Source organism: Siniperca chuatsi, linkage group LG10, assembly GCF_020085105.1.
Source record: "Siniperca chuatsi isolate FFG_IHB_CAS linkage group LG10, ASM2008510v1, whole genome shotgun sequence".
Classification (NCBI taxonomy): Eukaryota; Metazoa; Chordata; class Actinopteri; order Centrarchiformes; family Sinipercidae; genus Siniperca; species Siniperca chuatsi.
Genome location: NC_058051.1, coordinates 26,344,939 through 26,577,833, shown reverse-complemented (window position 1 = coordinate 26,577,833; position 232,895 = coordinate 26,344,939). Strand labels below are relative to the sequence as shown.

At 39.6% G+C, this 232,895-nt stretch overlaps 13 protein-coding genes across 37 annotated transcripts; 6 read left to right on the top strand and 7 right to left on the bottom strand.

Annotated features, from left to right (window-relative positions):
- Positions 1-5,880: 5,880 nt before the first annotated feature.
- Positions 5,881-24,349, bottom strand: c1qtnf12 (C1q and TNF related 12). Of its 2 annotated transcripts, none has more exons than XM_044210362.1 (8): positions 23,173-24,349; positions 14,399-14,503; positions 14,117-14,228; positions 13,740-13,924; positions 11,999-12,107; positions 10,687-10,780; positions 8,513-8,591; positions 5,881-8,423 (listed from the first exon to the last, which is right to left on the bottom strand). In XM_044210362.1, the coding sequence occupies exons 1-8, from the start codon at positions 23,332-23,334 to the stop codon at positions 8,325-8,327; spliced, it is 945 nt and encodes a 314-aa protein (XP_044066297.1). In that variant the 5' UTR covers positions 23,335-24,349; the 3' UTR covers positions 5,881-8,324. The 2 variants fall into 2 exon arrangements, with proteins under 2 accessions (XP_044066297.1, XP_044066296.1); XM_044210361.1 differs by having other exon boundaries at positions 23,155-24,344.
- Positions 24,350-26,408: 2,059 nt separating this feature from the next.
- On the top strand, positions 26,409-33,409 carry sdf4 (stromal cell derived factor 4). 3 transcript variants are annotated; one of them, XM_044210360.1, is made up of 7 exons: positions 26,409-26,721; positions 27,662-27,980; positions 29,309-29,445; positions 29,616-29,729; positions 29,864-30,022; positions 31,328-31,503; positions 31,744-33,409. In XM_044210360.1, exons 2-7 carry the CDS (start codon positions 27,670-27,672, stop codon positions 31,918-31,920), a joined length of 1,074 nt encoding a protein of 357 aa, XP_044066295.1. In that variant the 5' UTR covers positions 26,409-26,721; positions 27,662-27,669; the 3' UTR covers positions 31,921-33,409. The 3 variants fall into 3 exon arrangements, with proteins under 3 accessions (XP_044066295.1, XP_044066294.1, XP_044066293.1); XM_044210359.1 differs by having other exon boundaries at positions 26,455-26,681; XM_044210358.1 differs by having other exon boundaries at positions 26,462-26,806.
- Positions 33,410-34,048: 639 nt separating this feature from the next.
- On the bottom strand, positions 34,049-52,290 carry hipk1a (homeodomain interacting protein kinase 1a). Of its 3 annotated transcripts, XM_044210355.1 has the most exons (17): positions 51,919-52,290; positions 49,071-49,804; positions 47,514-47,887; positions 47,273-47,396; positions 45,477-45,596; positions 45,292-45,378; positions 44,910-45,091; positions 44,565-44,715; positions 42,809-43,013; positions 42,457-42,575; positions 41,590-41,727; positions 38,969-39,120; positions 38,699-38,851; positions 37,755-37,925; positions 37,454-37,647; positions 37,069-37,199; positions 34,049-36,237 (listed from the first exon to the last, which is right to left on the bottom strand). In XM_044210355.1, exons 1-17 carry the CDS (start codon positions 51,956-51,958, stop codon positions 35,809-35,811), a joined length of 3,504 nt encoding a protein of 1,167 aa, XP_044066290.1. In that variant the 5' UTR covers positions 51,959-52,290; the 3' UTR covers positions 34,049-35,808. The 3 variants fall into 3 exon arrangements, with proteins under 3 accessions (XP_044066290.1, XP_044066292.1, XP_044066291.1); XM_044210357.1 differs by lacking the exon at positions 41,590-41,727 and having other exon boundaries at positions 38,969-39,117; positions 51,919-52,289; XM_044210356.1 differs by lacking the exon at positions 41,590-41,727 and having other exon boundaries at positions 51,919-52,288.
- A 1,393-nt stretch (positions 52,291-53,683) lies between these two features.
- Positions 53,684-126,171, bottom strand: acap3a (ArfGAP with coiled-coil, ankyrin repeat and PH domains 3a). 6 transcript variants are annotated; one of them, XM_044211256.1, is made up of 25 exons: positions 125,951-126,171; positions 96,890-96,947; positions 92,415-92,534; positions 91,639-91,692; positions 82,457-82,515; positions 81,898-82,081; positions 80,061-80,105; positions 79,837-79,932; positions 79,199-79,273; positions 76,834-76,845; positions 72,238-72,350; positions 71,165-71,216; positions 70,696-70,799; positions 69,578-69,689; positions 68,690-68,898; positions 66,774-66,843; positions 66,252-66,346; positions 65,884-66,101; positions 65,049-65,135; positions 64,760-64,858; positions 64,330-64,556; positions 63,388-63,497; positions 60,959-61,069; positions 60,770-60,831; positions 53,684-54,712 (listed from the first exon to the last, which is right to left on the bottom strand). In XM_044211256.1, the coding sequence occupies exons 1-25, from the start codon at positions 125,995-125,997 to the stop codon at positions 54,606-54,608; spliced, it is 2,526 nt and encodes an 841-aa protein (XP_044067191.1). In that variant the 5' UTR covers positions 125,998-126,171; the 3' UTR covers positions 53,684-54,605. The 6 variants fall into 6 exon arrangements, with proteins under 6 accessions (XP_044067191.1, XP_044067194.1, XP_044067189.1 ...); XM_044211259.1 differs by having other exon boundaries at positions 64,760-64,849; XM_044211254.1 differs by having other exon boundaries at positions 65,049-65,138; positions 125,951-126,170.
- A 9,767-nt stretch (positions 126,172-135,938) lies between these two features.
- Positions 135,939-143,374, bottom strand: LOC122882891 (PHD and RING finger domain-containing protein 1-like). 11 transcript variants are annotated; one of them, XR_006379485.1, is made up of 8 exons: positions 142,731-143,365; positions 141,601-141,684; positions 141,368-141,492; positions 140,993-141,084; positions 139,424-139,680; positions 136,945-137,045; positions 136,742-136,857; positions 135,939-136,279 (listed from the first exon to the last, which is right to left on the bottom strand). XR_006379485.1 is itself a non-coding variant. In XM_044210808.1 (7 exons), the coding sequence occupies exons 1-7, from the start codon at positions 142,896-142,898 to the stop codon at positions 136,820-136,822; spliced, it is 804 nt and encodes a 267-aa protein (XP_044066743.1). In that variant the 5' UTR covers positions 142,899-143,374; the 3' UTR covers positions 135,939-136,819. The 11 variants fall into 11 exon arrangements, 5 of the variants coding, with proteins under 5 accessions (XP_044066743.1, XP_044066741.1, XP_044066744.1 ...); XR_006379486.1 differs by having other exon boundaries at positions 135,939-136,276; XR_006379487.1 differs by having other exon boundaries at positions 136,949-137,045.
- Positions 143,375-143,492: 118 nt separating this feature from the next.
- On the top strand, positions 143,493-146,805 carry LOC122882890 (lysophosphatidic acid receptor 6). The gene is made up of 2 exons (XM_044210803.1): positions 143,493-145,229; positions 145,748-146,805. The coding sequence occupies exon 2, from the start codon at positions 145,837-145,839 to the stop codon at positions 146,803-146,805; it is 969 nt and encodes a 322-aa protein (XP_044066738.1). The 5' UTR covers positions 143,493-145,229; positions 145,748-145,836.
- Positions 146,806-146,899: 94 nt separating this feature from the next.
- On the bottom strand, positions 146,900-157,942 carry ints11 (integrator complex subunit 11). The gene is made up of 17 exons (XM_044210800.1): positions 157,722-157,942; positions 157,362-157,459; positions 156,427-156,500; positions 156,086-156,314; positions 155,869-155,967; positions 155,751-155,785; positions 155,517-155,655; positions 155,329-155,393; positions 154,722-154,911; positions 154,546-154,629; positions 154,376-154,465; positions 153,005-153,167; positions 152,726-152,836; positions 151,303-151,364; positions 150,980-151,122; positions 150,467-150,596; positions 146,900-147,358 (listed from the first exon to the last, which is right to left on the bottom strand). Exons 1-17 carry the CDS (start codon positions 157,747-157,749, stop codon positions 147,293-147,295), a joined length of 1,806 nt encoding a protein of 601 aa, XP_044066735.1. The 5' UTR covers positions 157,750-157,942; the 3' UTR covers positions 146,900-147,292.
- Positions 157,943-159,341: 1,399 nt separating this feature from the next.
- Positions 159,342-161,519, top strand: LOC122882894 (ceramide-1-phosphate transfer protein). Its single transcript, XM_044210813.1, has 3 exons — positions 159,342-159,473; positions 159,595-159,747; positions 159,953-161,519. Exons 2-3 carry the CDS (start codon positions 159,614-159,616, stop codon positions 160,473-160,475), a joined length of 657 nt encoding a protein of 218 aa, XP_044066748.1. The 5' UTR covers positions 159,342-159,473; positions 159,595-159,613; the 3' UTR covers positions 160,476-161,519.
- Positions 161,520-161,544: 25 nt separating this feature from the next.
- On the top strand, positions 161,545-165,571 carry ubxn10 (UBX domain protein 10). Of its 3 annotated transcripts, none has more exons than XM_044210812.1 (2): positions 161,545-162,095; positions 163,277-165,571. In XM_044210812.1, the coding sequence occupies exon 2, from the start codon at positions 163,364-163,366 to the stop codon at positions 164,135-164,137; it is 774 nt and encodes a 257-aa protein (XP_044066747.1). In that variant the 5' UTR covers positions 161,545-162,095; positions 163,277-163,363; the 3' UTR covers positions 164,138-165,571. The 3 variants fall into 3 exon arrangements, with proteins under 3 accessions (XP_044066747.1, XP_044066746.1, XP_044066745.1); XM_044210811.1 differs by having other exon boundaries at positions 161,545-163,119; XM_044210810.1 differs by having other exon boundaries at positions 161,545-163,193.
- A 103-nt stretch (positions 165,572-165,674) lies between these two features.
- Positions 165,675-170,114, bottom strand: ddx19a (DEAD-box helicase 19a). Its single transcript, XM_044210802.1, has 11 exons — positions 169,894-170,114; positions 169,642-169,705; positions 169,344-169,536; positions 169,146-169,238; positions 168,240-168,342; positions 168,029-168,143; positions 167,732-167,909; positions 167,378-167,615; positions 166,700-166,862; positions 166,396-166,587; positions 165,675-166,313 (listed from the first exon to the last, which is right to left on the bottom strand). Exons 1-11 carry the CDS (start codon positions 169,954-169,956, stop codon positions 166,252-166,254), a joined length of 1,464 nt encoding a protein of 487 aa, XP_044066737.1. The 5' UTR covers positions 169,957-170,114; the 3' UTR covers positions 165,675-166,251.
- Positions 170,115-172,079: 1,965 nt separating this feature from the next.
- vwa5b1 (von Willebrand factor A domain containing 5B1) lies at positions 172,080-198,168 on the top strand. Its single transcript, XM_044212053.1, has 22 exons — positions 172,080-172,460; positions 175,224-175,380; positions 175,581-175,742; positions 176,222-176,441; positions 176,660-176,814; positions 177,813-177,944; positions 179,336-179,460; positions 181,062-181,238; positions 182,370-182,480; positions 182,661-182,863; positions 184,197-184,311; positions 184,534-184,719; positions 184,907-185,108; positions 186,498-186,697; positions 188,271-188,517; positions 189,680-189,973; positions 190,645-190,782; positions 192,023-192,157; positions 192,779-192,850; positions 193,339-193,408; positions 194,297-194,420; positions 195,336-198,168. Exons 2-22 carry the CDS (start codon positions 175,242-175,244, stop codon positions 195,993-195,995), a joined length of 3,867 nt encoding a protein of 1,288 aa, XP_044067988.1. The 5' UTR covers positions 172,080-172,460; positions 175,224-175,241; the 3' UTR covers positions 195,996-198,168.
- Positions 198,169-207,647: 9,479 nt separating this feature from the next.
- On the bottom strand, positions 207,648-212,515 carry mul1b (mitochondrial E3 ubiquitin protein ligase 1b). 3 transcript variants are annotated; one of them, XM_044211636.1, is made up of 5 exons: positions 212,370-212,515; positions 210,857-210,999; positions 210,663-210,750; positions 210,390-210,510; positions 207,648-209,906 (listed from the first exon to the last, which is right to left on the bottom strand). In XM_044211636.1, exons 2-5 carry the CDS (start codon positions 210,974-210,976, stop codon positions 209,177-209,179), a joined length of 1,059 nt encoding a protein of 352 aa, XP_044067571.1. In that variant the 5' UTR covers positions 210,977-210,999; positions 212,370-212,515; the 3' UTR covers positions 207,648-209,176. The 3 variants fall into 3 exon arrangements, with proteins under 3 accessions (XP_044067571.1, XP_044067570.1, XP_044067572.1); XM_044211635.1 differs by having other exon boundaries at positions 210,857-211,004; positions 212,370-212,504; XM_044211637.1 differs by lacking the exon at positions 212,370-212,515 and adding an exon at positions 212,183-212,343 and having other exon boundaries at positions 210,857-211,004.
- A 12,510-nt stretch (positions 212,516-225,025) lies between these two features.
- Positions 225,026-227,446, top strand: fam43b (family with sequence similarity 43 member B). The gene has a single exon (XM_044212765.1). The coding sequence runs from the start codon at positions 225,292-225,294 to the stop codon at positions 226,312-226,314; it is 1,023 nt and encodes a 340-aa protein (XP_044068700.1). The 5' UTR covers positions 225,026-225,291; the 3' UTR covers positions 226,315-227,446.
- Positions 227,447-232,895: the final 5,449 nt, after the last annotated feature.

The following is a 232,895-nucleotide window of genomic DNA, read 5'->3' as shown; positions in this document are numbered from 1 at the left end:
CAATTTTGTTGAATTTGTCTCGACAATTGTTTGAATTTCTCTCAAAATTGTTTGTTAATTTTTAATCTTTAATCCATACTAAAATCCAAGTTGACAGAGCTAGGCTAGGTGTTTCCACCTGTTTCCAGTCTTTATGTTAAGCTAAGGTAACTGTCGCCCGGCAGTAGCCTCATATTAAACGCACAGGTGTGAGAGTGGTATCAATCTTCTCATCTAATTGTCAGCAAAAAAAGCAAATAAATGCATTTCCCAAAATGTTCTATTACTATTCCTTTAACATACACAAACACCCAGACACAAGCCCTGTAGTGAGGCATGAGACAAGTCAGACAAAACAGGTTCCAAATGAGTACAATAGATCTTGGGTCTGCGTGTGCAATTGTCCCTAATTATGACAATGATTCAAGGGAGCTCCACATTCCAGGGCCTCTTATGGTTTTGCTGCTATGTATCATGGAGTCTGTGGAGCCATTAACACGATACCAATCTCACCAATGGCTCCAGTTTGGGTCTCCGATGGGCTCCTGAATGCAACCTGTCCAGCTCGAGGGGATCCAAACATCCACCCCCCTCCCTCCCTTCTACACTCACACACTTTTCTCCCCAAGGAGGTGGGCATCAGGACAAACAATCAATGCCAATGACAGATCCACGTCAGACAGAGCATAATTATGGGAACAGTGTTCTGAGAGATACTGTGTCATTAAAACCCACCGTCTCCACTTCAACTACACCAGTCTCTTTCCTGCTGCCTGTCCATGCTGAGAGGTGTGTGTGTATGCGTGGGTTTGATGTGTGTTGGTGCATTAATGTCAAGCTGGAGCAGGGTTTCTAATGCATCCCCCTATGACTTTTTGTGTAATTGCACAAGAGATTGCTGAGTGAACCTGTAAAGGTGCAGAGATGTAGACTGACAGAGACATTAGACACAACATTTTTAAGGCCCATGCATGACTGAGGGAAGCCTCAAATGCTCTTGACAGCTGCAATTTGAGAACTAAATTGCTGAAAATACTTACATAGCTGCTGTCTGTTTTTGACACCATTCTCGCCCAGACTCCATTAATACAATATTACTCAGAGGCAGATATGACACATTCAGTTTGCATGGGCTACAGAAAAGTAGTCATGGCACTCAATTTGCACAAGTATATCAGGATAATGTCCTGCAGGTATAAAGACGTGATCTGATCTGTGTTAGTGTTTCTTGCATTCTTCTAGGCAATAATTGGGTTGCTGAGCAAAACAACAAATCGTGAAGAAGCAAAAACAAATAAATGTCGATTAAAATCTTTCTCTTTCAATTTAAAGCCCAGTGACAAATCAATGAGATGGCAGCCAGTCAATGAGATGGCAGCCAGTCAATGAAATGCAGCGTGAATTACACACCAACACTAGCTGTACCTGAGTTATTATTTCTATTAGCAGGACTGTTCTGCCCTATAAAGCCAAAATACAGTAACTAGGCTACATATTTGGTCAAAATTGATCTGACACTCTGACATGTTTTACCATATATAAATTATAGACATGATATAGATATGAAATGTGCAGGAACAACAAAACAGAGCTAAAAACCAAACTGCAGTGAGTGCACTTTGGCTAATTAAGGCTAGCTGGACGAAATAGCCACAGCTAACCTTTGCTAAAGCATATTTAACCACTTTTCCCCGCCCGTGTTTTGTAATTGAAACATCTGTTTTGATGCTCCAGCATCTTAATAATTCAGTTTATTTTACCCCATAAATAATTTAGCAGATAAATCTAATCATAATGGAGAAAAATAGTAACACTTGGTAAACTAGCTAAAAGCTAACTAGCCTAGCTTAGCAGAGTAGCAATAACTATCATGTCAGTTTCTGACTCTAGCAGAATTCATGTAATTTGATTTGGTTAATACCTTTAAATCACACATTTAAATGGCTTTGGGTCAGCCATTAAGAAGAAGAACTTTTTGGTTGCCAGGTTGTGTAAAATCCTCCTCCACATATCTGCAGTCACAAATGTAGTAGTTCATTAAAACAGGGCCACATGTTTATCACTTTCTAATAAGTCATCATGTCTACCAGTTTAAAATTTTAAATCATTGATAAATGTTTGTTTCAGTAATCCATCAAGTTGTTCAGTTGTAGGCCTAACTATTGACCACTTGGGGGCAGCAGAAACAAGCTGTGAACAACCATCTTGACATATTTTCACCTTTTTAAGTTGATATGGCAAACTTAATAGCAAACAGTTGCCTATTTACACATCCACCAGCTACGGCGCAACATTATCATTCATTTGGAGTTGTGTTTTTGGATTCCTTTTAGCTCTGTTTTTGGTCTCTACCAACTCCTGAAGGAAATACCTGGCTCTTTAGCTGCTAAATGCTCCACTAGGTTCACCAGCAAGTTGCTATTTGTGTCTGTCTGCCTTCTAGTGCTGTGGAGGTAGTGTTTTTAGAGTTTTCTTTTTGTTGTTAAAAACAGCTACCTGCTGCAGAGTGTAATTTAACAAACTAGCTAGAATTGAGACAGAAAATTCATTTAAGTCACTAAAAATATCTCCTTTTGAGAGAAGAACATTGCAAGAGAAGCTCAGAGTCAAAGAACTTGGACCTGATCAGCCTGACATCATAATTTAACAACAATCCAAAGACAGAGGAAGACAATATACTCGGCCGTTTTCACAGAGCTGGTTTAGTAAGAAGGCTTGGCTAACTGCATGTAGCGACACCAATGCTTTATTTTGCTTTCCCTGCCTCCTTTTTCAAACAACAGGATCAGACCCAGCATGGATTCAGACAGGATTGAATGATTTAAAGATTTAAAGTTTTTCATATCAGAAAAAAACATAGCTGCTCAGCTTGATCACGGCCTTAGAATAGGGATCCTTAAGCATCATGAGTATAAAAGATAATTATTATAAAGAATTTGCACTAATTGAAGTACCTTAACTTACCTTAAGCACGTTTCATTATAACAAATGTCCATGCAGCTCAGCAAATATTTTATTTGTTGCTCCCCCAATATTGTTAGTGATTGATAAGAATTACATACGTTTACGTGTGGTGGGGGACATTAACTGCTGAAAACACTATAAAGCTGAAGGGAGCTGATGGGAACTGTCGGGGGATAATTCTCTGTGGGTTCGTCACTATGACACCTTTCACATACAAGTTTTTTGTCTAAAAAGACAAACCAAGTGTCATGCTGCAGGAGGATTTTCCACAACCTGGAAACCCAAAAGTTGTTCTTATTAATGGCTTATAACAGATCTATAAAACACTAGTAAATTATTTATTCAACATTAACAAGGCCATTAATTACAGCTTATAAACCCTTTATAACAGGTTCCTATTAGAAAGTGGTACCGGAATAACTAATACATATATTACAATACAATATTAATGTGAAACCAGCAAGTAATGAGCTCCACTGCATTGCAGGGGACGGTATCACAGCAACAGGTTTGTTTAGGGCAGCCTCGGGTATCAGCAGGACTTGGACTGCTCTGCTCTGTTTGGAGTAACTTAGGCTGCTGTGAAAAAATCCATGGCATGCTAAAAACATAATATACAGGAGCCTGGCATCCCTAAGAGAGAGTCTGACTGTCTGTTCCTCTCTGCAGGTAGCCATGTTTGGAAGTGCTGACAAACAGAGAAGAAAGACAGAATGCATGGGGTCCGGGCCGGTGGCTGGCTCCTCGCCAAAATGTCACGTTCTCTTCATATTTGGGCTCCAACTATGGTCACCGCTCATAACCATGCTTGATTCTATGTGTTTGGAGTAAACTTCAGCTCTTCTAATAATAAAGAGAAGTCATTTGGATTGACTTTGCTGCTTTATATTAGTTTGCAAACAAAGCACAAGGTATTAAAAATGTGTGGTGTTGTCATTATATGGTCACATTTAGTTCTAGTCTCCCTTTGTCTTAGGGATGCCTGTACACAGGGCGATTTGCTTAACGCCGTCACCCAATGAGTCAGTCCCTAAGGTAGAGGAATCTCATAATTAAGGTCTCATTAAAGCTACACAGACCAACTATGTTGGTTTACAGGGCAGACAGAAACCTCACAGATTCACAATGGGGCCATTCATAATACCTCACTTCTCTGAAGGAAAAGAGAAAAAGCAGTTGCTCTTAGCATTTGGGCAGATGTAATTGCAATCACTCAGCTTGTCTGATGCTGATAATGGGGCGATGGGAAATTCCTGTCAGAGTCGTGGCGCAGGGTGGTTTCGCAACCACTTTGGCAGGCTCCATGTTCCACTGCAGGGCAGCGAATGCGTTACGGCATGCTCACATAGCTGTCATTAAACACATTTTGGAGAAAAAAACCCAAAAGACAATCAAAACTCACAAGTGTGTGCCATTCTCTTGCTTCTTGAGCAATGAAAAGGCAAATGTTACGTAAACATATATCATCTGTCATCCCTGCACTGTTGAACATGTTGAAAGACTTCATCTTATGAAAAAAAAAGAAAAGCGAACATGCTTTAGAAATCCCAGTCACCTAATATACAATATAAATTCTGGCTGAGCTATTTTTCTTTATTTTCATTTGTCATTTTCAAAACATTTCTCTTGACTGGTAGTTTATGTGAAAATTAAGCTGTGAGGATATAATAACACATATTAACCAGTACCTTAAAATGTTGGGCAGGCCATTTAAAAATAAAAAAGCAATGTTTGTTTTCCCAAATTTTGGGCGTGCTTTTCAGCAAGTAGCCCATTCCTGTCTGAAATATGTGCTACAGTAGGTGGCTGAAATAGCACATGGGTGCAACGTTCTTGTGGTTGGTCCTTGGGTACAGTATGTGACACTTGGCATCTCAGCAATGCTTCCATGAGAAGCCTCTGTTATAAGGCATTCATGCAATGATGCTAACAAGCTAATTTTACTGGCTAGACAAGCATTTGTGCAATAAAGACCTTTTTATTAGTGCTTTGTCAGACCACCCAAGAAACAATATAGTGATATTAAAGATTTTCTAATAATAAGAGTAGCAATAAAGTCTCATTTACTGGACTGCAGTGTGTTGTGATGGACAACAGCTATTCAGTTTTAATTAAACTGGAAACTTGAGAAATATAAAATACATAGACGAAAGGTAATATCCATTAGATTTAGTTTCCTGGACACATGATCCTGAATGACATGCAGAGTGTCTCATTTCTAACACTAAGATGTTTTAGTAATATTTTACAGGTAGGTAACTGCAGTCATGAATTTACTTGGCAGTCTGCCAGTGTTTGCAAAGGTATTTGAGGTATTTTGGGTATTTTACAATTCAAATGAGAAAGAGAGAAATGTTGTGTTTCGATGAACTCCAGAGGATGTATTTAATAAATAAATCAGCGATACTGAAAAAGAAAGAAGCCGCAATTCAATGAAATTTAGATATAGGCAGTAGGCAATTTGAGGGGAATGCCATGCCCCCTCTCCATCCCCTAGTAGCAGAGAGAGTGCAGGGGCAGAGGGGTTGTTTAGTTGAATATGTTAGTCTAGTCTGCCTGACTCATTGATCCTTTATCTGACTGAGGTTTGTGCAAGTTAGAATCTATGGCTTCAGCCATGGCTCTGAAATATCAGTAGCCTAACTGTGTATCGATAAATCCATGGTGCTGTCCGTGGTGCCGACGTAGCAGACAGATTTGTAATGTAGACTTTTTCTCGGCCTTCTGTCAGTTTCGTCTTGGGTCTCTAATATTCTCTAAACTATATAGCTATACGGGGAGGGGGAGTCGTTCGCTGGTCACGGGTGAACAAATCGCCTACTGGATATAGGTTATTCCCCTCTCCCGAGCTAGTGATGATAAGTGTGATAAGTGATAAGTGTTTAAATGAATGAGCACCACTATTACCATCATTGTTATGTGCAGAGACCAAATGGCAACATTTTAAAAAAAGTTTAATTTCAAATTACAGCATAGTAATATGGATAATAAAAAAATTGTAAAAAGACATAATTTTATTCTTGCAATAATCTGTGGTTTCAACAGTCCTCGAGAGTGTACATCCACACGTGATTCATACATTTCCTCAAACATAAATACCAATATCAGATTTCAATGTTTTCCAACGTTACTGGTGTATCAGTTATGATAAATTACAAACATCTATATGTCAAGAAAAGAATAAAATACAGTGAAAATAAACAGCTGATAAATGATAACACAAAAAAAGACAAAAAATAATCTTAAGGCTACTCAAAAATCACCCTCTTACAGCTCTCTCACAGTCAAAAGATATATCCCGATTTGTCTGACACATTCAACAAGGACTATTCACGTTGCGGAAAAACAGCTTTTGCATGCACCTCCTCCATTATAGTGTATGTGGTGTGTTGCAATGGCTTTGTGATGGTCGGGGGTACATCAAGCTGAGCAGGGGTGAAAGTTCAAATTTGTTGAACTTTGACCTGAGCTGTGACCTTTGTAGTCGCAGCCAATCGCTGTTGACCACAGCTTGAACTGAAAGATGAACGAAAACTAATTACTTGTGTCTCTGAATTTCCAGAACTGTACAATAAGAAATTCATATCAAGACCAGACAAAACAGATATTCACTTGGCTGTTTGTTACAAAAACACAGTTTGAGTCTCTGAAATGAAGCGATGTACTGCTAGTGACAATGGCATTGTAGCTAAGGTGGTGCCATTTAACACAGCACCACTGGTAGTCCTGGATAGGTAAAGACCGTGCCGACCAACCAAGCAGTAACCTCCGTGGCCGAGAAATGAAGCCAGCGCGGAAGTGCCACTTGAGGCTGGCTCCAAAAGTGAGTCAATCCCCATAGAGCCACATGTTAAAATGCCTAACTTTACAGCAGAAATAAACATGTTTACAGCCTGGTACAAAAAACGGTTTTGGTCTCTGTAGCTAATTTTCCCCTTCATGACAACTGTGACGGGGGTGAATTTTTTTATAGTTCACCTGTTTAAATTATATTAGGCTTAAAGTTATGCATAATTAAGGGCAGGCCGGTTTGAGTGACAGGCGGGTGCCCTATCAGGTGGCTAGCCGTTAGGTGGTTTAGCAAACAGGCTTCATTCGGCCCACCTCAGCTCCACCTCTTTGCCCATTTTTGGGCCATCTGCCAAGATGGCGACGGCCGGAGCCGCCCACTTTGAGCTTCACAAAGGCTCTTCAGAAACCTATGGGTGACGTCACGGACACTACGTCCAAGTTTTATACAGTCTATGCGACCAACGCACAGCGCAATACCCTTGTTTTTCCATTTTAATGTGAATACACCATAAGAGTCTGCTATACTAGCGGCTCTATGAGGCTGCACTTAGGCACAACGGTTATTTTAACTAAATGCTAACATCAGCATGCTAACATGCTCACAATGACAATGCTAACATGTTTAGCAGGTATAATGTTTACCATCTTAGTTTAGCGTGTTAGCATGCTAACATTACAATTCTTCCTGAGGGGGATATGAATGTGTGTACCAAATTTCATGGCAATCCATCCAATAGTTGTTGCGATATTTCACTCAAAACCTCAAATGTCAGCCTCATGGTAAGGCTAGATGAAAAGTCAGTGGATCACCAAAGTCAGTAGGATTCATTCTCTTGGGACCATAAATGTCTGTACAAAATGTCATGGCAATCCATCAAATAGTTGTGGACTGAATGACCGATGTTGCCAAACAGAGCCACACCGCTAGCATGGCTAAATAATGCAGTAATAGTTATGTTACAAAACATGTAATTACATATGTGGGAGATCACATTTCCAAGATCTTGTGAGGCCGTATTCTGTCTTTTGAGTGTGTTTCCATTGTCCAGTGTACTCACAGGCTATGTACCATATAACATATATAAATGTGAGATTTAATCCATGATAAAAAATAACTATAGTTTGTGTGTACATAATAGATCAGTTAGACAAAAAATAATGTCAGTATACATTAAACACACAAATGTACTTTTTCATGTTCCCTAGCTCTTTCATCACCAATCCAGAAAACATTACAAACATTGATATTAGGTTTACCGCAAAGGTCTTCAACAACCATGAAAAATATACTGAAACAGACATATTCACTGCTTTATTTTCAGGTTATTTTATTGGTGAAGCAACAGGCATCCAAGTTCCTCAGGGAAGTGGCAGTGCACTGTGAAAAACAAACGCAGTCCTTGAGTTCTTCACACTGTCCTTACACCATCTGACAAGCAGTCAAGTCAATGTCAGCCTCACTTCCTTCCTTCAAACCTCCCACGTGGTTTGGTACTGTGTGATAGTGCTCATAAGCAGTCCATTGTAAAAACACAAAAAGAAAACGGCAGCAGTGGATGGCTTGGACGATGCCCTGCTCGTGTGTGACGCTATACACCAAGCAGCATGCCCATAAAATCTGAACCGTTCTGTATTGTAATGGAAGCGCCTGCTGCATTATCCACAAATATGGAGGTGTACTGCCCGGCCTGCAGAGGAAAATATACAACAGTGTTGCAGACAGATTGCACACATACAGATATTTTATGTTTGTGTTTCTCTAAAGTGTGCTGCTCACCTGTAGCTCCAGCAGCCCCTGCACGCTGACAGTGAAGATCTTGCTGTTACTTTCTAATCCAACAATCATCTCCAGTGAGCTGCAATCATATTAAAAAAGGACATTTCTGAATAAATGTTGTGTTTTAAACAATTCAAAGTCAAATTTGCATTCTTTAAGACCTTGTTAAAGTGAACCAAAATGCCTTATTTTAAAACGATAGTTGGACATTTTGATAAAAACGCTTATTTGCTTTCGTACCGAGAGTTTGATGAGAAGATCGATACCACCCTCATGTCTGTACGAATATGAAGCTATCACCAGCAGCCGGTTAAATTAGCTTAGCACAAAGACAGGAAACGGGGAAACAGCTAGCCTGTCTCTGTCTAAAGGTAACAAAATCGGCGTACCAGTACAGATTTTTAGTTATTCGCATTATTACAAATGTCAATGGGATTTTGAATGAGGTTTTCTTATTTCTGGAAAAGAACCCAGAAGTTTTGGTTTCACTTAAGCTCTCAATAGTTCGGCACATAACCATCCTTAAAAAGGTGAATTGTCTTTTTTGCACATAGTTTTTCTAAGAATATACAACGTGTTAGTAAGTGAGCTTTAGAGGTGCTGGTAGGTTACCTTTGGACAGAGCCACACTAGCTGCTTCCCCCTGTTTCCAGTTTTTATACTAAGCAAGCTAACCGTCTGCTGCCAGCTTCATATTTACCGTATAGATATGACAGTCGTCTTCTCATTTCGCAGTTACAAGTCGCAGCAAGAAAGACAATAAGCTTATTTCCCAAAATGTCAAACTTTGTCTTTAACAAATCAACGCTCTCAGTCAGAGTCTGTATAGATGCTTGTAACATCGCAGCAGGCTTTAACCACACAGTGAGAGCAGTGGCTCCTGTTAAGTGGAAAATGCTACATTTTTATGGCAAATCAATCATGTTTGTCTTCACTCCAACTGCCATCACAATGAGCCTCATTTCACATTCTCTGCATTTTCATGTGTGGGAGGGCAAGAATGGCTGGGGCTTTGGCTCGAAAAAGCAAGAGCCAAGGACTCTTTTGGGTTAGGTAACCCATCATAATAATATTATTTATACGTTCCCCTCATTGTACCAAGCTAGAAGGGAGGCTGTGGAGCTCTGCACAGTCCGGGAGAGACTTTAGGGAGCAATTCATTTCAGCAGTTTTCACTGACTTTATGTAAATAGACATTTTGAAATACTGGAAAGAACTCAGAACCTTTCCCAACTGGATTTGTAATTCTTTGCCATGTAGACCCGTTGTATTAGAGACACATCCCAAACAAGGGCATTTTCGCTGAATATAACAGGCTGCCTGAAGTGTCAAAGGTGAGTCTATAAAGATTAGTTAGGCGACAGGGACGAGGGCTCTAAGTGAGAGGACATTTCCTTTAAAGACCTGCTCTGCTTTTTTATACAGGAAATGCCACACTGGTTCCACACAAAGTGTAACAGACAACACCTTTAACAGCTCATAAATTCTGGTGAAACTTAAGGCAGCATTAAACACCTATAAAATATTCCTGTTAAATTGGGAAGTAAACAATTTGTCAAAACAAGAATGTCAAGAATGCGAAGTGTGGTTGTTGAAGTCAGATTAATTACTTACAAGAGTGATAGGTGATAGGTGGTGTAACTAACCAGCGTGTGTTATAGCCATAACAAATGAAAACCACATGGATACGATCTACTGAGGTAACAAAAAGTGTTAGGTAGGGTATATTTGATTTGGATTCAAGTTATGAGTTCTCCATGTTTAACAATGAGTGTGTTTAAATGCGCACTTTGTTTATGATTGGATTTTTGAAATGTCCCAGTTATGTGTTACACATGTAAACATCACATCCTGGTTTCAGAAACCTGGATAAGGCATTATTCCGGTTTTGAGAAACCTGGATATGCTACCTGGAGTACTCCAATAGAAACCAGAATACTGTGGCATGTAAACACCTAATCCAGGTTTCTGATCACTCTGTTGGTGCGAAACATACTGGCTGAGATGTTGAGGAGTCAAGACAAAAATGCACACAGATTGAAACCTGGATACTGTTAGAATTGTGTACATAGGGATATGAATAACCAGGTTTCTCATGTTCCATGTAAACCTGAATCCTCATATCCTGAATGAGATCAAAACCAGGATAAGACTTGTGCGGGCAGAATACCTACGTGTATCTGTGGCAGAGTGATTCGATGCAGATCAGCACCCGAATATTATCCCTGGGCTTGAGCTGACTCTTGCTCCTCTTCACCTCGTTGTGATCTGTAATGAGGCAAAATGTTCACAATCACATGAAGATACCTCACAAAAATATATTCCCCTTGACATGACTGCCTGCTAAAACAACTCAACTGATTGTCCAATACTAGCTTAGCAATTTTAACAACACACAGCAGGCCTGTCAAGTGTAAGGAATGGATTAAACTGTGTGTTTATCTACTCTAACGTAAGCTGCAATTGCATGTCCCGCTAACTAGCTTGCTTCCTACAGTAATAACCTTACCTGCTACTACTGCATTAGTTTGTCGGGTGACAGCTTCCGTTTGAAAAGAAAAAAAGCCCTGTTCATAACTAGCATATCCACTGTGTTGTATTTCCCCACTGCGTGGAAGGCGATCCTGGATGGATCAGAGTTTAGGCTAATGTTAGTGGTTCTGTCCTGCTCTTTATTGGATCTGGGGAAGTTTATACTCCAGCAAATCCCAGCCAACGTTACCTGAGATAGCGATACATTTAGAAAACACATCGGTTAGTCCTCATCCTAAAAGCCTTTTCTCTTGTGACAATAAAAGAGAAAACATACTGTTTGAAAATATGAATAAGTATATAAGTTAACCAAACAGGGTTATATTAGAACTAAGTAACAGTCTTACATTTCCTTTTTCCTTATCCTACTTCTAACTACTACTACTTCTACTAGGACTTAGTAGCTCTACACTGCAATACAAGAACAATGCTGTTATTTCCATATCTTCTACATGAATGATCAATTGGTGAAGATGCTGACTTTTTGCCTGGGACATGTAGCTTTAGCCTTAGTCTACAGAATATCATGTATGTAGCCATCAAGTCCATATTAGGACCCTTTCTACATGATTGTCACCTGTCAGCTGGAAACATTAAAAAGTCAGCCGGAGACAGCATTTTCAATCAACTCATGGAGCTAGTTAGCTTAATTAGCTAGCTAGCTACAGCTGATCTGCTAGCTAACAGTCGTCATTTTGCAAAATCGATGATCGTCTGCTAAAAATGAGAAGCCTGCTTTTGTATGCCTCTGTCTGAAATCAAGGATCCATTGTTTCAAAAACAACTCAGATTTGCAAGTGATAAATCATCATCGTAAACTTGTACGAGAACAGATTGCTTGACAGGCGCAGCAACAGTAAATAAGAGGGGCGGGGCTCAGGACTGTTCCTTGACTGTTTTAGACTCTTATGGCCTTGGTATATGTACTGTTATACCCCAGTTACTGTGATTTACCAATGTGGACATTAGCAGAGAACTGGTAGATCCCAGTGATGGGAGCTGTGAATCTTCCGGTAGACTGGTCCATTCCCGACCCTCTGAGGAAGGCTCCTTTAGCTGGTGGCTGAAAGCACAGAAAAATTGTATTAATATCTTTAAATTTTAGAGCAATAATGCATTGGTCCCCCCTTACACCCCTCCACTGGTAGCTCAAAACAAAGGGTCAGCTACAGAACAGTAGGTAGGTATTCAGTGTCTTGTTCGAGGGCACTTCACTTCACACCAGCATTTAAAACAGCAAAAGAAATCAATTAATTTCAATGGAATCATTGCAATCAGTTTCATGTCGAGTTTGGTGAACTTAGGACTAGATGCCCAGAACCGGGTACTTGATAAAAAAAATTTGCTTGTCGGTTCCTAAACGTGATAACCCTTTATTATTGCTAACAAAGTTGATAAGAACCTTAATCGATAAGCAGAATCGGAATCAATAAAATTTAAACAATACCCAACCCTAACTTGGACCCTTTGTTCCGTTGATCAATAGCAAACCGTTGAGGGAATGGAGAGCTGGAGAGTCCAAAACGGAGGAAGCTATCGTAGCTTATTGGCTGTGTCGCACCATCCACTTTAATTTAACTCTCCTCTGTCGGAGTATAAAGTTTCCACAAAAGAGGTCTGGTTTACAAACAATTATGAGATAGTTATGGTACAAATACGTCTTTTGAATAAACTGTGTGAACTTACTTCCTGTTAGTGACCAAGATAACTAGCCTGCTAACTGACAATTAGCAGGTTCGCTAGCTTGGAGAGCTTTTTTTTCTCTTCAGTTACTCTGTATTGAATGAACTGATGTACAATCCTGGGAACAAAATGACAGGGTGGGAGTGAACGGCACAGTACAGAGAAAATAGAAATAGAAAGAACCTCGGAGAACTATTCTGACTGACTAGCGCTGGCTGGGCTGGCTGGCTAGCGTGTTAGCGGTTAGCTCCCCAGCTACAGTTTACCAACTAACTCTGCGAGTTGTTACTATGTCACCAAGCTTATAGAACCACATATTTTTTGAAGACGTGCGGACGAATTTCACTGTTCCACTTTTTGGTGTGACCAGGCTTTAAGGCCCCTAAAGACCTGGATTCTGACCCCATTTTAATCCTTGTGTCCTCCTTCATTGTCTTTTTCTTTACTTTTGACTCTGCAAAAATGTAAAGTATCCTTTCCAAAGCCATAGTAACACATCTATTCTAACATAGTGCTGTGTTAGCATGTTAAATAGTTAAGCAAAGCTTAAACCTCCCTCCTGCAGCCTTGTCAGCCCATCCCAACAGGGCATAGTTCTTCCACTACAGCATGCTGTTTCAAACAGTGTCTATTTCTGTCCTCTCCACACTTTATTCCAAGTCAGAGACAGAGTGCCTTTTGTATGCCGCCCAGAGAGTGATGTGTAGAACTGAAAAAGTCGATATTTTTGACCAAAGAGCCAGTCTGAGTCTCAGAGTGGCAGTGCATGCTTTGCCAGTGCCAGTTACCACTGAGGGGATGATCCTCTCATAATTCCCCCACATGCAAACTAAGCGATGATTACCAAACACTCGCTCTTTCAAACATAGTTAAGACAGAGAAGCAAATGGGTCAGAAACAAAGCGTGTAACCATGCAGAGGAGGATTAGCCAAAACCTTTCTTTTTCAGCCATGCACAGGGAGCGAAGCTGAACCAGTTCATAAACATTTACTCGGTTTCAAACAAACATACTGTCTGAAAGTTCTGGAGCTCCACCAGAGTCTTCTTGTCGACCACCACAGGTCCCTTGAGCTTGCAGTGGAAAGCTTCCTCTATTCGCCGGTAGGAGGTCATCCCCTCCAGGGTGAGGAGAGCTGTAGGTAGCTGGCTGGGGCTGGTTTGTCTGTCCAATGCTGCTGCTCTCCTCTCTGTAGCCTCTGACAGAAACACATCCAGGTCATTACAGTGCAAACATCGATTTCTTTCATGATAATGTGATGAAATACCAAAAATGGACATAAAATTGTGCATACCCAAATGTTTAACTGTAGGTTATCTCTGAATGAACAACCTTGTAGCCTAAAGAGGAGCTGAAATGTGTCTGGGCTGGAAAATCAACATGTTTCTACCTTTAATCATCTCTTTGAACTCCTGGAGAAGAACTTCCTGGGTCACTTCAGCCCCAGGGGAGCCAGGAGGTCCCTGTGGGCCAGGAGGACCTGGAGGACCAGGTGGGCCTGGCTAGTGGAGGAGAGATGTATAAAACATTGTCATGCATCAAACTTGATCTGAAAATCATAATGCAAGTTTGTCTTATTTACCAGTTACTGTAGTAAATAAGAAAATGTACCAATCATCAAGTAACATTTCTTGAAAAACTGCAAGACAGACAGTGTATCTACTGGGTTTACCAGGGGTCGTTTGCGTTTGCGACATTTTCCAGGGAAGTTGCCAACAGGTCTTTTGACAAAGTCCATCCATGATCCCAGTGGATCCACTCTCTGGTTGTCAGAACTCTGCAGGAGAAAAAGGATATTTTCCCACATGAATCATTATGCCAATATAAGTATTAACCAATATGAAATATAAGATATCAAGGAAAATTTCAGTATAATCAATATTGATGTGGTGAAATGACGACAATGTAAAGTCATTTATTTATATAGCACATTTCATACACAGTGGCAGCTTAAAGTACTTTACAAATTGCATAAAATAATAAATAAGACAGGATAAAAGAAATGTATATACAAGTCCTGCTATAGAAAAGGGAACAGGGAACATTTTTCACAGATGCAGGCTTTTTTCTAAAGCCCCCACACTGTGTTCTCATTCAATAATTACAGCTTTTTAAAAAAAGCGCTATTTACCAGATTAATCATATATTTTATTTCAAAAATAATTTTGCCCAAATGGGGTATAATGCAAAGGAAGCTAAATCAAATGAGTCATTATTTCTTCCTTTAAACCATCACTGGAAAATCTTGCCCTAAGATACAATTAAATGGTGCCAGACACCAAGGAAGGTCACACAGGGAAACCTCTTTCTTTCTGTCTCTCGTGCCCAGTCGACTGCAATTACTCGAAGAGGCTTTTCAATTTGCCATCTAAGTTTAGTCACCATTTTCTTCCGAAAGGTTCACCTTGTGCTTATTTTTTCATTCCATATAATTCACTCAGGTGCCACGTCAGTTCTTATTTGCCCAATAGGCTTGGATGAATGTAAACAAACCTTGTCGAGTGATTTTCTTTTAGCACATGAAAATTTCCATGAGCACTCTGGAGAAAAATGAGTCTGCCCGTGTATGTGTGATGTAGATTCTGTGGATTGCAGACCACAATTACTGTAGTTTGTAACAACATGTCAAAATGGCCAACACTTTCTCCCTCACCAAAAGACGTACTAGTATTTTCTTTTCTTAGTACTGCTTATGTGAGTAACGTAATGATGGAAAATTTAATAAACAAGATAACAAATGTATATACAGCATGTACACCAGGGTGAGTTATGATTTAAGATTGTTAGTCTGTTTCTTAATCACGTGTATGCTCGATCTTCTTATCTGAAATAATTCATTTATAATAAATTACTGTACAGGAGACTGGGATCTGGGTTAGGGAGATAAGAAACGCACTCCAAGAAAACCTCTGGAAGCGACATTATGATGCACAGTGCTACAACTGGCGTGTTTTCATTTTGGTAAAATGTGATGCTGAATGAATTCCAATTACAGAAAGCTTACCCTAACCCTTCCCCAAATGTCAAGTGCCCTCAGTTGAGATAGAGGAGGAGATAAAGACGAGCCATGGAGGTGAGCTGCCTGAAATGGAATTTGTTTAGGTTTGGCAGCAGGACACGGATCACTTATCTGCAAAACCAACATGCCCCTTTCTTCACTGTCAAAGATTTGCCTCTAGTTCCACCTCAACAAAGTAACTCCTTGTTTGTCTTTTCAATATACTGGAATAAAAACAGTTTTTTATATTTGGGATTTGCAGCAGTCTCTCTCTCTTTCTCTGCGACTTTCTCTTCTCTCTGACAGCAGACAAAATAAACAACTTAACAGGCACTGCGCCGGCTTGCATGTTGGATCGTTCTGTGTTTTTGTTGTGATTTTGAGGCTTGGAAACAGATAAAAGCAAGAATGATTTGGTCAAGACAAGAATACTTTTACACGATTCAATACTGTTTCCATAAGACTGGGAGCCTGTTTTTCCTTTGCCATGTCAATTTTTCATATTCATTAACATACCAGTTCTGTAAGCTTTATAGGATTAGTTTGGACATTTTGGGAGATACTTAAACCTGCAACAACTAATTTTTTTTTCTTCTGGTGACTTGGGCACAGCGGAAACAAGTTGTGAACACAGCATGGCAAACTTGTTGGTTGCTTATTTACACATCCAGCAGTTACGGTGCAACATTATCATTCATTTTGTCGTGTTTCTGGAGACCTGATGAATGTAAGTCCAACATTCACTCTCTTTTAGCTCCTGTTTGCGTCTCCACCAACTCCTGATAGAAATGTCTGGCTCTTTAGTTGCTAAATGGCGTTAAAAGCTGCTTTATAGCTTATTTGCTTTCTTGCCAAGAGATAGATGAGAAGATCGATACCACTCATATCTGTCCATTCAACATGAAGCTAAGGCTGGCAGCCAGTTAGCTTAGCATAAACACTGGAAACAGGGGGAAACAGCTAGCCTGGCTCTGTCAAAGAGAAATCTGCCTACCAACCACTTTTAGTCTTTATGCTAAGCTAAGCTAACCGGCTGCTGGCTGTAGCTTCATATTTACCTTATACAGACATGACATTTTCCAATATGTCAAACTATTCCTTTAACATACCAGTTGTGTAAGCTTGAACAAATATTAACATGTTGCCGACTGGGGGTTGGGGTGGTGCTGGGGTTGTAGTAGTATTCCCTGCCTGTGGCAATTTGAGTATATTTCCACTGAGATTGATTGTAAAACTGTGAATCATCACCTCAGACACTCTTAGACAGCTCAGTATGATATAAAAGACATCCACCCGATTATGAGAGCCAGTGGACGCTAATTCCAAAAAAAGTCAAAGATTAACATTTGTTCTTGTGTTTATATCAGTGTCATAGATCATCGTCTTGCTTTTCCAGAGATATTAAACAGTGCAAGTTGGCCCACACATGTGACTTATAATTACACATCTTAGCCATTCCCTACATAATAATAAAAAAGACAGCATATCATTGCCAGGAAATCAGCCATACTCTGAACTTGTTATCCTCTTTAACACACACCGTTGCAATTAAGCCATTAAAAACTTGCCCTCAAGGATTTTCTGTGCTCAAGGAAGAAAGGCTATGACCAAGGTAATTATTACCTTCATTTCTGAGCTACAAATAACAGCAAATCATCGTATAAATAATTTAATCATCCGCTTAAGGAATGCTCAACTCTTTCCATTAAACAGTGTTTTTATTTTAAGCATCTGCACTGTCAGAGCATAACATACACTGTATAGTGACAGCTTGGATGGCTCACACAACTTGCCCAAAAAAAAACCTGATTCATTGTATGCAGGTGAGTCTCTGTCTCGACTGAGAACATCAAAGACTCCACACAAGCAGACATGAAACCCATATTGCTTGATGACACAGAAAAACCTGTCAGAGGCGTTCAATCTCTCACTCGCCGCTATTGACTGTGGCATAAAGTAAACTATGGATCCGTTGCATAGCTCTGTATCAGCACGTACAACTCGTGAACAAAGTGGGGATGGAGTAGATCCAGGTATCAGTCTAACAGTTGATGAAGAACACCAGGGACCTGGCTTTGATCATCGCTGATGTGCGAGAGCCTTAGAGTGGCGTCATCTGTCAGCAGGTGTGAGCGCACGCCTTTCCAGCACAGGCCGAGAGAATGTGTCAGGTTTTCTGTCTAAAGGTGAGAAACTTTAAATCTTCTAGACAGTGTTTATCCTCATTGACGGGGCTCTAAATCATGACACCTTACAGCGGCTCAGATCTTAAGAATGGGATGTATTGTGTCCAGGGTTTGGAAGAAGTATTCATATCCTAGTAAGTAAAAGTAGCAACACAACAATGTAAAGACACTCCATTACAAGTAAAAGCCCAGCATTCAGTGTTTTACATGAGTAAAAGTACATATTATCAGCAAAATGTATTTAAGGTATAAAAGTAAATGTACATGCTCTGACCGATAAAATATATGACATTATTACATTGTTAACACGGATGCATCATTGTGTAAACAGCATTTTAATGTTGTGGCTGGGCGAGGGGGAGCTAGATTTAAAGAAATAGTTCAACATTTTGGGAAATATGCTTATTCGCTTTCTTGCAGAGAGATAGATGAGAAAATCGATACCAGCAGCCGGCTAGCTTAGCTTAGCGGAAAGACTAGAAACAGGGGGAAACAGCTAGCCTGGCTCTGTCCAACAGTTACTAACACAGAGTGTGTTTTATTAATCTCCAGCACAGAGGAGTTTTTGGATCAACTGGTCAATCAGTTGTAATCATTGTTGATCATTCACAGAGGCCTTATGAGATTTTATTACCCAGGAAAGAATGATTTGGGTCTGCATGAATAATTCTTCTACATATACTGCTTTAAATGTGTTTGTCATGTAGTTTGGGGAAAATTAGATTTAATTTATTTGAAGCAATAAAATAGGAAAATATTTCCCTGGGGCAGCATGCCACCAAAAACACAAACACAACTGTTAAAACATGTCTCTGAGGCTGCAACCAGATAGTGAAACTCTACTCCATCGCAGGCAGCTCCTGAATTCTTCCATGTGTACAGTTGAACTTATCTTGTTTTCTTTTCTGTTATCTGTTTTTCTACCTGTTCATACACACTAGACGACATGAAACTTTTTGCCGCTGATAAAAAATGTTGCACAGGCAGGTTTAAGGTTGGACAGGATGATGGAGAGCCTTCCATAATCCCTTGTTTTTACATCCCTGTACTGCTCCCTGTGCAGTCATCCATGCATGGGTGGACGGGCCTAACGCTGGGCCGATCCCACCCTGGGAGGCAGGGATCCCCAGGCTGTGTGGGACGAGGGGATCCTGGTAACCTGCGTGCATCCCAGTCGTCATGCATCCAGCCCTGTGTTCCCCACCGCTGCACTTCACAGAAACAGATTGCCTTGAGGATTTATTGGCGAAGAGCTAAATACAGTTAGGCATGCAATGTTGACTCTGTTCTCTTCTTACTGTGTTATTACCCAATTGGCAAGCACCATGTGCAAAACATAATTACTCTATCACACTATGAGGATGCTGCTATTAGTTCAACAAATGTTGAAGGAACACCATTTGGAAGTGTAAATGAAACATAGTTATTATATAATGCTATAGTTGAACATGCTTCTTATAAAGTGGCCTGATTTTAAACTCACTGTTGTCCCAACAAGGGTGTGTATGCATTTATCATGTGTGGGAGAAAGTGAATAAATTTGTGTTTATGCTTAAGAAATCACCAGAGACAATCTTGGCTTCCTCTTGATATAAAAAGCAATATAAGCTTGAGCGCTGTGTCACATCTGTTTTGTGTATGAATTATAGCTTTGAAATGGGAGTGAGTGCTCATTTTCCCTGTGGTAGGTAAAATGAGCTGTTGAAAAGCAGCAGTGATCCACTTCCATCTCAGGTACACAGGTTTGCCCCATGGTTTGACCGTGGGCAGAACATTTCAGGTAAGAAGTCATTAGATCCTCCTCCTTTTATACGATTCATTTGTGGTTCTACATTATGTTAAATAAGTGCATACTGTAAATGGTTCATTTTTCTTGCCTTACTTTTATTATGCAATTAATTTGCCCCTGTCGTGTTGGGTTACAATTCACAAGTAGTTGGAGAAATATGATAGGTGGTGACACGAAAAGTGGTACAAGTTAATAATTGAAACTGCAAAACTGTTGTACATCAAGTAAAAAGAACATATGATGGGTGCCAAAAAACAATTAAATTTATATTGAACGGAATGAGTAACATTTTGGGAAATACATACTTATTTGCTTTCTTGCCAAGAGTTAGATGAGAAGATCGGTACCACTCTCATGTCTGTGCGGTAAATATGAAGCTAGCAGCAGACGTTTAGCTTAGCTTAGCATAAAAACTGGAAACAGCTAACCTGCCTCTGTCTGAAGGTAACAAAATCCATCCAACACATTTACTGCATAAAACCCCCCAGATTTTGTTACCTTTGGATAGAGCCAGCCTAGGTGTTTCCCCCTGTTTCCAGTCTTTATGCTAAGCTAAGCTAACCATCTCCTGGCTGAACCTTTATATTTACCAAGATAAGAGAGTGTTATCGAGTTTCTCATCTAACATTTGGCAAGAAAGTGAATAAAGTAAGTGTATTTCCCAAAATGTCATACTACTCCTATAATAGTAATCATTGTATCGTTTTGGTTTTTGTAGACTAATCAGCACTATAGTTGTTTTTACTTGAAGCCATAGTTGACCAGTGTGTTGTTTAAGTGTTGCAATAATTCTGAAATCAATGGTTCAGGAACATGACCAGCACATGATAAGAATCAGGCAAGATTAAGGGATTTCTATAAATCTGGCATCAATCTGAAGTTATAAATGAAACAAAATCCAATTAAAACAGTCCCTCTATGTCTGTGTGGTGAAAACACAACACTGTGTGGTTTATTTTACTTGCAGATATCAGATGTAATGACAAAAGATTGTTTATTATTCATATATTTTTCGCTTCATTATTTCATTTTTATGTTAAATAACCTTTTTAGTCGTCTGACATGTTGAAGGCAGAGTTCACTATCATGCAACACAGACTATAGGTAGTGCACACCATCAGTAGTATATGAAAGCTGTGTGCTCTCACAGGGGCACTGTTTCCTGTGGGACTCGGACTTGTCTTTTATGTGAAGGTTGATCCAAAAGGTCCCACACACTGCTGCATTAATCATCACTGGGGATGAGAGAGAGGAAACAAAAACCCTAGCCTCGGGCTAAACCCAGCCATTACTCAACACGCCAGGCGTGATGTTTGACTTGACTCCCTCAATTACAGCCATCACAGATCCCTCACTGCTCTCAACAATGACAGATTCCTCTCATCTTTAGAGTGGAGAGCAATAAGGCTTACATACATGTACTTTTGACATTTTGCTCTAAAATTGTGCAACGTAGTGGTTCACAGAGATCACAGTTGTTTGAAATGTACTTCAGTTATCATCTCATTAAAAAAATTCCACTCACAGCATAACTCCACACCTCACTATTGTGATCACTTTCAAATGGAAAATCTCCCGAGGAATGCAGTGTACGACTGCACACTGCCAACAGCCCACACACGGGATTGGTCAGATAGAAAGCGAATGCCATCATAAGAACTGTTTCCACTGTTTCCACTGGGCACAAGGGAAAAACATGTAAATGTGGAGTGTAAATGTTTGGCTTGTTTGAGAACACGCATTTCTTGCCAAGACAGCTCCAATGGACATGTTGTTTTCTCTGGGACCTAACAGATGTGTAATAGGATAAACTTACAAACTACCCAAGAAAAGCAACTACTTTTCATGGTGTGTGGCATGCTTTTTTTTTTTTTTTTTTTTTTTTTTGAAAAGAAACCCGGATAGGGTGGCACCAAGAAATGCGACCTTGAATGCATCCACTTCCACAGATGTCAAGCTTAAAGCTCAGGTTCTCATCAGAGGTGACAATGTTTGGCAAAGACACTATCTGGCATAACACTGCGTCTTAAGAGTGATTATGTCATTACCCTCTGATTGTGGGAGATGAGATGAAAAGAATGTCAGAGAGGGAGGCACAGGGGGCTAATCCTCACCGAGGTGTTCTCTTTCAGGACCCTTTCTATGGGGCTTTGTGAGGGGCTTACACGGCATGCTGCCCCAGTTTTCGGGGCCGCACCGCCCCTATCGGATGTCCCAGACACAGCGGAGTCAGACTAGGCCTGTGAATGACAGAATCAATGGGCTGGGAACAACATAGCCATAGGTCTTTAAATATCTGCCCACCTAACTTTCCCAGGAGTTACATCATGGCAGTGGCCCTATAGGGGACCTCAGGGGAAATAGTGTTTGTGAAGACACCCGGCTCCCTGTGGGATGAGACAGAGAAGTGAAATCCCAGTGGAGTGCAATCTTCAGCGGGCTTGAGGGTTGACACAAGGTCATCCTTCATAGCCTCGGCTTTTACAGGGCAAACCAAGTCAAATAAACACCACCAGGCCACAACCACCTACAATGTGTTCTTAAAGATACAAAGGAGACCTCACTGCTTGGTTTCAAGAGGGGGAAAAAGGCGGTGAAGGTTACGGTTAGGATTCCAGAGACTGGCTGCTGGTAGGAGCTGAAGGCTGGTATATAGGGCAGTGAGAGTTATATGTGAATGCCAACATAATGGGTGGGCTGAAAGCAAAACAAATAGCCTGTTGGAAACCCGCGCAAATATGCAGCACCAGCAATAAACCAATAAATAAGCGGCCAACTGTTGCTCCTGAAAATGGAATTGTACCACTGTATTGCAGTTTTGCTGGTGGAGTACGTTTTTAATGAAAACAACGTTGGTCTTCAGTTACAGATGACTATTTTTTTCACTTGTTGTCATGGTAACAATTCTCTCCAGCAAATAGAAACTCTAAATGTTTTATTCTGTTTATAACTTAATTTCCTGCCATGGAGACTAGGTATTTATAAAATATCTTATCTCCTTCTGCCTGGTACATGAAACATCACTACATCCTGATTCGTTCACATAGGCTGGAAAATTGGTGGCAGATACCCGCAGCGCGCACTAATTGATGTATTGATCAGCCTTTAAATGTCCACATTCCTGGCATACCCCCGGAAGTCATCCATTTAGTGTTTCACACATTTTGGTCCGTCTCACTGTCTGAAGCTTGACCCAGCAGGGCACACCTGTCCTGTCCTGGCGCTTACTGTTGCCACAATTTATATGCCCTGCATACTGCCTGTGCTGACAAGAAATCTGCACATATCTCACATATCTGCAGGTTGACTTCAAACTTTAATCTGCATGTTTTTCTATATGAAATATCATCATAAGGAAATAGTTCATAAATAATAGGCAGTCTATATAAACTTGATAACAAGCTTAAATACCAAAAAAGTTTAAATTTTTACATTTAGAGAGTTTTAGTCACTACCTTGATGCTTCCACCGACCTCTTCACTGTTGGAGAGAGTAGCATTGTAGGTCTCTGTGTGTTGTGGGGTGGCCTCCTTTGGCCTCTTTCTCTCCTTCTTGGCATCCACCCCATCCAGAAGGACACACTGAGTCCAAAACACTGCAGCCACCACGGCCAGAGGACCAGCCCCACACCACATCTTCACACTGTTTTTCAATCAGCACCAGAATCCCTGCAGAAGCAACCAGAATCTTCTGTGGAGGAGACCAGCCGTGTGATTACACAGAAGCTGAGGATGCCCACAAGGCTCACAAACACAAAGTCCTAACGGGGAGAAGGAGACTAGAGGAATGCAGCTTCAGGGACTCCCTGTCCAAGAGACTGTCAGACTGACTGCTGCCGCCGCTGCTCCCCTCTTGATGAGCTCTCAGCCAGCACAACGTTGCAGGGGTACTGTTAACTCTAGCCAGAAAGCCAGGAGGCTTACTCAACTATGAAATGTGTCAAGCAGAATGGTCCAAGGGAATGACAGATCGGCGCAGATCTGACAGCAAATAAACCCATTAGTGAGATTTTTCACGCTTTCTGCTCTGTTGGGGAGTGAGGTGTAGAGGAGGGGGGGGGGGGTACAGGGGGCAAAAGAAGAGGCAGAGAGGAGGGGCGTCCAAAGCTGAGGGTGGGCTGTGGGGGCTAGAGATGGATGGCAATATTCTCTTTTCCCACCCCACTCTCTCCTGCTGTTTCTCACACTGAGCAGTGGATCCAGTCTCCAGCGAAGTTGTGTGGTGGCTGGAAAAGCTGCAAGATCCACAAAAGTTGGGCTTTCATCAAAAGATGCAGTTCAGTGTTCAAATCAATCTGTCTGTCCGCACACGATGCACCCGCGGGGATGCAGCCCAAGAGGAGATGGATGAGGTCCAGTTTTGATCTGTGCCCAGTCTTCTTCTTTTCTCCTTAAAGTACAAACTGGTTCCTCACCACAATCACAAAACATAAAATTTTACACAGATAGCAGTGTGCTCTTCTGCTTCTCTCTGACATAACACAGGTGCTCCCTACTAACTCTCCCAACAAGTCATCAAGTCCAAAGCCACGTGCAAGTTTCACGTCAGAGAGCAGTGATTTGTTGTGTGGTATAGGTCCCTTTGCACTCCCTGTCCCTCTGGTCTCAGTTGCTCCTTTGCTCTGACTGAGCTTACAGGAGGGCTCACAGTGGAGTTTTATCATCACCCTTTCTCCCTCCCGCTTCTCTTTCTCCCCCTCTCCCACTCCCACTCCCTGTCTCTCTCACTGTTTCTCTTCTCCCTTGCCTCTATTGGCAACCTTACTAGCTTATTCAGCTCTGTTTTATCTCATAGATGAAATGCTCAAGCTGAAGAGGTTCTTTGGCAGACACGTTGTGTGTGTGTGTGTGTGTGTGTGTGTGTGTGTATAAAGTCGTTGTGTATCTGTATGAGAGTGTCTGTCATTTTGGCTCAATATTAGCCTACTCCACCAAAGCCCTGTGTTTAGATCCAAGAAATAGAAATGCACTTTTTTGTGACCTTAAGGCATTATCTTGTGTAATCTGTTGCTTGAAAACCTGCCAAAGAATCCTGACTGTGCCATGTACCACAGTGCATACCTGTTTGTTTTGTTCTGTGTTGATGTTCAGCAAAATGTCTCACTTTTCTGGATGCTCTATTAGGAAGTAATACTTATATTTCAAGTACCTTGTGTAAATTGCAGGTTTCAGTAAATAACATATGACATATGTGAACAAATAGTTGGTCTTGGTACTCCTACAATCAGCCCATTTGTCTAAAAGTAATTCAGCCCTCTCATACTCTTTTTAGGATAAATAACATGTTAGCTCACGAGTGCCTACCAGACTTTTTTGTCACTTTACAACTTAACTTTACATTTTTAGACTGCTTTACTTGTCTACTTGATATTATTACATGTTAACACAGTGCCACCCAGAGGCAACAGCCTGCAGTACAAACAACTAACCAGTACCTTTCCAGTATGGCTCCATACTGGTGCCATCCTAGCTCCTGTATCCACTGGCACGCCTGCAGCAGGTAGCAGCAGCAGCCAACAGTGTCAAACTCGTCAGAGGGAAACAAAACTAAACTGGAAATTGGGTAATTTAGCTTTTAAAATAAAAGGGAGAAATTCAGATTGCATGTGTACAATAAGTTTAGACCCCAAAAAAAAAAAAAAAAATTAAAAATACAATCGCATGTATGCTTTTACAGCTCAGGTGTGTTTTGTGCACCCATGACCCAGTTTGTCCCCAGTCAGTGTTTTTCAACCATGTATTACTTTGGCTAACTATTTCTAACATTTATCCATTTCTTTTTAGTTATTTCACCTTTTTAGCCATTACTTTTAACTATTTCACTATGTAACCATATTTGAACCATTATTCCATTAGCTATCTAGCCATCTATGCATCACTTTTAGCTAACTATTTCAACTGCAAAACCATTACTTTTAGCTATTTTAACCATTTATCCATACTTTTAGCTAACTATCCACATGGTAAGAATCTTTGGGCCACATCTGCCTAAAAGCATTGTCATCTGGCTGTAGTCTACACACAGTTTAAGATGACTTGCCAGATCATGGCCAAATGTGGGATCATTTATAAAAAACTACCTTTGTTTTACTGTTGCCCACCAGGTTTGGGCCAAATCGGATACAGGCTTATCATTTTGGGCCAAATAGATTTACAACTTGTCCAAAAGTGCCAAAACCCCTGTGATGGGCTGGGGTTGAGATATTTGTCATCAGTTATCAGTTTCAAGTATTTCTGCAACGAAGCCAGTAAGGTTTACTTTAATGTAGGTTAGAGTTAGGTACACTACATATAAAACCCTAACCCTAAATTTATTTTGACGATTTATCCATTACCATTAGCTATCCATTTCAGCCATTTATCCATTACTTTAACCATTTATCCATTACCTTTAGCTATCTATTTTAACAATTTATCCAGAACTTTAACCATCTAGCGTTACCATTACTTTTAGCTAACTGTTTCAACTACTAGCATTGCTAGCTGCACTTTCTAATGCTGTTCAGGTGTTACAGCAGACTCAATATGTGGATATATATACTGCAGTTATTCATTCAAATCATACTTTTTATGTTTTCAAATTAGTTGAGCTACTCAAAAATATTTCGACGCACCCCCTGGCAACTGCAAAAGTACCCCTTGGATACACCCCTGGTCGGGAATCACTGCTTTACAGCAGAAATTCAAAGTAGTCAATAATGTAACACTTTAGTCAATGACGGTTTTACCTTGAAAGTGCTGACCGGAAGTTATACTTGAATTTACAGATTTGATCAGAGCAGTGTTAACAGCTAGCCAGCAACCAGTTCACTTGACAGCTTGAGTGAATTAACGCTAACTGGACCATCGGCAAGGACTCGACAGTCGACCCGTCATTGGTGTTTTACACTGAGCCGCCTCACATTTCGAAGTGGGGGTGTTGTGGGGAAGCCACGTGTACAGGAACTGGAATCTGACAGCTTGCCTGACTGGAGCCACCGCAGGTCCGTCTGGCTAGGAAGTCCAGCTAACATTAGCCAGCTGGTACTTATTCTGCAGCTAGCACAGCTCTAATTTCCAAAGTCGTTTGAACTTCCCCACAGCGTCGTTTCCAGTCTGCCCTTGACAGGTTGGTCGTTCTCTGCGAGCATTATCCTTCTTATATTTAGACTATTTACTTTTACCAGATAGCGGTAACCTATAATGTTTTATTAGCCTGCTTGTGTTAGCCACTCAGCTAGCATAGTCAACTGCCGTGTCAAATAATTCGAATGACGTGACGAGGCTAAATTTACGAGCTAGCCGTTATTTACGTTAAGAAACCTTTAGTCGTCTTATGAGCGCGCTGGTACTAATAATTTACTGCTGGTAAATTATATTAAAGTGGATAATATGGACATAGGTAACATAGTTGAATACCGATGTAAAGGCTTTACAGCTAAGTTGTCGTTATAACCTTATGTAGCGTTCAGAACACACATCACATCTCATTACAACATCGTGGAAGCGTTCACGTCTTTAGCTACAATACTGTGTTGTGTTTATGATGTTAAAACTGCCAATTAGTTAACCAACTCCAGCAGATATCACTTGAGTTTTAAAGTTGCCTGTACTGTGTTTGATAGCTAGTGTGGATTTGTGTAATTTTATTATGCTTTTGACTGCCTATATTACCTGTATTCCTGGATGTTAAAGGCTTGTGTTGACTCTAATACAGCGATGTTACAAATATTCCTTCCTCCACATAAAGTATGCCATGTATGAGTTTGACGTGAACGGGATTTTCCCAGTGGGCGTGTTGCAATTATGGAAAATCCGATATGACCTGAACGCGGCATTAAAGTTGAGGCATCATTGTAAACCTCTACAAGTGTGCTTGATGATGTGCATCAACATTATCTTGTTTTAGCTAACTTCGGTTGATACCATTTTTTATTTTCAGAGTTAGCTCACAAAACTAATCCTAACTAATTTACCCTTCTAGAGACAATCATGGCTGTTTGGAGAAAATTGTGGTGCAGAAACCTCTTGGCTGTTTCTCTGCTTGTCTGTATCCTGCTCCACACCATGGATGTTCATGCACGGCCAGCCAACATGTCAGCCTCTAAAGATAAGACTCCACCCAGCAAGGACGAGAACGAGATTCTTCCCCCAGACCACCTGAATGGGGTAAAGATGGAGATGGATGGCCACCTCAATAAGGACTTCCATCAGGAGGTTTTCCTGGGTAAAGAGATGGAGGAGTTTGAGGAGGACTCGGAGCCAAGGAGAAACAGGAAGAAGCTTATTGAGATTTTCACCAAGTAAGACATACAGCATTCCTGAACTAGATGCTTGAGCGTAGCGGCAGATATGGTTATTCAGAAGTCACCAGCACCAGACTTTAAATGCTAAACATTTGAACACTAAACTAACAAAGAGAGGCGTAGGAAAAATGTCCCATATGCAGTGATAACTATGCTTATCACTGTCATGAGAAGCTGAAGGTGTGTTGTGTTTAGATGTGCTTTGGCTGTGTCACAACAGCGTGGTATTGCAAAACGCACAGATTGAGAAAGTGAACTGAGTATTGTGAAACCCCGGTATTATTTACTATAAGTCCTTTTCCTCTTTGTAGAAAGCAGAATCCAGATATAGAAAAAAACATTCATGTAAGAACAAATATAAGGCACTAGATAAGAGTACCTGAATTGAAAGAAAGAATGCACTTAAGTGGGGGGGGATATGCAAATATTTCTCTGCGTAGTCAGTGGTGGAGGAAGTATTCAGATTCTTTACTTAAGTAAAAGTACCAATACCACACTGTAAAAATACTCCATTACAAGTGAAAGTTCTACATTGAAAATGTTCAAAAAGTACATAAGTAGTATTATCAAAATGTAAAGCAGCAAATTGTCATATTTGAGGAGCTGAAACCATGAAATGTTTACATGAGAAATTACTTATATGATTAATCAGTTATCAAAACTCAGAACTCAAAACAGCTAATTGATCAGTTGACGTATCGTTTAAACTACAATTTTATATCTTATTGGGTAGTTAAAAGTTCTTCATATGTTTTGTATGTAAAATCTTTACTTGTAAAGTAACTATTGCTTTCAAATAATTGTAGTGGAATCAAAAGTATATATATATTGCCCTCTGAAATGTAGTGGAGTAGAAGTGTCATCAAATGAAAATACTCAAGTAAAGTACAGATACATCAAATTTTGTACTTAAGTACAGTATTTGAGTAAATGTACTTAGTTACATTCAACCACTGTGCATAGTTTACAGTTACTATACAAGGCAATGTGCCAGGCATTGTTATAGCAGACAGAGGAAAAGGCTACTCCATATTTTTAAACTTATCCTCCTCCCTGACTTGACAAATTTCCTTTTCAGGAAGAAAAGTACTTGACAAATCCTCACTATTCTTCCCTTGTTTTTTTTTACCTTAAATGGTAAAGAAATATCCATGTTAAAGGTATAAGTGCTTGGCAAGTTTAAACAAAAGCATGGGATTGGACACTAGCCAGGCAGTTAATGCATCATATGGGTCGTCGGTGACAGCATAACAGTGTTAATGCTCAATAACTCGAGCTAAATTAGCAACTCATTTCTTTTTTTTTTTTAAATTCTCCCCTCACAGAGTTGATTTCAACAAGGACAGGAGTGTTAGCGCCAAGGAGATGCAGCGCTGGATTATGGAGAAGACAGAGGAGCACTTTCAGGAGGCCATGGTGGAGAACAAGAACAGTTTCCGTGCTGTTGACCCAGACGGCGACGGTGAGAGAGAGCAGAAACTCACATCCACTTATAATTCAAAGCACACTGTCTGTTTTCAAATCCTGTCAGGCTTGTGGCCTTTGTGGGCCATGTTGCAACACTGTGTCCTAAACTAATACATATTTTCAGTTTAGTCAAAACCCAAATTCTCAATTCATGCTCGTCCATAGGTCACGTGACATGGGATGAATACAGAGTCAAATTTCTGGCCAGCAAAGGTTTCAATGAAAAGGAAATTGCTGAGAAAATAAAGAATAATGAAGATCTGAAACTGGATGAGGAAAGTAAGTACAGAACTTTATGGAATATGTCGTAATATTTTCAAGAATATCTCAAAATATGTGCTCCAGATATCTAGTTAAAATCTGTAAAGGTAACAATATAATTGAGTTTACTTTTCTTATCTTCATCATTGCAGCACAGGAGGTTTTGGAAAGCCTGAAGGACCGCTGGTTTCAGGCTGACAACCCCCCAGCAGACCAGCTGCTGAATGAGCAGGAGTTCCTGTCTTTCCTTCATCCGGAGCACAGCAGAGGCATGCTCAAATACATGGTCAAGGAGATTGTGCGCGACTTAGGTACATTTTACTCACCCAACATCTGAATCATGAGCTTCATTGTCTTAAACAGTTTTTGTTTTTTGTTTTTTGGCCACTTGTAGGCAGCGGAAACAAACTGTTAACCAACACTGACATGTTATCACCTGTTTGGATCTCCACCAACTCCTGAGGGAGATATCTGGCTCTTTAGCTATTAAATGCTCCACTATGTTCACCACCCAGACTCAGAAGTATGTTGCTGAGCAGGTAGTGTACAGATGGTTTTTAGAGCTATTTTGTTGAAAACAGCTGCCTGCTGCTGATGAGAGCGCTGAGAGTGAACCAAAACCGTAAAGTCGCAGGCTGAAAAACCAAAACACAGACGTAGTTATTTGGTCCATTGCTAATAAAACAATATTGGTTATAGCAGCTTTAATGTACACCCTTTCAGATATTTAAGATGGCACTGTATGTGTCACATTTTTTAAAAATCAGTGCGTTTACATGCAGAGAGAATTCTGTTCTTAATCCCATTAGATGACCTGGTTTGGTGCATGTAAGTGTTGTAACTCAGTTTGGCTCGGCTGGTATTAAACATGTTACTGGGTTATGTAAACATCTTCCTACGTCCTACTCGCTTTTGGGTCATGCTTTCTGCACCGACAAGTTCTGCCTAGCATTGTTGCTTCCTGTTGGCATTTTGACTCAGACGACACAGTAGAAAGCGACAGGAAACATGGGGCAGGAACATCACATGGTATGTGTTAGGGCTGCAACTAACGATTATTTTAATTATTGATTAATCTGCAGAACACTTTAATTTATCAATTGTTTGATCGATAACATTTCAGAAAACAGTGAAAAATCCCCATCGCAAGTTCCCAGAGCTGAAGGTGGCATTTTTAAATTTAAAGTTTTGTCTGAACAGTTCTAAACACAAAGATGACAAGTTTATCATATAAAACAAAGGAAATGTTCACATTTTAGAGGCTGGAACCAGCAAATTATCAGCATTTTCCCTTCAAAAATGACACGATTATCAGAATTGCTGATTAATTTTCTGTTGATCGATTAATCAACTAATAACAAAAGCCCATTAGTGGTACTTTTCCATTGGAACGTTGTAACAAGAAGTACTTGATCTATTACTATCGGCAAATATCGCATCTGTTTGTTATAAATATTTTAGTGGACCTGAATATTTGATGTTAAAATCCTAAATGGTTGTACCTTCCATCAATGCCGATGTGTGTTTGAGTAAGCATTGTTCTGTGATGAGGCCCATCATGAAAATTTTAACAGATAGACAGTGAAAGTCAGATATTCACTGTGATTTGCTTGTAGATCAGGATGGTGATAAGAAGCTGACACTGTCGGAGTTCATCTCTTTACCCGTGGGCACCGTGGAGAACCAGCAGGCTCAGGACATTGATGACGACTGGGTTCGAGAGAGGAAGAAGGAGTTTGAGGAAGTCATTGATTCAGACCGTGATGGCATTGTAACGATGGAGGAACTGGAGGTGAGTAATGAAAAAGCAAAAGTCTTGTTTGAATGTTTAAATATTATATCGTATATTTATTTCTTGATTCTTTATATTTGTTGTGTCAGACGTTTTCAACTCAGTATCTCTGAAGTACTGTGTATCCAGTCTACTAAAATATTTTAAGTCGGTCAACAGGGACTCGTAAAACGCCATAGTTTCTTTTTAACTGTGCAGTCAACTTTCTCCTCTTGGTTTGTCTTCTCGTGTGGCGTACAGGAGTACATGGACCCGATGAATGAGCACAACGCTCTGAACGAGGCCAAGCAGATGATTGCCGTCGCAGATGAAAACCAGAATCACAATTTGGAGCTGGACGAGATTCTCAAGTATAGCGAATACTTCACGGGCAGCAAGCTCATGGATTACGCCAGAAATGTTCACGAGGAGTTCTGAAGACAAATGCATCCTTCCCCCTCTCATCCTAAATCTGCTTCAGGGACAAGCCTGGGGGGGGGGGGCAACCTAACGATAGGATGATCTAGTGTGCAATTCTGTGTTTGAAAGCCTAGCCTTGACGGCCTCTTTCACTGCTGTCTAAAATTAATACATCCTCCCTTCAGCCCGGGACTGTCTGCCAGCATGGTCTGCCTTCTGTGTGCCATTGAACTGTTTGACTTTTTAAATGTTGGGCTTTCCCATAAATTTGAGGCACCGCAGCAACTCCAAATTAATATTTGTGTTTATATTGTGAAATGTGTGTATATGAGGAATTTTAACCCTGACTAGATTTTTCTGTTCCTGGTACAGTGGTGAGAGAGACTGCGCAGCTAGGCGAGCTATTTGTTCTGCAGGATCTGTTGTTTTTAGCTGCCGAGTCTGTATACAGTGTAAATATTCATTGTCATGTACCAATGCCTCTGTCAGAGAGAAAAGCTGATTAAAATAAATATAATGCTGCTGAAAGGAACAACCCTTATAGAGATATCATTATGAAAAGAGTTTATTGTTGACGCACATAGTACTTGTTACCGCTTCATTCCCCCAAATTCAAAAGGTGATTTTTGTCATTAGTGGTGTACAATTCCACTAGTTTCCATAATAGATAGTATCCGTCCTTCTGCTTATAAACAGGGTATTGATTGTGTAAAAACAAATAATAGTATAACTAAAAACCTGCCTCAGTAACATACAGTAATCCTACTTAGCACAGACTTTCATTAATAATGTATTGTCAGAGTAATAAAAACTTGAGCAAAGAGATTCATATGAATGACTGTGCCTTTTTCACAGCAGACATATTGACTTATTGAAGGAAAAGCACAGGTGTAACTGATAACATTAATGATATTATTAACATAATTACTTTCACCTGTGTTTATCAGGTCAAAATGTCTCCTCCGGGAAAGGCCTATTGTTTTGTTCTTGACTAAAAGCAATCCAATTCATGCTCTTGTTAAGATGGTGGATAAAGAGGATCTTATTTATTTGATCAATATAATTTGTGTCAGCTGTATCTTAGAACATCACACAGGTTTGTACAATTTTTGCTTTATTGCCGTCTAGGATGCTCTTATGGTAGGAGGCTGGTCATGGAGTCCTTGTCTTGGTTAACAAAGGATGGATAACTCACTCTTCATCATGTTTACCTGTTAAAATTTGAATGCTCTTTGTTAATCTGTACAATTCCACCTGTACCTTGTTTTCAAATGCATGGACAAACAATGGCATTACATTTCTCCATTTTATTTTTATTTTATATATTTTTTTGAATTTTTCAATGACCTGTGTTGTTTTCAGATCCTGCTACACTACAGGCTTCTCCCTCTCTCTGTGCTTCCTGTTTTGATTGTAAGATAAGATTTATGATAACAGAATGTGACACAGCTTTATAAAATGTATTGCAAATATACTGGTAAACAATAAATATTTCTTATAAATGCAATAGTACATGGATTTCTTTAGTGTTTTATGTGTAATTTTAGTGCTGCAAGTAGCATCGCAGATCAATCTTTTAGCCAACAAAATGTCAGAAAAACATGTAAAATGACCAAGTTGCTTGTTTTGTCTATACAAACGGTCCAACCCCCAAATATATTCAATTTACTATTATATAGGAGAAAAAAACAGCAAATATTCTGATTTAAGAAGTCAGAATGAGTACATTTATGGTATTTTTGCTTAAACATGACGGAGTCTACTGCCATGTTAGCAGCCATGTGAGGCTTTAACGTTTCCATAGCACTTGTAGTTAAATGCTAACTTCAGCATGCTAACACCAAAGATTCTCTATAACACGCTCACAATGACAATGCTAATATTTTCTAGTTCGGTGTCATTAAAATCTGAATATCTTTGGGTTTTGGACTGGTGGTCGGACAAAACAAAATTCTATTTTTTTCTTAGACCAACTGATCAATTGAAAAAAATAATTGCCAGATTAATTGATAATAACAATAGTCGGTAGGTTCAGCCCTACTCTGAATCAATACTCATAGATTCTGTATTGAATACGGATGTATGTGAGATTATGTAATCAGTTAATTTTAAAGATTCTGTAGTTTTAATCATCAGTGAGTCCCAGTGTTTGGAGAAGATTTTATTGCGTATATACGGGTTAAGGTTCATTGTGTGTTCTATGTTATGTAGCACTTCACAACACAGCAGGATTGTAAGAACAACCATCATTTCACCAATGATTTGTTTAGAAGCGGTTACATACTAAACATCAATTCATATTTTTATAAATCATCTTTGTCGGATCTGATTATTCACAATTCGAACGCATTACTGTGAATTTTACAATTGCAATCTAAATGGCTTTGACTTTTACATGATAGTGTGATACCCAATCAGATTTTATATGCACGCTTTACTTCACAAACATCACTTCACAAGACAAGAGCTTTTACATTTTCCCAATATCATTGTGTTTGTCATACAAATCAAACATAACATTAATAATCTGTGTTCTGCAAACACTGAAAATCAGTTAAAGGTCCAGTTTGTAGGATTTAGTGGCATCTAGTGGTAAAATTTGACCATTTGAATAGCGCTCGCCTCACCCTCCCCTTCCAAGCCTGTAGGAGAAACTACGGTGGCCGCAAACTTGCAAAAAACGCAAAAGGCCCAATCTAGAGCCAGTGATTGGTTTGTCTGTTGTGGGCTACTGTAGAAACATGGCGACCTCCGTGGAAGGGGACCCGCTCCCTCTGTAGATAAAACGTCTTATTCTAAGGTAATGAAAACATACTTATATTTAAATATTATATTCCATTTGTGCCAACAGCTCCTCCTAAATGTTACACACTGGACCTTTTAAAGCTGCAGTTTTTGAACCTGTCCTGAATGCTACTCCATGTCAGACACATGCAACCTTAAGAATAACTTTAAAACTGTAAAAAACATGACAATCCCCTCTAAATACCACACCCTACTCTACTGCTGAAACGTACTGCATCATTCAACATACTAAACACATAAATATAATCAAGTCAATGGCCAGTACTAAAACAGAATGGAAAACATTTGGAGAACACAGACACATCATTATACAGTACAGTACATATCTTACTTTCTCCATTTTTTTTCATAATACAGATAACACACACAGTACATTCATAAATGAAACATACAACATCTAACTTATCACGACGTGTTGACATATTAAAGTTTAAAATAAAAGACATTGGCCTAAATAAGTAAGGCAATTGTGTATATGTAAATGCAACTTTTAACGATAATAATGATAATAGAGAGCAGCAAGTTCCAGTTTCTCCTTAACACACATTTCTCAAATGAAATAAACATTTGGTTACGTTAAACATCAACTTAACATTGCAGTCTGTAAGTAGAATTTTCAGCTTTTTGTTTGGAATTTGACTATGTATAAAAAGAGCTACAATTCCTACTCGTTTCATCTGATGTGGATGTAAACACCCTTTAAATTAAAGCTGAAAGTCGGCGCTCACATACTTATTGTTTAATTTCGAAATCTGGAGTACTGGAGTACAGAACCAACACAACAAGAAATGTATCACTGTTCAGATACTTACAGACTCCACTGTTTGTTGCTGTTAACATGCTGTATGCAACGCAAAGAAACTCCAAAGTTGGAACATTTTTTTTTTTTTTTTTTTTTTTTTAAACGGACCGTGATTAAAATATAAATACATTCTGTGATTATTTATAATCACAGAAATAAGGACTGGACAGTAAAGGAAAGTTAAAAGTTTAGTTGAAAACAAGTGTAATCACAGCCACCTGTGATGAGCTTGTGCTCCTCTAGTCTTGGTCTCCATTTGGTCTTCATGCAGAGCTTCTGTCTCAATCAGCCATCAGTCTTTACAGGTAGGGAAACTGGTTGAGTTTTCGCTGGTAAGTAGCACTGGGGTGGTGGAAAGGCTGCCCTCCCAGCTGCTGCTGCTGCTGCTGCTGCTGTTGTTGTTGTTGTTGTTGTTGGGGGTGATTGCCATACTGTCCCGGAGCAGACCCCCCTAAGGCCAGGCTGCCGTTCTTCTGGAGCAGCACCAGGGAAGAGTAAGCTCCGCTCGCCCTGCTGTGGCGGGACGAGCTACCTTGCATCTGGTCCACAGCTTGGGACACAGAGGCCAGGGCTGCAGACGCTGGGTAGGCGTACAGGTTCGGGGTTGAGCTGAAGAGGGCGTTGTAGGATGAGTGGGAGGAGACGGGAGGGGGGTATGTGGGCTGCCGCTTCAGGGAACTACTGCTTCCTGTTTGGTCCTGGGATGATGACAGCATAGACTGCTGTACCTGAAACAACAGACATTAGCCTCTACAAACACAGGGTCCATCACAATACCCACACTTGCGGTATTTGTGAGGTCAAGTGCCTACTTGTGTGACGTATTTCTGGTGACTGCCATAGTGCCCAAGGGCCTGTTAAGACTGCAAGTGTGCGGAAGGTTATCACAGCTCAGTGGGACACGCTTAGTTTTAGGTGATAACCATCTGTGGAGATTCTGCCATAACCCTGTGGTGTTTGGACATGATTAATAATATTCACGCTGAATCCAACATGTCACAAACTGAAATTTCTTAATGTCTGTTGATGTCGGTCCTAAAGCCAGCCTATAGCTGCACTACCGCCAACAACTGGACCATGCAGTAGACCGTGGTAAATTGTGCGACACACTTGACTCTGAATACCGCTCCAGGAGGTCGACTAGCTAGCTAATGTAAGAATAGCAAGTAATGGTTCTCTGGCCCTGCAGTGGTTGGCTCTGTTTGACAGGCAGAAAGGCGCCCCCTTTGGTTAATCAAAATAAAACTTACCAAGTTACCAAGTTACTTACCAAGACAGCAGCGATGAGCTGTACTCAGTGCACTATGAAAATGATGGTAGTCATTTGTGAATGTGACTAAAACCAACAAAGTGCCTGAGCTCGACTGAGCCATGTATTTGAGTGATTGACAGGATGGCCTCATGAGTCGAGCGTGTCCCAGCCCGCTCATATAAACCTCAACACTCTGTCAGTCTTAATGGGCACTTGGGCACTGTGGCAGAAACTGAAAATACATCACACCAGACTCTTTATGGGTTCACCTTGGGAGCAGACATTAGCTGCATTTGAAAGCTGTTACCTGACTCAGGTTAAGAGGCTGAGATCTGCTGGGTGCGGCCCGTTGATGGCGATCAGTGTTGGAATCTCCTGGCCGACTGGACTGCTGAGCTGACCCCTTCTTCAACTTTCCAGAGCCACTTGTAGCTTGATCTACCAGTGCAAAACCAGACAGAAAACTGTGAGCACTAAGAAGAGTAAAGATTACAGCAGCTTGAAGTAAAATGGATTTGTCATTTCAGTTTAACCTGTCAATCTGAGGGCTGAGCTGATTATTAGTGCACCTACAATGGATCCACTGAGGTCACTTAATGCAACCGCATCTAGTTATTGAAAAGACTAGAGAATAATAATATTCATGGCTGGATAGACTTCAAATAAATGTGGACTGAGTGTGGATCGAGGACCTGGAGCTGCTGGAGCTTTGTGGGTTGTGCTCTCCCCTGGCTGGCTCTTCACAGAGGGCATGATGATGGCCAGAGACTTGGTGGGCTGTGAGGTGGTCTTGGGGCTCAGGGGGCTGCTAGTGGAGGAGTCAGAGTCATGGGAGTCGTGTACCGTCACACAGCTGATCACGTTGGTCCTCTGGCTTGTTCCAGAGCTGCGGGAGAGATTCAGATAAAAGCCAATAACCGTTTCAGCAAAATAAAACCTCAGAATTTTACTCAGTGTGGAATTGCAAATTCTACCAACAGGAAATGAGCTCACCAGGCAGTAGGGAACTTCCTGTCATCTTCATCTTCTGAGTCGCTGTGGATGGTGATGATGCTGACAGCAGGACTAGGTGTGTCAGAGATGATGATGGGCTGAGACTGGTCACCAGCAAAAGCAGAAGTGTTGTGAACCACAGTGGTGGCTGAAAGCACTGACGACACAGGCCTGAAGGAGAGAAAGATGCTCCATCACTGCCTTATTGCAAATACAAAATCTATTTCAATATTTTAGGCAACGAGTTACGACTTCTCCACAGAGGGCAACAGAAGTAGCCTGCCAGCTATTTATGTTGCCTTTCATTTCCTTTACAGCTTGTACTTCCGTCAAATGACCTTTAATTCTTATATTAAATAATCGTACATTATATATATCCTTATAAAATAAGGTACACACTACTGGAGCACGTAAAAGGATCACACAACCTTACATTACATCCATTTGACAGATGCTTTTGCGCAAAGCAACTTCCAGCCTACGCCCCTACAATGTCTGTGGCTCTCTGCCCTAACCACACTGGTTCCTGCTGAAGACTTGAATCTTTAAAACTGTGTCATGAATATACACTTTCATTTTTATAAAAGACTAAATACATTTCCTAAAACAGCTGGGCACTGTAGTATTTAGCAAATGTCACTCAAATATGGAGTAAATAGTGTATTTGTTGGGGACTATTTTCACCGGCGGATTAATACCCATTTGGTGCTCTAGTGAGTATAATTCATTGTTGGTTTTGGTCTTTCCCTGGGAAACTGTAATGGGCATTTTTCACAATTTTCTGACAGTTTAATGACCATCACTGCAGGCCTACTGTCTTGCTCACACTTTGAACAAGTGGACAGGAGAAGCCAGGGATCAAACGACCAACACTGCAATTTATGGACGACCCGCCCCCCAACAACATGTAGATAATGTGAATGTACGACAGTCTGACAGGATACCTGGCTCTGCTCTCAGCATGTCGAGCCTTTGACCTCTTGCCCAGTTGGGATCTTGAGTGAGCCGCCCCTGAGTTGTGGCTTTGGGAGGCAGCGTGACGGCCAACACCAGAGTCCTGCTGGCTGACGCCATCGTACTGGCTTCCATGACGACCCCTATGAAAAAGAAGAACACACATTTAACTTGCTTATTTTAAATTGCATCACTTCTGTATGACTGACTGACCACATTTTCATTACATTTTAGTATTAGTCCCGCTAATCTAAACTCACCTCCAGCCAGAAGCTTGTTGACTGTCGGAGATAGAGGTTCCCATGGGTGAGTCGGGCACTACAGTCTGCCCAGGGTTGTGGATGGCCATGCCTGGCATCTGCTGCCATGTGGAAGGGATGAGGATCTGTTGTGTGCCTGCTGGCCAGCCCTGCTGTATACACACACACACACACACACACACACACACACACATTAAAAATTGCACTTGGTCCAATTTTCAAAAACCTTTAACTTCAGCAGACACTTTAGCGCAGTATTTTGACTATAGTAGAAGTCAGAGTTATTTTCTTAGAGAATCATAGTGAAATAAAAGGCATGATGAGCATATGCAGTTTGTAGATAAACATTTCCATCTCTGTCCTACACCACGACATCCAGCAGATGTCACATTAAAACTAAGCCCTGAAACACTGACAGCTGAACCAAACTCAAGATGACGCCGCATAGCCACCATCTGCATCTTGTTTCCAGACTCTGTGCAGAGAAAGCAGCATTTGTTACTGCTCAGGAGGACAATGTGCTAAAAGAGACTTAAGAAGCCGTAAATACCAAACCAAGCTTAAAGAAAGACACAACATTTCAACCAGGTTCTGATACCAAGCATGCATGCCATACAGTCCAGTGCTGTGAAAAACAGAGAGGGTCCAGAAACAAGACAGCCAACCTGACTTTGAAATGAACATGTTAGTCTGAGATAAGGAAAGGAAGAACTGGAGGTGTCAGCACTGGTCTCACTGCTATAGTGACGACACCTGACATTTGTTATACAACATGTTTTTACCAAAAATATTGGCGGACGCATCTAAAGCTTTCAAAAGGAAGCAGTGTCATTTGCTGTCTGCCAGTGTTTTTTGAATCTACCACTGGGAGGCGCAAAAGTTCTACACATATTGGTATAATGAGACAATCTAGAGACAATTTTGAACATATTATTTGACTTTGTGAATTTCTAAAAATGTGTGTTATGATTTTTGATATTTACAAAAATGTGTCACTACAGTGTGGCAGTCAGCATCTTGCAAGGAAGCTTTTAAAGGAATAGTCCAACATTTCGGGAAATATGCCTATTCACTTTCTGGAAGAGAGTTGGATATGATGATCGATATCACTCATGTCTGTCCGTTAAATATAAGGAATATAAGACTAAAGTCAGCAGCCGGTTAGCTTAGCTTAGCATAAAGACTGGGAGCAGGGGAAAACAGATAAAACAGTGTTATTTAGACATTGCATCTGCACCATCTAGCATAGTCACATATGAGTAAACACAATAAGATACTCCAATGAAATCAAAAAACAACAGTATTGGTATCAGCCAAAATGAACTTGCATTAAAACTTGTTCTTGTTTAAACACTGAGGAAAAAAAGGGGACACTAGGGGCCAGATGTACAAATTCCCCACACACCATTTCCCACACATGAACTGGTATTCATAAAAGAAGAATGTGCACCACCACCTTCAGATCAGGCGCTCGCACAGTTTTAGCTGAGATAGCTGCGGGTGATATGATGAGGAGAATAAATAGAAAGTGAGAGACACAGACATTGTTTGTTTAGGTTGTTTGCCAATTTCACTGTATTTTTATTTTTGCAGTCTACAAAGCGTTCTGTAAAATGTCAGTCTAAGGCACATTTATAAGCTTAATTTTAAATTATGAGTGAGGAATTTTGTCATTCTTTTCATTTACATTTGAGCCATGATTTCCCTGATCTTGATCTTGATGATCTTTTAATGACATGACACAATCAGTTTAATTGCACTTCTTAACTGACGTTCTTCTCATTGACAGGTCTAGTTAGTGGTGGAGCGGGTATCGATATGAAAACTGATGTTTAAGGGCGTTTCTACATCCAGTAATGGCTGATTGAGATATGATATGAGATATAAAACAGAACCAGGCGTACGTGCAGCCCATTGACTGAATATACTGTATATAAAGATGGACGACATGGCAGCTCCCCAAAAGTGAAGCCAAAACATCTCAATCACCCCCTGGTGGCTGGCTGCAGTATAGATCACAAACTCCGCCCCCCCATGTTAGCAGATGGGACATGAGCCAAACTAAAAAAATCAAAGTACACGTCAAATAAATTTTTCAAAGATGGTTTCTGTCATTTTAGGTAGTTCTTGTCACACTGGTGTATGTTCAAGTGTTAATTTTTCTGTTTTGTTCTAATTAGTTATTTGATGCTATAAAAAGGGTGTTTCACGTCATGATTGACAGCTGAGGCCGGCTCCAACACCGGTCACTACTGCGCAGACTCTGGCTCCAAATGATGTCAGCAGCGCAAGATGGCAGCTCCCATATCCGGGATATTTTGGCTTCATTTTTGTACAGTGGGAGGAAGTGGAGATGTGTCATCCATCTTTATTTACAGCCTTTAAATCTGACGAAAAGTTTGCGTATGCATGTTTCTGTCTTTGTGCGTACACAGAGTTTTAGTCGTGAATCTGCAGATTTTTTTTGCATCTGGCCCCTGAAGCTGCAAGCAAAAGCACAAACCAGAAGGATGAGTTGCACATGCGTCCCACGCTCTGCTGCACACCGCCGACATACATGTGCTAGGAGGAAGAAAGAAGAGATTTCAACCAAGGTGGCAGTTGTGATGATGGTGTTTTACCAGCATGGAGGCATTCAGATCCAGTAAGCCGCCAAGGCTTTCACCCCTGCAGCCAACTGGCAGCCGGACCGAGCCCAAAGGCAGCATTCCTGCCACCGAGGCATACAGGCTGCTTACCAGCAGGGGGTCGATGGAGGCCTGGGAGGAGGTGTGAGGGGGGGGTAAAAGGAGTGGAAGTGTTCAGACATCCAAACAGACTGAGAGGACATTTGGCACAGACCTGCTCCATATTCTACTGAATCCTAAAGAAAAAGGAGTCTTTGCTTTGAATCAAGAGTTTTCAGTTAGTGACAACACCAGAACAAGAATACTGATATTCAGAATCATTATGAGAGTTTTAGTTTTGTGAAGATAGTGGGAGAGGAGAGCATGTTCATCGGCATAAAAAAAAAAGAACAAAGAAACATACATGACAAACTACATGTACACAAACCAAAGCACAGATGCAGAGGATCATCAGGGTTGGGGTTGAACCTTTTATCTCTCTTCACTGTCTTTTTTTAATTAGCAATATGCAAAACATTCTTAATGCAGCTTTTCATTTTTACCCAGTGCTAACCGTCAATTTCACTGGTTTACATGACAAATGTCACCAGCGGTAGATTGTATCAGGTGTAACTAAGAATGTCTAAATTAAACTTGGCTGTTTGGTTAAAGAGTAACTTAATAAACAGGCGGAAAAGCAGTGTTTCTCTCCCTTTTCTGGTTTACAGTCTATGCTCAAATCTATTACTTAAGTAAGCACCAGTACCATAAAATTCCACCACTGCTGATGCTGATCCTTTCAATGAGTGGATTCAGTACTGGAATCAGATTCAATAAAACTCCATCGAAGCCCAACCCTAGTGGTCATGCGGTGGGTCCTACCTGTGCCAGCATGCTGGGCTGGATGTGAAGAGACTGGGATGACTGGTTCTGAGGAACTAAGGGTACTGAGTTGTCCATCCTGACTGGATAACCAGAGGGCTTATTGGATGTTTGAAGACCTATAAGGAAAAGATGGAGGCAGATTACACTATGTCAAATAAATTACAAATGTATAACAAACAAAAAAAAACTAAACATAGAATATAAGACATTTAGGGATTATGAAGTTAGCTGCACAAAAGCAAAATAGCAGTAAAAGGTTTCTTTCCTTTGTTGCTGGTTGGTGAACTTATTTTAATTTCAGACAATATTGTAATTTCAGACAATAGATACCAACATCTTGCATTCTCACCCTGAATGGTGGGGGGGCAAACTATGAGTGTTTGCTGGAAGGGCTCAGTCTGGGTGCAGAGCTGGGTGGGTCTGGTCTGCAGGGGCACACCCTGCTGGGTTAAGCCAGGGATGTTTATGGTGGCCTGCTGGTAGAGGCCAGGCTGGTAGTTCAGCAATGGGACATTACTGCTGAGGGACAGGGACTGGCCTCCTGTAGAGGCCATCTGTAAAACATGCAGAAAACACTGTATTCGGTGCCTGAAAATATGAGTTGAGCTCAGCAAGAAAGTCCAGGGGCCTCATTTAACAAAGCATGTGCAAGTTCTAAATGTGTAAGTAGGAACATGCACGCATAACTTCACGCAATGAACAACCAGAAATCTCCTCTGTTCTACATCCATGTGCATGTAGAGGCTCACATACACCCTCTGTATGCTATGTATGGTCAACCACATCCTGCTGAAAGTTCTCGTAGCCTTAATGTGGAGTTACTTGTTAACAAAAGTAGCAGCCAAGAAAGATCAAGACAAAGATCATCACAGACAACGAGGTTAAGATACTGCAGCGTCCCGGGAGCAGGCGTGTGGGTTTCACCACCTTACACAGAGGCAACAGACTTACCCAGAATTCTCATTTTGTTTGTTCCTGCATCGTTAATGGTGTTATTTTTTGTTACTTTGTGTTCCACAATGTTTCCACTATTTCCATATAAAAAAATTTGCTATATAATTAGTTATTCGTCAATTCGTCAAAATCGTCCTTTTTTTTTATACACAAAAAGACAGGTTTCGCTGAAATAATGTTGTTCCTGTTACCCTATAAACATAGTGTGTAATGTCAAACTTTACATTAACGCCGAGATCACCACAGTAATAAATTACATTTCGCTAAACAAAAGTGTTTTATTTGACATTTCCACAAGTGCCTTGTACAAAGATAAATAAATAAAGATAAAGAATGGGGGCAGATGATTGAAGTATGATTCACTTCACGTGATGGCCAAATAAAGAATTGCAGTATTACTTCTATGAATTTGTTTTAATTTGCTTTTCTTTTTTTATTACTTATTTATGAACATTTTACACATTATAAAGGACAGTAAGCACAAGGTGAATAAGAAAAAAAAACGAGGTCATGGGATGATCAGTAAATCAAGGCAAATTTGCCTTTAATTTAAAATTAGATATTGCACATGGTACATACAATAATTATGAAAGATCTGTCTCATTGGCTAAATAAACACGGAACTTTTCCGTTTTTCTCCCAGTTCTTTTTGGAGTCGTACGGAGTAGGTCATCTGTTCAAGAAGATGTTGGTATGTGGAGTTTTGTAACGGCCTTTTTATTTGCTGCCAGCAAAATCTTTAGGATGTAGGTACCATCTTTTAATTTGCTTTTTAATTGTTGCACTTTAACAGTTTTAGCATAACAGAAAATATATACGGCTTAGTTAAAATGAATGGTACTGAAGCAGTTTATTATTAATGCATATTGAGTCAATTGAAAGTCACGAACAGATCCTCTGTACTGCTCAGTGGTGCAGTGCTAGAGAAACAAGACGAAATAGAGACAATAATGGTATAATTTCTGAAATAAATTATTACTTTGTATTCCAAATAAAAATGGAAGAAACACACACGGTTGATAAATGAGGCCCCAGAGACATCACTTTACAAAGCAACTGATATAACCTGAAACAAGTGAAAACTGGATCAACAAGAATAATGCCATGAAGAACAAAATGACCCTGAGGCGGATTAGAGATAAAGTTCTCACCTGATTGTGCTGGTTTAGTTGGCTACTGAAGGTGACAGTGAGGTTGGTGGCTGCACTTGGGGTGTTGTTGCTGGTAAACATATTTTTTCCGTTCTCAAAGGCGCTGCATCTGCGTTTGCATATATCCATATTTTGGAAGCAGGACTTCACACTATACAAGAAATTGAAAAAAAAAAAAAATCAAACAGGAACACAGATGAAATCCTTGCAATGCTTAACCACAGCCACCACAATCATTCCGATTTATCATAACTAAACAAAAACATATATTTAGTACCTCTACTGATCATCTATGAAAAACCTCTACAGCTGAGCATCAGCACAATCCTGAACTTGTTGGCTTACTGTGAGCTGTGAGGGAAGTGCAGCAGGTGTGTCATGGTAACAAAGGGGTGGTTCAGTGTCTTCATGGGCGTGATCCGTTTGTCTGCGTCTAGTGTCAGCATCTTCTTCAGCAGGTCTATGAACTCCCGCCTGTCAGCCTTCTCTGCCAAGATGTCAGTCCCCTCCAGGTTTGTCATGTTTACCTGCAGAGGGAGTGGAAGTCGGTGTTTGTCAAACTGTAACGTGTGAAACGTCCTGGTGCAACCAATGTCATCACATCAAAATTCTGTTAGCAGAAAAGGTGCTGTGCACATAGCTAGAGGGGAGGAATTTAAAATAACCCGTTCCAGCAACAATATTAATGTCCACTGCGGGATCTGAAATTAAACAGCTCCTTCCTCACCTGCATCATATCATCTAGACAGTTGAAGATGTATTTTCTTGCCTCCTTTGACTTGATGCCCATCTCCGCCTCGTGCTCTGCAGGTGTCTGCAGAAAAAGAACCACAGCAAGACCTCAGTATAAGTCCTGTACATATGCTTATGATAGAATGTCTCAGAAATGTTGTGTGTACTAGAGTCACTCACTTTGAGTCTCCAGAGGGGGTAGCTCGAGTCGGGGCCTCTGTTGAAAAAGCGGCTGGTCTTGGTTCCTGCACTCAGCAGGTACTCTGCTGGAAGGCCCTGGGTCTGGGAAATGTAACGAATCTGAGAGAGACAATTAAGAAAAACAAAAAACAAATAGTCAGTCGCTAGCGTGAGACGAATGTAAACCTTGTCACCTACATTGGCAGCTTATACAGTTAATACCACATGGAAGATGTTTTATGAGTCTGTGGTGGCCAGTGCTATCCTGTATGCTGTTGCATGCTGGGGCAGCAGGTTGAGGGTAGCGGACGCTAACAGGCTCAACAAACTGATCCGTAAGGCTGGTGACACTGTGGGGGTGGAGCTGGACTCTCTGTCGGTGGTGTCAGAGAGGAGGATGTTGGCCAAACTACATGCCATCTTGGACAGTGTCTCCCACCCACTCCATGACGTGCTGGTCAAACAAAGGAGCACCTTCAGTGGAAGTCTCATCCCCCCCAAAATGCACCACAGAGCGCCACAGGAAGTCATTCCTGCCTGTGGCCATCAAACTCTTTAACTCCTCCCTCTAAGTGTCAGTCTGTATGACCCTAAGTCATTAAATTGATCATTACATCTCTGCAATACTTGACATAATTGTGCAATATACCTTGTTAATACTCCTGTGCAATATACTCTTTTAAATTCCCTGTTTATTGATATTGATATTTATTCATACCTCTATTACTGCTGTGCAATATCCTCCGTCTCATTATAATCTTAATAAGCTACACTTACCTTGGCAGTTCATGCACTATTACCGTATACCGTATTATTATCATCAACCGGTAAACCCACTTTGTACTTCACAATTATTTTAATTTTATATTTATACCCACTTGGTACTTAATTTATTTTCTGACCTGTATTATATTGTATTATATTTTTTGCTTAGTACTTCTATTCCTGTGTGCACTGACGTGATAGTGAGCTGCTGTAGCAAAAGAGTTTCCCCTCGGGCATCAATAAAGTATTTCTGATTCTGATTCTGATTCACATAAAGAAACATACAAAACTGATATGCAAACAATCTGATTGGTCATTATTTTAGTTAAACTGGCACGTTTAGCTGACAAACATGTTTTGAGATTTTTTTAATTATTAATAAGTGACAAAAGTATTTAAATCAAAACACACTTTCCTCTCATGTCTGACACTCTGACAAAGTCTCTTTGACCGAAATGCCAACAACAGTAATCACCCCATTTTCACACTTTTAGCAGAGTCACAGAGACAGTGCTAAAACCCGTTAAAGGAATAGTTCAACATTTTGGGAAATGTGCTTGTTCGCTTTCATGCCGAGAGTTAGACAAAAAGGTTGATACCACTCTCATATTAGTTTGTTCAATACAAAGCTGCAGCCCGTTAGCTTAGCTTAGCATAAAGACTGGAAACAGCTAGCCTGGCTCTGTCCAAAGGTTAAAAAAAAAATCTGCCCACCAGCACCTCTAAACTATACACATTATATCTTGTTTGTTTAATCCGTACACAGAACTATACAAATGGCAATTTGTGACTGTGAGGTTGCCAGGCAGAGACTCCAGGAAGTCACTGCAACCGGTCAAGAAATATGTCAAACTATTCCTTTAAAAAGAAAGTTTGTGAAATGTTTAAAAAAATGTGTATGATGATTTATTTACATTTCCTATTGAGAAAGAAAATAAATGTCACTTCAGAGTATATATATACATATATATATATATATATATAAATATATATATATATATACACACATATAAAAGAGTTCCGCTGCTGACCTGATCATACTCTGAGGCACCAGGATAAAGGGGCCATCCCAAGAACAGCTCAGCAATGACACATCCCAAAGACCACATGTCGATCGCTTCACAGAAAGGAAGGCCCAGAATGATCTCCGGAGCTCTGCAAGCATTTCAAAATTGACAAATGACAAGATCACAGCAGGTAATTTACATATTACAAACACAATGAAGTGATTATTCAAAGCCCTTACTGTACAGTCCAGGCTAACATACTCACCTGTAGTATCGTGACTGCAGGTAGGTGGAGCAAACCGCCTTGGACACGTGGCTGGCGGAGCCGAAATCAATGACTTTCACTCTGTACGGCTGCCTCAAAGGATCCACTAACATGATGTTTTCAGGCTTCAGGTCGGCGTGGATCAGCCCCAGGCTTTTCAGCTTCATCAGTGCCGTGGCGACCTGCTGCAGAATAGGCCGTATACACTTGAGCAGCAGAGGGCTGAACTTGCTGTGCTTCAGGAAGTCGTAAAGGTTCTGCTCCAGCATCTCAAACACAAGGCACGTGTGGTTCTTGTGCTGGAAACACTCGTATGAGCGGACAAAGTTGAACTCATCGGCGTTCTCTGTGCTCAGCCTGCTAAGGATGCTCACCTAAAGGGAGGAGGGAGAGGAAGATATATTGGTATTTATTAATGGATAATAATGAAGAAAACACCAGCTAAACATGTTTTGTATTTGAACCCTAGGCTTTTTTTTTTTACTCAGTTTTCACTCCCTTTATTCAAAGGCTTTTAGCAGAGTCACTACTGTCTTAGCCATATTGTTATTTTCAGAATTGGGCTGTTTCGAAAAGGCATTCATTTCCATGTCAGTGGTACTAAACATGATCTCAGACAGCTTTTGTAAAAAAAAAAATAATAATTTTAAAATAAAAAAGTTCTTATGCAATTTAAAATTGTTTGAGATTTTTTGCCTGTATGTCCACAGGTTTCCAACACAAGGCAGATATCTGTGTATGAATGCATAGAGGAACGTGTCAGTGATTCTGGGATACAACAACTATGTTGATAGGACATCCTGAGCCTTAGTACTGTAAAAAAAAAAAAAAAAATTATATATATTTATATTATATAATAATATATACTATTATATAATATATAACCAATCATGTTCTGTGATAATAATCTGTTTTGGAACTACAATTCCCATAATGCTTTGGGGGATGTAAGCAAAAAGTATAATGCCATGTTCATGTCATATCGGAGTTATCGTAATTATTAGTTTCCTTAAATAGCGTTCACGTCAACTTCCAAGTCATAATTTCAACTGGGAAACTTAAATTTTTCTGAAAGCGCTAGAATGTATCTAATACAGAAGTGCCTGAAAACAAAACAAATATGGACGCCTCAAATCAGCCAAAGACCATCATTCAATGTAATTTAACCCAAATTAAATGAAAAGGGTGTTATATTGTCAATGTACAGACCAATTATGTAATCATACTTTTTTTTTGCTGTAATTTGTTTGCATTTTGGCAGATTTGTACCATTAGAAGTCATGCCGAATGACCTATTAGCAGTTCCTGTTTGCACTGTACTCACGGATGTTCAGTCAACTATCACTGGATTACTCTGATACTGCAAAAAAAAAAAAAAAAAAAAATCCAAACTTGATGATTATCAGGCAAGATCTGAAGTTATAAGGGGCTTCTTTATTTTAATTTCTTTTTTTATGGATGTTTATCTGAGAATCGGCTGCTACGGGTTAAAGAATGAGAACAGCCTTCTGTCTATCCGCCCTGGAGTTTTTATTCTTTTCAACACAACACACTCACTTCAATTTGACCTTGCCGAGCATAAGAGGGATGGTTCTTCAAGATTTTAATCGCCACTATCTCGTTTGTGCCTCGCTTCCAGCATTTTGCCACCTGGCCGAAGGTGCCGCGTCCCAGGAACTCGAGCACCTCGTAGCTGTTGGACATTGAGCACAGAATCTCATGCTGGACTAGCTGGTAGTCGCCCTCGCTGTGGGAGTTGCTGCTCTTCGTGGTAGAAGTGGAATGTGCTATGGACTGAGCTGTGGTGGTTCCCCCTCCACCACCAGTGCGGTTTAAGACCACTGGGGCTGAGAGCTCCTCCAGTATCTGGACACTGTCGCTGCTGTCCACCTCCTCGCTCTTCCGCTTCAAGCTATAATGCTTGTGGTAGAGGTCGCACGGCTGGGAGGAGGACTCGGCATCCTTGACACGACGGCTGGAGGAGGAGGACGACGAAGAGGAGGAGGGAGGTCCGCGAAGGCTACCTGTGCTGTCTGCTGCCCGCACCACCGTCTGCTCCCGGGAGCCGGCTGTCGGCGGATGCACCTGGTTGGAGTTGTACACTGGGTTGAAGTTGGAGCCAGAAGTGGAGGGTGCAGTCCCCTGGGTGGGGCTCTGCTGGTAGTAACCATTATCTCCCAGCTGGTTGGACACATCCCAGGCAGGGTTCTCCACTTTGAGCCTCTTTGAACGAGAGTAGGCACTGGAGGACACAGAGGGAGAGGAGAACACCTGCAGCTGCGACGCCATGTCTGTGGGTGAGATTAAAGATCAGCAGCAACCATCAACAGGACATCTAAGACGAAGACACAGGTGGAATTAAGAGTTTGTCATTTACTGAAGAAGATGCAGACGAGATATGAAATGGATCTAGACCTGCAACGATTAGTCGATTAATCATTTAGTCGATCACCAGAAAACAAACTAGCAACTATTTTGATAATTAATCGTCGTTTAGGTCATTTGTTAAGTAAAAATGCCAAATATTTGCAGATTCCAGTTAAAATGTGAGAATTTGCTGCTTGCCTTACATTAAAGTAATTTGAATAATTTTAGGTTTTCGACTGACAAAACAAGCGTTTTGATGATATCACCTTAGGTTGTAGGAAATTGTGATGGGTATTTTTGGCTGTTTCCTGATGTTCTATAGACCAAACGGTTAACTGATTAATCAAAAGAATAATCTGCAGATGAATTGATAATGGAATTGATAATTAAAATAGTCTAAATGGATCCAACCAGTGGAGCTAACTTTGACTTTTGTGTTTATGGTGCTCTGTTCAATAATTTTCCCCCTCACAGGTTACAAATACTCATTATATGGCATATATATATATATATATATATAAGTAGTTCCTTTTTGGCCAGATGACATGACTTTAAGTGATAGATTGCTGCAAATTACAACAATAAAGGATTAGGCTCGTGATATTCTATATTTTTGTTATTATCAACAAATCCCATAAAAAGACGAAAACCAAAAATGTGTTAGTCCGTCTCTCAGTGCTTTCTGCGTTCTCTACCCTGTGTGTGGCTCTCAGTCCCAAGCCAATTGGATCCTTCTAAAGATGTAAATCTTTAAAAGATGTCACAAATATATAATATCTTTTTTTTTTTTTTAAATGTCTCTGCAATTTCTTAAAACAGCTGGGCACTGTAGTTTTTAAGAGAGGTCAAAGCTCCAGCAATACGTGTAGTAGAAAGAACAGCTTCATGTTGTTTTTAGCAAAGTTACTCAAACAGGAGTAAATGGTGAAATTGTTGGGGACTATTTTCAGCCGCGGATTAATACACATTTGGTGCTCTAGTACAGTGGTTCCACCACCCTGTCAGATAAACTCCAGTGCCCCTTCATGACACCATGTTCCAAATTGATTATTATTCATATTAATCAATTACTTTTAGCTCTCCATATACATATACAGTATATATACACATATACATAAACACATATATATGTACACATACTGTATATACATTTGTTTTTTTTGTATTGTTTTTGTTTGTGTTTTCATTTTATTACCAGGTCATCATTTCTATTTATTCAAATTAGCCAAGCTATCCACAATCTTTCCATGTACCAGACGTACTCCCTGGTTGTGAATCATCGGTCTGGTGATTATTTACCACAGCAGGATGGTGTATGTGGGATTGTGTCAAAATAAACTACACTGCCCAAGTTTATTGTAATGAAGGAACATGTCACCCAGTGCAACTGTGTGGCTCATTTATGTTTTAAAATACTTTTTCATCAACAATGGACATCTATGGCACAGAGGAATACGATATGGACTGATGTAGCGCTGCAACAAAAGATTATTTTCATTATCATTATCTTCTCATTATTTTTACAATTAATCATTTAGTCTAAAACATCAGAAAATAGTTTTTTTTTTTTTTAAAACCGCCTGTCACAAGTTCACAGAGCCCCCCAGATATTCAGTTTACGAAGATACAAAACAAAGAAAAGCACAAAATCCTCCCATAGGAGAAGCTGGAGCCAGAGAATGGATGGTGCTTTTTGTACTTGAAAAAAATGACGGAAACTATTTATTATCAAAACAGTTGACAATTATTTTTTCTTTAGATCAACTCATCAATTATTTGACACATCAACTAATCGTTTCAGCTCCAGACTAGAAAAATGTAGAACATCACAAGACTTATCAGACAACACAACCAACTTGTGACATTTGATTGATATGTGTGCCCCCGAGTGCCCTGTCTACCTGCTATGCCCCACCTAGATCACACATTGGGGTCAGGGTTTCGGTTTTTGGCCCCTGCCCCTTCAAGTGTCTGTGCACGCCACTGATATGAAGGTAACGGCTGTCTGATAGCTTTACCTATTCATGAATGACAATACCTGTATTTGATGACTGAACACACCGTCGCCGATCTGACATTTAAGGCCTCATCATCCTCTCGCCGGGCTCTGCGTGGTGCTGCAGCTGATCAGCTCAGCTGCTAGCTGCCTGCTGGAGCTCTCTGACTGTAGCAGGATGGATGAGGGCTAAGCTAACAGCTAGCTAGCTAGCTACAAGCATCCGAGTCATATCGGACTCGAATCCGCAGTCACATCGCGTGTCAAGCGAGCCAAACGTGCATAATGTCACTGGAGGTGTCAGATATCACCATAATGAGCACTGTCGCCTAGACAGAGCTCCATCATCACGGACTGTCTGCTCGCCGTGCTTCCTACCCTGCCGACGTAACGGCGAGACGTGACGGACGTCAACGGCCGGACCGTTGGCCGCAGTGGTGCAGCCAAAGATCGTCTATGTTTCCAGATGTTTCACTCCGGACCACCGTTTAAATCTATTTTTCAGAAACCTGAATCAGTAACCAGCAGTGGTGGAATGTAGTTATGTACATGTACTCAAGCACGGTACTACAGTTTTGAGGTACTTGTACTTTATTGGAGTATTTCCATTTTATGCTGTTTTACACTTCACTATATTTCAGAGGGAAAGATTGTGCTTTTTACTCCACTACATTTATTTGGCAGGTGTAATTACTAGTTACTTTTCATATTAAGATTTTAAGTTTAAAAAAAAAAACAGCAAACATTAGAGAAAAGTCCAAAATATGAATTCAAATTTGTGCAGCAGAACTTTGTTTTTTCTTCTTTCCTGCCCCATTAATCATCTCACAACCCCTCAGATTTATCTTGTGACTCTTTAGAGCAGGCTCGACGCCTAGGTTGGGAACCACTGCACTAAACTATCTAAATGTATATAAAGAAGTTAAAACTAGCTCCGCCTCGACCAGCTACAACAGCAAAATGCTACATGTGCATCAGTATTAAAAATCTAATAATGTCATATATAATAATACTAATACATAAATCACAGGGGCCATTTTCCTGCAGAACGAGTAGTTTTACTTTTGATACTTTAAGTACATTTTGTTGTTAATCCTTCTGTACTTTTACGTAAGTTTTTGAATGCAGGACTTGTAATTTGTAATGAAGTATTTTACAGTGTTGTATTGGTACGTTTACTTAAGTAAAGGATCTGAGTACTTCTTCATCCACTGATGCATTTCGAGCTGTCAGAGGGACATGCACACCTACCAGAAAATAATACACAGGGTTTAACAGTTATTTTCAATAAGATAATACTGGAATATCAGCAGTACTAAATACTAGGAGTGGATCATTATTTCCACTAAATTCTCTAATGATAACACAATCAACACATGGCCAAAAACCCTTATTGTGGGCTGTGTTGTTCAGTAAGTTATCTTTAAAATCAAATTTTAAACATTTCATTTCAAACGGCGCATATCCTTTACATTTTCTCATGTCTTCTTTTGTATACGAGTCCCTCCTCAGCCATCATTCCCAACAGAAACTTTATGTATGATGATAAAAGAAATACAAAGACCATGCCAACTTTCATCCTCCAGACGTGAGAGAGGGTGTTTCATGATATGGTTGTTAAATAGTGTGATAAATGCCGTAGAAAGTAGAATATAATAAGGAGAGGGTGGAGGTAACTATCACTCAGTAATCTCCCATTTCAACACAAGAGGGCGCTGTTGTTGTAGCTACATGTTGTGATGTGATGTAGAAATGTGGCTGGTTGCCTTCAACAAGTTAGTCAAACTCAACTCTCTTGCTGCATATGTGTAAACACAGACGATGTTTATTTTCATCCATCTTTCATCAGTATTCCTGTTCATTCAGATATATTAGCATTTTTGCGTCTACAGCATGTTTACAGTGACGTAAGCACTGCATTTCATAGTGGTGCTTGCAAAGTACATTTAAACAAAAATATTGCAAAGACTACACCAGCATAGTCGATGCAAAACAAAAACACATTTCATAAGAAAATAAACTGCTCATCAAGAGAAATAACACTGCGACTTCAAGATGTTGGATTGTTGATGATGACGACTAATGATGACATGACACTCTTTATCCATAAAACATAGCTGAATTCAAGTTTAAGTATGAAATATAATATATGGGAGTAAATGCATGCATTAGAAACACAGAAAAATGTATTTATGTAAAGTATTGATGAAAGTCCTTCAATGAATCGAACATGTTGATCAGAATAATGAAACCGATGCAGCAAACAAAGGATTTATAAAAACAAAACAAGTGCTTGGCATTTTATCCAAAGTTTTCATCTAACGATGTACAAAAGCAATGCTATATTTATAAATGCATTTAAGAGGAAAAAACCAGCAAATCCTCATTTCAAAATAAAAGGTTGATCTAAGAACATTGCAAGACTCTTGCAGATATAATGCAGCTATTCTAAACACTGAATGATAATGAACAACAGCATAGCAAAATTGCCATAATTCCTTCACTTTAATCCACTTTAAAGGTGATTGTGTACATTTCTCTGTGGAATAAAACAGGCGGGGTAACTTATTATGATGTGAAAATATGATCCTTATTCTGTCAGTGGTTCAAATTTCAAGCTCAGGATCGCTTGTGATGTTGGACTGAAGTGACCCCCAGTTATATTATACTATATATGGAAAGTGGCTGTTCAAGTATGTGATTTTGTTCCTCTCCAGACGCTTGGCGGACTACCTGAAGGAGTGTCGGAAGTGCACACTCCTTCGTTTCAGCTTCTCTGGGTTGTGGGATGCCATGTGGGAAAATTCTCGGAAGATGTCAAGGTACGTGGCGTCTCCTGATGAAGAAAACAACGGGACATAATGATGAAAAATGATGCCACTTGAGCACTTCTATTAAGACCTGATTGTCTGACGCTAGTATTGAACAGTCAAAACATCTTTTATATTAAAAGTTATGAATACAAGCAGTGAGGAAAGCAGAAAGCAGAGGAGCCCTGGGTAAGAAAAAGCCTCATGAATGGAAGGGCAAAAACAGGCGGAGGCACCATGAAGCTTCCCCTCTTTCAACTCTCCAAATTCTGAGCCTTTACTTTTCTTGTGGCCATGGTAACCGCTGAATCCACAGGCATAACAAAAGCAGTTGAACTCTTTTGTGTCCCATGAGAGCTCCCAGGCTTGGCTAATTAAAAAGGGGAATGAACATTCCTGGCTTTCCCTGTTTATGTATGTGTGAGTGTGAGAAAGAGAAGGAGGCCGAGAGATCACTGAGTACAAGCCTTATAGTAGTCCGAGTACGGTCTAGACCTGCTCTATAGGACAAGTGCAATGAGATCACTTCTGCTATGAATATGCGCCATATATAAATAAATAAAATAGTAGATATGGCTTCTTGGTAACACTTTTTTTAACCCCCTATTTAGTACCTATAGAGAAACAAACAATTATTACATGGTTTATAACTCACTATAACACATTATAATGTAGTTGTAAAGATATAAGGCTATTTTTAAGTACTTATGAATGTATTTGTCAACAACTATAACGCCTCCTGTGAATCATCTGTAACAGGTATACAGTGGTGGAAAGCCAAATACCAAATGCATTTACTCAAGTACTGTACTTTACTACAATTTTGAGATACTTGAGTATTTCCATTTTATGCTACTTTATACTTTGACTCCACTACATATCAGAGACTTTTTAATCCACCACATTTATGTGAAAGCTATAGCAACTAATTTAGGTCTGTAAGAAACTGCGACTGCTGATTATTTTCTCAATTTATCGTTTCGTCTATAAAATGTCAGAAAATTGTGAAAAATGCCCTTTATAATTTCCCACACCAAAGGTGATACCTTCAAATGTCCGCAAAATATTCAGTTTACTATCATGTATGACAAAGAAAGGTATACAATCTTCGCATTTAAGAAGCTGGAACCAGCAAATGTTTGACATTTTTGCTTTAAAAAATGACAAAAATAATTATTCAATCATCAGAATAGTTTCTTATCAGTTAATCGACTAATCCTTGCAGCTATAAACTAATTACTGTGCAGACAACATACAAAACATGTGATCGACTTGTAAAATATGATGCATCCTTACAGATTTTGATACTTTAGGCACATTTTGTTGATAATACTTTTGTAGTTTTACTTCAGTAAAGTTTTGAATGCAGGACTTCTACTTGTAACAGAGTATACGAGTACTTATTACACTACTGCAGGTGTATAAACAATTAATGAAAGATTGACAATATAATAGAACACAGTTGTAATCATATAAAGTATGTCTTCATATATATGAATATGAAGAATGTGTTACATATTGTCTGTATTAATTATATTATATAGATTAATGAAGTACTTATCATAATTATACTATTAATCAAGTATATATTTATTTATTTACATTTAAGCTTAGTCAAATGACTATTTCTGAGGTCAAGAATAAACCTTCAAGCTCCATGAGTTTTAAACTGCCGTGTGAGTGATTTGTTAATGTGTATAAACAGTTAAAAACACAATGTATGTACACATACATAATCATATATCATTAAATATGATTGCAGCTATGTTGTACTGTGTTATCAATAATTCAAAAACTGTTTATACACCAGTTATGCATGCTTCACAGGAGGAGTTATAATTGTTGACAAATACATTAATAAACACCTATAAATGTTCTTATATCTGCTTACAACTACATTATAGTGTATTATAAACCATTTATTAATATATATATATATATATATATATATATATATATATATATATATATATATATATATATATATATATATATATATATATATATATATATATATATATATATACACACTGCTTATAAATGCTAAAAAGTGGGTTAAAGTAAAGTTAAACATTATAACTTAAGATTATAATGATTCTTCAGCAGCAGTGGAAAACATTAATTTAAAACTCAAATGTTAAAGTCTCTCCATGCATATTCACGTTGTCACATATTCAACACGTTATTCATATTCTAGTTTACACAATACATGTTACAATGTCATGCTGTGAAAATGAGAGATATTCAATCCATAATTAGTGCACCAGCAGCACGTGAAGTTGGTAGTTTGTTAGTGCTGTTAGATGTAGTAGATGTAGTAAAAGGCAGTCAAAGCAGAGAGGCAAAGGGAGAGGTTAGCTTTTAGTCACATCTTCCATTTATTTTCAGTACCACTTCAGAAGACACTGGGAGGAGTTATTGAACAGAAAAACATAGTAACCAAACATAGGGAGCAGTTGTAGCAGTGTTAATATGCACAGGTACTGTATATTTAGAGACACACGTTCTCTTACAATATTTAAAGAAATTGTACAGATAACAGTCAGAGACAGAAAAAATACAAGAAAGTTAAAAATTGCATGCTAGAAGCAAGCAGTTAAAGTGTTAATAGTTTTTAGTTTATATACACAACAGTCAACTTGTTGACGTACTGACTGATACACTGTACTGTAGACACATCGTACTGTACAACACGTAATCCTTCAACGGCTTGATGCAAATCATTGTTTGGTCAGTGATGACATCATTCATCTAGTAAAATCTGCTTCCTGTTAACTTTTGTAAAGTTGCTGTGAAGCTCCCACAGCTATCACAGTAAGTACTGCACAAAATAAGACAAGGCTGGATTTAGTGTTTTTTCAAAGTGCTAAGAATCTATCACTGACAAGCAAGAAGGGAAAGGAGAAAATGAGTGAGCTGCTCTCTCTGTTGCTGCCACGTCCTTTAAAAATCATTTCACAGCTAAAGGGCTCCGACCTGTATGTGGCTTGGCAAACTCAAGCTAGGGACTGTATGAAAGTTACTAGGGAGGAAGGGGGGGTCACAAAAGGGGGTTGTGTATCTTCTTTTTGCTGAAGAGAGGGTGGTCTGAAGTTTCATGAAAATTCTTTTAACAATTTCAGTGGAATCACCACAATCGGTGGATTCACTCGCGGGGGGAGGAGTGCATTCGCCCACATTTTTTTTTTTTTCAACTTTGGTGAACTTAAACTTGCACAATTAGGGGGGAGGGTTTTGCAATTTTTTTTCTAAGCCAAGAAGAAGGTCCAAACAAAATATCAATGACCCTGGGCAGGGTCTTGCTTTTTATAAAAGTCAAACATAAGGTTCAGCCCCCCTCCAAAAAAATCATTTTCATATGGTCTCTTCTAAATAAATAAAAATTCCCTTTGGATTCATGGCCTACCATGAGAAAGAAAATGGCAAAAACACTTGCTGGCTCTCTGAAAAACTGTCTGTGGTCTTTGGTTTGAACTAAACCCCAACAGTCCATAGCATCTGTCAAAAACAAGCAACATCTTTTTACAGGCTAATTTTGCCTCCGATAAAACGCAGACGTCAGTCTCATATGAGGGAGCGTGTCCAGCACCAGATCACTTCCATTTACTGTGAGATACCAAGGGGGTCAAACAAAAAGCACTCGTCGGACCTAACATCATTTCAGAGCATAAATGAAATCATTAAATACAGTTTTGGGCAGCGGCCATGTTCATTGGCTGCCATGTTCATTGTCATCAAGCGTTTTGCACTAACATCGTGGAAGACGGTGGGAAAGGGGTGTTCAGTCTGTTTGCATCCATTTCTGTCATGAATGTCATTCCATGCACTGTTGTCATGATTTGGAAGTATATAATATGGATATCAACATTATTCAACAATACTAAATGTCAAATATTCACAGACACTGGGTACAAAGGTAAACAAAAGCGACAGGGATTAGGAAGACCTGGGCAACAGCCACCCATGCACTATAAACAAATCTAGTATTGGCCTAGTCATCGTGATACATTAGATTACCATAAACAAACATTTTAACATACAAATACTGTATATACAGCAATACATCTTAGTTTAGTGTGATTTATCAAAAATGTCAATCTTCTGCTGCATATTGTACTGCAGGATTCCTCTAAGTGATTATACTGTATATTATGAAACTGTGGAGTATTGGCTCTCTTTCTCATAATGAGAATATAATACTGGAGCTATGTGTGTGTGAGTGCTCAGCAAAATAAAATCTAACAAAATATATCCAGCTTAAAAAAATACCATCTGCATTGTTGTCAAACATAATACAAAAAATACAGATTATCTGTACTGAAATAATCATTGCACTATTGCTCTGGACGTTTCGTCATGAATAAAACAAAAAGCATTCGAACCTATTCCGAAAAACAAAATACAATAAAAAAAATTAAAGGTACAACGACATAAGAGCAAAAACAAAATTCAAATCACTGTTGGTAAGAAAAAGTGCATGATTCCGCTTTTGATTAAACATAAAAGCTTTACTTGATCAATCTCTCGATCAATAGAGAGACATGATACTACTTCTTCTATACTTCTTTACTCTCAGTCACAGTTATTGCAGCCTCAAAGTTACGCCTCATGACTGTCCCAACATAAATACAGGAGCTCCAACACCATTTTATCACACAGATCCTCAGGTTATTAAAAAAGCACAGTCAGCTGAGATTTCATTTGCCATGAACAGGCAAGTGAATTGGCTGCACCACCCTGTACAGACAATTTGGTATTATTCCCCGACTCATCGTTGCTACAAATACTGTTGTGAAGTGGGAGGAGCCGCTGGTACCAGTTCTGTGTTCCCATTTCAAATCTTTCTTTAAACGATATCCTCAATGTTACTTAAGATAGAAAAACTGGGACTCTCCTGGATAATGTAACAGCCCTATAGGTTTATGATATGACCACCTGTCACCTGTCAGAAGTCATGTTTTGTCCGTCCTTTTGGTTTGGCGGACTGCTCTAAATACTACAATACCCATGATCGGCCGCTGTTGCTGTGAAAAAGAATCAGGCTAGAGGCACAAGCCAGAGCGGTAGTGAATTCAAAATGCTTGTTGCAGTTGGGAACAAACGACATAGTTGCTGTTTTTTCAACGTTGCAAACTTTAGCTTCTGCCTGCCGTTAGCGCCGCACGTAACAGAACTCTAAGCTCTGTAACTGGATGTTTCTCGCCGAGGGAGTCGTAGTTCACTTCCACAGTATACAGGCTTGTATCTTCAACTTTTTAAGCAAAGAACGAGATATTTTTTAATGCAGTTTTTAATCCAAGCCGTTGAAGTGCTCCAGCTGAGTCACACAGCATTGTCTATGTGAAGAATTAATGTGACTTTTACTTCCAGAACCAGGGGCACCCGAAATAGCTCCTCCCACTCCGCACTACAATAACAACTCACTCACATGATGAAATTAAACGTAGAATTGCTGTGACAAATGAGCTGTGGCAGGTCTTTGGTTCAGAGCACCCTGTACCCTCTAAAACCTCCAAATAAAGAGCAAAGTCATTTCCGAATACACTGCTGATTGCTTTATCGGTGGTCTATTGATTGTTTGACAATAGTGCTGCAGGATAATCTTTTTTTAAAAAGTGGCTAACCCTTTCCTGGCAGTGATTTCTCAACTCTGCTGTGATTGGACTGATGAGCACGTGACTAAGCTCGTCTACACTGAATTTTATGGCAACCGTCAGGCAAAGTCCGTCGGTCAAATCTGACATCATTAAAGGAGGTTGATACGGAGTTCTTGCGTGATCCTGAGCGAGGAGTTGACTGCTGTTGTCTAAAGTCAGCAGACTGTGCTGGGGAGAGGAACACTCAAATTATTCTGATATATCTGATGTAGAGAAGAAGTTAATCTGGTGGTGAAAAGTCCCTTTTAGAGAAAACAAGTGTCTCTCTCAGTCAGTCATATGTGTACTGGCACCCCCTGCACTGGTTTTACACTGTAGTTTAACCTGACTGGACTCGATTCTAGCACTCTGCTATATTGAGACAGATAAATTCCTGAATGCATTTCTTATACTGTTGCTCAGTGGGGCTGCTGGTTGGGTATTGACCTGGCTGTCCAAAGGGTCCCTCCGACTCCCGCATCTCCTCATTCATCCTGGCCAGACGCAGCCTGAAGGAAAGAAGGAAGACGCAACAGACGAGAAAAGGAGCAGAATGTTAAAAAAAATAAAAAATCATCAAAGCTGGAGAATAAAAAAAAAAAAAAACTTTGAAAGAGTGTATATAAATTAACATACAGTGTGACTATATCTGCATTGGCTTGCTGTACAGCTATACTCAAAGGGTCCTGGCCATCCTCATCCCCGTCATTCTGTGTAGCTCCCCTTTTTAGGAATAAACACACTTGCCTGAAAATACCAGAGACGGAGATCAGTCACAGCAAACACACATCCAAGCAGTCATTTTCAAAAGGTCCGTGCTACATACAGTGCATCCGGAAAGTATTCACAGTGCTTCACTTTTTCAACTTTTTGTTATGTTACAGCCTTATTCCAAAATGGATTAAATTCATTATTTTCCACAAAATTCTACAAACAATACCCCATAATGACAATTATGGCAATGACTTTGTTGAAGCACCTTTGGCACTAATTACAGCCTCAAGTCTGAGGAGTATGATGCTACAAGCTTGGCACACCTATTTTTGGGCAGTTTCTCCCATTCTTCTTTGCAGGACCTCTCGAGCTACATCAGGTTGGATAGGGAGCGTCGATGCACAGCCATTTTCAGATCTCTCCAGAGATGTTCAGTCGGGTTCAAGTCTGGGCTCTGGCTGGGCCACTCAGGGACATTCACAGAGTTGTCCCGTAGCCACTCCTTTGTTGTCTTGGCTGTGTGCTTAGGGTCGTTGTCCTGTTGGAAGATGAACCTTCGCCCCAGTCTGAGGTCCAGAGCGCTCTGGAGCAGGTTTTCATCAAGGATGTCTCTGTACATTGCTGCATTCGTCTTTCCCTCGATCCTGACTTGTCTCCCATTTCCTGCCGCTGAAAAACAACGCCACAGCGTGATGCTGCCACCACCACGCTTCACTGTAGGGATGGTATTGGCCAGGTGATGAGCGGTGCCTGGTTTCCTCCAGACATGACGCTTGCCATTCAGGCCAAAGAGTTCAATCTTTGTTTCATCAGACCAGAGAATTTTGTTTCTCATGGTCTGAGATTCCTTCAGGTGCCTTTTGGCAAACTCCAGGCGGGCTGTCTTGTGCCTTTTACTGATGAGTGGCTTCCGTCTGGCCCCTCTACCATACAGGCCTGATTGGTGGAGTGCTGCAGAGATAGTTGTTCTTCTGGAAGGTTCTCCTCTCTACACGCTAGAGCTCTGTCAGAGTGACCATCGGGTTCTTGGTCACCTCCCTGACTAAGACCCTTCTCCCCCATCGCTCAGTTTGGCCGGGCGGCCATCTCTAGGAAGAGTCCTGGTGGTTCCAAACTTATTCCATTTATGGGTGATGGAGGCCACTGTGCTCATTGGGACCTTCAATGCTGCAGAAGGTTGTTTTTTTTTTTACCCTTCCCCAGATGTGTGCCTCGATACAATTCTGTCTTGGAGGTCTACAGACAATTCCTTGGACTTCACGGCTTGGTTTATGCTCTGACATGCACTGTTAACTGTGGGACCTTATATAGACAGGCGTGTGCCTTTCCAAATCATGTCCAATCAACTGAATTTACCACAGGTGGTAATCCAATCAAGTTGTAGAAACATCTCAAGTACGATCAGTGGAAACAGGATGCACCTGAGCTCAATTTTGAGTGTCATGGCAAAGGCTGTGAATACTTGTGATTTTTTTGTTTTTTTATTTTTAATAAATTTGCAAAGATTTCAAACAAACTTCTTTCACGTTGTAATTATGGAGTATTGTTTGTAGAATTTTGAGGAAATTAATGAATTTAATCCATTTTGGAATAAAGCTGTAACATAACAAAATAAAAAGTGAAGCGCTGTGAATACTTTCTGGATGCACTGTACGTCTAGCTTACCGACATTATTAATACAGTTACTGTATTCAAAGAGGCAGCTGCAGACAATGGGCCCAATGCAAGAACATTTTAAAATTTTTATCTTAAACCTCCTTGTGAAGTTTGCTCGTATGAGTGTTCCAGGTCGCATTCACCAAACTCTTGTAACTGTACAAACTTGTCATAAATCGCTCATTTCAGCCTGATGAATGTCATCTGTTCATGAGGAGGTGCACGTCTGTGAGATTTGATCATCAGCATAATTGACGTCCCTAAAATTGCCATATTGCCTGTTACGCTCCATTTGTGGGCAAGTTTCATTCACAAGAACGTTACCAAAGAGTAAAAAGACAAAATTCACTCTGCGGAGCTTCAAGTCCTGTTGTCGGGAATCAGCTGACAAAAAGATAACAAGTTTAGCAGTGTCAGAAGTCGTATCAAAGAACCCGAAATAATTAGAAAATATGAAAAATAAGCTATAGCTGCCAGCAATGTGTGTCATCAGAGCAGCGCGGTACTGTAACAGACATAAAGAGGGAATGGTTTTATATGAAGTTAAGATGCTAAAAACAACTGGTTCTTGCATGAGGCCCGTTGTGGTGGACATACAAAGCACGTTTTATTGAAATGGAAACTATGAAATTTGTGGTTAGAAATGCTACAAATGCGGTCCGAAGTAAACAGCTGCTTACTGCCTCATGACTCACCCTGTGTGTCCCAGATATGTGGCATGATGCAGGGGGCCCCTGCCTCTCGCGTCTCTTTGGTTGACGTCAGCTGCGTTCTGGAGCAGGAACTCGCATGCGATCAATGAACCCTACAATAAAGTAAAAACACCGGTTTGCTTGGCACTAACAACGAAATATTGCTATTGAGTTTGGGTGTAAAAGGGTATTTAAAATGGATATTCGCACAGTCCCAGCTGCTGACGTGACGTTTTTTGTCACCAGAGCCATTTCGGGTCATTTTGGAGGGATTTGATCTTTGCACAGTGAGTGATGTAATGATATTTTTGTCTAATTCAACTTTATTGAATTTCTGGTTTGTGTCAAGTCATCATCAACACAGTATGTTAATTAGTGCCCCTGTTATGAGTCTTATCCTGGTTGTAATCACATTCAGGATATGATATATATCCATGTTTTATTGTCCAAAATTGATTTTAATTCATTTAGTTCATTATTGATGATTTCTTTCCGTATACAACTTACAGTTGATTGTATGTGAAGCAATGAATCTATTTGACGTACAACTGAATAGCCCTCTATTTAAAAAACAAAACTTGCCACACAGCTTTCTTTAGATTTTTTGTCTATAATATTTTGTGTAATATCTGGATTTCAGTGTGGATCTGTTGTGGCAGATAGGCCTCAACTGTGTTCAACCTCAGCATGAACAAAATACAAAAGTTGAGATATCCTGACTTTTAGTCTCCAGAAACACTGGATCCTACATTTCCCATAATGCAACTCAATAGCATCTTACATAATGTCCCACAGAAGACGTTAAACAACTGTTTCCACAGGTTGAGGAGAGCTCATAACTGACCTTTATGTCTTTTCCTTTATTACTAAAACATTAAGTGAGATGCACAGATATGATGCTTCCTATATGACTCATTTCTGGTACCGTTCATTTGACTGACTCACCCCAATCACAGCCTGTATGAGGGGCGTCTTTCCTTCGTCCTCATCGTTGGCCAAATTGACATCCGCCCCGTGGGCTAGTGCTTCAGCCATGACAGGCAGGTTACGGGTTTTCGAGGCTTTGTAGAGCAGCGCTCCGGGATGAAGGTCCCTCATGTCCTCCGGGTCTGACGTCTCTGGCTCAGCCTCGAGCTCAGCTTCACCACTCGAGTCCTCTGACACCTCACACTCTGAGGACAGGGTAAGGAGTACTCGTTTAACAGCAACATAGGATACACAAAATATATAAAAATTGTAACTGTAGCTGTTGGCAGGTCTGTAGTTGCATTTAAGGAAGCAAATTAATTTCACTATGTACCATTTTATGCCCACAGTATATACCGTACATAATATCCAAGGGACAATCTGTTACACGTTCCTCCACTGGACTTACCCTCTGTGACACTGTCCACCACTGAGCCAAACACTAGGATGTCTGTGCTGCCATCTGTGCTGCCTCCTAACCCGCTGTCACTGCTTAGGCCTGCCGGACCGGGAGACGCCAGAACATGGACACATTAGTTACCGCTGTCTCTTTCTGGCTGATCAGCAATGTTAAGCATCTGATCCACAATCTGGTTAAGAACCTACAATTAAAGGCTTGAGTATCTTGCTGTGGCCTGTGAACAGTGACTACATTGCCAGTTTTTTGGAATAGACTGTCAAAATAAAACGTTGCTTACTTCGAGGCCCAGATCCTGTGTCAAAGTAGGAGAAGAGAGAGTCCAGCTCATCGGGACAAAACAGGGAATCTCGTCTGAACTTAGCAGCTGCTGTGAGACAAACATAGGTGAAAGTAAAGTATTTTGTATGATATAATGGACTACATTTGTTGGACCATTACTGTATATAGGCCTAGCCCCAGTTTGTGCTTCTCTTAAAATTACATTCAAGTCACAGTACTAAGCATCCAATTTACCTAAACCATCTGGACGAAAACATATTGGCAAATTGGCACCGTTAAAAGTATTACTTACTTAGTAAGTACTTACTTAAGTACTATTTGCAGTTCATGTTTGTAATGTACCCATGGATGTACAGACAACTATCACTGGATTACTTTGATACTGAAGAAAACTTAAAAACATGAAGATTCTCAGGCAAGTTCAGCAGTTATAAGGAGAGTCTTTTTCTATGATATCTAAGCAGCCAAACTACAATAACTAACTTCTTGTTGTTTTTAGGACACCAGCATACACCTGTCCCTTTCACCTCATGCAGTATTTTTGCTACAAGTACCCCCGTACCCCCAACTCTCCTTCACAGTCTGATCTATACCAATATAACTGATACAGCTGTGAGTTTTGATAAACAACCTTCTGGGTTTTTCAAAGATCGCATAAAATATATTTGTAGGAAACTCAAGTGCTTAGGCCTTGAATGTAAATGTAACACATTAGAGGCTCAAACTGAGGCTAAAAGGCTAAACGTTTAAGCCCAGTTTACCTAAAAACAACACATCACTAGAAATCTCCATTCTGAACAGACATAAGTCCAGACAGAGATCAAATAAAGTACCTGCAGAGAGAGTGGAAGGGGAGGTGCTTCCAGGCTCTTGTCGGTATCTTCGGCGTGTTTTAGGTACCATTGTAGCACTGTTGTGTCTACGACACTTCTTCACGCTCCACCGCCGCTCTGACTTCCTCTCTCCATTGATGAGTATCTCTGTGGAGCCCATCTTCTTCAGGAACTTCTTCTCTACGTACTTTGCCTTAATCCAAGCCTCCTTCTCTTGCCTGCAAGGGACCACACAACACAACATAACAGACTTGTAGTGTTCAAAAGTAACAGATAAAGATAATGCACAAGATCATATTTATTTAGTTTAGTTACATATTTTATATTTTAGATAATTATCTAAAGTTATATATTTTATGAATTCCTACCTTGAACTGGATGGTAATGGTTTCTTTAGACCTTGTTCTTGATATGAGCCTTCATAGATGTGGTTGATGACACTGTTTCCAAGTTCACACATTAACTACAAAGCACAGACAAAGAAACATTACATTAATGGTCTCCGCACTAAGACTGAACATAACAAGGAATAGTTCAACAGCCAGGAGACGGTTAGCTTAGCTTAGCATAAAGACTGGAAACAGGGGGGAAAAGCTAGCCTGACTCTGTCCAAAGATAAAGGCCTATCAGCACCTCTAAAGCTCACTTCTGTAATTGACATTTCATATGTCGTTTGTTTACAGAGCCGGGCTAGCTGTTTCACCCTGCTTCCAGCCTGTATGCTAAGCTAAGCTAACTGTCTCCTGGCTGTAGCTTTACATTTAAATAAGGCTATTTCTCAAAAAGTCAAACCATTCCTTTAATGCCTTAACAACTGCTTTTTGACTCAACAATAATAAGCGCCTCATTCTCGTCCTTATTCCTCAGGACGCTGTTGAGACAAACTGTACCTTTAATAATTCTGGTTCCCATGAGTCCAGTGTGAGTGAGCGAACCTTCGAACAGTGAACTCCGAGACTCCTGCAACAAAAACATATTTTAAGTCAAGAAATATGCTGCCTTTATGCTCTGTAGTCAAACAATTAAGAGGTGAAAGTAAAAGAACTTTACTTTGTTATGACGATGAGGCAACAGATGGCGGCCATCACAAGGAAATAAGAGTATTTTATATTCTTTTAATAGGAAAGTGGACGTTTTACAAATTAGTCATACACTATGGCGTTGCATGGTGACCTGGTCTGAATAGTGGCAAGTGACGTAAAATCACAATAGTGTTATCCTGAGGGAAATGAGAGAAGCCGCTCCTAATGTCATGCAAATTTCTAAGTTCCACCGATGAAGCTGTCTGGTATCCAGGCAACAGTGATACTGTGTTCCTCCCTTTCGTTGCCCTGCATTGTAACACAGAGGCCATGTCTGATCTCACTGTGAGAGGACGAGCCCCAAAAAGGAACATGAATATTCAACAGGTGGGAACATACACACACACACACACACACACACACACACACACACACAGGGATGGGGTTTGTGATTACATAAGCAGTGATAACTGCACACACACAACTCCTGAGGGAAAAATTTTCCCAGCGGGAGCTTGAAAATGAACCTCAATGACGCAACAGTGTGATGTAACAGAACATGAGCGCGGTGCAGTGATCTGGATGATGAGAGGATGCGTTTATCTACCTTAACTCAACAGCATTACATCATATTCACCGGGATCTGACACTGAATTAAACTATTCAATGGCTTGTTCGCTGTGTGTATCTGAGCTCTGCAGCCGCCTTTATCTTCTCACTTCCCTCCCTCACTGAAAACTCTCAATCAAAGCCTGATCCAATAAGTAACGTACTGCGCTTTAATCCCTTCTGTGGTGTGTGTGGCTGACCGTGCATGGTAAGGCCAAAGTAAAAGACAGCTGGCACCACTTCCTGTCTTCAGTGCCAGTACCCACACAGCACATGGCAGTGGTGGAAGAAGTATTCAGATTTTTTACTTAAAGTCCCCCTCCAATCAAAAATGCGTTTTGCTTCCTATTACTAATTCTTTTGCTGAAAAGGCAGAAATCTCTTTGTGCTCACATTAAATCTGAGTTTAAGACAATCGTGGTTCAATGCGCAACTTACACAAATGTGATGTGGAAAGTTGAAGCCTCCAGTGCACATACACTGAGAATGGGCTTTTCAGAGAAGGAGGAGACATCTTGTGTCCAGTAGTTCAACTTTTGTAGCCATTTTTTAAATTAAAAATATTTGTATGAATATACAATTCATAGATTTTTCAATGAGGGAGGAGTAGACGTAATTTTACTTTTTTTTTTTTTTTTTTAAAAGGAAAATCTATATCAGACACACATTATTATTCAGAGTCTTTTTATATGTTTTAAAACAAGTCTGGAGGGGATCTTCAAGTAATAGTCACAATACTCCATTACCAGTAAAAGTCCTGCATTCAAAGTTTCCCTTAAAAGAGTACTCCACTGATTTAGCATTGCACTCCTGTGCATAGTCAGACTCATGATGGACATTTAAAAAAATAAGAAGATGAAAATTGATGTAGCAGAACCAGATATGTCGTCCTTTCTACTCCATGCATTCTTATTCCTTGTCAAAACCTGGGGACTACATTACCCACAATGCAACTTGACTGCCGACAGTTCAGTCAGAGATTTGTGTGTGTGATGCTAGTAGCGGCTAATGTAGCCTCGAGCCGCTAGCCACAAAGCAGAGATGAGGAGCGGGCAACAGAGGTTTGGTAAGCTCACTACATAAGTGCAGTACTTGAGTAAATGTTTTTGGTTACATTGCATCACTGGCATATAGTTAGGATTAATTTAGGATTAGATTAATTTGAAAGACTCTACCTGTGGATGCCGGAGCACTCGATACACAGCAGGATGCCCAGGTTGATTGAGGCCCAGCGAGGGTCGGCTTGGCCACAGTCACAGCACTGCTCGTTTCCTGGCAGACACTGGATCCGCTGCAGGATGGTCTCCCCTCGGGCACTGCGCTCCCGCGGCTCACTGGCCGAATCAATACTGCTGGTGGACGGAGAGGCCGTTCTGTCCAGATGCTAAGTAGAAAACACACACAAAAAGCCATTCTTTAGGATCACAAAATGCCATATCAATAAGCATGTTCTGTGTTTTGCAAATGCATTCCTGATGTCTCTTTTGTTGTACCAGATGGTGCCATTACAAGGTTTTTGTACAGATTAAACAAACACAAGATATAACATGTCAAATAGTGAGCTTTAGACGTGCTGGTAGGCAGATTCTTTACTGTTGGACAGAGCCAGGCTAGCTGTTTCCCCCCATTTCCAGTCTTTATGCTAAGCTAAGCTAACCGTCTGCTGGTTGTAGCTTCATAGTTACTGTACAGACATGAGCGTGGTATCAATCTTGTAGTTAGTCTTCGTGGAGCTGCTTTTTAGACCAGGTATTTTGATCTATAACAATGCAGCATATTTTATAAACTGATCATTTATTTTAGGTGTAACATTTTCTGCAAAATGACTAGTACTGTAACTACATCTGTCAGATAAATGTAGTGGAGTAAAAAGTACAATATTTCCCTCTGAATGTATAAGTATTAAGTAGCATAAAATAGAAACACTCTTGTAAAAGTACCTCAAAATTGTACTTGAGTACTATACTTTATTACTTTCCACCACTGCAACGATACAATCAAATCTCATAAATAAGCTATAAAACATATTTGTAGGTGCTTTATGACCCCGACCTGCGATTTACCTCTATATAGTAAGTGTCTGGGCTCTCTCTGTAGGCTGAGGCAATGCTAGCTTGAACTGCCTGAATCCACGCTTGTCTTAGCTTCTCAGACTCAGCCTGAAGCATACAGCTCCTGTAAAACAGACAAAGTAGTATTACTAATCATAATGTACCTTCTGTACAGATCTGCATAATCTAGTGTGACATGCTAAACTAACAGTATGTAAAAAGGAAAGTTTTCTTATTCAAGGCTTTCACTTATATTCATATACTGTATATTGTTAACTTTTTTTAACAACCATGATTTACTATAGAACTGTGCTCATACAGCATAACAAAGAGAAGTGCTGCGGTGATTTACTAAAGTACAATTAAAAAGATAAATAATAAAACAATAAAAGTCTACAACCATGATAGCAGCTCTGTGAGGCTGTACTTAGGCACAGTGTTGCTTTGAGCTAAATGCTAACTTTAGCATGCTAACATACTCACAATGACTATGCTAACATACTGATGTTTAGCAGGTATAATGTTTACCACGTTCACCATCTTAGTTTAGCGTGTTAGCATGCTAACACTTGCCAATTAGTGCTAGTACAGTTGAGGCTGATGATGATGATGATGATGGAGTCAGTCAGTCGGCTAAGCGTTACCAGGAATAAGTCAAATTAAGCATCATATTTGTGTGTGTCTCTCTCAACTATTATTTTAGTAATAGAAGAAGAACAGGAAGAACAGAATATCTCATGCACATTTTGCGGTTAATGACATCAGAATGATCAGAGATGTGTTTCTGTACTGAAATGAGACGTGAGGAGATTTATCTATGTAGAATTACAACATTGTAATGTAAAGCAGTTGTTTTATACATTTTTTAAAATCTTAAATGGATCCATGTTAGCATGCTAACATTTGCTAGTTAGCACTAAACACAAAGTACAGCTGAGTCTGATGGGAATGTCATTAGTTTTGCAGGTATTTGGTCATAAACTTAAGTATTGGACAAATGAAAATTTTGACGCGATGATGGCGCCAGATGAAAAATGAAGGGATCACCAAAGATATTACAAGTCACCTTCTGAGGAACATGAATGTCTGAACCAAATTACATGGTAATCCATCCAACAGTTAAGTCTTACTTGGAGGGGGAGACGACCTCAAAGCAGAACCTCCTCTCGATGTCCTCACATGGTTTAACGGAGCACAGCCGGAGGTCTTCCACCACCACCGTCAGAGAGTCCTGCTAACAAACAAACAACTTCTCACTTCTCTGCTTATCAACAGCCCCAACACAACACAAACATAAAACAGCTGTTCCTCCTTGATAAGACTTTTTTCCCCCCCCTGGCAGTTGGAAGCCTCAGAGTGCATGACCATTAGATATTTAGCAGAGAATTGAAAATGACCTCCAAACCACACCGTCAGCTCCAGATTGAGTACTCTCTTGACTCACAAACACAGTAAGTGATGATGGATTTCAGTGAAGATCACCGTAACGTTAAAAAACATTCAATGCTCCCCCCCCCATTAAAGTGCACTTAACCTCTTAGAGCCCACTTTTTTTTCCACCCAGGGGAAAGCTTATAGCTTGAAGATGTATGTACTTGCCTTGAGCTTCTTCTGATAGACCAGCTGACTGTTCTGTATGGAGAACCACCGTCTAGAGAGAGGGGGGGGTAAATAAAACTTTTAGATGGAAATATTTCCGATGCTAACGGGTCAGCGTGCAAAGGTGAACCACTGATCAAGGACGGGTAAAAGCATTGAGTGAAATGGTTTTTCGGTCCTTTTTCGGCAACACAATATCGTGACCATTGTTTATTACATTATTATGTGTTTTTAGCCTATATTTGTTTACATTTTGGCAAATTGGCACCATTAAAAGTATGCCGAATTAGCGATTAGCAGCTCCTGTTTTCAGTGTTCTCATGGATGTACCGACAACTATCACTGGATTACTTTGATACTGAAGAAAACTTGAAAACGTGAAGATTCTCAGGCTAGTTCTGGAGTTATAAGGAGCGTCTATCTTTCTATAATTTCTAAGCTGATTTATGGACTTTTTTCCCCAATGATAACGATATCGTCGGGAAGTGTAAGTCACCCTGAATCTAAGAATATGCGCATCATGCCTCTGTGTTCAGATTCCACTGAGTTATGACTCAGAGAAGTAGTGCCAATCTGGGTGCAAATTGTGGGCTAAGCTACAATAACAAAAAACATTTAATTAAAATAAAAACTACAATAACTAGCTAACTTCCCGTTATTTTTAGAATGCTGGCATGCCCCCGTTACACTTGTAACAAACAAGTGTTACTTATTATTCATACCTTTACCTACATACTTAAACTTATGATATATAGTCGACACATCATGACTGCCAGAGTAGCACTACAGGATTTCTTTTGCACAAATACTTGCACAATTCACTTACATGATTTAAGGTACTGTAATGTACATATTATACATATAGCTTTTTAAAAGTCATCTCCCTAATTTATGTCTTTTTTTTCTATTTTATTCAATAACATCTTATTGTATTTCTTTTTTTGAGTTGCTAACTCTACTGTATGTAACTTCTATGGTAAGGCTAAAGCCAGGTACAGTGTTTTACCATCAATTCACTGTGTATGCTAATGTGATATATCACAGTATATAAAGGTTTTTGCCATCTTAGTTACCTGTTCCAGGTCTTAAAGGCATTACTGGCCCTCTTGAACAAGTAGCCCTCCATCACCACACCATTAGGAGCATCCACGTTGAACTCCACCTTAGAGTCGTCATACGAAAAGTCCTGAAAGAGAAGAGAAAGAGACCCCCATAATTAACCCTGACTGTCAAACAAAAAGTTAACAGACCAGCTGATTGACATTTAAAATGTTAGAAGAACATCCTGACAAACAGGAAACAAAACACTTGTCCCTTTTCTGTGGCAAAGAGGTTACATGTGTGCTGTTCCTGGAATACCAGCAGCATTTCATTTGCACTGTAGATACAGTTCATTAACCACCCAAATCATCATACATTGTGCAATGTATGTCATGTAGAAAAGGTCACGTGTTAGTCCATGTAGGCATAAGAGTTGCATGCCATCTTCCTGTGTGGCACACTGGGGCATTTCGTAACTCAACAGATGTGAGTGTGATGCAAATTATTACATAAACAGAGTATGATTCATGTGAAATTAGCCTCTAACCTTTTCATGACTTACAACATGTCACCTAGCGCTTTAATGCTAGCCAACAGAAAGTGGTACACAGGTATTTAGGGCTTAGAGCAGAGTCATTCCTAAATTGAAGGGTTTTAAGAAGCACAATTATCATTCAAACATCTGTGTTTTGATGTGTCATGTGAAAGAAGGGAATAATGACTCAGTATGTCCTGAGACTACTAATAAGCTACATTTTAGAAGTAATATAATATGCAGCAGGGACAGAATATTAACTCAACCAAAATGTAATTTCAACATTGCATGCATGCAGCCCTGGGAATAGACCAGACCCAGTCTTCCCACAAGAGTCAATTTAGGCTGTATGCTTAAAACGCAGAGATGTATCAGACATTTAAAAAAAAAAAAAGTATCCAAGAATATATGACAGTGTCTGCTGGAGTGACCCAAATAAAAACTGATCTTCATTCACTCTCCTGTTTCATAACAGCGTGTGCGTACATGCAGCAGCTCGCAGCACACCATTAACTTCAACTTGTATAGCCTACATATGAAAAAAAAAAAGGATGAATTCCAGCACACATGAGACACGCAGTGTTTCAGTCATGGACCTTCATCAGGCATTAAATTTACAATGTGAAACAAGACATCTTTATATTGACGTCAAAGTTTAATTATAATTAATAAAAACATCCTTAAAGAGAGACAAACAATACATGTCAGAAACCTCTGAACACAAATGAAAAGAGATAAAAAGAAATGGGAGGCGATAAACAGTCTAAATAAAGAGATAATCATTCCTAGAATGTAGTTGAATAACATGATAACCAAATGAGAATACGCACTAAAGTAACAAACATCCAACATAATGAAAAATCAACCCACCAAACTGTGGTCCCACCGGCAAAAAATCTTCATTTTCAAACGTTTAGTGTGTTCCAACAACATCGAAAAGCACCAAAAAAAAAAAAGGCAAAAACCTTTAAAAAAGTAATATAAATAGGCTCCTGAAAGCCAGATCTCTCAGAGTAGAAGCATCTTCACTCTCTGAGGGCTTTACCTCTCACAGCGGAGGCTAATGCATTTTATCGCTGCAGTGCGTAGTTCCAAAACTGACATGTGTGCCCTACACTCCACCTGCCTGCTGCCCTGTGAGCCTCAGGATTAAAACTAATTACCATACAGCTGCCAATGTATCCATGGCAGGGTGCTGCTACTGTAGCTGCTCTTGACCCAAAAGACAAGCAGGCTGCTCTGACACTTCAGTGTTTGGGTCTGCTTCAGTTTTACAACTCCCTAAACACACCTCCCTTGCTGAAGAAGGTGGGAGTTTCAGTCCCCTGTTGACCCAGAGGGAATCTATCTGGCAGGCTGTCCAGATCACCAAACAAATACTACCCAGAGCTTGAATGCAATCCCTGCAATGCAACTATGGAATCTGTAAGAAGTTGATGCAGCTTACCTTCAGCTGTCAGATGTCTTTCCTTTTTGAATATAACATCACAAACATAGGAACACTGAACAAGATGTGCACTGGGTGGTACTCTGCAATCTCTCAAGCTTACAACAAAGACCATCTATTTTTAATGATGCAACGTCACACAGACAGAAACTGAACATCAGTGAATTATTGAACAAGCTGGGAAACAGAGACTTCCAAATGTTTGGAGCAAATGAGTAAATTGTTGTGGAGCAGCAGGAACACTGTAAATTCCAGATAACATGTCCTGATGCTTCATCCACCTGCTGCTGCACGTAGGTCGGCCTATAGGCTATGCTGCAGAGCTCCATCGCCAAAAGGTGAGCCCAGTTGCTAGCACTGATTACTCAGTCTGCTGTGATGCGCTTGTTTATCCTTCTGTCTCTCATTATTACTACAGTCTACAAGCTTTCATCTGTTACAAACTGGCTTTGCGCCTTCATCCCGTCTTGCCGTACATACCTGCCTGACATCTGCTTAGCCGTCTTCAACTAATCCTCGACAGACCTGGTCGACTTCACTACAAAGTTACAAAAGCCTGACATCTCGGAAGTCTTTTCAAATACTTTCCCGCCGTGAGACATCAACCATAAGAGATAATAAATAGTCCACTGTCTTCTGTAACAGATTTATTGTGCCAACAGCCCAAACTGTGGTGATGAGACAGGCTCAAGTTAATGCTTAAATAAAAAAATTAGATTTAACAACAGTCCTCAACAGTACTCGAGTTCCTGACTGCACTATTGTAAGAAAGCTTTCCTTTGGACACAGTTCTCTCTATGTTCAGCTGGAAATAAGGCTTTCTCTGAATCCTTGGGAACATGACTCCTCTAATCAGCTGCATTGGAATGAGGGATGTTGAGGATGAGGAGATTCAAAATGCCGGCACTCGATACAAGAAAAAAAAAGTGTGACGTGACGTTTCAGTCTTTGGCCGTCTTCTGATGATCTCATGTAATGAAGGCCCGGGGCTGAAACGTCATGTTTTGCTAGATGTTGGTGTTAGTGAATAAATGTGTTATTTTTATGAGCTATATTTGACTACATAGCAAGTGTTGCACCTCATTTTTTCCTCCTGAAGATGAGAATATTTAAATAGAGAGGACAAACATCTTCTGGGGCAGCTTTTGATTCCGCACAAGAATTTCATGGGAAGTTTTGGAGAAAATGACTGCAAAAATCAGTAGCAACATGCTATATGTAAAAATGAATTTGATAAATAGTCTTTTTCTGACTACAATGATGTAAATTTATTAGAGTTGCAATGATTATTGATAGAAAATTTAATCTGCAAATATTTCAATTTCAAGGGAAAATGCCAAAACATTTGCATAATAGTAAACTGAATATATATGAATTTTTGACTGTTGGCTGAATAAAACTAGTAATTGGAATACACCATGATTATAAATTATAATGAAGATTCTTCACTATTTTATAGATAAAAATCATTAATCGAGACAATAATCTGCAGATTAACCGATAATGAAAATAATTGTTAGTTGCAGCCCTAAATCTTATAAAAAGTGGGCTTTTAAAAAAATATGTACTAACATTATGTATATACATTTATTTATGTACTGTATATGCCTGGAGTTTTACATCTGTGTTGTTCTGATTTTATGTTTTCTTGCCTGATGCAGATTGTTGTTGTCCATCATAAAAAGCACCATAAAGACAAAAATGTTGAATCGTTTTTTTCATTACAACATCTATCTGGAATTTCAAGCAGTAAAAATAAATCCAGTGACCCACAGGGGCAGCATGTAGCGCTGCGCTGGTGATGTAAATGCAGAAATAATAGCAGGTGGAGCTGACTGCCTTGGACAGGACTTCTCCATTAAATCTGCAGTTAAAAATGAATGGCTCTGGCATTTAGATGCTTTCCCTGCACTGTGTGCCCAGCCAGCAATAGTGACAGTCCATGGTTGGAGCACTTTAACTCCCTTTCTGCCCTCTTGGTTTTTGCTTTGGTAAGGGCTGTCCCCTTCGCCCTGTGTAAGTTTACACAAGGCTTATTGCACATGCTCGATGTGATGAGGAAGAAAAGAAACAAGAGAAAAAAATCTCTTTAACAAAGTAGGCCATGCTGTTCTAAAACGCAGCGGAGAATAAAGTAGGCAAATACAAAACACAGTGACATTCTACAATTTTGTGCATGAATAAATCTAATATCTCAAATGTGTCATTTAATATTTAAGATTCAGAAATATTACATGTTGTAATGCATACAGAGTGAAGACAAAGCAAGAACAGAAGAGCTGACTGACTCATTTTTATGTATCTTCAGTGGTCAACAATAACTAGCTAACTAATAACAACTGTTATCTATTTTAGGACACTGCAATTATTCCTTTGCAATAGGTGATGTAACAGACGGTTTCTATACGGGCCGTTCAAACTAAGTTCAGTGTTTCTAATTGTTTTGTATAAATGATTCAGGATGCACTTCAGCTTGCCCTCAAGGCTTTTGGAGTCTGGCTACAGCTTGAAGAAAACTTCAAAGGGGTTTGTTAATGTTCTGTACGAACACCGCGGGCTACACTTCACCCTCCCCACGCACCAAACCAAACGTCTTTCAAGTAAAAATGGAAATTCACATGGGAAAACAAACTGAAGAGTACTCACCTGCAAGAGGGTCTGAGAGGAGATGGTGGTATTAGGAACATACAAGAAGAAGAAAAGAAAATACAGTGTTAGGACCACCAGACTAGTTTACATGGGGATAATAAAATAATCTTTCAGATACAATGCACCTCCCTCTGATTATTCTCCTTACTGGTCTTCCAGCAATCACACAACAAAAACATCATCCACCTACTGTAACACCACAATATTTTCATGCCATGCTAATTGTAATGTCGCTTCAACTTGTGACCTAATTTAATTTTAAATTTACAACTACAGTGCATGTCCCTTGGTGATGGATGGCGTATAAGGCTTAGTGTCTAACAGCTCTGGCAAAAACAGATCAATAACTGGCCCTACATGTGACCCAGCCCTTCCCCGTGGCTCTATCTGCAGCACAGACCGCAGCGCCCGGAGGGAGAGCGCTGACCGGAGCTGTCTGACAGATGGTCACTGATCCTGGGGTACAGAGGAGCCAGACACTGGCCCCGCTGAAAAGAAGGCTTTCTGAATTATTAAATAACAAGATGCCAGACAGGGAGTGCACCCTTCGTTTATGGTTTCCATTATTTGATCACCAAGAGAAAATATACTCTATATTCATACAGCATATTTGAAATGTGTAAAAAAAAAAATAGGAAAAATAGTTTGCAGGCATGCTAGCTGCTCTGTTAGGCTGTACTTAGGCACAGCGGTACTTTGAGCTAAATGCTAACATGCTCACAATGATGCTAGATGAAAGGTCATTCATTGAGTGTGCGCGTGTGTGTGTGTGTGGTGTGTCTGTGTGTGTGTGGGGGGGGGTCATGGCAATCCAATATTTTAGATATTTCACTAAAAACAACAAATGTGGCTAGAGGAAAAGTCGGGGGTTCACCAAAGTCAGTATGATTTATTCTCTGGGTACCATGAATGTTCATAGAAAATTTCATATCATGCCATCCTATAGTTATTGAGATATTTCAGTCTGGACCAAAGTGGTGAACCGACCGACCAACTGAGTCCGACATTGCCATCCATAGGGCCACGACAACAAAGCAATTTACCGGACTAAGAGCGCAGTTAAGCTCCTACTTATACATCAGCACATACAGTAGTTAATGTGCTGACCGTCTACAGCAGGCAACAGTGGGATAAATAGCTCTTAAAAACACTTAATTCCACCTGATTTAATGCTTAAATCAATGCCTGGACTTTGTTAGGGGGGATTAATCAAACACTTCCCAGCTGCCCAGGTCTAATCCCTTCCCAGTCACAACAGATGCACTGGGCCAGGTGGCAGACTGGATCCTGGAGGTGAGCGCATTCACACCCGGTTAGATTCTCAGAACAGCTCAGTATCAACCTGCCAACCTAACAGACAAAAGGAAGATTCTTCAGGGTCAAAACCTGTGTGTATAACTTCGAACCATCCCAACTGTCCGATACCTTTGCTTGCAGGGAAATACTGAAGAAAGACAAACATGAAAGGGTTTGCGCCCTTGAATCCAGGATTTTCAAGAGGGAGTGTCAGGTGCGTGTAGCCAAGATAAACTGTAGCATCTCACAGGAAGAAATGCCTGCACACTGAAAAAAAGAGACTCCTCACAAGTTGGAAGTTGTTCTCTGACCGAAACATTAACTTTTTTGTCCAATTTTTTCACTTTTTGGACATATAATAAACTGATTGTTTTTGCATCTGAAGAGCCTCCTCTACCTTTTTGGCCAGTGTGCGGGAATTTCTTCCTATGAGAAAGAAAATACTGAAGCCATATCAGGGTTTCTCCAATTCAAATTTAAGTTATTAGTATTATTACTACATGGCATTTTATTCAGTACTTCCCAGCAGTATATAACAATAATTCCTCGTGGTATAATTAAATAAATTAACGGAACATGAACCCGGATAAGCATCAGAAAATGAATGTATGGATGGATTAACAAATTAAAAATGATTATTTCAGTTCATTTAAATTTTGGCTAAAATTGACACTTGCCCATTATGACACAATGAGCTTCCTAGCTACTGTAGCTAGCAATAGTGAGAGGGTTTGCTACAGATCTGATTGTGCTGACTGAAACTCCACAATAAAAGACTTGAACAGCCTTCTGCAGAACAATCCACTGTCACAACAATGCAACTTTCAGTTTTTAGGTGTATAACATCTTCTGAAAGCACAGAAACATTATATAACTAACGTTACCGCCTAAAACAATTTTGTATATTCAATTTAAGACTTTTTAATACCTTCTAAGGCCTCTTTTTGAGAAAACTGAATTCAATGCAATAAATGCTTTTAAAGACTTTTCAAGACCTGCAGATACCCTGCATATTTGTGCTATAGTAAGTTTTATTTGGTCAATCTGAAAAAAAGGAGGAACTCACCCTCTGCTGAATGGTTGCATGTTTATGCTCCATTTCCCTCTTCTCCATGGCTGAATCAATCACCAGCTGATCCAGCTGAAAGTCAGTTCACACAGACAAAAATGAAAAACAAGTTCAGTGTTCCTGAAAAAAGGTACAGCCCGTGAAACTCATTTTGCAGTGAAATAATTCTAACACATAGAGTAAAGGCACTGTCAGAGGTGATTCAGAGAAGCTGACTAACACTTTCCACAGGCTAAGCCTGCAATGACACGATAGGTCGGTGTTTGGTAATGAAGCATCGATTCAGTTCTCCTGCAGCAGTCAACCTGCTGTGACAAACACGTTAGTCCACAATAACGTGCACCCAACGGTTGTGTGTAAAATATTGGTTTGGACCGTAATGGAGCCTTTTTATTTCACGTGGGGAAGAAGTGTTTTATTTAGATACAATACACCCAAAATCAAATCACAAATCCAACGTATCACAACGTATCAATCAAAAAGCGGAAATTGAAATGATAAATTACACAATTGCCTCTTATCGAGAGTTCAAATGAGGATCAAACCGGTTCCAATCAAGACAGAGCGCCCGGGGGAAATGACACAGCTCAGCTGATGGAGCACACGCTGGGTGGTGATAAAGATGCTTTGCTCACCTCAGCAGCCAGTTTCTTCATGTACGGGTCGATCTCATCCAGCAGGTTGTAGCCCTGCTGGAACAGCGAGTACTGGGCGTGCATGAATGACAGCATCTGGGTGGGACAGAAGCAGTTGTTTTTTTGTAACATTATGAAGTTTATCATTATGTGGAATATATTATAAAGACGCATGTGTTGTTAGAGGTGGCGATGCATGTGTTTGTGTGTCTGTATTGACTTACAGCATCTAGGATCTCAAATTTCTTCTTCGCCTGGAGGACATTGATCTGCAGAAACAAAGACAGACATGTGTTTCTAAATTAACATTAGACTGTCTGGAGTATTGATTATTTTATGATTTTATTTTATTATTTTGATGATATCCACAACAATACACCACATTTGACACCTACAGGCCATTGAAATAACACCCTCTAGTGGACAATATTTTCCTCTTTCTAACTGTAACACCATCAACCTTAATTTGAGTTAAGTCTGATGAGACAAACACACAATATGTCAGTAGAATTGGAAAAAAACGTAACACACTGCCATAAAAAAAAAAAACAGTCCCTATGGTATTTCCTGAATTAAAGCCTTTGCATTGTCTATCTTAACTGATGCAAACATAAATGACATTTTGTGCTACATTTAAGAGGTCACTTGTACATATAGCGCATCTCCCTACGGCTTTGACCTTTTCTGCCTCAAGACACCTTCAATTAAGACTCAAAAGGGTAAGATGTCTGAGAGCAGTGAGAGAAGGCAGACAAAATGAAGAATGGAAAGAGGGCACGGCCTTCACACCGATCCCACTGAATCAGTCTCTTTGTTCCGCGGGCAAGACATGGGTAGGCGGTTACAACTTGTGGGCAAAATAAACCATGCTGCATATGAACAGAGAGGAGAATGTGTCACACAGGAAGAACAGTGGACATAGACATCGCTGCAGGCTAAAGGGCTACGTCTCGGTCATTCCACAACCGCGCAGGCGAGATTAGTCAGTCTAGTGGGAATGTAAACAAATACATTACTTGGATATGAACAGATAATGTGCAGATTCAAACAGCATCTCAATTTTTTACAGTAATATTCGTCCCCCCTCCCTCCACTGACAGTGCTGTCACACGACTGACACAATTTGCCACAAACGTCACACTATTTCTCTCAGTCAAATAGAACAACACAGACGTCCAACACAAACTGCTACAACCAGTGTTCACAATGTATACACTCAGACTTTTTCTTCAGTATCAAAGCAATCCAGGTGATTGTTGTCTCTACAGTGCAAACAGGAACTGCTAGTAACCAAAGCAGCCTGACTTTCCATGATGCAGATTTGCCAAATTGTAAACAAAGAGGCTATAGGATTAAAACATGGAGGTGTAGATCGTTCAATATTCAGACATTAGCTGTTACCAAACTTGTTTTGCAGGGCTGGATAAAGCTTGGCTTATGTTGAACGGGTGTTATTTTTATCTCATGAGCTGATATTGAAACCTGGCACTTTGGTGAGTCCAGTTTTTAAAGAAAACTCATGCAATATGGGCCAATGCAACTCTGACTTGTATTTCCCCCACTGTTAAAACCCCTTGTTCTGTTTCCATTATTAATATCCATCTGGACCATTAACAGTTACACAGCTTTTTCCTTTTTTGTGGCTCTGTTAAGACTCATTTTTTTCCTGTTTTTTTAAGGTGGGGTTCAAATACAAATTCATTTTATTATTCGTTTAATTTGAGTATATGTTTAAAATATTATGCTATTTTGTGTATTTTACTGGCAGCTGAAGTTGCACGTATTTGTATGTGGAGTATAAATGGCAATATAAAACAATTTAACACACAAAATGAAGCAATCTAGACAATACTCAGCGTGGACCCCGTACACATTGGTATACATCCTAATACAGATATCAGCTTTGCATTACACTACTATCTAGATGTTTATGTCTCCGTCAGGTAGCTTTAGCTTAATTCACGTGCACATGAAGACGCAATATTTTTGAATGAATAAAATTGTACCTTTAGGAACATACTGTATATTCTCAAACAAGGGTTCATAGATTCATAGAGTCACCTGTAGTACGTAGTCCAGAGCGAGGTGTCGGAAGCACTTGCGAGTGATGCTGAGCGTGCCGGTGGCTTCTTCGACCTCATGAGGCTTGTTCCTCGGTGCCTGAGCATTTTTCACCTGCGCTATTTCCATATCCTCACGCACCCTATCAAAGTGCTTCTTGGTCTCTTTGAACTTCCGAACATCCCTGACAGACACAGATGAGCGAAAGTTAAGTGAGACATCAGTAAAGCAACTTTACATGCACAAACAAACTACAGTTCAGTTCAGGAGATAGCAGACTTACAGATTTTGGATATTTAGAGCTACCACAAAGTCAGTGTGAGGCTACAGGTAACCTACTTTAGCTGCATTGTTCATGATATGTCTGTGACAACATATCTGGGCTGCAAAAGGTTGTACTCTGATTAATATTTAAAAATACCAAAAAGGCTTTCAGGGGTAACAAGGGTACGCCTGCTTTTTAAAAGGTTGTGGACTTTGGCTTTTTCCACCTGTGTTGAATATTTTATACATCTAAAGTTCTGCAGGGACACCTGACTGAAGAACCACGTTTACTCACTCTTTCACAAAGTTGTGCAACTGCTGCTTTACAGAGCGCTGAGCTTGATCAAACAGGATCTGAAACAGACGAAAAGAAGAAATTAGTGTTTCTTGATTATGTTTTTGAAAAACATGAAGACTTTGTACACCTGGAGTTGAATGGCATGTCCAAAATGTTCATACAACTGCCAGTGCAGAACTGCAGTTACTATGTTACTGACGCTTAGGAGAAATGGTTTCGAAGTTTTGACTTTTACTTGCAGTGGAGTATTTTTATATTAATGTATCGGTACTTTTACTTAAGTAAAGGATCTAAATATATGTCTTCCACCACAGACCCAACAGTAACATAAAAAATAACACTGGGTCAAAACAACCCATTGGTACTAGTTAATCCAGTATTGTGTCAGTGCTGGGTCAATTTTGACCCAGTGATTTTTAGTGTGACAAAAACTATTTTATTATTTGCTTTTTACTGTTAAACCAATAAAGCACAAAAATAAAAATAATGCACATTGTCTGCGCAACATCATGCATTTTGCCATTTCTCATTCCAAGTAAGAAGACTTTTGGAGGGAAAACAACAATCTGCTACTGTCAAACCACCTGCAATGTATTTCTAACCAACAGAGGGCGACAAAGCACAGCTTTTTCCACACGATGCATGCCAATGATGCAAATCAGCCCTTAATGCCTGTTGGAATGAATGGTGGAGGAATGTCACTCTGACTCAAACTAAACCAGCTCTAACACAATAACACGCCGCCTTTGGTTAGGTGTTTTACATTCAAGATCCCTCCTCCTCTCTTTCACCCTCTGAGCACATCTTCTGTGATTGTTCCTGCCATGCTGCTGCTGCTGCTACTAAATAGGCCACTCGGGCAGAGAGGGAGGGAGGAAGTGAGTGAGAGGGAGGAGAGGAGGCTTTTGGTACAATGTGACACTGCAGAGTCTGCATCACATGCAGGGTGCAAACCCACTCAGACAAATTGTCAGAGTCCGTATACTATCACCATAACTGAGCAGCTAGATTGATTAAAGGGTTTGTATCCTCATCCTGCCTGAATAATTGGATATACAACTGTGTATGTGGATTAGAAGATTTGAGTTTGCAAGGCCCTATAAAACTAGGCTTATGGGTGTTTTAACTCAGGGATTACAGGCGCTGATGATGAGTAAGACACTTGTCTATAGTTGCCAGTGTAGGCGGTGTACAGAGGGAGCCACTAACCAGCATAAAAAGTAAGTATAGATGACTTTGATTTGACCAGACTTAAAAATAAAAATGTGGCTGAGATGGAAGTGGTCAGTTTCATTGTATTGCTGCCATTTACTCTAAGAGAGACATGTTTGTTTTTGATGGTGGGTTAAGGCTTCATTTTACTGCTCTATAAACTCAATGGGTCCAAGCGTGAGAGTGGAACAACGAAGCAGCCCTCCCATCCTGTTTGTCGCTTCATGGTTCTGCCATCACATCAGAACCCATCCACTTTACTGTAGGTGATTAATGAGCAAAGGAATTCTGCACCAGGCACTGTCTTTCTAGTCAAGTTAACAAAGTGCTTTTAATTGCTTCTTGCAAAGTGGCATGTTCAAAGGCCACTCTGTTTGACTGCAAATCACGAGGGTTTGATTGAGCATGTGTGGTCAATCTGTTTGCCTGGCTGCAGTTTAACAAGCTCTTAGAAAAGCACAAGTGAGAACTGGAGTCTTGTGCCATCGAGGGCTCCCACAAACATGCGAGGACAGAAAACAGAATCAACACTCGGGTGTAAGATGAGGTTGGGCACCGTGCAGACAGGACTGAGGTGGACGGTGGTTCACTGTAAACCACAATCTTTAAAAGTTGTCAAGTCAACAAGCACACCTCCATGTTTGTGTGTGTGATTGTGAGTGGTGGCAGGAAAACTGCTGTGAGACTTCCTGGCTCTGGGGGTCGTGCAGCCTGCAGCATTCCTGAGCTGCTTTGTGGCAAGTTGACACCCTACTTTTATTGGACAAGATGCCACAAGTTGCCTCTGTGGGATCTGAACTAACCCTACTGAAAGAGACGAGTGGCAGGATTAACAATACACCGCCTAAAGGTTAACAATACACCTAAAATATTATTGTATTTTAATTAGCCACACTAATGACGTGCGGCTGTGTGCATGGTGATAATGGTCTGTTGCTCTGTCAGTCCAATAATTTGTGAAATATCTTAGCAAATATTGGATGCGTTGCAATGAAATTAGGACATTCATGGTCCCCAGATTTATTCCTAATGACTATGATAATCTCCTAACCCGCCATCTACAGTAGCACCATCAAGAGGTAAAAATCTCCATTTATCAGACACTGCAGTTGACAGGATACGTCCAAAACTGATGTAAATCAATGTAAAAATAGACAATCCAGGTTTCGAAATATTTTGAAACTCAGCTTTTCATGTTTTGTAAGGAAGGAAAAGCATTCACCGTGTTTGTTAGGATTCAAGGATACACACCGTGTGTTAAGTTGAGAAACATAACTTTGTTTACATGAAAACTCCACAATTACCTTTAATGCTAACATAGCATGCTAACATGCTATAATCACAGTGAAAAGGAATTTAGCATGTTTAGCTTCCCTAAAGTGATGTGAAACGGAATATGTACCCACGTTGTTAGATAAGGAAGAACGTGAATCATGCTCTTTTGGAAATATAAACAAAGTTTTTGCCAACTGAGATCCAAACACACCCCTCCTATTTCTCTGCTAGCTACTACGACCCACGAGCTAACAATCAAGGGTGGTTTTGATGGCCAGGTTAGCAAGTCGCCCAAAATTACATTTGATTGGATAAATAATAATTTATCTTATAAAAAAACACTTTTTTCACATTTATTCAAGAGACAGGATTAGGGACTCAGGATCAGAACTTGGAAAATGTATTTCTTATTTCATTGTTTCTTTAATGTTTAACATACTAAAATGCTAAACATTAGCATGCTAGATGCTTAGAATATTAGCTTTCAAATAATATATGGTAAAAATGAGCATGTTAACATGCTAACTGTAAGTATGTTGTAAAACTAATGTTTGTATGTTAGCATGCTAATACTATCATGTGCTCATTGTGGGGCTCCTACTGTGAATATAGACTGTGTTATCCCTTTTTGTTAGGATTTGAAATATTTTCAGCAATTAATGACAATCATAACATTTTATTCTCATATCTGCCAGACAGGCCAACATACACAATGGAGTTGGAATGTGGTTGAACAAAGAAAACACTGTCAAACATGCTGTACGTAAGTAAGTAGGGAATATCTGACTGGCACATCTTCCATGACCTGATATCAGAGCTAAGGAATGAAACGGCTTCAAACACCATCACAAAAGGACTACTGTACTGACTATCAGTTTGCTAATTTCCCTCTCATTCCACTGGCATGTTTGAACACAGACTGATCTCATGAAATCAAGTAAATTGGTGATCCACGCACAAGAGTAAGCAAACACCTCAGACACCTCTGTCAAATCAGACAGAAAATGTTGAAGTGTGGCAAGAAAAACATTTTAGACTTTATTAAGGTTAGGTTAACTGATCATACTTGAACAACCCGACTTCAACGACTGGAAACTTCACAAGTGGTCTGTAAAGCCAGTCTTCTGCTGTTGCCACTGTGCACAGAGAGTAAGCTGAAGTATGCACTCAGTGTCCACTTTATTAGGTACACTTGTACAATCTAATGCAATTCAATGCTACTTTTATGATGCCTACTGTATAATGTTCAGATTTTGTTGACACCGTCACGGTGAGGTGTTAATTCAGTTATTTGTTTTAGCATTAAGGTCATAGTTAGTGGTGGTGTTGTACTGTACTGCATTATATGGAGCGGTTTCTAATATTCTGCCCCCCTCTTGTATGTAAATAAGGACAAAAAAATAGAAACGCCTCTAAATATAATGTAGTCCAGTACAGCAACTCAATAATAAACACGTAATTTAAATTACACATTTCTGACAATGTGAACAAAAACTGAACATTATATTTCTACTTTTACTTTGTAAAGGTAGAATTTATGGTAGAACTGTTGTATTGAATTGCAATAGATTTCACAAGTGTACCTAATAAAGTGGCCACTGAGTGTATATGTAAAGAAAAAAGGCCATTTAACACTAGAATAGCTAGGAACATACTGCATAGGAGTGTTAGGGCACAAACAGGAATGTAAAGGAAATTCAGAGATCTGTTTCACATTACAAACACATTATAAATGTTTTGCTGAAAACACGTTACAAAGACTGAACGACGTAGTATGGAATTGTGGAGTTAGACCACTTTTTCACCACTTTTGTGTTCAGGATTTTTTGGGCGGGCCTGAAATCATGGCTCGATGAGCCACTGAGCATGGCCCCTCCCCTAACACTATAATAACTAGAGCGCATTAGCATCAGTGGTTTGCCGCTCAGAGTTACTGTTATTGCCGTTAGTTACAGCCTACAGATTGCTAGCTAGCTATGCCTTCGTCCGGCAAATGCATATTCCCAGGATGCGAGAATTTACAAAACAGCTCGGTCTCCTTATTTAAATTTCTGAAGGATGATTAGATCAAGAAGAGGTGGATTGATTTGGTGAAGAGCCACCTTGTTGGAGAGCTGAGGATCCCCACCAACAACCGCCTCTGCGGTGAACATTTTACACCGGGTAGTTTTACAAACTTTCATCGGAGACAACTGGGATACACTGATAATCGTATGTTAGCCTAGCATCATTTTCATGTAAGCAAGCTGACGCTACTGCATGTAATGTTATATTGGCCTTCCTCTCAGCGGACCCCAGCGTTTGAGAGCAGAGAATACCACTTATTGTTTCAAGATTTTGCTAACTTATTTTATTTACTTTGCGATTTTTTTAATCAATCATTCAAATTTGGCTCAGTGGTTAATAACACATTTTTCTGTGGTGTGACAAACTCAGAACATTTATTTATTATTGCTTTACACGGACTTTAAGTATCAGTTTCTCTGTCAGGCCACTGCGCTCCCTTTGAGGATACATTTTCGTATATTTTTACTTTCTGATCAAAGGATGCACTTATAGTCTGTAAGGAATGATAAGGATTGCAGTTGCAGACAGAAATGCCTTCCTGCTGCGTTTTGCTTTGTTTTCCAGTTTCCAAATATAACTGAGAGACACTAGCGTTGGCATCCCACACGGGAATTCACCCATTCAGTATGTAAAGCCTACTGCATTAACATACTTATTCTTTTCAAATGAGTTAAAATCAGGAAAATCATACCGTATGTATGTAACTTACATAAAATAATATGTAATTATAACCTAAATTCTTCCATGCTCACATGTTTTCTCTCTGCCTACTGCACATCTCACCATCCTACATATAATCCTTTGTCCTGTTTTCAATGCTTTAAGACTTGGCAGCTCAGATGTTCGTCTCTCTTTGCATCTGCGTGTCAGTCTACCCTCATTTCTAATGGATGTTCAGTGTCAAACATAAGTCAATAATTTATTGAGTATTCATATGGAGTTTCATGCTTGAATTAAATAGAGACCGTTCAAATGTTGGCCTGATTCTGCTGATGCTTCTGCCCATTTGAAAGAAAAATCTGTTGTGAAATCTTTGGACGGGAAAAGGCTCTGAGCTAAAGTAAAAAGGAGCTACTCTTGGCTTGCGTTTGACATTCATACAAACAGAGCCTGTTTGTTCTGTTGTGTGGTGCTGGACTGGCAAGGGAGCCAAGCTATCAGGAAATGGAGGGAAGCAAGGGCCAAGACTCTTTTATACTTTACTTGGATCTGTGTGTTTGGTTGTCTGAGCTCACGTCCATGTATATGCTCAAACATATGCACTGTTTGTGTTTATTTTATGTGTTTTAAAAAGGCATCCGAGCATGCCTGCAACAAGGGCAGTTGGCACTCAGCGGTCCCATTTGTACGGTGCCATTTCATATTCTTGAGTGTCTATAAGCACAGTGGCAGCTGCACGGCAAAGTATGCACACAGAGGGACATCCATCACAAGTAGCAGATATAACCATCATCATTTCTTATTCATTGGAGCACTGCTGGAGTCCCTTGGCTACAGGAGCGCTGCACAGTTAAATGCACATGTTGTCTTTCCTGAATAAAATACGAACACGTAAAAGATGTCAACAGAAAATGTTATTGCTTCAGCTAAAAGTCTTAAATATCAGTGGATCTTGAGGCTCTCATCACTGCGTTAAGGTCCCATCGCTGCAAATATTATCATTTCTGTGAAATCTTTCATCTCAGGGGAATCCCTCTTATCGCTTCAGTCTCGCACTTCTCATACACACCACCCCCCTGCTCTGCTCTGCTTTTATATCAAAGTAACACAGAAAACCTTTGAGCCAATCATATTAATGTCCAGTCAGACTCTTGGCTCTAATGGACTGCAGGGAGGGAGAGGGGAAACAGGAGGCTGAAAACCCAGCTGAGCTTACAGTGGAAGAGGCCAGCTGGTCCCAGGCCAAACCACGCTCTCTTATGGTGTCTAAAGTGTGACACACTGAACCAGACAAACAGGGAGTTTGTCAATCTAAGAGAAACACTGAAAGGCTGCATTTGATTGGAACTGGAAGGCACTGGAAACAGAACAAAGCATGTAATCCTAAAACTGCCAGAGCTCTAATTTGAATACAATTACAAAGGGCCGGCGAAACAAAGGGAAAGCCTTACCATATAAAACATTTCAATAAAACATCACAACCTGCAGCCTCAGAAATTACCATCATGTAGAATCAATACCTCTAAGAGTGTAAAAAAAATAACAATACAAGCATCACAAAACAGCTTTTTGCATGTTTATTGCATTATATTGTACAGGTTTAGGGAGATCAGCAGTTCTCAAATATGTCGAGGACTATAGATCCATACGTTGCATAAGATTGGTTTCCATAAAACCATTCAGGAGGATTTTTGATATTGCTGATTTTGTATGAAAGTGTACACGTGTCTAACTTGAACGTAGGATGACAATAATTGTGACTGGATGAATGTACACTCTATTGCCAGTTTATAAGATACACTTAGCTAAAACAAATGCAGTCTGATACAACGAGATGTGTTGATTCAACTTTATGCTTTATTTGGAGGATGTAATTTGTGGTGCTGTTTAATTGTATGGTGTTGGGAGGTGTTTCTTATTTTAAGTCTATCCTCATTGATAATGGCGAGCACACCCAAATGATCTTTTGGTATTTAAAAAAAAAAATTTAAATTACTTAATTGTTCAATAAAAGCAAAATGCACAAAGAAAATGTGAGTGCTCACACTACTCATGTAAATTCTTTCATTCATTTAAAAAAAAACTGTGTTAATTGATTTTTTTGGCCACTTGGGGGCAGCAGAAACAAGCTGTAAACACAACATTGCTAATACGTTCATCATATCGACTTTATATGATGATAATGTATCAACCAGTAGTCTCCACCAACAGGAAAGATCTGGTTCTTTAGTTGCTAAATACTCCACTATGTTCACTAGCTAGTCGCTAACGTCGTCTGTCTCCTGTTTGGTGCTGGGCAGGTGGTGTACAGTCGGTTTTTAGAAAACAGCTGCCTGCTGCAGCTGGAAGCAACACTATGAGAACGGTAAGAGTGAACCAAAACAGTAACGTTGCAGGCCCGACAACCAAAACATTGAGCTGAAAGACACTATAAAGCTCCGTAGAGCTGAGGAGAACTACAGAGTCGGGTGATAATTCTCTTCTCACTACGAGCGAGTCTTTTCGCATACATATTGTCATGTGATCTATTGCTGATATAAAAGTACTGGCAATAGCCGTCTTAAGTAAGGACAATATGATTAAAGACTGAGATAAATTATGCTTATCAGTGTTCACTACAATATATTTAGGTCTTGTTTGCCGCTGTCAACAAACTCAACAGTTTAGTGCAACAATTTGGCAAGATCCCAATGACCTGCTGAATGTCAAAGGTTAATTGTATGCTATCGACAGTCACGCACATATATATTGTACACTTGCCTGACCATATGTAACACACTTGAACACGCAATGGGTTCAAGCTAATGGTTTTCAAAGGGCCTCGGAGGGGAAGGATGGGGGGCAGGGGTTCAGGAGTCTTAAAAGCGTGGAGGGGAAACGACCCAGCAGTAAAGCAGAAGCTCTGTTTAATGTCAGGGCAAAGATGTAGATTAATAAAAAGACAGTAACAGAGCTGGGAATAAGAAAAATATTACCTTACTGTTATTGTTATTCAAGGTTGTAATTCTCAGGAATTTTATCAGAGGTGCCTTTAAGTGCATAGAAATGCATAAAATACCTGCAGATAGCTGCTTTTGAAAACCACAAACAGCCTTTATTGTACTGCTTTCTGGTAAGGCACCACTTTATAGAGGGTTTTAACGATGAAACTAATGGTTTTATTAATATTTAATAACTTATAAGGTCAGTTATAGATCAGTTATAATTTATATTCTGCTTATTAATAATCGGGGTGGGTTCAAGTTTTTCTACAAAAGGGCTGCAGACATTCTGCACCAAAATACTTTTATTAAGAACTTATGGAACTTATTGATGATTAAAATCACTTATTAATGACATATTAACACTGCAGAAGTGATTTCTTATTAGAAAGTGAGAGACCTATGAGCATTTATTAATGGATTACCAACATTTATAACTCCATTATTACCAAAAAGAAATGATAAACACCAGCCAGTGGGAGTTTTCACAACCTGGTAACACCAAATTTGTCCTTATTAATGGCTTATAACAATATAAAAGCATTTGTAAATCATTTATTAACCATTAACAAAGCCATTAGTTACAACTTATGAGCCCTTTATAAAGGGTACCTTATAAGTAAGTGGTACCGCCTTTACTGCACCATATGAGGCATTCTTCTAATATAATGCCATCTTTGAAAGACAGTGTTAGTGCCTGTCTGAGATGTGACACGGCTCTGACTGACAGGTACAGTACTGACAGTTTGACAGACAGATTTAATGATGTGTGAAAGAAGTAATCCACATGGAAGCAGTAGAAATACAGCTCAGCTTGACCCTCGGTATTGTTCCCTATAAGGGAATAAAGGACCCTAGTGAGGCCTTAAATGCCAGTTAATGTTAGCATTTCAAGATGGGATGATATCATTGTGCTGCTCTGTCTCAATCTACTGTATGTGGAGCATATGGGGACAGTCTGGAGAGCAGGCCGACTTCACTTACCATGTGGTAGTTGATGATTTCCTGGAGGCTTTCACCGCACTTTTCCAGGCACTCCTGCAAAGAAAAAAGCATATTATAACATCCTTCTTTAACTACAAAATACATAAATAAATATTCTCAGAACTGCTGCTGCGTTTGCATCAGCTGCCACAAACTAAAACCAAAATTTATTTGGATTCTAAATGGAAGAAAATGAAAAGATCTGCAGTGCTAAAATTAAGTCAAAGCTGGTTGATGTCACTGAGGTGTACTTTTGTGCTCTAGAGGATTTTTTCCCTTGAACCTTGTACAGGAAAAGGAACTATAATTGCAGGGCTGATTCAGTTCCTTTTTTTTTTTTTTTTTTTTTTTTTTTTTTTTTACAATGGAAACTACAAATACGAACAAGACTTTAATAAGAAACTCACAATTAGTCATATGGTTGAAGCCAAGAAGGCTTTTAATAGTACTTAATGTCAGCAGCAATGAAAATAGTCCAAGACGCTGGTGCTGCGAGCCGAGCCAGTTTCCAGACCGAATCTGATCCTCACTTACTAATCTGTTAGTAACCAGGTTTACTCACACACACACACACACACACACACACACACACGCACACACATCCAGAGCTGTAAGGGGTGGAAAGTCCCCATCCCAGGAGACACTAATTATAATGGTCCACTATCCACTAAATGACAGAATAATATGACAAATAAAGACAATAAAAACACAATAAAGGCTATAATGGTTCAAACAGAGGCTAGATGAACACGTTTCCAGACTCATCAGAACCTCACCGAGATCATCTCATCCTTCTTGCACTGCTGAGACAGATCCCGGATGCCGTTGACAAAGAGCTTGTTGGCGCTGACATAGGCCTTCCCTGCTTCAATCATCCCACTGCATAGCTTCACCAGCTGTGGAGTAGAGAGCCACATTTGGAGGAGATAAATGAAGGTCATCACTTTCACCACACACATCATATTAATGTTAGCAGAGCCTTAGGTACCATTAAGGACAGTGAAGACGTCTCCTCTGTGTTGCTTCTGGGAATCATCATCTTCATTATTATTTCATTTCATATTTTATATTAGATTAATTCCTATATTTTAGCTGCTGCACTATTTTATGTTTTAGATTTTACTGATGTGACTTTTCATACATGTTTGTATGAGCAGTGTTGGAGGCAACCTGAATAACTTCAGGAGTTTACAATCTATAATTTCAAACAAACTACACGTGTTTTTTCATTTCTATGGGTATTTTATTTTATTAATTCTGAGATTTAAAGCCAATATTAGACTTGAATATTTAATTTGAGCTGTTTTTAGTCCAATTTTTTTTTAATCTTAGCTGTATTATAGTGTATTATATTTTGATTTGCTTAGTACTTCTATTCCTGTGTGATAGTGATAGTGAGCAGCTGTAACAAAAAAGTTTCCCCTCGGGGATTAATAAAGTATTTCTGATTCTGATTTTAAATAAAAGGGAACAGCTGCTCACTATCAGCTCGGCTACAATACTCAAACTTTTGTTTTCCAGATCAAAACCTCCACATTTACTCCACTTTTTCAGCACATTACCACACATAGACCAGGATGTACAGTAGGCTATGTCATACAGTTGCATGTTTGTTGTGTAGTTATCACCTGTGGTAACATACGGTAGTAGTAACCATCAGCATGCCACCAGACACAAATGAAAAAGCTACAGAGGCTTAATGTTATCCAGGACTGGAGAATTGATAACAGACGCTGATAATTCAGCGTGTATGTTTTGTGTCTGACTTGTATCTCGACCGCACATTTTCTCTGCGGCTGTCAGAAACATGTATGATATCTACAATAAAGCCTGCATTGTTTAGCTTCTACTTTTATGAGAGGAAAATTTATTTCTTCTTATTTTGTCACTCTGTGTTCTAACGCCAGGCTTTCGGTTTCTCAGCACCCTTTTTTTCCTCCAGGAAAGTTCCACTTCCTCCCAGCTGCTAACCAGACACAGGACTGAGCACTTAGTTTAAAGGAATAGTTTGACATTTTGGGAATCATGCTTGTTTGCTTTCTTGAGTTAGATGAGATGATCGATACCACTCTCATGACTTAACACTAAATATGAAGCTAGAGTCAACACATATTTAACTTAGCTTAGCATAAAGACTGTAAACAAGAGGAAACAGCTAGCCTGACTCTGTCCAAATAAAAAAATAAAAATCCACCTACCACCACCTCTAAAGCTCACTAGTTAACACGTTTTATCTTGTTTGTTCAATTCGTACACAAACTAAAATGCAAAAACTACAAGTTGCGGCATATGAAGAGTTAAAAGCTGAAACTATTACAGAGCCAGGCTAGCTGTTTCCCGCAGTTTTTAGTCTTTATGCTAGGCTACGCTAACAGTCTCCTCGCTCTAGCTTCATATTTCGTGTACAGACATGAGCGTGGTATCGATTTACTCATCTAAATTTCATCAAGAAAGTGAATACGTTTATTTCCCTCCTAAACCTATAGCTGAGCTAAAGTTACAGAGATTAAAAATTATTTTTAGCTAATGGTTGTTAATCAAGATCAGAACATCAAATGAAATATGAATCACTGAATAGTTTCTTTTTTACGATTTCCTCCTTTCATGATCTAATGCTAAACTCTGCAACTGGGTTAGATTAAAATCATTCATACACAGCACAGGAAAAAATATTAAGTGATCCCAGAACTACAGATGTTATCAGATTCAGATGCTAGTAAGTGAGGTAAGTATATGTAAGTTGTTAAATTGGCCTCTCTCCAGTATTTTGATGGATATAAGAGGCCAAAAATCGTGACAGTATTGGAAGACAATGGTTTGATTATGGAATATTAAATGTCCCAATTAACAGTGACGACAGTGTTCATATTCCTTCTGACTGGAATATGAACTATACTGGAGGTTTCCGACACTGATGGCAGTAAAAGAAGAACAGACTGCCTGACTCTCGCAGACACACACCGTAATTCAAAGTGAAAAGGAGCAGATGGACCGGTGACATAAGCATTACAGGCAAAACATCTGGCTGCTTCATTACAAGGCAAGTGGACGCTTTGAAAGCCGATGTGATGCAGTTTTATGTTTTCAGCGAGTCCAAATCTTGCACCGCTGCCACGTCTCGGTTCAGTGACCCTCAACTGAACTTGTTAACAGGACTGAGCGACATCACCCTGTCCATTATGCAGAGTGCCATCAGTGGAGGCAAGCAATGTTAGCACTGCGGGATTAGGCACTGCGGAGTATTATAATGCAGAAGGTGAGCAGCTGAGTGAAATGGGCAAGCTGTGTCAAAGGTCTGTTGCAACAAGATATGCAGTGACAGAACAACAATGTGGAGAACAACATAACAACATTCCTGTTTTTGCAGTCATTTTTCATCCAATATTATCCAATACTGTGTAGAGCTAGGATCAGTGTGTGAAATACCCTCTGAAAACCAAGGGGTTTTGTGTGTCAAAGTCTGTTTCCCAGAACCGAAATATAACCTGCAATTATCTCCTGTTAATTTAATACCTGCAAACCGAACATACCGAATTTATCAAAGCTGGCTGCTGACATAGGCAATTTAGGCAAAAGCTCGGCGCGCAAGGGTACTGTAAGCACGCTCAAAGGCTGTGGGAAATAAATAGACGATAAAAATAAACAACGCTAATGCATGCATAATGCTGATGTTTCCAATCGATGATGTTCACTTGTGTTTCCGCCTGCGTAGACAGATGAGTCTTGCGTATTTTACGCACAGCTGGCACAGCATAGATACCTTCATTAATTACTGTATCTAAAACTTGCGACACAGCACTGAGATTAGTAACTGATCTTGTTTTATGAAACAGTGATATTATTTGGAGAAGAGAGGCAGCAAATTTCCAAACCTTTTCTTTTTGTTTTTTGTTTAGTCATATAAGGACTTGTTGAACTTTTAAGACTTTATTTATTTAATGTTTTCTTTGTATAAACTTGCAAATAAAATATACAATATATAGAAAATAATTAGCGTAATTTTTGAAACCCCCACCAAACATTTGATCCTCAGAAGAGGGTCCTATGTGGTAATTAAGTGGTCCGAGAGCCCCTGAGTCTGGTCTGGATAACCTGTTGTTGAAAGCTGGCGTTACTGTGTTTTTCACTGTGGCACCCACAGAAAAGTCACTGATAGAATCTACAATATAGATTTCCAATCATTTAAGAACATAAAGAACACGGCTTGTACAATAGTCACATTAACACATAGATCACTGAACAGGTTGTCATGCATGTTATGTGTCAGCATGATGCTACATTTTCTATTAAATTATATCCGTCATTTTGAAAGCAACATTTGAAAGCACAACTTTAGTTCTGTGTGAAAGGGAGAATGAAAGGGGGGAAAAAATCATCACTAAATCATCTTTAAACTTTCAAGCATGTTGGGCTTCTGGCCACACCTCAATCAGTGATGTCACAGCAGGCTTTGTGCCTCCAGGTGCGCTTTAAAACAGACTGGCACAGAGCTGTAGCTGATGGGCAGGGTTTCCATTCAATTTAAATTCAGCACATATAAAAGCTGATACCACTTGGCCTGATTTCAAAAGACGGCTTGTAAAAATAAATGGCAAACTTGTTGTACTGTCTTTGCCAAAAAGATATACAAAGATGACTTTAAATGTTGACCTGAATGACATGTTATAATATGTCACCCTATCTGATATGAGCTTTTTTATAGTACAATTTAGTAGCAAGCAAGCAAACTTTCTTTTTTTATATAACATTTTTCAAAACAGAAGTTACAAAGTGCTTTATAGGAAGAAGAAAAGGGGAAACCCACAAAAAAAGGCATAAAATCAAGAGAAAGAAAACAAATGGGTTTAAAAACGTGCAGTGATTTGGCTTTTCTGAGATTATGAGCTGATAGAAATGGGATATCAGTGATATCTGCTTTCTGGCTTCCACTTGTGGTTTTCACTGTGCTTACTTCTACTCAACATGTGGCATGCCAGCAAGGAGCACAGCCTTGGAGAGATGATACAAACATCAGCTTTGACATCAGAGATCGGGGTGTAGCGACAAGAGCAACATGCTTGAAAGTTTTAACCCATCGAGAGCAGTGTACCAATAATTTCCTGTCCTGTTATTCAGTGTTGATATGCTCATTCTGCCTCAGTCCATGTTGTGCCAAGTCCAACATGGACTGAAACGCTCTGAAAATAGCCATACAGGACCAGATAGACTGAAAGATAAGGTGCATTGGCAGTGACAATATCAAATGTCTTACCTTATCTAGTTTCGCCTCGATCTCCACAACCTCCGTCTCCACCTCATCAATATTTGCCCTGAAAAACAAAAGCAAGAGAAGCTGTTAAGGCATGTGTTGTGTATATTACTGAAACAAATTCCATTAAGGTCATTCATCTCGTTGGAAAACAGCCGTTCTACAATCTGCATGCGAGTTCCCACGCTCTCAGAAAGCACGAGGACACTCCATAAATCTGTGAGTGACAGATGGAGTTTAGCGGAGCCAAACCCAGACATGTTCGAGCAGCAACGGGCGAGAGTTTGGGGTGAGCTTTAAGTGAGCGAGACGCCGTCCTGGGAGTAGTTCAGCTCTGTCAAAACAATGTGACAGACGAGGTCTCGACACAGTGAGGGGAACATGGCTGTCTGGCTTATCCCAAACCCCAATCCACCTACCCACTGTCAACACCACCACCACTAATACCACACCCAACCTCTCCACTGAGAGAGGTGTGATTTACACCCAGAGGCTCACAGCTGCATGACGTAGCCCCTAAATATACCACTCCCCAGCTTCTCCACATACTGTGTGTGTTATGAACACTTTCTATCTGCTGCTCATCCTGCCATTATCTGCTTCCTGCTGCACAGTGGGACTTGGTGGTTTAATTGGAGTATAAATATGATCAATAGCCAGCCTCTTCATATAATCGCAGCTCTGCCTATCTTCCCATTTTTAGCCACACTGGCGTTGTGGCTCGAGGGATGGAAATGCCGGCCAGTCGGTCAGTCGACCACTTTGGTCCAGACTGAAATATACCAGCAACTGTTGCGATATTTCCAGGTCAAGCGGCTAAATCGACTTCTGAACAAGAGATACTTTTGCATAGCGGAGGATACTATTTTACTAATCAGAAGCTACAGTGTGTGATTCCGTTGAGTAACATTCTCTATTCATCAGTCTTTCACATTATCATTTTGTTTTTATTCACTGACGAAAATGTAATACATGTCGTCATAGTTCCTGTTTTCAATGGTTACTTTAAATTTAGTTTTAGTCTCGGGTTCGTCTTGAAAAATAGGTCATCAACTAATATTTACATATCTGACAAGCACTTGTGAAGTAGCATACTGGCAGCATCCGTCTTCCTTTCTCAGACACACACTTAAGACTAGTTTTCCATTTGATATCAAGGAGAAAGTGTAACGAATCACAGCACTACACACACACACAGCTCCGTGATGAGAGTATCTGTGGCATTTATCGGACATCGGCTGGCAGGATATAAAACTTGTATCTCTGTCTCATCTCTTTCTCGCTGGCCTTGGGTGGATTAGCCTGCTCGGCTAGCTGCAGCGACGAAGGATGGCACGTGCTCTCATACTCCTCTTCACCCCCACAGCTTTTTACACAGAATCTGAGGGAGTTGGGGGGGGGGGTGCAGGATGGATGCAGGATGGAAACATACATTACCGAAAAAATACCATATTATTCCACATGTGGACGTGTGTTATTGTAACCTGAACTGATCTCTGACTGAACAGCCTTCAGCCAACCACACCAAGGGATAATCTTGCTGTGAGCAAAGCTGTTTTCATTGCTGATGTCATTTTTGAAACTGCCCATTTATGTGATAATGCACAGCTTAGGAGGCTCTCGCTTTTCAGGAGGCTCGTTCCCCTCACGCCTTTCAGCAGCAGCCAGACTGATCTTGAAACGTTATTTTGATATTTTATTTTAAAATGTCCACAGATATTCAACACAGTTCATGAATGACCCATTTCCTGGTTAACACAGGAAAGACAGGAAAGAAGAAGACAAAACATTACTACTACACTGCTACAACTAGTAGTACAATAATTTTTTCTGGCTTGTCTTAAATTTTTGCTAAACACTGGAGAGTTTACCTCTTCAGGACTCTAAAAACTTCTGATAATATGACAAAGAAACACCACTCTTTGGTTAAATTGCTCACAGATCATAGACAACGTTACGAGGGGTCGCCAGACGGCATTGCCTGGCTATAAAGGGCCATAAGCCAAAAAGGTTGGGAACCAGTGCCTTAGTGCTTTATAACCCTGCATTAAACCCACCTAAAAGAGCTTTATGTTTGTGGGATTAAGGACATGATTGTGTAAATTATGTTTCAAAGGCTTTCACATCTTGCCAAACACAGAGGTGTGGGACAAACACTGAATACATTTAATTATGTGGCAATAAAAAAAATTCAAAGGTCAACAGTGGGGATGCCACTGGGCTTTCGGCCATGCTGCTCCCACACAGCGCTGCTCCAAATGCAACTGAACCAGTGTGGCTCAACATAGTGACAGCCCAGCTAGCTGTTCCAGATGTGTGGACTCTGCCTTATGGGACAGCTGCTCCCGTTGAACCCCCTCCAACCCCCACTGCCCTGTCTCACTGCACATGCCTCGCACAATGGATGCACACGGTGCCCCGGGCCTGTAGCCAAGGCAACCATCTCTTAAGTGGGCTGCAGAGGTCCCCGATGTGCTTGTGAGTTGACCCTTATTTATACCACGGGGAGCAGGGAAGCTAAGTAGACTCACGACACAGTTACTGTGACAAGAGATGACCATCCTCACACCATTAAAACCTCGTCAGGAGACGATTAAACTGCAGTAAAACTGTCTGTGGTTCACATGTCAACTTGTACACAGACATCACTGATTAACTCAAATAAACATGAAGACTATGCTTCTTCTTCATGTCTGATTAGGACCAAGACAGATTGAAGTTATGCGCCTGTTAGTGTGCAGTATTAGTCTGGGATCATTAATGTGACATGGAACAGTGCAGTTAAGCAGCAGTGTAAAAACATAATAAACACTGAGATTGTGCTGAGCAAGCTTCAGCTCCGGTGGTTTCTGGCTGATGACATGCTGACGGGGCGTCCAGAGGAACGGCTGAGGTGCCGTTTACTGGCCCAAATTCGCAGAACACCTCTGTTTCTCTTTAATTCAGGAGCAGCCACACGTCTTAACTAGTTTCACATGATGCTAGGTTAAAGCCTTTTGAAATGTTGTACCATAAAACAACATTTTTGTCTATGCTGGGATTGTTTTGTGGTGTGTGAACTATGACTTTTTGATGGTGGTGTGTGAACTATGACTGAGGTTGTACAAGCATCATCCCAGAGGAAATGTTTCCATTATTCCAGTAAGCAGTGGTGGAAAAAAGTATTGAGATCTTTTACTTAAGTAAAAGTACATATTATTAGCAAAATGTACTTGACGAACGATCTGACGATCAAAAGTAAAACTACTTATAATACAGAACAATGGCCCCTGTGAGTTTTATACTATTATATAAAATTTTTTGCTGATGCATTAATGTGTAGATAGAATTTGATACTGTTATAGTTGGTCAAGCTGAAGCTATTCAGATTATTTTATGTACTGTTGAGTAGTAATTTGTAACAATGCATCATGTTTTCTAGAGCTCATCATATGTTTTGTAAATTATCTGTAAATCTGTAACTAAAGTAACTAAAGCTGTCTAATAAATGTAGTTGAGTAAAAAGTAAAAGAGTAAAATATTTTTCTCTGAATTAGTAGTGGAGTAGAAGTATAAAGTAGCATGAAATGGAATTACTCAAGTAAAGTATAAATACCTTAAATTTGTTCCCAAGTACAGTACTTGAGTAAAGTGTGGGATGGCTGCTGTGTGTGAACCAGATGGCTGAGAAAGATGCAGGTGGGGACAGATGCCCCAAAGGGTTTATGTTTTGGAGGGTGAATCGCGGCAGAGCAGCCTGGTGGCCTGGATGGAGAACGAGCAGGTGGGATGCTGAGTAGAGAGCCAAAACTGGGTCCAGGTAGTGACCCCTAAAATACAGCCATGGCTCCTCAACCAAACCGCCAGCTGGGGCACACCGACTAAACCTACAGACGGTGGCCCACTGGGGAGAGCGAATTAGCCAATGAGTGATGCAGCGGTGTCAGCGCGCTCTAGTCTCTCTGCCAGCATACAAATGAGAACAGCTGTAGAGAAGACTACACGCTAGCTTCAAATGATCCTCAGCAATCAGCAGACTGTTTGATATAAATCTGCTGTTTGCTCTTTCCTACACTCTTCAGTATCTTTAATCTCTTTCATCTCTTCTTTGAATCTTAATTCAAAACCTACCACAGACGGTTTCATCAATGTGGAGGATTTAGGAGGTGAGGTGGAGGAGGGGAACCAAGGGGATGGTGACGGGGCGGCCCTGTCTGTCTGTCTGAGGGCCCCACTGTGACAAAGCCACTTCTTGTCTGGAGAAAATGGCAGCATTTTGTTATAATATTGATTGCTTTAGTGTCCTAATTGAGGCTGGATTGCAGGGCTGAATAGCTGATAGTAGGGGGGGAGTGGGATCCCTGAGCACATTCCCTTCAGCTACGTTGAACAGAAGCTCGGGTTATTCTTAGTTATATGGCTCCTAATGCTCCCTGCCCTGCCCAGCTCTCCCCCTCTTCCTCTTCCAGACTACAACATGAACTAATGCAGGGTCAAGGAGGCTACCCTGGCTATGCAATGCCAAGCACTTCAAAAATCCTACCCAGTACAGAGCACTAGCTACCTCCCCACATACTTTCGTTCACTAAACCCTTCCCCCAAACAGCGATTGTCCAATCATAGCTTAGCAACCGTAACTAGGCACGGCAGGCCTGTTGAGCTTTGGATTTCTCCAAATGCGCATGGTGCTGCACTCCTCTTCAGAGACACAACAGCAAAAGAGTAAGGAATGGATTAACTGTTAATCTGCAATGGTTAGCATGTCTGGCTAACTAGCTTACAATAGTAATGTTATTTCCAAAGCCAAGGCGCACATCATTAACTAACTACATTAGTTTGTGGGGTGACAGCCTGGTTACGTTAAAAAAGTCCTGTTAACGACTAGCACATCCACTGTGTAGTAGTGGACAGACTTTTGGCCTTGGACATGCAGCTTTAGCACTATCTCATATATGCAGCCATCAAGTGCATATTTAAGATGCCTTTTAAAGGATTCTCGTATTAATACAAGTCAGCTGGAAACAGTATTTTCAAGTAACTAATGACTCAAGGTTAGCTTAATTAGCTAGCTAGCTATAACTGATCACATCTGCTAATGACAGTCGTCCTTTCAGCCACTAAAATAGATGGTTGCTAGCAAGAAATTAGACGCCTGATTTTATCTGCCACTTTCTGAAATCAAGGACCTGTTATTTCAAAAATTACTAAGAATTTCAAGTGTTAAATCTGCCATTGTTATCATTGTAAACTACATGCAAGAAAGCTTGACAGACATAGCAACGGTAACTAAGAAGGGCGGGGCTTAGCGAACAGTAAATTACTGCAACCAATTCAGAATGTAAACAGCCCATTTTGCCATCCTTAACCTTATGACCGCCAAAGAAATTTTGCACTCATCTAGTTGGCGCCACATTTACATCATCATCCTAATAATTTAAGAATTACACTGCCCCATAATCTGTCGTAACCCAATCCTAATGCATTTAAGGTGCAAAGGGAGTTCAAATGTCTCCAGTAATACCCTCCCCAACATGTGTTCAAAGCCCTGACTATTGTTTCATAAGCCCAAGCTTTTATTTCCACTTGAAAGCTTAGACGTGTTCCTCATACTTAAACAGGCCTGCTTTCTGTTCTGAAAGAGGAGAGAGCTCAGCCGCACTATAAACACTCACATTTCTGCACCAGACTAGACTGAGTGTGCCGCTGTTGCTGCATTCACCTCAAACCCTCTTCAACAACACACATCTGCACTAATGGCTTCCCAGAAGTGACATGTCTGCTGTAGCAATAATTACTCATTTATACTTCGATTACAACATGCTGGAGGCCTAAGCGTCAAGCCATCGGTGAATGCATAGATTTAGTTGCATGTACTGGATGTGTGGTATCCATCACAGCGTTAACATGTAGCCTATGTCTCAGGACAGTTGCTCACATCAGTTATGTCAGTATTTATATATTAAGGCCTGGTTGCTCTTCTACAAGTGGAGGTCAGTGCTCACCACCCCCCCTCTGATTGCCTTCTGTGCCAAATACTTGTGTGTAGCCAAACAGCTGAGTGGCAGCCATTCACCAAGCCTCGTTTCTACGGCAACATTCGTCCACCCTGGCAGACAGCCCACCCACTCATTCAGTGGACTCAATACAGGAGACCACCAACACTCCCACCAAACTATTTCCTCACAGGGGCCTCGTGTGTCTGATGATCTCTGCCAGAGTCTGTAAAGACACTGTCTGGTGTTGAGTTCAGGAGAGGACAGGACCTTCAAGCCTTTGGTGTGACATGGTTTCATATTAGTGTTGAAACAATTCATCAATAAATCAATCTACAGAAAATTGATTGATTACAATGTTGATAAGTGATTAATATTTTAAGTCATTTATCAAGCAAACACTCATTGAAATAAGCCCTTCTGTGACCCGGCGGTGTATGCCGGAGTAGTAGACTAATTAAGTGGACCCAACGCTAGAATATCTGAAGTTAGAGAGCTACCATGATGTTTCACTGGATTAAAAAAAGTGGGGGGAACAAAAACGGCATTTCGAAAAGTGGGAGGGACATGTCCCCCCTGTCCCTACTGGAAGTTACACCCAAGTATTCAGTTTACGATCACATAAGACAAAGAAAAGCAGAAAATCATCACAATTGAGAAGCTGGAATTTGGGATTGTTTCACATTTTGCTTGAAAACTTGCTTGACTTGATTAATGATTAATCCACTATCAAAACAGATACTGTTGAATTTTCTAAAGTTACCTTACAATCTGGAATCTAATAATGGGAATTTTTCACAATTTTTTGACATTTTCTAAATTAAACAATTAATCGATTAATCATTTGGTCTATAGAATATCAGCAAATAGCGAAAAATACCCATCACAAGTAAGCAGAGCCAGTGGCGATGCCTTAAAATGTCTTGTTTTGTTTGACCAACAGTCCAAAACCCGAAGATATTGAGTTTACTATCATAAAAGAAAGACAACCAGAAACATTTGAGAAGCTGGAATCAGTGACTATTTTCCATTATTGCAGATACATTTTCTATCGGTCAACTAATCGATTAATATACTAAATGTTTCAGCTCTATAAATGATGAGAAATTGAAAAAAATAATCCATAGGTTAATCAAAAATGAATATAATCATTAGTTGTGGCTCTACTTCAGTTGCAGAGGAGACTCCACCTTCTTCTCTTGTCTTTAGAGGTAATAATAATGATGTGTTATATGAGGCAGTCATTAATTAAACTGCAAAAACAGAGCCGCAAAATTAAATTTGATTAAAAAAAAAGCTTAAAACGTGTATCACCTCGCTCGCTCGCTGAATACTAGAGCGTGTGCCCGATGCTGTGCCATCTAAATCTGCCAGGATGAAAGCCAAACTCCACACTGTCCTGAGGGCTCTCAGTGAAGCAGTGTCTAAATCGACAGTGACTGCCACCTGACTGAGCCCATGTGTGTACCCTCTCTCACAACAATGAAAGGCCTCGTAAATCACTGACAAGGACAGAGGCTCATGCAGGCCAAGAGCCGGACAGCATGAAAAGTTATAAAAACACCCAACAGAATTACATTAATACAAGACTCAGACATACTGAATCTACTGTTAACCACAAAGGCATAAAATAGAATAATGCAACAGTGTTAAAATGAACTCTATTAAACCAATTCTGCACAGTTTTGTTTTTGCATGAGATGAGAAGCCGCTGAAATGCAAATTAGATTAGACAGGGTGTCTCAAAATAGATGTATGTGTGCATGTTTCATATTTTTTTTAGCAACAACTTTCCAGCATTTTCGTCGCTCATGCATTTCACTTGTTCAGTCTCCACTGTAAGTTCGGTTAAGAGCAGCACATTTTCGCTGTACTATATTGTGATTTCGGTGATTTTTTTTCTTTGTTTCTGTGTATCTGGAAATTGAACAATAAAGCTGCAAACTCAGAGTTGATGTTTCTACTGGAAAGTATTTTACCACAAAGCATGATTAGACAGTAAGCACGTTATCTTTGGGATTAATAAGGGTTTTCTTTGCTATCAGGAAGCTGGCTCACTTTTAACCGAGGTAGATCACCATGGTAACTTATGCTACAATCAAGACCTGTCAGCAGCCTGACTATTGGCCAATCAGATCACTGAAATTTTTTTGTCATCATTCCTACAGGATCCTGCCTGGGACAAAACAACAGAGTTTGTATTTCTCGCCATTTTATTGCAGAGTAATAAAGACAGCAGGTCTTCTAACTAACGGAGGGATAGTTTAATGAATGATGATAATACCTGAATCTGTTTTTATTCCATCATTGCAGCTGAAAATAACATGAAGAGACTTTATATATATATATGTGTGTGTGTGTGTGTGTAATTAGCTCCTAGGAAATTATAAATTCAACATTTCGGGCAGATAGACCTCATCAGACATTCACTACTTTGTTTCTCCTCTTTCCTCTCCTCTCTGGGCAGTAGACACAGTCTTGCATTACTTTAAAGCGTATCACATATTCATAACAGTTTGTTTATCATGGGACAAAAAAAAGCATAAATACTCTGTTGTAAATCACTTCTGGCTGCTGCAATAACCAAATTTCTCTGCGAGTATCACAGTTTCATTTAATGTCATGTAATGTTAAGTACTCCACTCATGGTTCTGTTGATGTTACATGTCATTAACAACTCTGCCTCTTTCACATGAACGTACTCAGAGCTGATTGACTTAACTGAACCAGCTGATACAGTCATCCGGTGTCACCAATGTTAGGCTCAATGAAGCCGGATAACCCAAAGAGAGCCAGAGTTAAACTTGTTTTGTGATACACGCCCCTGGTCACCTTCATCACTGGGTTTGGATAAAATCGATGCAGGATGGTCATCTATAATCCTTTCCTTGTCATCTCAGAGGGAGAAGGCAGGCGTGACAATGCAGCTGTTATGCCGGGCAAGCCAAGTGTACCCATCAGCCCAGAACTCCCCTGTCTGTGCAGTATTTAGACCACATTTTTCACAATACAAACTGAAGCCAACAAGGTGTCAGTCAACTAAACCTGAAAGCATGAATCTGAAATTGAGCAAACACACCCCTCAGGCTGCCGTGCCCTCTCTGTAAGGAGCTCCTCAGAGCCTGAACTGGGATAGGATGTCAGAAACATATAGTATCTGCATGTGGAGCCCAGCTGAGCTTACTGTAACCGGCCGCCATCAGAACATCTCTTATTCAGAGAGTTGTCTGGACTGGAAAGAATGGGAGGGAAAAATATAAAAGGAGTTCGACTGCAGGAAAGGGGGGAACTTGAGTCTGTCTGACAATACATATTTGTCTCTCCTGACTGCACACGGCCTCTCCAAAATCAACACTCCTGATGTTTTTTCTAGCAGAAGGAGATATCTAGTTTGGCGGCGGGTTGGGCGCTCCACCTTAGATGACCAGTCTGCCTGCTGTGGGTGAACTATTGCCTGTCTGCTCCCTACACCTCCTCCTCCTCCTCAGTCCCTGCCACACCCCTGCCAACTCTCCCTCCTACATGGCTCATGTGTTGGCTGTGTGGTGCTTCTCTGCACGCCACAGACCGCAGCACATAAATCCTGAGGGAATGAGCAGCCTGTCTCCCCAAAACACCCAAAAAAACACAAGTCAAAAACACATTTGGTGTTTGTGTTATCCACTGAAGCCACAAACAGATGCAATATTTGAAATAAATATTTCGAGTGTTTAAACTAAAGGCTTCACTAATGAGTTTTTGAAGGCCAACATTACTACCAAAATGACTGATTGGTTAATGCCAGTGTTACATATCTTTATATATAACCATTCCTATGCCAAAAACGACAAATGCTCAGTCTCCCCCATAATTTTCCACTTTGAAATGACACTTACATCTTCACTAGACACTTTAACTTCCTAAGAAAACCAAGCGTAATTAAAAAGTCAGAGAAAATACATTTTATTGCTGGTTTTACTGACTGATTTTATGTAGCTGTGGTCAAAGAAGACCCTCAATCATATCTGAAGAGGACCGCATGAAGAGGACCGTACAACTTTGTCATTGTGCAGAGTACAGGTACAAGCCAGAAGTGCAAAGTATTTACAAATAGGTGCAGGTATAAGTTAGTACTACAGCATAAGTGATGCTATATCTTACAGTATGTACAGTGTTATTGACAGTGGAGAGCAGTATAGAGATTATGTATGCATGTATACTGTATGTACAGTATAAGTGCAAGAATGACCAGTGCAAATATGAAAAGTACTGAGACAGTGCAGTAATGAGTCCAATAATGCTTAGTGCTGTGATGTGGAGTTCAGCAGGGTCAATAAAAGGGTCAATATTGGCCTGACATATTGGCATATATATATATAAACCCTGGTTAAATAACATTTTTATTATTTATTCAAAGGCGCTGTGAACTGAGAAATGAGCCAACCTTTGTTGAGTGTTCTGGTCTCATTTTGCATCACATCACACAGTAGCTATGTCTTTTGATCATTGTGAATCAGTTACAACATCCACCTATTAAAAGTTTTTAATTCAAATTATTAAGCCACTTTTTCCAGAAAATGGCACAGCTTTAAAAAGGGGTACTCCAGCTATTTAGTATTGGACTTCCATAAAGTTTAGGGAGTCACAACAGACAGATTTAAAATGGTAAAAACTGTTGCAGCTGAGGCCGAGATATCCTGACTTTTAGTTCCTAGCATGACCCCAAAAACACTGGATCCTACATTCCCCATAATGCAACTCAACAGCATGTTTCATTAGACTCTCATTGCCAGGCAAACGTCTCCATACCTCCAGTTTGCGATACAGGCTTTCTGTTATAAATTTGAAGTCTCAAAGTCCAGATAACCCTGATGACATCACTACAACATCATCAGGGTCATTTTCTCAGACTTTAGAAATTTGTATGCAAAGCTTCAGAAGACATACAACTGTTTTCACAAGCTGATGAATAAACGGGGTAAACGGATCTTCATGTGTAAAATTGGTGGAATGCCCCTTTAAGAAAATACTGCTTGCATTAAAAATCAAGGAAAATATTCTGGACACATACAACCATAAGTACAGAAAGAAAAGCTTTCAAATATAATCAAATATTCTCTCTGCTGTTACAAATCCTCCTGTGTCAGGCCGTTGGTGTCTTGTTGGACCTTGAAAAACGTGTGTGCATTTTTTTCAGACCCTCCCTTGGCGAGAGACATTAGTTCTGGCGCTGTCCAACGACCAACGGTTCACTGGCAGTAAAGCAGCCAGGCAGGCAGTCCCTGAGCTGGGGATAACATTCCCACTTAATCTGAGCAGATGAATCCCATCTTCTAAATGTGCACATGAAGAGAACGAGAACAGAGAGGCATTCTTCAGCAGAAGCATTCAAATACAACAAGACTTCTGCAGCCAAGCTTATTCCTGCAAAAACTCCTGCCAGGGCTGTTCGCTGATACGTCCAAGGGAAAAAGTCAGATTCAGGTTTTCATTTGAACACGACTTTTCATTTCAAAATAAAAAGAGTGAAAACTTAATTCAATTAAGGGAACAGTTTGACATTTTGGGAAATACATCGATTTGCTTTCTTGCCAAGAGTTAGATAAGTAGATTGATACCACTCTCATCTCTGTCCGTTCAATATGATTTCCTAAAACCATGCCGCTAGCGTGGCTTAAAAAAACTATTAGAAGACATTCAGATGACGCAAACCACCGCACCTTATTCCTTGCCAAAAGTTAATGTACTAGCAGCTCTTTCACACCTCACTCACTCATGCACACATACAGTAGATACTGGCTGCCAAACCCTGACTCCTGACCCCGCTGCAACCCTGTAAGAGTGACCGACCCCTGGGGAGCGAGCAGCTGCCCTCAGCCCCCGTCTGATCACAATCCAGGCTCAGGCAGCACAGAAGTACACACAGACAAGAAGTGGGTTAGTCTGCCAAAAGAAAAAAAACTGTCTCCCCCCCATTTGCTTCACAGCCACAGAATAACATGTCAGAAAGAGAGACAGGCTGCTGCTGACCAACAGCAACAGCTGAGGTTTCCTTTCCCGCTCTTTTTGAAATTCAAATTCAAAGCAGTCAGCGCTGACCGATCTGCCAGGACAACATGCAGACGGTTCTATCGACTGCATGACAAAGACATCCACGTGATTTGGAATAAAGCAAATAAACATCTTAACATGAGTTAAAGATATCACTCGATGATAAAAGGCACTTTCAAGTAGAAAATATGCAAGTGTGAAAAGCACTGCTGCTTTCCTCTCATTGAAGTCATCCACTGATTTTTGTGTGTGTCTGAAATAATGAAAATAACACTGTTTCCATTTATAACTCGTCTGGCTCCGTGGGTTTGTGCAGCAGACAAATGGCAAAACATCTGGATTATCTAATTTTAGCTTTTACTGAGACAGATTGATTTAAGGGTACATGACCCAAGTAAAGCCAGAGTTATTAGCTGAATACTTGAGCAGAATTCTTTCTGCTTGCGTCAAAAGTATGGACAGACGAGTCAAAGCACATGCCTAAAGTCCACAATTATAAACCCTAATGCCTGTAATGTGGCAGAAAGTTTCTCTCATGCTGCATCGGAGTTGGATCTGTGAGGGTTTTCCTTCCTGTGTCAGCCTTTCCACTAATATTTCAAAGCTTTAACTACAGGTCAGCTGTGGAACAGACGTCTCCTGCACAATATCGCCTTTCATTCGGTCGTCAAACAGCTGGATAGATTTCAATACTGAGGACAGTCATATGAAAGACTCAAAGTGTCTAAAAGCAACTTTACATCTTATTTATTCTGAGAAAAACCTGCCTTTATAACAAGCATAATTTCAGAGCATCTTGAGCTGTTTAGATTATTATTATTCTGTTCGTCACTGAGGGATTTGATTGGTGGTACACCCTGGGTGTCACTCAAAGTTGGAGGACTAAACAGTGAGAGTGGTAGGACCAAGACTGAGGCTTATCTGGGAATCAGTGGGGGGATTAGTAACTGTGTGGCTGGAGGGCGGGTGTCCATACTGCCTCTGCACTGCAAATTGTACTAGGGGATCAAAACTTTTTTGTAGCATTACTTGAAAGTTTAATTTGACGCCACATTTTAAAGGATACGCCTGGTTTTTCTTATTTTCAAGAAATCTCCTGAAAAAAACGTATTGTCTGTGTATCCAAAGCATGATATAACTGGGTGACATGTTCCTTTATTACCATAAACACTCACATTGTAATTTATTTTTATTCAATCCTACATACGCCGTCCTGCTGCTGTAAATACTCACTAGAGCACCAAATGTGTATTAATCCACGGCTGAAAATAGTCCCCAACTAACGCACAATTTACTCCTGCTTCAATAACGTTTGCTAAAAACTACAGTGCCCATCTGCTTTAGGAAATTACTTTTTGTTAAGTTAAAGTATATATTCATGACCTGCTTTTAGAGATTTACATGTGACTCTTCTGATGGAATGAACGGGGGAAAGAGTTTGGAAAGTGTTGCGAGACAGAATAACACATGGTTGGTTGGTTTTGGTCTTTTCATGGCATTTGTTTACAATAACAAAAATATAGAATAATGCCAGCCTGAGCTGTTAACAATACAAAGCAGTTCAGTACAGTGAACATCAGTTTGATTACATGTTATTCAATACTTGAATATATAAGACATGCTGGTATTTATACAGATAAAAAAGGATAAATCATATTGATTTGAATCAATGCCATCCATCCCTGGTTGGATAAGTTTTCTTAAATAATGCTGAAATGATTAATAGCTCAGTTTATTGACTGAAAATAGCAAATTCATCAACAAGTGATTTATTTAAAAAAAAAAAAAAAACACCAATTTTTCTCTGGTTTCAGCTTCTCAAATTTGAGTATTCGCTGATTTTCTCCATTTTATGTCATTGTAAATTGAATATCGTCTGGTTTTGGACTGTTAGTTGGACAAAACAAGACGTGAAGACATCACCTTGGGTTCTGAGGAATTGTGATGGACCTTTTTCACTACTTTCTGACACTTTTTAGACTAAAAGAATGAAAGATTTGAGAATCGTAAAAGTAATCATCACATTAATCATGAGAATAACTGTAAATTCCAGCCCTATTCTTAAAACAAACCTCTACAGAGAGTTAAATCTTCATTATCTCATTCTAACAGTTAAAATACAATTAGAAGTTTAAGAACATTTTATGACAAACACTTTTTGAAGTGCTGACAAAAGTATTTGTACTTGCAGGGCCCTTAGGAGCATGTACACATTTTCCAACTTTCACCCTGGCCACTGTAACCGACATCTAACTCCATCAGCTGTAGGAAGCTTAACAAGTGGAACAATCTGGCATCTGACAGCAGACTGTAGATGAGCACGCTCTCTCCTAAAACTGTTAATTCAATTCTGTCTTGAAGGATAGATTTAATATGGTTTGTTCCTTTAGCAGTTTTCCACACACCATTTAAAGGCCTTTGGTGCTTAGTGGTTAGAGCTCTATTAGCTACTAATACATCTTCAGTCTGTACTGAACACTACAACCACAGCACAGGAGCTCAGAGAGATCAGTTAGCGACAACTGATGACACTCAGTCCAGACAAAGAGCTAAATCTACTGCGTATAATACGACAGGACGAGGTAGATTGAAAGAGATTTCTATAAATGCAACCTTCACTTTAAGCATACAGTATTTACAGTGAATTTGAAAGCAGCCATGTGTTGCTCCCCTCCTGAACTTCCTGCTGACAGCACGGTTCTTGGAAGCTGAACTGTAATGCAGCTGAAAAAAAGAGACAATGAATGGGAATGCGGCCAGCGAGTCCTCCGTGACCTTGAGTTGTTGTGGGTCAGCGGTGAAGTCATTCTGGAAAGCCCATAACCAACAACTCCCACTTTGATATCAACACAGGAAGAAACAGCATTCCTGCTTTCACTTTCTTACTTCTTTAATGGATAAAACATCCGTGTGAACAAAAAACTACACTTGACCAAATATCATATTTAAATTATTGTTTTTTTAAACATACCACAATATCTTTCTGCTTTTCTTGAGCAATGGTAGGGTAATACCAAAATGTAAATGCTGACGTTTAGCTTGTTAGGATAATTCTAACAATACATCTTAATGCTAATAAGGTATAATATATACTATGTTCACCATCGTACCGTGTTGGCAAGCTTTTGCTGATTAGCAAAAGTACAGCTGAGGCTGATGGGAATGTCATTAGTTTTGCAGGTACGTGGTGATAAACCTAAGTACTGGACAAATTAAAACTTTGACCAGATGATGGCGCTAGATGAAAAGTCAAAGCATCACCAAAGTTATTACAATTCATCCTCTGGGGAACATGAATATCTGTACCACATTTCATAGTAATTCATCCAATAGTCATCAAGAAAGTTCCCTAAAAAACAAAAATGTCAACCTCATAGTAGTGCTAGATGGAAAGTCAGTGGACCACCAAAATAAGTAGGATTCATCCTCTGGAGACCATGAATGTCTGTACAAAATTTGCATCCAATAGTTGTTGAGATATTTCAGTCTGGACCAAAGTGGTGGACCGACTTTGCTTAGTGACTAGCGAGGATACTAAAAACAACCCTGATTTAAATAAACCTAAACTAACCCTTGTGTAGGTCTTAGGAAGAATCAGGACTCAGAGGACATCAGCTAAAAAGTCTTACCACTACATGATTGTCAAGTTTGGCACACGGCAGGGAGACGGTCTTTAATATCAGCTGCAATTAGGCTTTTTGACAAACCAGCTGGGTGTCGTTGCCATTCATAATACAATGCCAGCTCCATCCATCCTCCCATCAGCTATGGGGGGGGGGTCATGCAATTAGGCCAAGTCAGCCCATGGGGACTTGGTACTTCAGACAGGGAGCCAACAAAGACGGTCATGTAGAGGAAATGTGACATAGATTAACCCTTTCAGCAAAACAACAGTCGTGTTTACAGCACTCCTCTGTTAGGAACTGAATGAGTTTGGTCTGCGAGTGCTTCCTGTGCACCATCACAAGGGAAACAGACTTGAATGGATAGTCTCAGATTGTATGTTTATTATTACATAGCATGCAAGAGGATGTGTTTGACGTCACAACAGTATTGTAAAAGTGGGTGGGGAGAGGGATGCTGTTGATCAGCAGGGGCAAACAGAAGAAAGGCTGACAGGCCACAGAAGGGTCAGGATATGAGAGGTCTCGGCTGGTGGCGCAGGTTTATATTAACTCAGGGTGGTCCGAGATGACGGCAACACACAAAAATGTCAATGAAGATATTCGGGACGAGGGAGACATAAGAAGGAACACACACACAGAGGGTCCAGAAGAGGCCTGGGCTGTGAGAACCGGCCTGGACAATGTTCCATTGAAGGGAGAAAGACAATAAAGACTACAGACATGGTGCTTCTCGCAGCCTTTTTCTGGGCAGCGCACCAGGCTGCCTGGGTAAAAACCAGCACTCTATTCTGCCGCTCGCAGTAAGCCAATCCTACAGAGTAACAACCTGACATTTTGGTGAAATAGCTGAATTCCCTCTGTGAAAATCCCTACACAGGCGTAATGTGTCCGGCTGTGGTGGGGCTGAGCTGGGAGTCTTCCCGGCATTTTTGTGGGCTAAACATGCAGCTTGGCTTGCACTAGAAAGGCATACCAGACGTGTGAAGCATTCAGCTCTTTCCTGTCTGAAAGCTTGAGAGATGGTGCTCGCAGAAACAACAGCTCAAACGACAGGCAGCTTCCATATGAATTATGCTGATATCCCTTTCATACAGTCGGCTGTTTAACATTTGATCCAAAAATTAAACAACTGTCTTGGAGACACAGTCCAAACAACAGATTCATGGTTTCCATTAGTGGAGCTGGTGCTTGTTCATACATCATGTGAACATCACAGTGTCAGTTCAGCTGACTGTCAAAGACAACAGGAGATGTGACCCCGTCACTTCCTTCTGGGTTTCCCCCAGGTGTTTCCTCTGGTCTGAAGTCAGCAACATGTCCCTATGACGTCACTCTCTGGCTCTCTTTCATGACCTACGACCCCTTCCCATCAGTCCATGTACCTGAATGTTAATGTGACTCCTGTGTCAGAGAACTAACCGGACCCTGACACTATCAGCAAGGAAGTGCAACAAGGAGCATACTAGGAAAACAGGGATCCCAAAGCCTGAAGATTTTGTTGCTCAACCTGAGATGAGAGCTTTAAATGTGGATAGAAGTTGAGAAGACAATAACAGCCATTCTTCGCTAATTTTCCTAAACCCACAAACTGTGTGAGAAATCCAACAGCAGAAACATCAACACTGACACAAGGCAAAACACAATGACAGAGTGCAGTGAAGTGAAGCATGGGATAGCTGCCTGTCTTCAGTTAACAATGCTGAAACATGGCACTGAAAATGACTCTCTGGAGAATTACAGCTACAGCGGTTTTGCCAGACTCGGAGCGAGGAAAGAAAAGAGCAGAATTATACAGTTGTGTGAGAAAAAATGAAGTCCAGTCACGGCTCATAAATCTCCAGCAAACCACACTCTCCAGGGAGAACCACAACAAACACCAACAACAGTGAGAAAACAATGAAAAAGTGGAATACAAAAGTCAAAGCACAGGTAACATAGGCAACTGAAGCTGTCTTCAAAATGCTTTTTTTTGTCTGACAAACCGTCCCAAACCCAAAAATTGGGCTGCAACTAACGGTTATTTTCATTATCGATTAGTCTGACGGTTATGTTTTCAATTAATCGATTAATAATTGTGTCAGACAACAGTAGAAAATACGCGTCACAGTTTTCCAACGTGACACCATCAAATGTCATGTTTTTCCCCATCAACAGTCCAAAAAGTCCAAAGTCCATCTTCTAAGAGAAAGCAGCAAATTCTCACATTTGAGAACCTGGAAATGAAATGTTTTTGCTTGAAAAATGACCCCAAATGATCGATTGAATCGATTATTAAAATAGTTGGCTATAAACGTTTCTGTTGATCGACTAAGCGATTAATCGACTAATTGTTGCAGCTCTTCCCAAATGTACTCAATTTACAATTATGTAAAGCAGAGAAAACCTGAAAATCCTTACATTTGAGAACCAAGAACCTTGATTGTTGTCCATAAATTTTCTGTTGATCATCTAATAATTGCAGCTAAAATACTGCTTTATTCCACTAATTAAAAACCAGTAAACAGCATGTTTCTTCACTTATACAGCCTTTTTTAAATTGGTGGAATAAAGAATTGTCTAAGTAAATAATCTTCTTCTTCTTCTTGTGTGCAGTCATTCAAGTTTTATTAATACTGGAAATTGTTGAAGGGTGTTTAAGGGATTTATGTTGGGACTCAGTGCTGGGTGTCATAATGAGGGAGACAGCAACTTCCTCGCACACATCATCTCCCCAGGGTTTTGCCCTTCATTCTGAACCTTCTTTTAATATTTGAGCAGAGTGACGCATTTCCTGGCCTGTCCCTAGACCCGGTTCTGGCCCAGCCACGACCAGAAGCCTGCCCCCGCACACAGAGGAAGGCAGGGAAGATGGAAAAGGGGAAGAGAAAGGGAGAGTATGAGGCAGGGAGTGAGAGGGATGGAACAAATCAAAAACAGATGCTTGTACACGTGTGATTCAGCATTTCAAAACTGAGCTGAGACGGAGCTAACTGCCTGTGGAGCCCAGTGATTTCTCCCTTTATCTCCTCTTCACACTTTCAGGGTAACAGCTTCGTATTTGTATTGGACGTACAGTGATTTCATATTCCCCAGGTGACGACAAACACACAGCTGTATGGTTGAAATCCCCACTTCTATCAATAACTTTGTCCCATTTCCTGACCCATGGCGTGATAAACATGTAGCATGGGCTGATGTTGACACACCTGGAAACTACCCAACCACTTCCCCCCTGAGATCACGGCTTTCCAAGCAGGCTGGTCATGAGAGGAGAAGTTTCAGAGACATGACATTAAACAGTGAAATCTGTTAGTCATAACTCTCTTTTCAGCCTTTTTATTTGTCCTGTCAAACATAGATTCAACTATGTGTAAAGTTTATTTTATTTATCAAGAATGGGTCATTGTGACTGCTGTCTGTGAGTCTGCTGACGAATGACGCACGGCCACGACCAAAGAGCCAAGCCCAGTCAGTGCCTCGCTGAGAGGACAGTTCCTCACATGCCGCCTTTGACTGGAGGCGGGCAAGCTTTTAAAAAACAGCAAATTTCCTCCGGCACAGACTAAAAACACAGCAGAGAGATGGGCCACGAGATAAGAGGGATGCAGCCGAGGAAATTGGGTATTTTCCAATTTGTGTTATATCTTGAATGTAAAAAGGCGGTCGGTGAATTACTGTACATGCACCGATGTTAGCTGTAAGCTAGCTTGCAACGGACCCATCGATCATGTGTGTGGGAGTGTGCCTGTGTGTTCATGTTCAGCTCAGCCTCTGACTGAACTCAAAATTCACCAGAAACTCTGCTTATTTCCCTTCAGTCTTTCTACTTCTTCCACGTTATGTAGGTTTATGAAGCAGATTCATAAAGCAGATGTAAGAGAGGATCAATGTTCTTATCTAACTCTCTACCAGAAAGAAAATAAGTGTATTTCCCCACATGCCTAACTATTTGGTTAACGTGATGTGAAAGTAACAAAAAAATGACTGATCAGAGTAGAGAGGAAGAGAACAGTACTGCTGTCCTGTCATATTATGCTAGCCTTTCCCGTAGTACATCTGATAGCTTACTTGGATAATCCACCAGGAACATTAGTCAAACTATTTATATTAACTCAGAATTATAGTCCATTTCACAAGGCAGCCCTCCATGGAGTCACGTTGCAGCTGAGGCTTAACTCTCTCCCTGTAGGGTCAGAAAGAGTTGAAAGTGCACAGATGATACTAATGCAAATATGAGGGATTCCAGCAACCTGTTGTTAGCTATGTTCTGGTACACAAATTTTCCACATTTCTCTCATGTTTCTAGATGTTTCTGTCTTTGCCACCCCGGGACAAAACACACGATCAGGGGCTCCAAATTGGAGCTCTTCTCTCACATATCAAGAGGAAAGTGGATTTTCCCTTCTAAACAGCATCAGACATCTGATATCTACAGCCATACAGAATTGAGATCAGATGTTCGGTCTCCGTTACCATAATCCAATCTGCTAGGGAAAACAAATGCCGAGTTGTGAGCGATTTTGTTCACCCACACTGTGAAGTAAGACCAAAGACTTGGATTATCAGCGTTAAAAATCTGCTCGGTGTGTTACAGTGTGTGTGAGATACTGCACTCGCTGGCCCAGCTCTTGTTTTCTTACTCCCCTGTCTAGCATTAGTCATTGCTGGTCTCATTCGCCATGGGTTGTGATAGGAATACTAATGCCAATTTACAACTCATCCATCATTTAGGGCTCAGGATGTTGCCATAGTGCTGATTCAATGTCTGCGGCACAGCATGCGCAACCTGTGGCAACACCGGATGGCTGATTTGAAAGAGAGACAAGAGGAATTGAGCAGAGTAGCGGCAATGAGCTTCGCACTTAATAAACTGTGCACACTCTTGCCTGTTGTGCGCTGACTGATCAAGGTCTTTGTCATCCCTCAGGATGTCCGACAGAAGCAGATTAGCAGTGTTCGGCATGCAGCACCCTGCTTTTCGCGGCTCTTTGTGTGAGCAGTGTGTGAAACGTCTTGCTATTCATTCAAATGAAATGAGAGGGGCAGTGAGCCCCGTCCTTCATCACAAAAGGCTCAGGGATGACATCATCTCTGCATCCTAAAGCATTTCACCAGGGATTAATCTCCATTTCAACAAATCATCAATTAACTTCCTGGATATCGAACATATAAATAGACACAGTATAATACCTTATGCAGCACTGTATAAAATAATAAAAATGTTCCGTGACCTAACGGGTGAGAGCATGTTCTGCCATTTCTACAACCTAAGATGCATAGTTCTGAAAACTGTAACAACATGTTGCTGTTTTTGACTTACAAAAAGGTTGTATCGACCAGTAGAGAGCGCATAATGGAGTGATGTTTAATGTGTTGGTTACACTAGGTTGTGGCTTAATTGATTGTTTTCCTAATAGGCTGCATCCAGCATCACTCCATATTGACTATATAGTGCACTATATTTACCCTCTGCCATTTTGTGTCTGAATTCTGAGAGATATTTCTGCACTATATAATGCCCTCAAAAATTGAAAAAAAAAAAAAAAAAAAAAGAAGTGTCCATGACCAGACCCGCCAACTTATTACATGCTGAGCAGGAGGATTTCAATGCAATCCAGATCTGAGGCTCCAACTGGCAAAAGCCCTTCATCTATCGGGTCTCATTTTGAAAAGATGAAAGCCTTTTCAGCTAATGGTGCTGTGCCTTCTCAGTAGGAGGGCAACAATGCCGTGATTAAGAAATCATATATTGCTCTGTGTATCATTAGATCTGTTTGCAGTCCTTCACATCAGGATGACACCAATTGGACGTTAAGCCTCCAGGTGTGACACCTTGCCGTTCAGGGATTTTAGCAGGCGAATGTGGGCCAATCCCTGATTAAGACATACGGGCCGTCAAACTACACACTGGTGCTTTAATCCCTGTCACTTTCATTACCTGGAGTTGTTAGCTCTAGCGCACAGAGCTCACTGACGCCCTTTAACAGGATGGTGAAAATGCCCGCAGGCCAGCGCCATATGAGCTTTCTCGGTCATTAAATCAAGTGAAAATTAAAATAGCTGAATAAACTTACATGAGCGTGGGGAGATGGTAGTAGAGCATGAGTTGAATGCCTCTAAAGCAGAAATCACATGCAGAGGTCATTAAATTGATGCCAAACAGGACACATGCTTTATGGGTAACAGAACACTTATGTATCTATAAATGATTAAGATATCAGCTGCAGCTGCTGCATGAGGAGATGAATGTGACGGAAACCAGCTTGATATCAGATAAGTGTTTTTTATTTTCCAATTACAATAATGGTTGCGACCCCCAACTCTTAACTGGCCAAAGTCACAGTCTTGGGAGGAGCACTCTTGGCTGAACAGAAGGCCCACTGACACACATTCAAGATGGAAGGAGGTCATACTGAAATAGAGCAGAAGCAACAAGACCGCGCAGTCAGTAGAAATCCCTTCCAGCTCCATGCAGCTGGAGATGCAGATCTTCCAGAAACACAAGAAACATCCTCCAACCGCCCAGAAATGGTTCGTCACAATCATGAACCAAGATGAACCGGATACTTTGAATTCAACGTGACTTTAAGGGCTCACTTTAGATGTTCTCGGTACCTATTATGAATTTAAAATACATAGTAGTTGTGTGTTGTTCTTTATACATGAGCAGGAACAGACCCCAATATGAGGGGGCTCAACTGAAGGGCAATAAGTTCCTCTTGGTAAACATGTATTAAAAATGAAGTCAGCTAATGTAATCCCACTATAAATTTCTTCCAGAGAAGGAAACAGATGGGTAGAGCACATCAAAATCCAGAGGCAAAATGAGTCAGGTACTTTCCAGTTCACTCGACAATGCACAGTATGCATAAAGGAGCTCAAACTGTAAAAAGCTGCCCAATTTGTACGGGGTCTAAGTGTAAGCACTAGCATGTAGCTGTGATCTTAATCTAACAGCAGTGGGATGTAGATAAACTAAGAAACATGCAATCACACAGCATTTCATACTGAACGTGGAAACTCATCTTTAACACAACATAACAGCAATGTGTATATTTAAGAAAGTCATTATTTTTTATAGGGCTGAGCGATAATTCAATATTATCATCTACTGAATCGGTGGAATCCTATTATGACAGTATGAACATAGTGTTATTAGTGTTATTGTTTTACTCAATTCTATTGTTTAAATTACTGTCATTTTTAGAGCTTAGTTGATAAACAGAACATTAATCTGCAACTATTCTGACAATCAGTTAATCGTTTAAAGGTTTGAGGATAGATGGTGTCGTATGCTGTAGAACATTTTAAAGCCCTTTCAGAAATATTTGTGATTTTTGGCTGCATAAATAAATTTTACTTGACGTTTTTCAAGCAAAAATGATCTGGTTTCAGCTTCTCAGCTGTGAAGATTTGCTACATTTAGCTGTCTTATGTGATAATAAACTGAGTATTTTTGTGTTTTGGACATTTGGACAAGACATTTAAAGACATCACCTTTGGTTTTAGGAAATTTTGACGGACGATTAATCAAGAAAATAACCATCAGTTTATTATTATCATCTATTGACTTTTATTGGAATCATATCATCTTGTTGTTTTTAGGGCTGCAACTAACTATTAATTTGATGATCGATTAACCTGCCTATTATTTTCAAAACAATCACAACCCCATCAATTTCTAAGAGCCCAAGGTGACATCTTGAAATTGCTTCTTTGTTCCGACCAACAGTCCAAAACCAAAACATATTGAGTTGACAATGATATTAATCATAGAAAAGCAGAAAATCCAATCAGAATTAGACTGGATTAATTGTTTCAGTTCTACTTATTTTAATTAAAAACTAAAAATGAGTTATTAAACTTTTGGTTTCTGATATAATACATAAAGTGCATCACAGCTCCATGCACTGAGTATCAATTTGACCATTTTATACATGATTTTGCATACATTTACCATATTCTATACCAATATCAGAACAACATTCATACTAATATTGTGGTCGTATTTTTACTCTGCATGCATTTCTGCTGTACATACAATATTTATTAATTGTACAACTTACTAACTTAATTTCTTATTATTTACTAAAAATTTCCACTAAACAGGCGTAGTTCATTCATCTCTTGCAATGCGAGACATTACACCAGATGCTCTGCATTCCTCCATATCCATGTCACAAATCCATCCATCCAGTCATTCTCTCACAGACACTGGAGACACACTAGCACTGAGCGCCACAGGTCTTTGGCCTTGGATTCCCTGCCTGTCGAGGCTCAATGACAAACCCATCACCATGAAGACGGCCTCGCCTCAGCTCTCCGCCCCCAGCTGTTCACATGGGAAGGGAGGAAGGATCATCTAGGCTCTCTGCCTCACGGCCATTCAGACGCAGAGAAAAGACTCTGTCTCTCAGCGGAAGCAAGAAGCTCTCCGTACAATAGTCATATTCTGCTGAAGGACTGTTAGGACACATGAACAGACCAGCAAGGACGCTCAAAATCCAGCCAAACAGCAAAGAGCGTGCTAATGAAGTATCTTCTCAAGATCAGCATAAACACTAGAGGCATTCATAGTGGTTCAGTGGCCATAATCACAAAACATCCTGAGGCTAAAAGTAGCTCATAAGTGGCCGAGTTAGGCAAAACTCCTAAAAAGTAGTTTTTGAAGTTTTTGGTCTAAGAGAAATTCACAAAGCCTTTTAGCACTACAAGTAGTCCGAGAGTAATTAGACACCCAGATGACTCCTAAATCACAAAGTCCTGCTCACACTCAGTGATATGCTGCGGGTAATGCACCTTGTTATATCAGTGTTGTAGAAAAACACAACAATAATAAACTTTTAAAGCATATTTTGATGGAAGGCAAGTTAATAAGGACCCAATCAGCTCAACAACAAATCAAAACAATCCAATAATAGCGGAGATGACGGTTTGCACAACTCTCCACGACTTGGACCCTTTTTCAGACCCCCCACCTCAGCTTTTCAGACGCCATTTTTCGACAGCACAGAAATGAAGAAATAAAGAAATAAAAGCGATTCCATGGCTAAAGCTGCAACTTTGTTGGAGAGCCAGAGAATCCAAAACAAAGGACACTATTGTAGCTTATTAGCTTAGCCTCCTCTGTCGGAGTATATATTGTTCCACAAAAGAGGAATGGTTTGCAGACTGCTATGAGACAGGAATCGATGGTACAAATACTTCTGTGGAAACTTGAACTGTCTCGTTAGCAACAGAGCTAAGCTAACGAGCTAACAAATCTTGGAGGGCTTTATTTTCCCTCTTCAATAACGCCAGGGGAAAGTAAACAACACTAGAGAGAAAATAGGGAGAAGCACCGGGAGCTATTCTGACTGAGCTAACGGTTAGCTTGCCAGCTACAGCAGTTCACCACTAACCCTGTGACTAGTGAGTCACTGTCACCAAGCTTCTAGTGTATAAAAGTACAACCAGGTGGCTAAGAAATTAAAGTCAGACACTGCCTTCACAGATAAAGTGTTTAAAAGTGCTCAAAGTTATCTCTATTCCAGCCTATTTAAAAATGCATACTTCATATGAACTACAACAGAAGATACTGGTTGCTACGTGAGTGAGGTCCCTCAATATTAACCTCCCACAGTATGTGAGTGTGACCTCAAATTAACGTGTCAGTGGGGAGAAAACAGCTCAAACGTTGCGTGTTGCCAATGTTGTTTCGGGGCAAACACAAACACACGAGTTCCTGCAGCCGTGTAATCATCACAGACCACTTTCCCAAAACAGATGGGGAGAGCATCACTGGTTGCAATCTCACATCTGTCCGAGTCGGAGTATCCATAGAGACTAAACACAGAATACATACAGCTGGTTGAAGAGATCTCTAACCAGACTGGACTGGTAATTCATCATTGCTGACAAGTGCTTAAACGGCAGATTTAAAAGGAGAGAAGAAGAACTTCACTATGCCCTGCCTATGGTCCAAGCTTGAGCTAACAAGTAAATAAGCCTGGGACATGTGAGAGATAATTGTGCAGAACTGATTTCTTGCATGATTTTACACATATGGGAAGCAGAGTGTCATGCCAATCCTAATAGTGAAAAGCCTTGATTTTCCTGCACTCCGGGCCTACTGCTTCCTTCCAGTCATCCACCTCCAGGGTTGTTACATAACACTACACAGCACTGCTTTTAGCTCCACAAAGGAGCCGTTTGAATGCTCTCTGAAAACACTGTTACAGGCTTCAGTGGCTACAAGAACATGCGTTTGTCTCTTTCAGCGTCTCTTCTGGTCATTTAAACATACTGGGCATTAGATAAAAAGACTCCCAACATAAACGGGAGGAAAGCTCACAATAACTGAACATGGAGCGTGAAGGAGTGGGTGTCTGATCCTCTCAAGCCACTGAGAAACATCTGCACAAGTATACGAGGAGGAGGAGGAGGAGGAGGAGGAGGAGGAGGCATATTTTCATTCCACATTCACAGCTCCAGTCAGATAAGAGATAACTTTATCCACTCATTCATGAAAAAAAAAGAAACAGTGAGGAGTATCAGAGCTCTAAATAATGAGGTAGGCAACTCTTTAGCATGCAGTTTGTCTCGCTGTAGCCTCGCTGCTTAGCATATGAAACAAGGAAGGAGATGGTTAGTGCAAATACCCTTCACTCAGCGCTTCCTGAGATGTGCCGTTCTCCAGCCCAGATGGCAGTCATTAAGGTGCTGCTGCCAAGTCTGGAAGTCTTTGATTTGGGAGCAGAGATTTTATCTCTGGCAGCACACACAAGTGCAGTGTTGGAAAGTAACTAAGTATATTTACTCAAATACTGTTCTTGAGTACTTTTTGTTTTTTTAGGTCCTTGAGTGTTTCTATTTTATGCTACTTTATACTTCTACTCCACTACATTTCAGAGGCTAATATTTAACTTTTTACTCTACACTACATTTATTTAGCAGCTAAAGTTTCTTTTCAGATTAAGATTTTACATAAAAGACATATGATGGGTTTATAAAATACAATGCATTGTTAAAGATTAAACCAGGCTCGTGACCCCTTACAATAAAACAGAGTCTAGTTGTGGCTATTTGTCACGTTTCAGATGTCTATGAGTTGTTAGCAGTTCCAGCAAAGAGGGACTTCCTCTGTAAACTTCCTCCATGGTTTTATTTAAATAACTGCTCAAGGCCCAAAGAGGTAAAATCATCAAGTATTTCACAAAAACAGCAAAGATTAGAGAAAAGTCCAAAATATGAATATACATTTGTGCAGCAGAACTTTTTCTTCTTTCCTCTCCCATTAATCATCTCACGGCCCCTCAGATTTATCTTGTGACCCTTTGGAGGGGCCCGACCCCTAGGTTGGGAACCATTGGACTAAACTACCTAACTGTACTGTATATAGAGTAGTTCAAACTAGCTGCACCTCAACCAGCTTGCTGCCCACACACTGAAGCATCAGTGTTAACAATCTATATAACAATATATCAGCCCCAGACTCTCTCTGGTCTCCAGCTTTTTTTCTTTTTTTCCCCAACTTTCTACGCATTCATGTTTGTCTTCATTTAGCACCTTTTAAACTCATCTCACGCCACATGCCTGGTATCTTTTTTTCCAGCACAAACTCAGCTAGAAGTCTGACTTATCAATTTGGCAATTTAACAAAGCATAAAGCTGCCAGAAACCCAAAATACAAAAATTCTATATAGCTATACAAATATGCAAATCTTTAGTGATAAATCACTCAAACTATTATTATAGTACAGTTCAAATTTGTAAAAAAAAATATATATATTGTTTTACTATTTCTACACACAAATGCAGCAGAAAAATGTAAGGAATAATATAATAATATTTACATTTAAAGTGACTATTTTTGTGCCTTTTTCATTGAAAGTCTACAGTATGTAAATCATGTATGTAAAATCACAGAAAATATTAATGATTCAGTTTCAACTGGTTTTCTCAGCTTGTCTCTACATTATATGTAAATAAAGTTATGTTACTATAAATGAAACATGCTCTGTGTATTCAGTGCATTGTGCTGATAATACTTCTGTACAGTACTTTTACTTGTAATTGAGTATCTTTACACTGTTGTATTGGTACTTTTACTTAAGTAAAGGACCTTCCACCACTGCAGGAGCGTAAAAGATCCCCTTCTGAGACTCCCTTCACAGCCTGAGAGGCTCTTGACTCCTTGCGAGCAGAAGACCAGGTTTAGATGTGGGTGTAGAAAATTCCTGCCTTATTTATGTAACCTTTGGTGCACGGTGGTCGGGGGATTTGGCACAGGCTGTGTGGGGAAACCTTCAGTTTCCTCTGATTCCAATGATTAGTGACACTGTTTGAACTAGAGCTGATGCATCAATCGATTAGTCTACCAACAGAAAATGAATAACTGATTAATCGTTAAAATCCCAAACATTCATTGGTTCCAGCATCTCAACTGTAAGGATTTGCTGCTTTTCTTTGTCTTATGTGAAAGCAAACTGAATATCTTTGGGTTTTGGAAGGTTGGTTGGACAAAACAAGACATTTGAAGACTTTACCTTTGGTTTTAGGAAATTGTGATGATCATTTTTCACATTTTATAGGCCAGAATGATTAATCAACGATTAATTAATAAATGAAAATAATCTTAAATTGCAGCCCTAGTATTATCATCTATTGACTTTCAGTGGAATTATATTGTCTTATTGTTTTTAGGGATGCAATCTTATGATCGATCAATCTGCACATTATCTTCTTGACTAATAGATGAATCGTTTTGGCTATATAATGTCAAAAAATTGTACAAGAAAAAACCCAAAGAATTTGGATTTAGTCAGACAAGACAAGGCATCACTGTAGAGAAATTCTTCACTTTTTCTGACATTTTATAGAGCAGACAATTAACCAATTAATCAATAAAGAAAGAAAAATCATAGTTGCAGCTCTAGTTTTTTAAGGGAAATCAATACAGAGTTATGAGGAATGCCTTTTAGAAACTATAGTGAATCATATCCAACCATTACCCTTTATTTCTTCTGGATTAGAGTCAAATGGATGCAGATCAATAAAAAAAACAAAGTGTGGTAGCACGAGGGGAAAAGCAATGAAATAATCGGACAACGTGAGGAACCAACAGATAAGACTTCATCTCTGCAGCTCCATCTCAGCCCATGTGACAACTCATATGGCTGCATTGCTCATCATCATCATCATACCTACTGTACGACACGAGTGACCGGGAGGCTGTGAAAATACTCACAAATCTGACTGTAATTGTAATCCAGACACCATTTATCGGATCAAAGTATTAATCCCACTGAGATTTAAGTGCAACGTGTCGCAATTTAGTTCAACATGCAATATAACAGAGAAGACACGTGGACAGATCGCACTTGCATTCAATGCCTGGGATAAGAACTAACCCGCAAACAACAGATGTCGTACAGTCTTGTATGCGAATTGTGGCGTTCAACAGTTCATGTGCTTACCTGAACCGGGGTGAATCTTTAATGCATTCTTCAAAATCCACCGTCATCTTGGGCTGGAGTAAAGTCTTTAACGCGCTTAAAATACGGGTTTCATGTCCCAGGTAGAGTAAAGCAGAGATGTAAATATCCGACACAGAGAGCCTCCCTCCAGTCTCCTGTTCCTGCAGCGGTTCACTCAGTCCCGCTCTGAGGCTCCGGAGCTGCCTCAGCCAGTACTGGACCCTGTGCTGCCTTCATGTGCTCCTTGCTAGGCTCGGAGTTTTAATACGCCACATCTAGCGTACGATTTGGAGCCTATAGCATAACATACTCAGCTTCTTTTTAGTGGGAAACGATCAGTAGTGAAAAGTAACATTTACTCAGATACAGTTTGAGGTACTTGTACTTTACTTGAAAACAGCCCTTGCATGCTACTTAATACCATTACATTTCAGATGGAAATATGTACTTTTTACCCCACTACATTTTTTTTTACATCTGTAGCTACTAGTTACTTTGATTTTACATACAAAACATATTATGAATTTATACAATATGATGCCATTTTTTTCGATTAATTTACCCATGTTTACATTTACTCCACTACATTTATTAACAGCCTGTGGTGGAAGTACACAGATCTTTTACTTATGTAGCAATACCACAGTGTAGAAATACTCTGTTACAAGTAAAAGTCATGCATTTAAAATTAGAGCATCAAACTATAATTAAAGTACCAAAAGTAAAAGTACTCATTATGCAGACTGGCCAATTTCAGATATTATAATTACTGATACATTAGTGTGTACATCACTTTAATGTTGCAGCTCGTAAAGGTGGAACACATTTTACTTGCTCTTTATACTGTGCAGCTCTGAATGCAGGACTTTTACTTGTAATGGTGCATTTTTACATTGTGGTATTGCTACTTTTACTTAAGTAAAAACACAGAGATTGTAGTTTTCTATAAACTTTGTAAGCAGCATTTCATCTTAAAGGCTATCTGTACAGTTCAAAAGTTCAACTCAGTTTTGACACTATAAAGCCAATATTAGTTCAATTTCCAAAAATGCCACGTTGTAAAAATACTCAAGTGACAAGTCAAAGTCCACATTCAAAATTTTACATACGTAAAAGTACAGAAGCATCAACAGCAAAATGTACTTAAAGTATCAAAGATAAAAGTAGGCCTACTTACTGTATGTGCAGAATAGACCCATTCAGAGTGTTATGATATTGTATACAGTATATTATTGTTGCATTGCCATGTAAGCAGCATTTTAAAGTTGTAGGTAGCTGGTTGAGGTTAGGCTAATTTAACTACTTTATATACTGTTGGGTAGATTAATTGACAAAATTTCATTATATTGCATACATTCATAATATGTTTTGTATGTAAAATCTTAATCTTCAAAGTAACTAGTAACAGATGTCAAATAAATGTAGTTAAATAAAAAGTGCAATATTTTCCTCTGAAATGTAGTAGTATAAAGTAGCATAAAATTATCTCAAGATTGTACTTAAGTACAGTTCTTGAGTAAATGTACTTTGTTACTTTCCACCACTGATCACACAGCAAATCCCGTCATTTAACAGCTGCTCAGTGTCGCTCTGCACACAACTCGTAATAACTTTAATATTTCCGATAGCACTTGAAAGCAACACACGCTCAGCGAGAACCTTTTACACAGTCTATGATGAGAACGTTTAGAACGTGACGTCACGTTCCACTTCATTTGAATGAATGCAACATGATTTCCCTGAACAATAATCTCTTCTAGCCTACATACGAAAGATATTTAATCCCGAGATTCAGTCATGTTTCATTGTTTACTTTTAAAACAGCAAAAAGAAAACATTTAAATTTCAGTCATGACAGGTAAAAATAGAAAATACCTACAGGTTCTATGTGTGTAGCATGAAGAGGTTACAAATTAATTAAGTTGTGCAACCTTGTGTTGTAAAATGACAAATAAATTACCTTGTACCTCCTTAATAACTCCCATTCTGTTATTCTCTGCATTTTCAAGAGACAAGATAATTCTTCACTGTGCCTGAGATTTCAGTTACATCTTTATCAGAGAAGTGTGATGAAGGTATTTTTATACTCTCTGGTGTGTTAACTCGAGCAGTGAATAAGCAAACGCCCACGATGGCTTCAGTTGCTGCTGTTGGTTTAGTGATGCTCCCTACAGTCAGATTCACCGCTCTCATCTTTTCCACGCCTCTGATACAGTATGGTATGTTCTCCATGTCAGATCATCATGTTTTACTGCTGTGCAAGCTGTGAAATCTATTTAATGTAAAAGCCTGACTAAGGGAAACTAATTGCTTGATTCCAAAACACTTCAAAGAAACCTTTACACCTTTAACACATCCAAGGGTTGCTATATTTATCTACTTTCCCATGCAGCTGTTAAATGAGGGTATCTTAATCCATTTCCCCAGCAAGGCTATTATTAATTCACAGGAAATGGGAAAGCTTGGAGAAAGAGCGCCTGCTCTGCAGGTTTTCATAGAGCGTCATTGTTCCATCTGATCCCGGCTTTAAAAAGGCTGCCGCTCAGGCCATGAATGGAGATGATCTCATCCACTCAAAGCAGAAGTGTCTTGACTAAATACCACCATCAGTCACTGAATCTCAGAGGAACGATACAGGCTTTATCAGCTGTGGCAGTGGCTCAAGGGATGACAATGTTGGTCGGTTGGTCGGTCCACCACTTTGATCCAAATATCTCAATATCTATTGGATGGATTGCCATGAAATGTTGCACAGACATTCATGGTTCCCAGACAATATATCCTACTGACTTTGGTGATCCCCTTATTTTTCCTTCACATTTGTAGTTCTGAGTTAAACGTCTCAACAACGATTTGATGCATTGCCATGAAATTTGACACAGGCATTCATGTTCATCAGGATGAATTGCAATAACTTTGGTGATCCCCTGACTACTCATCAAGCGCCATCATCGGGTCAAAATTTTTATTTTGTCCAATAGTGTGGTTCAATAAAACGGACGACATTCCCATCAGCCTCAGCTGTACTTTTTGTTTAGTGCTAATTAGCAAATGTTAGCATGCTAACGTACTAAACTGAGATGGTGAACATGGTAAACATTACAACTGCTAAACATCAGCATGTTAGCATTGTCATTGACATTAGCATTTAGTTCAAAGCACCGCTGTGCAGGCTCACAGAGCTGCCAGCATGGCTTTACACTCTTTGCTTGTTTTAGTTCTGCTGGAGGTGAAAAATCTGTTCCACTATAACCTGGAGATTATAAAACCAGGACTATCACCCGTTATACAGAAGAAGCCTGAAGCACTAAAAGCAGGTGCTCCACCGATACGGCAGCTCTGCTTTCTCTTCGTGCAAGTCCTTCACTGCTTTAGGGACTAAGACATGTGACTCCCCCCACCATCCCTCCTCTCCCTCTTTGCCTCACCCCCAGTTCCTTTTACTAATCTGAGATCAAAGCACCTACTGCTTCTTTATGAAGCTGTTGAGTCAGCAGTCAGCTGATCTGAAAGCTGGAGAAATTTAAGAGCAAACTTGGTAGCATGCAAATAATCTATACCATTCTGGATTTTATTACAGCAGCAGCACATGATCATAGGTACAGGCATTTATGTTCCCCTTTAGCATGAATCGTAATAACTGGTGATCCCTTAACTTTCCATCTATCACCATCGTCAGTTTTCAGGTTTGTATATATCCAATACTAAACAAATGAAATTCCCATCACCCTCAGCTGTTCTTTGTGTTAGCAAATGTTAGCATGCTAACACTCTAAAATTAGATGGTGAGCATTATTCCTGCTAAACATCAGCATGTTAGCATTGCTATTTTGAGCAAGTCAACAGCTCTGCGTTAAAACGACACTGATTTTGTAACTTTCAGACTGAGCCAAGCTAACTGTGTCCCCTTTTCCAGTGTTTATGCTAAGCTAAGCTAGCCTGCTGCCGGCTGTTGTTTCATGTTTAACGGACAGATGTGAGAGTGGCATCACTCTACTTTTTGTTTCCCAAATGTCGAACAATTCCTTTAAGATTTGAAAAGGTAATCGGTGAGGTCTTTGGGGCAGATTTGAGTCATATGATGAACAGAATTGGGTGCTTGACAGCAAGATGATTTACAGTGGAGACTGCCTAGCTGTCATATCAGTAATGGAGCAGGGATAAGGCTTTTCTGCCTTTGTGCAGGAAAAGTGGAAGGGAGCTGTCGACTCCGATTTTTGCTCCCATCAGAGGCCCTCTCGTGGCAGACACATGCACTGCTGCAGTGTGGAAATACTGGGAGAGATGTGTGGGTCTCTGGGAGGGTGACCTACTTTTGCTCCTCTCTTTGGTCTGCTAGAGAGAGCTGCCACTGAACACACAGCTTGTAATGTTATGCCATCTGACTGCAGGTGCAAGGCTCTACAAGCCACTACCAATGAGGCATGTACAGATGCTGCATGAATGTTCTGTATTATGTATGCATATGTCTTCTCAGCACTGACTTAGAAAATGTATTCCCAAGTCTATTCTAAATTAATTTTAATCTTGCCATAGGACTGCTGCGCTCACACAATTGCCACTAGTGTGTGTGTGTGCGCCAAGTGTACTTAGAAGGTGGATGGAAATATAGAGGCATACTGGCATGATCATGGTATTGTAGTAGTTGTTTGATATTGTTTATGCTTTTGACAGAGCTCTGCAGAATTTATTATTTCTATTCAGCGTAAAGGAAAGAGATAAAAATTGAAATCTTAAAGGAATAGTTTGACGATTTGGGAAATACCCTTATTCACTTTCTTGAGTTAGATGAGAAGATTGATACAACATCTGTACAGTAAATATGAAGCTACTGGCCTGGCACTGTCCAAAGGTAATAAAATCCAGCTACCAACACCTCTAAAGCTCACTAATTAACATGTTGTATTTGTTTGTTTAATCTGTACAGAAATTGAAGTGTAAAAACAACAATTATCCATTTTATGGGGGGTTATGTGCCAAACTATTTCTTGACCAGGACTAATTGCCAGGCAACCAGTGGAGACTCCAGGAAGTTACTGATCCCGCCCAAGAAATAGTCACACATAACTCCCCAAAAAACTGCAAATTGTTGATTGTATGCTTCCGTTTTTGTACGGATTGGACAAAAGAGATATAATGTGTTAATTAGTGAACTTTAGAGTAGCAGTAAGTAGTGATTCCCAACCTGGACCCCCACAATGGGTTGGAAGACAAATCTGAGGGGCCACAAGATGATGAACTGGATAGGAAAGCAGAAAAAAACTATTTCTGCTGCACCAAATTTTGTTTATTTTTTTTATACTTTATTCTAATCTTTTTTCAAGTGCATTTCTGTACAATTATACCTCTAAAAATATTCAAATACTGTAGAACAAGATCTTTGGTTAAACTGGTCATAACCAGTAGAGTTATGCCACCAGGGGCAAGGGGTCACAAGTGGACATAGCTTTGTGTGATTGGGAACCACTGAACTAAAGGATACTGCATGTTGTGATAATAATACTTATTTTAATAAATTATATTCTCGCTCTGCATACTGGGTAACATCCAAAAGCCCTTGACACATGACCTTTCTAAGTTTGAAACCCCCATTGCCAGAAGCTGTTTGCAGTCATAACATCACTGCTGACTTATTTAGCAGCTCTGCCAATGCACATTAGCCCGTGTAGCTAATGTGTCAGCCAAAGTGCCTCTCTGCCTCTGCAGCTCTCAGCATCGCTCCTGGGTGGTGATACGCCTTCCAGCATCAGCTCCACTGCATCACTGCTGCTGCAGCAAAATAACTTCGGGGGGTGGGGATTTCCATGCTTTTCATTTAGCTATATGTTTTCATGGTCTTCTAATAAGTAGATTATGTTACATAAATGCAGAACCTATGAAACCCCTTCAAAAGTATAAAAGAACAACACAAATGCATTGACATGAAACTGAAAACAATGCTGTTCTTGAGCTAATTTCACAGAGTTCCAGACTTCTTCAGGGGGAAAAAAAAGGAATAGTTCAGCATTTTGGGAAATACTGTAGTTCACTTTCTTTCTGAGAGATGACAAGATCAATACCACTCTCATATCTGCTAAATATGAACTAGAGCCAGTAGGCAATTAGCTTAGCTTAGCGTAAAGACTGGAAGCAGGGGGTAACAGCTAGCCTGGTAAAACTACAGCCATGCTAGTAGCGCTATTTTTTTTTTTTTTTTTTTTGCTGTAACGCTAAAAGAAAAAACAAAAGCTGTTAAATATATGTTTTAACTTTTGGACAGAGCCAGGCTAGTTGTTTTCATCTGCTTCCAGCTAAGCTAATCGCGTCCTGGCTCTGGCTTCATATTTAGTATACAGACATGAGAGTGGTATTGATCTTCTCATCTAACTCCCGGCAAGAAAGCAAATAAGCCTATTTCCCCAAAAGAGAACCTCATCTGGGTTTAAATAGTTTTTTTCTTAGATGAAGAAAATACATTTAGGTGCTTCACATGCATGGAAGCACAACAAATTCTGTATTTTTGAATGGAATGTGGTTTAGAGTCACTCAATTGCATTTTATCGTCACTAAATCTTTATATACCGTACTAATAAACAGACTCTCTCTGGAGCAGCGAGTCATTAGAAATTTTAACTTTGGCTCCATTGTGTGTCAGTTGTGTTAGTGTAAGGCCCAGGTCCTTATCCATTGGACGGCTCTTCAAAAGGCTGCAGTATGTTGTTCCTGTCAGCGATTCCTGTGAGGGAGACAGTGACAGGATCTCATAAAGAGTGGATAGGGTGAGCACTGGGTCAAAGCTGGAACAGCTGGAACAGAAACAAAGGAAAGTACTCAGGAAGCCTGTTTCACTGTGTCAGCTTGACTAGTATCAAATATTCAGATGTCCAGAAGGAGTCCAAATCCCCGCCACCAGGTTTAAGGATGGTAGAGTTTAATGAATGGTGAAACAAAGGGTCATGTAGGGTCGACTGTGGTGTTGACTGCTGAAAGTGAAATTGACATCATTACAGCTGCAAAGCAGCTTACATCTTCAGAAAAATAGATTATTTGGCTGAAGCTGTATCAACAAAAGAACAATGTAGCCTGTTCAACCAGATCAGCCTGTTTACCAATAACAAAGAAGGCCTTTAAGAAATATTTCGCTTATTCACTTTTACGCCTTGACTTAGACAAGATCGATACCACTCTCATGTCTGTTCTTTAAATATGAAGCTAGAGCCAGGAGGCAATTAGCTTAGCTTAGCATAAAGAAGGGGGAAAAGCCTGGCTCTGTTCAAATGTATCAAAATGTGCTTACCAGCACCTGGAAAACCACAAATTGTAATTTTTTACACTTTATACAGGTTTTGTAACTGATCAAACAAACGACATAGTACAACGTGTGAATGTCGTCAGTTTTGGAGGTATTTGGTCATCAACGTGTAATTTTTTCACCCACCCATTTTGTGTCAAGCCTGCTACTACTGTGCAGTGATAGGCTAGTACTTGACACGTCCCTGTGATTGGATGCTAGCTGTTGGATAATGGAGATCCTACATGCTCCCTCGCCTGTGACTCATTGCATTCATTTTCTAGTTGGTCTTTATTATGAAATAGGAAAGATGGGAAGCATAATGCAAATACCACCTATATTTTTTTTAAATAGTAATAATGTAATGGTAGTGGTAATATTAATATTAATAAATTAATAATAATAGGAATGACAGCTATAGAAATAATGATGACGGTAATAGTAACAGAGCCAATAACAACTGTAGTAGCCAGTTGTCGAGAAGGAACACGGGGGCAGCAGGCGGCCCATGTGTCTACAAAATTTCTTGGCAATCCAACCAATAGTTGTGGAAATATTTCAGTCTTGAACAATGTGGTGGACACATCAACATTGCCATTCTTAGAGCCAAGCTGCTAGTGTGGCTAAAAATAAAAAATTACAAATGTCATACCTAGAAATTTTATATAAAAGGTTTCTGAATCAAACGTGACTTTTGGTATCAGTCATATATTAATTAACACAAGTGGCCACAGTTCTTTATACAGCCCCAAAAACAAGGTCAGATCAGCCAGAAGATTCATTCAATTCAGTATTTTAAAATGGCCTTTAAATCTCCAGTGAGCCTAAGCTAATTGCTTAAGTAAGGGTAAACCAACAAACAAGAAACTGAGAGTGCTTTCTTGGGTACACTTGGTTTTACACACCTTATGGTGTCTCAGCTTGGACATTTTCTTCATTTCATTTTGCTCAGCAAACATGTCTGGCCAATGAAGGTGAACGTGTGCACATTGTTTTGGGGGAAAAGTAGGGCAAGATGAGCTGCAGGCTTGTTAAGTGCCCGCCCACTGAATCACAACACACACACGGATCAACATGGATACATATGAGCTATAATACCTTAACTGTAATGTCAGGGATCACACTGAGCAGATGTAACGGTTCAGCAAGTTATTTTGTTGGAATGATTTCTCGATGTCACATTAGTCTTTTTTATTGTATTTCTCACAAACTAGTTCAGATTTTAAAGTGTCTATTCCAACACATGATGCTATTGGACATTAAAGGCTGGATTTCATATCAGACAACCAGAAACAACAGAGTGTGTCTGATTGAGGCAGACTCCTCTCGGGAACGGCTGGACGAGACCCTGAGAAATCACTGAGGCTGGTGTTGCTAAGCGATTGGGGGATGAGGGGATCCTGCAGACGAGCAGAGGAGCTGCTTCCTATTGAAGTCTAAGTCTTTGATTCTCTGACACCCCAGTTGCTTCGCATATGTCTTTTGGCCAAGGTCCTTCTATGTCTACCCCCATATCTCCACAACTATTGGATGGATCGCCATGAAATTTTGTACAGACATTCACAGTCTCCAGAGGATGAAACTTGACTTTGGTGATTCCCTGATTTTTATCAGTAGTAGTTTATCAGTTATTTTTCAGTAATCCTGTGAAATATCTCCACATCTATTAGATGGATTGGCTCAAAATTTTGTACAAATATTCACGCTTCCTAAACGATGTATTGTAATCACTTTGGTGATCCTGTGACTTTTCCTCTAGTGCCACCATTAGGTTGACATTTGCGGTTTTGAGTGAAATATCTCGACTACTGTTAGATGGTTTGCCATGAAATTTGATGCAGCCATTCATGTTCCCCTCAGGATGAATTGTAATAACTGAAGTGGTCTCGACTTCTCATCTAGCGCCATCAGCATATTTCTGCAAAGCTAATGACATTCCTATCAGCATCAGCTGTACTTTGTGCTAATTAATATTAGCATGCTAAATTGCTAAACTAAAATGGTGAACATGGTAAACATGACACCTGCTAAATCTACTAAACATCAGCATATCAGCATTAGCATTGTGAGAAAGTTAGCATGCTGGTGTTAGCATTTAGCTCAAAGCACCGCTGTGCCTAAGTACAGCCTCAGAGCTGTACTAGCTTGGCTGTAGACTCTTAGTCTTGTTTCACACTTAGTATTGAAAAAGATATGTTAATGTAAAAGCTTGTGTTCCACTTCTAATTTGCCAAAAATTATGAAAGTTCTCCCTACACAGCAGATTAGAAGCAGACTACTTTGAAGGAATTCATTTTACAAAGCAGTTAATTAAGTTTATATTTAATTGGACAACAAGTGTACCTCCTGCTGCAGCAGGTTTTCCATTAGTCGTAGTGGTTGGTGGTGAGCCACATTGTTGCACTGGGTGATATGTTACTTCATTTACATGAACACACACACTGTAGTTAAGTTTGTCTCAATCCCACATACACCATCCTGGTGCCCTAAATACTCCCTATAGCACCCAATGTGTATTAATCCGACACTGTCAATAATCAAACAAATAAATGCACTATTTACTCGTTTGAGTAATGTTTACTAATGTTTTTTTTAAATGGGTCATAAATGTAAAGTTTAATTTAAAGATTTATGTCTTCAGTAAGAACCAATGGGCTTTGGGCTGAATGCTACAGACAGGGTAGAGAAGTCATAAAGTATTGAGAGGCGGATGCATTGTTGGTTTTGGTCTTTTTATGGGATTTATTGACAGTAAGACAAGTACAGAATAATGCCAAAAGTAAAAACAAAAACATTCAACAATAGTTTTTACAAAGCACAGCAAACAACATCACTGTAAAAAGAAACAGAAAAGCACCAGCACACAAGTTTGGTCAGTTCCCTCACATGGCTGGGATCATACAAAATGATATCTTGTTAATGTCGTTGCAGTGAGACACAACGTTTATTTTTTCCCCACTGTGTTTTTCAGATGAAACGGACGGGTAAAGTGAACTGTAGGCTGCAGACCAGTGTGTTTACTCCTGCGACCACCAGCAGGCCTCGTCCCATGTCTCCTGCTGAAGCACACAAACACTGTATTTTGCATATTTATATTTCTGCAGATTAATAAATAGTTGTGGAACTAAATGTGTGTATAGTGGCTATTCTTATATCTGAAAACAAGTATATACTACTATATATATATAAAAAGACACATAATGTTTATGCTTGTGTTACCATATTCTAATATTACAAAGCTCTAAGGAAGTAGTGGCTCTCAATTTCACCATTATACACCAGTTAGCTCAGTATTTAAAACAGGTGTAATGGGTGTAATTTGCCAAATCTTCACTGGTCTTTAGACTGCGGTGGAAATGCACACAACAGTGGGCTGAAGGAACTTTTTAGTTCCTTAAAAAGTAGTTCCTGGGGATAAAAGTTCCTGGTGGAAAAGCAGCTATAATGTTTATGCCTGAAACTCAACAACTCCAACTGTTAACACAGTGCTGCCACCATGTGGTCATTTCTGACAGGAGCACCTTAATCTGCTGTGACATTTCTCAGGCAGCGACGACACACACCATCTTCCAACGTCTACTCCTCTTGGTGTCAGAAGCTCAAGCTGCACGCTTCCTTCTTTTTCTTGTGTTTAACTCTGTGAAACACCAAAACAGATAATGTTAACTATCAAAGGATGGACAGGCTCTTGAAGCTGTGGGGAAGTTGACTGACAGTTACTGACTTACTGACTGTAGCATTGCTGGTATCACTGTGATCAAGTGCAGCTACTTCATCTGTTGTAGCTGCAGGCTTTGATGCCAGTAACAAGTATTTAGGTACATGCTGAGAAACAAGAACAAAAAAAAAAAAGATCATTTATAGAGATTAACACCAATGTTACAGAAGGTTGTCTTTTACAGATCAGAAGCAAAACACGGAAAGCGACACCTGATGATGTGGTTGGATGGTGCCTTATTTACCAGTATATTCACATCAATGTGTGCATTTTTGTAGAACTGCCATCAACTGAATTTTGTCTTCGTATATAGTAAAGATTTCAAGTTCCCATTGATAAAATGTACACAAATTTACAATATAATGTGAATTCTGTGTTTTGAAAGAAACAAACACCATTTCATGAGAAAGAATGAAAGCTAAATCCATTTTAGAAAATTCGGCTCCATCCTCTCTTTAAGGAATCTGGCATGCTCCCCCTTGGATACAGGTTTACAAAATGTATTACAACATGTACAATAAACTCTTAATTGTAATAATGCACCATAAACCTCCTCTTAGCACTTTATCTTATCCCTCTTCTTATTGTTGCAACTTTTCTTTTCTTTCATTACTTAAAACTTTTTATTGTATTCTGTATTGTGTGTATAGTACCAGTACTTTTAATGTCTTCAATTGTGTGTTTATTGTCTTTATGTTTTATATGCTGCCATGCTGCAAAAAGAATCTCCTTTTGTGAGATAGCAAAGATGTAAACTGAACTGAACTCAAAGAATGGAAAGATGCCAATACACCAGACATTTTTAAGGTCTTCTTTAAAAGACAGAATATTTTGACATACAGATACCTAAACTCAGGGTATCTGATACCGATACTGATTCACGATCCAATATCAGTTCTCTCTTTTCTAAATTTAAAATCTGTAAAAGAGTACCAAGAGCTCTGAAGAAGATGATACAAGCCTCTCAAAGGCAATGAAAACAGGGAACCCAGGCTATCTGCCCCCTGCTTCAAGAACAGGTATATCAGAAATCACAACCAATGTCTACACAAGCAGAAACACACAGATGAACTCAAGAGGGCCAAAACGCTTGTTTCAGACAGTATAACCACAAACACCTGCAGCTGTTACAGTATCACTGCTAACAGCACATGTAAGCAAAGCAGGAAATGTGGTGAAATGCCACAGCGATGCCCGTACAGGACTGTCTGGCACACAATCTGTAAAAGGAATGAAACCACAGTCTGTGTGTGAAGAATTCTGCTTTGCCCTACGTACTTGGTTGGTTGCATACTTGAGGTTACTTAAATGAATAACGTGCAGGGTAAAGTTAATGGAATACATTAAATTTTAATGTTTTGCATTTTTCTTTTTGATGAGATACACAGGGTTCACATATTTCCCATAAATCAAAGGTTTTAATTTAAATTTTTCTTACCGTTCAGTCTTTATGTTCTAAATGAAACGTATGAATTTCACTTACTGTATTTGATTGATCTTAGGTGATTTACGGCATATTTTGTTTTATTTATTTGAAGGAATTTTGAGAGTCAACAATCTAAATGAAGAAACTGAAGTGAACTCATCGGTTGCTGTTTCAACTAAAAGAGCTAAGCATCTGTTCTTCTAAATAAATTAATACCCAATTATCTTTGAAAAGCCCAGAAAGTAGCTGAATAGCTCTTACCGCAGTTCTGAAGGTATTTCCAGAATCCTCAAAGACTCTTCTAACCATTTGGATGAAAACATGTGCCATTTGCTGCACGATAAGAGAGATGTTTAACCCGTTTCCCCAGTTGCGACTCGGTTTCCTAATCCAAACAAAAATTGGTAGACGGAAATGTCCTTGCACAATTTATATAATTAAAAACGTCTCATTATTGGTAATATTTGTCTATATTGATGTTACTTTCTATTATTTTATATCATAAAAGAATAATGTATTTATATTTTCCTTGTGTCACACAAAATGAGCTAGCAGGTATGTCATTTCTGGCAGGAAACAAAGTTGCAACATAAGAAACTGGTTAAACATCTCGTTTTCATGCAGCAAAGAGAATATTTCTTCATCCAGGTTGGTTAGAAGAGTCTCTGAGGACAACGGTAAGAGTTGTTAAACGACTTTCTTGGTTTTTCAAAAATCACCTGGTATATATTTTACAGAAAAAAGGATGCTTACTTCTGTGACTCGAATGTAATGGTGATACATGACAGGAACAAGCCGGGGCTAGTATTTAGCATGAATTTTATATTAGAAGATATAATATTGTCAAATAACATCATACTGGCAATCATGTTAAAATTTTGTCATATTTTGGTCATACTGTTGAGCACTAACTGTCTACTTTAGAGACATACTGTGCTTCTTGTACACATTAACTCCAGTATTGTGCACATCTTGTAAAGTCAAAATGAGCTTGTCACTTGATGCACACATTAACGACAAATTATAACATACTGAAAGTGGGGACCTCTGCATTTTCACCTCACGCCGTTTGGTAGATAAACAGATGACACTCTCTCTGTGTAATGTTGAACTGACCCAGGAGGTTTGGGGGCGAGGATTAGGATCGCCGCTGGCTCTGCTCTGGATCCTCTGGCTGTGTCGTCGTTCAATGGTGCTGCTGCGATGATTTGTGGTGGACGGCCGAAGGCGACTGCTGGTAGATGCAGTTTCACCTATTTCGGCTAGGAGGTCCATTAGTTCTCCATCACTGATCTCCTCCTCCACCATGAAGCCGTCTGTACAGGGACAATTTCACAAAAAGAAAAACTACATCAAAATTTCAATTCAATTCAATATGCTTTATTGGCATGAGTGTAACAAAGACAATATCGCCAAAGCTCCAAGTAATAATGAGATTAAAAGAAAAACAAAATAGTACAATTCAGAAAATCATATTGCAGAAGTGTGTTGATGTTGTTAGTGAGTGTGTGTGTGTGTGTGTGTGTGTGTGTGTGTGTGTGTGTGTGTCAGTACCTGGACAGTGGAGGGTCTGGGTGGTTGTGTATTTAGCTCTGACATTAGACCCTCCATCACACAGTGAGTATCAGTATCATTATAAGAGCAAGGAATTATTCAAAATGATCAAATAATACAAGCATTTACAGAATTATAAGTAACTAAATTATATATAGGAACATATATATAACCTGGTTATAATAGAAAGATGAAATGTAATCATTATTTACAAATCAAATAATATTAGTCAGGTTTTAATAAACCAGATAAATTACCTCCTATTGTCAACTGTCACTGAACTACTTTGGCCACTTTTGGTATAGTCCCTATGTTATGTTGTCTCACTGCAACTTTAAAGAATTGTATTATTATTATCTATTATTATCTATTTCTGGATGTTACAGTCTATCTTACAGCAGCCGAGAGAGACTACAGGCAGTCGTGCACTACTTCCTTTTCAGACTTCCAAACAGAGAGCAATTTAGAAATGTTGCTATATCTGATCTATAGTATGGATGAATTGATTCTTGCAGGCAGCTACTAGTGTATTATTGTTATTGTTTTTTATCTTATATTATTGTTGTTTTTTTTCTTCCATTTTATGTTTGTATTATTTTTTTATTTTATTTGCCTTATTGCAGTCCTGAAATGTTGTAATCCTGGTTCAACCATGTAAAGCACTTTGTTTTGAAACGTGCTATAAATAAAGTCTATTATTATTGTAGTGTCAGTTCATGCCAGTGTGGTATAAAAATCAATATTCTCACAGTATGCCATAACACTAAACATTTTTTTTGTTTGCTTGTTTTATGTCATTTTATTTTTTTTAACATTGACTGCCATACTTTATTTACATGAACTAAAACCAGTGGCTATCTGGAAGACACATTCATCAGGTACTATACGCTTTGGAAAGTGGTTGGCAGTAATGTGAAATATAAATGATTTTTATTTAATGGGCTCAAAACACCAGTGTGGTCCTTCAAAGAAGGGCTACAATACAAAAATAATAACACAAGTAAGTTAAAAACACAAGATAATGTGCGTGTATTCGGGTGACAGGCACCTACTTAGTTAACTACACAGCTTTACCTGTATGCTGAGGAGTGACCGCACATTCAGGACAAATCCAGTCACCTTCAGGGCCTGTGTTTAATGATGGTGTCAAGCAGTCCATATGATACCTGTAACAATAAGTACAACCGCAGTTCTGCGATTAAGTACCTTTAACCTGTATTTCCAGCAGCTCCAACAAGAGTTTGTAGGTGTTTCAGTGATATAAAACATCAGTGGAAAAAAGGTCAGTCAAGTGTAACTCTCTATTGTACTCAATATAATGCTACTGCTTTGACTAAAATATGTATGTACTGAACATTAAAGACCAAAGTAAGAGCATCTGATGGTGGAATCATGACAAAACGTGCTGAAAAAATTAAGTGTGTAACCTTGTGCAGTGTAATGCCTTACCCTGAATCACACTGTATGCACACCAGCAGCTGGTGCCTGCGGTTGCTGCGTCCACATTCTTCGCAGACAACAGCATTGCTCCCCTCCTCTTCATCATCATCCTTTTTCTGCGTCTTCACTTTTATCTGCAGCAGCACAAACAGTTCAGCACCCCACCCCTCAACACTGTCCACATACAGTATATTTCCAAAAACTTGGCAGAAAGCTTCCTTCAGCACACTGCAAATGATTACCTTCTTTTGAATGTCCCCTCCAGTACACCGTCTCTGGTGGATGAAAGCGAAACTGCTCCGATCCACCGGGCAAGTGTTGGCTGTCTGGGATTCAAGACAGAGCAACACAATGTTTCAATTTCAACAAAAAAAAAAAAAAAAAGTCTCTTGGTTTCTCATGCAGCTTAGCTTAGACATAATAGTGCTTTAGAATTTGATTCTCATTCTGTGCTGTAATGTAACGCATCGGATGATTAATCCATTAACGGTTGTGCACACAAAATGTCAGAAAAGCCCAAGGTGACATCTTAAGATTACTTGTTATGTCTGACCAACAGTCTAAAACACAAATATATTTTCTTTATGTCATAAAACAGAGAAAAACAGCACATCTTCACGTTTGAGAAGCAGAAAGCAGATGTTTAGTTTTTGCTTGACAGATGACGCAAGTGATAACAGATAAACAAAAAAAAAAAGCTGAATACCTTTCTGTCTCAAATCTCAAATGCATTCTGAAAGATGTTAAACAATGTTCACATGTCACTGCATCTACTACTGTGTCTTTAAACCTTTTTCTTAAAGCACTGAGCCCTTACGGTGGGATAATTACAGTTGCTTTGAAACACAAATCAACTTGTTTCTAGACATTGATGTATATCTTGCAAGTATCTGCCAAAGTGGATATATAACACCTTACTGGCAGAATTTAAGAAAGCACATTTACTCAAGTGCTGTACTAACGCACAATTTTGAGGTACTTGTACTTTACTTGAGTATTTCCATTTTCTGCTACTTTCTACTTCTACTCCACTACATTTATTTGATAGCTTTAGTTACTAATTACTTTTAAGATTCAGATTAATACTGCAAAATATAATCAACAAATAAATTATGATGTATTATTTTATATAGGTTAAGACTTTGTGATCACAAATTCACGACCTACCCAGCAGCATATAAAATAATTAAAACTAGCCCCACCTTTAACAGCTGCAACATTAAACCGATGTACAAATTAAAGCATGAATAATTATAATACAATATTATGATATACATTATTCTGAAATGTGCCATTCTGCATAATGATTACTTTTGGTACTTTTACTGGTTATGTTTGCTAGACAGGAGTGACAGGTGAAGTGTATGTTTACCTGGGACCATTGGAGAATACATTCAAGGCAAAAGACATGCTGGCAGTTCTCCAGAGAGGCCACTGCTTGCTTTTCAAAGGGGCTCAGGCAGATATAGCATTTATTTGAATCTGATGTGAAATCTGCGCCCTCTCCACCTTCTGTGTTTAACACAATAAACTCATCCATGGTTTAAATATTACTGGACAAGAAAGCGTAGATGATAATATAAGATCGAAATGAAGAGTCTCTAAACTAACGCTAGCTATAAATCTACTTTTTCTCAATTTAGTAGCTACGACACTGGAATAGATTAAATCTAGCATAACTCGGTGTGTCGGAGTTTCCTGTGAGCTTTAACGTTAGATGTTGATGTTGACAACAACAGCTACTTAGGTCGGCAACGTTAGCCAGCTAACGTTAGCTATAAATCTACTTTTTCTCAGTTTAGCTAGCTAACGTTAGCGTTAACGTGATCGTGAAGCATTTTCTGCGTACGGCCTTAGTCAATATAAGTTAGCCATACAGTGTTTGCTTTTGGCTAGCTAGTATTACAGCATATATTATATAAAAGAATTATAATTCACATGTTAGCTGAAACATTCAAATAGCGGGCTAACACCAAGACTTTCAATTTTACGTCAGGTTCCCATGGAAGTGCGCATGTTCCAAGATACATATACAAACTTCCGGTCCTATTCTTTCAGAATAAAAGCGTCAGATCATGAATTCATTCAAGCGTTGACTTTTTTATTTTTTATTTGTTGCGCGTTGTGGCAACTGGTTTGTTGCAATTTGATAAACTGTAATTGTATTTGGGAATATACACTACTAAAGTACAATATTAACTGACATGTTAAGGTCCTGCTTTATTATCTGATCTTGAGGCCTTGTCTTGAGGAGGGTCCATGTATGAAAATCTAGTTTTAAGACCATCATTTCAGCTGATCTGTGCATACATGGGGCACATTCTAAAAAAAAAATGTTTTGTTTAAATTACCACACAGTAAACCTGGGACCATGTAATGTTCCAGCACAGGAATACTGTACACAATGCACAGAGAATGAAAAGACAGGGGTTAACAGGGGCCCAGCAGCTAATTTTCACCCCCAAAGCCCTCAAGTTAATATGGCCATGCAAACTACAGACAGGAGCTCATGTCACCATATTAACTGTACAACACTGGTTAAGACTTGTGGCATACTGTATCATCATATCATATCATTACAGAGACCCTGAAATCCTTTTATCTTGTGCACACAATGGCTCTTATGCACACATGGCATGATCTTGTGTGCACAAGATAATGTTTTTATGCAAGATATTGCTCTTGTGTGCACAAGTTATCTTGTTCACACACGATCCATATCTCGTATGAAAATGCTTTAATTCGTCAGTAACTTCATTTACAAGAGAGCAGTCATACACTCTATGGAAATCTTGAAGAACTAAGTTTAAGCAAGCAAGCAATCAATCAGTTTATTTATATAGCAGCTTTCACAGCCACCAGACGCAGAGTGCTTCACAGTCAAATAAATAAAATCACATTAAATCAAATATGTAAGACACTCCATTAATTTTTCATCTAGTTCTGAATGTCCATGACTTCAAAACAGGGTAACCTTGTTGAAAAAAAACCCTCAGACATTTAAGGCCTAATATAAAAGAGAATGTGAAGCATCAAACTACTGGAACAGCCATCAAACCATACGGAAATTATAAATACACTCATCATAAAGATTATGCAGCCTGCTGGAAATGTAGGGGAGATGACGGTATGCTGGTACATGCACTGTGGTCCCACAACGTTAGAGCTGCGTTCTGTCCAAAACTTTATATTAAAGGAAGTAAGTTTTACCTTTTTTTCTGCAATAATTGAAGGTCTGGACCCAGATAGAAATAATGATTGTATGGCAAATTATCAGAAACTGGAGAGCCTCTTTTTTGAGGACTGGGTGACAGAGATAGACAAAGTTGCTGCATATAAAAGAATGTCATATAGGATCTGTAACAGGAATGAAAAATATTTCCTTAAGAAGTGCATGTATATTTATTTTAGAAATACGTGAAGGATGAGGTGGAAGCACAGTGATGACAGTGATTTCCACGTGGGAGTTATTTTTTTGTATTTCGTCTAAGAAGTGTATTTTGTTTTTCTTTTTATCTTAATTTCTGAGACAGCCTTTTTGTAATGTGGTTGACTGCTCTTAACTGCAAGATATAAATACACTCATCATATCTTATTATACTGCAGTGAGCGGGTGATAAAAGTAGACTGTATGCATAACCTTGTATAATGCTATGGTTTCCTGTCCCTCTCTTAACTTTTTCACCTACAGTACACAGAAACAGGAAATCAGGAGGCCTGAGCAAAGAGCAGCATGATACTCACTGTATTCTGACGAGCTGCACTGAGAGGAGCTGCACAAAAAAAGTACGGCAACAAAACAGATTTTATCTCAAGAGTTTTCAACACGCAAGTGCAGCCTTCTACATTTGGAGATCACGCTAGCAACTTGGTAAGGGTCTTTTTCCAAAATGCTGTTTTTTAGTTTAGTTTTTTTACTATATATAGTCTAGGTTTAGTTTGTGTTAAGATTTTACAAATATAAATCTAATGTTTCACAAAAGTTGTAATTCCCGAAAATGCAGTGAAAACCATTCGACATCCTACAGCTGATTTAGTGCTCAGGATTCAAATCTTTTGGTTAAACAGTAAGGTGAAATATATTTAATGTTTCAAGAACGCTAGTGGAAGTATAACTTTTTATTAGCTTTTCAGTTTCACTTCTCCCTCTTTTAAAAAATAAATAAATGTAAAGTAATTACACGTGAGTGTGTATTTTATCAAGTGTAAAAATGTCCACCTAGAAAACCCCTTTGCTTTTAGAAACCTGAATACAGAATAATGTAGTCAGCTTCTGGAACAAAAATGTGTTGTGTTAAAAGCAGACTCAAAGAATGCCTAAATGTTTTTTAGTCAAGTAAAAGATTGAAAGCGGAATGGAAACTGAATGGAAACATGTTTGTATTACAGTTACAGAAAAGAGCCTGCAGCGTTTATGAGAATCAACCTACGCCGTCTGACTTTCACTTGACTACACTGAAAAAACCCTTCAACCTGCAATGATGAACGTGACAGCCGACAACTGCAGTACCCCTTCAGCCGAGTACCAGTACTACTTTTTCCCAGCGGTCTACAGCCTTGCTTTAGTTGTAGGTCTACCAGGAAATCTGGCAGCCCTCTTTGTCTTCACCTTCAGGACTATTCCCCGCACAGCCTTCAGTGTGTACATCAGCAATCTGGCTCTAGCAGACATCGTCATCCTCTGCACTCTACCCTTTAAGATCCACTACCACATCAACGGAAACAACTGGGTGTTTGGGGACATCGCCTGCCGCGTCACCGGGATTCTGTTCTTCGCCAACATCTACATGAGCATCTGTTTTATGACTTGCATCTGTGTGGATCGCTACATTGCCACTGTACATCCGCACACCTATTTGAGGCTGTGGAGCTCCTGGTGCTCCCTGGTTGTGAGTGTGGTGCTCTGGTGTGTAGCTGGAGTAGCTATGCTGGTCTTTATCCTCATGGGACCTCTGGAAACCAATGCAGACGAATCTGGAAGAGACATGTGCTTCGAGAATTTTGCCAAGGCTGAGTGGAGCTCGCGTTTGGCGGCGTACAGCCTACTGAGCTTGATCTTTGGCTCCCTGCTGCCCTCCATAATCATCCTAGTGTGTTACCCACTGGCTGCGAGGCGCATTTCAATGATAAGGACTAAAACAGCCCAAAAAGCCGTGAGGGTCATTTACACCATCCTGGCTATAACGCTGCTTTGCTTCCTGCCCAACCATGTGGTGTACCTGCTGCACCTCCTTCGGCGCTTGGATGTTATCAAGAGGTGCTCCTCTGTCAACGCCATCTACAACGCCAGGCGGGTCACGATGGCGCTTGTCACCCTCAACACATGCCTGGACCCCGTGCTTTACTACGTCACCACCAGCCACTGCAAATGGAAGCCCTTAAAGATGACATGGCTGTGGGGAAGAGTCAGGAGGAGGAGAGGTGTTTATACCATTGCAGGGAGCTGAGTGAACCAAGAGGGGTAAAAGCACATGCTACTATAAATATAGCTCTATATGCTTCATTGTCACTGTACATGTCACTTCAGTGTTGCAAAAATGAGACTTTTCTATAAAAGTGTTTATTCAAATTGGATTTGTAAATGAAAATAAAGGGACAATTCAGAGTATCTTATTTTTCTTTATCTTGCGCAGTTCAGTCTATAAATGAGTCCATGAAAGAGTCTGCAACATCACTAAAAAAAGAATGGGCCAATCAGGGCAGCAGCCTGGATACATTTAGGAAAATGGGTTCATTTAAGGATCACTATCCCAACAGTGAAAGGGAAATTCAGCCTTAATGTTGTTGAAGTTTACAGGTAAGAGTTTTTATATTCTCTGCACTGGGATGGAGTTTTCAGCCTCCACAAATCCAGTTCAAAATAGTGACGCCGCATTAACTATTTTTAGTGTAAATTTTCCTTCAAATGTTCATAGTTTTGGGACAAAAGATATTTCAGCACAGTCCAGATGGAAGCCCTTTTTTCAGCAGAGTTGAAAGGAAGCTCCCCAGGTCTTCGTCCTGACAAAGAAAACCAGAACATAAAGTCAAAAAAGAAGCACTGTCGGAAATTACAAAGCACCATATTTCCAATTTAACACACGTTAACTTCAACACAGATACCCATTAGGTGGTTTCGGGTACATAGAGGAATTGTAGAGGACCGACTAAAAGCTGTATTTGTATATGTAAGTAACTGCATATTATATGACACAGTGGTTCCCCAACCTTTTTACTTTATGACCCCTCGTTTTTAAATATGTCAGAGTGATTGTTTCACTTGATACGTTTTTGTAGGCCTAAAGAGGTAAACCTATCTGATATTCCACAAGAAAACCCCCCGCAAATACTAATGAAAAGTCAGAAAAAAAGAATATAATTTTGTGGGGGTTTTAAAAAACCATTTCCATCATCTTGTGACCTCTTCCCACAGGCTGGTAACCACTGATATATTGCATATTACAGTGAATTATGGCTGCAACTAACTTTAAAACACAGATTATGTTCTTAATTAATTGTTTGGTCTATAATATGTGGTTTTTATTTACTTGACACCTGTAATAAAAATCCTTGAGATAATAGTTTTTCAAGTTTAATTTGGCGAGTATAACTAGCAAAAATCAATACATTTCGCCCTCAATTGTTAATCTAACCCCATCAAAAACTACGGTATATGTGTGATCTTGGGTTTAAGTTTAGTGGCAATCAAATATGTAAGATACTTTTATTGAGAGAATTTAAGATAGAAAAGATGTGACAAAGATGCAGAAATACACATCATATCTTCTATTTTCTTGCCCTTTGTAACACTTGAAGATACAGCATTCACTCTTTCCATTGTGTAGTGACAATGTGGGTTTAACAGATAGGTTTCCCCACCCTCTACTTTCATCTTATTCTCACTTTCAAAGCCCCTGCTCTCATACTGTCCGCCCACACAAGTGTTTTAGCTTCTAATGGCTGATCAAACCTCTTCTGAGGACTGTGTGGGCATGTACAGACTGTTTAACGGATATCAACCTGGCAGTACAGTAAGACTAGATTTCAGACAACAAAAACGTACTCGTGTGCTGTGGTGAAAAGAATCTGGAACAGAAAATAGCGTGGGCAGGGTTTTAAGCATTCCACAAGCTGTAAATTTAACAGCTTCTTATCAAACACTTTATCATATACTGATGTATCATCATCATTGTCCGTGCACTCATTGCGGCGAAGATGCATCCCTCCTTCTCTGCTGCTTGTTTTATTCATGCAGTTTGGATAAAAACTTTTGTGACTGACTTCGTGTGAGATGCAGAAGACACATGGTGTCTTCGCAGAAACCAAGGTCCTTACAACTTTATGCTTTTTTGTAATGGGGAGAAAAATTTAGCATCAGTGATGACTCTGTCAGAAGCAACAATTTCGGCAGTAGTAAATAAAACTTTGATCGCTCTTACAGCGCCTCATAAAGATAATGTGTCAAGGGTCCTCAGTGAGAGCAGACTAAAACTTTTATTTTGAACACAATCATGACCGATATCTCTACTTAATTACAATAGTTTAAATCTATTATAGGGTCTTATTTATCTGTTATTTATTTATTTCATATTATAGCAGAGCTATAATATTTGAGATGTGTTCATATTGTTATTGGTGTATTTCCCAGGACTGGTTGATGATTAATTTCCCCCCACCTGTAGGGGACATAAAATAGAAGACTTCATGTTCTTCATGGAGGTGTGACCACAACCCACAGAGAAATTTCAGTCATTTTATGTGCAATACTGCACAGCACATGCAGGATGCGGCATGTTTTCATGCATTGTAAAACAATGTCATTGTATGGTGATGAAAAAATATAAAATGTGTAAAATTATTCTAATTTGCATATATGTTTATTCTTTAAGCCATACAAGAAAGCTTTCCAATATTTACTTAAAGTCTACAATGTAAATGGCATATTAGTAAATATCATTTTGAAATTAAGCCACTTTTGGTATCATATTTTGGCATGTATAATCTTGATGACTAGTTATCTACATTTTTTGCCTATATAAATATGGACCCAGGACTCAGCTGCTCAGCAGGGTTGAGCAGGTCTCCTTGAACACTTTGCAATTTGCCTAGAGAGGGGTGGATGATGCAACTGCCACTTTGCTCAACTGCCCTCTTTGAGGGCACAAAAACTCATGCAAGACTTTTATTTATCCCCACAAGGTTTTGTCCTGTCGCCACTACTGTGTATTCTCTATACCATCGAATGCAGAAGTCAGTACAATTTCCAGATGACACAGTGGTTGTCAGTTTCACTGAAATTAGTCGTCAGATGGGCCTGTGGTCAGTTATCTTGTACAGACACCAGATTATTTTTAAATGGCCGAAAGTGGAAACTGTGGAGAGCTTAAAGTACCTAACTCTACAATTGTCTAACTGCTTATGGCCTTTTGATAACTTTCTTGGTTCAGACCTCGCCACAGTCCAGAAACAGCTCATGTCAGAGTTGTCAATGATCTCTGCATAAGCATAGACTCAAAAGGTGTCCATTCTTGTGCTTCTAGATCTCAGTGCTGCATTCAACACTACAGATCTGTGTGATCTTATTAGAAAGACTAGAATCATGGGTGGAACTGTCTGGCAGAATGCTAAATTGGTTTAAGTCATATCTGCATGATAGGAGCTATTATGTCTCCATAGGAGGGTTCGTCTCCAAAACAGTCAACACAGTTCCACAGGGATCAATTCAAGGCCCCCTTTTGTTTAACATTTATATGCTACTCCTCAGACACATAATATATAAACACAACATTCATTACCATAATTATGCAGATGATACATAATACATACATGATACATAAGGCCACCTATCAAAACCAGACCTGGAGAGACTTGTACATGCTTTTATAACCTGTAAAATTTGCTATTTTAACCGCCTTCTCTCTGGCCTGCCACAGAAAACTGTGGGACTGTTCAATTGTCTTATTGTGTTTTTACTGTGATTGTGCTGCTTTGCTGCCAAAAGAATTTACTCTTGTGGGTCAATAAATATCTGAACTGAACTCAAAACAAGTGTAATGTGCAAGGCATTTAAAAGACCATTTAGATGCCATTGTACAATCAAATCAGTGAAGCACAATGAAAATGTTTTACCTGATAACTCCAGGAAAGTAGTAAGACTTTGGTGTTGGTGTCTTCAGCAGAAGAGGAGACTTTGATGACAATAGACTCCACCATGACTGTGCCATCAGGGAGGTGCTGGATGGTGTAACCTTTTAACACGCTGAAGCATAGAAATGCAAAAGCAAGGGGTTATAATAGATGTTATCTTACAATGCAGCGAAAATGAAAAAATATGACTCATAAGTTAAACATCTTTCACATCACAAGGATTCAGGAATAAAAGAAGATAAGATAAAAATCTTAATTTTCAAACAGAAATGACGCAGACTGTATTTCCTAAAGTCTATCACAAATATACTAAAAGAAATGAAAAGAAGCTAGATACTAGACCGTGGGAGATAATAATAAAATGAGATAATAAATGTGAGCAAGTAAAAAAGAAGGCATAAAAACAGTGATGTGGTTCACTGGAGAGAAAGTGGATGGTGTAGGTGAATTGCAAAATAATGCAGATTAGTAAATTGATGCAGGAGGCCCAGTAACCTCTTGAGGTGTGTGTAGATTCTGTGAAGTGTGTCGGGGTCGCTGTGCGGGTCCTGGAGCTGCACACGACAGGTGAAGCGTAACTGATGTTCGTTGAGGCCCAGCTCCTTAAGAGCCTGCTCCGACGACACTAGCTTCAGACTCTGTGCTCGGGGAAAGACAACAAGGAAGTACATCATCATCTGATCTGGCGATAACCGAGCAAATCCCACAAGACTGCGGGTCATAAATGTAATAGGTCACAAAGGTATTAAAAAATTCTAAGAGCGGCAGACTTACTGCACTGACATATAGTTAGAAGTATGTGATAACGGTGAACTTACGTTTTCTTTCATGATCAGGGTTCCATGCATGGTGCGAGGTTTTTTGGGATCAGGAAGAGGCCCTTCAACACAGGAATGGTTTAGAAGATTAACAGATAAAGTTAAATAATTAAAATAGTAAGTAAATAATTACATAAACACATAGGCGTAGATTTGGGTCCAAGAAGAGGTGCCAGGGTTTGTGCGCTTTCTGCAAAAAGCAGGCTATTATGATGAAGTGTGAAAGAGCTAGATATGGGGGATACCTGACCTGACGATCTGGCAACCCGCTGTACTATGCATTGACAGCTAGCTGCAGCTCTGGCAGTAGTAATAGCGTCTGAACAGTGATGAACGGCCATTTGAAGCGGTTAGTATTATATTTAAAACGTTTCAAACATTGCAGAATTACATCTGCGCTGGATATAACTAACATTAGTCAACTGATATTATATTTCAATTTTAGGGATACGGTGTTGGCTAATTTGTGATCATTGCTCAGACATGTAATTTTATCAAACAATTTTATAACTATGCAAAAATGCCCCCCCAAAAGCAGGTTCAGGATCATTTTTAAGAAAAACCAAAGCGTAGTGAAGTAACACCTTCGCTGTTCTGTAATCAGTCCAAACATTTATCATCTTTAAAGACATTTTTAAAGTGTAGATTAATATTTATAGAATTTTACGTCAATATGTGTTGGAAAATTCTTATATGGATTGAATGTTTTTAATTATAAGACGGTGTAGTCCCTCATTCGTCCAGGAGTGTTTTTAATTATGCTTAGATTAATGGTGGTATACCCCCAGTGGGTAATTAGTGTGTGTGTATGTCACAATAATGAAACAATTTAAACTGTTAAAGGCAACATAGTCTTGCATCGCCAGACCTCTCCTCACAAAGTATTTGTCACACCACATGCACATGAAAGGAAAGGTAACATGTTGCTATTACTATTAACCTGAAGGACCAAACCATGCCTGCATTCATACCTCACCCAACTGCTATGGAAATGGTATATAAGTCTGAAAAGACGAGGAATAATAGGGGCAGAATCTTCAGACAAGTCTTGAGAAGATTGGAAACTAGACAAAACGTCGAGAAGGAGTATGGAAAACCATTGCTGTACTGTCCTGATACACACCACTATACATTTTATCTGGTTTTATAGTCCTAACACCTCACATACATTCTGACATGACATTTAGGTGGCATGGGGCAAGATTGTTAGATGCGTAAAACACGCTGAAAAAACCGTTCATTCAAATCAACAGAAATCTAAATGTCAGGCCCAACAAACAAAATTCTGAAACTGAAACCGTGTAGGCACCCTGTAACCTAAACCACTGTTCCCAAAGACAAACTTTGTGCCACTTTATTACGCCTTAGGCTGTAAATTAAACAAACTAATTCATAAGGTTTCTAAATAATCAACAAAACATACCTCCGAGAGCCATCTCCCTCTTGAGCAGGTTGAGTGAGATATCCACAGGCACACTGGGGTTTGTTGTCACAGTCGCTGTCTCTCCGTTGGCTGGCATGTAACAATCTATACCTGCCATTTAAAAACAGAAACATTAACAAGACTGACAACGCCTTATCTTTCTACTGTGAGCGTACATATATTTACCAATTACTTATAATAAAGCCTAACATTATTGATGAGTTGTACACAGGTCTACCTTGCAAATCTGTCTAAAGCTGTGGATGGAGATGCACTTACTGAACTCCTGCTCAATCTTGCCCTTGAGGAACTCCATTTTCACCGCCTCCCCGTGTACCAGCAGCATGTTCCGAGGCTCTGCCATACGAATGAGCTGCATGATGCCCTTGGCATCTGCATGGGCACTGAAGGACATGTACTCCACCTGTAGCTTCACATCCAACTGTAAGAATCACAGAAAAACTTGTCAACCACTATGCCTGTGTTGTTTTTCAAATTGATCAATATTTCATGTTTTTATTTTCTAAGGAATACTTCGATTTTTGGGGAAATATTCTAATTGGAGAGTTAGATGAGAGGATCGATACCAATCTAGCATCTGTTTCATTAAATATGAAGCTAGAGCCAAGAGACGGTTAGCTTAGCTCAGCATAAAGACTGGAAACAGGGGGAAACAGCTAGCCTGGCTCTGTCTAAGTGCCAAAAACTGCAGTTCATCAAATGGCCACTTGAGGCTGCCTCCAAAAGCGAGTCAATCCCCATAGAGCCCCATGTTAAAATGCCCAACTTTACAGCATAAAGAAACATGTTTACAGCTTGATACAAAAAACGGTTTTCATCTCTATAGCTAATTTAAAAAACTGTGAGGGGGTGAATTTTTTTTATAACTCACCCGTTTAAATTATATTAAGGCTTAAAGTTACGCATAATTAAGGACATGGCCGCTTTGCCTGACAGGTGGGTGCCCTATCAGGTGGGTTCCCGCTAGGTGGTTTAGCAATCAGACTTCATTCGGCTTGCTTCAGCTCCACCTTTTTGCCCATTTTCGGATTAGCCGGATTTTGGGACTGCCGGACCAGCCCCCTATAAGCTTCAAAACGGCTCTTCAGAAAGTTATGGGTGATGTCACGGACACTACGTCCATGTTTGATACAGTCTATGGTTATACCTCATTTGTTTAACATGTATGCAAACTAAAGTGTAAAGGGGACATGTTATAGTTTTATGGGGGAAATATGGACAATTTCACCGCGCCCGGCCAAAAAATAGTCCCACACATAAACATGTTAGTAAGTGAAGTTTAGAGGCGCTAGTAGGCCGATTTTGTTACCACTGGACAGAGCAGGCTACTCTGTTACGCCCTGCTTTCAGTCTTTATGCCAAGCTAAGCTAAGCTAACTGCCTCCTGGCTGTAGCTTAGTGTTTAACAGACAGATATGACGGTTGTATCGATTTTCTCATATAACTCCTGCCAAGAAAGCGAATAAGCGTTTGTATGTTGAACCATTCCTTTAAGCACACAAGGAAAATGAGAGAAATAGGGGATAACATGATGGAGATCATGAGTTCCATGTGAAAAATATGTGACTGTATAAAATGCAGTATGATCCCATACCTAACACAGATGAAGGTGAAATTAAAAACTCTTACTGTTGATCTCCCTTCCATCTCCAGTTTCTTCTGCCCATTTAGGATTTTGTGACCAATTGTTCCTTGTACACAATACCCCGGCATGATTACCTAAAAAAAAAGCAGAACTAGTTGTTCATCAAGTATTGTTATATTTTAAAAAACATCTTCCATTTCCTTACGAGACTCACCATGTTCTTCTCATTGCCAGCCCATTTCTTGAAGATCTGCAAAGACTGACCAGCATGCAGCATACCCGGTGTGGCAAACACCACCTGAAAGTGTACATTTTGTTGTAGTTCACTGCCATTTGAATTTTCATCCTTAAATTTTTACTTGTACACTTTGGAGGAAAAACAATACTTACCATAGGTCCAGGATTATCAGCGTAGGAGCGATCGAAGGGCTTGATGTGCTTAAATTCAAACATGTTTCTCTGTACAAAGGTTTTTCGAATCTTCTGGTTGGTCCATGTTATGAAAAGCTTGTAATAATGATTAGCTTTCTCCGTCAGCCCAGTGGAGAAGTAGATTGGGGCCTTTAGGTTCATTCTCTCCCTGGTTGGTGAGAGGAGGTAATTAGACTGTCTGCCCAATGAGCCGCCAATTAATATGAAAAAGTTCACACACCACCATTATTCTATCAAGCTTCATTAAATTAATACAACCATTTTAGGGAGCTATTTTTTAGTCCAGACAATTTGTAATCATGTGCAATTACACCACATTATTATTATTATTAATATACATGATCATATTTGATTGGAACGCCAACAATTATGAACCAGAAAAATGGCCTTAATTTGATATCACTCAGCCAGGGAACAGTGATTATCTCCAAACATCACTGTCTTTGCTCTCTTATTTCTAGCTTTGACAGAGACTTATTTACATTCACAAACCATTACTGAAAATATAAAAAAGCTTATTTGAAATTTGCCTCTGTTTGTTTTCAAAATTGAAGAACAACCCTACCAAAATGTTTCCAGCAGGATGCAGAGTTCTTGTGCTCTTCCAAGGGCAAAAACTGGAATGAGAACCTGAAAAGATAATAAGAAAACAAAGAAAAATTGCACTGAATTTGCAAAATCTGAATTTTCTCTCCATGATGCAATATGAAAAGGAAAGAAAACAAAAACCTCCACCACAAAATACAGAATTACCTTTCCTCCTCTTTCTATGGATTCATGCACTTTCTTCAGAAAGTCCCTCTCTCTGCATCTCTTTGAGTCACGGATGGTGGTGGCATATGTAGACTCTGAGATGAGGATGTCTGGACGGCACTTATCGATCCATGCAGCACTGCAGATGTACAACACAAGGATGAAGAGACTGTGTAGTATGTTGTAGGCATAGACTCCAGCATACAATCATTAAATGCAATAAATACCACTTACCCTAAATGCCTGTCAGGTGTCATGTTATAGTCTCCCTAAAAATGAAAAATACATTATTCTAAGATCTTGGCCGTCAAATTCACTGACTCTGATACATCGCAGACTTGTTTACACTCACAGTGTAGACCACAGACTCTGATCCCACTTTGATGTGCACCATGGCAGCTCCCAGGACATGGCCTGCATAGTACGCCTTGATCTCCAGCTCATCATCCACCTGCCAGCAGCACAACAAAAAAACAGCTTGATTTGCCATCAAAAGAGACGAGCAGCTGGTGCAGAAATGATTAATAGATGGATATCTGGGCACATCAAAAATAATATCGGCACTGCACCTGGACAGTTTGGTGGAGGTTCAAAGGTACCACTTTCTTCATGCAGTCCTTGATCATCTGCGAGGTGAAGAAGTTGGTTTCTCCCTTTTTGTCGACGGTAATCTTCCGGAAGTCTTCCAGCAAAATTGGACAGATAGCCTTGGTGGGATGGGTCATGTAGATGGGCCCATCGTAGCCCACCATCTCACTCATGAAGGGCAGAGCGCCACAGTGGTCCAAGTGGAAATGGCTGAGGAAGGAACGGGTGTAGCCATCTAAGAATACTTGTTTATTTTATTTATTTTATACATATCAATGAGAGAGAAATGGCACTATATACTGTAAATATTAGGACAACAAACCTGATGATCACGCAGTCCAAAAAGTCTGTCAGACGCCCATTCTGGGTTATATAAGTAAAGTCTGGGAAACGTCTCTGCAATGACAATATAGAGTTGCATTCAATTAGGATTATGCTGTAAATTATCTTCTTCACGAGATCCAAAACATTTGAGAGTCACGGTTTGAAGTTTTTAAAAACAGGTTTTTTCAATGCTTTCAAAATAAAACTCCTTTTTCTAACAAGACTGTTGCAGGTACTTAGCTAAAGTCACTGGAGATGCAATTAAAGACTAGGGAAGAGGGATTACAGGTTGAAATTGATTGATACTGCAACTATCATCGATTAATCTGCCAAATATTGTCTCGATTATCCGTTTAGTCTTAAAATGATGAAACATCACACCTTCCCACAGTCCAAGGTGACATCTTAAAATGTCCTGTTTTGGCCAACCAATCGTCCAAAACCCAAAGATATTCAGTCTGGCTGACCAACAACACTCCTGTATTACATCAACCACCCAATGATGAAATTGCAGGCGTTTAAAAACAGTTTTATTTAATAAAATGTTAAGAGGTGAGATGGGTGAATGAAGTGGCTTATATAACGACTAATGCCATTAAATCTGCATGGTACAACTTTCATTTAAGTCTGTAATGCAGCTGAGACACAGCAGTCTTTGTTGTTATCACGATTTGGGGCAAGCCAGGACCATGATGAAAATAAGTTTCACTTTTAATGTGTTTATCCTGTGTCATGCTTCAATTGTATGCATAAGACCTTTGCACCTTTAGTTTCCAGCGCCCATGTTGGACTGAATTAGTGTCTTCTGCTTTTGTGTAAGTGTGTTATGTGTAGGTTGTTAAAGCCAGAATGAAACCAAAGAAAAAAACATTGTCACACTGTTATCTTACACGGTTGTTGTTTTTTTTCTAAGCTATAAGGTACTTTACTTACATCATCATTGTATCCCATGTGCATCCCACAGTCGAGCATTATGTTTTTGCCTCCAATAGAGACAAGGATGCAGCTGCGGCCGACATCCTGTCCAGCACCTTGGAGAGGGAACAGTGAAGTGGCGAGGACGCATAAAAACACACTGTAAGTCCACTAAGTTAGCTTCTCCAGCTAACAACAGCTACTAACAGTAAAGGGTGAAACTTACAAGCTGTTTTCGACTATCATAACAGAAAATACACACCTTATTGCTATTCAATGAGAGCCAGACATTTAGCGAATAGATAACTTCAAAGTTACATACACATTTATTGTTGACGGAACTAGCATTGCAGATGCTAGCTAGCCACTGTAACTCACCCAGTGGTGTTACTTTTATTTCAGGCATGTTTTCTCATCAGGACAGCCTCTTTTTGAAGATAGATGAATGACACAAAGGTGACCCAGGTGGCCGGGCTGCTTCCGATGAATAACCCCTTATTTACAAAGAAATGTTAATTGTCTAACTTGTATACATGCGGAGCATTTCGAGTACCGACGTTTTTATTACCAGTGTCAAGTTACCCACAGTAAACCGTCAAAACTTCCGGGCAGCGCATTCAAAATAAAACACTTATTTTTTGCAAACCAAGTTTGTTAAGTTCAAGTCCTTGGTTTTTCTTGGAATTTGGGGGGTTAAGAGATGGAAAAGTTTACATTCTACATTCATCTACATAAAGTACGTATTTTACAGGCTGATTCTCTGACTAAGTAACAGCTGGGTTATAATTCCAGTATTTTCAGAATCAATATTAGGGATGCAAATGTCTGATTTGCTGGATCAGGATCAGCGCTGACTATATTTAGTAGATCAGGTACTGTATCAGCCAGGGTATGATCAATCCATATTACACATTTTTTAATTTTCCTTTCTGTTCTTTTTTTTGTCACTGTCATTGTAAAATTCTGCATTTTTCCATTTAGGTATTAGTTACATTTATTCAGTCACGGCGGGCTCTGTTTTTAGTGCCACAGCACTGTTTAGTTGAGGTTAGAATTTGGATCAGTGCATCCCTATTCAATATATTTAAATTTGACTATACTTATAATTAAATAAATAATTCAATATATATAGTGTAAAGAAGGCTTTGAAACAACATTTAGACCTTCATATAGGGAAATAAAAATGTAGCCTACACAAAACATGTATAAACGTTGTTTTTGGTGTCTGGTTAAAATTTTTGAGGGCAGTAAGGTTATATTGGGGGAACTTGGGGGGACTTTGGCCTAAATATTTATTAAATCCTGACTGCGCCCCTGCTTTGTTGGTGTCTGAAGTAGGACTGTCACGATATAAAATTTTCAATACACGATTTTTGTGGCGAAAATAGTTCATGATAACAATATTATCGTGATATCTAATAAATATAGGCCTATAATAATGCTATCAGTCAAATTCATCTTTAACTTTGTTCAATGTTTGTTTTGTCTTTACTTTACCGCCACCTACTAAGGAAAAGCAAGAAGAAACGGAAATGATATAAGAGGCGCTGAATTATTTACGGGATATTATCATATGTGTATTATTAACATATCAGTATTTCATTTTTAAATATCACATTATCGTCAATACCGGTATATCGCAACACCCCTAGTCTGAAGTAAATAAAGTTTGCAGTACAAGAACATGCACCGCACAATTTTCCCCATGTCATTTTTCACACTAGTTTTTAAATCTCATGTCAAATTACAGTATGGCATTAAAATTTGTTTTTAAAAAGCAGGGCAATCATATATAATTTACTAATTAAATAAACATTACACAGCCTAAATTGATGTCTAATACTAAAAAAAATCTACCAATCACAGTGACATACATTTTTCTAAATTTCTAAAAAAGAACGACTGCAGTTAATGTGGATCTCAAATTTCTCTCATGGTAGCCGATGCTCTGTATTCTTACTAAAGCGCTGAGCTCCTTTTCTCGCTTTTACTTTGAAGGCAAAGCCAGCAACTTCCGGCGTCTTCCGGCTCGAGTCTGCGCAGTACAAGCGGATTAGAGCAGGAGTAACTTGTCCCACGGATAAGAAGAGAAATGCTTAATTTTCCTTTCAATTTTCCTTTTTCTTGGAGGTAATGTGTTCGGTCTTTGATTGTCTACCTCAGTACTTACATTTGTTGCCACCTCCAGTTTGTTAGTAGCCGTTAGTTCCATTTGCTCATTCATTTGTTGCCTATCCGTTTTTGTCGATAGCACTTCCGTATAGAAAACCATGGCTGATTCTGTGGCATCAGAAGACCAGAAATTCTGCTTACAGGAGGTGCTCGACACTTTCAAGTTGTGTTTGTCGGAAAATAAAGAAGTATATCTTGAACACTACGTCGCTGGGTGGCGTGGTCTTGTAAAGTAAGTGATTTAGGCTTTAGGCACTTTTGGCATGTGTTGGACTTGTGTATTTGAATAATGCAGCCTCTCCTGTGTGAACTGGTACAATTTGCGTGTATTTACAGCGTGATTATACTGTACATACTACACTCAGCTGTAACAGTCTATAAAGTGTCATTGAGGTGTTTTGTTTATCCCTTTAATAGGTTTCTATCCCCTTTAATAGGTTTCTGAACAGCTTGGGGAGTGTCTTTGGCTTCATTTCCAAAGATGCTGTCACCAAGATCAAGATCCTGGTCAGCTACCTGGATGGTGAGAACGGGTCTCAGTATGTCACCTTCCAGTCAATGGTAAAATATGAGCTGGAGAATGAACTAGTGGACCTGACCAAGAGAGGCATCCATCCAGAGTCAGGCTGCCGCACTCTACTGAGGCTCCACCGTGCGCTGAGGTGGCTGGAGCTCTTCCTGGAGCGCCTCCGCACCAGCAGCGAGGACAGCAAGACCTCGGTCATGTGTGCGGAGGCCTACAATGAGTCTCTAGCACAGCACCACCCTTGGGTGGTCCGCAAGGCTGCTGGCATGGCATTCTGCGTGCTCCCAGGGCGCCCTGCTTTCCTTGAAGTGATGAATGTAGGCCCCCCGGAGCAGGTCGTGGCCATGCTAGGGGAAGCTATACCTCTTATCTCTGAGGTGTACCAGATCACAGAGGAACTTTACGCTCAACATAATCTGCTTGACTTACCATAGACAGCAACAAGTGCTATTATCTGCCACTTTATACATTACATGATTAAATATCTACACCTTGTCCCTTCTGAAGGGCTGTCAAGCTAGCTACTTGCTACAAAGTTGATTCGAATTATTTGGGTATACATTATTTAGAACTAGAGCTGCAATGATTAGTTGATTAGTCGATCAAAGGAAAGTTAATATGCAACAATTTTGAGAATCGATTAAACATTGAAGTCATTTTTTCAAGCAAATATTTGATGGTTTCAGGTTCTCAAATGTAGGAATTTTCATGGTCTTACAATATAGTAAATTTAATATTTTGGGTTTTTTCACCGATTTGATAATCGAAGTCGATAATGAAAATAATTGTTTGTTGCAGCTCTATTTAGAATTGACACCAATCATGATTTTATGTATCGGAGAAATGCTTGTATGAAATAATGTAATAGAGCCATTAGGTCAGATTTTTGATTTTCTCATACCATATTTCATTCAAATATTAACATATTTATGCTCCTGTTACACAGTGGACATTGCTGTCATCTAATACTAGATGATCTGATACTGGTTGATACCAGATACTGCATAACTTATCATGGTCTTTAGTAAAAATCCAGATAGAAGACAAATGGCAAACTGCAGCCTTACCGGGAGAGTAGCAGTTTCCAAACCACTTACTTCTTCAGTGACAAAAAAGTCTAAACATGTCAACAGTACTAACTTTATCTGGGAGATACGTACTCTAACATTACAGACAGAAGTGCTGGAATAATGTGGATCCTTAAATTTCTACAAACACATAGAAACATATTTGCAGTTCAATGGCCAAACCAAATACTACGACATTTTTACTTAGAAGGAAAAAAAATCTGTAATGTTTTTGGTAACTTATGGTAGAAAAGCTTTTAGTAGTGGACTCAGAGTTGTTGGTATTCTTTATTTAAAGTAATTGGTGTGTTGTTTTACAAGAATGTACTGTACTACACACACATATATATATATATATATATATATATATATATATATATATATATATATATATATATATATATATATATATATATATATATATATATATATATATATATATATATATATATAAAATCATAAGTTCAAACAGAATTTATAAACAGTGTACCTTAATGAAAAAAATTCCACTTGCTTGATGTTTGTGAATTTGTGTTATGTTAGATTTGACAATTGATTATTGATCCAATTGAGAAACATCTTGTCTTTTATCTGAGAAACATTTTGTTACCTGTTGTCTAAAGTAGATGAGGAGATAAGTTAACGTTTGATTATGTCATGTTTTTACGATTCTATGCTAATGGTAGTGAGTGTAGTGGTCCCTAAACCCTACTTTGGTAATCAAGTGTCCCCAGAACAAACTATTAATCCATGTGTTTTATTGACTTAGCTTCTTCCTTGTTTGGGCTTCCACAGACCACACTGCTATATGCGTAAAAATAATACTTGCAAAATCAACCAATTTTTTTCCTTCAAATACTTCTTTTTTCTTCTGACCTCATCAAAAGCCAAAATGGAGAAGTATTGAAGTGGTAACCCTTCCCTTGCCACAAACTGGACATTTGGTGTCAAAATATGGAACCGACCATAGAAACATTATCACACCACGTAAGGAAATATTTCATGTTTTATATGTTAAATTGGTTACGCATGAACAAATGTGTGTTAATTTAGTTTGCCAAAAAGCCATTCATAGACAAAGAAACATACAGTTCGTTATGCTACATAGTGATGTTACTTGACGTTATAAAACTCCAATAACAGAAATCCAAATAGACTTATTGGGGATTTGGGAGAGTTAATGCTGCGTAAAAAGTACTTTCACCACCAATCACATGTTTTACACAGTGGTGGAAAGCAACTAAGTCCATTTACTCAAGTACTAGTTTGACGTGTTTGTACTTTATGTATTTCCATTTTCTGCTACTTATTTCTTTTATTCCACTACCTTTCAGAGGGAAATATCGTTTTGACTCCACTACATTAATTTCATAACTTTATTTTCCTTTGCAGATTCAGATTGTTAATACAAAATATAATCTAGAAATAATTGATGATGTATTATTATAGGTTATGGTTAAGGTTAATTAAAACTTTATTTATCCCGAAGGGGGGGGGAGTCACAAGCTACCCAGCAGTACATAAAGTAATTACACGTAGCCCACTTACCAACTGCAACATGAACAACTTAATGCATCAATAATTATAATCCAATATAATATATATTATTCTGAACTGGGCCATTTTGCATAATGAGACTTTTACTTGATTAAATCTTTGAATGCATGACTTTTTAGCTACTTATACTCAAGTAAAAGACTTCTTCCACCACTGCTTGTACCGCTGGGGTCTCTGAGATCCCAAACAGAACTAATGTGTCATTTCCTGTGGCGGACTTCAATTCAAAATCATGTTTATAAGCAATTCTCATAAATGTAGCATGAAGGTGAGAAAACGGTAAATCTTGTTAGCTAAATTTAGCTGCAGTTGCGTACCTCTAACACCAGGGGTCTCCCCGCCTCCAACACACAAGTCGTCGTCAAGGCAACCAGACTGTCATGGCAACCTCGCTGACGCTTAAGCGAGGTACTTCCTGCTGAAACTGGGAAACTGGACTGAAAGCGACTCAAAAGTAATGCACACAAACGGCGTTTTTAACGTTTTAACCTGTAGTTTAGCTTCAACTGTAGGCATCTGTTCTTCCAGGTAGTAAAACTGCTTCTAAAACAGTTTTAGCAGTGGAGACTAATATTTACTTAGGTGTGACTTTCTTTACTCTTTTTGTGAAGGATTGAAGCCAAGAAACAACTGGGAATCTTCTCTGACAGACTATTCTGAACTGTAATGCCAGAAAGAACCTTAACAGCTGGTTATAGATGCATTTAACAAGGCCAAAGTCCTCCAAAGGACGAAGCAGACCTGCTGTAAACAACTCCCTGTATGCAGGTGACCCAGACAGCATCCAGAGGCCACCTGTGTCTCCAGACTCTGCTGTGCACAGCAGGCCGGACAGAAACCTCCGCTCCCAGTCCCAGCCCATAATGTGGCAGGCCAGCCAGCTGAGCCAGGATGAAGTTCTGCAGATGCTGCAACACACCCCTGCTGCTCCACCACAGTCCTTAAACAAGTACAAGGTTCTTCCATCCATAGAGAGGAGGCAGTCAGAGGTGAGTCCTGGGAGAAGCCTGGACAAACAGATGTCCAAGCTCAGCCTGTCTGATGATGCTATCCTGCAGCAAAGGTATAGGCATGAGGAGCCAGATCTCCCCATGGTGAAGGCTGTGACCCAGACCAGCAGCTCTGAGGTGGACAAGAGGGCTGACATGCATCTCAGGGTCTGGCCTAAACCCCCTGACCCAGGACCAATTACGACCAAAGAAGCTGGTGCCACTGGCAGCTTGCTCCTAGCTATCCGAGCACCATGTGGTAGGAGGTTTCAGCAGCACTTTGACCCCACAGACACTCTGCTGACCGTGAGAGCCAGAGCAGAGGTCATGTATGGAGCCAAATACGGAGACGCTTCCATCGAGACCATGGATGTGCCACGCAGGTCCTTCACAGACATGGATATGACCTTGGCTCAGTGTGGCATCCTGAACAGATCGTTGCTGTGCATCTCTCAGAATGACAGCGTGGTGCAGCATGAGTGAGCGGTTTTGTTTTGCAGTTGAAATCTGGCTTCGTGGTGGAGTTTAAAGCCCCCCTCTCCACTCCAAAATGTGTTTTACTTATTGTTTCTTCCCTTGGATGTTTGAGCTTCACTGTGCAGAATGATGTTTGTGCTAGAAGGCTGTTTTCACATTCATCTGCTGAAGGGGGAAAGCTTCTGTGCTCACCTTAAATATAAAGCTGTACATAAGAGCATGATTTAATAACATCGCAACTATCGTGGTCACAATATGCAACTTACACAAGTGTGACCTGGAAACCTGAAACCTCCAGTGCACATACAATGAGGATGGACTCGTTAGTGAATTATTAGTTAAACTGTCCAGCAGTTAAACTTTAGGTCCACTAATTCATCTAACTGGTAATGTGTTTTTCTGTACTATTGCACAGAAGATTCCAGGCAGGTTCACTAAAATGTATCCTGTATGGCTGTATATAACCACAGCTGGCCTATGAAGACATTTAAAATTAGTTTGTTCTGTTTCAGTTAGACTACACAAGATTTTATTCAAAACAGCAGGTAATTAGCAAATTAAAAGCTTTGATCTGCTGTCAGTTATTGATTTAGAAAGAAAATGTGCTTTATCTGTGATGCTTGCAGTAGTTCTGACATTTAATACCAAAGCACAATCAGAGATGCTGCTGACAAATGCAGCAACAAAAAGGGTCTTAATTTATTTGTTGCCATTTTCCACATCTTTTCTTTTTTGGTTGGTGTTCTTATGTGCCAAATAAAGTCTTTCATTAGGATACAGAGGCACAGAAGTACATCAGTCAGTATATGGTGAATTCATCACACTTTACTTTTATACTGCAACTACTGCCCTGCTGTTTTCAAAGCATGTAAACACAGATGATCCAAATGCCCTTAATCTTGCGACTGGATTTGAATTATACAAAATTGTATGCTTTGTGTCATTAGTCTAAATAATGCAACATGGAGTTCAAAAAGGAGAACAAGGAATCTTATATTGTATGCACACCGAACAGGAAAACAATAGGCCTCTTGCACACAAGACATTTTGACGTGTCACAGGAGGAAAAGCAGGTGTAAATAATGAAAATTAATGGCCATCGTTATTAGCAACACCTGTGCTTTTCTTTCGGAGTCAAAATGACTGCAGTGAAAAAGGCCTATTTCAAACAACCCTCACTCTCTTCTGATCAAGAACTCCTTTTATATTTTTTTATATGTTGATGAAGACTGAAAGCACTACAATATTACCAATGAAATGTCTTTCAACAGAAATTCAAGACATAAAACCTGCTCTCACTCTGTAAAATGTATTAAAACAAACAATTACACACTTAAGTGCAGGAGGTTACAGGCTTCTAATCTTTTGAACATATTGTATATTCACTGAAGAAATTTATTTTCAATGTCATATATTTAATAAAAGGTTCTGAACAACCAATTCATTCTTTTGGTCCTACTTGATAAGGTGCAAAAACCCATCCTCTGACAAGCTAAAGCTGTCATGCAAAAACAACATTTCCACTGTAAGAAAACTGAACAGGTTTTACATGCATCGGTATATTTATTTTTTGTCCACACAAAAACTGAGCAACAGTTCCGGCATCACGGTTTGATGACACCAAATTAAGTTATGGAGGAAACTAATTGTTAGGTACCACTAGGCTGAAACAGGCATTTAAACCTTAAAATGCTTCAAGTCACTCAAGGATATTTTATCTGAACTCAACCTTGATCAAGCTGTGCAAACATCTACAGATGGGACACGTTCTTATGCCCCACTGATCCTACATTAATAATTCACTAAATCAAACACTGCAAACCATCAACTGTAGTAACTCTTAAATGCTGTCAAACAGCTAGTGGTTGGTTTATAGTCTCAGAGACTGTTTAAAGGCTTAAGGTGACTTCAGTGATCAATCAAAGTTGGACACATCAAATGAAATTTAAGTGAAAACTTTGGCAAAAATTACTGCCATGAACTAAGTTTGCATAGTCAACATTAGCATGCATCTCTCTTCTGTAAACAATTAAATGCAATCAATAAACCCTTGAAATAAGTCCCATTTGAGGTAACATGTCTAACTGCCTCAGTATTGGGTGGTGCATGTAGCAAAGCACTCAGCTCATCAGGCTTTCCATTTCCTCAAGATTGCTGGTGTCGAGTTTTGTGATTCTCCTGTCTGTGGGAGAAAGACACAAGATATGTTAGGATCCTTATATTTGGTGTTTTACATGATCAAACTAAAAGAAACAGAAACATACTGAAATGCATCTCAATTTGGTTGATAATATCCATGCTGTGTTTGCTGTCAACCATATTGACAGCAAATCCTCTTCTGCCAAAGCGTCCTGTGCGGCCAATCCGGTGAAGGTATGTCTCATTGTCTGCATTCCCATCTATGTCCACAGGGAGGTCAAAGTTGACCACAAGTGACACTTGTTCCACATCAATACCTGTAATCAACATAATCATAAATGAGATGGAGATATTTATACTCACCTCCCAACATAAAGATGATGTTTTAATTTTAAAATCTGACACTTGTCAATCTATAATCTCCCTCACCTCTGGAGCACACGTTTGTGGTCACGAGCACCTTCTCCTTGCCGTTCCGAAAGCGTTCGATGACAGCAGCTCTCTGCTCCACGGTCATTTCCCCACTCAGCAATGCCACCTGGTGGCCCTCTTTGGTCAGATTTGCAGTCAGCCAAGCAGCCATCTTGCGAGTCTGAAGAAAAAGTATCAGCTAAACTGAATTGCTCATACTGCGTCCTGTCAGGGCGACATTTTCCTGGAATTAAAAAATTCTTGTTATTTGTGATAAATCAGATACATTTCAAAAATTTTATCACAGCATAAAGGAAAGGCTCAATCTGTATCTGGATATCCTATCTGGACAAGGAAAAAACACTTCCTAACTCCACCTCTTCTTACTAGCTCTAGCTGCGCAGTAAAAGCAACCAACAGTAACAGTAGCTAGCAAGTCTTCCCTTCACGTGGGACGCAACAAGTTTGTTCACGTCCTCCACCCCTGCCTAACGAATGTGCATATTTAGATCCAGTCACAATGTGAGCAGAATGGAGATAATTAATACCAGGTGTAAATGCAAAGGCCTGTGTATTGGATGTCATTATCCAGATACAGATCACCAGGTGTAAATGGGGTCCAACAGTGAAGGAAAATGTGTAATTTTTAAATCATAATGAAGAGTGTACTAAGCAGGGTTCAAACAGCTGACTTACATGGCAGAAGATCATGGCCTGCGCAATGGTAAGGCTGCCATATAGATTACAGAGTGCTGTGAACTTGTCCTCCTTCTCCTTACAGACCACATAGAACTGCTTGATGGTGTCCAGCGTCTCCTCTTCACGCTTCAGCCTGATGATATTGGGATCGGGGACCACCTGCTCTGCAAACCTCCACACAGAGTCCTCAAAGGTTGCAGAGAAAAGGAGCATCTGACAGTCCTTTGTCAGCTGTCTGCATTGGTACGGAGAAAAGGAGGAAAATACTTTGACAAGGGACAAGACAGGCTTGTTGACTGACGTGACAAAGAAAATTCTTATGATTGGTAGGTTTATCTGAAAAGAACCAACCTATGGATACGTATGCTCTGGTCCCGATGACCCTGTGTGGCGATCATCACATCAGCCTCGTCCAGCACAAACATAGTAATCTTCTTGGGATCAATGAGCTTATACTTGGTGCACCAGTCAAGGACTGTGCCTGGCGTTCCTATGACAATCTGCTGCTGCAACTTGATGCCTCGCTCCACTGAACAGAATGTAGACATTCATTTAGTGATATAACCAACACTGGCTCTCTAATGACTTGAAATACGATATTGCTGCTAATTCCATCAGATGTAATTACAATTATGGTCAAATTCTTACTTTTGTTGCCCCGAATGCCATATGCCAGTTTTACATCGGGACAAAATTTCCCCATTTGCTCGATTACTTGACCAATCTGCAGAGCAAGCTCGTACGTTGGTGAGATGCAAAGGCACTGAAAGAACCAAACAGTTTTAATGGTGAGTTTATTTCAGCGTCTACATCTGAATGTGGACACTGGCTGGCTCCGCAGACTACATGTTACGCTTACCTGAGTCCACTTATTGGCTGGGTTTACATGGCTGAGCATGGCCAGAGAAAAAGCAGCAGTTTTACCCGTGCCAGACTGGGACTGGGCGATCAGATTCTGAGGTCTGGAACCAGAGAAAATACGCACATAAAGAAGTTAATAAACCACAGACAAACAAATGTGAGGATGTGCTGCTTTTCTTGGTCTTACATTATAGTAATCTGAATATTTTTGTGTTTGGCCCGTGAAGACATTTGATGGAGTTACCTTGGGCACTAAGAAATTTCGATGGGCATTTTTCACAATTTTCTAATGTTAACTGATAACACAAATAATCATTAGTTTCAGCCCTAGTCCACCGACTTCAGGCCAAATTAGTTTTTATGTTCTCAAATCCATATCTATTATGGATTATATTATTATTATTATTATTATTATTATTATTATATTGACTGTAAAACAACATGAATTTATGTTTCAGTCACTTAAATGTGAACTGGCACCAAAAAAAGTCAAAATTCTATCCACTAAAGCCAAATTCTGCACTGAACTGCATTAGTCTATAAAATGTCAGAAAAGTGAAAAACACCAATTGCAGTCATTTTTCCTGACAGACATTACTTAAACAATTAATCGATAATCAAAAGTGTTGACAATTCATTTCCCCAAAGTCCAAGGTGATGTTGTCAAGTTGCTCACTGTCAAACCAGTAGTACAAAATGCAAAAGATATTCAACTTTAATGACATAAAAAAAGGAGAGAAGAGCAACAAATCCTTACATTTGACAAGCCTGAACTTGAAATACTTGGTATTTTTCCATGATAAATGACTTAGTTATCAAAATTGTTGATTAATTTTCTGTCCATTGACTAATCTGTGAATTGATTACTTGTTTCAACACTACGAAAGAGTAAAAATAAACTCACGGCTGTGCCAACATCATGGGCAAAGCATTCTCCTGGATTCTAGATGGTCTGTTGAAACCCATGTTGTACACACCCTTCAGCAGCTCGGGTTTCCTATTGATCATCAAGTCAAAATAACAAGAATAAAGTGTTTGAGGACGAACATAGACAACATACATGTGCTCATCTGTTTGAGAGTCAAATCACTGTCACACTCACAGTCTCAGCTCCTCAAAGGTCTTCACGGAGTACAGAGGAGAGGTGGGGTCCCGCTGCAGAACCTCCACCTGGTTTCTGTTCCGCACCAGAGAGCGGCGGATCAGTTTATTCAACAGAGACTGTTCAGCCAGGTCCACTTTGTCCCCGTCTCTTCTCCAACCTCCATTTTCAGTCCTCTCCGGCACAATGTTGCCTGCACAGGTGGAAACAGCACAGCAGTCCGTCAAACACCACCACTATTGAGCGGAACAATAATATAGCTGGGATGTTAATAAGGGGAAACAACTAATTAAGTTACCATTGATGTCTCCTCTCATGTTACGTGGACCACGCACTCGATCCACCTTCTTTGAGAAGTCAAGCTGGTCAGAGAAAATACAGTTTTATCACAATATAAGCTAAAAAAAATAATGCGTATAATGTGAGCAAGCCATATTGCAGACGCTGGCAGCACATAAGCTAGGTAGCATATTCAGCTAACTTGCTAATGAGCGATGAGCAACTTAGTTTGATGTTACTTTTGAAGCTGTTGGTCACCTTTAAAACTTACCTGTATGGATGGAGTTGTAGTTTCTTGAACATCGACTGCAACCGCCCACGAGTCTTCGGACATTTTCAAACATTAATTGTGTATTTCTTTCGAGACAAACAACACTTTTGTTAAAATGTTTGATGTCAGCGTGAATAATGTGCGTGCGATGTCAAGTGACGACGTGCCGCTGCCCTGACCTGGACCAACGGCAACCCGCTGGACCACACCACTTATGCTACCTTCATACGCATCGGAAATATTGACATTTTAAGACCTGGGCCATCAGAAGCAACCAATTAAAGTGGTAAATAGGCTATAAATAGGAAGCTATTTACAACGTATTTCAATATCTTGAGGTGGAAGTTAAAAGGAAAAGTTTCCCTATTCACAGCTGAGTTTACCCTGTGATGACTATTTAAAAGTTACTATTACGTTTCTGTCTCTCGCTTTGTATGATGTTAGCTGTAAAATGTTTTTCTAATTGCTTCATGATCTTCTCTATGCAACTTTGAAATAAAACAACTCTTTTTATGTGTCTTTAGAGCGAAAAAGAAACGCGTGAATGCAGATTATGTTATATTTACGAGGTTTATGAGGGATACCTGAAGGCACCGTAGTGTACCCACCCTGTTTGTGGAGTGAACCTGCTGACACACCCATCACACATAATCTACACAGATCTAGGCCTACTACATAAGGTATTGCAACAATTACATTTTTGTGAAAATCCATTAAAAAACGATTTGCAATAATAATGCATTTATCGTTTTTTCTCCCTATTATTATTTTTTTGATTAATTGATTATTTTCTAAATAGTAGGAGGGTTAAAGGCAAATTCCACTTCCATTTAGATGTTGATGTTTAGATGTTAGATGTTGAACAAGAGTTACAGCTATTATTCTTTTGATTAATTTATCAATCATTTGATCTATAAAACGTCAAAAAAATAATGAAAAATGTCCATCACAATTTCCCAGAGCCCAAGATGACATATTCACATTGCTAGTTTAGTCGAACAACAGTCCAAAGCCTTTAAAGCATTAAATTTACTATCACATAGTAAATCTGCTTGAAAAATAACTTGATTGATTGATTTAAAAAAGAGAGATAAATTATCTCTCTATTGACTAACTGACTAATTGTTTTAGCTCTAATTCACACCAGGTAAACTCAGTTCTTGACATGGGAACAGAAATATTTTAAAAGTAGCCTATAAAACACATAAAACATTCATCAGAACTTGCTGTTCACCAGTTAACAACATGCTTGATTACCTTGCATATGATGGGGACACTGACTCACTGTCCAAAGTAGAGCTGAGACAAATATAGCCGACTCATTGGTGAGGCAATCATATAAGTAAAAAATACTGCACATTCTCTAATCCCAGCTTCTCTAATATGAGGATTTTCTTGTTTTCTTTGTCTTATGTGATCGTAAACGGAATTTATGGGGTTTTTGGACTATAAGTCGGACAAAACAAGCAATTTGATGTCATCACCTTGAGCTTTAGGATTTTTTTTAGAGCAATAGTCACTATTTTCTGACATCTTCTGAATTTGTCTTTAACCCTGCTACAATTTGGTTGTTATGAGGAAGACAGAAAGTGAGTGAGCGTGAGTGTGTGTGTGTGTGTGTGTGGGACCGGTTTGAGGGGTGGGGGTGGGGGTGGGGGGCAGAGTTTTATTGGCTGCAGGTTGATTCAATTTGGAGGCGGATGTTGAGTTTCAGCCAACCTACACACACACACACACACACACACACACACACACACACACGCACTCACGTAGACAGACACCATCTACATTTTCGTGACTATCAAAATTACTTTATAAACACACATTAATTGTCATGGTAACCTTGCAGAAAACAGATGGATCAAACCGAGTGATCACAAAACATAGAGACATCCAAACACCCACATTGGATTTATAACATTAAGTGCTTTCCAATCACACCAGAGAGAGGAAGAGAGAGAGAGATTATAGGTGATGTGAAGGGGACATGTAGTGCTCCCTCACCCACCCATCTGTTCCTCCAAGCCTTTTTGTTTCACTCTCCTGGTGTTACATGTCATTTATTCTGATCCCTAGCTATTAAAAAGGATACCTGGATGGTTCCTGTTGTCATCGATGGCAGGGAGTGAGTGGGTGGTGCTGATGCTTTTAATGCGCATCGGAAGGGAAAGGGGGTGTTTATTGGAAGCACTGGACCCACTGTCTCAGCCCCTCACTATCTCTAAAAACGCTCCAACTCCAGCATCCACAGGGAGGAGGAGGAGGAAGAAGAGGGGGAGGAGAATAAATGCAACAGTTTTTGCAACCACATGTTGCTGTGCTTGATTGAACTGCTGCTGCAGCAGCTCCTACCTTTCCTTTCTTTGCATTGTACATCTAACTAACAATGTGGCCGCTTCATCTGTAGCTTCTGCCACCTGTGACAGCACTCCTATTCCCTCTACGCCACAGAGAGAGAACAAAAAAGGAGAGCTGAGAGAGGTCGGAGAGGAGGAGGATATCTTTCCTGATAAGTGGACTTCTGACAGAGAGATCCTCGCTGCATAGCCAGCTGACACAAATGAAAGGTAAGATAATGATACTGTGATCATTTCAGAAGCATTTTAATGCCGCAGTGTGTCTCTCTGATGATGCATATATTAAACATCCCTGTCATTTGTTTGAAATGAAGAAAAGGTCGACCAGTCAGATGATTAAAACTGCCGGTGATGCATCTTGATTTACACTATAACCAGATATCCAGACAATGTGTTCCAACAGGTGGTTACCACAGCATCTGCTCTCTGTTTTGACACTAATGAGTTCAGAGGAGTGTAGCAATGTTGATAGAAAATGTTGAGAGTTGATGGTTTGGTGGTCTTTTAGTAAACCCAGGAGGGAAGCAGGGTGATTCATTTGACTGAGCCAACCAGGAGAGAAGCATCCTGGGACTGCCACTTTTAACACTAATTACTATAAGCTGAAAGACCGTAAAGAAAAGAATGCCTTGAAAAAAACAGACACCTGCCATGCAGGTAGTGGAAATTTATTTTTAAAAAGCATAATGTTAACTTATTTAGTATATAGATCTTTAATTTCACATTAATTTGTAATATTGTATTGATGTTCAGTGTCTGTATCTATGTTGCAAGAATTGGGATTGGGAGTTTGCAGTCCAGCTGTGCTCGAATTTTCTTTATTTTATTCACCTGTAGGAGGAGATTGGTTCTACAGAGGGAGTAAGAGAACGCTTCTCAATCTGTGGTTGAATGGACACATGATGGCACTGTTGAGACAGACAGCTACACAGTCTGTGATTACATCTGTTTGACCTTTTCCTCTCCATATATAACCATGTGGTGCCTAAAACCCCGGTTTGACTATTAGAAAGACTGATCGAATGTGTTATTGATTCTGAAGGACTTCTTTTGTAGCCAGGGAGCGTGAAGGTTGTCTCTGTGGATACTAGTTGAACCTTCTAAGTGAATATGATTTTGTGGTTTGTGGGAAGGAAAGAGATGGATTGGTGTTTTAAATGCAATCAGTCACAGTATCACAAATAAAGGCACACTTTAGAGATGTTAATGGTCAGTCTGCAAGCAAACAAGCAAGCAAGCAAGCAGAGCTGTCTCTATGGAAATTGCTTTCGTCATAACACTTCCTATCAAGCTTGTGCTGGGGCTCTGGTCGTGCAGCAGACACAGACCCTTGACAACACATAAGCAAGATTGCTGGTGGAGGAGACGACATTAACAATGAAGCACAGCCCCGAAGCAACAGATAATTTTACTGTATATCTTACATAATTAGCAGCGCTGATTCTTCCCTGAGCATTTATGTAGATGTATCTCAAGTTTTCACCTCACACGGCACTGAATACTATTTTTTTGTAATGATGATGCCACCTTAAATTAGTTTTATTGCTGTGACCTTTATCTCAAATGCTCAAAGTACCTGTGTCACCCATCCTAAGGCTCCTTGGTTTTATATCATATTGTTGAACTTTATTGAGGTTGGAATATCTATAAAACCTGCTGCACTGAACTGACATCTAGATAGCTGTTTCCGGAGTCTGTAATGAGACCCTGCTGTGTGTTTTCTGGGTAACAAAAGTGGTAAAAAGGAGGGAAAAGAAAGGCATTCTGCGATTGAGCCCCAATATGTTCAACATTAAATAAATACATATGCAATTATAGAATGAATCACATGACTAAATTGTGTAACATATATAGCCTAAATGAAACAATGTTAGATTTTTTAAATTTCAAAATGCCCTTTTTCAAGTCTGTTTTTATTACATAATGGCATTTTCCCCAATAACACTTTTATTTAATACCACTTCATAATGTCATCTTTTCATGACAGTGGTGTTGATGCCCCGTGCCTCTTAAGCAAGCAAGCTCAACAACTGCTACCAAATTTAACCAGTTAGCTCCTGTTAGCTAGAGCAAAAACAATGCCAAAATAATTCTGAATCAACTATCTAGCTGGTTCTGTAAAAAAACAGACACAAAAACTAATATCACCTTTTAATTATTAAGCATAACAAGGCTGCACACCTATCTAGCTGGCTAACTAACTAGGCGGGGTTGTGACCTTGGATTATTAACTCAATAACATCAAAGTGAAGAACCAGTGTTAACAGCAGCCGCTAACGTTAGCTAGTTAATTCAGAGTTACCTCGGCTGTGTTTTCTAAAAGATGTTCCTCAGAGAAAGACACACAACCCTGTGAAGAGCAAAAATCTTTGTGATTGCGCAAGCCAACAGAAGCAACCTAACAGTGCTAACACTGGCTCTTCACTTCCATGCAGAGTAATAATCCAAGCTCACAAACTGGCCTAGCTAGTTAGCTAGCTAGGTAGGTAGCATGAGCATAAATAAATAAAAGAAGATGTACTGTGTTTATTTACAGCAGCAGGTTGATTCAGAATAACTGCCTAACTTTGACATTCATTTCAATTCAATTTTATTTATATAGTGCATTGCTGTTGCTCTTGCTAACTGGTTACATTTGGTAGCAGTTGTTGAGCTTGCAAGCTTAAAGAGTGAATAAGGGTATCTGTGAAATGATAATTACATCCAATAAAACTGTTATTATTTCAATAAGAATAATGAAAAAACATTTCAGAATAATGAGTTGAGTTATAATAATTTCTTCAGTCATTTCACAATTTCTTGTTTCAGTTATATATTTCACACAATTTATTCATGTGTTTATTTATTTCATAATGCCCCTTTTATTTACTGTTGAATACTATGCCGGTGTCACCTTTTGTTTCTGACATAAAGTATCATTATCTAATGAGTTGTTTTTTCAAAAACTTTTTTTGACATGTGGCAACAAACCAGAATCCTAAAACCAGCACCATGCCTGGACTCATTAACAAGGAGAATCGGAGCGCTCTGCCCCTCAGTGTCTCTGACATCACTTCCTGTGTCAGGGGTTATACTCTGGCCATGACAGCCTCTATGACCTACGAAAATATTGAGGATCATGCAATTGAGGGTGAGTGTGTACACTACAGGAGACTAATTTGTTTTCTTCAGTTATATGAACGCTAGCCACTTTCAACTAATTTATCTTATGGTCTGAAACACACTCTTGTAAAATTCACTATTATCGACTGAATATGTATAATTGCTTGTTTGCTGCCTCTGGTTCATGCCCTTATTTCTGTTTTTCTTTTCTCTCCTACTGCCTTTTAGGGATGTTCATTTATCCACTGGAGGAAAATTCCATTGTTGTGGGGTTCGAGTCTATGATAGCCAGTCAGATTATAACACTGCAAATCAAAGACAAGGCAAAAATTGACGACTGTTATCTTGATTGCTGCAACACATCTAATGGAGGCCTCCAGAGTGGCAGCGGTAAGATTAACACATAACACATTTTCATCAGATGGACAGTATTTTTGGGTTAGGTTTAGGTAGATACAAGTGAAGTAATACAATATAATGGTATCAGAGGATTGTGATATAATAATAACATTACAGCATGGTACTTCACTTAAACAAAGGAGTAGAAGTACCTTCTGCAGAATCAACTATGAGGACAATCCTTTTGAAAGTTCTGTACTTAGTACTGTAGCTCCCAATTAGAGGTGCAGGAGTGACATCTATTTTAGACAAGATTAAAGAAAATCAAGGATGAAATCAAAGAAGAAATTCATCAAGATAAAAAAAGTGCTTAAATGAGTCTACAATGAATGAGCAGATATTTAAGGCATCAAAGATAACTATTGGCAGTTTCCGGACAGATTTACACTAGCTTGGACGCCTTGAGAGTCATATAGATTGTGGTAAATTTTAAAAATGTGGTTGTTTACTAATCTAGTCTGGTGTTACAGGACACGTAGTGATGGATGAGGATTTGGAGAGGACAGTGTTAGTGGTTAACCTTGGGATCATCCCTCCCATGGAGACGGTCCATATTCTGGTTAGTACCTCCTCTGAGCTCTCCACCCTGCCCAGCGGCGGCATCAGGGTCTCATCCCCACCGGTGTGTACACCCCGGGTACAGAGGACCATCAACGAGGAGCAGGGACTATCTCCAAACTTCTCCAGAACGTAAGAAAAAACAATATAAAAGCCACTATCTTGTTGATATTACAGCATGTTACATGTTGTGTTCAAATTTATGTATTCTAAAGTTGAATTTGGCACAGTAAACTGGATTTTTAGGCCCCAAATTTGTATTGATATGGATGGAAACTGACTATACTGACATTTTACATGTTCATTTAAGATGGCTCCATTTTAATATAGTTATGCTTTTCTACTTTTAGGCGGGACAGGCATTCTTGTGCCTCAAGTCCTCATGATCAAACTCCCAGCTCCCCTCAGCTGTGGTTGGCTTCACTGCTGGAGGAGGAGGCCATCAACTCCATGGACTATGAGTTTAACTTCCAGCTGGAGATCCGGGCTCCCTATCTCCTCGCAGGTTAGAGAATTAACCACTACTAGTGACATATTTGATAGATATATTCTCTTAGGGCAAATCCACTTGTCAACAGTAATCAAGCATTGCACTTCAGTGCTCCTCGAAAGCTTCTGCAATAACAAGTTGTATTTGTGATGCATCCTGCAATAAAATGCAGAAAAGGAAAAAAAGCACTGTTCTTTTTTGTGTGTTTAAAGTTACGCGTATGTGTGTGTGTTTTACAATCACACATTGCTAAATGTTCTTTTTTAGTTGGCTATTGGGAACATTAGTGAGCAACACTAAACTTGTTAAAGGAATTATTCGACATTTTGGAAATACGCTAATTTGCTTTCTTGCCGTGAGTTAGATGAGAAGATTGATTACACTCCCATGTTTGTCCATTTGATATGAAGCAGGGAGAAAACAGGGAGAAACAGCTAGCCTGCCTCTGTCCAAAGGAACCAGCACATATGAAGATCACTAATTATCACTTTATATCTAATTTGTTTAATCTGTACAAAAATCTGTACAAAAAACAAATTGTAAAAAACCACTGAGTTGTGGTTTTATGGGGGTTATGTGTTGGACTATGTCTTGGCCGGGAGCAGTCAATAGTCCGGCACATAACCCCACGTGTTGATTAGAAGACTTTGGAGGTAATGGTAATATTCATCCTATGAGAGTGGTATTGATGTTCCCATAAATCTTTTGGCAAGAGAGCGTATTTAATAAGTGTATTTTCCAAAATGTCGAACTATTCCATTAAACTTGGCAACTTGATTGATTTGAGCATCATGAAAATTCTCACATTATAATTCATAATTGCTGGTTTGTTAATTCTTCATGGGGCTTAAACTGTACACAAGTTGTTTTGCTTTTTAAATATTTTGGAAAGTTGTGCTCTTGTGAGTACAAATGTGAGTAATTTCAGTGGGACCTGCTGGTGTGTTATTACTGTTATTACTGGAGGTGGAGCCACAGTTTTTTTGCTCTGCTGTTGTTGTTGCTCTGTGTAGGTGTAGAGAGCCCGTCTCATGCTATCCGAGCTGATGCAGACCCTCTGGCCCGCTCTGCCACCAGCGTTGTCATCACTCTGGCAGACAAGTACACTTATGACTGTCCTGTCAAAATCCTCATCTACCCCAGCGGTAGGTCTACAGCTTCAAAACTCACTCATAGCACGGCCCTGCAATTAGTCTTTCCTCCCCTCTCAAGTACAATATTTTGACATTGTTTACTTCAGCTCTGTCCACCTTCTTTTACAGCATATTTTGTGTTAGCTTATAATCAGATCCATTGCGAGGTGTTTCACCACCTCACTTTGTGTGTGTGTGAGTGCCTCATCAGGAAAAAAATTGTCCTCCCGTTGTTAATGTATGACATGCCAGCGCAGTCAGACTCCATTGTGTGGGTGTGCAGCGTCAGGTTTTTTTTTTCCTGTGCTCTCGTCTCTCTCTCATTGCCATCTTGACCTACTGTATGTGTTGGCCAGTTGTCTCCCAGAGGCAGGAATGAGCCCCGGCCTTGCTGATCCAATAGGCCTCTTATGAAGGCTTTGTTCACAAACAGACCTGCTGCCAGTGCTGGGCAATTTAATTCAGCTCAGACTGGTGCTGCAGTTTCAATCACAACATGGATGCTCAGTTCAAGCAGAGAGATGGAGGAAACTGAGCTGCTTTACAGGCATGCATATGTGTTATAACAAATGTAACAGAAAAAAGCAGTCTATTTTCATTATCAGCTTGGTTGATTAATAGCCCGAAACATGGCTGTGTCACAAAAATTCGTACAGGGTTTCTGCAGGGTTCACCAAGTTAAATTTTAGACTTTTAAAGACATTTTTAATACTACATAGGATGCCATTTAATACCTGTTTCGTAGTCAAACCGGCCAAAGTGTGAAAGATATCAATGAAAACCCGAAGGGATGATAAGGCCTAGAGTTTTTCACCAAGTGCATGACTTTATGGCATTTATGTCAAATTTTTGTCAGTACTTCCTAGCAGTATATAACAATAATTCCCAACAATATCCTAATTAATCTTTACACTTGACCTGGACCTGGATGAGCAGCAAAGTAACTAACTAATTAATTTAAAGTCCACATATGAATTTTACATAAAGTCAGAGGTCTGGGGATTTTCCAGCCAGTTTTAGCTAAAATCACACACAAAAAGACTAATGTTAATGCCTGCAAATAAAATGTAAGCCTTTTAATCTGAGGCCTTTTTGAGAAAACTGAAATCAATGCTTTGTAAAGACCTGCAGATACCCTGCACTGAAGACAAATAACAATCCAAAATCAAGGATACACTCAACTCTCTGAGCTTATTTTGTTTTCTTGAGACCCAGCTGTGATACAGCATCTTTATATGCAATCATCATTCTCTCTTCATTCTCACATTAATATGGGAATAATTCTGCACTACTGATTACCACGCTCCCCCACCCTGTGCTGCTACCTGGTGTCAATTTCAGGCATTGTCCATCTGCTTTATAATCTGTCTGTAATATCATGTCTATGTCCTGACCAACTGTAGAGCCTCATCTGCCACATGTTCTCATTGAGAATGGAGACATGACGCAGGAAGAGTATGATGAGTATCTTCATGGCCGGAGTGATTTCATCAAGGCCACCAAGAAGGACTCCAGCAATGAGAGGAAAGTGAGTGTGTCATCAACATCTGCACCATGTACCTTAACTGATGGCAACACTATCATACCAATATCGTTTTGAGGAGAATGGTAAAGACAACACAGTAGTGCAATATCATGAAAAATGCCCTGAAACAAATATTATTTTTGTGAAGCTGCAATGATGTCACATTGTTTTGTTATATCTAACAATATAATGCAGTCCAATACCATGATATCATGCAATATAGTTTCAAAATTATTATAGGGTTGGATCAGCTCCTGTCTGACACAGTCTCAATAGTTGGATTGGATTGACACTGTCCACCCTCTGTAAGTTTCATTAAATGTGGAGAGTTATGGAGAGTGAATTTTCTACTCTGGGCCACCGCCTTCAAGGCAGAGAGCAGTAATTAGCCTATAGTGAATTTGAGGAAAAAAAAGGGTTTAACGTTTTCAGGCTGGCAGATACAAATGCCTTCACTATCATTATTTTACCCAAACAAATCATTGCCATACAACTTACATAATACTAAAAATAATACTGTCTTTGGATTAAAATGCAGAATTCAATGGGAAATGCTGCACACAAATAAAATGTGTTCTTTCAGCTTTTTTGTCCATTTTGACTAGTTTGTTTAAGTAAATGTTGATAATTTACAGTCCATAGTTCATAGGAATTAAATGTATCATCAACATAAATATATGTCATGTTTTTCAAGGTGTCTGTCTGTCCATCTACTATAATATATACTCCATATACTGGAGTATATAACATACACGACAATATTTCTATTGAAATAATGTAACAAACATATTTACCATTTAATACATTATATGTGATTTAACCACACAAAAACCACATGAAATCTACTAGTTACTGCTGCTCAGTTAAGCTAGTTAGCTTTAGCAGAAGTTTAACTATCTGTTTTTTTCTCCATCATGATTTGACTTAGTTACCTAAATTAGTTATGTGGAATAAGAAATTATCAAGATGTGTTTCAGCAAGATGGATGAAATAACAGCTAGGGAAAAATCAGTGAGCAAATCTAGTTTTAGCTTTAGCAAAGGCTAGCTGTGGCTACCAGCTAGCTAGCTTTCACTTGAGAGCTAACAAGTAATGTTAAAGGCAAATTTTACATGCCGTTTCCTTAGACATTATGCATTTCTATGGTACAATAATTTTTTATATGGTGAAACAGATTCAGTTTTGACTAGTTACAGTACTGTGTTTTGTCTTTGTAGTAGGATACAAGTTAATGTTTATACCAATTTAGCACTATTATTTTTCAACCTGCCTAGTTGATAGAATAGCTGATAGATGTATGTGTCCATTAACATCTCTGCTATGATGAGGTTGTTAAGTGATCAGCAGACCTAAACATGAGGAGAGAGAGCACTTAGCCATAAAAATGGGTTTCTACAGAAACACTTCAAAGGCTTGCTACGTTCTGCCTAGAATTTCCTGCACGTCTACAGTAATTGCTGGGCTCTGTCTATCGACCTGATCATCTTTTTTTGTCTTCTTTAAGTGCTCAATTAAATCCTGATGTTCATAGAAAGCCCTATTTTCTCATTGTGCCAATTCCCCCATAATTTATGCTTTTTGATTTTGATTCCTCTGTATTACAGGTAGATATCATTCACAGGCGACTCCATAAGGACATCCTCCACAACCCTGTAGTCATGTTGAACTTTTGCCCTGACCTCAAGTCTATCAGCTCAGACCTGAGGAAGGTTCACGGCGAGTTTATCTTCCTCATTGACCGCAGCGGCAGCATGAGCGGGGTTAACATCAACCGTGTGAAGGTATTCTAATCTCAGTGTGGTGTGGGATGTTCCATTTCTTGTATAGATGCAGATGCAAACATACATTAAGGCACACACCGATTTACTGTACATATAAATTGTGATATACTGCACATCATCACCAGTTTAAAGTTGGGTTTTTCTTAAATGATATTTGCAGATTACACTGAATTGTTGAAACGTGTTATAGTCAACACCAAAAACATTAATATAACATCAATATATAGCTACAAGTCTTTAAAGAGATTAAATTGAAAGCTGATGCATCAAAACATATGCTATGTTATTAGAGGCTATATAATTGCTCTCTAGGCTCACAGCCATGCTAATTCTGCAGTCTTAGTCGGTTAGCCAGCTGTGTGAAGGGCACATACACAAGGATATTGATCAGTCAAATCATTCACTATTCACCAAATGTCTTCCAATTGCTAGGTTTTAGACAACAAGTCTTATAGGCCTTATCAGACTTGACGTGATGTTTCTTCAATACCTACAGAGCCGACTCAGGATCATTTGTAATCGATCAAGGCTTACATGTTTTTAATATGTTTGTACATTGGTTGGCTGCTTGTGCACTGACCCTACCCTGTGACTCAGGCTTTTTTTGGATGTGTCCGATTCTACAGAGTGTGGGCTTAAGGCCAGGACAGTGATGTAATGACTATTTACCACTGATCTTTCAGGGAAACCTTTAAAAATATCTCTAAAATTTAATTACATATTGAATTTTTTCTTTGTCAATATAGTTGAGCAGGCAATTTATTATTGATTTTCTGGCTGATGTGGTATTTGTGCTCTTCACCTGAATGATGGTTGAGATAAATGGTATTCCTCTTGAAACAGCTCCTCTACTGTAAAAGAGGCAGTGATGGATGAAATGACACTGCGTGATGCCACTCACTCCTCTCCTTGAGAAAATCTGCTGTGCAGCAATGACAGCTGTGTAGAGTACCATGCTTCCATTCAAAAACACATCAACAGATGTAGTCGTCTTGCAGTGGAAATGATCAAATAGTTCAACAGATCATTAAGCACCTAATCAGCACAAGGCTTTTGCCTTTTATTTCCAAAGTCTTTGTTCTGTTTTATTTTCTGGACATGAACTTAATCTGCTCTCTGCCTCTCTCTCAGGATGCCATGGTGGTGATTCTCAAGAGCCTTGTGCCAGGCTGCCTTTTTAACATCATAGGCTTCGGCTCTACATTCAAATCACTATTCACAACCAGCCAGAACTATGAGGAGGTAAAGCAATTTTGCAATACATTGCTGCATGATGAATTACCTAATTTTATACAGATGTCATGTACATTTTCTGTGCTATGAGAGCATAGCATTTGTGTTAACTGAGCCAAAGCAATCATAAGATACTGCAACTCAGGAAACCACAGTTTATCTTTTCTCCTTCTCATCTTCACAACTCAGGAAGCCCTGGCCCTGGCTTGTGAATATATTAGGAAGATCAGAGCTGACATGGGGGGTACCAACATCTTGGCACCGCTCAATTGGATCCTGAGGCAGCCGATGTTCAGCGGACACCCCCGCCTACTCTTCTTGCTCACTGACGGGGCCGTCAGCAACACTGGCAAAGTTATCGAGCTGGTCCGCAGCCATGCACGCTACATCAGGCAAGTATTACTGTCAACGCACTTAGGCAGATAAGTGAGCTCTATTCTGAATGTTAGAATAAGGGAAAAAGATCAATAATGAGTGACATTGTTAGGGATATTGTCATTATTGTCCAATGGGCACCTCTGTCAAAACTGTTTTGGCCTCTAAACACATTACAAAATGACCCATTTAATGCTAAATGTGATTTGTACCTGCAGACATTACAATACATACTACTCACACTGACATGAATATGTGTTTGAGGTAGCTGCTTGGTTTTTAAGAGTTAAAGGATATGCATAAGCATATTAACAGCCACTGAACAGCACTGGCAGAGAGAGCTACTGTATGTATCTTTTGTTTATGCCCATTATACAAATACCAAAAGAACCACTCACGGATAGCATAAAATCACATGCAGGGATTGTCAGGAGTTTAAATGGAACACCTGATTATGGAGCTATAATCCTCTCAAAATGAAATCCGGGAATGTGCATTGAATGTCGTGTCAGTGTCAAACATGATATACAGTATATCACTACAAAGAATCTGTCAGAGGGGCGGCATTTGTGCAGTGTTGATTTTAGTTAAAAAAAAGAACAACATTGTTTTAAAGCTATGTCTAGTAGCTAAGGAAATAAAAATGCTCCCTGAAGGCTGTGAACACTGTCAACTGAGAGTGAGCGCCGAAGGCACAATAGATCTACAGTATACTGGGAAATCATTTCATTTTGCAGCCTTCATCTAAGTCTCACGCTGTGAATCCCTTTCCTGAGTCACTCTGGAAATAATTGACTTTTGTCTTCCCCCTTTTAATGGATGACTGCCCCCAGATGATTGCATTAGGTACACGGAGCTTGGCCAATTCATTGACACTTCCTGGGCCATTATCACACTATGCTTACAAAATAGGGCAGCCAGTCAGAGACAAGACCAAACAACAATGAATCTCTGTTCTGAAAATCCATGTTAGGTTTTTAACAATGTAGAGGATGACATTTCCGTTTAATCTGCACTCTTTGATCTCATTAAAAATGCAAAGGGACATATCTGATGCAATGAAATTAGCCAGCTCATCCCTCTGTGAAAAACAGAATAAAAATGGTAAAATAAAGCATCAGCCAACCTCCCCGGAGAACTCTGAGAAGCAGCAGGCATGTCTCAACCCTCCACCATGAAAGATAATTTCCTGTTCGGCTCTTTTTTACCGTAAATCTATGTTTGACAAATTAGATTGTTTATAGTTTATATGTCTGCGAAATGCGTGCACATCCTGAGAAGACACCTGTTATCATGCATAAATCTCTCGATCTGTCCATGGAGCTGCAGTGTTTTAATGTGTTTGTGCAGATGTTTTACGTTTGGCATAGGACAGAGTGCTTGCAGGAGGCTGGTGCAGGGGCTGGCAACAGTTTCCAAAGGAACAGCAGAGTTCCTGGCCGATGGAGAGAGGCTGCAGCCCAAGGTACTCATTTCCAGCTTTGTGTATCACGCCTAACGACAGCCGGCTATTCTGAGGGCCACTGGAGAGCCATTATGCAGTGGTTTCGAAAGCCCTGAGTGTCTGCCACTGATACCAATTAGGAAATCATATCTCAGAGACTCCATTCGCTTTATGTACTGGTCAGGGAGAAGCTGTATTTTATATGTGAAAGTCTATTTTAGTCAGCTTATTTTTGCTCCACAGATGATAAAGTCCCTGAAGAAAACTATGTCTCCAGTACTTAGTGACATTTCCATCGAATGGCTTTTTCCTGAGACCAAAGAAGTGCTGCTGTCCCCTGTGGGCAACACCTTCCTGTTTCCAGGGGACAGTCTGATTGGCTACAGTGTGGTTTGTGACACCACCCGCTACCATGCCAACCCCAAATCTGTAAGTGCAAGACATCTGCTGAAAGGAAACAAATGACTGCATGCAGGATGACTTTATGTGTTATGAATATTTCAGAATGACTTGATCGTTACTTCTGAAAGGTGTTCCTAGGGAGATAAAAAGGGCTAACTATGAAGAACCACTTGTATGTCACATACAATGTGTCACCTACTCAAAATCTCAACAGGATAAGAGGAGGCGATACAGCATGATGCACTCCACTGAGTCAGCCAGCTCCGTGTTTTACCACTCTCAAGAAGAGGACCCAGTGAAGGCAGGTGTCGACAGTCAAGGGTCCTACAGGGAAGCACTTTCTGGCCCTCTGTATGACACCTACCAGGACTCCATGATAGACAGCAGCCCTGTCACCATGGAGCAAGACACTGTGGGTAAGAACCTACGGTACACGCATCCTAAAGGAGGGAATTTCCAATTTCTTAGATTACAGTCTTAAATTAATTTGTGTGTTCTAATTACTAGTTCCACTTGTCTTTTTTTAACACTGATGACGGCTGGACAACTGAACTGCCTATCAAGCCAAAGGGCCATCCAATGTAGGTTAGCTCAAGTAGATACTATGTAGATATACAGTAAGGCCTGATTAAGCTGCCAAGTATCTGCTCTTTGTTTGGATGAAGGTAGGATTTAAAACCAGTTTAAAAGTACACCACGTCAGAGAAAGGCATGGAAAAGTCTTCTGTAATTACTGGCTATTTGTAAGACCAGTGGAAGTCGATGAACATTGATGGTGGCTGGACTACTTATGGCATTCAGATGAAACTACCTATCAATGGGGCTATCAAATGTAATTTGTTGGAAACAAATACAATGTCGATATTAGAGCTAGACCAATAAATTGTCCAGAAAGATATATATGCCGATATTAGCTTATTGCAGATTGGTATTGGTGTATACGTTGGCTGTTAAGTAACACATAAATTAGTGTATGGATGGATTGACATGCAAATTTTGTACAGACAATCCTGGTTCCCAATTGATGTATCCCAATGACTTTGGTGATTCCCTGACTGTTCCTCTAGCGCCACCTTGAGGTTCGCATTTGGGATTCTGAGTAAAATGTCCAGACAATTATTGGATGGATTGTCACAAAATTTGGTACAGACATTCATGTCCCCCTCAGAATGAATTGTAATAACTTTGGTAATCCCTAAACTTTCATCTAGTGTCATCATCAGGTCAAAATTTTGATATATATTATACTTCGGTTTATGACCAAATACCTGCTAAACTAATGAAATTTCCATCAGCCTCAGCTGTATTTTGTGTTTAGTGCTAATTAGCAAAAATGAACATGCTAACAAGGTAAATATTACCTGCTAAACATCAGCATGTTAGCATTGTCAGTGTGAACATGTTAGCATTTAGCTCATCACTGTGCCTGAGTACAGTCTCACAAAGCTGCTAGCGTGGCTGTAGACTCCTAGTTTTGTTTATCTGCAATAGTGGTTGTTATTGCACATGCAAACTAGCTAGTTATTCTATTTATTCCGAACAAAATTATACTTTTGGAAATGTAAAATAAATCTTTGTATGCACTTTGTGCATGGCAGTGGATATTCCCCATTCAGAAAAGAACTGACCCCAATACAGAAAAACTGTGGTGAACTGGGCATCTTTGGAATCATTATTTTGTTACCAATCTTGAGTTAGAAATTGGTAATTCAAAGTTGTCGAAACTAACAATTATTTGTACGACCGTGTCATGGATTTGTTATTTTGAACTTTTTGGGTTGACTATTTCTGTTTTGGAATAAAAGGGTTGGATTCTAAGTCATCTCCAAGAAGGCGTGCATACAGTACCAACCAGATAATAGACTACAACCCGGCAAAGAAGGTCTACACTCCCAGTGATCCCAGCTCTGTGGTGGCAAAGAATCCACTGAGGAGAGCCAAAGTCCAGGAGCTGATAGGCCAGATGAGCCCTGAGCATGAGGCCCAGTGGAGGAACGACTACCAGGTGTGGTCCCACACTGTGAAGAGTAACATTCAGATGATTGCTTTTAAGATGATCTCCACTGGTTTAGTTTGTAAAATGGGTCAGCAGTTATTTCTGACTCAGTTTGTAATTTAGTTGTAGCGCGCAGATCTCAAACCAGTGCTTCCAGACTGAGCTTTCTTTACTGATAATACACATGTTGTATGTTTGAGTACATATGCACATTAAATAAACCACTGTTATGGTTATAAAGGCAGGATAATCTTATTTTGTGTTATGATACAGTAGTCCTATTGTCATTATATGGGGAAATTATATTTGTATTCAGACTGTGTTGACAGATTAAACAGCCATCTGACCCTTGTGGAGTATAATCAAGAACAGACTAATGTGCTCTCCTCAGTAATGAGGGGCAAAATTTATGAATGGTAATTAGGTTTGAATGTTGCTCAGGGAGCATCCTAGTATAACTAAACAGAATTCACTGGGCTGTGAAGAAATTATAACTTCTCTTGTGAATTCAGCTGAACCATTGCACTCATGCCATGAATAATCTATATCTAATAATTATAAGTAAATATAGTTTTATTTACATTTTATAACTTTTTATTTATTTGTTTGTGTAATGCTACATAAATTAAAGTAATATAAATTAACCTGTGCAAGAGGGCTGAGAAGATGAAGGCTTTTACAGGATAAACAATACCTCTGTTACATTCATTTGAATAATTTTATCATACTGCAGAAATCATCTCATTCATCTTTTATAGCTGAAATAATTAGTCGAATAATCAATTAGTCGATCAACTGAAAATGTATTCTATTATTTGATAAATTAATTATATATTAAATTTAAGCATAAATGCCAAACATTCCCTTGTTCTAGCTTCTCAATTGTGAGCATTTGCTGCTTTCCTTTGTCTTCTGTGACAATAAAATGAATATGTTTGGGTTTTGGTCTCTTGTCAGACAAAATGAGAATCATGTCAAATTGGGCTTCAGGAAACTGAGATTTTTCACTATTTTCTGACATTTTACAAGCCAAACAAATAAGGGATTAAACAAGAAGATGATCACCTAATTTATCAATACTGAATATAATTGTTAGTTGCAGCCCTATTTGCAATATAGATGATTTGCATGAGTTTCATCAAATCTTGAGTGTCCAACTTTTTGCACCTAAGAATTATGCTCTTTTAGTGTATTTTGATTTTACCTGAACTGGCTGTTTATTTGACTGTTTATTTTATTGCTTTTGTGTATTTTATTTCTTTATATCTCATCATTCACTGTGGTATTTTATTTCTCTTGTTGTGAAGCACTTTGTACTTGTGTTTTGATAAGTGCTCTATAAATAAAGTTTTATTTTATTATTATTATTATTTTTAATGCTTTTTATGTGATATTCCTTTTGAATACATAGTCAAGAGTCTGTATGTCACTCATCACTTGAAAGCACCATGAAATATGACCTTGAGTGAACACACTGAAATGACCAGAATAACAATTAGTAGATGAGGTTCCATATCTTATTAAAACATGATTGCACCAGGGTGTTTTAAATATAAAAACACACACTTTCTTTTGCTTTCAGCCACAGCTGGCGAGCCTATGTGCCACATCTTCCAGAGGGCGTTCTGCCAGCTGTCACAGGCCGCTCCCTCAGCAGGAGCCACTTCTGCAGCAGGTAGCCAACTCAGAGCTTCATTACCATCCCCAGCCTCAGGACAACCCTCAGCTCAGCGGCATCAGCGTGCCGCCTACAGCTCGCAACTCCGCTGGGGAAGATGGATCCAGATCGTCCACTGACAGCCCATCTATTGGCAGTGTCGGAGATACAGGTGAGACCACAAGCACAACCATTCTGTTTTACTGACAAATGCAAAGAATTTATTGAATATATCTGCATGTCCATGAATGTTGTTGGATTTAATCTGTATATTTTTGTTTTTGGTGAGGGAAAGAAAAGAATCAACCCATCTACAAGCAATTAAACATTTTAAAGTTGGCATAAGTTTTAAAGTAGTGATGGTCTTTGCTTGAAATTACACAGACATTATGATTGTTCCTTTAAAGGAATAGTTTGACATTTTAGGAAATACGATTATTCGCTTTCTTACCGAGAGGTAGACGAGAAAATCGATATCACTCTCACTTACATCTGTTCAAAATGAAGCTACAGCCTGGCTCTCTCCAATGGTAACAAGATTAACCTACCAGCGCCTCAATAGCTCACTAATTAACACGTTATATCTTGTTTGTTTAATCTGTACAAAAAGTGTAAAAATTACAAGTTATGCGGTTTTATGTTATGCACAGGACTTTTTCTTGGCTAAGACCAGTGACCTCCTGGAGTCTGAACAGATTAAACAAACAAGATATAACGTATTAATTAGTGAGCTTTTGAAGGGCTGGTAGATTTTTTAACCTTTGGACAAAGCCAGGCTCACTGTTTGCTCCTGTTTCCAGTCTTTATGCTAAGCTAAGCGAACTGTCTCTTGGCTCCAGCTTTATATTGTTCGGACAGATATGAGAGTGGAATCGATCTTGTCATCACTGAAAGCTTGCAAGGCGACCAGTGGAGACTCCAGGAAGTCACTGATATGCTGGTCCAACACATCTAACTCAACAATTACTCAACACTAACTGTAGAGTAATTGAAGCAATAAAAGGACTTGTCCTTGAATTCAAGACCACAGTGGATTTATTCAGTCTGATGTGACAAGTGTCTTAAGTATTGATTTAAATGACATCCATCCTAAATTCATCAGGAGATGAATAAGGAAAAAAAGAGGAAGCAATTTAGAAAATAGTTATTGGAGGTCCATTTAAGCAGGCTGAACACATAGAGCTTTGGAAACATAGGTGATGAATTAATTTAACACAAATCCAATCGCAAATGAGCTGTAGCAAGTAACAAGCTTCAGTTGGATTTGAATACATGTTGAGCAACAAATGAAAATGCACATTCAGGAATTAAACCTTGCTCCTGTCATATTTCAGATGGTTATGGACACCAATTATGTCAAGCAGAAACCCCACAGGAGACCCAAACGTCAGATCTGGGTGCAGCCAACCAGCACAAAGGTGACTGCAAGGCTGTGGTGTCTGGACTGCTGTGTGGGAAACCAGCAAAGTGGGAGGTCGTCTTCGATATCGAGCCCTTCCTGAGCGGCCGGGAACGTGAGGAGAAGGTTCATGAGGAGCTGTGGAATGAGACCTTCCACCACCTGGCTGGACGCTCCATCATACATGACTTTGAGCACATGGCGGATAAGGAGTGCGAGATTGAGCACGGTGAGCTCTACAGAGATTTGTGTTTATAGGAAGATTTGGTGAAGTTGAGTAAATTTTAAGGATTTTAAGATTATAAAGACAGAACAGGAGTAGGCCTACTTCTGACTATTTTGATATCTAGCTGTTGTCTCTTATCAGTTTATTTCACATAGGTGTTGACAATTTAGAGGTACAGCTTTAGAGGAATAGTTTTTTTGGAAATACACTTATTTGCTTTCTTGCAGATCGATACCACTCTCATATTTGTCTGCTTGAAGTTATAGCCAGGAGACAATTAGCTTAGCTAAGCATAAAGACTGGAAACGGGGGAAACCTGCCTGGCTCTGTCCAAAGGTTAACAAAATCTGCTCGATTAAACAAAGGGATAGGGTAGGTTGATTCATCTACCTTTGGACAGAGCCAGGCTAGCTGTTTCCTCCCAAGCTAAGATAACCGTCTCCTGGCTGTAGCTTCATATTTAACGGACAGATATGAGAGTGGAATCGATCTTCTCATCTAAATCTCAGCAAGAAAGTGAATAAGCGCATTTCCAAAAATGTCAAACTATTCCTTTAAGCTGCATTACATGTATGATTCATGTATGAATTATGTATGTTTGGAATAATGTTATTCAATATTATGTAATCCTACGATATGTTACATAATCATTTTATGCTTATTATAATTCACAGGCTCTGGGAGGAAGTACCAGCTATACGCTATTCACACCAGCAAGGCCTGCAATATATTGAGCAAATACACAGCGTTTGTTCCAATCGACCTGGACACTAATGAGTATTTGCAGACATGTATTGAGTACATAAACCCCAGTAAGTAAGTCATATGGATTTAACGTGTAGAAGTCCTTATACCAATCAACATGTTTGAACAGAACATTATCCTCAAACATAACTTGGAACTAATTAATTCTTTTGTTTGTAGTTTAGTAGTTATAAGCCAGAGAGTGTAGTCTATGAAGTTACCTTGAATGTGCTACAGTATGCTATCGTGTCATTAAAGGCAGAATAAGTAGGATTTTCCTAAAAAACAATATATAGACGTATACAAAAATAATCCCTCTCAATCATCACTTATGACCCACTAGAAGTGTGTGGCAGTGTCTGTATCTGCAGAGACGCTGCCCTCTGCCTGTATTTTCTTAGTTTCTTATTACTTTGCTGTGCTCGGGACGTTTCTGGGCGTCAACCTTTGGGCAGTGGCGTGTAGCCCCCAGCCAATGACAGCGTGCAGGCTGTGAGGTCGGTACTATATAAAAAACTTAGCGAGCAACTTTGAATCTTGTGTTTACAAACAGCAATCAACAAATCCTACTTATTCTGCCTTTAAAATTATGTTCTCATTAATTGAATAATTTGACATTTTGGGAAATATGGTAATTAACTTTCTTGCCAGAAGTTAGATGAGAAGATTGATACCACTCTCGTTTCTGTTCGTTAAAGCTGAAGCTACAACTAGTTACAGTAGCTTAGCTTAGCATAAAGTCTTGGAACAGGGGGAAACAGCTAGCCTGGCTCTGTACAAAAGGTAAAAAAAAAATCCACCCTACCTGCACTCTAAACCTCACTAATTTCCATTTTTAGATTTGTCGATCGTCAGAAAATTAATCGGCAACAAGTTTAATAATCGATTAATGATTACAGCTGTTTAAACAAGCAAAAATGGCAAATATTCTCTGGTTCAGGTTTCTTGAATGTGATGATTTGCTGCTTTTCTGTAATTAATATAATTTTAAATGAAATACTTTTGAGGTTCTGAGAGTTTTAATTAATCGATTTACTGAGAATATAATCAACACATTAATCGACAATGAAAATAATCATTATTTGCAGCCCTAAACATGTTATATTTAATTTGTTTAAACCCCCTGTAAAAATACAGTTTTACAGGGGGTTATGTGCTGAACTACTACTTTGAGGTTGTCAGGCAACCAGAAGAGACTCCAGAAATTCACTGCTCCCAGCCAAGAATGCAAATAAGCACATTTCCCAGACAGCTTTAAAACTGCTTATATCTGCTTACTTAAAAATAACGATTTACTTTTGTTTTCAGGTGAAGGTCTGAAGAGGAGCTCACATTCCAGTTCTCGTTCAGGGAGCAGGAAGAACAGAGGGTACTCTATTGGACTGGGTCGCTCTCAATCTGGCGGCATGTCTGAGGAAGCTGAAGATGTCCTGCTGCCCAACAGTAGGCTGCATTTTATATATTTAGCTCATATTTCAATCCCAACTAGATAAACAGCAGAAGTAGCTTTAATTTCTAGACCACTAACCAACAAGAAATACAGATAAGAGCTACAGAGAAAGGTAGAAGGCATCTTTTATTGAGAATGAAAATAGTGAGTACACAAAGGAATATCATTCTTTGGGGAGAAGGTGATATGAGATTTTTCAAGATTTATGTTTATATATTTATATTTATTCAAATGTGTCTATTTTAAATGGAAAGGTTGCAGTCTTTCATCGCTGGTACTGGGAGCAATGAGATATTGAGCACTCAGAAAGCTGCGTGCTGCTTTACATTAAAAATACTTCAACTTTAGCAAAAGGGCACAACATTTTAAATTGGTTTTCAGTGGTGGCATAGCAACAGCAGGAGCTAAGACTAGCACACTGCTTGAGCATCTGCTCGGCACTGCCAGTTAAAAAAGAGGTGCACAGTGGGCACAGATGCAGATGAGTTGCTTTTTTAAAACAACAATGTCTAGTTAGGTTTTATGGAAGAAAGAGGGAATGATTTTGTAAAGAATTTAAACAAAAATAAGGACAGCTGACAGTTGATTTTCAATCTTTTTGATCATTGTCTTAGGTGGAGAGGATGGTGTCTCTCCATGCAGCACCCCCACCTCCTCCAGCTGGGAGAGATGTAGCTTCACGGAGGGTAAGTGAGTGAAACACATCAACCGGTCAGTGAATTTGCTGCATCTCATCAATTGTCCTCCACAAAGACCTTAGACATAAACTGTCAGGCAGCCTCCTGTCACTTTCTGAGCAACATTGTTGGATTGTTCCAAATGTGAAACATGAGATTATTGACATTTTAGTCCCTCTTCTTGTAAGTGATGACAGAAGTCGACACAATTTTGTGGCTTGTATTGACAAACGCTGTCTGGACCTTTTAAAAAAACCAATGAGCACATACTGAAGGCACAAACACACACACACACACACACACACACAAGAAGACGTGTCACCTGCAGAGGAAAGACAGCTGCTGGAATACATGTTCTCTGCTGTCACTGTTAAATCTCAGTGGGTGTGTGTTACGTGTTTATTATGTGAGACTCATGTTGAGAACTAAAAGTGAAAATGCCACTGCTTCTTTCTCTCTCTCCTTCCCTTGTCTAACTCTGCCTCTCTGTCTCCAAGTCTCCCAAAGGAGTCCGTCTGTGACCTCTGACCAATCACAGAAATCGGTGGAGAGCCTTTTTTCTGCCAGGTGGGTGTTTGGAGCCTGGCTGGCTACATAAAAGTGCTGTAGCTATGGTACCACTGCATGAGCAAACACAGGGACTTGAGCCTTACAAGGCAGATGGTCTTTTTAACATCTTCATCTTTATCCAATTTTGTCAGCTGATTTTGACTTTTAGAGTATGCTGTCTTGAGGTTAATGTATCAGGACAATACTGGGACTTTTCCATGACCTTGAATGACAATTTCTTCTCCTTTTTAAAAATAACAATAAGAGTCTACAGCCATGCTAGCGGCTCTGTGAGGCTGTACTTAGAAGGCGAAGGCAGGATGAAAAGCTGGCCATCAAAGAAGGGGCCAGATGCCATAAGTGCTTAAGTATGAGATTAATGGTGCACATTTGCAGACAGTCTCTCTTGGAGAGAGCTGGAGAGAGTTCAAACCCTGCTTATTTTCTCACCTCCACACACCTGGCCAATTGCTGCGTGAAGTGAGTCTGAATGTTGGATTGTCGGTTTTGGAAAGTTACAGAGATTGACGCAGCCATCGCCATCTGACAATCACTTCTGATGGAGTATACTGGCCCCTTTAGGCACAGCGGTGCTTTGAGCTAAATGCTAACAGTAGCATGTTAGCATGCAGGTATAATGTTTACCATGTTCACCATCTTAGTTTAGTGTGTTAGCATGCTAACATTCGCTAATTAGCACTAAACACAAAATAACTTACAGCTGAGGCTCATGGGAATGTTGTTACGTTTGCAGATATTTGGTCATAAACCAAAGTATTGTAGTAAGTATTATATGAACATCTACAGATGTACCAAGAATAATCAAGAGAAACAATTGCTTTCCCTATCCTCGTAGAAGCAGTAGATTAAATCCAATAGTGGATGCTTCTCCCTGTCCTCTTTAAGGTTGGCCCTCAGCAGGACTCGTCTCCTGACTCGGGCTGCCAAAGGATTCATGTGTCGATCTCACAGCAAGTCCGGGGATTCAATTGGAGAGAGTGACAACGAGAACAAAGACTACATTCCTCTGGTGGGTAGCAAATCTATACATGTGAATACTCTGTCAACCTGCAGGTTTTTTGATGGACACTCATTTGAACTGACTGTAGATTTGTCTAAACAGATGAATGTTAGAGTTCATGGGAACAATAAGCAGTAGTTCTAAGCTGTTTTGAATAGTCCAGAGAGCTACGTCGTGAAGTATGTAAACAATATATACCACAAGATTCACTATATATTTCACTATTGATTTTATCCATAACTGACCATGGAAGGATTGTATAATCTTAAACTGAAAACCATGCAACAATTTTTATTGTTTTTTTTTCTTTCAAAATTGATGTAAAAGAAAACTATAAATCCTGTTTTTCTGAGCATTGTCTTAATTTTTCTGCCTAGCATAAGACATTGCCAGTGATAGAACAATCCTCTATAATTCAAACCTTTGCTTGGGGGCCTAAAGCAGTGTCCAGGCTTACTGTAATATTATGAGACCATACTCTGACCCTCCCCTCCCTGAAACCACCAAGACCTTGAGGGAGGCTCTAATTATGCTGTGCATACCACCTTGTTCATGTATTATTTATCACTTTTCAAATTCAATGAAAAAATACATCTGTCAAAAATGATCAGAATAGCTGCCCCCAAAATGATTTTCCCTTTCTTTACCAACGGCCATAGAGGTATCCTATAGCAAGGCACTTCATGCCCAGCTGCTGATTAGAGCAGTAAACGATGAACCATAGAAGACTGTTGTTACAGTATGCAGTGCAGAAGAACAGGATGCACTTAAATCAGTTGATCAGGTTCTTCCTCACTTCTCATTTTATTGTTTGTCATGCATAAAAAAACACACATTTCAGGGGCTTATATGCACCCCCTCCTCCTCTACAAGTACCACTACACTGCTGATTAAAGGTTGTAAACCTTATTTCCTTCTGCACAGTTGTTGTTGCAGTTGGCTAGTGGTGCATTTCCCCTGGACACAGCTCTGTGTGATGCCATTAACGTGCCCATGGACAAGCTAAAGTGGACGTCCCCCTTCAACAGCCACCGCACTAGTCTGGGTCACCTGTCTCACTCCAGCGGCCGCCGTACTGAAAGTGCCGACGACGGACGCAGATCACCGTGTGAGCCAGAAACATATCAGCAACCTGCAGAGCACACTGTAAGAGTACAGAGCCCTTCTCATCTGTCCAGGAGTGCCTGGATGGATGTTGGTCCTTCCTCATTAGCCAGTCCATCCACCGCTGCTGAGCCCCAGATCTCCCCACACTCCCAGGTGGACAGTGGACGGGGCTCTGGGTCAGGGGGCATGGAAACAGTATTGCCCAGCGGTGTGCTAAAGAGGATCCTGGATCCAGAGAGCATGGTGTGGGCCACGGCTGTGGCCCTCGCCTGGCTGGAGCACAGCTCTGCCAGTTATTTCATAGAGTGGGAAATGGTAGCCGCCAAGGCCAGCATGTGGTTGAGTGCGCAGGACATCCCAGAAGGCCGAGACTTAGCCTCCGTCAAGGCTGCTGCCAACCAGCTCTTCATCATCCTCAGACACTGGGATGAAAACCTGCAACTGAACATGCTCTGTTACCACCCTAACAGTGTCTAAGGCCTGCTAATCCAAGACTGAAAATACAAACCACTGAAAGTACTCCAGTACTATTCCAAATGATACTATGCTAACTGAGGCTGTACTATTCTCTGTTCAGCAGTATGTCCTCTGGAGTCTGATTTTGCTGTTGCAGTTGTGAACAACGTGTATTTTCTTCTGTTTGTGTGCTGTTCCTCCAAACATATCACAGGCTCTTCAGAGGCACTATGTGCAAGCTATTACCTCGCTGGTGCCATATACTGTAGCTGAATCCCTGTTAGCAGGGGATCTAATCAGAGTTATGCCACAGATTTGAGTTTCATGGAGAAGAATGTCAGTGTGAAATTAGTAGCATGCTGGATCACTGACTGTCAACATCTAAGAAAAGCTCTTACTGTCATCATATTGATGTTATGGGGATAATGCTGCAAAACAATTGTCAGAGAAAATGGTTTAACTGATTGACACACACTGTTTATACATCTTTACAGCATTTTCTGAATTGACTGTATTGTGGAAAAAATGTTATATGACAACATCTGGGTACTTGCTAGCAGTACTGCCTGCCTGTCTTTTTTAATGCCTGTTACCATTGCAGTGTTGTTAATATTTGCCATTTTTGCAGATTGATTATAGCAGAGACAGAAAAATATGCAAAACGCTAAAGAAAATATAAAATATACTGTATGTTAAGATTTGGTTAAAAAAAGTGGCTTTGGTGGGAATCTATGAATGTGTATCCCACTAGCATGTTATTTACTGTTTATTATTTAACGATGCATACAGTTTATATTTTTTCACTTATCTGAGTATACATATATATATACTGTATATACACAGTATATGTCTTAGAGTAGAGGCTTTGATCATGCATTAGTTTTTTGATTTGGAGAGAGTAACAGACCCGGAGTCGGTTGCACCATCTGTTTGCAAGTTCAAAATTAACCTAGTTATAAGCTAAGTGTTCACTATGTAAGTGGATATTTATGCCTCAGTAATTTAAAAGGGGTTGCACCAGACAAACTTGTTCTTACGTAGAGATTAGTTGTTACTAAATATTTACACTCCGTAACTGCCAGGTGCAACTGACCAACTGACAACGCTAACATCAGCTTGCTAATATATTACCAGTTCAGACTGAAACAGAGGTAATGGGATACAGTCCAAACTTGATTATGCTAATAATATGAGACTAAATGGCTTAGGTTAGTGTAATCAGATGCCCCAAAAAATAATCTTTAAAAAAAAAAAAAATGCAATATCCGGTGCGGCCACTATGCCAAAAATGCTTAATAGCTCAGCTCTATTGGACGGCTCTCAAGACATTTCCTAGTAACCGATTTACACATTACTGAAGTCTTTATCAGCTAAGACATTCCTCAAGTTTTAATGCTGCAAATATTAGCTTGAAACTAGCTAGTAGTTCATTAGAACTTATGAAGGACAATACACACAAACTTAGTAATGGATTTACTCACAGCTGATGCAACCCAGTCCTGAGGAATATGGGCCACGATCAACTGTCCTGCTCTGGGAATCAGAGAGGAAGGGCCCTGCCAGTTCTGTCATGCTCACAGCTCATTTACCGCAAGTGCCTAACCAAGGTTTAAAGTTGGCAGAAAATGTAGATCTGTTCACTCCAGTTTAATCACTGTGGGTAATGATTGGTTCTTTTTCATCAAATATACAGTAGCTACCCTTCTTTCTTTCTTAAATGTTCTTGAATCTGTGTGTGGCCTATGTAGGCATCTTTCAGTGTTGATTTTCCTCTTTCTTATTCCATTACAGTGTTGTTTTACTCAGGTATTTATTCATTTTTTTCACTCAGGCTGAGTTACATAAATCCTTCTGCATGAACACAGGTGTTTATGTTATGAAGTTTAATGACTGAATTGCCACATTGCAGCCCTTAGCGCAGAATTTTGCTCTCTGAAATGAGAAATACAGTAGATGTCATATATTAATATTTTTTGTGCTGTAATTGCAGTAAGTGCAGCTGTAATTGTTTTAAGTTGTATTTTTTCTGTACTGGGTCAGTTGTATAGTGCAGTATCTTTCAACTTGCTGTGTGTGCCTTTATAAATGATTGTTGACTGTTTGAGGCTGTTGAAAGCTTCTGTAGTGTCTTTATAACTGTCGATGCTATGATCTGCTCTGCAGGTGCATGTAATAAAATAACTCTACAATCAAAGGCACAAGTTCTATAGCTATTATTGTTCCACTACTAACAAAAAGGGGTACCTCAAGGATCGATGCTTGGACCCCTTTATATACACCCATTTCTGGGTGTGATTATCCGCCTACATGTTTTTTGCTAGCTACGCGATGATACCCAGCTCTGCCTTTCTTTCCTGCCAGATGACCCCACTGTCTAAAAGTTGATCTAAAAGCCTGCCTCACCGTTATCTCAAAATGGATGACGGAGCACCACCTTCAACTCAATCCCTCTAAAGGCCTGGTCACACCAGCATTTAAAATAGCAAAATTTCGCAGCGAAATCAATTAATTTCAATGGAATTGCTGCAATTAGTGGACTTGCTTACAGGGTCAAAGTAGATCAGCACAAATGTATGCGTCAAATTCACATTTGGTGAACTTTGACACTCAAATGTGTCGTCAAGCCGACTTAACAGTGCTGACCTGTGAGGCAACAGAGAGCCGAAGAGTTGAAAATGGAGGAAGCTATTGTAGCTTATTAGCTACGTGGCACCATCCTCTGTTGAAAACTGCTCTACAAAAGAGGAATGATTTGCAGACAGTTGTGGGACAGGAGTCTAAAGTGTGTGAATTTATCCCGTAAATGACCAAGCTAATGAGTTAGCTTTTTGCCCACCTTCAACAACTCTACTGAATGAAAATATATACAACCTTTAGAACAAAATGCCAGGGGGGAGAAAACATCACAGTGCAGAGAAAATAGAAAGGATAGATGTTATGACTGACTAGTGGTTAGCAGTGACAGTAGTCTACTAACTAGTCCTGAAAGTAGTCCCTACTTCACCAAGCATATAGAATATAAGCTGATACTTTTCCACTTTTGGCGATGCCATTCTGTTCAGCACAACATCAGTATCCAGCTCAGCTCCTCCTCACTCTCCAACAAAGTCTGCAAGAAATCTGGGCATTGTGATTCATGAACCAATTAACTTTCACCGAGCATGTTATGTGCATCTGTCACTTGGTCGTGTTGCTTTACACTATATAACAATCCAAAGGATCAGGTCATATCTGACTGAGTATGCCACTCAACTCGTTGTACAGGCACTGGTCGTCTCACGCCTTGACTACTGTAACTCCCTTCTGGCAGGGCTGCCTGTACTGTAAAACCTCCTCAAATGTTCCATTTGGCAGCACATTTGGTCTTCAATCAGCCAAAAACAGTTTGTCAGTGTGCTTTTCACAACTGGCTCCCTGTCGATGTTCACATTTTGTTATTCATGATCGCCAACAGTGGCCACTAGCATGGCACCCACCTACCTACCTTCCCTCAGTACCTGCTCACCTGAAACATACTTTCTCTCTCTTTCTTATTTCCTATGTACTTTACGCCTTGCTGCATTCACCTGCAACCCTGTGGTACTTTGTCTGGAATTTGAAACTGAGCATTGTGGCACATTCTTTATGGCTTCTTCTTGATCCACTGTGGCTTGGACTGTACCTCATTTGTACATTGCTGAAGCGTCTGCCAAATGTAGATAGAAACAACCAATTATTAAGTAACACTTTTTGCTCCACACTTCACTTCACTTCATACAGTACATACCATCATCTACTTATTGTAATTCACAATGAACATTGTCTTCTCTAGTAGATCCCTTAGTGATAGGCATGCTCTATAATTCCATCTGGCGCAGTAGGTGATGTGATGTCAAGGTGACATCTACTGCACTGGTTGTATTTCTTCCCCAGCTGACAAAGCACTTGCCTCATTAACAACAAAAGCTGCCATAATGTGGCTCCTTGAAATCAAAGAGAGCACTAGTAATTAGGATGACAAGACATTTAAAACATCCACCCTATTACAAGGTAAAACATGCACAGCATGAGAGACAGATTTGAAAAGGGTGAGTGAAGGAGGAATGGAGGGAGAGAGGGACAGAAAACAGGCTGCGGTCTAAGAAAAATTATAGCTCATTACTGTGGTGCTAATATCCACCTTCACCCCTGCTTCATAGATCAAACAACACTCAAATAGTTTCTGACAGTGTACATTGCTTTGAAGAGCACACACACATACAAAGACACATTATATTATCTGACAGTTTATTCAGGTCCATTGAGATATTACATGTGGAAACAGCAAACATAGCATGCCTATTAATTCTCCCAATAAACAGACAAAGGTAAATTACCTTATAAGAACTTTAAACAGTGTACTGTTGCTAGGCTACTGACTATGTGGCATGAGAAAATATATTTTTGGAACTCACATAATTTTAATTACTGTATATTCTCCACATGTGCTTTGATTAGTAAAGTATAATATGTGATTAACCCAAGTGAGAAGTTACAGCAGAGTGGTTAGTTTTTACAAACTTAAGCTTTTCCACTGATGGACGCAGTATTTCATTTAGATCTAGGTTGAAAAACATCAAACCTCTCATTTAGCTCCACGCACACAATCGTCATCATGTTTTGTTTTTTTCACACAGGTCTGTCTGACAGTGAATCTTCAGTGCCAATTATCCTCTTACATTACAGCTACTTAAACTCCTTTGGCTGCAGAACGGAGGCTGATGTCTAATTTAATCCAGAGCACTATATCACAGCAGTTAAATGTGCACATAAATAGCGCACAGAACAAACACAAGTAATTGCACTGTCTGGTTGAAAGCTAGCTGAAGGTAGGTCATGGGGTACAATAAATGAATCTTGTCTCAAGTTTGGGGCGTAGGATGATTAGCAGTTCCCATGGAAACCATTGGTGTTTTTTCCAACATGTTTTATCTGGACTGCTGCAAGGAAAATTATCTCAGCAATGATGTTTATTTTGCTTTGGTCCAAAGTGTCCCCAGATTTGTCTCATTTATTCACATATTGACTGGCTGACTTGTTTATTGTCTGTCAGACACTTTGACTCACAGCAAGGTAGCTGGACATTCAACAGACAGTAGACAAGAAAAAGATAAGGAAGAAGAGAAAAGTTCTTTCACATTCTACAGCATCCCAATAAACAAACTAAAACTGACTAAAAGTACTAGCCATAACAAAGGAGGGAAACACTGTAACACAGTGTTAAGAAATCTACATTTTCAGAGACCCTTCACACCATAATGTGGATGCAAAAGGATACACATATTTGAATTGTAGCGAAGCATATAGTTAGAATGGTATGATGCCAACATGCAATAAACCTTTGACCCACTAAATCACAATATAAACTGAAATGATAGGGGCGTTCAAATTCTAGATAGTTTTACCTCTTCAGGCCTTTATAAAACTTTTAAAATAACAATGGAAAACTTTTAAAATAACAAGGGGTCACAAGTAGACATTGCTTTCCTTTATAAGGATCACAAGCCAAAAAGGTTGGGAACCACTGTCCTATTAAGCCACAAATTAAGTAAGTAAGACCTCACATCTGCAGACAGAATCATCAGTCTTAGCAATATGTAATTTAGTAATGAGAAAACAGTCTGTAATAGAAGTCACTATTTATTGATGTGACAAATACTGTAGATGATCCTTATGTTTGAGTGTTTTTGAGTGAAAAGAACATTATAAGAACTGTGATTGGCTGATTTAATGATTACATATCTGTAGGTCACAATGTAATTGCAATCAGAAGAGAAAGGAAAAAGTCCAATTCAAATCTAAATAATCAAGGAAAGATTAAGCCTTTTAGCCATACTGTCCAAATTGTTCCTAGAAATAAATCATATTAATTATAACCCATTAGCAAGCTCTGACTTTACATGTATGCAGTGATGGAAAGTCATTAAGTACATCTGCCTTGACAGCTAACACCAATTTTTTTTCAGATAAAAGCAGAGAATAACTGAAGTGATTCCAGGGTGCCAGTCTCTAATAAGGCAGCCTTTATAGTGCCTTATTGGTACCAATTCCAGTCATCCTGCAGCATAAAATAACTTTTATGAGCTTTGAGTGCAGTGAAAAACGAAATACAATATGACAAAATTAGTCAGGAAAGGAAGAAGACTTTAATCCGTGTAAACTGCCTCTGATGCCATTAATTAAATTACAGCGCTAAAATGGATTATACATTTAAATTTGGTTATTTTGACCAAAGTGAAACCAACAGTGTGTAGATTCTTCACATTTCATTATATTATTAATAATGTGAAAATGTAGCAGCCAGTCTCTGTGGTTTGTCGGAGCAGATTAAACAGTAATCCCAAGTGCTATTCAGTTCAGTGTCTTGTCTGAGGTGGTATTTACCTGATTAATCTTACTGTCTGAGTGCCTGAGATCATCTTTGTTCACCTCCATCATTAAGCCTGTAGCTCTTATCATGCAGTTCTTGCACAGTCCTCATGTGGCATTGAAATTCAAAACTCTTAAGTGGGGAATAATAGAGGGAATGTCTTTGATGGTTCACTCGCTGTCAGTAGAGTGACAGCTCCTGCTGATAAAAGCACTGCAAGGCTAGATTGAAGCGTTTCCATGGTGTTGGACCAGAGCTGCTGCTTTCATGTTTGTAGCACGATGGGAAAGAGTAGTTTGTTAAAGCATGACTAGTGGCTGAACAAGTGATGTTTTCAACAAGTGAGATCTTTTTTGGTAACATTGCTTTATTTCTAGCGAAAAGTCAGAGTGTACAGTAAACATCTGGCTACAAATATTTGAGAGCTGATTTTACAACACTTCATGAAAGCTTCTGACATGTTACACAAAAATGCACCAACAGAAAATGTTAAAACAAGACAAGAGTGTACAGCCATGCTAGCAGCTCTGTGAGGCTGTACTTGTGCTGCATTCACATCATACAGGATGGATGCAGAGATGGGAAATATTCCCATGTTGTCGACTTGCAAGCGTCAACATCAAGACAGTTGTATTGTTGGTTGTTTGAGAATTAAAATACTGTGCACTGACAATATAACGCCACATCTGATCTATCATTGTTTATTCAAAATGTATGGTTTTTAGCGGCCTTTAACGAATACCGTTTCCCATACGCCCAAGATCCTCAGTCAAGGGGTTGCGGTTTGTTCAGACCAGACATGTCTGTAATAACAGCAGAACAGAGAGGACTGAATGCTGTAGAAGTTTTTAGACGGCAGAGATTAGAAGATATTAGCTAGAAAGTTGAAAAAACAAAATTAGAAGAGTGTTGTTGAGTTTTATGGATATGAATGAAATCAAGGTACGATGACGTAAATAGCCGTGCTGCCACGCTTGTAGTTTTTTCTGTGCAGACAAAGTAATTGTTGTTTAACTTTGTTAAAATCATGAATGATTTTATAATAATAATAGCTTTATTTGTATAGTACAAAACAATATTTACAAAATGCTTTACAGACAATAAAACCCAAAACAGTAGCAATAAAGAATAAAAATAAAAGGTAAAATATGAGGTAAACAGATACAGCTAAAAATAGCACAACAACAAAGATAGAATTAAGAACAGATCAAAAACTGCAGGCTGAGTTCCGGCTCATAGAGAGTTAAAAGGTCAGCAATATAACTAGGGTCTAGACCTTTCTGTGCTCAGTAGGATCTTAGCAGATGTGCTAATAATGGGCGACTATGGTCTCTACATTTAGTGCCAGTTAAAACTTGAGCTGAAGCATTCTGAACAAGCTGGAGATGTGAGATAGATTTTTGACTGAAGCAGGTATAGAGAGAGTTGAAATAGTCTAGACAAGATGAAATAAAAGCATGAATTGCCCTCTCCGAATCAGCATGACATAAAAATGACGTTTGATACATTTCTGAGTTGAAAGAAGCAGGACTGCACAACTCTCCTTACCTGCTCCTCGAAAGTCAGGTCACTGTCAATAATCACTCATAAGTTTTTGGTCACAGGCTTTATATTAGATGATAATTCACCTAGATCTTGTAAGACAATATTTCTTGCGTTGTGCTGGCCGAGTAAGAGCATTTCAGTTTAGCTTTCATTCAACTGAAGAAAGTTATCCATCCAACATTTAATGTCCTTGAGACAGTTTTTAAGGGTACTGAAGAAGTTGGAATCATTATGTATATAATATAATTAATAAAATTAATATAATTGTGTCGACACACAATTATATTTTGCTATGAAAAGAAACACTGTTCTTTCGAATTATTTGACCTTGTAGAAGCATGTACAGGGAGAAGAGGATGGGGTCAAGAATTGAGCCCTGTGGTACCCCACAGGTGATGTCTGCTATGGATGGCGTTGACTTGCCTATAGTGACAGAGAAAGTCCTATTTGATAAATACAATTTGAACCAGCTCAGTGCTAAGCCTGATATGCCTAATTTTTCAAAAATATTATCATGATTCAGAAAAGATAATAATTGGGTAAAAGGCAGTTTTGAAATGGGTCTAAAATTATTAAGATTGGATGCATCAATGCTGGGCTTTTTAAGAAGAGGCTGTACTACTGTATGCTTAAAACTAGATGGAAAAATCCCTGTGGCCAGAGAATTGTTGACAATAGACTACTAGAATACCAGGACCTACTGTGTCAAAGACATCTTTGAGGAATTTTGTTTGAACAACATCAGAGAGGCAAATATCCTTTAAAAACAATAAAGAAATTGGTTGAAAACTATTTAAAACAGCTGAATTTCCCAGTATAACAGGAGTTAATGTCAGCTGGGGAAATCTGGCCTCTTATATTAGCAACCTTCTGAGTAAAATAGACTAAGAATTCCTCACACTTCTCTTTGGAGGCTTCAAGGCTGTGACTGAGGCTAATGACAGAAGCAATGATTGTGAAAGTTTTTAGATATAAGGTCTGAGAAAAAAACAGCTCTTGCATCCTTAACCAATTTCTGATATATAAGCATTTGATTTCTCAAGATATCATAGAAGATCTGTAATGTCGGAGTCAGCGTTAGCAAGGAAATAACAACAGCAGACAGTGAGGGAGGCCTAGATTCACTATGCATTCACTCTTTGACTGGACTAAAATGTAAACATACTTCCCAATTTATGTTTGCCTGCTTTATTTCACCTAATGTCTTAGAGTGGATGGGAATGATTGAAATGTCTTTTTACCATATGTGTTACAATATTGGGGCATCTGTGGGGATACAGAGATTCGCGACTTAAAAAGAATGTGGGACAGGGACGTAAAGTGTGTGAGTGTGCGGGGGGGCAATGGCCCCTTGGCCCTGCTACTTACGGCATCCATGGACTGAAGTCAGCTTTGGAGGTTAAGCAGTCTGCTAAAACGCCCATAGCCCCGATTTATTGTCGGTAGGGGGCCGGAGATGAAAATGCCCTTGCCACTGGACTCTAGAGTGCTAAAAAGAAGATAAAAATCCTGTTTCAAAAGTTAAGATTGTCGATGTGGGATGTCATTAGTGCCAGCGTGAATGACGACAGTGCGGGAGGGGTACTGAGTTAGTAGATCAGTAAGCTTGTTTATAATATCGGTTACCTTAGCTCCAGGAAGGCAGTAGGTCACAGCCGAATCGGACTTGACGTCCCTGGTGATGGAGTCCCCGATGATGAGGGTTGTTGGCTGTGGCTGTGATGAGGGAGCGATGGGGAGAGCTGAGCTCAAGACAGCAATCCGTTTAGACTGCCCAGAAGGAGGCAGTCACAGGAGTGAGTCTTTCCTCTGTAATTCATCGGAGAGTCGTCGAATGTCTTCCTTGAGGTTAGTAATATTCCTGTATGTTTTCTGAAGCACTTCAAAGTCCTCACAGGGCATAGTTGAAGTTCATATTGTTCAGCTTGACTGAAGGCTAACATTGGTAGAAAACCGCTAAGATCAATTCCGAGCAAAGGGTTAAGAATGTTAAAGAACGTTAAAAAAGACGGCCGATGATGCCGATGCTCTGTCAGAGCATCAGCATCACTTCAACACAGAAGTGTAATGACAACTATGGCAATCACAATCACTGAGTTAAGAGGTCCTGTGCTATCATGTGCTGTAGTAGAGTCAGTTTGTCTTCAGTAAACCTCAGGAACACGCTTTTTCCAAAATTCCAGTGAAAGAAATGCTGAATGAGAGATTGAGATGAGACCAACGAGACCTCATTGGTCCACAGAGAGGAGGAGACTCATCTGAAAGCACCGTTTTGCTACGATTTCCAGGTTGGACGACATGTTTCCTCAAAACGGTGTGCAACGAGGCAAGTTTTCGTTTGGTGGGTGTGTAAGAGGTGTTACCCAATCACAGCAACGTGTATGTAAACGGCGCCGTATTAAAAAGGCAGTGCACTTACACAACATTGTGTTCAAGGCACCATCATTTCCGTTTAAATAGTCATTTTGCTCTGTTTTGTTGGGCTGAATGCGGCCAATATTTTTGTCTGCCGCCATTTTTTGTCTCTTCAGTAGACACATGCTTCATGTACGTCATCATTTATTGTTTCCATTGTACTTTGTTGCACTTTGTTTTTATTGATACACCGACTTTTCCACCTCAGCCATGCATAAAAACTTGTTTGAGATATTTTGACTTTTTCCACTCAGGTTTTTTTATGGCCATATTGAAAATGCGCATAAAAACAAGTGGATGGAAATGCACTTATTGCAAGGCCGCTAGCATGGTAAAGAAAACTTGTAATAAATAAGTGCAAGAAACAATGGAAAATAAACCCAGAAAAGGAGCAGCATGAATAAGTAAATAAGTAGCTCAGGGTCAGATATGAGCCTGATGGTAAAGCAGCCATGATGAGGCTTTCAGTGACATCGTAATACTCTTCCTGCTTGATTACACTGTACAATTGACATTTAACTCAGGTTCCTTCAGAGACCAACCGACATCAGCTCACTCCTGGAAATCAGATATGTGTGCCAGCTGCTGAATACTAATGTAATGTTAACTAATACATCTGAGATTTTGTGGCATAATATGATAGTTTTTTTTTTGAATAATATAGAATCATTTGAAAGTACAAAAGGCATTCTTGAGTGCTCTAACTGCCTTAAGACAGCCTCCTCTGGAGCCAGATATACATCCCTGCTGGCCTAAATTGAATCGTGTGGATGCATTTTCTCCTGCCTCTAGCCTGTCTCCATCCTTTGCTTTTCAATTGTCTGACTAAAAATGTGCTTGAACGATCACCTATTTTCTAAAAAAAATAGAGAATAACGTAAAGGTTTTATCCTTTGCCCACTGACTTAAAATGAAGAACTGTGACTGGATCACAGTGAAAGAGGCACATTGAATAATTTTATGCCACTGAAACAAAGCCAAACTGAGCATTTCATACAGGACCGAGCACATATAAATTGCCTTTGGCAATGACATTTAAAATATGTTTTGTTCTGAATATTTCAGTGTACAGGCAGTTTGAAATGAAGCAACAACAAAAAAATAATTAAAAGAAATAAATAAATGAGAAAACCCCAGCAGGAGCTGAAAACAGCTGCTTGTGTTGGGGGAGCCTGTGGCATCACATTTTTGTGTTTATTCATGCTCCCTGAATCCTATTCCTGAATCCCTGATTTTCCTCACAGGCAAACATCCCCCTCTCCTGGCAGAAATCTCCATCTTCTTTCTCCTTGTGTCTTTATTTTACACAAATGACTGTGACATTATGAAAGCAATTCAGTTTTATTTGGTCAACATTGCATTTGTCTTTAATGATGTTTCAGTTGCAAATAGACAATGAGTTGATTTTTTTTTTTTTTTGCCATCGTCCCAGGAAAAGCAGGTTCAAAGTCGAACAATCAGTGGCTGTGATGGTACAGAGGTCGCTCCAGTACTGTACTCTTTAACAAGTTTTACATGTGTTGCCACTGTGTATTCTAGCTGTCTGCATGTCTTTAGCAGCAGGCACACAGAGAAAAAAAATCACAAAAGAACAGGACAGAGTCAGCCCGCTCCCTTTCTCCAGACCAACGAAACAACCACAGAAGCTTGTACAATTAGCCCCCCTCACCACCCTGCATCACTCTTCAGACTCTTACACAGAAACGTTTAGTGTGAACCACAATCCTTCCCTTTGCCTCCTCTGTGCTGCACAAAACACAACCTTAAAAGAACCGCAAGGCCTTACGAAAGCTGAATCCCAACTTAAGACATTAAAAGAACAATCAGGGAGACTGAATGGTTTGTACACACTTCCAAATCAAATGTAAAGAGAACAAGACCGTTTCCCAAAAAGATCTTTGTACATGATTCCTGACAAATAAATGTAACAAATAAATGTAACAAACTAAACATGGACCACTGACGCTGAAGTAACATTAGATGTAAAATAACGTAAAAAACATTTAAAAAAAATTATTGAACATCTGATTTGCTTGTTTGACCGTTTCTGTAGTCATCATACTCATCTTCCTGTTTTCGTCTAATAAATTATCTCTTCCAGCTGAAATTTTCATGTCACGTTTTCAGTTTTAATCTAATTATGTGGGCTTTATATATTTTCACTGGTATCATGTGACTATCAGATGACCAGCATGCACATTTAAAGATGGCGTCTTTGTGTGTGTGTGCATACTACTAAGTTTGAAGAAGAGCGGTAGCTCGAAACATCACTGTTGGAAGTGCCAATGAATTGCACTTAAGGAGCTAGTGTGCGGACACTTATTTATGTAAAATGATTCTTAAAAAGGCAACAAGATACAAGCTGTAGGCTGCGCATTAAGCTTTGTTTTCATACTGATGAAGTGCAAAACATTTCTGTTGTGTCGTTTACAACATTTAAGCCTTGTAATTGATGTACTGTATTTTTAAATATATACCACCGTTTACTGACAGTTAAATACGTCTTGTTAGTTTAACGTATATTCAGAAGGTGCATTCACTCTTTAGTGCTGCTTAAATGCTTAGGATCGTTCGGCGTCGGGATACAGGGCCAATATTTGTCAGTGTCTAACTAAGAAGAAATCTCATTTTCTCTATTTTTACAGGTTCCAAAGTTGATTTGAATAGTTAATGGGAAATGTGATTGCATCATGATTCAGCACAGATACCTACTATTTATCTATCAGAGTGAGTAAAAGCAAAACAGAATATTACCCTTTTCACAGGTGAACAGACAGCTTTTGAATGACATATCTCCAGCGTTACCATGACTGTAAAATGCTATGTAGTTTTACACATTTTCTGTATTTCCACATTAGCTATTGTAAAGAGGCACCACCCTGTCTATAATCGCCCTGCAGATGGGGCATTTCTTTGGCTCTGGCAGGGCATCATGGCACTGGGCACAGGCACACACATGACCACACTCTAGAAACACACAGGACCGTTCACGGCTCAGGCAGACAGTGCAGCTGGTGGGCGACACGCTGCTTTCCTCCACGTTGAGTTCACGCATACGTTTCCTCTGCTGCTCCTTGAACTCCTCAAGCAGGCTCTGCTCCTTCTTACTCTGTCTGTGGTGTACGTATCGCTTCCACAGGATGAAGAGGAGAGTGGAACAAGCGGCGACACCGAAGACAACAGTCAGAATCCTCCACAGTCTGACGCTGTTCCCCTGCTTCCTGAGAAGAGACTCGTAGTCCAACCGAGTGAGAAAGTAACGGAAGCCCTGTTTGGGAGGTTGGAGCTTGATCAGGTTGTTATCCAGAACCAGCTCTCCTACACCCGTGACGCTGTCTCCCAGCCGCAGCATCTCCTCAGTTTCATGGATGCCCTTGGGTCGTTCCCCGCTGATAAAGTGGCCAATAACGTTGGACAAGGACTGGACTGTGGGGTGGAAGTTCTCATAGGTGGTCTCCAGGTCCAACTCTGCAGCGTCTAGTGGACGTATAACCCGGACTGTGGCAGCAATATTGTCGTCATGAGATCCGAGGGCAAATGGCACTGTGTTGGTGCGCTGGTGGATGACTTTCTCTGTGTTGTTCCTGTTCATAAATATAGCAGTTATTATAGGTTTGTTTAGGGTTAACGATTATTTTCATAATCGATTAGTTGCTTGGTCTATAAAATGGCAGAAAATGGCAAAAATAAATAATAATAATAATAATAATAATAATAATAATAATAGCCCATCACAGTTTCCCAGAGTCCAAGACATCTTCAAAATGTTTTGTTTTGTCAGAACAACGGTCCAAAACCGTTGTTTGGTGGCTTGTCCAACAAGCTAGGACAAGACGTGTGTTCATGTTTGTAAGTTAGATAAGAAGGAGACTTTAGCAAGAAAGCTAATGTTCTTGCTCTTGTGTTGTGCAGATATGCATGCTGTAGTAGACGATTGTTAAAAAATGCAATTTAATTTCAGTTGGACTTAAACACAATAGCACAAAACGGCCATATAAGCTTCATCATGCCTTCTGACTGAATATACTTTACACTTTAACAATATTTCAAGCCTCTCACTGACTTACCACAGATGAGTGGTGCGATTCCACACCATCTTTTCCTCCTTCAAGGTAAGTCTTTCAATCACACCTTTGCAGTTATCAACAAACTGGCTGTTCAGAGTTTCCTTCACAGATCTCACAACACCTGCAGTGTGCAATAAACAGGACAGTGTAAAACTATTGGTAGAATTATTACTTTACATGAACAAGTTAATTAGTATAAGTTAGAATTTAATAGTAAAAATGCACTCCGCAACACAGTAACTTCATTTAGGCTTTCAAGGTGGCTCAACACACCTTCTATGACAGCGTATGGGACACATCTTCCAGGAGTTTCAGACAGGATGTTTTTCAAATCCTGGTTAATGGAGACTGTCTTGGCTTCCTGTGGGAACAAACATTTCAGATTAACAAATGAAGCATAACAGGCAATAAATTCACACACTACTGACAGTCACATGACAAAGACAGCGTGCTGAAATGTGGCTGACCTTTAATCTGGCAACTGTCGTAGCTTTGCTCTTGTAAATGGAATAGAAGAGTGCAGTGAGGGCTGAGCTGGTGGCTAAAACCACAATCTGTGCAGTTGAAGGTTTTCCACTGGAGTCCATCCTGTGATTTGTAGCATTCAGTGCTGTTCTAACAGAGATGATGAGCACAGATTAAGAAGTTGTCTTTCACTTAAAAATGTTTGTTGTTACACAAAACCAGTGGTGGAAAATAAGCAAATTTTTTTTAGCTACTTGTACTACATGAGTATTGCCATTTTCTGCAACTTTCTACTTCTAGTCTAGAACTGCAACTAATAATTGTTTTCATTATTTCACAGCCCAAGATGACATCTTCAAATGTCTTGTTTGTTCAACAAAAAGTTCAAAACACAAATCAATCAGTTTACAATAATATAAAATAGAGAGGAGCAGCAAATCCTCACACGTTACAAGCTGGAACCAGAAAACGTCTGGGGTTCCTTTCACTGTTTTTGCTTGAAAAATTACTGAAACGATTAATCGATTATCAAAATAGTTGCATTTCAGAGGGAAATATTGTTCCTTTTATTCTGCTACATTAACTTAACAGCTAGTTACTTTGTAAATTAAGATTTTACATACCATCATCTTATAAAACACAATGCACTGTTGAAGATCAAACTATTCAACAGTATGTTAAGTAGTTAAAATGACCTCACTCTCGATCACCTACTTCGTTAAAATGCTGCAATAAATACAAATAAATAATCCTATAATATAATACTATCAAAGTTACAAAGTACTTTTACTTTTGATGCTTAAAGTATATTTTGCTAATATATTTTGAATCCTGGACTTTCAACAGTGTTTTTACAGTGTGGTATTACAACTTTTACTTAAGTAAATGGGTCTAAATATTTCTTTCACCACTGTACAAAACATTTATGACAACACAAACTGATTAACTGTAAATGAACCCAGGGACTGTTAGATTTAACTGAATAAAAGGACAAAAGACTAACTGAAATGGCTTGATAATAGTCCAAAGAGACTACAAGTAGAAGACACTGACACAGTGGTATAATATCCATAATTTTGCTGGCTTTGATGACCTTCCTTCGATTGTATATTGACAAGCTTTGATTACTGGAGTCCATTAAGTGATTAGACGCTGCACATTCACCACTAGCTAAAGTAAACACAAGATAACTTAATGCTAACACTAATTAAATCACGACCTTGATGATGATGATATTGCCCCTTTCTTATATAATGCTTTTTGTATACCCTTTTGTTTGAAGCCTCTAAACCCCCAAAACGTAGCGTTAGCGAGCAAACTAGCCTTACATTTACTGTAGTGTCACACACACTTCCTTAATTGAGCTCACTAGCTAGCTAAATTAGCAGTTTGGTAGCTAGCGACGCTTCAGCCAAGTTAACATGGTTTAACCACCCGTTTTAAAGATACTGTAGCTGTCATGTTACAAAACACTGTACTCAGTAAAAGCGTGTACGGTCAAAGGGTTTGTCAAACCTGCGTTTCCACTCGTCCCACTGTCAACAAGGCTTTAACAACAGCTGCGGGTCTCCACAGTTTAAAGTACATGTCAGTGAAGCTCCTGCAATGCAATACACCTCCCTGCCAGCAGATGTCGGTGTAGAAACATTTATTGCAAAGAGAGACCTTTTGTCATATCCAAGTAGGAAAAGCACAGGTGTGTATATAATAAAATGTATAATGACCGAACTCCACTGCTGTCAGTAAGAACACCCGTGCTTTTCCTACTATGATATGTCAAATCTCTGCTTTTGAAAAAGGCCTATATGGACGACCCTCCCCACCCTGACCATAGCTGTGTCCCAATTCCATACTACCAGTGGTGGAAGAAGTATTAAGATCTTTCACTTAAGTAAAATAAGCAATACCACAATTTAAAAATACTCGGTTACAAGTAAACTCCTGCATTCAAAATCGTATTTAAGTAAAAGTACGTAAGTATTATCAAGAAAATGTGCTTAAAAATACATACTATGCAGCCAAAATGAGCTCGGTCTTTGTTACATTATATATTATCGTTATATACTATTAGATTATTATTATTATTTTATTATTGATGCAGTTACATGTAAGATTTTAATATTTATTTATTTTAACATTGAAGCTGGCTGTAGTAGAGCTAATTTTATTAATTTTTTATACTGTTGGGTGGTTTAATTTACTATTTAACAATGCATTAGAAATTTTTATGCTCATTAAGCCTATAGGTTTTTAAATTCTTTATCTGCAAAGTAACTAGTAACAACAGGTATCTAATGAATGTAGTGGACTAAAAAATACAATATTTCCCATTGAAGTGGAGTTGTAGCATAAAGTAGCATAAAATTTAATCACTCTAGTAAAGAAACTCAGAATTGTACTTAAGTAGAGTACTTAGTTACGTTTCACCACTGCACATTACACGCTAATTCAAAGTAGGTTTCGAGTTGTAGTGTATTTACACAGAAAAAGTCACAGAATTACTCAAAAAAAGCCAGCATACATACTAAAAAACGCTTGATTTTTTTGAGTGTGCTGTTGATGTACACTGATGTCTCTCAATGCAATTCACAGGAAAACTACTCACATCTGCAAAAAAATTCAAATAAATTGCAAGGGGAATTGTGCCTTTTTGGACTGGATGTGGAAATCAGTGTTTAAAAAGTGTGAAAGACAAACTTCCCAGAAACACTACAAACAATTTATAAAGGTACATTTACACACATGATCTAAATCTTACATTCAAAAATACTTTGTGGTTCAGTTCTTTTGAAGGTGTAAAGATCTCATCGTTTTTTGAGCTCTAAAATAAAACACCAAGTACCAGATGATATTTAATAGTAATCACCTGTACTTATTATTATTATTATTATTATAGCCTTTTATTTAATCAGGTAGTCTTATTGAGATCAAGATCTCTTTTGCAAGAAAGACCTGAGTACAGCAGAGGAAATAAAAACAGAGATAAAACACACAACAAAACAGTCAGTCACAACCTCCCTAGAGGAGTATAGCTGAAACTGAATCATCACATATTTTACTTTTACCTCTAAACATTATATCAATTTGTTTTCAGTCACTCATTCTTCATTAAGAATACTCAGAGTTGTGATGACAGAGCAATTCAAAAGCAAAAAAATTATATGTACAAAGCATTGTTAAATATAGGAAAAATGGGAGATTCAATAACTCACAACAATAGGCAAATTCTTCCCAAACACCGCCGCACTTACAAATGCTTACTATCTACTTATCTATTTACGGTTAACCGTACAATAAAAGGCAGCTACTGGCTCCCTTTAGAGAAGTGAAATTGTAGGACTAGATCTCTGACTCTGTGCAAGTATAAACCTTTTTTACTTGTCTTGGCAGAAAAAACACAACTAACACTGATGGTGGCTCTGTTCCCTTTAGGAGGGCCATTCAACCATGCACTTATTATTAATGTTATTAGTTGCACCTGTGCAAGCTAGGTCTAGCACCGCTTTGCTTCTCTGTGCCCAAAGGAAATAGAATTGGATAGCCCAAGTAATTTAAGTAATTGGTCAAATGTTCATCATTTCAATAATTCAATTTCATTATTGTGTCTAAGCAATCAATTAATTTCTCAGGAGATTTAAAACGAGAATTCCAGCTTGACTCTTTGTTACTCTAGTGGTGTTAAGAGTGTTTTTCTACTCATTTTCATCTAATTTGTTGCTTGCTCCATTTACACATTCTTCTTGTGTCACTGCAGAGGACATAAAGTCAGTGCTATAATGAAATGAATACAGATTCCAACCCATAAAAATGTGAAGGGGCACCCACAGGCCACCTGGAGGGTACGAAGACTTTCTTGCCCCGAGTTGACCCTCTCAGCTAGTGGTTCATCCCATGCTGCATACAAATTATGCACTAGTGTTGATGGCAGACTCCAACTTTTTAACCATGACTTTGGGTCTACATATATACACCAGGTCCACCAGTGTGCACACATGCACACATTTGGATAGCAAAAGAAAAAATCCCAGGAATAGACTGGCTGTCAGACAACATAAGGCAGAGTGTGAGGTGTGTCAGTAGATTTGTAACAATGAGTTCGGTTGAATGGGTAAGCCTTTTGTTTTGATGGATTGTGCCTCGTCTCTGACAAGAACCATATTTCAACGGAATTTGCCTTTTTATATATTGCTTCTTTGCACATTCTCATTGCATCATGTGTATGGTGTATTTATTCAGAGTTCTGAACTACGATGTTCTCTTACGTGTAAATCCATGCACTGCTAACACTGACTGAAACTGAAGAAGAAACATAACTTTGGCATGTTATACAGATTTTTGGAGTTTGAGTTAAGTGCAATATCGATCCCTATATGAAGAACCTATACGCTACTTCAGTGATTTTGTTATTTTTGATAAATTAATAGATTTTAATACTACATAGAAAACTAGGGACATCCAGATGATGGGTCGTATTGGCTATACTGTATGTCCCAAACCATTTCCCGGTTCTCCAGCTGTCAAAAACACCCCACTGCAATCCATTAAAACACTGGTAGTGCACAGTGTGTGAGCGAATAACCCAAAAGTCAACTGTGAAGCAAATAGCAAGCAGCCAGTTTCAATCAATGATAGCTTGCATCAGAATAAGCAGAGCTGCTTTGGGTTATAAAAAATAATGTATCTGTATTAGTAGTACTTTGCAGGTGCACCACATCTGAACGTCTGCTGTTGGTTGAATTTTCGAGAGACTGTCCAAAGCGTAGACTTATATTATGACTCAATGGTCAATTCATTACCAATATTCAGTCTGACATAACCGTCTTAGTAGATGCTTTCTGTCGCGGTAGAATGAGATTATAAATAATAATAATAATAATAATAATAATAATAATAATAATAATAAAACTTTATTTATAGAGCACTTATCAAAGCAAAGTACAAAGTGCTTCACAACAAGAGAAAGAAAATACCACAGTGAATGACGAAATCTAAAGAAATAAAATACATAAAATACAAAAAAGCAATAAAATAAACAGCCAGTTCAGGTAAAATCAGGATATGCTTTCAGATAAAAATGTGTTTTGAGAAGAGACTTAAACGAAGACAGCAAAAGCTCTGTCCCCCTTAGTTTTCAACCTGGACTCGGGAACAGACAGGAGACCCCTGCCCGAAGATCTCAACCTACGTGAAGATTCATAAGGGATTACAAGGTCTAAAATATAGTCTAGAGCCAAGCCATGAAGAGCCTTAAAAGTAATCAATAAGATCTTAAAATCAATCCTAAACCAAACAGGGAGCCAATGTAAAGAGGCTAAAACAGGTGTGATGTGGTTGAACCTCTTGGTCCCGGTTAACAGCCTAGTAGCTGAGTTCTGTAAAGTTTTTTGATTAAGACAAGTGAACAGGCTGTTACAATAATCAGGGCGTGAGGAGACAGGTTCTGCATCACTAAGATTTCTGAGGTAATGAAAACACGATTGGACAAGCTTGTCAAAACATAAATTGCTATTAAAACAGGACACAAAGATTTCTTTGACTTGATATGTTTTGACAGGCTACCAGTAGATGGCAGTATTTGTTTAGTGATGTGTTGGGGCCCCATAACAAGGATTTCAGTTTTGTTTGAGTTGAGCTAAAGAAAATCCCACGACATCCAATTTTTTATGTCAGACAGGCAGTCCTGCAGAGAACTCAGCATACTAAGGTCAGTGGGCTTGACAGGGAGGTACAACTGCGTGTCATCCGCATAACAATGAAAAGAAATACCATGTCTGCGGACTACATCACCCAAAGGAAGCATTTATAAGGAGAACTGTATTGGTCCCAGAATTGAACCTTATGCTCTAACTCATTACTTCTGGCAACATTTTCAGCCCATATGTTGTTTTAGCCAGTGTACAGTTAGCATATGTTGAGCTAACGTGATGATCAAGATAACGTGAAAAATGATAGATGAGGCAGAATCAAACATTTGACAAAATCATGGTTTCCACCATGTCCAGAGTTTTTTGTATCAGGACACCTAAAAAGTAATTTATTACAATTTCAATTTGACACTTAAACTCAATTCTGAGGAATTAACATTACAGGGGGAGGTTGGGATTTCATCCATCACAAAATTACAGGATGTGGTCTGTAATAGCCATTCTGCAGGACTCATCTTGTTTATGAATTTCTAGTGTTTACATTTTTTGTGCACAAATTGAAAATGTGTATATAAAAAAAGATTAAAAGCGTACTTTGAAAGGCACTTTAGAAGGCAAGGTCACCAAATGTAAAGGAATGGAGTGAAATAATAACTCACAAAGGCAAAGTGTGAAAAATGTGATGAATCACAAAAGTGTTTAAGAATAGGAATCAGTGGATGATATGTATCGGCCAATCCAAAGCTTGATGGCCAGACAAAAGCTTTTGTCTGCTGTCTCTGCGTAAAGTCAAATACATAAAAACCTCAGTACTTGCTTTGGACAGGCCTCAACAAAAGTCACTAATATAATATTGTAGATTTGCCACTGACATCTTTTATGTAACTTAATTGTAACTTTTACTTCAATGGCCTCTTCTCTGAACTACCCTTTAAAAAAAATTCAGAGGTTCAATAATGTAACAGGAACAGCTGCCTCAGAAAACTCCTCTGACTGAATCAGTCTGACATAATCAACCTGACGTGAATGATTAGCCTATGAGAATTTGCAGCTTGCTACTGACGGGAAAAGGTGCAACCTTGTTTTCAGCCCCATCAAAAGAACAGAAATGTCCTCGGGGCTTGTATTCAACATTAGTCACCTTGTTTTGTGGACAGAGTCTACCTTGCTGATCCAGTGCCCCCTCTGCCTACGTAAATCTTACATCACTTCCTTACCTTCTTTGTGTCTGTCACATAACGACTTCCGATCAAATGCAGGCCTGACACACATTCACGTGGATTTCAGACAGAAATAGCGACTGCAGATGGAGGCAACAGCTTTATGGGAGGAGTACAAGAGGTGAGAAGAACATCATATGTGTCCTCTTAGTGCTGTAGTGTTGAAGGGATGACAGTTAGAATTTGTTGTGACTGGTTCAGATTAGCCTGGCATCTTACCTATCTGTGCAACATATAGAAATACTCCCTTCCCTGATCCAAATGCACAACAGTCACCTACGTTTCATGTAATAAAGTGTCAGATTTACCGCACACATATTGAAATTTCAAAACATGTGAGATCCTTTTATAAAATGCCAGAGTAATTAAGGTCAGATCAGAAAAAATTAGACCTTAAAAAATATAAATAAAGAAATAACTTTTGAAATGTCAGATTTTAATACTTAGCTGCAAAACAGAGGAAGTTGTCACTAACTTTCAGCCCACTCTTAACTTGTATGTCAGTCTGACTTGACAAATATGCAAATAAATAGGATACAACATCAATTGTAAAGTCTTTAACTTCATTCAGGTGCCTTTCATGGACACACACATTCACTATCAAGAATGCAATCAAACGTCTTTGGGCATTTATACAAAAACCTTCAAAAGCAGAGTCTCTCATGTAAAACCCATTTGGAATAATTGGAAGATTTTTTTCTGCTCTCTCACGGTATCACGCAGCTTTTAGCTCTATCCTGGCTTATTCTGCCACTGAAAAGCACATTATTTAGAAAAGTCTCAGTTCCTCGAGATATTGAAATCAGCTGGCATTCTATGCCTGGAGGATTGCCTCTGAGGATTACTCAACAAGAGCACTGGATATATAATGAAGCTATTTGGCACAGGCTTTATTTATGGTGCGTCTCATTCTGTCTTTCAAAGCTTCAAAAGTGTAACACATTTACCTGCTACACATGATGAAACACTGATGCTATTAATACTGAATATGGGGATATCAATAGTGAATAAGGGAGGATAGAAAATGCTGTATTTCTATGATATTCGTGATATTGAATGGATAGATATGAGAGTGGTATCAATCTTCTCATTTAACTCTCGGCAAGAAATCAAATAAGCGTATTTCCCAAAATGTCAAAGTATTCCTTTTAAAATGCTATATACCTGAGTAGATTCAAAGGTAACACAACAAAATCTGCCTACCAGCACCTCCAAAGCTTATTAGTTAGTTTAATCACATTTGTTGTTTTAAAAACAACAATTTGTGGTTCTAGACTATTTCTTTGCCAGGCACACACACAAATTGATATGATGTGCTAATTAGTGAGCTTTAGAGGTGCTGGTAGGTGGATTTTGTTACCTTCAGACAGAGCCAGGCTAGATGTTTCTACCTGTTTCTGTCTTTATGCTAAGCTAAGTTAACCGGCTGCTGGCTGTAGCTTCATATTTACCGGACAAGCATTAAAGTGGTATCAATCTTCTCTTAATTTAACTCTTGGCAAGAAAGTGAAGAAACATATTTCCCAAAATGTTGAACTATTCCTTTAAGTGCTTCAACTCCAGATCTTTATTAAAAACTGAAGCTGTATATAATTCAAACATGCACTGATTGGCTCTTATTTTTTCTTTGACCCTACATGTAAACTAATAAATCACTTACTGTAGTGCAGCACTTTCCCCATGGTGTAGTACAGGAGTAAATGAGGGGGAGTTGACCCGCAGGTCTCCTGTGACTGTATCATTCTCCTGATTAAAGGAGGGACTGAGCCTCCTGTATCTAATGTCCTGCACTCTCCCTGTTCATTAAACTATATTCACTGCATTATGTATTCAGCCAAGCCAATGGGAATCTATAGCGTGGGAATGAGATGATATTGATTTCCATTCCTTGAGGCCTATACTTCCTTCTTTTGTAAACAAAGAAATGACTCCAGCTCTAGTGTTCATGGCATTCCCTTATCGTTTTTGTGAGACTTGTATCTTTTTTTTTTTTTGATTGTGTGTAGGCGTGTTATCTATCGCAGCAGTCTGATATATGAAGAGCACAGTAGTCCATTCTGTCATCATTCCCTTTCTATTGTTCTTTACTGTGTGCTGGCTGCCTTGCTGCCGCCCTCACGTACAGCCATAAATCAGCCATCCACGAACTGGGACCTTCTCTGCAAGGCCCCTCTCACTGATTACACCGTGCTCGGTAAGTGTAGCGGGATGAAGAGAGAGCCCAATTCAATTAGGCTGCCTTGCTAGACAGAAATATGTACCACACACTGCCCTGGATAAAAGGATTTCTACAAAAGCAATGAAAAGAAACTAAGAGTAAGGAAGGAGAATTTGGGTGGTGAGGGAGGGTTGTCACTCAGATAAAAGTAATTGGATTGCTATGATAACATTCTGTACCCTGGGTTGTGTGAGTTGATAATGGATGTGTATGTTCAACTGAGAGTGAGAGAGATAGGTAGAGTTACAGGAAATGAGGACGACTCCGGAGCCAAGGGCTGAGCTGGAGATTGGATTGTAACCATTTTAAAATGTGCAGCTCAACTGTAAACAAACAGTTTTTAGCCATGGCTCCAGGGATGGCAATGTCAGTCTGTCGGTTTATCCATAACTTTAATCTAGAGTGAACTAGACTATTGGATTGATTGCCATGAACGTTTGTACAGACATTCATGGTCCCCGAAGGATGCCGCCTACTGACTCTGGTGATCCACTGATTTTTTTTCTCTTGCACCACCATGAGGTTGACATTTTTAGTTTTTATTGAAATGTCTCCACAACTATTGGATGTGTTGGAATTCAGCTTAGACCCAGACTGAAATAACTTAACAACAAATACCAAACAATTTTGCACAGACATTCATGGTCACCAGAAGATGAAGCCTACTGATTTTGATGATCCCTGACTTTTTTTCTAAAGACAACTCCCATCAGCCTCAACTGTACTGTGTGATTAGTGCTAATTATCAGGTTAGAATGCTAAACTAAGATGTTGAACATGGTAAACATTAAACCTGCTAAACATCAGCATCAAACATACTCTGTCAGCATGTTAGCATTGTCATAAGGAGCATGTTAGCATGTTGACCTTAGCATTGCACCGCTGTATACATAGCACCGCTGTATACAGCCTCACAGAGCCGGTAGCTTGGCTGTAGACTCTTAGTCACACACCCTCCCTACACACACACCCTCCATTTTTTTTACACAGATGAGTTCATGGTGAGGCACTGATGCATATGCTGAGTGTTTTAAATTAACATTAGTTCCAGTGGAAAAGGCAAGCCAGAAATATTTCACAACATTGGACTGTTTAATGAATATGTTTTACCATGCCAAGCAACTGCTAGTCTTCCAACAGGATTAAACACGTTTATATGGTGATGATATTAACTGAATACATAAGGAATTGGTTTGCAGTTTTACAAACTTCTAACCATCACCTTGAGTGAAGACAGATTTATTAAAATGCACCACACTCTGAGAGAACAAATTAATTTTGTTCATGTTATACTCATATTCCACAGTTCTCACTCTTCAGAGCAGTATACACTGAAATGGAATAGATGCACATTTCTTACAAACAAGTTGTTTCACACTTTCACAGGCAGGAGATAAAGAGACTGGACACGTAACGCAGCAGAGAGTCGAGACATTTCCTGATTTCAATGAACAACCCTCTTATACAGGATGGTAACTCGGATGGCAGATAAGTCAATACTGAAAACATGCATCCATTTCTGAAAAGGCCAAACCATGATGGATTTTTTCAATTTAGCGTATCAGGGTCTGTGTTAATGTTCTGTGGTTAGAGATGAGCTATCTCACTTCACAGAGGGTATTTATGGGACCATAGCTGTCTCAATCTCATTGTCTTTGGAGGCTCAAGAACATACTGTACCAGCTCATCCTGGATCAGAACAAAAACATTCAAGTAGTTGGAGAGCAAAAGTCTCTTTATCTTTATCTGAGTGTCTGCTTTGTGGAAACTGCCCAGACTATTCCCAAACTTTTAAATCAGTTTTCATCATTTCCAAACAGTCTCAAGTTTGGCCACATACCCTCTGGTTATGCATGTGGTTTACAAAGCAGCTCTTAATCAGCGTGCATCCCGAGCTACTAAGAATAACAGGGGTTTTAAAGAGAAGTGAATAGATAGATAAGAACAGAAAAGAAAGTTAATTGAAAAGATAGTTCTGCACTAAAATTTGCTCTCTCCTTTTAAATAACTGGAATAAATCACATCTATATATGAGGTTGTAACTCTAAAACAATTCAATTTATTCTTCTATTCATGGTTTTGTTCAATTCACAGGACAGACCAGGGGTAGAAAAAGAGACATTTATTTTCCAGTGTTGCCACAGTAACTAACCTCTCAGCAGAGAACTTCACCACCATCTACCCATGACAGTGCAGTCCATGCTGCAGACACAGATGTTACTTATTTTGATTCATTGCACCAGAATCCTCCACTAACTGCCTTTTATCTGCCCTCGTTATTCAGTGTTTGGCCAGTCACACAGATGTTTGGACACACAGCATTAATATAGGACAGCTGTTCACCCATGTTCTCTAACTCATGTACATTGCACCAAATGTCAACCCAGTCTCCTAGAAATTACATATTTATACTATTCATTTGCATCAGCAGATATGTTGTTAGGGAAACATGATGCCATCTGGATTTTTTCTCAGCATAAGGAAACCTTTTTTTAATGAATGTATCTGCTAAACCTTCACTCACAACGTATGTTCTGGTTCTCATGTTTTGGCACGCACAGCACTTGGTTATGTTTTGAGAAAGATGATGGTCTTAGTTAAATATTAGACAAGACTAAGAGTCTACAGCCAAGCTAGCAGCTCTATGAGGCTGTACAAATTCTGCCTTCTATTTATCTCGGAAGTCTGGGAATGACGTCACAACCGAGTGTTTACTGCATTCCAGTAAAAGAAGGAAAACCAAGATGGACACCTTTAGCCTCTGTTAGCAATACCAGTTGATAACAACACATTTTGCGCATACCAACACCGTAGCAACACGTTCACAGATATAAGTTAGACTGTACTGTGTGTACGACTAATTTAATGAGACACATAAGAAGTGCTAATAAACGGTATATTACTACAGCGTTCACTAACTGTTGATGCGAGAGCAGCCATCTTGGATTTTGAGGTCCTCTGACTGGAAACTCGGAAAGTCTGACATTCCAGTTTAAATGGAACGCAGCAGAAGGCCCAGCAGTGCTTTGAGCTAAATGCTAACATGCTCACAATAACAATATTAACCTGCTGATGTTAAGCAGGTATGACTTTTACCATTTTCACCATTTACTGTGTTAGCATGCTAACATTTGCTAGCACTAAACAGAAAGTACAGCTGAGGCTGATGGAAATGTCATTAGTTTTGCAGGCATTTGGTCATAAAGCAAAGTACTGGACAAACTAAAATTTGACCTGATGATGGCGCTATAGGAAAAGTCAGGGGTTCACCAAGGTCATTAGGATACATTGTCTAGGAAACATGAATATTTCTACTAAATTTTGTGCCAGTTTACCCAGTAGATTACCCAGTAGATGTTGAGATATTTCACAGGATAAGTGAAAACTTTGACCTGCTGGCGGCACTATAGGAAAAGTCTGGGATCATCAAAATCAGCAGGCTAATCCTAATCCAGATCCTCTGGGGACCATGAATGTCTGTACAAAATCTCATGGCAATCCATCCAATAGTTGCTGAGATATTTCAGTTTGGATTGAAGTGGTGGACAGAGAGACCAACGGTCTGGCTGAAGCATGAGACAGGATATCTTTACTTTATTACCATTTAACTGAAACCACTATCTTTCCCTAACTTTAGCCAAAGAGCCTTTGTTACCTAAACCTGACCACACCTCAGTCAAAGTCCTGCTCTTTGTCCACCCACCATCCACCTGACCACCTCCCTACGAACAGCGTGCAGTACAGAAAGGTAGCACTTCCTTTCCTGGAAAAAAATGATCCTGGCGAACATAATCCAGGCAGCAATTACGTTTACTTCAAAATGTAATTGGCAAAACAAATGAGTATTAACACAATTTGTAGGAGAGAGGGTTGAGAGTTTATACATTATTTTGCTTCATTGCTTCCTTTCAAGAGCTGACAATTAGTAATAAATTTCACCGTGTAGAATATAAATTACATTTTCAGTTACAATTATTCTGGGACTCCTTTCAAATGTAAGTGCTTACAAACTATTTTTAATTACAGAAACTCGCTCTTTCTGAGTTACTCTTGAATTATTTTTTAGAAATATCACTTCAATGCACATTTTAAAGTCCATTCCATAATTAGTTTGATATATATATATATATATATATAAAGTATTTTTTTCACTTACATATTTATAGAGTTTGTGTTAAAGAAGAGAGAATTTTCTGAAGAAATTCTGTCTGTTGTGTGTTTCTTAAAATTGCTGATGTAAACAAACAAAACTAACCTAGAGCATTAAAGGACAGGACAGATTTAAATTGACTTGTTATCCAATGTTGCTTCCCTATAAGTGCAGCCTCAGATCCTCAGACAGGCCTCTGCTGGCTGTTCCTAAAAACTAAAGGTGACCGGGCTTTTGCAGTCAGGGCCCCTCAGCTCTGGAACTCCCTGCCTGAAGATCTGAGGCTTCCAGAATCAGCGACATCTTTTAAATCACTTCTCAAAACTTATCTTTTTTTAATGCTAGCACACTGTTTTATTTCTGTTTTATTATTGTTATTATCTCATATTATTGTTGGGTATTTTATTCCATTTTATGTTTGGATTATTTGTCATTGATTGATTTTTATTTGCCTCATTGCAGTCCTGAAATGTTTTAATCCTGGTTTAACCGTGTGAAGCACTTTGTAACTTTGCTGTATAAATAAAATGGACTAACATTATAATAATAATAATAATAATACATGTATTAAAAGACTGATCGATTGAGTTGAGAGTAATACCAAGTTGCGATTATGTGTTTTGGATCCAAACCTCTTTCATCCTCATGCTAACAATGCTACTAGATCATTCTGTTGACATACTCATCTGATAATCACGCTAAACATGAAGAATTAATTGCAATCTATGGGCTCGACTGACTTTTATGCCAGAATTAACAAGTCACATAAGTCCCCTGAGAGGGAATGACTAGGCGATGTACCCTCTTCCTCAGGTTTACATGAAACTAAAATACAGTGATACCTCAGCGCAAAGCTGGACGGATAAATAATGCTTTGGTAGGGAGCCATTTGGAAGCAAAACAACGAAGCAGGGAGGGGGTTGAGGGTGCCTGAGCGCCGGGCTAAGGCTCCTGCACTGATCAGCGTGTCATGATGCAGACAACAGAGGAGAAAGAGGAGGAGGAGGAGAGGAAGGAGGAGCGAGCGGGGGAACAGACTGGCTGAGGCTCGCAGCTCTCAGTCTCTCCTCTGAGCTTCGTGAAGCCGTTTCTCTGTGCTTTTCCTCTCTCTCTCGCACACACCGGCTTTCCTACTCTTTTGACTGAGCTGATAAGAGCAAACGCAGCGGCAGAGGGGCTCACTCGCTCCAACTCCTCCCGCACCATGCTGCCCTGGAGAAGGAATAAGTTTGTTCTGGTGGAGGATGAGGCCAAGAGTAAACCCAAGAGCCTCGGGACTGGGCTGACCTACCACTCCATCCTCTCATCTTTACTGCGCTCCTGTCCTGACTTGCTGCCCGACTGCCCCTTTGACTGGGTGGGCAGCATCTTCCATACCAAACGGCAAAAGGTGCAATTGAACAAAGAGGAGCCTGTTTACAATGCGCGCTACCTGGGGAGTGTGGTCACCATCACGGCAAAGGGAGACGGCTGCACCCAGGAGGCAGTGGCCAAGATCTGGGCGAGGAGCAACTACGGGGAGCAGAGTGTCAAGATGAGGTTAACAGTGGGGCCGCAAGGCATCCGGATGAGTGCTGACAAATCTGGGAAAAAGAAACCCATCCATCTTTACTCCCTGAACAGAATCACCTACTGCAACGCTGACCCATGCCGGCCCAAGATCCTGGCTTGGATCTACAGGCACCAGGTCAAGAACATGGCCGTGGTGCTCCGGTGTCATGCTGTCCTGGTTAGCAAGTCGGAGAAGGCCCAGGCCATCGCCCACAGCCTCTACCAGAACGCCACCTCCGCCTTCAGTGAGTTCAAACGGCTGAAGCGTCAGAGTGATTTCCGGCACTGCCAGCAGCAGCTGCTGGGTGAGGAGGCGGTGCCCCTGATGCCACTGAGGAGGCTGCTGAACGGGCAGTGCCACTACAGACCGCCTGCCGACAACCCCGGGACCGCCACCCGCCTCTGCTCCATCACAGAGGAAGAAGAAGAGGAGGAGGAGGAGGAGGAGGAGAAGGAGGATGAGGACAGAAAAGCTGAGAAGCAGGAGTTGGTGGAACCAGAGGAGGATGTAGAGGAGCAGCAGGAGAAACAGAAGGTTTTGACAACAAACACAGACCCAACTCAATTATTATCAGAGTTGGACATTGGAGATATTGCCAGATTGGAGCAGTGCCAAATCAACTTTGTCTGTGACAGCAACAACAACACGTTTACATTTATAACCTCTCTGGTGTGACAATAACGCAGTGTAAAGAATGCGATTCTGCAACTCTACAGTAACACATTCCTCTCTTTGCCCTTCACTGGTACCCCACTCAGGCTCCCTCCCGCCCCCGTCCACGTAATGTGAAGTGTTTACCAGAAACTTCTCCTACTGCCGGGTGGTAGAGAAAAGGCAGGAGATCGTTCTGTGGGAGTAATTTCTATTCTGGCCAGATGGCTCAGATGCTGGTTTTGACTGTAGCAGTTTGGGAAACTGCGTGTTTACAAAGCGGGCTGGTGATGCACCGACTAACGATAGCACAATGACAAATGAGGACAATGGTTTCAGAAAACACGAGAGCGCTGACGCTGAGATCACTGACACGCGGGTCACATATTGATCACAGCACCAACCAGGATGGGTTCATTGATCCTGTCTCTTATTTTTGTGAGTACAATTAACGCCGTGTTTGCCAGCAGGGACACTTTTCGGATCGACTTGTAATATTTTTTCAGGGAGGTTCTTTGTAAATTTGTGTAATTTTTCTAATATTACAATCCTCACTGAAATAGTTCACAGACTGACCTTTCTGAGTGCTTACAATCACGTGAAGAAGTTTATTACGGTTTTACTAATGACACAGCCAACTAATGAATAAGGCTATAATTTAGGAAGCAAGCCATTGAGTAGACATGTTTATTGCTGTCATTTGTTACCGTCCTTATCATTTATGCATGACATATCAGCAGTAACCTTTTCATGCTGAGCTTTTGTCTTTTTTCATGTGACATCTTTGATCGTTCTTTTAAGATGAACACTGTGATAAATGCGTGACCAGGGACAAAATACACAACTGTTCATGCAGCAATGTCTAATTTATGTAATGCATTTTTTATATACCTATTTCTGTGTCACCTGGTTTGCCAAAACAACAAGAACAGATCTCAATTTGCCATTGCTGTGCTCTTTTTTTTTTTTTTTAGCACATGAGCCCTTGCAAAAATGCAGACGGACCCTTACAATTTAACACAAACTGTTTTGAATATGATTTTAGCTAATTCCCTAATTCCCTAATAATATCTGTGCTACTGTCTAAAGATGCATTGTGATTATTATGAGATGAAGCTATTTATTTTCCAAATATGATGAATAAAAATTCCCCTCACTTGGGCTTCCTTCTTGAATCTCGGAGGGAGGGTATTTCTAGATGTTTTTGAAGAAATTATTCAAATGAATCCAACAACTCTGCATTTCACCAGTGTGCATTTGCATGTTTCTGATGTGAAAATATGTGTAACCTACACTTCAAAGACAAAAAAACACAACACTACACTTAATCTGCTTTCTGAGCTATAGAACTGTGGTTGGATGGTTTTTGCCACAAGAAAAGACACAATGTCAAATGTATGCCAGTAAGTCCCATTAGATGTTAATGTGGTTTGATACATTTCTGCAGGCCTTGTACTGGCTTCTCAGCCTTTTACTCTGAGGGGAGCAATTAATCAGCGGATTGAACTGTTCAGGAAATGAACATAAAGCACCTGCCTTGGCAGGACAGCTGTCAGGCTCTGACAGGAGCGAGTGATCCAAAACGGGGACCGGGAATTTGACTCACCCATCGACCATTTTACTGCAAACATCAGCCATTTTAGTGATGACAGAGTCTTTAAAATGTTTTACTAGAATCACACAATCATCAGCAAGTGACGACAATGAAACATTTATAACTGAAACATTATAATGTTTGAGTTGTGGTGTTTTGCAGTCCGGCAGTTTACAATCATCAACATCTCTTGTCTTTGAACAACAATTAATTATTTTATATTTATTAAGTATCTTTACACTCTGAGGGTTCATCAAAATATAACATTGCAGTGCAATACATATTTTAATGCTCTGTGAAATTATTGATGTTAAAGCTGTTCATAAATTCCGTTTAATTGTCTTACATAACAACATCAAAAGCTGTTTGATTTGACAGTGGAAAGTCCTTATTAAGAATTCTGCTTTTGAAAAGGAATAGGTGCTGCTGCTCTGCTGATGAAAACAGAATCATTTTGAGCTGGTTTGAATTACCGAAACCTTTAAGATCAATATTTTTCTTTTCTCAAACAATCTACCTTTGAAAAAAAAAACCTGATCAAATGTCAGAAGATAGATAATAATTCCAGTGCCCTTGCCTTCAATACACTCATAGCAAGGATAACGGCAGACTCTGAATACAAAGAGAAACCATATGTGTTTTTATTGCTTAATTATATTTCCCCTTTAATCTCCAGCCAGTTCGACAGACTCCTGTTCTGCACAGATAAACAGTCATATAGTCTTTTTCTATATTATTCACGCCATTTATTTTTGTATTTCATTTCATGTCTCTATGTGAATGTAAATGTATGTACATTTAAAATGCATGTTAGTGAATAGATATAGATGTGTTATGCACTGTCAACACAATATTTCAGTTAGTTGATTTTCATATTTTATGTCTCCTCCATAATGAATGCAAAAGGGGAAAAAAAGGTAAACCAATAAAAATTTGGTCACAAAAAAGATTATATACACACACACACACACACGGTGGACATTGTGTTATAGTCAGACTTGCTCACTGACATTCATGCAGAAATGGATTGTGTTTCACATGCTGCCAGTGCTATGTTGACATAGAGTGGTTAGCAGAGGAGCCACAATGCTTTTATGTAAACATAACTCTTGTCAGGCAAGCCGAAGAGAGGGAGCAGATGGCAGCAGCAAGGTGCACGCTGGGCTTTATCACAGTCATCTTCCAGAATAACAAGGGCTCAAGCCCAGATCCAAAGCTTGTTTTGGTTTGTCACATCGTCAGCCACAGTTGACGCTCTTAAAGAACACGAAATCTAATCAAACATGGCACACACTGGCCTGTCAAGTATCACATACAACCGTGCTGTGCCATTTTACAGCAGGGTGTCTTTGGAGACCCAAAAAGCTGCTTCTGCCTGCACACCTCAAAGGCTTTCTCATCCCCACGCAGCGTCTGTGAAGCAAACAAAGGGAGATGAGTGACAACACTGCAGGCCCGCTCGTCTCCATCACGACGAGGAGGAGCGGAGGAACAAAACGTTGCGTACCAGATCAGCTGGCAGCAGGTGGCAGTCTGTTTTGTTCCAGTGAGAAATGTACGGGAAAAAAAGTGTTAAGCAGCTTCTGTGTGAGGATGGCAGAGGAAGAAGAGTCCATGCAAGGGAAGGAAGGAAACTGGATCAGACTCAGGAACGTAACTGATCAGTAATGAGACCTTGTAAAAGAAAAAGTAATTGTGTGTGTTTTAGAGTTTATGCTGCTGACTGTACAGAAATTTTATTCCACATATTATCTACCTTATTTCTCCCCAAAAGTACTCCCAAAATTACTACAACAGATAAAAGCGTTTTCTGATCTGACGTTCCTATCGGCACCACAATATAATTTGTCTGAGCCTTCCAAAATCATATGAATAACATATGAGTCATGTGACAACGCTATGGTTAAGGTTTAGTTCAAGTTTGTATCTCTGCCGACTTTAGAGGGCGTGGTAACTGTCAATCATTTGTTTATTTGGCCAATCAGTGGCTTACAATCCACTGTCAGTGGAACTCCATCGTCATGGTTACAATAATAAAGGGTAGGGAGCGAGGAAATGGGAAAAGAACAGCGGTCTCTGTCTAATATTTTGTTGACCCGTCCATCCATAGAAAAGGGCAAGAGGCTGTGCGCTGCTCTTTAATAGAGGTCGGGAAGTTAACCAGACATACATTTGTGAAACCAACCAGTTTGTCTTCATCCTTGAAGTCTTTTCTCCGAAAAATACTGTTTGAAAACATTTCCGATAAAGCATAAATCTCACATTTGTGTCGCTTGCCCAAGTAAATTTTCTAGTGCGGCGTCTTCTTTACTTCATTGTGATGTGCCAAACCACAATGGGCTCATTATTGCCCCCTGAACACACACACTGGTACTTGGCGAGAACCTCAGTTCAGTAGTGGATGTTTTTCCACCCAATGGCCACACGGGGCAGCAATGAACCCATTCCACACTCGAAAACAAACTTCAACAAGTGACACAGAGGTGAGATTAATGCTTTATTTCAAACAGTATTTTTTGGTTTTGCAAGAGAATAGACTTCAAAGATGAAGACTAACTGGTTGGTTTTGCAAATTTACTAGTTAACTTCCCCACTTCTATTAAAGAGTAGCACACCTCAGCTTCCCTGAGCTTTTCTATGGGACCATCTCCCACACAGTGGATGAGACTCTCGAACCGGACTATATATTACCTTTACCTGACGTCTTCCTTTGCTCTCGTCATAATTCCTACAGCCACTAGGCTTTGTCACTTGAACGTAAACACATGTCGTTTTGGGGCACTTGCTGAAACGACTGATGCTGTCGTTCTTCTTGGCAGTCTCCATTCTTTACAATATTTGAGGCTCCTATCATTTTACAGTCGCAGGAAAAAAACTTGAGTTAGAGTTTCGAGTTCAAATTATCAGACTATCAAAGCTAAGAAGCATCATTTTCCATCTCATGCATATCTTATAGCATATTCTGAGAAATATGTTGCACACCTGGCAATTTGCAAATGAGATGTGTTTTGCTGCTCAGCAACACTCAAATCACACTGAGACAGAGGATGCCCTCTCTGTTGATACAAACAGAACTGCACGTTCATGAACTTTTTTGGTTTGACTGAAATACTTTGCCTTGAATATTATATGATGCAACTTTTACACGTAGTCTTAAAGTGAGTGAGAACTCATTAGACCAAGTTGTCAAATAATCTCCTGGGGCCACAGCTGTTCCTGTTCAGTATAATACTGCAGTCCAGACTTCTGCAAAAAAAACCCCAACAACCTCGAGTGTCAGTGAGCATAACTATACAGTTTACTAATTCATGAGAATCAGGGATTAGTTACTGCCATGAAACATTTATGGTTTTATCCCATAAAAACATAATAAGTAACGCCAATTGTCGGGGAAGAAGTCTGAGATGAAGAATCATGCCTCAGGAAATGCGTGCATTTTGTTTAATAATAATGATACTCAGAAAAGTGAAGAAATACCTCCGTCGTCTCTTTTCTTCCTGGAACAGTGCATGTTTTTTTGTAGCAAGGCAAAGGCTGCAGATAAATTTATGGTGGTGAAACGACCGAATCCTACAGTCTTGAATAGTGTTTCAGTCAGCTTCCCTGCACTCTTTTTTGCTGCTGAGTTTATTGAAAATGAGCCACAGAAGATATTCCCTGCCCTTTCCACCACTATTCCACTATTAAACCTGTTTAAATTACCCTTTGCAAAATTGGAAAAAGGTTCTTTAACGAGTAATAATGTTACGCAAACGAGAACAGGTAATTTAGTAAAACCTGCATGAGGAAATTTAATAACCCTGTCACACACCTCCTGATGTCTTTGTACCACTGACAATAGAATGGGAGAATTGCAAGGGTGCATGTATCTGTTGTCCCCAGACGTCACCAGAGCCATTACACAGACTAATTATGAAATCAATAACCTTGGAGCACAGGTTTGTATTTCCATAGTGTTATTTTATGAGACCCAATTGGAGGCGGTGCTGCTTTTATCCTTGTGTGGCCTGCTTAAATTGTTTTTTGTTTGCTCATTGTGCTTGTGCGTCAGCTGTTTCACTGACTGTGATGGTGAGATGTGGTTTCACGCTGCATCGACCTTGTTCGACCCCTGTAATGGACGCTGACTGCTGTCATTACATACTGACATCAACAGTGCTCACAGGAAAAACACAGATTTGGATTCATAGGGTAAAATATGAAGCGGTGGTGATTTTGTTAGGATTACGTGTGATCATTACATGCTATATTGAAAAATCCACTAAATCCGCTTTCCTGCTGGGAGTTAGATGAGAAGATCAATACCTGTAACAAGTTCAACAGGTGAACCCAAAGGCAGACTTGGGGCAAGGAGATTCAGGCGAGCAGGCAGGCTCACAGAAGGCAACTAACGGTCAGTCCAAATCAGGCAAACAAAAGGCAAGTTCCAAAAACAAACTGTGGTCAAACAGTAGACTAGCAGACAGATTAATAGGCAGGAAAAAATGTCTGGTCCGCTTGGCACAAAAGCTTCAAACACGATCTGGCAGAGGACTATAAGAAGTGGGCGTGTTTATACTGTATACTAACTGATTGATTAGGCGAATGAGGGGCAGGTGTGCTGGCAGATGAAGATCAGGTGGTGACTGAAGTCAAGTTTTCATCCAAATGTAACACAACTTTTAAACAAATTTCCAGAAAATTAGCAAAAGAAAATGCAAATTAATGTCCATCCACTACTGTTATGCAAATATTAGGATTTGGCACTAATTCTCCAGTCATGCCATTAAACTATTGACAGATGACTTCATTAAAACAGCGCCAGTCAAACCTCAAATGTTATAACTAGAAAACCATGGGGAAAACATGGTGGAAATATGTCATTTCTGTTTGTTTCACGTATTAATTTGAGCAAGGTTACAGTCTCCACACATATCTATTTTAGTCTCTTCATTGGAAGCTTGGGTGATGTGCATTGCACTTTATCGCATTTTGTTTTTATCTATACATGAGAACGTTTTTGTGATTTTTC

Coding starts and splice junctions, on each gene's coding strand:
- c1qtnf12 (XM_044210361.1), bottom strand. CDS start 23,334: ATGTGGTGTGGGGCTGGTCCTCTGGCCGTGGTGGCTGCAGTGTTTTGG. Junction 13,925..14,116: donor GTTCAAAGAGATGATTAAAG/GTAGAAACATGT, acceptor TGTTTCTGTCAG/AGGCTACAGAGAGGAGAGCA. Junction 12,108..13,739: donor AGCTCCAGAACTTTCAGACA/GTATGTTTGTTT, acceptor CTGTGCTTTCAG/CCACCAGCTAAAGGAGCCTT.
- sdf4 (XM_044210360.1), top strand. CDS start 27,670: ATGGCTGTTTGGAGAAAATTGTGGTGCAGAAACCTCTTGGCTGTTTCT. Junction 27,981..29,308: donor CTTATTGAGATTTTCACCAA/GTAAGACATACA, acceptor CTCCCCTCACAG/AGTTGATTTCAACAAGGACA. Junction 29,446..29,615: donor TGTTGACCCAGACGGCGACG/GTGAGAGAGAGC, acceptor GCTCGTCCATAG/GTCACGTGACATGGGATGAA.
- hipk1a (XM_044210355.1), bottom strand. CDS start 51,958: ATGTCAGATCGGCGACGGTGTGTTCAGTCATCAAATACAG. Junction 45,092..45,291: donor GTCTAGATGATATGATGCAG/GTGAGGAAGGAG, acceptor CTCCCTCTGCAG/GTAAACATGACAAACCTGGA. Junction 37,648..37,754: donor AGGAAGTTCCCTACTGCCTG/GTGAGCTCATTT, acceptor TCTCTCCCGCAG/CTCTGGAACAAGCCAGAGGA.
- acap3a (XM_044211254.1), bottom strand. CDS start 125,997: ATGACGGTGGATTTTGAAGAATGCATTAAAGATTCACCCCGGTTCAG. Junction 69,690..70,695: donor GAGGTCGTCTCCCCCTCCAA/GTAAGACTTAAC, acceptor TCTGTTTTACAG/GAGCTGTATGCTTCAGGCTG. Junction 65,139..65,883: donor CCCTTCCACTCTCTCTGCAG/GTACTTTATTTG, acceptor TTTGTCTCACAG/CAGCTGCTAAGTTCAGACGA.
- LOC122882891 (XM_044210804.1), bottom strand. CDS start 142,898: ATGGATGAGTTTATTGTGTTAAACACAGAAGGTGGAGAGGGCGCAGAT. Junction 139,681..140,992: donor GGTCACTCCTCAGCATACAG/GTAAAGCTGTGT, acceptor GTCCCTGTACAG/ACGGCTTCATGGTGGAGGAG. Junction 137,046..139,423: donor TATCTACCAAACGGCGTGAG/GTGAAAATGCAG, acceptor CTTGTTTCTCAG/CATGTACCTAAATACTTGTT.
- LOC122882890 (XM_044210803.1), top strand. CDS start 145,837: ATGATGAACGTGACAGCCGACAACTGCAGTACCCCTTCAGCCGAGTAC.
- ints11 (XM_044210800.1), bottom strand. CDS start 157,749: ATGCCTGAAATAAAAGTAACACCACTGG. Junction 156,501..157,361: donor ACATGGGATACAATGATGAT/GTAAGTAAAGTA, acceptor TTGTCATTGCAG/AGACGTTTCCCAGACTTTAC. Junction 155,786..155,868: donor CAGAGTCTGTGGTCTACACT/GTGAGTGTAAAC, acceptor TTTCATTTTTAG/GGAGACTATAACATGACACC.
- LOC122882894 (XM_044210813.1), top strand. CDS start 159,614: ATGGCTGATTCTGTGGCATCAGAAGACCAGAAATTCTGCTTACAGGAG. Junction 159,748..159,952: donor GGGTGGCGTGGTCTTGTAAA/GTAAGTGATTTA, acceptor CCCCTTTAATAG/GTTTCTGAACAGCTTGGGGA.
- ubxn10 (XM_044210812.1), top strand. CDS start 163,364: ATGCATTTAACAAGGCCAAAGTCCTCCAAAGGACGAAGCAGACCTGCT.
- ddx19a (XM_044210802.1), bottom strand. CDS start 169,956: ATGTCCGAAGACTCGTGGGCGGTTGCAGTCGATGTTCAAGAAACTACA. Junction 169,537..169,641: donor CATGAGAGGAGACATCAATG/GTAACTTAATTA, acceptor CCACCTGTGCAG/GCAACATTGTGCCGGAGAGG. Junction 167,910..168,028: donor TGGCATTCGGGGCAACAAAA/GTAAGAATTTGA, acceptor CATTCTGTTCAG/TGGAGCGAGGCATCAAGTTG.
- vwa5b1 (XM_044212053.1), top strand. CDS start 175,242: ATGCCTGGACTCATTAACAAGGAGAATCGGAGCGCTCTGCCCCTCAGT. Junction 179,461..181,061: donor ACTCCAGCAATGAGAGGAAA/GTGAGTGTGTCA, acceptor TCTGTATTACAG/GTAGATATCATTCACAGGCG. Junction 192,158..192,778: donor AGATGTCCTGCTGCCCAACA/GTAGGCTGCATT, acceptor TCATTGTCTTAG/GTGGAGAGGATGGTGTCTCT.
- mul1b (XM_044211636.1), bottom strand. CDS start 210,976: ATGGACTCCAGTGGAAAACCTTCAACTGCACAGATTGTGGTTTTAGCC. Junction 210,511..210,662: donor CCCATACGCTGTCATAGAAG/GTGTGTTGAGCC, acceptor TGCACACTGCAG/GTGTTGTGAGATCTGTGAAG. Junction 209,907..210,389: donor AATCGCACCACTCATCTGTG/GTAAGTCAGTGA, acceptor ATTTATGAACAG/GAACAACACAGAGAAAGTCA.
- fam43b (XM_044212765.1), top strand. CDS start 225,292: ATGCTGCCCTGGAGAAGGAATAAGTTTGTTCTGGTGGAGGATGAGGCC.